The sequence below is a fragment of the Typopeltis vanoorti genome, chromosome 25, assembly GCF_054136105.1.
Source record: "Typopeltis vanoorti isolate ZY-2024b chromosome 25, IOZ_Tvanoo_1.0, whole genome shotgun sequence".
Taxonomy (NCBI): domain Eukaryota; kingdom Metazoa; phylum Arthropoda; class Arachnida; order Uropygi; family Thelyphonidae; genus Typopeltis; species Typopeltis vanoorti.
Window position 1 is genome coordinate 36,251,815 of NC_143573.1, and position 263,469 is coordinate 36,515,283.

The window sequence follows — 263,469 nt, forward strand, 5'->3', positions numbered from 1 at the left end:
CGAGTCTAGTAAGTTAGCATCATTCAGTTAACGGAGAGTCGTAGCAATTTGTTCCTTAAGTAAAGCTTGGTTGGCGTGGACCCCCCCCCCCCCCACAACAAGGATTACTCTAAATCCATCACCATACCCTATATCTGAGGCACCTCGGAAAAAATTACAAAAATCCTAAAAAACCATGACTTAACGTCTTGTTACAGATCATATAAAAAATTGGCATCCCTTATCCGTTCTACTAAAGACCAACCTCCCTCCCTAGACCTACCTGCGGTATACCAGGTCCCTTGGAGCTGTCCTCCTTTGGCCAAACATGCAGGATAGCTAATATCAGAATTTCAGAACACAAGGACTACATCCGGTTTCACCAATACAGCAACATTCTGGTCTTGCAGACAATGCGCTGGATACCCGCCATGATAATACACCGTGAATAGTAAATTCAAATACGAAAGGCTTTTCATGGAATCAGCCTCAGCCCTAAGAAACAATCCAAACCTCAACAAATTTGGTTGCATGAGACTGCCCTAAATTTGGGAAACCTACATCAGAAGACCTACAGCCCAATCGCCCAAGAATACCAACATTGCCTGCTAGGGGGCACCATCATGACTTTTAGGAGAAAGAATAGCTTCCTGCTTTGTCCTCATTTACTGTTTGTTTTGCTTGCGTGCAAGTGTCTTGTTTTTAAGTTCCTGTGAAAATGGCAATGTGACATTGCAGAAATATTGGAAGTGTATTAAAATTTATTTTAATGTATATCCTAGTATATGGTGTAATTTCCTTAAGCTATTTAGTAAAAAGACATCAAAAAAGTGATATACAGCAGATGCATGTCTTTCTTCTTTTCAATCTTTATATTTGTGACATTGGGAAGAAGTTGACAGGAGATATACAGCTATTTGCCGATGATGCAAAGATAGGTAGGGTAATCAAGAATATGACTGACATGTGCAACTTGCAAAATGATCTGAATGAGCTGGAACTGGGGGCATGAAAAAATGGCTGTCAGTTTAATGTTAGTAAATGTAAAGTTATGCACTTTGGTGTAATGAGATATCCAATGACATTTTGTATTGGCAGGATTATGCCACTGTCTAGGGAACACACTAGGGATCTTGGAGTTTTAGTAGACAGGAAATTGACGTTCAGGGGACATACAGTAAAGAATGCAAACTCAACTCAGAGAATAATTTGCAATGCCAAAATGAACATATAAGGAATTCATTTTGTCTCTTTACAAGGTTTTGATATGATCTCATCTGGACTACTGTGCCAGATCTGGTCTCCTTGTTACCAAATTAATGCAGATACAGTGTGGAGAATACAAAAGGAGAGAGTGTTAAAAATAATATAAGGACTGTGGAATTTAGATTATGAATTTGTGGACTGTAGATGGTAGAAAGAAAAGAAAAGGGGGCAATATGGTAGAGACATATACTTCAAAAAGGGTCATGCAGGATACAAGTAAATGAAATTTTTAATTTTATGAAGTGTGGGGAGAACACACAAGAGGGCATCTATGGAAGTTGAGAATGAATGCAGTCAAGAAAGGATGGGGGGGGGGGGGGAAGAGCTAGATTTTTCTCTTAATGGTGCATGACTGGAATTCAAGAGAAGGTATGACAGGTGGCATGAGTATTATGTGGCCTCCATCAATGAATTCCTAACTTCCTGGAGATTTGTAATAAAATAATAGGTAACAAAATGTCAGATTATTATTAAATGTTAGTTATGATTGTCAAGTCATAATTCTAATAGTGCTGTTGCTAATCCACAATTCTATCAACATGCTCACACTGTTCTTATTCAAGTATCCACTACCCATTTATCAAAACACTGTGACAAAGTAGTTATCCAAGCCAGGAACAAAAACCACAAAAGGAAGAAACAAATGTGATTTATTATAGTTAATTACAAATAGTTGTTAATGAAAGCTTCTATATATTATTACTAATCATTAAATTTTTCAAAATCAAAACAGGCCATTTGGGGGCCCCTGTTATAGTGATATATAGTGATACCAAGTCTAATAGGAAAAGGATACCTGCTTTCGAGATGCAGTTGTTAGATCTGAAACGGGCTACCTCACTCTAAATGAGGTTACCCTTCCAGAGTCTAACAGTAAACATAAATTAAATAAGCATACTTATCATTTAGCACAGTGTGACCATGTTTTTATAGGAAATAACATCTTGCAAATTAAATTTAGAACTGTTTAAAATGAAGTTAATGTATTTATATATCAAATGTAAATGTAAGTCAACAAAAAGGGGCAGTTATAAGAGAAATTTTCAGTAATATTCCACAAGTAAAAGAATGCCAATAATTCGGCAGGATGGGGCAAAGGTTGCCAAAATGCTACAAGAGCAGCGTAAGCACCCGTGGGTGTTACATCTGAGAAAATTTCATGATGCATACGTTCCTGGAATTAGAAAGCCCCGTATGAAGATCAGTGAGGTCACCCAGTCGGGGACCAATCGGCAGGACGATAGGAGAAATCAAACTCGGAAAGGTGGCGCTCTTGGGGAGCGAATAAAACCTGCAACACGGAGAGAGACCCCCCCCCGTTTTGTTTGTTCCTGTATTCTCACCGTGTGCTACAAGTGTTCATCGTGGTTCAGTTCTTAATTTTAAGAGCTGACCTTCGAGAAGTTCCAGCATGGCACCGCCACAGAGCACAGCAAGATCGAACGTAGGCCATCAATGAGAAGAAGCATTGACGTAAATCCATAGCAAAGAAACAGCGCCCGATTCAGGAAGAGCACGTGAATCCCTCATGGCAGTAGAATCAAGATAGCCAGAATCTTCACAAAGAAGGAAGGACGGAGAGAAACTGAAACAGTGTAGATAAGTACTTTCATATGTTCTAGCCCCTTTTAGAGAAACTGACTAACAGCACGGAAAAGAGTGTATTTCAAATATGTGATAAAAGGAAGTATGAAGAATTGAAATTTATGTGATTAACTCTATACTTTTGGACTGAATTTTAAGAACTATTAGTTTATTAGATATTTTGTCGTGATTCACTCCAGGGAAAAATATTAATGTGCTAAATGCTTAGCTGGCTTAATGAGTTGTAAACTAAAATGTCAAATAAGTTGAAAAAATTGAATTTGTAAAGATTTAGAAATCAATGTTTATTTTAAGAATGAGAGAGTAAGAGGAAAATAAGAGTTTAACTTAGTATTAATAATTGTTTTGTTCCTGTATTATATTAAATAATAAATTCATTAAAATTGTTTGATACCTTTCATGCCTGTATTTCTGACCATGCTGACTAACCCTTCATAAAATTCCAAACCTGTGATCATATATGTGCGCTGGGATATCCCAATTAAGAGTGAAAAGGAGCACGACTGCAAATAAACTAGAAAACCTAAGGCTTCTGAATTATAGTAAATGATATTAGTAGCACCTGATACCCTATAACTATCCTTAGGCTGAGTTTAACTCTACCCTTAACGCCCAGGCTGGCACAGTAAATAAATTTGCCTGAGTGAGTAAGGATAGCTTATAGTGATCAGGGAACAGGTAATTCTGGGGGCCCAAAATTTGAGAAATCTGAGATAAGCGATAAGATCACATATTCAAGTAAGATAGAAGACTTAGGGATACATGAAATTAAGGATAGTAGACAGAAGCCAAAGTATATATTAGAAAGTAAATCACGCAAAGAATAATATAAAGGGATAAAGATAAAAGAAATGTAACAATGGCGCAGACTCGACGACACACGATGAACACAAAATATAACACAGTGTTACAGAAGGCTATTGAGGATATCATATGCTGAAAGGCAGACAAATGGATGGATGCTAGAAAGGATCAGTAGAACTTTAAGGTTCCTTAAAGATATTGACAGAAGAAAGTTCAAATAATTTGGACACATTGAAAAGATGGAAAGTCTTTTCAGAGTAATAGAAGGTAAAGTTCCTGGAAAAAGAGAAAGGAGTAGACCGCCAATGAGATGGATAGATGGTGTGTCTGGAGTGACTGATCTTCAGAGAGTTAAAGCCTCTAGAAAAGCATACAACAGGACCACAAGGCAAGAACTTGTGTGGCACATCACTGAACATATGAGTGATGACCATATGGCATCTGTTTGATGCCAATGAACAGATGGACGGATAGTGGCAGAGCTCCTATATTAGACTCCATTGTGCTTTTTTCCATTATAAGTTTTAAAAATAGCTATCCCAGTGATATTATCTAAATTTAATTAATTTATTTATCAAATATATAGTAATTGTAGGACTAATCACAAAGCCTCTGTAGTTCAGTTTCAATGAAATACAGAAATGAGGTACAGAACCTCTGTGATCAGGCTGGAAAGATCTCAGATTTGAATCCATCTAAGATGTTAAGAACCTTTATCAGAGCTTTTCAACTGAAGATGAATTAGCCATTCTCATATAGAGGAGGAAGGGTTTTTCCTCCTGGAAACTCAAGTTTTAATCCCACAATGAATCCAAGATAGAGAACACACAATTTACACACAAGAATATATATATTTAAGCATAAGACTAACCACCTTATCCTAAAATTATGGTTTCAAAAACCAGTTAGGTCTTAAGTGCATGCAAGTATCATGGATTATTATTATTTAAGACTAATCAGCAGAATCTCAAATTGTGTTCTTGTTCTAATATGCTGCAAGCAGTGTATATTATTCACAAACTGGCTGCATAGACTATATGATGATTACAGTCTATTTTAGCTTCTATGAATAAAAAAGTAATATTATTGACTTTTTCTTTCTGATAAATTAATAAGAGTAACTAAATATTAATTGTTTTATTAGAAAATCTATTAAAATATACAATCCAGATTATGAAGCAGCTAAATAAACAGCACTAGATCTCCAGTAGTATGAAATACATTGGCTGTATTACTCATGCTATTATTATCATTCCCAATCTCTACGCAACACTATGCTACTCTATCCAGATTCAATTAATCTGCAATCATTAGCAGCAGTGCTCCATCACTTCTTATTCTGCATGTCTGAATTTAGTATCTTAATATTAATTACATATATAATTTCTGGAGACAACTGGAAAGAACAGCAGTCATTAACTGGCAACTGCTACTTCATTAACTAGTTAACATAATCTATTTGTAATTTCATGATGTTCTGCATATGAAAGATGTTTCTTTGAAAAAAAAAAAGTATATCACATGCATGTTTCTAATGAAAATATAAACATCGTTTATTCAGTTTTCAGGTTTTATACAAGTTGGAAAGGTTTATACAATGTGCATTAATACATTAAAAAGTTATTGCATATCTTTTTTCTTAAAACAGTAAACAGTACTTAGTATCTTAATAGCTCAAAAATAAGCCACTTAATATCTAAGTACACAACCTAAGTAAACTGTTTCACAAAAATTCCATAACTTTAAAATTGCTGCATAAATAAGACTAGAAAACTTTTGTCAGATATTTTCTTATATTTTGAGGTACTGTGTAGGAAAGGTCACTTCAACATGCATTATACTAATAACAAAAAAGAGGATAAATGGGGTCTGATAACAATTAGACAGACTTGTAAGTTTTCATGATTTAGCACCACTAGCAAAAGTATCAGTTATATTTCAAGCTTTATTATTAAGCAGATTCACAGCAAGACATTAAACAAAACATTTCATTAATATGACATACTGATCTGAATATATACAGATATATGATAATGCGATTTATACATAATAATCTGAAAATCAATCATTTATTGTTGAGAGAGAGAGAGAGAGAGGGAAAGGAAACATACAGAAGGCAATGATGTATTTTTCTTTCAATGTAAAATTATATTCTTATATTTTTTCCTAGGTAAAATTATTCTGGAACAAGTGTGCATTTGCAGTATTTTACAAATAACAAACTTTGACAGAGTGTATACTTAAAAAAAAAAATCTTATCCATGGAAGGCTGCAAATCCATTGGTAAACTAGTACTACAGGGATATATGGTAATCATTCATTATTTGCTTAAAATTGTTTGTCAGTCTGCATTTATAAGAATTTTTTTAATGTGAATTTCCCATATGAATGATTGTGAGCCTACAGTATATTAGTACTGTGGATGAGCCTAGGATTAAATACTCTTAGTTTCCCCTGCTCTACATATTAAATATAGCATACTTTTCAGGCTTCTCATATGCAGAGAGGTGGCTTACTTGAAAGCCAAAGCTTCAGAATCAAACATATTGTCTCATTCTCTCTTTCTCACGCTCTTCCAAATTTGACTGTTTAAACCAGGGCTCCCATTATGCAGAAGCCGTATTTGACAGAAAAAAATGTACTCACCAAGATTCCCATTTTTTAATGATCTGTCCTAATAAGTCAATAGGAGTCTCATAAGTGATTAGTGGTGGTAATCGGTATTTAGAGAACACTTCATTTGTGTGAGAACCATTCCAAGAAGGAGAAGTCAATAAATAATAAGAATAGGAAGAACAGTAAAAACAACATTGGATTTTTGGAAGATAATTTGTTACTTAATATCTGTTACTAGAATGGCCCTTTATATTATGCATAATCTTCTGTGTTCTAAAGTTAAAAAACAATATTTTGTTTAGAAAGATATTTTTTATTAAATAAAAAAATATCTTATTTTGTCCAGTCTACAAGAACTTATCAGCTGGGAAAATCTACTTGCCACAAGTGAGTGGATGAGCATATTTGTTGAGCCATGGTTTAACACTTTCATTGCCAAGCTGAAAATTTGAATTTCGTGTGGTGGCCAAATTTTTTATATTTTTTTTTATTTAGTTAGCGACGTCCACACGATAACGCGTGATCGGCCGTTTGGCGAGAACTCGCATCGCGTGATATTGTTCATTGCCAAGCTGAAAATTGGAATTTCGTGTGGTGGCCAAATTTTTTTTTATATTTTTTTATTTAGTTAGCGACATCCACGTGATAACGCGTGATCGGCCATTTGGTGAGATATCGCATGATTGGCAATGAACGTGTTAAATATACACACCAATATGTTGTATGAGTTTAAACAATGAATACTATCTAACTTTTTAAAGCTTGAAAATCTATATACTGTATTTATATACATATGTACATGGTATATAAGTAATATTTTGGCTTATCAATATCACATGCAAATAACAATTTCTGATTTATTCCTTGGGATATAAACTGCCTTCATTGTGTAGAAAACTTTGAACAAGTCTTTCCATATGTATACTACTTAATGTTATGCACCTAAGAGAAATAAAAGTTATATTACATTCAATATAACTGAAAGAGAAGTGCAACATATATTTTGATACACTATTCCTTATATGTAAAGTGGAACAAACCATTATACTTCCTTTTAAATTATTTTGACTCATCTTCAGGGATCAAACTGAAGTGAAGTGAAATGCAATTTCTTTTAGTCGTTTAGTATTATACGATATATATAATATACAAGATTATTATATATATCGTATATAATATTATATATATTATTATCGTATATTATTTAGCTGTATATTCTATAATATAGAAGATACAGCTAAAGTGTTAATTTTAGCTGTATCTTCTGTATCCTACAGAATGATTCATAACTGCACAGCATTCTGCATGCAGTATGTTAAAATATCTCTATAAAAAATCTATATTATATTCTTGGTTTAATCCTTTATCCAAGTGTAAGCAAACATAGTTTGTGGGTGAAGTATCTTCACGACTGGGCTACCCTTCCCACAATGCATAGCATTATACACATCCAAAAGGTATGCTTTGTATTATGAGGGACTAAAGCAACTGATGTGAAGTCATTAGCCTTTATGTACAAGTAGCCCAGTCATGAAGATACTTCACGTGCAAACTATGTTTGCCTTACACTTGAACAAAGGATTAAACCAATAATATAATTTCTTGGCATCTTTAATTTATAGTCTAACCAAGTAAAAAATCTTTCAATATCTCTTCAAATCTGTAAAATACTAATAGCAGTTGCCACAGCCTTCTGAACCTATGGAAGAAGGTGAGCACACTAGAACAAGTATGATGATTATCTATTGCTAATCATAGAAAATGACAGTTTGCTGCAAGCTATGTAAGGAGCTAGCTGCTATAAAGTACATAAACATTAATTATTATATCAACTATAATTTTTAGTGCATAGGTCTAAGTGATTCATTAAAAAAATATTGAAGGAGAAAAAGCAGAAATGGAAATGTAGCATATGTATATTTAGTGATCAACAAAGCATAACATAACATGCAAGCCTTTGTTTCACAACTATTGATATTCCTATGCTAACCATCATTCAGCCCTGATACTAATGCTACTCTCTAACACTAATGTAACTGGGATGATCATCGATTTAAAGAAAGAAGCAAGCAAACTAAAAAGTACTTCAGAATATCTTCTTCTTCTCTTTTATCCTCAAGACAGATTGAGTCCCTCATGGATATGAGCCTTTCACCATTCTCTGTCCAAAGTAAGTATATGCCAACAGCTTTGAAAGTATAATGCAATTCTAAGGGCTTTATGCCATATGAATCTTGGTCTTCTCCTGGGTCTTGTATACACCATAGCACCCTCAAATACCAAGTGAGGAAGTCTATCCAGTTCCATCCAACAATGTGACCAAAACAATGGAGTTATGCTTTTTAACTGCGTTAAGAATTTGAGTTAGGGATATTCAAATCTTGCAGCACTTGTGCTCTGTCCAATGAGTTTATTTATTTTCCATTAGCATTCTATTTCAATTTTCTTTGAAATGAAATTTTTAAATGAGCTCTGCTTCTTTTTTTAAGGTCCAAATTTCTGCCCCATAGAGAGCTGTTGGTAGTATTATACCTTCGTATAATTTTATTTTTAGAGATGTAGAAATTTACATCTCTAAAATAAAAATAAAATTATACGAAATGACATAGCAACAATAAAACACAGACTTTCCAAATTTTATTGTTTATTCATCATTGACCATGATATAGAGAGTCTTGTTTAATTGTTGCCATGTCATTTAAATTTGAAGTCAAGTTTGTTCCTAGGTAATTAAAACAATTAAGTTTCTATGATTTCCTGATTAAGTGTTATCTGTATATCTTCCAGGTGTCTTTCAATTTTCATTATCTTTCTTTTACTTGAATTTAGGACCAGTGGCAGGCCCTCCCCCCTAGTATATGTATGTGTGTGTGTGTGTGTGTGTGTATATATATATATATATATATATATATATATATATATATATACACACACACACACAAAGAAACAAGCTATAATTACAATCTACATGGTATGCTAAAGTCACAGTAATTTGGTCAACCATTAAAGCTACTGGCCTGACCTCCGGTGGAGGGGGGGGACCTTACTACATTAAAGCTAGAGTCCTGTTATTAGTATCTATTTGGTTACAAATCATTAAGAGATCAGAGAACAACACACTCACATAATTACTTACAAAAAATTAGAGCAAAACAGTATAGATGGTGGCCAATAAGAACTGAAATTATTGCTTAGAGTCCTAAAATAAGGATTTGCTGGAAAACTTGAACTTAAGTAGGCTGAATGTGTGCCATCCATATTCTTGGGATTTTTATGGCACCATTATTGTCAAGATTAGGATGGTTGATCAAAATTTCAAAGAAGCTTGTGAAATTTTGTGAAAATACCATGTAGATTGTAATGTAGCTTGTTTCTTTGTATACTCTAGATCAGAGGTCAGCAACCTTTTCAGACTCGCGGGCCACATTCAACTTTTATTTTTAATAATCGGGCTGCAAGCGTTTAATTAATAGAAAATAGGGGGTGAAAAAATACTTAAATTATCAAATTTTATTATATCAATCTTAAAACACATAGAAATATTTAAAGTACGAGATATGAAACAATGAAAATGAAACTCAAAGAAAAATTATTATCACGTAAAAACAAAATAATATAGTTTATGCATCATAACTTGTGTGTCTCTCTGCTTAATGTGACTTTTGTGACTGCTTTCTCTTAGTCGAATTATCTAGATCCACTTGATAACCTAAGCTGAAAATTCGAATCGAGGCATGCAAATGTTCAGTCAGTCAGTCGAGAAGAAATTTTGTTTTTTCTAAAACTCATGGCAGGAAATGCTTATATGTATATGTATGTGCTTCCAAATGCAACTATCATCTTCTTTGCGAAAATGATTAAACCTTCAAATTTGTTTGTAAGCATTGATAAAATTTTTGGATATTTTCTAAAGAAAATGCATTCTTTAATGTCTCATTGTGTTGTAATTCCAAAACCTTCATCTATAGTTGGTTTGGTATGTCATCAATGTCGACATTAAAAAGGTGCAAAAAGAATCACATTTCGATGCTATTTTTATGAAAATCCACAAATCTTATTGAAAATTCCATTAGTAAATCTTCAGTAATACCAACAAAAGTTTCCTTTTGTGTTTGCCATCCAACTGTAGATGCAGATTTGCAACATATATAATGATATAGATTTTTTTCATCATATATTTCTTCAACAGACATAGTTTGCCTTCAAAAGCTTTTATGTCAGAAAACAGTTCTGCTAGTAATTTACCTTGGCCCTGCAGGTTCAAATTAAGTTCATTATGGTAGTTGTAATGTCTACCATAAATGCAAGAGACATAATCCATTTTTTATCCGATAATTATAGGACAGTATTTTCATGTTCTGCCATGAAAATATACGTTTCTTCACGTAAATTAAAAAATCTTTTTAGCACAGCACCTATACTTAACCATCCAACAGTTGAGTAGTAGATAATGTCCTCTTGAATGTCCATAACGTCTTTTCTTGATGATAAAATTTTATGGGCCACATGCCATGTAAGTATGATCAATCTTTTATGGGTGGCCAAAAATGCACGTTTGGGCCACATGCGGCCCGCAGTTGCCGACCCCTGCTCTAGATGATGCCCTTGATATGAAGGTTGAAATGGCAAGTGATTATTCTGGTTTATATTAAACTGTAGTTTTACTATAATATGGTAGTTGTTTCCATAATTTTTAATAACGAATGCTGATCACCGTCTAACCATGAAGGAAAGTATTCTGATAGTAGTTTGAAAAAATCTTAGTGTTTCAAAGTCTATGTTGTTTTTGTTAATATTTTAATAGTTTTCCTCTAGTGATTCCTCTACTGACAGAATCAAATGTTTGTTCAAAATACACAAAACTTCAGAATAAAAAAAAAAAAGGAAAATTCCAATTTAAAGCTATGGTATTGACTTAAAACTCATTTATCAAATTGGTTATCTCAGATAACAGGCAATTAGCAGAAATTTGGAAATAGTGGATGCTCTTCAGGAGCCACATGAAACTGTGCTTAAAATTATTTGAATGATTTTTGCATAAAATTCACGTTGAATTTAATGATAAGGATACTGAAGTTTGTGTACCAACACCATTATCCATAAAATAACAAGACAAGCCAAAATATGAAATTTTTAAGTCAAAGGAAACAAGAGACGAATCGCCAGACAAATGGCATCAAATTGCAAAACAACAATAAAAACAGTTTCACAGTTTGCAAAAAATTAAAAATAGCTGACTTTGAAGCCCAAAAGTTATATGGTGTAACCAAATAAAAATTTGAATGTCTATGAGGGATATGCTTGCTAAGTAACTTATGAAGCAAAACTGGTCCCATTATGTTATTTTCATCCCTTGAGCATAGACAGTCTTTTGCAAACGAAGATAGCCAATTTATTTTATTTTATTTACCGTATATAAGACGACTCTCAAATACTACGGAAAACCCCTTGAAATCATGGGTCGTCTTATACGGTGAGTATAAAAAGGGAAGATTCATTTCTTGGATGAACATTTAGGTAGTTACAATACATCGTTATATAAGAAAATAGGCAATGTTTATAAACAAATCAGATTAATTTTTTGTTACATAAATTTATTTAAAATATTACAATAGATGCAAGTCTTAAAAACCAAATAATAATTATTAACCTCAATTTCCATGTTAATTTTCTTCATCATCTGTTGAAAATAGTTCTTCAGATTCATTGTTTAAATGATTTTCATATGGATCCCAGTTCGAATCCGGTGAATTGATTTCGTCTTCATCGTCATCAGTGTCCCACAACAAACCATCTTCCATACCATCCATAAGATTAGAGATACCACACTTTTTAAATGATTTTATTACAGTCTCTACTTTTACTTTATTCCATGCTTTGATCACAAAATTGCACAACACATCAAGTGATGCAGCACACATAGATCCACCATTTGTAAATGATTTTTCACCAGTCAACATCCAATTATTCAACTCTTCTCATATGTAATCTTTAACTGGTTTGTTCAAGTAGACGTCTAGTGGTTGCAATATAGAAGTTAAACCACCTGGTATAACAGAAATTTTTGTGTTATTTTTTTCTAGGACTTTTGGTATTCTCAGTTAAATGACTACGAAACATATCCCATACTACTAAACTGCGTTTCTTCATTATATTCATTATACCACCTGGTCGCATGTTCCACACATTATTTATCCATAATTTCACACCATTTTCGTCCACCATCCTTTTTTGTGAAAATGTACAAAAACACCTGAAGAAAATTTTATCTTAGGTTTAGTTTTACGTTTGAAGATGATCATTGGTTTCAACTTGGTTCCATCAGCCAAACATGACAACATAACTGTAAACCTTGTTTTTTCATGACCTGTACTTCGAACTAGCACACTCTTACTACCTTTAGACTCCACTGTTTTATTGCTTATCATATCAAAGCTCATACGAGTTTCATTCATATTTCCAATATTTGACAATAGAAATTTATGTTCTTGTCTCAACTGAATAATAAATTTATGAAAACTGGTAAGTTTGTGGTCAAGATCTGTTGGTAGTTTTTGAGCAATTTTCGTTTTTTGTTGTATTACCAGATTTTGTCTGTTCATAAAATGATTACACCATCCTGAAGTAGCTTGAAATTCTACACTTTCATCCAGATTCAATCTTGCCCATTTTAGTACATATGCTCTAATCATATTTCTTGTAACAAGATAACTATTCTGCCTTTGTTCGAATACCCATTCTACAATGTGATTTTCCAGTTGCGGCCATCAGGTGATCCCCATTCTCATCGCACATTTTTCCTTTGGCCATTTTTTTAAAATATCTTCTTTCTTCCTCCATTTCCTAACCATCTTCTCGGTTACGTCAAACTTTCTTGCAGCAGCACAGTTAGTTTGCATTGCCATTTCACAATTACCCTTATTTTAAATCGAGCTTCATACTTTCTTCGTTTTGTTGCTGTTTCCATGATTTTAAATGATAACAATTTTAATAATCCTAAAATGTAAAAAAAAAAAATGCAAAATTAATAATTAATTAAAATTGGGGCTAATCATTTTTAACTAGGGTAATTCGCATAAATACTAAATCTCTGCTATGCCAAAAAATAACGGATATGCATAGATATAAAAATAACAGCTTAAAACCTAAAAATAGCCTAAAATTTAGGCATCGTCTTATATGCCGATCGTCCTATACGCCGACATATACGGTATTTATTTATTTTTTTGTTGCAGCGTGCAATGCATTTAGTACATTCACTTGGACCTGATTTGCAAACCCTAACAATATGAAATGATTGCTAGGGTTTGAAAAGAATAGGTGCATGCATTTTGAAGTGCTTAAAAGATATTATTCTTTTTAAACAAATTTTACTTGGGTAATAAATATAACTGGTACTCGCCACTTAAATGTAATTTATTTTTCTAAAACATATGATCTTGTTATCAATTTTAATGGCAATTCTATAGCAAGTCAAATTGATGCTAAAGTGACTGCAAAAACAAGTTTGAATGCAAATAAGAAATTGAAAAATCATCACTTGTGAAGATACCTCACACAAATTATTTGCTCATGCTTGGGTAAAAGATTAAAACATGAATATAATTTCTTGCTAAGTTTAACATACACATAAGAACATTTATAAGATGTGCATGTCACTTATGCAGATGCCTATTATATTGGTCATTTTCTGGCTTCACATCAATTAAAAGGGCAGCTGAAATGTGATTAAACCTAAAATTTACTCTGTTGAGGGGGGCTCCTAAAAGTTATTGCTTAATCAGAGCAACCTTAACTCTAGCTATGCTGAAAGGTATCATTAAAGATACCAAGAAATTATGGCTACTTGTATATGGAAATATGACTTCTGCATTACTTCAACCTTGCTATCACGTCTGGGTCCCACTGATGAGCCCTCAATAAAGGTTGAAATCAGTCTGGGTAGTGACCCTTCCCATAATGCATAGCATTATACAAATCCATAAGGATATGTGCTTTGCATTATGAGATACTAAGGCAAGTGATGTGAAGTCATTAGCTTCTACAAGGGGTTGCTTGAAAAGTTTTGTAAATTTCTAATAGACGGCGAACAATTTGTTCATTCATACCAATGTCTACATGCATCATCTTTTTCATGACCCCTGCAAAATTTTAGCCATGTAAGATGGATAGTTCTTGTTTGGCAAACATTTAAAATGACCGTGTTCGCATTTTTCATAAAAATGGAGAAAAATGAGTTTCGTGCAGTGATAAAACACTTTTATTTGAAGAAGTAGATGGCTGTGCAGATCAGAAGACTAATTATTTTTGGATAAATGAATTTAAATGTGGTCATAAGTCCATTGATGATGAAGCTCGCTCTGGATGACTGATTGAGGTCACTACGAAGGAAATGATTGACAAAATCCATGATATCGTTATGGAAGGTTGCTGAGTGAAAGTGTGTGAGATTGCTGAGATTGTGGGCATCTCAACTGAATGAGTGTATAATATCCTGCACGAAAAAGCTGTGTGAACGATGGGTGCTGCGATTGTTGACTGTCGATCAAAAACAAATGCGAAAAGACATTTCGGTGCAGTGTTTGGCAATGTTTAATCGCAATTCGCAGGATTTTTTGCATCGATTCGTGACTGTAGATGAAACTCAGATCCACCACTACACACTTGAGTCTAAGCAGCAATCAAAACAGTGGATAATGCCTGGTGAAAGAGCACCAAAAAAAGCGAAGACCGTTTGTCAGCTAGGAAGGTGATGGCCACTGTTTTTTTGGGATTCCCAAGGAATTATCATGATAGACTATTTGGAAAAGGGTAAGACAATAACAGGAGTGTATTATGTGCCAGTCCATTATTGGACTGTTTAAAAGAAGAATTGAAGAAAAAAAATGACCAAGATTGGCACACAAAAAAGTGCTCTTTCTTCACAACAATGCATTGTCCAACATCGGCCATCGCAATGGCAAAATTACACGAATTCGGATTCAAATTGGTTCCACATCCACCGTATTCTTCAGACTTGGCCCTGTGTGACTTCTTGTTCCCAAACTTAAAAATTTGGCTCAGTGGGAAAAAATGTTCTTCAAATGAGGATGTCATCAAGGTCATCAAACTATTTTGTCCAATTTGGCAAATCCTACTTTTTAGATGGGATGAAAAAATTGGAAACTTGCTGGACCAAATGTGTAGACCTTGATGGAGACTATGTTGAGAAATAAAGGTGATTTTTTTCAAAAAAATATGTTTTAACTTATTTTTTTACCAAACATTTCAAACAACCTTCGTATATACGACTTGTCCAGTCCTGAAAATACTTCAGGTACAAACTTTGTTTGCTTACGCTTGGATAAAGGAATAAACCAAGAATATAATTTCTTGGTATATATAACCAAGTGAAAAAACTTCCAATAACAGTCCAACACAATATTTCATAGTATGCATAGGCTTAGGTTTATTTAGTTGTTCATCTTTAATTTTGTGGTTTCATTCACAAGAAAAAAAAGAAAACAAACAAGATATTTACAGGAATGTACATTAAAATTTATAATACTCTACAGAATGATCAGGAAATTACAGGATTAACTTCCATTGCTACACACTTCATTCTTTTTTATGGTGGAAACTTGCCCAGCATTTCCAATTGTATGCACTGAATGCACCTAACAGAATGGCTTGTGAAATCTTCCTGAAATTGTTTTCAGAAACCAACAAGCACTAAGCAAATTCCTTGCTCACCATCCCAATGTTTACCATAATTGTGAAAACAACATCCACCAGCTATATTTATTGTTTAACAAATATGGTTTTTGTTGGCATAGTTGCAGATTCTTATCCCCCCCCCCCAAATTTTAACACTTGATTCCACATCACAGCATTCTGATTCAAGTTATAGTATTGCATTATGTCTACCGAAGAATACATAATTATTTTTTACATAATACAATTAATTATTCACTTGATTTTATTTCAATTTTATTTACATGTGTATGTATACAAAGATTATATATATATATATATATTTTAATTAAAATCTCATTTATTATTTACTTGTTTTCCAGACACATTTCACCACTCAGAACTGGACTTCAAGAAACCATAATTAAGTCATTTGCAATAAAATTTTGAATATTTGTACCAATTGTGGTGGACTGACATTGTGAACCTGCCTTATGTTAGCTTACTTTTATATTTAATTTAATTACTATTACCAAAATAAACTATTAATTAGCAGAATAGATTAAAAATGGAAAAGCAGTATAATGCTGTTTCACATTAATAAGAAAAATTACTCTAATTAAACCTTTATTGTGCCCTTTCATCCTTTCCACTGAGGAATATGATGTACAATACAACGATTAAGGATTTACTTAGACATATTATATGCTCACTAATTTGATTCAATCTATACTTACATGTAAATTTAGTTTTGATACATTAAATTTCATATTCTTCCATAAAATGATATATAAGACATTGCTGAAATAAATTAATTCTGTGACATTCACAAGAATATATAAATATTGATATGGCTCAAATTATTTTATTAATTTTTCACATTACTGAATATCTTTTATATCTAGCTAGTTTTAGTTTCATATAAACATTAAACTTAGGTATGTACATATGCAAACACATACATATACAAAATAAATAAATAAATAAATAAAAATCAAGAAATAAAATTCTACTTTTTTCAATTTTTTGCCTTGATCTGAGATTTTAAGCTATAGAAATCGAGACTATGTTATTTGTGGAAATTCGCTTTAGCTCTTATCAAGACTAAAGTTTAAAATGTATTATTATTATTATTATAGGCAACTCCAAAGAGTCCTTAGATTCATCTAGGGAGGCCCTAAACATCATGTCAAGAACTATCCAACATTTGTACAGTATCTATCGTACTTTGCTCTGAACTCATTCACAGTCATGGCACCCACAACACACTCTGGCAACCTATTCCACTCATTCATTACTCTCCAAGCAAAAAAAACCTAGTTCTAACACCTTTGCTAACTACACTGTCACTCAGTTTCCATGGATAGCCCCTAGTTCTCCCATCGCCAGACCTGTTCTGAAAACTTTCCTCTAAATTAATCTTATAAAAACCCTTCAGTAATTTGAATGTCTCAATCATATTACCCCCTTTTCTGCCTATCAACTAGTTTCTATAACTCACAAATCTTCAACCTGTTCTTGTAAGGTAATTCCATAGTCCTGCGACCATCTTGGTCACTCACCTCTGGATACTCTCCACATCCTCCTCATCACCACCTAGAAACCCTGGTGTCCAGATCTGCACGCAGTAGTCAAGATGGGAGTCTTATCAAGGCTTGATAAAGAGGAACAATAACCTGTTTGTCTCTGCTCGTCATCTCTTCAGTAACCAAGTACAGTAGTCCCCTCCCTTATCGGCAGGGGATACATTCCAAGACATCCTGAGGATAGTACCAAACCCTATATATATATATATATGTGGCGATCAGCTTTTACTCGGTTATTATACATTTGAAAAAAATAGATTTAATGACTCCAAGACCGAGATAACATATAAAGATTTTAATGATAAATACTACTAGTTTCGGCATATAGCAGCCTTCTTCAGGTATTTATAAAGGAAAGGAATACTAATAAACATTGAATTATTTAAACAAACTGGAAATTACAGGTACAAATTGCTTCAAGAAGAAGGCTGCTATATGCCGAAACTAGTAGATTTATCATTAAAATCTTTATATGTTATCTCGGTCTTGGAGTCATTAAATCTATTTTTTTCAAATGTATAACAACCGAGTAAAAGCTGATCGCCACATCTATAGCCTAAATGACGAGGCGTCTCAAATAAAAATACAAAGGAATTTTAAAAGAACACTGAAGAAAATAGGATTGAAAATAAACAGGTTAGTTTTCCTCAAACGTTGTAAGTTCCATGCAGTTTTTCCCAATTTCATCTCTTTTAAAGAAAAGATAACAACGGAACGCGCTAAAAGAATCTATCGTAAAGCTAAGATGGATCTCCTCAGCGAAAGAATTACAGACACAAAACGTGGTTTAGCTTTTTTGTTCAGCACTAAAAGATCTTTAACTCAAAAACTTGAAGAAATTATGGATAATGTTAACTTACATGATTTTATCATTAACAGTGAAGCACAAGCCACACGAATACAAAACAAGAATAAATATACTCTTATCAAGAAATTTAATAATCTAATAAGGACACAAAACAGATCTGGTCATAGTGATGCCCGTATTAATCCTGAAAAGGTTGTAGTGAACAAATCTTCTCATATGTTAACGGATGCAGAAACGAATATTCTTAGCAAAGGTCTCAATTTTATTCCCTCACCAAAATTTATCCCTAAAGAATCTCTTCTTACAAAAATAGAAAAAGCAAGTTCACTCATTCCTAATCATTTGGCGAAACTTCTTCGTATTGAATCGATTTTTATTATAAATAATGCCAAACCTCCAACAGATAATATTTCAGTGGCTGAAAGAAAAGCCCTAAAAAATCTAAAACAGAACAGTAACATTATTATTTTACCTGCAGATAAAGGCAACTCTACGGTCATCCTCAACTCTGAAGATTACCACAACAAAATGCTTCAATTACTTGAAGATAGTTCAATATATTCAATTCTTCAGGAAGATCCTACAAGAGAATTACAAAACCGTACAAACAACTTGTTAAAGACTGCGAGTGAACTTTCTCATAATATTCGCCTCTCATTACGCTCTCTACATCCTCTTATCCCACGGATCTATGGAGTTCCAAAAATTCATAAAGAAAACATCCCTCTTCGCCCAATTGTGGAAGGAATTGATTCACCTACATAATAAACTTTCAAAATATTTAGCAAAGTACCTCAAGTGTTTCTCCAATAAATCTTCATCTTTCATCAAAAACACCACAGATTTTGTTTCTCATATTAAAGATATTCCCATCGATGATAATGATATTCTAGTTAGTTTTGACATTATATCTTTATTTACTAACGTTCCTACGGACGAGGTACTTACATTACTACAGGACAAATTATCCAAAAAAATGTTCACTTTATTAAAGCATTGCATTCATTCTGGTTACTTCAGATATAAGGACTCCATTTACCAACAAAACAAGGCCTGGCAATGGGCAACCCTTTGTCCCCAGTGCTAGCTAACATCTTCCTTGAAGACTTTGAAAAGAAAGCCATATCTTCCTTCTCATTTAAACCAAAAGTTTGGAAAAGATATGTTGATGATATATTCATTATTTGGAATCGCGGGCACACAGCTCTCACAGATTTTCTTCGTCATCTAAACATCCAACATCCTAATATAAAATTTACTGCTGATATAGAAAATAATAACTCTTTACCTTTTTTGGATGTTATGCTTACACGATGCTCTGAAAGATTAAAAATCTCTATGTACAGAAAACCTACGCATACCAATAGATATCTGCATAATCTTTCTCATCATTTTCCACCACAAAAACTTGGAATTATATCTACCTTAGGACACAGAGCACGTTCTCTCTTAAATGAACAAGATGAACTACAAAAAGAAATGAATCACCTCACTCTTATTTTTAAACAAAATGGATACTCTGAAAAAACAATTAAGAAATTTCTTCTGAAAACCCTCCTAAGCAGTGCACAACAGAGACTATTAATTTTAAAGGTAGCATCTCCATTCCATACATTAGCACAGTCTCTAAGAAAATAGCTAAAGTCCTTAAAAACTATAATATCAGGACCTTCTTCACCACACTTCCAAAAATCCGCTCTCTAATCAGCCATCCAAAACCTACTCATCACAACCTTAAGTACCCTGGAGTATATAAATTGTGGTGTGATTGCAATATCCCATACTTTGGTCAAACTAACAAATCTATTGAACAACGCATAGAAGAGCATAAGAGAGACATCTCATGCAACTGCGTTATCCAGTCATGTTCTTTTTTCAAATAATCCTAATGATGACCAACAAAGCCACTCTGTATGCTGGAATAGATCAGAAAATATTTTTCGCTGTGAAGATGAGTTTGAAAGGAAAATCGTAGAATCAAGGGAAATCCTACTGAACCCGGTCCACTTAAATAATAATTTAAGTTATAACATCCCAGATAGCCATGCTGCAGTTATTCAATATTGGCGTTCACGTGAACTTGCACGCACAATTGCAACAAACAATGGCACGCCAGTTGGAACAACTTGAAAAATACAACGTTTTTATGTATCGATTATGTGAGGCAATTTGTACCTGTAATTTCCAGTTTGTTTAAATAATTCAATGTTTATTAGTATTCCTTTCCTTTATAAATACCTGAAGAAGGCTGCTATATGCCGAAACTAGTAGTATTTATCATTAAAATCTTTATATGTTATCTCGGTCTTGGAGTCATTAAATCTATTTTTTTCAAATATATATATATATATATATATATATATATATACTATGTATTTTCCTATACCTATGATAAAATTTAATTTATAAATTAGATACAGTAAGAGATTAACAACAATAACTAATAATAAAATAGAATAATTATAACAACATAACGGTATCTTAGCAACCTCAGCACGTTTTAAGGCTTCTCCTTGGCATATCTGAATTGCTAGTATCACTACTCTTGCACTTTGGGGCTATTATTAAGTGAAATAAGGATTACCTGAACACAAGCACTGCAATAGAAGCCATACTGCTTCATTTTGGCAATGTAAAATTACATAGGCAAAGTGGATATTAGATGCAACATGATTTCAATGTTGGATCTGAATGTTTGTAGAAACTATGAAAAGTTTCATAAGTTGACCTGAGAGCTTACAAGAATACAATCCTCAGCATCCCTGAGTTGCCTTAGCTACTTAAGTAGTGCAAGCTAAGGCAACTTAGGGATGCTGAGGATTGTATTCTTGTAAGCTCTCAGGTCAACTTATGAAACTTTTGACAGTTTCTATAAACATTTGGCTTTGAAATAATGTTGGATCTAATATCCACTTTGCTGATGTAATTATAAATTGTTTATTTCTGGAATTTTCCATTTGATGTCTTTGGACCGGACCCATGGAGAAGGAGGACTACAGTAATCTGATGAGCTGCTTTAGCCACTTTTGCTATGTGCCCCCCCTAAACTTTAACTTCCTATTCACTTCAAAGTCTCTGGCTTTGTCAATTTCCTGGAGTACATTTCCACTGATGTGGTATACAGCTGGTAATCTTTTCACCCCAAAATGCACTTTGCCAAATTAAAATCATTCTGCAAAATTTTGCCATCATCTGTATTAACTACTGATCTATCCAACTTTGCATCATCAGCAAATAACTGAAAAGTTCCTCTCAGATCCTTTCCAATATCGTTAATGAACAAATTAAACAGTAACAGTCTAAGAACAGAACCCTGTGATATGGCACTAGTTACAATATACACTAGTCACTAGTAAACAATGATTAATGAGAGAAATATAGCTTTCACATTTTCTCTAGAGGAATTCTCTACAGAAATTGAACTAGAATGGTTAAACATCTGGCAGGTGGTATGGTATGGTACATAAACGACAGAAGGAAGAGTGATGAAAATTATTGGACAAAGATTAAGGATGGTTAGTTACGCTGTAAGGATGCAGAGAGGGAAAGTAAGAGATAATTATCATATTTGGAACTAATGATCTAGCAGGTGATAAGTGTGCTATGTGTGAAGGTATGAAAGACTTCTTGGTACAAGTAAATAAGAAGAGAGCAAAAGTAAAAACTATCAGTCTGTTGTCATGATATGATAGAGGCGAGCTGAGACAAAGAGATATGATTGCAAATGAGTCACTGCACAGGTTGCGCAGAAGGAACAGAATACAGTTTGTGAATATAAGGAGTGAGTCTGATGGATGGAAGGATTCACATAAAGTGGATAGCTTCCATTTGAATGGATTCAGAGTTAGGTGTCTTGAGAATGCATTGTTCAATGATGAGGGTTCAGAAGTGCAAAGTCAGGAAAACTAAAATGTTTAGGGAAGAAAAGGAATGTAGGTGAGTGTAAATCCAGGCAACCTAGATGAGTAAGAGAGAGACAGTGAGTACATGATGCTGAATGTAGCCCCAAGGTTCTTAATGTTAGTAAGATAATATAAGGTGTAAAGAAGGTTATGGATAAAGTGGAGCGCTGCAGTTTATATATACTAATGCCAGAAGTATTCGGAATAAAGATAAGGAGTTTTGGGTATTGGTTAGTTCAACCTGGTCAAAAGTTATAGGCATTAGGGAGACTTGATCAATGAAAGATGATATAGGTGTAGGGATAGAATGCAAAGGGTATAATATTTTCAGAAAGAATAGATGGAACAGAATGGGAGGAGAGGTTTTACTAATAAAATCAGAATAATTGAATTCAAAAAGAGAAGCAGTGCATCCAGAGAATGGGGATGGAAGGCAGTACATTTGAGGCTATCTAATGTGAAATGGAGGCTTATGGGATAAAATATATAATTGATTGCTGCTATAGGCTGGTTGGTAGATACAAAAAAGGATGTAACTGACATGCACTGGAAAATATGCACAATGAGTAACTGAGTAATTATTATGGGGGGACTTCAACTATGGAAATGCAGACTGGAAAGAAGAATGCTCACAAGGAAGGAAGTAAATGGAATTTATACAGTGCTAATAGGTAATTACCTGAGATAACATGTAACAGATTGGACACGTGGTCTGAGAGTGCTGGATCTGGCAGCAACATCAGCAGTAATCAATGTAGCCACACTGCCTCCCCCTGGGGAAAGTGATCATGTAGTCTTGACCTGGAAGATTGCCAGACATGCAGAATTTTCTGTTAAGAGGGGGTATATATGTGGCAATACAAAACAAGAGATTATGATACACTGAAGAGTCAGCTTAGAGAAATGCCAAGGCATAAGAATTTGGAAGGGGAGAGTCATTAACAGTGAATGGGAGTTGGTCAAGTGGTATTTGAAGAAAGCAGTACTAGATTATATACCTAGAGTCTAGGAGACTAAGTCAGGTAGGATGGATGTTGTTGTTAATTTTGCTGATTTCATTTTTCTTCTTGATAGTTTGTTTTATCAATCTTATTTTGGCACCAGAGTTGATATCCATTGCAGTGTATGGTTCTTATTTTTCAAAGTTAAAGTTGTTAGTTGTTCATGAATTTCCTGTGTGAGTTCTGTTTTTTTTTTCCCCATTTTTTAATGCCTCAAGTGCAGATTTTGAGAGATAGAATTTGAGAGCTGCTTGTATGGCTGTTAATTCACAAGTGAAGTTTGAAGCTATTTTGTCAGCTGTGGTTTTGATTTGCATTTCCTCACCTCCTAGAGTTAGAAACCCCCCCCCCCTGATCCTCCTTGGTTGAGTCCTTCATCAGATGATCCATCAGCATAGGCAATGACATGGTTTAGATTATTTAAGTGATGTATAGTGTCAAGTCCTTTTCTTTTGTTATCTTGCTGTGAATCCTTTTTAGAAAAAGGCTCTAGGAAATTTAAGTTTATCTTTGTGTTTTTTGGTAGAATAGTGGAAAAGAATGGCTTTTTGCTTATTTCAATGGACAGGTGCTCTAAGTCAATCTGTTTTCTAATTTCATGATCATATTGTAATATAGATGATCTCTTTAGTTGAGATTTTCTTGTCTAGGCATTAAAAGTCCTGAGTGAGATGTGATCCTGTGGTTGGCTCCTGATTCTGTTAGTGAATTTAACTGTGGAGATGTTTTCTTCTGTCCTCTAGTATGTGAAGCCCACACTCTTCTTCAGCTTTTAAATTATTTGTGGATGAGACTGCACCTATAATAATTTTTGCTGCTCTTGATTGTAATCTGTCAAGTTTTTCTTTTGAACTAGTAGAAGATGGAGCCCAGATTGATGAGGCATATTCAATAGTGGGTCGTATGAGTGCCGTATATATAGTTTTGAGTGTCTTCTGTTTTGCATCACACTTTATTCCACAAAACCTTTTGATGATATTAAGCTTTTTAAGAGCTTTATTAGATATATTTGTAATATGAGTTGTAAATCTAAGTTCGGTATCTAGGGTTAGGCCCAAGTATTTTGGAGACTGTTTTTTTCCAGTGCAGTGTACAGTTCTAGTTTTTCAATTTTGGTATTATATATTTGATTTGGGAATTTAATTGTGCCTATTTTTTCTATCAGTGGAGAAGATGCTCAGTTTTTTTTTGTTTTTTTGGGGGAGTTTATCTGTAATTTAAGTTCCTTTGTCAATCTTTCTAAGCCTTTTATTGAATTAGTGAGGACTTTTTCAGATTGTTGAATATTACTGCTTGTGTGCCAGATTGCTATATCATCTGCATAGCATGCTATTTTTGTGTCATTTATTATGTGAGGATGGATATTGTTCATATAGATGAGAAATAGGAGTGGGCTTAAAACAGAACCTTGTGGGACTCCAGTCCAAGTTTGATGCATGGAGTAAGATGGATGAATAGCATAATTAAGCAGGGGTTGCAGAAAAAGAAAATGTTGTTGAGGAAGTATAAAGAAAAAGGTGATCAGTAAGCCCATAAGCAGTAAAAGGCATGCACAAGTAGGTTGATCTGTATGGTAAGGAAGGCCAAAGCTGATTATGAGAGGAAGCTAGCCAATAAATCATAAGAAATCCCAAAGGGTTCTTTTGCTATGTGCCAAGTAAAAAAGAAGAATGACTTGAATAAGTTGAGTTACTGAGTGATTATTTTGCAGGTGTGTACCATCCAAGTTGAAGATATTTCAGTGCCAGATGTGACACTGACTGATGGAAGAAGAGATGTAGAAGAACTGGAAGTGCTTTCGATATTGCAGAACCTTAATGTGAACACAGCCATGGAATTAGCATATCAGCCTGAATTATTATGAAAATGTGTAAGGGAAATAGTATCTCCTCTAACCAAGCTATTTAATTTGAGCTTCAGTTCTGGGATGGTGCCAAGGGACTGGAAAGAGAGCAAAATAGTTACACTGCAGAAAGGAGGCGCTAAGACAGAAGTTGCAAAATTATAGGCTAACCAGTATCTAAAGAGTGGGGGTGGTGGTGGTTAAGGTATTGGAGAAGTTGGTAAATGACAGAATTCAGGACTGGATGGGCAGAAATATATTTTATAGGGGTAACATGGTTTTGTGAAAGATAGGTTTCCCCTTAGTAATTTGCTTACTTTTTTATAATAACGTGACAAATGAGTTGGATAAAGTGGTACCACTGGACTTTGTGAAGGCATTTGACAGGATTCAACATGGAACTCATCTTCTAGCTTTACAACTCTATGAGTTTTAGCTTGCAAAACAATTTTTAGCCATTCTTTCTTTTCTGTGCAATATTCTTCCAATTCTTAACTTTTGGGTTGTAAGATCTTTTTGTACATCATCAATCCATCTTTTTCTTGGTCTACCTTCCTTCCTTTGTCCTAATGGTTTCCATTAAATATATTTTTAACTCATCTATCTTTTTCCATTCTTTTTATATGCCACAATTTATGCAACTCTTACAGTTGCATAAATTGGAGCAAATGGGGATGGATATGAGTCTGGTAATTTGGATAAAAGGGTGGCTGATGGACAGATATCAATGAGTAGTGTATGAGGGAGCTGAGTCTGGAAGCGACTAGTAGCATGTTGCAGTGCTGTTAGTACTTGGTCCTCTGCTGTTTAATTCACAGATCAATATAAGAAATGATTTAAGGGAAAATATTCAGTTGTTTGCTCATGATGCAAAGCTAGGATGAGTGACAGTCGATGTAGATGATCCAGAGATCCTGCAAGATGACTAAAATACTGTATTTTAGTACTGTGGTGTCTCAAATCTAAGGAAGAACACCATTTCTGAAGATTATGCCAATTTAGATGAATCTGCTTGTGGCAATTTGTATAGCTGACAATTTCAAGTAGAAAGTGGGTACACATTCAAATTGTCAAACTACACAAAGGGGTCACATGGTAGCACCCAACAGGATAAAGGCAACAAGCAGAGCTAAGCAAATTGTGTTTGAAGGAAGCTCTTTTCATGAATAAAGTTGCAAGCTTGGGTGTCTTGCAATGTCCCATCATCTAGTTCTTCCCCACATGATTTCATGTGGGGAAGAATTATGGGAAAGCTTGAAGAAGGTTGCAGAATTACTGATATTGCCAAAGAGTTTGGTATCTCACATGGCATTGTACCCAATTTCTGGGCAGTGTTTCAAACTAATGGAATGTGTTACAGATGTTTGTTAAGCAGTCGCTCTCACTCTACATGGAGCATAGAGACAGATTTTTGGTTAAACAGCAAAACATAATCGATGCACCATGGCATGTCAACTTTCAAGTGCAGGTATGCAGTTATCTCCACAAACTGTGGTAAGATGTCTGTGACAAGTAGGCCTATATGCTCAAAAGCCTGTGGTCTGCATCACTTGATCCACAGCTCATCATAGAGCACGTTTTCAGTGGTGTTGTATCCATAAAAATTAGACAAGACACCAAGGCTAATGTACTCTTTACAGATGAGTCATTTTAGCCTTTCCTCCGATTCTAGATGACACGATCTGCCATGAAAGTAGTACTGGTAGTGGTACGGGAAAGTGGAAGGTAGGAATGAAAGTGGTACTGCTTGTCATTGCGAGAATGTTCTTGAAAAAGATAGATACAGCAGTGCTGGGATCATGGTGTGGGGAGGCATTATGCTTAATAGACACATCAAGCTACAAGTGCTGGAAAAAGGGCCTATGACTGGTGAACAATATTGCAACGAATTTCTAAACATCATGTTTGGTTGTTCCATGGTGCTGTAGGTGAAGAATTCATTTTTATCGATGACAATGCCACACCACATCATACACCAGCAGTGGAGATACTTCTGGAGACTGAGGATATTGAATGAATTAAGTGGCCAGCACACTCTCCAGATTTCAGCCAAAGTAAACACTTTAGGATGCAATAGGGATATGCACTGTGGCTTGAAATTCCCCTCCAGAAAACAAACATGTCCTTATTCTGTTCTGAAGGAGTAGTGGCCAGTTTACCTCAAGAGCTCTTGAATCACTTGGTGCTAAGCATGGTACGACATTGTGAGAGCTGCATCATAGTTCAGGGTGGACATATTCCATACTGAAATGTTTATCTGCATAGTTTTCTGTAAGCGCTTTACATTAATTCCTTAACTATGTCCTTAGGAAATTTGTAATTTTTGCCAAAAACATATTGCAATTTAATTTTTATGAAATTCATAATGCATTTTTTATATAGTATAATTTATTAGTATGCTGGCAATAATTATGTTCGCATTTGGCTGTAGTTATGAAAATTTTTTCATATACAGGTAAAAATGTAGTTCGTCCTTAGCTGTTGGACACCAGTGTATATATGATATGGGTAAAGGTAAATGGCTGCCAATTTAATGTGATCAAGTGTAATGTCATGCACTTTGAGATGAAGAGATAAGCTGAGTACTACACTAATGGAACTGAACTGCAGAAAGTTGATGAGGCCAGGGAGTTGAAGTTCAGAGAACATATTGCAAAAATAGCTAAAACAACGTATCAGATTATGTGACTATTGTAGAATACACTGACAAGCAGGGATAAAGAGGTTGTTATTCCACTTTATAAGATTGTAATAAGGCTACACCTGGACTAATGCATGCAGATCTGGTCCTACTGGATTCCATGGTGAAGATGCAGTGGAGAGGATCTAGAGGCAAGTGGATTGTGGTAGATCTATGGAATACTTCTTATGAGAACAGACTAAAGATCTGAGGGCTTCCTAAATGCATAAAAGTTATTAAAGGGGTTTTACAGGATTCACACTGAAGACTTTTCAGTACACGAGAAAGGAGGTGCTGGAAGAGAAACTACTACTGGTTGTATAAGAGTGTGGTTAGCAAGGGTGTTAGGATTATTTTTTGCTTGGCGAGTGGTGAACAAGTTGAAAAAGGTGGCTGTTGCTTCATCAGCGAATGAATTCAAGAAGTATGATAGGTACTTTATGAACACTAGTTAGAATGGATCTCTCTCATGATGAGCCTGACTCCATGGATATGACCAAAAAATCATAATAATAATAATAATAATAGAGAGTACACTTCATTATTTTTGCACAAGCAGTCGAAATATAGCAGAGTAATTCTTTGTTTATCTGGACACTAATCTAGTAAATCAATTAAACAGCTGATTTGCTGTGTTGACCAAATAATAATTCAGTTATGGCCCTTTGATGGACTGATATAGAGGTACACCAATAAAATACTTTTTTTTTTTTTTAACTAGCTTACCTGAAGGCCAGATAACAATGAGATTACTCTATTCACAATAGGACCATGACTATCATTTCTGATACTTATAAACATATAAATAATAGCTTTACTTAAATGTTTACATTTTTAACCAATTTTACATTAAAAAAATTGTTATACTATTGAAACATTTACCAGCCAGTAGATTCCACTGAAAATTATTATTACCATTATTTCAAAATTATATTCTTTCATGAATTATAAATTCATGAAACTGTTAATAATAGCTAATGACATCATCAAAATATAAGTGGAAGACAAAAAAAAACTGGCAGTTACTAAACCTGAATTAGCAAATATAATCATATCCAATACTCCACATGGATTTATCATGTGAAGAAGAATCCTTGTCTTTGCCTACATGAAGATGTAAGTAAAGAAAAATGTAAATAAATGTGCACACTTTACCAACAGAAGGAACATATTAAAATAATATTTTTCTCAAACAAATAACAATATGTGTTAATCTATGTAACTTTCATCTAATATTGTTCCCAGGCATCTAAATCCAATATGTTATTCATCACTAAATCATAACAGGCATTCCTGTGACATCTCACCTCAATATTCCTCATTATATCTTCCATGCTACTTTTTTGTAAGAAAGGCAGAACTTGAGCATTTGTCAGATCTGATATCCTATGCCAAAGTGTCACCACTGTTCTCCTAACTCTCATGACTTTACCAACCTATTGGACTATTTATCTCTGAAGGTCTATCACAGTCAATCAAACAATGAAAGTCTACCCTGTTAGCTGTTAATAACAGCTAATGACATCATCAAAATATAAGTGGAAGACAAAAAAGAACTGGCAGTTATTAAACCTGAATTAGCAAATATAATCATATCCAATACTCCACATGGATTTATCATGTGAAGAAGAATCCTTGTCTTTGCCTACACAAAGATGTAAGTAAAGAAAAATGTAAATAAATGTGCACCTTTTACCAACAGAAGGAATATATTAAAATAATATTTTTCTCAAACAAATAGCAATATGTGTTAATCTATGTAACTGTCATCTAATATTGTTCCCACAGGCTTTTATTAACACCTGAAAATCTAGTATCAAACTTTTAATGATTCAGCACCAAATAGCTTGATAAAGTATATTATATTTAACAGGTGCAAATGATTAAGTTTAAAAAACCTTACCTGTTGAATTTCTTGAATATTATAATGTCACACATGTCTTGAGCTTGTATCCTGTGCAATTTGCTGGTTAATAGCAAATATATATGACTATAGAAAACCAAGTTTTGTTTCTGTTATTCATTATAACAGAAACAAAGAATATTCTCAATTTTTTTTTTTTTTTACAAATAAATCTGAAAATTAAATAGCACTGAGTAATCAGTATTTAATTTAAAACAAGAGATTCTAAGTGTTAAGGAAAGTCATTTTTAAGAGCATATTTTCACCCCCCCCCCGCATTATCTCCTTTTATACTTGCTCTCATTCCCACTTAGAAGTGTCATAACAAATTTAAACTCTGAAAATATATATGGACAACACTTTATATTTGATCAATTACTATAACAGTATGTTTCGTGACTGAATAAGACACCTGAAATTTCTAGAAAAGGAAAAAGAAAAAGGAGCAATGGCATAAAAAAACAATTTTCAAAATTTTCAAAGGTATTTTCAATATTTTTAACAATATCATGCTTTCCTCTATAGAATATCTATCTTGGTGCTATTTACTCACCTCTCGATGCAATTCCTGGCCACACTTCCAATACCTTGATGACCATAACAGATATATTAATTGGTCTATAATTTGATGCATCCATTTTAGCACCACTCTTGTATAACATAATGGCCACATTTGCCAAGGCTCAATATAGAACACAATGAAATTGTAAATCCCACAACTACCAACATAGAAATCACGGGGATGGAGGTCCAAATCATAAATGTGGGTCCCCTGAAAATATACTCTATATATAACTCTCCAAACAAACAGTTACTGAAAGCAGATTTAACTGAAATTCTAGACACAAACCAAGTAGTGCTAATAGCAGGAGACCTGAATGCTAAGCACACAACTTGGAACAGGAGAACTACAAATTGAAATGATAGAACCCTAACAACTATGCTGTCACTCACCAGGAACACTGTGATTACACGAACTCCAGAACCCACATACTACAATATAGCAGGTGTTCCTGATGTCTTTGATATAGTGATACTACAAAACATTACACATCAATATCAAATAAGTGTGATGGATGACTTTAGTAGTGAATGCAAAGCAGGTTATTCCAACTGGACTCACAACATGAAAATATCCCAGATCGGCCCCGATCATCAACTGGACAAATTCTGCTCTACATGAATCTGTTCGTCAGTTCCAACCATTGACTCAAAGGAAAAAATCAATGGCTCAATTTTCATCTTGGAAAAGCAGATAGCAACTGCATTAACAGATGCCTCCTTGGATGTGCCATGTACAAACTCAGACTGACTTCTGAATGAGATGCCCTGTGAAAAAAACATAGCCAGGTGTCAATACCACATAATGCTGGCCCAAGAACAGCAACAAGTGCTCAACAGGGGGCTACAAATGAAGTTTGATATGTACTTAAAAACTATCGAAATCAGCAATGGAAGACAAAACTTCAGTCCTTAAGAACTGAGGATCACATGCTCTGAAAATGACCAAAGCTTTAAACCAGACCATAAACCCTTTCCACCAATCATGGTGAATGTGGTCTGGTTTAATGTGACAAAGTTTAGGCTTTTGACAAGAGTCTAGCTTAGCAGTATATTGTATACTGCTACTATAGGCAGCTGTAATCTACTAATGGATCTAGATTTTATCAGTAATTGTACGCTAAAATGCACAGAATGCATAAATTCTATCCAAATGACAACAGCTGCTGAGGTACATGAAATTAAACTTACACATTTGGGCACATTATAAGGTAAAATGCCCAGAACGCATAAATTCTATCCAAATAACAACCAGCTGCTCAGGTACATGAAATCATCACCAAACTTAAAAATAGGAAAGCACCATGCCCAGATGAGATTTCTAACAAAATCATCAAATGCTAACCCCATAAAGCTGCCATAATGCACATTGTCACTATTATTAATGCTATATTAAGATATCGCTATTTCCTAGCACAATGGAAAGTAGCCGTGTAATCTTAATCCCTACACAGATTTTTTCTTTTGTTTCTTTTTTTTTAAGTGAATCTCATTGCAACAAGTTGGAAAGTGTGCTTTTTTTAAAGAAATATTAAAAATGTACCAAATCAACGAAAAAACAAAAAAAAAAAAAAAATATATATATATATATATATATATATGTACACACACAAAATTCCAACAATTATATCAGAATTCCATGTAATAATAATAATAATAATAAAAATTCCAGATTGATTTTATCAATATCTGAGGTATCAATTCTAATATCAATGATGTGTACCACCACCTATAGACATCTAAACCCAATATGTTATTCATCACTAAATCATAACAGGCATCCCTATGACATCTCACCTCAATTTTCCTCATTATATCTTCCATGCTACCTTATTGTAAGAAAGGCAGAACTTGAGGATTTGTCAGATATGATATCCTATGCCAAAGTGCCACCACTGTTCTCCTAACTCTCATGACTTTACCAACCTATTGGACTATTTATCTCTGAAGGTCTATCACAGTCAATCACACAATGAAAGTCTATCCTAACTGAAATAATCTTTCTTGGTGATCTGAATATCCACAAATTGATATTTGTTTATCAATGGCGACTCGTTTCCCTTCTGCAACTCATAGACCAAGCTGGAAGAGAAGCTGAACTGTTTGCTATCTGTAATGATTTAACACAAACTCTTCACCAAAGAACCAGAATTCAATATAGATTTCTTCCAACACCCTGGATCTTTTCTTAAAAAACTCTTCCTTCAAATACACTGTTGATGTTAGCTTTCCTCTTCACAAATCTGATTATAGCTTTGTCTGTATTCCTTTTCTACAGATTGTCATTCTCAGCTTAGCATCCTGTGGCACTAAAATAGTGATGATTGGGATGACCTTTGGAAGCTCTGTCTAATTTCCATTGTCTGATCCTATCATCTACTCTAATCTAATAAGAAAAATTATTCTTGATGCGATGAGTGTTTTTATTCCCTGCTCTACTGAAAAACCTACACTATTATCTAAATTATAATGAGTTTGGATATATATACACACACGGACAAAGAAATTAGCGCACCAAGAAGGAAGCATAGGATTCAACTGAAATTTTATTGGTGTAATGATACAGGTGAGTGATGCACATGATGGCAAAAACAGAGCTAAAGGACAATTACAAAGGGATCTGTGATACGCAATCCGGTCATCATCAATAGCACGTTGCACCGCCTTGTGCAGCGTTACATGCTGCAACATGGTCCGGCATGGTGGTGAACAGACGCCTGATGTTGTCCTGCGGCAGACTGGCCCACACGTGTTGGACGCTGTGCTCCAAATCCCAGATACTGCGGAATGGTGGGAGCTGGCATTTCAGCTGCTCCCAAACATGCTCGATAGGGAACAAGTCCGGGGAGCTGGCAGGCCTAGGCAACCTTAGCCGTGTGCGGACTGGCATTATCCTGCTGGATAATGCCCATCTGTATAGTGCCCTTAGTATCCCAGCCAGGAATGGGAGAACGTGGCCCTTAAAATGTCATCCACATACCGCTGCCCCGTCAATGCGCCACGTACCACTATGAGGGGTGATCGGCTATCGTAGGCTATGGCTCCCCAGACCATAATGTCTGCAGTGCGGGAGGTGTGGTGCTCGATAGTGAGGTCAGGATTGTGTCCTTGATCAGGGGTCCTCCACACCCGGACACGATGATCATCTATCTCCAAGACGAAGCGACACTCATTGCTGAAGCCCATATGTCATCAGTCTGTGGCGTTCCACGTCGCTCTCGCCTGGCACCATTGCAAACAAAGTCAGCGATGTTGCGGTGTTAATGGGAGCACTCGTAAGGGGTGCTGGGATCATAGATTCACCTCCGCGAGGCTTCAGAAAATGATTTGTGGGCAAACAGGAGCCCCTACATCTGCCTGTATAGTGGACTGGGTCACCGTGGGATCCCTCCGTGCATGCCGCACGATCCGTCGATCCTCTCCAGCGTTGGTCCTCCTGATCCGACCGGTACTGAGTAGCAGTGTTGGAACGGTTCATGTGCACACCTATACGACGCGCCGACCACCATCTGGTTTTCAGGCCGATGATCATGCCTCTGTCAAAGTCCATATGTTGCTTAAATTGACATCTCTGGCATCTACCCAGCAATATTGCCACTCTGTACTCTGGCTTACGTTGGCCGGTGCTTTTAGATTTAATCTGCTATCGAGTACACGCCGGCTTTATAAGGTTGCCGGTTTGTGCCTGTAGCACCACTGCAGGATATGCGCAATCGCACCAAACTTGGATCATTTGTATACCATCCTGCACTCTAGCTATTTGCTTAGTTTCGCCGTTGTACCATGTTTTCTTCCAGGTGCACTAATTTCTTTGTCTATGGGTGTATGTGTTAAAAATTAAATTACTGGATACTGAGGGATAAAAGTAAAACATAGTTTATTAGCACAACTAGTTTCGTCTTTTAACAGACTTCTTCAGGTGCATAAAACAGAAAACCAAGCAAAAAACTTGAAGGAATAAAATCTAAACAAGCAAAGTGTTAGCATACACAGTTCAGTATTAGTGTTGGTGTTTGGATATTTAAAACTGTTCTCTGGATAACGTCATTGTTGGGCGTGCGCATGCATTCAGAATCGCATGAACGCCAAAGTTGGATGGCAGCACAATGACAGTCTGATAGGTTATAACTAAGGTTGTTATTAAGATGTTTTGGATTAAGGATGATTTCTTTAGATTCCATTATCCTTCGTTCTAGTTTGTCGTAGCAACGAAAGATATTATTTGATCTGTCCCATAAAACTGAATGGATTAGATTTTGTTCATTAGTGTTAGCAGAAAACAGAACGTGGTTTGACAGAGTATTAGTCCCCCATGTTCTGTCGTATGTAATGTCCCTCTTGTGTTAACTCAGTGGACTTCTCAGTCTGGCCAAAATATGGTTTTTCACAGTTACACCAGATGTGGTAGATGCCGGGATATTTAAGGTTGTCATGCCTTAGTTTGGGTTGGCTCAGTAAGGAAAGGAGTTTAGAAAGGGGAGCGAATAATGTCTTGATGTTGTATTTCTTAAGAACTTTGGCCAATTTTGGTGAAACAGCTGATATATAGTAGAGAAATATGATCTTTTATACTACTGGTGTCTTCACTATGGCATTGGAGAGGACTTAAAAGTAATTTATTAATTGTTTTCTTGGAATAACCATTCTGTTGGAAAATACGAACACTAATGAAGCAAACCTAATCCATTCAGTTCTATCGGACAGATCAAATAATATCTTTCGTTGCTTGCTATGATAAACTAGAAAGAAGGATAATGGAATTTAAAGAAATCATCCTTAATCCTATACATCTTAATAACAACCTTAGTTATAACCTATCAGACTGTCATTGTGCTGCTATCCAACTTTGCAGTTCATGAGATTCTGAATGCACATGCCCAACAATGAGGTTATCCAGAGAACAGTTTTAAATATCCAAACGGCAATGCTTTAATACTGAACTGTGTATGCTAAAGCTTTGTTTGTTTATATTTTATTCCTTTAAGTTTTTTGCTTGGTTTTCTGTTTTATGAACCTGAAGAAGTCTGTTAAAAGACGAAACTATTTGTGCTAATAAACTATATTTTGCTTTTATCCCTCGGTATCCAGTCATGCCACACACACACATGCACATATATGCCCATATATATGGGTACAACTGCACCCAAGCATTTCAAGATAAAAACTGACATATGTCCATTGCTTAAGTCAAAAACTCCAGCCTCTCAACTCAGCTTCCGCCACAGTCAATAACAACTGAAAAAAACACAAAAAAATTTGTAAGGGCCAAATATGCTACACTTATCTCAAGTTTAAACTTAAGTTCAGAACTCATGCCTATCTTGTATAATATCTTCAAGCTGTCATACTCATCCAGCATCTATTCAACACTACATAAAAACTGGATAAAAGCTTGGAACCAAACTTTTATCCAGCAATATTTTAGAGAATATAGGTAGTCCTCAACTTACGACGATTCGTACTTACAACGGCCAAAAATTATTATTAAAAATTCTCTAATTTAACTTTGCCGCCAGCATATCATATTGCTTTTGTATACGGCATCGCAGTATTTGACAATTTTAGGAAACAACAAGAAGATAAATACGGCGAGCATACATTTAACGCTAGTAAAAGTTGGTTTTATCGATTCAAAAGCTGATTTTATTTATGTAACATATAACATATGAATAATGGCAGAAGCAGATAGTTCCGAATTTGAAACTGCCGAAATTTTCAAGAAAAATCTGAAAAAGATGAAGACTATTTGCTAGAAAAAAAATTTAACGTAGATGAAACCGGACTGTTCTGGAAAAGAATGCCAGAAAGAACTTATATTCACAGAGAGGCTGCATCAGCGCCTGGTTTTAAGGCATTTAAAGATAGGGTTACGCTTCTTCTTGGAGGAAATGCTGCTGGTTTTAAATTAAAACCATTTCTTGTTTACCGTTCACAAAACCCCAGAGCGTTGAAAAACATTCACAAGAATAAATTGCCAGTTTACTACAGGAGTAATCCTAAGGCTTGGATGACAATTGTTTTATTCGAAGACTGGTTCTTAAATTGTTTTATTCCAGAAGTACGTGTCTACTGTCTTGAAAAAACATTCCTTTAAAAATTCTATTGCTGTTGACAATGCTCCAGGACATCCTCTTCACATCGGCGATTTGAATGAAAATATAAATGTGATGTATCTACCGCACAATACGACAGCTGTGATTCAACCTATGGATCAAGGTTCGATTGCTACATTCAAGACATATTATCTGAAAACTACATTTTCTCAAGCAATAACAGCAATGGACAACGATGCTACAACATTATGCGATTTATGGAAAAATTACAATATTAACCAATGTATCCAGAATACTGGAACTTCATGGAAGGAAGTAGCGGAACAATGTATGTGAGGAAGAGGAATTTGTAAGAAGTTACTACTGCAGGAGACACTCGAAGAGTACAATGAGCATAGTATGTTAGAACAAATTGGTGAAGAAATTGTTGAAATTGCAAGAAAACTGGATCTAGAAATCAATATTACCGATATAGAAGGTGAACTGACTGATCAAGACTTGATTTTCCGAAATGAAAGAGTTGTAGAAGAAGAAAGGAATAATGAGGAAGATGAAGAGAAATCGTTAAAAAATTTTACTGTAAAAGGATTAGCTGAAATATTTTCTAAACTAAATCAAGGACTTCAGCTACTCGAAAATATGGATCAAGACACTGATCGCTTCGCCAAAGTCTAAAAGCAAATTCGAGAAGCAGTCAGATATTATCGTGAAATACATGAAGAAGAAAAGGGAAAAAAAAACCCAACAGACAACATTAACCAATTTTCTGATTAAAAAAGCTACTCCCGATTGCGAGAAATAAACATATATCATCCAAATGAGTTACAGTAACTCACCTGTTTAATTGAAGACATCGTTAATAAGTTTTTTGTTTATGTTAACTAATGTTTAAAGGAATTTCAAAAATGCACAATTTTTGATATGTGTTTATGTATTCTTTTATTAAATTTTTCTTTCTTAATTTTGTATTTATTTATTTATATGCATACGTACTAATAAATAATTTATAAATGTTTATATAAGTTTATATATTTTTAACCATTTTAAGTTAAATAGAAATCTAATTTATGAAAATATAACCGAAATCAAAAAATCAAGAATTTAAAAAAAAGTTCTCGAGTTACGACAGAGACATTGGAACAGAACCCCGTCGTAAGTCGAGGACTACCTGTACCGAAGCCAGAGCAATAGGGTGTAACATCCTTCTTGTCTGATGGCTGACTTTTATCATTGTTTTTGATTTGAAGTTATTAGCCTTTATATACAAGAAACCCAGTCGTGCAATGACTTCACATGCAAATTTTGTTTACTTATACTTAGATAAAGAATGAAATCGAGAATATAATTTTTTGGTATCTTTAATTTATAATATAACTGAGTGAAAAAACTTTCAACATCTATCTCTAATCCAGAGTATTTTAAAAATAATGTGAAATAAGGACACATTTTTGCTACTTGTATAACTTGTATATGACTTCTGCATTACTTCAACCTTGGCATCACTTCAGGGTCTAGCTCCCACTCGTGCTTTTGTGCTGAAGTGGTTGCTTTCCCTGATATATGAGCAGCTCTGTTCAGTGGGATGAGCCTGCCAGTGGGCAGAGCCACTGGTGAGGGTTCTTCTCGGTGGTGGGGTGAACCTGTCGCTGAGTAGAACTACCACTTTTGGAGAGTATGAGGTATGTTTAAGTATCCCCATACTTAAACATACCTCAATAAATAGCCTCTTCAGCCCTCAGAAAGCTCCTCTCTCTCCTAACACTTTATAAAGCTCAAATATGCCTGACCTTAAAATACTGTTCCTGAATTTGGGGTAGGTGCACCTAGGATCTCTCTCTTGGAATGCTTAATTATATTCAAAAGACAGCCATTCTCTTAAGTGATTCCTCTCTGTCAGTGATTCTCCTCCAAATGCTGTCTCATAGATGCTCTATTGCTGAATTAGGTATTTTCTATAGATCTTTTTGGGGACTACTCCACTGAACTAGCCATTACCATTCCTCCAAATGTACAAACAGGAGCAGCTGCTGATTAACATCCATATACAGTTCAGAGCCAATAAATATAATGAATCAGCTTCAACTCCTACTTTATTTTTACACCTCTGCTCTTTGAAGCAGTTTTCCCCATACTGTTTTCCTGAATGATTATGACCCTCAGGTCTTCAAGATACACATCAACAAATTCTTTTCTTCCTAACCACTTTAACCACACACACACACACACACACACACACACACACACACACACACACACCACTCTTGTGTAATAGGTCTTGGGATCTCTTGTGTGTGTGGTGTGTGGATGGGGGGGGTTAATGAAAACAAAATAAATAAATAAAAAAGAAGCCTTGTATGTGGACAGGTTGGATAAGAGGTATATAATTCAGTAATGTTGCTCTTAATACCAAACATGGAACTTTTTTAAAGTCATTTCATAAAAGCATTCATTGCCTAAAAGACATTCACAATCATTCATTAGTACATTGAAATTTGGACCTGCAGCCTGTTGGTGAAGAGTAGAGATACTATCCATTTGGCCAACCAGATCAGATTGCATCTATTATTGAGAATAATGAAAATATATTTAAAAGCCAGGTGGCCCACTTATGTACATTGCCGGAAGTTTTTCCACTTGGCTATACTATATATTAAAGATACCAAAAAATTATATACTTGGTTTAATCCTTTATCCAAGTGTAAGCAAACAAGTTTGTGTATGAACTATTTTCAAGACTGGGGCAACTCATATAAAGAAGCTAATGACTTCACATTATTTGCCTTAGTATCCCATAATGCAAAGCACATCTCCTTGCAGATATGTATACTGCTATGCATTACGGGAAGGATCACCACCCAGACTGGTTTTGACCTCTACTGAGGTATAATCAGTGGGAGCCAGACCCCAGAGGTGATACTAAGGTTGAAGTAATGCAGAAGTCATATTTTCATATACAAGTAGCCAAAAGGTGTCACACCTTATTATTAAAATGCTCTGGATTAGCTTCTTTATATGAGTTGCCCCAGTCCTGAAAATAGTTCAGGTGCAAACTTGTCTGCTTACACTTGGATAAAGGAATTAACCAAGTATATAATTTCTTGGTATCTTTAATTTACAAGGGTGGTCTGAAAAGTTCTTGGCCTCGACTACAGATGGCAACACTATCAGCAAGATTTTTTTTTTCTAAGTTGGTACATCTGTCATAAGCATCCATGTGAAATTGCAAGTCATTCTATCAAGTAATTTGTTTTATACAGCTGTCTGAAGCAAAAGTGTTGTTTGTATCCATTGAAATGGATAAAATTGAGTATTGTGCAGTTATAAAATTCTTTGTAAAAGAAGGTTTAACTCCAAAAGAAATTCATTCGAAGTTCATAAACTTTTATGGGCACTCTTCTCTTTCATATTTGACAATAAAGAAATGGACTGCCAAGTTTAAACGTGCTGCTACCAGAAATGCTCCCTATGAGCAAGCATGGCACGATGGGTGCCGTGCTTGCTCATAGCAGATCAAAAATGCACTCACACGAAAATCTCTGAACAGTGCTTGGAGCATTTTAACAAGAATAAAACTGATTTTGTGCTCGATTTATTACTATGGATGAGACCAGAATCCAAACGGCAATCAAAAAAAAGTGGACAGAAGTCGGTTATTCAGCGCCAAAGAAGACAAAGTCGGTTCCATCAGCAGGAAAGGTCATTGCATCGGTGTTTTGGGATGCTGAAGGCATTTTTTATTAATTATCTTGAAAAGGGTAAAACAATAACCGAGGAATATTATTCCGATCTTCCGATGAAAGATGATTTTTTTCTTGCAGAAGAAAAAAATCATCTTTCATTAGGACAATGCACCTGCCCACAAAAGTGTTTTGGCAATGGGAAAATTAAGGGATCTGTACTATGAATTGCTGGAATGTCCACCCTATTCCAGAGATTTGGCTCCCTCTGACTTCTATCTCTTCCCAAAACTAAAACTCTTCCTTGCTGGTCAGTGTTTTTTCAAATCAAGAGGCAATTGGTAGAGGGGTATTTTGCAGATCTTACTGAGAACCACTACAGGGACAGTGCTGGAGCATCGCTGAAATAAATGTATTAGTCTTAAGGGAGATTACGTTGAAAAATAAAAATAATTTTTGAAATTATAAATTCGTTTTTTCATTGTTAGGCCAAGAACTTTTCAGACCACTCTTGTATAGTATAACCAAGTGGAAAAACTTCCAACAACTTTCTCTAATACAGAGTATTTTAATAATAAGATGTGACACCTTTTGGCTACTCGTATATGAAAATATGACTTCTGCATTAGTTCAACCTTCATATCACCTCTGGGTCTATCTCCCACTGATGAGACCTCAATAAAAGTAGAAATCACTCTGGGTAGTGACCCTTCGGTAATACATAGCATTATACATGTCCGTAAGGAGATGTGATTCGCACTACGGGATACTAAGGAAAGTAATGTGAAGTCATTAGCTCCTTTATATGAGATGTCCCAGTGCTGAAAATAGTTCAGGTGCAAACTTGTTTGCTAACACTTGGATAAAGGATTAAACCAAGTATATAATTTCTAGGTATCTTTAATTTACATTCCAGTACATCTCCACGTAACCTTCAGGTAATTCAATATCCCATTTAATCCAAAGTGAATTCCATCCTTTGACCTCCAATTTTCTGTGCATTTCAATTAATTTATTTCAAATTACATTAACTTTTAATCTGAATATAAAATGCATTCACATTAATGATTAATTCTGAATAATTCGTAGTTACAATATTGTACCTATTACGAAAAAATACTTTTCTTCTCTTGATTTATTTTCCTTTGTCTTCTGAACATTTTAGATTTTTCAAAGTTTGATTTCAAATGTATAAATTTTAACAGGTTATGAGAAACGGAGAGCTGTTAATGCCTAAGTGAATATATCATCACACCTCAGAGACAGAAGCAGCAGCAGTATATTCAATTTAATAAGTTCAAGCCAGACTATTTGAGCATCAGGTGTGAACAAGCTAGAGTATGTATCAAGTCTCTTCCATATGGGATAGGCACATTTAACTACATTGGTCAATATATATACAGTTACATCCCGAGTTATATAAGTAATGTATTCCATAAATCTTTATGTAACTCGAATTTTATGTAAGCCAAATTTGTAAATCACATACATACAAATAAAATGTTCAATGGCTACTCATACTGCTGTCTTACATTAATTTTTTTTGCCATTAATCAGATATTTTCCATTTTTAATATTTTTCATTTTTGGGGTGATGCGAACTTTATCCTTCACTATTTACTGTCAAAACAAGTCAATTTATTTCCAGAGCTATTGTTGATAGAATTTTCCCGCCTTCATACATATGAATTATTTTCAACTTTTCTTCTAATGTAATTGCAGACCTTTGTTTTTTAGATTTATTACCAGCACATTCGGTTTTGCGTTTGCATTCCATTTTAAGGGTAAAAAAAAACAACTAAACTAGTAGTGATAACAAGTGACTGAGCTAACCATTCAAGGTGTCTACTACTGTACTGTAATAAGGCTGTCAAAGACGCACCTGCACAAAGACGCAAACATGTTCATACGCACTAGTAGATTTATTACGTAACTGCTAATTTACATAACTTGGGGTGTAACTGTGTGTGTGTGTATCTATATATATATAAAATTTCTAGTCATTCAATTTTTTAAAATTGAATGACTAGAAACCGAGAAAAATGAAAACAAAGTTTATTAGTACAACTAGCTTCAGCTTGTATCAGCCTTCTTCAGGTGCACATTAAAAAAGGAAATAGCCAGTAAAACATAGAGGAAATAACTGTAAACATCACGGAAAGTTAGTGTATATATTTTCGCGCCGTTTGCGCATTCAAAATTGTTCTCTCGTTGGCTTCATTGTTGGAGGTATGCATGCATAGCATCTCGCGAATGCCAGTATTTGACCGTACCAATGACAGTCTGAAAGGTTGTAACTCAAGTTGTTGTTGAGATGAATCAAAAGAAATCATTCTCAACCCTAAAATCTCAATAATAACCAGAGTTACAACCTTTCAGACTGTCATTGTGCTACGATCAAATACTGACATTCGCGAGATGTATGCCCAACAATGAAGCCGAGAGAACAGTTTTGAATGTGCAAACTTCAACGTTTCAACATTGAAATATATACACTAACTTTCCATGATGTTTACAGTTATTTCCTCTATTTTTACCGGTTATTTCTTTTTTAATGTGCACCTGAAGAAGGCTGATACAAGCTAAAACAAAGTTGTGCTAATAAACTTTGTTTTCATTTTTCTCGGTTTCTAGTCATTCAATTTTTTAAAAAATGTATATCAACTGAGTAAATCAATCTTCCTACATATATATATATCCATTATAGTAAATCCATTATATCATATATATATATATATATATATATATATATATATATATATATATATATATATATATATATGACATAATGGATTTACTCCACTGAGAGACATATTTTTTAAAAAAAGATTAAATGACTGAAAGCCTTCCATCTATATATGTTTTAAAATCAGATCATTCTCAACTCAACCAACTATACCATCAGCAGAGAGAATCATCCTTACTTTCATTATACTGTATGTATGTATGCAAACTGAAAAGTAAGAGTGATCGTGCACAACCTTGTCTTACTTGTCTTGTTCTTTGTATATGAAGCTGCTCAATTTTCCTGAATACTCTATTTTCTGGTTGGAATGCAATTTCTTAATTATATTGCTACAGTCGATTGAAACATCATTCATTACTCAAAAAAAGCCTGTTTCATTGTTCATTATTATTAAGAGAGACTTCCAGGGAATCAGGGACTCATTGAGGAAACTACATACTAACACATCAGATATCATATTTATTCTTGAATTCATTCACACTACTTGCACTCACATCCAATGACAATCCATTCCAATCACGCACCACCCTATCAGAGAAAAATCTAGCCCTCATCCCCTTTTTAGCGGTGTTCATTCTCAGCTTCTAAGGATGCTCGTCCTTTCTCCACCCTCCATAAATGACAAAATTCCATCAACTGAAATCCTGTATGACCCTTTCAGAAGTTTGCAAGTCTCAATCATATCACCCCCCTCTTTCTCCTGTGTGCTAGTGTTTGCAGTCTACAAATTCTCAATCTGTCTTCATAATCAGTATTCCAGAAACCTGATATCATTTTTAACACTCTCCTTTGGGCTCTCTCCACTATATCAAAATCATAACAGAGACCAGACCTGCATACAATAGTCAAAGTGAGGTCTTATCAAGGCCATGTAAAGAGGCAAAATCCTTATCATCCTTATCTTTAAATGTGAATGTTTGTTTCAGCATTGCAATTATCTTTTGAATTGTATTTGAAATCTTTGCTACATGGCTGCTGAACTTCAACTTCCTATCTACTAACACTCCAAGATCCCTAGCCTCATCAGCTTCTTCTAGCATAATCCCACCAATATAATATAACATTGGATATCTAATCATGCTGAAGTGAATGACTTTACATTTACTGACATTGAAATGACATCCATTTTCTCATGCCCACAAGTCCAGCATATTCAAATCATTATGCAAGTACTACATATCAGCAGCATTCCTGATTACCTTACTTATCTGCATCATCAGACAATAGCTATATGTTGCCTCTCAAATCCTTCCTCAATATCATTAATGTACAAATTGAATAACTGCAGACCAAGGATATATACATTAATTAAAGTAATTAAATAGTCAAATTAACAGCACAGTTAATTTCACAGATGGTGGAATTCCATCTGGTCCCATTGCCTTATTGGCATTCAGCATGCTCAGTATTCGGAATACATCCTCTTTGTTCACTTCTAACACTTCACTACTCATTATCATTCTAGGAATAAAGCCTGTAGTATCAGGATAAAACACTCTAATAAATAAAGTGATCATTAAACAGCTCAACTATGTCATTTGCTTTGGTTACCAATTCTTATCTCCACCCAGCAAAATAATCTGTCCACTATCATTTTTCCTCCTAATCACTGCATAGCGAAAAAAAACTCCTTGGGATTCTCCTTGGCTTGCAATGCCAGTCTCCTCTCATATTCTAATTTTCTCTCCTTACAATAATAGTTACTTTCCTAGCCTGAGCCTTATATTCCTCATGCAACTGTTCTCCACCTCTCTCTTTATATGCCTTCCATAATCTCTTATAGTTCTGCAATTCCCTTTTATTCCTTTTGTAATCCATTTGACTCCAAATTATTTTCTTCTTCTTTATTCAAGATATACAATCTGTCATTGCTGTCAACAATTTTTTTTTAAGTATCGTCTATGCACTAACAGCCCCTCTTCCTTTAAATTCTTTCATCCATTGTACTGCTTGCTGCAAGCTGGTTTCTAAGCCTGTTAGTCACCTACCTTATAATTCCACATAACTTCCTTCTGTTTTGATACCTCCACATGCCTATTCATCCTCCAAGTCAGGACTACATGGTCACTCTCACCAACGGGGGGGGATGTCATCTGTCACTATCAGATCCTCTGATGCTATGATCAAATCAAGAACTTTCGTTCCTCATGTTCATTCACTCCAATCACATACTGCCTAAGACAGTTTTCCCTCAAGAAACCCAAAAATTCAGTTTCCTTATTACTGTATGCTGTCTTCTCCTCTGCCCAGTTTAAATCACTATAGTCGAAGTCCCCCATAATGATTGCTTTGCACTTGCCAGCTAATTTGCTTAAACTCATTCCCTTTATTCATAATTCTCCTACTTGTATACAGAAAAATCAGTGTATTGCCAGCATTCTTATAGCCATTATTACTCCGCTCATACTCCACCTGGCTCTATAATATAATGTACACTCCCTCATTTCTCAAGACAATATCCCCACATGAGGCCATCCCTGCAATATTCCACCTGTGCAATTCTAGTTTCCCTGTTCCAGACACAGTCATTTGCCCAGAAAACAACTCTCTCTAACTGCCTGTGCCTTTCTGCATTCAAATGCAATCCATCTCTTGCATACAGTTCCTGTCTATCCTCAAACATATTCCAGACCTCTCTTCCTACACATTCTCATTATCATCTGATTTATTATCACTGCTCTTCTCCTCCACTCCACATTATTATACCAGGGCGACATGCTCACTATGTTTCCTCGGACACATTTCTGATGTACTTTGTCTAACATCAACCTGAAATCTTGTGATACACAATTCACAGTACCTCTCAGGTCAATCATCCCAACCAGTACTATCATCTCTTCAACATTTTCACACCTCTTCACTGCCACACTCTCTATCGTTCCACTAAGCAAGCACTCCGTTGGCACTTTACTCTGCACATCCCAAATCATCAAATTTACATATGACACTCCAAATAGATTCATTCATATTTCTCTTACTGGCATCACTGACTCTTACGGCTTCCAATCTCTCTCTCTCTCTCTCTCTCTCCTACTCTCTCCTCCTCTCTATTCCTTGCTTCCACACTTTCTTCTTTCTGCAATTTCCTCTTTTCCACTGTCTCTTCCATTCTCGTTCCTTGGCTCTCTGATGCTGTTCTCTTACACCTACTCTCGTTCCTCTCAACACTAGTCAACTTCTCTATCCTCCAAGATATTCATTCACTCTTCCTCAACTAAGTCTTCATTCCTTCCATCTCCTTTTCAGCAGGTTCTATTTCTGTCTCTACACATTCTGTTTTCAGTTGCCATTCTCTCTCTCTCCACACACACACATGACCATCAGACAAACCATCTCCATCCATTAAACTACTCAAAGTTAAATCTATATGTAGGGCTTTAACATTCTCTCCATCCTCCAACACACTACTAGCATCCGTAAACTGAAATCACCCATTTTCGAAGCACTAAGTCAGCTGCTGCTAAATCCCAAGATTGAGACACTCATCTCCCAGCACTTCCCATGGACTGCATTTCATGCACACATGCACATTCTGGTCTTGAATCTGCCACATTCTTAAACAGTGGGTGCTACATAATTTTGCAGCTTTTGTGCACTTTTGTGACACATTGTGTTTGTTTGTTTGTGCTCTGAAGATGCTAGATATAATACCAGCGAAATATTAGCAAGTTAAATAATAATTATTTTCTTATATTCTGTGTTGCGAATTAACACTGTTAAATTAACTGTCATGTACTACCAACACATGAGCCTTTCTACTCATTTAGAGGGATGTAGCAGAGTAATGAAGCCAGGTGAATTAAACTGTCAGAAACCACTAATTAGAGGACTCAACCCTGTGATATGAGCACCATTCAGGGAAAAAGCAAAAAGAATTGGTTACGCATAAATATACCTCCACATGCTGTGGTCATAGCTGAGTGAACAGGAGAAAACACTATTAAAGTCCTAGGAAACCAGGCATAGTTGTGCAATTCAAAATTAATTAAAACACACACACACACACACACACACACATAACATATAACAAACAATTTATGGTAATTATTTCCCAAAACTCGGAGATAGGCATGCAAGCTACTTGGTTAAGGTGACGATGCAAGGTTTCACAGAATGGATCATCAAATTTAAATTTGTTTACTGCAGTGCAAAATCTTTGACTGATCCTAATGAACTTTATGTATAGTATCAATGGATGAAAAGCAAAACAAAACTCAAAAGTTTTCTACAATGAGCATGCACATAAAGAAACCATTCAGAAAATAATTGATAATCATCATCCTTCACAGCCAGACTGCAATGTACAATGTTAAGATGATTTCCGTACCCTACTTCTGAACAAACAGCAAGGATTCTCCACAAATACAATTTGTACACCATTTTCAAAACAACATAAAATTTATCATTATTCCTACCACCTACTAAGAATTAATTGTCTCTACTATCCTTACCTCAAGTAAGGATAGTGGAAGCAATTACCTTGTTCCTGTCGACTTAGCTATTTTAGGCAGAGTGGCTGTTCTGCTAAGGTCATAATTCAATGACATTAACATTATATAAGATTTCAAGATTCAGAGGATTCAGGCATTACTTCTTATGCCATTGACACTAGACAGAGTTCACTGGGATCATCTGATTTATAAATGGTGTTTGGTTTAGTTTAGATATTTGAGTATCATTTACAATACAATAGGGTGCAGATAGCATTGTTCACGGCAAGTGTTGGTTTTGGATACTTAAGATATTTTCTAGCAGTGGGAGAGTGTTTTATACAAAAAGTCTCGTGTACAAATCCTTTTAAGATTTGTACACGAGAGATGGATTGCACTTGAATGATCTTCATATCAGGCGCCTGGAAAAAATTACTATATGGGAAAAAAGAGTGAATGGGAATTATCAAACCACCCAGATATATCTGGGTTTGATGAAATCATGGATCTATGGATTAAATTAAGTGGTAGAAATTCAGAGTGTAATGACACTTAGAGAAAGCTTGATAGAAATGACCCTAAGAAATGCAGGACTAGTTATGTTAAGAAAGAACAGTATTAAATTAGTGAATATAAACAGAATTATATTAGTGAGCATGAAACAAAGTGGTTACTCAAATCTTTCAAGAACATGTATTTTTATTTTTAAACATTAAAATTCCTGAATGATCAATCAAAGTTGTCCATGACTGGTCACTTGGTTTTTTTCCTAGGAAACATTAGGTTAAAAGATCATTAACATAAAATATAAAAATAGTTAGCAATGACTTCAGTTTAGCAATAATTCTAAACACCAACAAAAAAAAATGTCTAATATAATATAATATTTCATTCCTCATTCAAAGTGTTTTAAACAAATATTACTTACTTGTAATACAGCTGATGAAAATGCATCACATAGGGTTGTCAAAGTTTCATGCAAAATGGACAAGACTATTTCATTTGTGTAATTTTCACTTGCACAAGTAGATGTTGTTGCTTCTGCTATATCCATAGAACTGGATGAGTGCATCCCAAAACAGCTATTTTTAATTTCTTTAGAAACATTATTCTTCTCTTTCAGTAGTTTTTTATTTACACATTCCAACATCTTTCTCAGACAGAGAAGGAAATGAGTATCTGTGAAATTATACAAATTTTACATGAGACTGGTAAAATGTTTAATTAAATATGAAATGCAATTTTTTTCAATTGTTGTTTACTGAAAAAATGAATTCACATTCATTTTTTCAGTAAACAACAATTTGTTTCAAGCACCTAATGCCCAACTTATTCAAGTTGAGATCATCCTATAAGTACAATTATAAAGGAAATTTATTGATGTAGCCTGTATAAATCTTTACATATTATTAGAATTTAAGAGCTATCATTTATTTCATTTAATATTATACAGTTAATTTTATTTATGGTACATGGATGAGTTTTTCTGTTAATACGATGTCACTATCAGTATTTGTACTTTCATCTATTTAACAGTGAAATTAAGCCAGTGTGCTGTGAAGAAATGCACATTCAGAACCTATAAAACGAGTTATTACCAACTATTTTGTTGGTAATAAATAACATTTGTTCCAACTATTTCTTTCATTCTACTCGTATAATGTACACTTCTGCCATGATTCAGATCAGGAGGTGAATTCAGGTAAGTTTGTTGTCTGTGGCCTGCAAGCCAGCAGATAACAAACATTCTCCAATCTGTGTCTGCAATCAACAAATCGAAGAATGGATCTGCAAAAGTAATGTGCATACAAAATTCCAAATTTGCACTGGCGTTCTAATTCAAAGCCCAATTATTACAATTAATGATGTTTTTGAAAAATCCATATTTATGTTACTGAATCACTAATTCAGTCTTTGGTAAATGATTTATTAATATTTTATTACAAAAACAATCAATTTGGTGTGGCACAAAAATGACTAAGGATTTTGTATTAGCTTTTAGTGCTATAACGAGATGAACTTAATAAAACTGAATTTCAATCATGAATGTTTGGCTTTTTGTTTACCTTTACTAATTTACATAAAATTTTTAATGAAGAAAGGTTGCAGATATGGTCTAACAGGCAGAAAGTGTTGCTAAATAATGGCAATGAACAAAAAAATCAGATACTTATATATCAACTAAAAAGTTCAGTCTACAAAAATGCATATATACTCACTTTTATCATTTGGCTCAAAACAGACATTTTTTGAATTGGATATTAGATTTGCCATCACAGAAGTGGCAGCAGCAACAGCTGACATTCTGTTCAGTGGTAGGATATCTTCAATATCTTGAAACTTCAATATATAATCACAAAAAATCTCACAGATATCACATGATATATCAGCTGAAATAAATTTTAAATAAATATGAATAACCAAATAATATTTAGCATTATAACAATAGGCACATGTACTTGTTTTTTCAATCATAGCATCTAAAAAATTACATGAAAAATAAAGTTGATACAGCCATCTTTATATTGTGTTAAAAGTGTGAAATTTTTAAAGAAAAGTAAATCACTCATCACACATAATACACACACAGCCTTGTATAAATGCAAAGAATTAGAACACCAAAAAAAAAAAAAAAAAAAAAAAAAAAAAAAAAAAAAAAAAAAAATTTGCCACTGAATCTCCAAAGTTTTTAAAACTTAGTTATTAAATTAAAAATCAGAGTTTCAAATCAAAAACTTTGGAGATTCATTGGCAAAATATGAAAAAAATAAATAAAATACTGATTCAATCAGATGGAGAGGTGAAATTATGGTGAAAACAATGAAAGGATAGAAAAAAAAAATCCAAATTTCATGGTGAACTTGAGAAATAACCGCTTATGCCTTTTGCATAGGAATCCTGGAAAATCAATCATTTTGAAAATTTCTGGAAAGTGAGCTATCTGAGCAAGTGCCCTGGGAGAGGGGTTAAGTTGTTTGGAATTATGGCCACAGCAACTAAGTTTATGTAGCTTGTGTATTATGTCTGTTTAAGTGCATATATTTCTGGATAGTTTAATTGTTTTGAGGGAAGAAAAACTTGAGTTTCAGGGAAGGAAGGAAAAATCCTACTACCTCTATATGTAGCCTCACTAACTCCCATTCAGATAAAAAAACCTTACAGCGCCGAAAGAACCCAGAGAAAAATGTAAGAAAGCTAAACTATGAGTAAAGGTAGCTAACCAAAAACCATGAGAAGACTTCAGTACAAATATTGGTGATACATATCATGAAAATGGCAAAACATTCTGAAGGATGTTAAAGCACAGAAATGGAAGAAAGAGAAACTGCAAAAGGAACCAGAGCGATAAATGCAAAATGATTCTGTATATTGGAGTAAGTACTATGAAAGATTATCAAATATGATAAGGAGTGAAATAACTGTGATAGAAAATGTTCAAGAGGAATGCAATCAAGAATACATATTACTATTATTACCAGAGAACTCCAGGGTGTCAGTACTCATGGAGGGAGGTCACATATCATCCACACCAGCTATCATACCTATTCTTGAATTCATTCACACTACTTACACTCACCACCTCTAAAGGTAAGCCATTTCAATTATGTACTGCTCTATAAGGGAAAAATCTAGTTCTCTCTCACTCTTTCTTGACTGCATTCATTCTCAACTCCCATGGATTCCTATTTTCCTCTCTCCACCATAAAATGAAAAACTCCATCTACTGATATCATGTATGAACCTTTCAGAAGTTCGTAGGTTTTGATGAACCGAAGAGTTGGATTAGAAATAAAACAGTTGTTAAAAGACTAAAGACACAGATATGAGAATTCTGAGAAAAATTAGGGGAGTGAACAGATGGTACTGATAGAAGAATCATTAAAAAAAACAAAAAAAAACAGATATTAGGAAAGAACACTGTTCAAGAATGTGTGAACAGTGCTAATCCAGAGGTAGATCGAGATCTAGATGGATTGATGCAGTCAGAAGCACCCTAGAAGACAGAAATATAAGATCTGGCACTTTCGGGGTCATGACAAATGGCACATTAATTTAGAAGAAAATTAATGATAGTAAGTTAATAATGATGTACACTTAATCATGTAGATCTATCATAGAACTCCATAAACCTCCCCTTGAGGATATGTATCAGGAATTAGTAACAAACAAAATACCCCTCCACTACCACCACTTCTCATACACTTTGACAATAGTCCATGAAACTGTTGAAAAAGTGGCTGTACAATCTTGCTGCTTTCTTTGTGTCTGTTTTTAAAATTAATTTACAACTCTTAGACTTCTCCGGAGTTGAACAAGTGCTCTGCAGTTGTAAACTTGCTGATTAGAGAGACTGGCAGGGCAAACATTAGGATTTCTAGATATACAACTGAATATGGTTCCAGTGCTATTGTTGCTCAAGTCTTGCTAACCATGTTGGGAAGATATCCATCACAGAGTTCACAGAAAATACGCTTATTACTTCTTTACCTACTACTGTTCTAACAGAGACTGTCAGGGAAGGTGGATCAAATATCTCCATTTCTTTCTATCTTCTCAAATTCTTCCTTCATAAATACTAATTCAGTTCAGGTTTCTTTTTTCTAGATACTTGTCTTGATCTCTTCCCCTCAAATTTCATATGATTTTCAAGAGCCTGTTAGCTCAGTAGAAGTGGCATTTGCACTCTACAGTGCTTGACCGCATGAAGAAAGATTTATAAGTTCGAGTCTAGTTGCCGAATGGAGGAACATTTTCTAAGCCTTTTTTTGACCAGTTCCTGAGTTAGTCAATCTCTGGCATGGGCAAGTGGATTTTTAGTCCCGTAAACTCAAGAAAATTTGCGGTCAAACCCACACTATTTTCAGACATTAAAAATATTGTATTAGGGTTAGGAACCATGAGATGATGGCACTTATTAGCTGTCTTCTTCACTGTGTAGTGACGTTCTATTTTCATGTTATGTTCTAAATCCGCCATCTTGGTTCAAGTCACTCTTATCAATATAACAACTAATTGCAAATTGATCACCGATTCAAAAGTAGGGAAATTTATAATTATACTGCGCCACCCTATTTTTAGATTAGTCTATATAAAATAGTAGGATCAATTCTTAATTAAGTTAGCAGTCTCCTCATTTATTTAGGTCGAATTATTTACTATTCCACTTGGGGTTCCTGCAAGATTTGAATGTTTATGAACGGTGCAATAAAAGGGAATTCAGGCAAACACAATATTTAGATTAACAAAATAAAACATTTAATATATGATATATATATAACAAATACAAGAATTCTGCTTTAAAATGAAACAATACAATCAACTTAATACATCTTGCTAAGTCACTCATGCCAATTCAATGTTCTAAACTTTCACATACAATTCACAGCTTCAAAATCACAAGCTTTCTTAACTCAAGTTAATAAAACGAAACTTCTTATTTAATCAGTCTCCACATATTCACAGGAAGCACTAATCAAGGTAGACAATATTCCAAGCAATCTTATTTCGGACTTTGAACTTCAAAGATATGTTCATGTTAGAATAAACAAACAAGTATGACTACTCTTACCAGATACAATCTTCAATACATCAATTAATTGTGAGCACACTTATGAATTAACTTATTTACGTTAGCGGAACACATTAATAAAAAGTCTCCAACGATTTAACTGAACTACTGTTAATTGCGCTTTACTACTCAAAAAAAAAAAAAAAAACACATCAACAAGGCACTGATATCTTTCCTTGTTTACTTTTCTCAAACTAGTTAATTTCAATATAATTCTTCTCAGGGCAACATAGAATTAAGACGTAATCCTAGATTAACTGGAACTAATCAGAATTTTCCATTGAATGTCCAGTTCTTTATCTATCCGGATACGGCATTAATTTTCCTTTACAACACAGCTGACTTCACTTGCAGCTAAGTATATGATTCACTATGTTTTGGCTCACTTCTAAACACTATTCTCATGAATTTCTGCCCTAGAGAACTTATATTTTTCTTCCACTTCCTTTGCTTGTATCCTACCTTCCTTCCCGCTCTGCAAAAACTTCCTCTCTTCTCTCTAATTAAAAATCTTATCTCTATATAATATCTTTCCTCTCCTTTCAGTCCGAAGGTCACGCTCTATTCGACTCGTGCTTGTTTATTTCATGCATCTCCATAACAAATAAACACAAACATTTCGCTAATGTAATACAATGCTCCACCACTACATGAGCGATTACATAACATTAAATTTTCACAAATAAGAATAAACAGAATATTTGAGCTACTTAATCAGCCCCTTCATCACGTATAGAATTAATTATAATAATACTTTTCGTTACATCATATATATATTTTAGTTATTATAAATTCTGCACATACTATTGCTTAACACAAATTAATAGTAGGTTAAGTTTAGAATAAATATTTAAATAGTAATCCCAAATTAAGGAACAATAAATAATTTTTATACAAATCATGATTAATACATAATAAGCAATGTTAAATGTGAATGAAAAAAAAATAAATTACACAACATAGTTTCATTCACAATTTAACAACTGCATGTGCTGATTAATTAGTGATAGCCTTGGGTAATGAAATTGCCCAAGGCTATCTCTGATTGGCAACCAGTGGAGATTGAACTGCCCACTCAGTCTCCAAAAGTTCGATAAGGCTTAAATGGCCTCGCCTACTCCCTATACGAGAACAAAAAAGGAGTTAGCTGATTTTTTTTTTTTTTTTTTACATTCTTCTTGTTCTAAATTCATTCTCATTATATTTACCCATTTTGACTTATGCAGCAGAGATGTGGAGACTAACAAAAAGAGACATAAGCAAAATACAAACCATGGAAATGAAAGTTTTAAGGAAATGTTGGCAAATACAAGTAAAGACAGAATACAAAATATGGACATTAGCAATAGTTTAGGACTAGAATCTCCTCTTTACTTCAAAGCAAATATAAATATGAAAGACTCTTTCTCAGGTCTGCTTTAAAATAATACTACCCTAACTCCAAACAATCTGTACATTCAAAACATAGGGACACTTGTCCTGAGACCTTTATTTCAATGCTAATGCTCCAAACTTCAAGCTACTATATGTAGCAACTTTTTTAAGGACTAGGCTTTTCCTCCTCACCTCTTGCTTCAGCAATACTTATTTAACATAATAACTGAATGTACTTATCTAGAAATGTCCATCATTCCCTGAAGATTGGAAAAATATAGGAAATATTTTAACCTTTCCTGAGATTTATGTCATCTATGCTGCTATCTACTTTCTACAGTACTAACAGGAGTGATGATCAATATGTATCATAGATAATAGACTTAACATTATTATCATAGATTTATTTGTTCCTATATATTTCATCCTTGTTACACAGACATTGTCAGAAAGAATAAGAAAGATTGATAAAATGGCACATGCAAATTGGCGTGTACCACATAGCATGTGCTTATTATTCAAGTCTCTCGGTCACAGTTAAGTGAACAGAAGATAACATTATTAGGGTACAAACAATAATTATGTTATTGAAATCCAATAGTTACACATCTAATAGTTATTCCCAAAAATGAACAGTTAATAATGATTATTTCCCAGAACTTTGAGATAGATATGCGATTTGAGCAGCTGAGATCCAAATGGGCTCAAACGATCTCACATGTTTCAAGGAATTGCAGAAGCTCACTCTGCAGCTAGTGTCAGTGGCATGGTAAGCAATCTTGGACTGATGAGATTCTCAGAATTTGATGTCTTGATGCTCTTAGATTCTAATTTAAGCAGAATGGCTCAGCTGTCCAAAATAACAAAGTTGACAGGAACAAACTACTAGATAAAAAACAGACAAATGTAAATGGGGTAACTTATCCTTTGTGGAAAGCAGAAAGGAAGACAGATTGTGAAACGATATAATGGGAGCATGTTGATTAAACTTGCAAAGAAACCAGATTGCCGGCCTAGTTGGCTGAGTGTTTAGCGTTATCCACTCTCCAACCAACAGGCTGCAGGTATGAATCCTGCCATGGGCATGGATGTTTGTGATTGTGTTTAGGTGGAAGATGAATGTCATTGCCTAATGTTAAACCATTGCCCCACTTATTGGAGGCCTGAAGTGGCTTGAAAAAGTTCTGTGTTTGGTCTCTAGAGCAGGGTTTCCAGACTATGTAAAAAAAAAATATATATATATATATATATATATATATGTTAAAGATACCAAGCAATTTTATAAACTTGCTTGGCATCTTTAACATATAGTATACTCAAGGTAAAAAAACTTTCTACATGTGTGTGTGTATGTATATATATATATATATATATATATGTATATACACACACACACACAGCAATCCCTCAATTAATGTGCCTAATGTGTTCTTTAAAACAGACGCATTAATCGAAAACACACTAATCAAATGTTGTTTATTATTTTAACGGCATAATAGAACACAGAAACTAAGTAAATAATTAATTTATTAACTTAATGCTGATATTTCGCTGGTGTTAAGCTACCCTCATCCGCTCACCCAAGGACAGCATTCCTCCTTTATCACATCCAGGAGTCTACCAAGTACCCTGCTCATGTAATCAAGCCTACTACAGTCAAACAGGAAGAACTGTGAACATCCGCATCACCGAACATAAAAGATACGTCCGGAATTATCATTATGGGAAGTCAGGCCTAGCAGACCATGCTCTGGATACCCCTGCACACAGGATCAACTGGAAAAACACAAACGTACTACACAGAAACTCGTATAAATCAGAGAGATTGTTCTTAGAGGCGACAGAAGCCCTAAAACACACTCCAAATCTCAACAAATATGGCTGTATTAACTTGCCAAAGATCTGGGAGACAGTCATATTAAGAAAAAACTAGCACTTTTCTAGGACTCTAGTAATATATGATAGCTTTTTTTTTTTTTTTTTTTCAGATAGAGGGTGCCAAAATCAGGACTCTAGTCTTTGTGTTGCTGCTACAATTTTGTTTAAGTACACCATGTTGTTATAGTCTCGCGTATTGTGACAAACAGTGTTTTTGTGCTCTGAAGATGCTGGTTATAACACCAGCGAAATATCAGCATTAAGTTAATAAATTAATTATTTACTTAGTTTCTGTGTTCTATTATACCGTTAAAATAATAAACAACATGTTCAACCAATACATAAGTCTGTCCACATGTTTACACTAATCAAATATAATAACCTATGGGAAAAAGTATAATTTGTTCCTCAAATTTATTTTTTGACACTAAATTTTTTTATAAACGAATTAGGGTATGTCTCAGGGCCTAGTTAAAGGAAAACCATGAAGCTGAAAGATAATAAAACATAATCAGAATATAAATTTATTATTCTGCTTCTTAACAAAAAATTCAGCTAATGTAGTTTGGCGGGCATTCTGTTTCTTTTTTTCATGCAACTGACGGTATGGCCCTATTGCTTCTTCTGCAAATTTTACTGCTTCTCTCTTTATCAAGGTCAGCCTCTAAGCATTGCCGATTAAGAACTTCGATTGCATGAAAAATATTTCAATTTGTTTCTGTGAAATCTCTTTGGGCTTTTCAGTGATTAAATTTTCTTCATATTCTTTGGGATCTTCCAGCAGTGCATCTAAATTTAGCAGGTCGGAATCTCTCAATTTCTCAGGATGAGATTTAATTGACTAGATTCATTTGAAAAGCCTCTAAAATCATTTGCACAATGTGGAAGAATATGCTTCCAAACGGCTCGCATATTGCTCGCAGTAAATTCATTCGACTTTGCGACTTTACAACCAGGCTGAGATTTCTCTGATTTGGCCAGAAAAGTCTTGGCAGGCGTTCACTTTCAAAAAGGCTGGTTTCATCGACATTAAATATTTATTGGTCAAAACAGTCCCCTTCATCCACAATTTTCTTCAAAATCTCTGGATAATTTGCACCCACTTCCTTATCTGCACATGCAGTTTTGCCCGTGATTAGAACACTATGTAGGCTATTTCTCTTTATGAAACGTTCAAACCATCCAGCACTAGTGTGGAATTCTTTTCCATCATTGATAGCCCTTTCTTTCAAGGATGCAAAGAGATCTAATGATTTATTAAGGTCAGGGGATCTGTTTTTGGTTACAATCTTTGATCCATGCAGAAAGATGTCTCTCTAAATCAATGATTATAATATTTTGATTTCGGGTGCATGCATGATGAACTTGAAGCAACCTTACCTTTCTCTATGTATTCAGCAGTTTTGCTTAAAATTGCTCTTATAATTGATTCAACCATTTTTGTGTTCTTGTCCTATCTTTGTTCTGGACTCGCCTTGTTCATTTTCTTTATTATTTCAAGTTTTTCTTCAAATGAGATTACTTTTCGAATCATTTTCACACTTCCATATTTTTGCTCACTAATTCTTTTATTCATGATGAAAGATTGGGAAAATACTTTAAAATAAAAAAAGTAAGGAAAACAATTGCAATGGAGGCATGAAGTATGATCATCAAAATGCTATGTAATTAGCAGATGACATTAATTAAGCGTTAAATTTGGAACATAGTGTAGATAATAATAATGTAGTATTCCATTAAAAAATAACTTTGTAAAATGTTTTAAATCGGTAGCTGAATTATTTCATCCTGGTGAGTGATTTTTTAAAATAGTTAGCCATAAAAAATGTATAGACAGAAAATTTTTTAAATAGGTAACATTTATTTTTAAAATGCGTATAGGTGTGCACTAATCGAATTTGGGTAGAAAAAAATTACACTAATCGAAAACGCACTAATCAGGAGCAAATTAATCGAGGGATTGCTATATATATATATATATATATATATATATAAAAACAGTATATATAAATTGAGAAAAATAGAAAAAAAAAATCCTTAGTCCACCCATGGTACAAAACGTACCATAGGTTTACAAAATAACCTTTTGTGGGGAAGCAACATAAAAAAAAAATGCTATCTGTTCTGAATGTTGAGTAGTGTTTGCAACACCAGTAAAATGATTTACTTATAAATGGCAAAATCCTTCAAATATTTACAATTGAGTGTTTTCTATCAGTATTTTGGTAAATGAAAAATATTGTAATGCATGTTGTAATAATTTTATTGTTGTCAAATCTTGTAAAATAAAGTTCCTTGTTTGAACAAACAGCTCAGATTTTAATTAGTCTCAGCAGCTGTGTGTAATAACTACATGTAATCATATAGTAGCAGTCAACACCCTGCATTATTATTTCAAATGTTTCATGATTAATTAAACTTTATAGTATTAGTAACTGGTAAAATTAAAGTATCAAATTTTCATGACAAGGTACTGTAGGTCACAGAGTGTTAATTTTGCCACTGTACATTAAAGACAAAATTATATTCCGCGATTCTGTGTTCTGATTGATCGCTGAGAGCAGCAGAGCATAGTGTTAGTTGTTTACCCTTTGTGTCAAATAATGAAAAGTCAAAAGTAGGAATTAAAATATTTCATGTAATATGATATTTGATAAAAGAAGGTATTATAAAAGGAATTTTTTTTTGTATCCATGGATAAAAATTCACCGTGGTATTATATTATACAAATAATAGTCAAATATTCACAGATTACCAACAAAAAAACTATGATATATTCCAAAAACAAGTAAACAAAGAATTCAATAACAAAACTTTTATTAATATTGGATTCCAAAACTCATTTGAATAGCCTACTGGCTTATACTGAAAAGTTTCTTGATGCTTAAAAACTGTCAAAGAGAGGCCTATAGATTTGAAATTGAACATCAATTTTACAAATAATACATTTGAATTGTTCTCTCATTCAATATTAGCACTGCAAACCAATTAAAAGTCACTGTAGATGTGATATTTCAAAAAATGTGAATTTGCATTATTGTTGATGTAACATTAAAATTTATGCTTCACAAACTAACCAATCAAAACTCATGTTTAAGCAATAGACTTTAAGTGCATTGCTTAAAATGAACATTCCTATATGCACTGATAGTCTGCATAAAGGAATGATGAAAATTACAAAACTTTTAATAAAACCAGCAATTTGCAATAAAGAGTCATGGAGTTAGCAAACATATCTATAATCAAAAAAGAAAGAGAAAATTCAATTACAATAACTGAAGTAGTTGGTGATTCCACATCTGGGGATGCTGCAATTGGAGATGCTTCGGTTCAATCAATGAAGAAAAAGTTCCAGCTAGTGATACAGAAAAAACTTGAGTAGCCTATGAAGCGCCAACTCAAAAGCAAAAAATGCTAGACTTAATAAAGTCATTAGAAAGGAAACGGTGTATTTTCAAGATTAAAAAATTAAGGGGGAAATGCTTAAAAATGGCTTTGGATTGCGTAACATGCACTCAACTAACAAGTATCAAATCTGAGAGAGAGAGAGTTTTTTTCACTGCTGGATGAATCTATATAAATATTAGGTCGCATTTAGAGATCATAGCCTCAACAAGTTGTTCTATGTGCTTATTTTAATAAAAATGACACTAAATAAATTAGTTTATGTTGAATTGGAGGTTTCTGTGGTTTAGAAGTTCACATGGCATATTCCGTTAATTGGACCACATTTTTTTTTAATAAGCTATATAAAACGCAATGAATTAATAAAAGACCTGACAAGTTTCATAAGTCGTTTGACTTACATCTTCAGGGGTAAAAAGTAACTTAAAGTTTAAAACACAAAGAAAAGAGAAATTATTAGTAATAGTTCATACTATACAGTTGTAGCCATCTGACTATTCATAAAATTAAAAATCAGAATGCAGATTCAAAGCAGTGCTGAGTTTAAAAAATAATAAAAAATATACCTCAATCAGACCTCGGACATTATGAACATGAACAACAGAACGTGGCATCATCCAGCATTGTTTAAACTCAGCACTGCCTTGAATGTGCATTCTGATTTTTAATTTTATGAATAGTCAGATGGCTACAACTGTATAGTATGAACTATTACTAATAATTTCTCTTTTCTTTGTGTTTTAAACTTTAAGTTACTTTTTACCCCTGAAGATGTAAGTCAAACGACTTATGAAACTTGTCAGGTCTTTTATTAATTCATTATCATCATATTCATCACATCTTGCTTGTAAAGAGGAAGGTACAGCAATGGGATCTCCTTTATCACCAAACCTAGCAAATTTGTTTCTAGAACACCTTGAGGAAAAAATATTCACTTTTGAACCCAAACCAAAAATTTGGCTAAGATACGTCGATGACGTATTTGCGGTATGGAATCATCCCAAACCTGAATTACAACTGTTTCTAGATAAAATTAACCTTCTTCATCATTGCATCAACTTTCCATTAGAAAAAGAATCTCCACAGGGTATCTCTTTTTTGGATTTACACATCAAAAGAAAAGAAGACGGTTCCATCGCCACTTCCGTCTTTCGCAAGCCTACATTCTCAGGTCGCTACATTCACAATTCTTCTGCTCATCATCCATCTCAGAAATCTGGCATTATTAAATCACTAGTTTCCAGAGCACACAAATTCTGCTCCTCTGAAGAATCTTTAAACCAGGAATTAGAAGTTATCAAAAATACAGCCATCGTAAATGGATATAATCCCAAAACAACTCAAAAAATCATCAGTCACTTCTGCATACATCAAACCAGACAGGAAGAAGTGCATAGGATTCCCATATCTTACGTTAAAGGCATCTCAGAACGTCTTTCTAAAATTATGAAGAAATACAATTTTGCCACTACTTACAAACCTATCAACCAAATTTACAACTTATTACCTTCTCCTAAGGACAAATTCTCACCCTTGATGTTACCTGGTGTTTATGAGATTCCATGCTCATGCAAATTATCTTACTTTGGACAGACAGGTAGGTCTGTTCAGAAACGCATCTCGGAACATCAAGACCACATTCGTCTTCTTAAACCGCAGAAATCTGACCTCTCTCAACACGGAATTGAAAATCCAAACCATAGGATCCATTGGGAAAAGGCTAAACTTTTACATAGATCTTAATTTAAACATGAACGTTTATACAAAGAAAGTTCTGAAGCCCTACTACACAGACCAAACCTAAACCACAACGACGTTCTTACTATTCCTAAAGTATGGGAAATTATCATACAAAACTGTGTTAAATAATTAACATTTTTTTTTGTACTACTTTAGCATGTTATGCACGTTTTCATGAGATTCTATTGTAATCATGCGCCCTAACTGTATGTTATTCCTAATTTTTGTTTAAATACTGTACTGATGATGTCCTAAGATACTTAGGATGAAATATTTACAATTAAATAATTTTCACTGTGGTTTATACGTGTGTTTCTTCTAATAATGAACGCACCACAGGTTTCGTTATTTTAAAAAAAAAAAAAAAAAAAAAAAAAAAAAACGAATAGTATTAATAGCCAGAATGTGTCGAAAGAGAGGCTTCAAATACATGGATGCTTGGAGAGCATTTGAGGACAGAAAGGAACTGTATGTGTGAGATGGCTTGCATTTGAATGAGGAAGGATGTAGGGATCTGGAGAGAGAGATTGCTGTTCTCTGAACAGGTCAGTGTCTCAGTGAGGGAAAACTTGAATTTTCAGGTTGGATAGTAACAGGGATGGGCCTCTTGTGGAAATAAGTGCTTGGGAGAAGGGGGAATAACATTGGGTAATGCTGAATCCAGTGGAATCTGGAAGGGATAATGATAGGTAAAGAAACAATAACAATGCCATGATTTTTTATACCAATGCCAGAAGTATCCAGAATACAGGAAATGAATTGGTGCTAATAGCATCAGCCTGTCTGAAGATTATTGGGATCTGTGAGAGATGCAGTTTTGAAAGCATCTCTCACGGATGCTTTCAAAGGGGGTGTTGCTACAAACCAGGGAGCACAGAGGATGAAGAGCAGTAGATGTTTAGTTAGTTGACCTTGGAAAATGCAAGAAAATGATTGTTATGGGAGATTTTAACTACAGCAGTATAAATTGGGAAGAGCAAATTGCATGTAGTAATAAGGGAATAGAATTTGTGGAATTCTTGAGGGACAGATGTCTTAGGCAACATGTAATAGAGGGAACAAAAGGTTCAAGAGTTTTGGATTTGGTCATAGCGTCAGAAGAATTGATTATAACTGAGATGGTATCTCTTCCCCTAGTTGGAGAGAGTGACCATGTGATTTTGACTTGGAAGAAGAATAGCCATGTAGTAGAAGTATCAAAGAGAAAGGAATGTATGTGGAATTATAAGGCAGGTGATGGATAGTCGACTTGGGGCAATTCCGAGGGAAGAATTTGGAAGGATGAAATATCATTAGTGCTTAGGAACTTGTGAAGGAATATTTATTAGCAGCAATAGCAAGCTGTATACCACAAGTGAAAAAGAGAACACTGTTTGGTGTAAAGTGGATGACAAACAATATCAAACAGGAACTGCAGGTGAAAAAGAGGTTATGGAAGAGATATGAGGAGAGGAGTGGAGAGCAGATGAATGAAGAATATAAGACTCAGGCCAGGAGAGTGACTAATATGGTAAGGAAGGCAAAACTTGCATATAAGAGGAGATTAGCCCTGAGATCACAAAGAAAATCTTCAGGAATTTTTCTGCTATGTAGGAGATAGAAATGATTATGGAAGAATGACAATGTTGGATAAAAATGGGAATAAAGTGACTGATGCAAATGACATAGTTGTTCAATGAACACTTTATTGGGATATTTCATCCTGGAGAAGTAAGTTTTAATACTAGAGGAATAGGGCAGGTTCGAGGTTTAGAAGTGCAAGAGGAGAGTGTTTCAAATACTGAGTACTCTGGGTATCAATAAAGCAGTGAGACTGGATGGAATTTTGCCATTGGTTTTCCAGCTTCCTTGACCTGGGTTTTCAATGAAAGTCTGGCCACTGAAAAAGTACCCAAGGAGTGCAAGGAGCAGGGCCATTGAATAAGGGTGGAAGCAGACTGAAAGTGTCAAACTATACAAGGGTGTGATGAAAAGTTATAATAATCACCATAAAGGAACTGAGATAGAACCATTATAACTTACACATTATTCTACAGGCTAGCAGTAAAATCTCATGAGAAGAATGAAACTGAATTTAGTGAGCTATTGCGAGACAACTTTCTCAAGCAGGGTATAACAGAAGGAACTCAACATTGAAGAATGTTAGATTTGATTCTACTGTAAGAGGGTGTTTCAGTTAAAGATGTAACTATTCCGTCAATGGCTGGTGAATACTGTGTGCATAAGAATGATTTCTTTTATGAAAATTACAAGCAGCAGGGTAGAATAGTCACAACTGTTGTACAGAAAGCTAAGTCTGACTATGAAAAGAAACTGGCTCTATAACTCTTCTGAATGCAGATGGTGTGAGGTTGACAAATGTATAAAAAAGCTTGTTCAACTAATGAGTGCCCATTTTGCTAAAAGCTATTAACCTGGTGTATGCAACATTGAGTTCACTGCTGTCTCTTCACTGAATGAAGAAACTCGGGTGTGTGTGAAGAGGAGGTATTAGAGCTGTTAGACAAATTGAATAAGAATTCAGCAATAGGGACTGATGGGATATCAGCACAGGTGCTAAAAGAGTGTTCAAATGAACTGGCTATTCCTTTGAAAGGAGAGGAAAAAATTTCCTTTGAAAGAAAAAAATAGTCTCATGGATATTTCTTTTTTTTTTTCCTGCTAATCTGACAGAGGATACATGTTTTGCTAATTTTTTTTTTCTCTTCCATTCTATTTAAATGACCATACCACCTGAGATGAGCTCTACTAACACTTTCCTGAATGCTAACAGTGGCAAGTTCCTTCCTAATATCCTATTTTTTAATGCCTAATTTTTAAAATTTATACTGTCATTGATACCATCTGTTGACACTGACTTATATACATCTAATTTAGTGTTTTGACTAATTTCTTTCTTATTCCATATAAATTTATTCAGCTGACTTCTATCATACCAGTTTGACTAATTCTGTTGTTTATTTCCATATTTAATCTAGTACTTCATTAAAAATTTTGCCTAAATAGCTGAAATGTTTTACTTATTCTACAGGTTCACCATTCAGGATGTAGTTGAGGTTTAATGTTTCTGCCTTTTTTTCACTGTCTTTGTCTTTTTATTGCTGGTTTTCATACCAAATTTATTACAATGATGTTATACTTTTGGATAAATTATTCAATTTATCCAGAAGTATAACATCATCTGCATAAAGTAAAGAGCTGAGATTAACAATCTTGACATGATTTAATACCATAAATTAAAGAAATCATATTCTTGGTTTCATCCTTTATCTAAGTGTAAGCTAAGTTTGTGCATGAAGTCACTTCACAACTGGGCCACGTGTATAAAAAGGCTGATGATTTCACATCAAATGCCATAGTATACCATAATACAATGTACATATCCTTACAGACATGTATAATGCTATACATTATGGGAAGGGCTGCTATCCAGACCGGTTTCGACCTTTACTGAGGTGAAAAGTAAATGGGTTCTCATCATAGGCCTAGAGTAGTTAGTATAAGGGTGCAAGACAGCCTGATAGTATTAAGCTCTGATAGACAGTATGAGAGATAGAAAAAAAGGCCTCAGCTCTTTTATATCATCATATAACCAAAGGCTATCAGTTTACCCTTTTCACCAATCTCATACAGATGAACAACCAAAAGACCAACTGAAACTAAAATGTAAAAATGACTGATACCCAAGTGGTTAGCTTTACCTGAGTTAACCACCTTGAGTTGGCCTTCTCTGCATGGGATTGTTCTTCGGTCATACCTGCAATTGACTATAAGACCACACTGAATTAAGAGGATGGGAACTATTTAAAAAACCTCTCTTGGTAAGAAATTACCAAATTTTATCTCCCCCTTGTGAATATTGCATAATGTGAGTGGTCTACACAATCTAGTCAAAAATTTGATATCTCCTAGAATGCTTCTTTGTAAATACAAAAATCATCTGACTGAACAATAAAATTTCCACAATACAATATTATAAAGCTGTTGAAAGTTTTTTTCACTTGGTTATACTATAAATTAAAGATACCAAGAAATGATATACTTGGTTTAATCCTTTATCCAAGGATTAAACCAAATATATCAAAATACTTCAGGTGTAAACAAATAAATTTTGCACCTGAAGTTTCAAAACTGGTGCAACTCGTGGTAAAGGTGGTATGACTTCACATCACTTGCTTTAGTATCCCATAATGCAAAGCACATCTCCTTGCAGATATGTATAATGCTATGCATTATGGGAAGGGTCACTACCCAGACCAGTTTTGACCTTTATTGAAGTCTCATCAGTGGGAGCCAGACCCAAAGGTGATACCAAGGTTGAAGTAATGCAGAAGTCCTTTACCACGAGTTGCCCCAGTCCTGAAAATACTTCAGACGCAAACTTTATTTGTTTACACTTGGATAAAGGATTAAACCAAGTATATAATTTCTTGGTATCTTTAATTTATAATATTATAAAGCATTCGGATGTCATATTGCTAGCTTTCAAATCCATGATTCTTTCTAACCGCCCATAAATGGTATTTTAATTCATTAATTATAAAAATCAAAACTTTCTTCCCATTACTGACAGGTGGTGGGTACTGCAAAAAAAAAACATGTTCTAAGTAATGGAAAGCCCAACACATTACATAATCTGTTCCAAATACGAAGAGCAAGAGGGCAGCTGTAGAATGCATATTCTACTACCGTGTTTCCCTGAAAATAAAACTTAATGGAAAATAAGCCCTAACATGATTTTTCAGGATGCCCTACTGCAAAAATAAGCCCCAGTTAAGATCGTCAGGCCAGACGGATGTATTTAGTATGTCCGTTGCAACACACGACGGACGTATTGAATTATAAAATAATAATATTCATATATAATTAATAAATAAACATATTATTGACATTAATACTTAAAATAAATGATAATATACATTATAATTAAGTATTTGTAAATACCCAAGCGGCACCTTTGGACGAGAGGTAAACGCCTATGTAAACAGATGAACTTGAGACATTGCTGAATGATCAATCGGAGTACAGACACAATGCACGAATAATGTGCATTGTTCGTGCGTTGATGATGACATGACTGTATTTGAATAAAGGTAGATTTTTGTACATGAATAAATGAATAAATGTAGATTGTTGTACATGAAAAAATAAAACATCCCCTGAAAATAAGCCCTAATGCGTGTTTTGGAGCAAAAATTAATATAAGACCCAGTCTTATATTAATTTTCGTTAACTGTTTGCCAGTTGTCTTTTTTAAAATATTTGTCTGTCCACAGATCTGTGTAGTAATTTAGAAATTCTTCTAATTTTAATTCAGTGTTTAATTTTATGTTTTCTTTGGTATCTGCATTTAGGTGTTTCAAAATCTTATATACATTGGGTCTTATTTTATATAAATCATGTTCTAAATTAGAAACAAATTTATTCCATGATTCTCTCTGTCTTTTTCTGACTTCTCTTTTAGTTATGGGCTCTTATTCTTTTATATTCTATTTCATCTTCTAATCTTTTACTGCTTAACCATTTGTGATAGGCTTCTTTTTTCTTTTTAATTATTTCTTTGATTGTATCATCCCAGATCTTCAGTTTTTTTCTTTTATTGAATTTTTTGGTGTTTCCTAAGCTTTCATTTGCTGCTGCATTTAGTATCGTTTTTATATTAAGCCATTCTATTTCTATTTCTTCATTTTGTTTTATTTTATCTAGATATTGGTTAATTCTTTGTTCATATAGCCATTGTACATTTGTGTCATTCAATAGTCTAGTTTTATAAACAAATGTTTCAATTTTTCTTTCTGTTCTTGTTACTTGTAGCCATTTAGGTGGTAATCTTAATTTTATTTTAACAAGGAAGTGGTCACTGCTTATTTCATATCCTCTGTGAACTCTAACATCTAGTGAAAATTTTGATGTCTTTTCATTTAATATGAAGTAATCTAATATTGATTTCCATCCTCTTGCTGCCCAAGTATATTTATGTATGTCTTTATGTTTATAGAAGGAATTCATTATTTTTAGGTTATTATAAACTATAAAGTCAATCAATTTTTTACCATTTCTGTTTAGAGTGTGTTCTCCATGTATTCCTATATTATTATTAATTTTCGTGTTTCCAATTCTTGCATTTAAGTCTCCTGCTAAAATTATGTAGTCATTTTTATTTATTTTATTATATATGTTTTGTAGCTGATTATAAAAATCAATATTATCCTGTTCTCTTCCTTCTTCTGGGGCATATAAACCAATTATTGTTAAATAGCCTCTATCTATTTTTATTCTAGCTTCTATTATTCTTTCATTCCATAATTTATAATGTTTTAACTGTTTTGAAAGGGAGTTATGTATCCAAATCATGACTCCTGCTTGTGCTCTTTGGTCTCTGTCGACTCCACTGTATATCACATTAAAATTTTCAGTTCTCATAGTTCCTTTTAATTTCTTTTTTGTTTCAGTGATTACTGCTATTTTAAGATTTCTTTCATTTAGTAACTGGTCTAATTCTATTTCTTTATATGCTATTCCTCTTACATTCCGGTTTGCTATGTGTATTATATTTTGTCGTTTCCATTTTCGTTTTCCCTTTTCCATTCCATTTATACCATATAACTGTAGTATTTTGATGATTTTTCCTCTTGGCACTTTGTTATATGCCTTTTCCAGATCAATAAAACTTAAATACAAATCCTTGTTATATTCCGAAGATTTCACAACTATTTGTCTTAAAGTGAAAACTAATATCCTGACAATCTTTATTTGGCCTGAATCCAGCTTGTTCTTCACCAAGCTTCTCTTCCACAATTTTCTTAGCCATTTCTCAAATATACTTGCATTCATCTTACCAGGAATACTCAGTAGGGAAATACCTCTGTAATTCTCGTATTCCATTTTATTTCCTTTCTTTTTTTTTTTTTTTTACAGATGGATACTATGAGAGCTCTGCTCCAATCATCCAGAATTCAATCCTTTGACCAGACCTTCTGAATTATGCAATGCAGCCACTGTAAAGCTTTTATACTTCCATATTTGAGCATTTCCAGTTGAATTTCATCTACTCCAGCTGCCTTTCCACATTTCAGGTTTTTGATTACTTTTTCTATCTACTTCAAATATGGATATGTATCCCTGCCTGCATTCCTGTTGGGAGTTTTCTATCACCATGCTGACACTCCTAGTTTCATTTAGAAGTCTTTCAAAGTATTACTCCAGATATCTAGATATCTTTATCTTCAGTTTTCATGTCACCTTTATCACATCTGATTTCTTTTACAGTACTTTTACTTCCATTTGTAAGCTTCTTCAATAGCCTCCAGAATATTTTGCCACCTTCATGATATTTATTTTCTATGTTCTCACCAAAGTCTTTCCATGACTTTTGATTAGCTGGTTTACACAGTGCTTTTACGTTTTTAGATTTTTCTCTGAATTCTCTACAAGCACAAGCTGACTTACTTGCCAGGAACTTTCCATATGGCTTCTTCTTTTCCTTGACTGCCTCTTTAACTTTCTGAGCCCATCACGGAATTCTGATTTTGCTATCCCTACAGATAACCATCCCACATGCCTTTCTGGCTGAATAAATCAATGTCTGGTTCTTGTTTTCAAACTCTTTCATTTTTTTCTTCAATGATGTTTGTGCATTTGAGTCTACAATTCACCTCTGATAGCTGCTCAAACTTTGATTCATTTTAAAATTTCTTACACTCTTCTTTTCAATATGAAATTCAATTATATCCTGTTCCAAACTAGATAGCGATTACTATCTATTTCAAATCCTCTGTATACTCGTGTCCTGAACCAGTGGGAAAACATCGCTATCAACTATAACATAGTCAATGAGACTTTTCTTATTTCTTGCATCCTTAAATCCTTAATCCAGAATTTAGTTTTAAACGAGGATATCACAGTGAGCTTTGATGTCACAAATATTCCCCTTTCCGACACTCTAAATTTATTGAAAAATACTTTTTAAATTTTAATTTAAGTTTGAAAATACTTATATGATCATAGATCATATAAGTATTTTCAATAACTGGGAAGAGATCCTTATAGCTTTTTAAAGAATGCAGAGAACTGACTGGAGCTTCAGACCTACTCCAATCCTCACTTTCTTGTGGTGCCGGCCTGGTTGGTCGAGTGGTTAGTGTATCTGCTTTCCAGCGAAAAGGCTGTGGGTTCAAATCCCGCCGTGGGCATGGATGTTTGTGATTGTCTATGAAAATACTAGTGGTGGTGGTGAGCGGTAGATGGCGTTAGTGTAGTTGCGGTTCATTGTAGTTGGTGGAGATAGAGAGCTGTGGAGTAGTTGCCCACCATCGGTGAGTCTTTGGACTCTCGGTGTCACGTAATAATAATAATAAACAGATAGAAGGTACTTTCATGACCCCCCCCCCCAGGGCTAATTAAAATGCAACACGGGTGTAAACCAGCACCTAAGCTTAAACACTCGTTTACTAATTGTGTTATACGTCTTGTGATCTTTTATATGTAAGGTCATTATAATAAAAAGTGTCTTTATTTATTTTCTATATCAATTCTATTCACAGCCTGCTTATATAAAGAAGGAAAAAATCTGTTGCTGTATTTTTTTTTAATCACTGATTTTGTAGTTCTTAGGAAAAATTGCATGAAAGACAACTATTCTAAATCACAGCAGCAAATAAGATGTTGGTTCAGTATGTTAGAAGGGGGGAAAGTGAACACAAGTTGACCAGCATAACAGGCTTAAGCAGATTAGCAACTAGTGTTTTAATAGGTACTGTTCCACTGAAAAGTGCTCATCATTACTCCAATGGTAGTAGCAGCTTGGGGCAAGTACCTATGAAAATGCCTATAGGATCAAAGATAAATAACTGGGAAGAGACCTCCTTGTAGCTTTTTAAAGAATGCAGAACTAACTGGAGCTTCAGACCTACTCCAATCCTCGCTTTCTTCTGGTGCACCCTGCTAGCAGATTTTTACTGGGATACTAAATGAATGAAGATGGGCTGGCAATTTTAGATTTAGCTGACTAAACTGTATTCTTATTGGCTCAAACTAAATTAAAGTGATGATGCAGCATGAAAGAATTTTATGCTGGATGGGGCATCCAGTTCAACAAGACTCCCTCCCCCCATCACTGTATTTGTCACGGAACCAGGGTGAACAATAACAAGTCAGTTACTGGAACAAACTCCAATTCAACATCAGTAGCATTCAAGACTGGCATCATCAACATTAAAATCATCAACAGAAAAGAAATGGAACTAGCAGAGCAATTGGATAAGCACCGGATTGATATAATACACCTTAATGAAACAAAGGGGAAATTTTTCTGAGCAACAAATATAAGATACTATATTCAGGCGATAACAGAAAAAAAGGAGTAGCTATAGTATCCAACACTAAATATGAGGATAATCTTCTTGAATAGTAGGTGATATAAGAATGGGGAATTGGACAATGAGACTTATTTGGCCTGTGGTCCCAGAGAAGGTTCTACTATGCAATTAGCGGAGAAATGTTTTGAGGCACTGAGAAAGGAAATGTCAGTTCTTGTTAGAGATCAAAACAGCAGAGTTGGAAGTTAAAAAGGAAATGCACATAAATAGAAATGTTTCACAAAAATTTGGAGAAAAAGAATAAAACTAAGAATAACAGTTAGTGGCTGCTAGATTTCTGTTTAGCACATGGACTAATGTGGAATATCTCAATGAAAAGTCAAATTATAAATCATAAATATATATTAAAAAACTTGAAACAGATTGATATAGCCAAACATGTTAATCCCCCCCCCCTGCCATTTATAGCAATGTAATGTAGTTTTCCTTTGAATGTTGTAGTCTCCAGTATAACCTGAACAGACTGGCTGTATTGACATGTGAATGGGGATATCAGTTCAATGCTGCAATGTGCCAAGGTTTTTGAAATTTGGGAGGCAAGGAATGGATACATACTGTGTATACAATTAGTGAGAATATAATGAAGGAAGTGAGAGAAATTAAGAGAACATGAGTGTTAGTAGATAAGAGCCTGAAATTGAAGGACAGCATTTTCTGAACATAGTGTTGAATGCTGGATGGTTTTTGTCTCCATGGGAAATACAAAATAGAGATTTATGGAGGAGAACCAGACAATCTTTCTTTCTTTTCTTTGTTGAAATATGCAGTATAATCATAAAAAGAACAATCTGTTAAAAACAATCAGTGTACTCCTTAAAGATGCACCTATTGCCTTTATTAGTCAGTATGCACAAACCAGTTAAACTACTAGACATATAATCATAACCATGAGTTAGGTGTCCAAGACTTGGGTGAAAAATTGAATCAGGGAAATAAATTTAAATTATACAAATATAAATGTAAACATTTTATTTACTGTGATATGATGGAGAGGATCTCCTAGTGAGTGGATACAGATAGTTAATTTTTGCTATGGTTTGAAGGAGGTTTATCTTCTTAAAAGATATAAAATACAGATCTCCTTCAAGCCATAGAAAAATTAGATCCTACTTATCTCCTCACCAAAAGATTATTTTCATCATCTAGCTCATCCTGGATTTACAGTATCCATTGCTCCTGCACACTAAAGTATGTTGGTGTAAGGAGATCCACCCCAGAATGTCTACACTACAGCCATTTTGGGGTAGCAGATCATGCCATGGATATAGATCACCAGCTCCAGTAGAAAAGGATCTCCTTTTTATACAAAAGCTTGCCCATGAAGATGCCATGTTGACCAAAGCAAAATATTGGCCTAATAATTTATTTAATGATTAAAATAAATTTAGTTAATTGATTATTATCACTAGATATGTATTTTCTCCCTACAAACATCAACATCTAAGCATCCATACCAGAATAGCTTGAAAATGGTAACATCATCTTGAAATATTATTATTATTATTATTATGGTGACACCTACAGGGAGCCCAAAGACTCATCGAGTGAGGGCACCTACTCTATAACTCTCTGTCTCCAACAGTCAATCCACCAACTACAATGAACTTCAACTACCATCATCAATGCTAGCACCATCTACTGCCCACCACTAGTATTTTCACAGATAATCACAAACATCCATGCCTATGGAGGGATATAATATTGGCCTAATAATTTATTTAATGATTAAGAGAAATTTAGGTAATTAATTATTATCACTAAATGTGTATTTTCTCCTCCAAACATCAACATCTAAGCATCCATACCAGAACAGCTTGAAAATGGCAAGATCATCTTGACTGTAACATCATCATATCAAGATGAACAATCCCATTCCTTGTCAAAATCTTTTTAATTACTGAAAATAGAAGCTCAGGAAAAAGAAAAGTGTTTCACTAGAAAATGCACACAAACTAGCCATACAGAATTAATCCATCTTTATATAAAGATGGATTAATAAATATTGAAGATATCTTTTGGGAAGAAATATTGCACATTATTACTTAGCCTTTCCTTTTATGAAATCATCTCTTTCAATAACACGTTGAATAGAATTCTTTTCAAAAAACCATTTGGAAATTTCTCTTAAAAATTACAAACCTAATAAAGCCTCAAAATTTTCACTTACTTTTCAATTTTCTTTAATCTCTTCTTTTGTTTTGCCACATTTTATCTTTAACACTTTTCTCTCATATGTTCCATTTATCTAAATAACTGTTTGCATCCAGTCATTACTTAATACAGGTATCCCTTGCTTAACACAGATTTGATTATCATGGCGAAATTAATTGCGGCAATCCCTTGATATACATGGCAAGTTTTGATTAACGCGTCTTTAAATTTACCACGCAAAATCATGCTCACGCCACGAGGCTGCAAGCCTCGTGGTCATCCAAATTCTCTTAATGATCTGTGTGAGAATGTGAAAGTTTTATTTTTCCTATCAAATACAACATCATTGCTACAACCCATGGACATGGGCATCATTGCAACTTTCAAAGCCTATTTTCTTAAAAAGACATTCTCAAATGCAGTAGAAACAAAAACGGGAGAAAATGCGATTACGCTCCACGAATTTTGAAAAAAATGTAACATTAAACACGCAATTGAGAACATTCGTGACTCATGGGAGCAAGGGTCTTCTAGTTTCATGAAAGCTGTTTGGAAAAAACTTCTGCCAGAATGCGCTAATGACTTAGGTTGTTTTCAAAATCCTGTGAACAACGTGGTCAAAGAAATCATTGCAATTGGTGAAGACCTCAGTTTTGATGGTGTTGATGCAGAAGATGTTCAAGAATTATTGGATTCAAATTCAGATTTCAGTGACAACGATCTTCTTGAAATTGAACAACGCACATATGAAATGTGAAGATGAGGTTCCAAAGGAAATAACAGTCAAAGAACTGGATGGAATATTTCGCAGTTTAGAATCACTTGAGCAAGAAGGAATGGATATGGATCCAGATGTTAATCGAAGAATGCTTGTTTGCCGAGGTCTGGAGAGTTGTTTTGCTTGTTGTCGTAGAATTTATGCCGATAAGAAAAAAACTAAAACTGTTCAAACAACTCTTTATAACTTCTTTTGATTAAAAAAAATTGCAGTAACTAATGTAGGTACAAGTATTTATTAAACATTTACTTTGCATTCAATGAGTCTTTGACTCCATGAGGTCTTGTTTAATAAAGTTTAATAATAATTTTTTATCTTTCCTAAAAGAGTACCATATAAAACAAACTATTAGTACAGTAATCGATCAGGGATGAATTGTACTTTTTACCATTGATTATTAGATTTGATTAATGTGATTTTCATATACGTGGTAACATCGAGGGATACCTGTATTTCACAACTGAATGATGTATCTTTAGGAAATATGTCAACCTTTGTGAAAGCAGCCTTCTGTCTAGCATAGCAAAGTAATGTGGGTGAAAATGAAAGTAAAATCACTGTATATCACAACGAAAAAACAGAGGTCTTCAATTAGGAAGCTGGTTTGGAATTTCAATATTATCCACTCTCTTATCAATCACACCTTTCCAGAGACAAAACGAAGGCAAGTCCTCTTTTTTTTTATTTTGCTTTCTTGACATCAATAAGTATCTAATAACCAAAATTTTATAGCTTATACATGAAGATTTCCATTCAGCTTATTTCGATGAGAATGTCAACAACTGATAAGTACCCTCAGGGATACAGAGAATGTTATAAATAGAACTACATGAAAAGCTTACATCAATTTTAACTTCCTATCAACATTTTTTTTGTATCAATTTTTTATCTATTATATCAATCCATTTAGATAGTGCACATCCTTTGGGTATTCTTCCTGCCATCCTAGCAAAAAGACATTTGGTTTGCTAACCTTTCCTCTCCTATTCTGTTAACAATGTCATGTTCTTACCTAATATCTTCATTTTTAAATTGATTCTGCCACTGAAGTCATCTGTTCACTCCCATAACCTTTCCTGTAATATCTGTCGTCTCTTAAGAAAGTGATTTATTTGTACTTGAGCTCTCAGACCAACTTAAAATTGTTTGAACACTGTCTTGTATATAGTTAGTGTTTTAGCTAATTTCTCTTTTACTTCATACAAATTTATTCAGTTGACTTCCTACAATATAAGCTTTGTTAATTATGTCATCTATTTCCATATTTAGTTCGCTATGGTCACTAAAACTCATGTTAGTATCTGGAACAAAAAAAACTACCATATTTTCTGGTGTATAAAATGCACTTTTTTACCTTAAAAATTCATCTTAAAAATGGGGTGCATCTTATATAACGAAGGTAAAGATTGTTTCCTCTTTTCAAAGTCATACGCACTCCCTTTTATGTTCCAAGATCTTTGTAGGTGGTTAATGGTGCAATCAAATTGATGTGTGACCTTCACGTGACTTCTAGCGCTCATTGGCTAAGAACGGGGAGTCCCTATTCAAGTTTCATAATATCTTATTCGAGTAATCAGTTATTGATGTTTATCAGTATTGAGTTGACGTGTTGAGATATTTTGTATTCAGTTTGATATTTCCCTGTAGATTTTAGTGATGGAAAAAAACAGGTGACATTCATATACTTCAAGTTACAAATTGCATGTTGTAAAATATGCGGAAGAACACGGGAATAGGGAAGCTGAAAGACATTTTGGACCTCCGCCTACAGAAAAAAATGATTAGAACTGGGCGTGATCAGAAGGAGATTTTGTACAATTTGCGTAATGAAAAGTGCGCGGAACGTGGAAAAATTGCAAAGTGGCCAGAACTAGAGACCGGGGTTTTGAAATGGGTGCAAGAAAATCGGCAAAATGGCATTGCCATTTCAACAAAAATGATTCGTACACATGCAGTCAAAGTAGCCTGTGAGCGTAACATTGAAGATTTTAAAGGTAGTGCGTCATGGTGTTACCGTTTCATGAAATGCAGTGGACTTTGTATGCATACAAAAACAAAAATCAGTCAAAAAATGCCAAAAGAATATGAAGACAAATTATTTCTTTTCATAAATATGTGATTCAACATCAAAAAAATTACAATTTTGAAATGGGACAGATAGCCAATATGGATGAAACGCCCCTAACCTTTGATGTTCCCTCAAATAGAACTGTAGCTGAGAAAGGTGAGAAAAACATTACAATCAAAACCAGTGGACATGAAAAAACACACTACACTGTAGTTCTTGCATGTTGTGCTGATGGTACGAAGCTGACGCCAATGATAATTTTTAAGCAGAAGACTCTGCCTACAGAAAAAATACCAACAGGACTGATTGTACATGTGCATGAAAAAGGTTGGATGGATGAAAGTGGCATGAAAGTGTGGATAGATAAAGTATGGAAAAGAAGGAATGGCGCACTACTAAAGAAGAAAGTTCTTCTTGTATTTGATCAGTTCTGGGCTCATCTGAAGGATTCAATCAAACAAAAATTAAAAGAGTGCAATACTGAATTGGCTGTCAAACCAGGAGGACTTACATCAAAACTGCAGCTACTTGATGTATCTTTAAACAAATCCTTTAAAGTCTTTATGAGGGAAGAGTGGAACAAGTGGATGATGAATGCCGGTGTACATCAGCTAACACCAAAGGGTGCCCTGAAACGGCCATCAATCTCTCAAGTGTGCGAGTGGGTTAAGACATCTTGGTCGAAAATGAATGAACAAACTATTGTTAAATCTTTCTTGAAATGTGGAATTAGCAATGCCCTTGATGGAAGTGAAGATCATTTCTTATATGAAGATGATGAAGAACAAGAGGAAGAAGAAAGAGAAGAAATTAATGATGATAGAGAAGAGTCAGATGACAGTGACATGGGTTTTGTAGGTTTCTGAAAGGTCAGTTTACTATTAAAAATTACCTATTATTTTATCCATTTTTTTTTAAATCATACTTTAAAGTTTAGGATTTTTCCAGAAAATTGTATTACATTTCTTGGGTGCGTCTTATACACCAGAAAATACGGTAATTAGAAACTGAAATGCAAATAACTTATTGACTGAAATTAATTGTTTATAAGCTAATGTTTCACTAGTTCAAGCTAGCATTATTAGAGACACTTTAATGATCTCAAGAATAAGGATAGTGATATGTGTGTGGAGGGTGATAGAGGCACTCTGTGTGGTAATTTCTGCTATTAATGATGAGTAGAGAGGGCAGTATGTCAAAATCTATGCAAAATCATACCATCAGTTCTGTTACAGTTATCCAGGTTCTGCAGAACTTGTGCCACTTCAAGGAAGTCTCTCTCTCTGATTTAAACAGGAATTTGCACATCAGCCTAGTTTTTTATATCTGATAAAACATAAAATGTGGAACAATCATATTTTATGTTCTATTTTTTTCTGACTATAATGTAGTTCGTCTTGTCTGTTCCACACTAGCAGGGGATGTGGGAGACACCTGGGAAGGGGAGAGGATCCTGATATCCTTGATTTCTCTCAGGAAGGCAGATACTTTGTTTAGAGGTTTGTATATTGTTACGATTATGTGTTGTTTCAGGAGGAAGTTCAGTTTATCTGTTATACCATTGATGTATGGTAAGGATATTGTGTATATAGTCTGGTTGGCTAGGGGAAGGGAGAGCTCTTCTTTTTAAGGAATTTAGTGAGGGTTTTTTTTTTTTTTTTTTTTTTTTTTTTGTATCCATTTTGTTAGAATGATGTAAGTAGAGCCTCTTGTTCCTAAGGACAAAATTGCACTGTCATGGCATGATGACGAAGTGACATGTAGGTATATGCCTGCCAGTGTGTGTGTGGGCTTACTGTAAACTTTCAGCATTAATAAACAGAAATTACCATTAAGAGTGTCATTGTCATCTTCCAATGATGTGACAAATTATCACCACTGTTGCTACCTGGAATATATACGAAGTGCCATTTTCTTGTAACTTGTCTTACTATGGACAAACAGGAAGATCTGTAAATAAATGCATCTCTGAACATCAAGACTACATCTGTTTCATCAAATCTCACAAATCTGGTCTCACACAACATGGAGTTGAAAATGCCAACCACAGTATCCAATGGCAACACACAAAGTGGCTACACCAATCCATATATAAACATGAGCATTTGTATAAAGAAAGTGCTGAAGCCTTATAGCACAGACCCAATCTTAACAGTAACAACTGTCTCTATCCCAAAAATTTGAGAAATTGTTATCCTCAACTGTATAAAAAATAAATTTATCAGTTTTAATTTAATTTAATTACAGCCCAATAGTATTTAGTCCTTAAACACAATACTGTATACATAGAGGGATTCCAATGTAAGCATGCACACTAATGTTTTTTTTTTTTTAATGTAATTCCTATTGTTGTTTATAACTGTACTGATGATGTCTTATGATATTTTAGAAGAAATATTTACATATTATTAAAAAGTTAATTACTGTGGCATACATGTGAATTTAGAGTAAAGATGTGACTGTCCTTGTTCCCATGGTAATTTTATTTCCTCTCTCAATTCACTGCATATTGTTCAAGTGCTTCTGATGATACATTAGCAAAATGCTAGCTTGTAAATAATTCACTTTAGTCAATAAATTATTTATTTACATTCTGCTTTCTACATACTTTTTTGTTCTAGAAACTTCAACATGAATCGCAGCGATCACAATGGAAATTTGAACATGGAAATGAAACTGCTTATATAGCTGGAATGTTTTACTTGCTCTTTATGTTCTCCATTCAGGATGCAATTGATGTTTTAATAGCCCTTGACATTTATTGCTGATTTTCATATCAAATTTATTACAGAAATAATTCAATTCAGTTAAGGGAATCCTGTAGACCTGAACCAGATTTATTTAGGAGTATAATATCAGTATAAAGTAAAGAGCTGAGATTAACATCTTCAGTTTTGATACAGGTTTAATGTCATTTTCCTTCATAATATGATCCATACACAGTGGGGATACTGTGCACCCTTACCTCACAACAAACATCTCTGCATTTTCTGCAAAGCAAAACCTCATCACAAAATGCTAAGATCTACAATCAGTTCTTAGATATGAAGTGCAAAATAATGTCCCATTTACCATATAATTGTAGCATTTTCAACAGCTTTTCTCTTTTGTTATAGTCTTTCCAGATCTTCAAAACCCAAATGCAGATTCTTGTTATATTCCAGTGATTTCTCGACTATTTGTCATCATCATCATCAAATTCCTGCCATGTACCCTCACTCAAGGGGTGTACAGGATATGATAGCACTACATGAAAAATTTACATCATTACTAACTTCCTATCTACAATTTTCCTCCAAATCAGTCTGTTATTGTCAAGACTCCAACATTATCAGATCTTATATTTCTATTGTCTAAGGCACTTTGTACCATATCAATCCACCTATATCTTGGTCTTACTCTTTGTCATTTTTCTGCTAACCTGGCAGAGAACACTTGTGTTGCTAATCTTTCTTTGCCCATTCTGTTTAAGATTAGCTCTGCTAATGCATTCCTGGATGCTGACAATATCAAGTCCTTTCCTAATATCCTCATTTTTAATACGATATTGCCAGTGATGCCATCTGTTCGTGCCTCTAATCTTTCCCAGGACTCTCATATCGGCGGTTGCTAGTCTTTCGTCAAGTGTTTTACTTCTGACCCAGTTCTCAGATCCATAAGTTAAACTTGGCTTGAATACTGTCTTGTATACGGCTAATTTCTCTCTTATTCTATATGAATTTATTCAATTGACTTCCTACCATACCAGCTTTGTTGATTCTGTCGTCTATTTCCATATTTAATTTACCATCTTCACTAAAAATCGTGCCTAAGTAGCTGAAATGTTTTACTTGTTCCACAGGTTCTCCATTCACAACGCAGTTGACATTTTCAACGATTCTGCCTATTTTCATTGTCTTTGTCTTTTTATTGCTGACCTTCACACCATATCTATTACAACAGTTATTCAATTTAGTCAAGGAATTTTGCAGACTTGAGGATTTATTTAGAAGTAGAACATCGTCTGCATAAAGCAAAGATCTGACATTAACATCTCCAATTCTGATATCATATTTAATACCACTTTCCTTCATAATGTGATCCATATAGATAATGAATAACAGAGGGGATAATGCACATCCTTGTCTCACTCCAGATTTAACAAAAAACTTCCTGTACTTCCTTCAATTCCAACTGCTGACTTGCAACTCAAATACAGAGACTAAGTATTGCTTGATATAATGCCCCATTCACACCATATAACTGTAGTGAATTGAACAGCTTCTCTCTTGGCACCTTGTCATATGCCTTTTACAGATCAACAAAACTTAACAGATCTTTGTTATATTCCCATGATTTCTCAACTATTTGTCGTAAAGCGAAGATCTGATCCTGACATCCTCTATTTGGAGTGAATCCAACTTGTTCTTCACCAAGCTTTTCTTCCACAATTCTTCTCAATCATTTCTCAAGTATACTTGCATAGATCTTGCCAGGAGCACTCAGTAGGGAAATACCTCTATAATTCTCACATTCAGTTTTATTTCCCTTTTTATATATGGGTACTATGAGAGAGGTGTACTCCAGTCATCGGGAATTCGTCCCTCTGTCCAGGATTTCTGAACTATGCAGTGCAGCCACTGTAAGACTTTTATACCACCATACTTCAGCATTTCTGGTCGAATATCATCTACTCCTGCTGCCTTTCCACATTTCAAGCCTTTGATGGCTTTTTCTACTTCAAGTATGGATATGTATTCCTGACTGTATGCCTGTTGAGTGTATTTTTTTTTATCACTGTGCTATCACTTCTTGTTTCATTTAGCAATTTTTCGAAGTAATTACTCCATACTTCAGGGATATCTTTTTCTCCCGTTTTCATGTCACCTTTATTATCTCTAACTCCTTTTACAGCACTCTTTCCTCCATTTCTAAGCTTGTTCAACAACCTCCAGAATATCTTGACACCTTCTTGATATTTATTTTCTATATTCTTGCTAAAGTCCTCCCATGACTTTTGTTTAGCAAGTTTTACATAGTGTTTTGCTTTCTTATTTTTTGTCTCTTATTCTCTAAGAGGAAAGGCTGACTTATTTGCCAGGAACTTTTGATATGCTTTCTTCTTTTCCTTCACAGTCTCTTTAACTTCCTGTGTCCACCATGGAGTTCTACTTTTTCTATCCTTGCAGACTACCTTACCACATGCTTCTCTGGCTGAATCAATCAGGGTTTTCTTCAAGGCTTGCCACTGAATATCCATGGTTTGGTTCCTGTTCTCAAACTCTTTCATTTTTTCTTCAATAATCTTTGTGTATTTTAGTCTACAGTTCACATTTGAGAGCTGCTCAACTTTTATTTGCTTTAAAACTTTCTTACATGTTATTCTTTTCGATATGAAATTCAATTTCATCCTGCTCAAGACTAAGTAGAGATCACTTCCAATTTCAAATCCTCTGTACACTCTGGTGTCCTGCGCCAGGGAGAAAACATCACTATCAATAATAACATGGTCAATGAGACTTTCTTAGTCCTTGCTTCTTCTCTCCATATGAATTTGTGCACATTTTTATGTTGGAACATGGTGTTAGTAATAACTAGTCCATGTTCTGAGCAGAAATCCAACAGGTATTTGCCATTATTATTATCTTTACTCTTTTCTCCAAATTTTCCCGAAATATTTTTGTATGTCAGACAATCATTTCCTACTCTGCTATTTAGTTCCCCAACAAAGACCAACTTTTCCTTTTTTATTGTGACAGTTGCTTTTTCTAAAGCATCAAAAAATTCCTCCACTTCTACCTAGAACATTCTGTGGGACCATAGGCACAAATAAGTCTCATTATCCAATTCCCCATTCTGATATTAGCACACATCACTCTACTTGAGACTGCCTGCCATTCAAGAAGATTAGCTTCATATTTTGTGTTGAATACTATGGCTACTCCTTCTTTTCCTTGATTGTGATTTCCTGAATATAACATTTTGTATTTATTGCTCAGAAAGATCTCACCAGTTTTTGTCTTTTTAGTTTCAGTCACCCCTATTATGTCGATCTGGTACTTATCTAATTCCTCAGCTAGCTCCATTTCTTTGCCATTCAAGCTTCTTATGTTGATAGTACCAATCTTTAACTCTGGTGATGTTGAGTTGGCGTGTGCTTTCAGATTTGTTCCAGTAGCTGACTTTTCGCTGTAAGCCCTGGTTCCATAGTGAATACAATGGGGGGCCCTTGTTTAACCAGGCAACGCCCCAGCCAGCATGAAATTTTGTCATGTTGTACCATCATTTTGTATATTGGTTTAAGCCAATAAGAATACAATTTGGTCGGCTAAATCCAAAATTGCCAGCCCATCCTCATTCGTTCAGTATCCAGGTATAATACCCAACACAGTGCACCACGAGAAGGTGAGGATTGTACAATAGGTATGAAGCCCTAGTCGGTTCTCCGCATTCATTTAAAGGCTATGTGAAGGCCTCTCAGTTATACACCTTTGACCCTTAAGCACCTGTGTCCACCATGGAGTTCTGATTTTTCTATCCTTGCAGACAACCTCACCACATGCCTCTCTGGCTGAATCAATCAGTGTTTTCTTTAGGGCTTGCTACTGAATCTCCAAGGTTTAGTGCCTATTCTCAAACACTTTCATTTTTTCTTCAATAATCTTTGTGTATTTTAGTCTACAGTTCACATCTGAGAGCTGCTCAACTTTTATTTGTTTTAAAACCTTCTTACATGTTCTTGTTTTCCGTATGAAATTCAATTTTATCCTGCTCAAGACTAAATGGTGATCACTTCCAATTTCAAATCCTCTGTACACTCTGGTGTCCTGCACCAGGGAGAAAACATCACTATCAACAATAATATAGTCAATGAGACTTTTGTTATTCCTTGCTTCTTCTCTCCATATGAATTTGTGCACATTTTTATGTGGGAAAATAGTGTTAGTAATAACAGTCCATGTCCTGAGCAGAAATCCAACAGGTATTTGCCATTATTATTAGCTTTGCTCTTTTCTCCAAATTTTCCCAAAATATTTTTGTATGTCTGACATTCATTTCTTACTCTGCTATTTAGATCCCCAACAAGGACCAACTTTTCCTTTTTCATTGTGTCAGTTGCTTTCTCTAAAGACTCAAAAAATTCCTCCACTTCTACCTTAGTAGACCCTTCTGTGGGACCATAGGCACAAATAAGTCTCATTGTCCAGTTCCCCATTCTGATATTTGCCCATATCATTCTACTTGAGACTGCCTGCCATTCAAGAAGATTAGCCTCTTGAATGGCAGTGTTGAATACTATGTCGAATATTTAGTGTTGAATACTATGGCTACTCCTTCTGTTCCTTGACTATCATTAGCTGAATATGACATTTTATATTTATTGCTCAAAAAGATTTCGCCAGGTTTTGTCTTTTCTGTTTTAGTCACCCCTATTATGTCGATCTGGTACTTATCTAATTCCTCAGCTAGCTCCATTTCTTTGCCATTCAGGCTTCTTATGTTGATAGTACCAATCTTTAACTTTGGTGATGTTGAGTTGATCAGATTATATCTGATCCTGACAATATCTGTTTGACCAGCTTGGTCTTCTCCAAGTTTCCCTTCTACAATTTTTTCTTAACCTAGAAATATCATATTTCCAATTTTAATCACAAGAGAACCAATTTGTTTCTCATTAGGTTTCAATATCTTAAATTTATTTTCTTAAACATACCAAACAATGTTTATCTTATTTAATTATTCAACTATAGAGCAGATAGCTCCTTACTATTCTTATGCAGAGAGAGAAATTCCATTAATAGTTTTTCATATTTTTGATATAAAAATATAAAAAACAGCAGATATTTTACAATCGAATAGAAATTTTCACAGAGAAATAAGCCTAATGCAAGAAGTGAACATGGATTCAGTTGTATATGTGGATTGAGAGATGAAGCATATCTTCATTGCTATGTTCTATCACTTCAATCATCCCCCCCCCCTTTGTCTTTTTCTTTTTTGACATCTATATTCACAAAACATTCAAAATCTACAGCACAGAAATACTGGGAGGGTTAATGAGGTAAGGTCTGGGAATCATGTAGGTATGAATGACAAATTAAATATGGAAATAGGTACAGATGGATCAAAAGTTCAACTGAGTGTGTGCGTGCGCACACACATACACACACCAAACTGCATAGTTTTCACATATTTTGAAGATCAATAACAATCAAACTGCCTTGTAAAAACAGTCAACTCTGAAATATCAATATACCAAAGAAACTACACTAATTCTTTTGCATTTATCTCTCTCTCTCTCTCCCAAATTTCTAATAACTAATGACTCAATATAGCTGGCTTTGGTCAGACAGATTCTACCATAATACAATTCTCAAGCAGTGAAACATTGGTGTATTATTTTTTTCCAATGCACTAAATATTTCTTATCAAAAATATTACAAGTCAGACCACTATACCCACTTTATGAAACTTCTGTATATACCACGATTTCAGAATAATAAACTTTCAGGTTAACAAATAAACATCCAGAAACCCTCAAATTCATTAGAATGAAAGTGACTATATTTACTAGAACTCTCCCATTCCTCAACCTCTCAAAAAGTTGTGCTGAGTGAAAACCTCTAGAAAATTAATTTAATACATTTAGTGTAAATCAAATTTAATTTAAGACAAATACTATTACAGCAGTATTTAACAGGCAAACACACAATACCTGAAGACTCCACTACAATTCTTTCAACTTGGAATAAACAATGTAAAACATGCCAGAGCTCATCCAATCCATCAAAAATTTCCAAAGAACTGAAAATAAAAAGTCACGCAATAAGTTCTTAACAATTCAAGAACAGATTGTATGGATTTGTATGTGAATGCAATGCTTAATTATTATTAATAATAATACTAGCTAACCTCCATGGAGCCAAAGCATTCATCATAGGAGGTCTATGCTCTCTCGCTCTCTCTTGCAAAAGAGATCAAACTGTCTTAAACCCATTCACAGTTTCTGCACTCACCACACTTTTAAGTAATGCATTCCACTCACCAATCAATCTGCATGCAAAGAACCTGCTTCTCACTCCCCTGCTCACATCCTCCTTATACAGCTTCCAAAGACATGGCATCTAGTTCTACCATTCCCTCACTCCTCTAAGAAAAATTTCCTCCAATTTAATCTGGTAACAATTCCTCACCAACTTATATGACTTAATCATATCCCCCTCTTCTTTTTCTTCTATTCACAAGGCTCAGTAAGTTACATTCCTTCAATCTCTTCAAGACATTTGACATTCCATAGACCAGACACTAACTTAATAAACTTTCTCAGGACCTTCTCCAATACATCCTCATCCCCATGAAAACCAGACAATCAAATCTGTGCACAGTAGTCCATATGTGGCCTAATCAAAGCCTTTTTACAAAGGAACCATAACTTTTTTACTTTTGCATGTCAATGTCCTCATCATTACTGCCATAATCTGTTGGGACATTCTTATAATTTTAGCAATGTGACTCAAACTTCAAGGCACTGCCCATCATTACTCCCAGATCTTTCACTTTCTTCAAAATTTCTCCATTAATTCTGAACTCCGCATCCTAACCATGTCTACCAAATTTCAAGACTTTGCACTTTGCAACATTAAACTGATAGCTCCATTTATTTTCCTACTCACACAGTCTATTCAGATCCTCCTGCAAGGCCAAAGCATAGGGGTCTACTTCTCATAGCTCTTCCCAACTTTGCATCATCTGCACATCTCCAGATAAGCCAGTAGAAATGTCATTAACATACAAGTTAAACAATAATGGTCCCAAAACAGATCCCCATGATACTCCACTAGTGATCATCCTCTTTTGGATACCACTCCTCCATGCACACAACCTGCTGATACCTGTCCACACTGTTGTATATGCATCTCCTTTATCAAGTGAATGTGTCACCTTGTTGTAACACATAAGCAGATTACTAAAAAAAAATTACCTCCCCTTAACAAAGTTACTATCATCAATCCACTTCTGAATCTTAGTCCTTACCACTGTCTCTAACACCTCAACAACAACAAACCCAAGCACATAGATTGGCCTATAATTTATAGCCTGTCTTATTCCCTCTCCCCTGTTGTAAAGTGGAACAATTTTTCCCACTCTCCATTCCTTTGGGATTTGCCCTGTTGCAAGATGCATGTTATAAACAGGTGTGCCAAAGGTACCATTAATTCCAATTCTAGTAGTAAGACTTATACGTTGGTTAGACATAACTGGTAATTAATTTACGGAATTAACAACGCATATAAAGTATATTAATTAAAGATAGCTTTAATGAATTAAAGCTATCTTCATTAAAGCTATCTTTAATTAATATACTTTATATGCGTTGTTAATTCCGTAAATTAATTACCAGTCATTAATTCCAAAGAGAATTCCCTCAAGACACGTGGCAATATAATGCTAGGTGCTATTACCTTATTAACATCAAGTTTACTTAATTCCTTATATACGTGGGTGGTCTGAAAAGTTCTCGGCCTAACAATGAAAAAACTAATTTATAATTTCAAAATTATTTTTTATTTTTCAACATAATCTCCCTTAAAACTAATACATTTATTCCAGCAATGCTCCAGTGCCATTATCCCTTCTCTGTAGTGGTTCTCAGTAAGATCTGCAAAATACCACTCTACAGCTGCAATCACCTCTTGATTCGAAGAAAAACGCTGACCAGTGAGGAAGATTTTTCGTTTTGGGAAGAGATAGAAGTCAGAGGTAGCCAAATCTGGGGAATAGGGTGGATGTTCCAACAATTCATAGTGCAGATCCCTTAATTTTCCCATTGTTAAAACACCTTTGTGGGCAGGAGTATTGTCCTGATGAAAGATGATTTATTTTTTCTGCAACCCGGGTCTTTTCTCACGAATTTTTTCGTCTAGTCTGGTTAAAAGATCGGAATAATATTCCCTGGTTATTGTTTTACCCTTTTCAAGATAATTAATAAACAAAATGCCTTGAGCATCCCAAAACACCGATGCCATGATCTCGTCTTCTTTGGCACTGAACAAAATGGCTTCTGTCCGCTGTTTTGACTGTTGTTTGGATTCTGATGTGTACTCATGAATTCAAGTCTCACCCATAGTAATAAATCAATGCACAAAATCATTTTATTTTTGTTAAAACTCCAAGCACTGTTCAGAGTGAATGTGTCACTCTGAACCGAGATTTTCATGCAAGTGCGTTTTTGATCTACATGACACCCATCTTGCGCAAAGCTTTTTCATTTGCAATTCTTCATGCAAAATGTATCCTACACGTTCTTTTGAAATGCCTATAGTTTCAGAAATTTCACGCACTTTGATTTGCCAGTCATCCAATACCATATTGTGCACTGATCAATGATTTCTGGTGTTGTTACACTTTTTGGACGTCCTTCACGTGGATAATTTTCAAGGCTGGTACGGCCATGTTTAAACTCGGCAGCGCATTTCTTAACTGTTGAAAACGAAGGAGAAGAGCGCCCATAACACCAAAAGAACTTCAAATGAATTTCTTTTGGTGTTAAACCTTCTTTTACAAAGAATTTTATAACTGCATGATAATCAATTTTATCCATTTCAAGGGATACAGACAACACTTTGGGTTATGACAGCTGTATATAAAAAATTATTTGATAGAATGACTTGCAATTTCACATGGATGCTTATGACAGATGTACCAACTTAGAAAAAAAAAATCTTGCCAATAGTGTTGCCATTTATGGTTGAGGCTGAGAACTTTTCAGACCACCAACGTACTTCTTGATCATTTCCCATCGGTCCCTCCTCCATCATACTCTCTACACTCCAATTTCTCCTGATGTTGCCTTCACAAGGATGAAATACATTGATAAATTGATCACTGAATACATCAACTATATCCACAGCATTGGTTACCAATCTGCCGATAGTCATTTTCCCTTCTACTTGCCACATATTGAAAGAACTCACTAGGATTTTTCTTAGCTTGATTAGCTAATTTCTTCTCATACTGCACTTTTGCTGTCTTTACCAACCAAGTCATCTTCCCAGCCTGCTCTTTATACTCTTCATGCAACTGATCATTACCAACATTCATCTTGTGTTATGTTATATCCACAGTGCCTTCCTCCTTCCAGATTTCACTCTTAATCTCTTCATGCATCCATTTTATTCCTACCTTGTTTAGCCTTTTCACATTTGGGATACATTGAGACAATGCTGCTTTAAATAGCTCTTGTTCAACCCATGCAGTGCCTGTCTGTCTCCTTTCCATGTTATAGGTCCAGCCTAAGCGTTCCATAATCACCAACCTTGTAGTTCCACATATCCCTTCTTCATAAGTTCTCATATGACTGCCCACAACCCAGCTAATCACTTCATGGTTACTCTCACAAATCAGGAAGAGGAAGATTAGACCCACTATTTGCAATCACATCCTCTGATGATATAACTAGATCTAAGACTCTTAACCCTCATAAGCCCTCTATTACATATTGCCTAAGACTATTGTCCCTTAAGAACTTGAGAAATCCATTCTCCTTATTCCCTGATGCTATTTCTTTATTGCAATCAATTTGCCATAATTAAAATCACCCATAATGATCAGCCTTTGCTTGCTCACTAAGGCAAGTTGCCTATACATTTCTTTGTCTCCACATTCCCTGACCTGCAGCAACACTACACCAAATATCTCATTCTGTCAACCTAACAGTTGACAGAATGAGATAAATCTTCACACTATACTGCTTCAAAGCCATTGCCACTTTTTCCCCTGGTATCTCAACACTGCATAGATATAATTCCTCTGCTACTATTAACAGCACTCTTGCCTTTCCTATCTCCTCGAAAAACATAATATTCCTTCATTTCTATTTCCATCAAGAAGTCATTCTTACCCAATCACTTATTCCAACTATTTTCAGGCACATAAACTCAATAGATGCAACAATTTCATCTCCCTTATTTCTAATACTCCTAATGATAAATAAATATAACAAATCTTTTTTTGGTCTATAACCAGTCCTACTTATGTGGCCCCATCTGTGACTTCTCTTCATCTGCTTCTGTCTGCTCACCTTCTGTCCCACTCCCTGAATTCCATCCCATTTATTTCAGGTCACTCCATTCCTATGCTGACCATCCACATACATGCATTCATTACTACTTTTAGAATCCAGTCTCCTTACACATGGACATTTCTGACCTCCCTGGCCCATCCTGTTTCCCTGCTTAACTTTCATTCCTGTTCTCACATTCTTCTCTCATTTACAAACACACTGGTCTCACCTGGTCAACTCTCCTGCACATTCACATCATCTCTGACTTCCACTGATATCTTGTTTGCCTCACTCATTACACTTCCAGCAGCAACCTTTCCACATGACTTACTCCAAAACCATTCAGATACAGTCCACTGCTCTTATGCAGTTCCACTCATCCTTCAAACTCATCCCAACACATTCATAAACTGCACTGCTTTCTCTTCACATATTTCCACTAACATTCATTCAAGATCTTTGCTCTCCCCCAGCAACTCATCATTGTCATACCTTGGCAACACACAAACTAACCTTCCTATCCTGTTTTCTTTAACTTTCCTCAATAATCTTTTGATATCTATTCTCACATTCTACCCTTGCCCCACCATTTGTTTATGTGTTTATTCGTTTATTAAATACGTTTATTTTCGTACATCTTTAGACAAAAAGTTTCAAATACAGTAATATATTAATACATTTTTTTCAATATTTACCCATAATGAAGAAATTTAATTATGAATTCTTATCATCGCCACCACCAAATTCCTGTTATACAAGGGTGGTCTGAAAAGTTCTCGGTCTAACAATGAAAAAACAAATTTATAATTTCAAAATTATTTTTATTTTTCAACATAATCTACCTTAAAACTACACATTTATTCCAGCGATGCTCCAACGCAATTATCCCATCCATGCAGTGGTTCTCGGTAAGTTCTGCAAAAAACCCCTCTAGAGCCTGCAATCAACCTCTTGATTCAAAGAAAAATACTGACCAGCAAGGAAGAGTTTTACTTTTGGGAAGAGAGAGAAGCCAGAGGAACCCAAATCTGGGGAATAGGGTGGATGTTCCAACAATTCATAGTGCAGATCCCTTGATTTTCCCATTGCCAAAACACCTTTGTGGGCAGGTGCACTGTAATGATGAGAGATGAGTTTTTTTGTTCTGCAAATCAGATCTTTTCTCATGAATATTTTCGTCTAGTCTTATTAAAAGATTGGAATAATATTCCCTGGTTATTGTTTTACCCTTTTCAAGATAATTAATACACAAAATGCCTTGAGCATCCCAAAACACCGATGCCATGACTTTTCCTACTGATGGAACCGACTTTGTCTTCTTTGGCACTGAACAACTGGCTTCTATCTACTGTTTTGATAGATATTGTTTGGATTCTGGTGTGTAATGGTGAATAAAAGTCTCATCCATAGTAATAAATTGATGTATAAAATCTGTTTAGTGCTTGTTAAAATGTTCCAAGCACTGTTAAGAGATTTTCATGCAAGTGCGTTTTTGATCTGCTGTGAGCAAGCGTGGCACCCATCTTGCACAAAGCTTTTTCATTTGCAATTCTTCATGCAAAATATATTCTACACATTCTTTTGAAATGCCTATAGTCTCAGCAATTTCAAGCATTTTGACTCGTTGGTCATCCAATACCATATTCTGATGCCAACAAAAACCAAATGCTTTAAGAAGGTCCTGTTTAATAACATTATGTAAATGATATCAATTTTGTGTGATAATAAAAAGATTTGCTTGTGAAAATTTTTTGTATGCACCATGCACATACTTGGTGCTTAAGGGTCAAAGCTGTATAACTGAGAGGATACTTCCACATAGGCTTTAGAGGAATCTGGAGAACCGACCAAGGCTTCTGACCTAATGTCCAATCCTCACCTTCTCGTGGTGTACCCTGTTGGGTATCTACCTGGATACTGAACAAATGAAGATGGGCTGGCAATTTGGGATTTAGTCAACCAAACTGTATTCTTATTGGCTTAAACCAATACAAAATGATGGTACATGACAAAATTAAATGCCGGCTGGGGCATCGCCCAGTTAAACAAGGCCCACCATTGTTTTCACTATGGAACCAAGGCTAACAGTGAAAAGTCAGCTACTGGAACAAATCTGAAAGCACACCCCAACTCAACATCACCAGAGTTAAAGATTGGTACTATCAATATAAGAAGCCTGAATGGCAAAGAAATGGAGCTAACTGAGGAATTAGATAAGTACCAGATCGACATAATAGGGGTGACTGAAACTAAAAAGACAAAAACTGGTGAGATCTTTCTGAGCAATAAATACAAAATGTTATATTCAGGAAATCACAATCAAGGAAAAGAAGGAGTAGCCATAGTATTCAACACAAAATACGAAGCTAATCTTTTGAATGGCAGGCAGTCTCAAGTAGAGTGATGTGGGCTAATATCAGAATGGGGAATTGGACAATAAGACTTATTTGTGCCTATGGTCCCACAGAAGGTTCTAGGTAGAAGTGGAGAAATTTTTTGATGCTCTAGAAAGAGCAACTGACACAATGAAAAAGGAAAAGTTGGTCCTTGTTGGGGATCTAAATAGCAGAGTAGGAAATGATTGTCAAACATACAAAAATATTTTGGGAAAATTTGGAGAAAGGAGTAAAGCTAATAATAATGGCAAATACCTGTTGGATTTCTGCTCAGAACATGGACTAGTTATTACTAACACCATGTTCCAACATAAAAATGTGCACAAATTCACATGGAGAGAAGAAGCAAGAAATAAGAAAAGTCTCAATGACTATGTTATTGTTGATAGTGATGTTTTCTCCTTGGTGCAGGACACCAGTGTGAACAGAGGATTTGAAATTGGAAGTGATAACTATTCAGTCTTGAGCAGGTTAAAATTGAATTTCATATTGAAAAGAATATGTAAGAAAGTTTTAAAGCAAATAAAAGTTGAGCAGCTCTCAGATGTGAATTGTAGACTAAAATACACATAGATTATTGAAGAAAAAATGAAAGAGCCTGAGAATAGGAATCAAATCTTGGAGATTAAGTGGCAAGCCTTGAAGAAAACCATGTTTGATTCAGCCAGAGAGGCATGTGGTGAGGTAGTCTGCAAGGAGAGAAAAATCAGAACTCCATGGTGGACACAGGAAGTTAAAGAGACAGTGAAGGAAATGAAGAAAACATATCAAAAGTTCCTGGTAAATAAGTCAGCTTTTGCTCTTAGAGAATACAGAGACAAATGTAAGAAAGTGAAACACTGTATAAAACTAGCTAAACAAAAGCCATGGGAGGGCTTCAGCAAGAACATAGAAAATAAATATCAAGAAGGTGGTAAGATATTCTGGAGGTTGTTGAAGAAGCTTAGAAATGGAGGAAAGAGTGCTGTAAAAGGAGTTAGAGATGATAAAGGTAACATGAAAACGGGAGAAAACGATACCCTTGAAGTATGGAGTAATTACTTTGAAAAATTGCTAAATGAAACAAGCAGTGATAGCAGTGGTAAAAAACACTCAACAGGCATACAGTCAGGAATACATATCCATACTTGAAGTAGAAAAGCCATCAAAGGCTTGAAATGTGGAAAGGCAGCAGGAGTAGATGATATTCGACCAGAAATGCTGAAGTATGGTGGTATAAAAGTCTTACAGTGGCTGCACTACATAGTTCAGAAATCCTGGACAGAGGGACGAATTCTCGATGATTAGAGTACAGCTCTCATAGTACCCATATATAAAAAGGGAAATAAAACTGAATGTGAGAATTACAGAGGTATTTCCCTACTGAGGTTCCTGGCAAGATCTATGCAAGTATACTTGAGAAACGATTGAGAAAAATTGTGGAAGAAAAGCTTGGTGAAGAATAAGCTGGATTCAGGCCAAATAGAGGCTGTCAGGATTAGATCTTCGCTTTACGACAAATAGTTGAAAAATCATGGGAATATAACAAAGATCTGTATTTAAGTTTTGTTGATCTATAAAAAATGACAAGGTGCCAAGAGAGAAGCTATTCAATTCGCTACAGTTATATGGTGTCAATGGGGCATTATATCAAGCAATACTTAGTCAGTATTTGAGTTGTAAGTCAGCAGTTAGAATTGAAGGAAGTACAGGAAGATGGTTTAATGTTAAATCTGATGTGAGACAAGGATATACATTATCCCCTCGGTTATTCATTATCTATATGGATGACATTATGAAGGAAAGTGGTATTAAACATGATATCAGAATTGGAGATGTTAATGTCAGATCTTTGCTTTATGCGGACGATGTTATACTTCTAAATAAATCTGCTATAAGTTTGCAAGATTCCCTGACTAAATTGAATAACTGTTGTAATAGATATGGTATGAAGGTCAGCATTAAAAAGACAAACACAATGAAAATAGGTAGAATTGTTGAAAATGTCAACTGTGTTGTGAATGGGGAACCTGTGGAACAAGTAAAACATTTCAACTACTTAGGCACGATTTTTAGTGAAGATGGTAAATTAAATATGGAAATAGACAAAAGAATCAATAAAGCTGGTATGGTAGGCATTTAATTGAATAAATTCATATGAAATAAGATTGAAATTAGTCAGAACACTAAATTAGCTGTATACAAGACAGTCTTCAAACCAGTTTTAACTTATGGATCTGAGAGCTGGGTCAGAAGTAAAACACTTGACTAAAGACTTGAGACCACAGATATGAGAGTCCCTGAGAAAGATTAGAGGCATGAACGGATGGCATCAATGGCAATATCATATTAAAAACAAGGATATTAGGAAAGACCTTGACATTGTCAGCATCCAGGAATGCGTTAGCAGAGCTAATCTCAGGTGGTATGGTCACTTAAACAGAATGGGCGAGGAAAGATTAGCAAAACAAGTGTTCTCTGCCAGGTTGGCAGGAAAATGACCCAGAGGAAGACCAAGATATAGGTGGATTGATAACGGGAGAAAACGATACCCTTGAAGTATGGAGTAATTACTTTGAAAAATTGCTAAATGAAACAAGCAGTGATAGCAGTGGTAAAAAACACTCAACAGGCATACAGTCAGGAATACATATCCATACTTGAAGTAGAAAAGCCATCAAAGGCTTGAAATGTGGAAAGGCAGCAGGAGTAGATGATATTCGACCAGAAATGCTGAAGTATGGTGGTATAAAAGTCTTACAGTGGCTGCACTACATAGTTCAGAAATCCTGGACAGAGGGACGAATTCTCGATGATTAGAGTACAGCTCTCATAGTACCTATATATAAAAAGGGAAATAAAACTGAATGTGAGAATTATAGAGGTATTTCCCTACTGAGGTTCCTGGCAAGATCTATGCAAGTATACTTGAGAAACGATTGAGAAAAATTGTGGAAGAAAAGCTTGGTGAAGAACAAGCTGGATTCAGGCCAAATAGAGGCTGTCAGGATCAGATCTTCGCTTTACGACAAATAGTTGAGAAATCATGGGAATATAACAAAGATCTGTATTTAAGTTTTGTTGATCTATAAAAAATGAAAAGGTGCCAAGAGAGAAACTATTCAATTCGCTACAGTTATATGTAGTGCCTTAGACGATAGAAATATAAGATCTGTTAATGTTGGAGTCTTGACAAGTAATAGACTGATTTGGAGGAAAATTGTAGATAAGAAGTTAGTAATGAGGTAAATTTTTCATGTAGTACTATCATATCCTGTACACCCCTTGATACATGTCAGGAATTTGATGATGACATCAAAGAATTAAGAGAATGTTCAAAAGTTAATGGTACCATCTTTGTCATTTTCCTACTTAATTACTTAAATAATAAAATTAATTTGGAAAGTATGATAGGTTTTTTTTTTATGTGAACCTACTAAAAGTAGGAAACCTACTGTACATTTTTAGTATATTTCTGGGAATTTAGACACTAAACTGTATTTCTTTTTCAAGCTACTTCTGGTCTCCAATAATTGGAGTTGTAGGTTTCATGCAGGACAATGAAAATCATCTTCAGCTAAAGATTTTCACAACATGGATGTTGCAATGGGATTCAAACCATAGCTTATTGATTACAGAATAGAGATTATATCTAATCAGCCAACCAGGCTAGCAATAGTGACATTACTGCAAAAAAGAAGATGTTGTGCAGTAGCCTACAATGTCTTCTGATGCTGAAGTAGTGGGCCTTATTGACAGAAAACAGTAGCACTATCAGATAACATACCATTTACAAAAAAAAAATGTGATTTTTTTCCCCCCAACCTTCTTGTAACACACCCACCCACCCACCTTGGGGCTCTCACTGGCTACAGGGCACATCCCCAGGTAGTGGATGGGGTGGTAACCCTGAGTACCATCTACTCTGGATATCAAGACATCTCTGAATATATGAATAAAGAGCCATGGACCCAGTGGTTTTGAGACTGAAGATGCCATGTGAAAATATTGCTGTTCACCAATCCACAGTAAGTGGGTGTGGTGAATTATGACCCAATCTTCCAAGATGAATCAAAAAGGAATAAAATGGCCCTCATTTCCCCAGAGGACAGATTGTTACTACCTATGGCAGCAGGCAGTTAAACATGAAGGCAGAGGGTGCTAAGAATCCCCAGGTAACCGGATCATGCTGCCACTGGAAACTAAACCTTGGAACTTTAAACTGTAGAACTCTAAACAGTGAAGCATGGCTTACTGAACTAACTGAAGAGCTAAAATGACTAAAATGGGACATTCTTGGAGACTGTGTGAAGCTAGACGTAATGGTGAAGAAATTCTTAATTAAAAAACGGAGACATACTGTATTATAGAGGCCAAGATAAAGAAAGAATCAGTGGAGTTGGATTCATGATTAACAAAAAATTGAAGAGCAACATAACAGAATTTGACAGATATATATATATATATATATATATATAGTTTTATGAAAAAATTGAATGACTAGAACCGAGATTTAATTAAAAAGGTTTTAATATAAACACACTACTAGTTTCGGCCTGTAACAGCCTTCTTCAGGTGACATTATAAAAGAAAAAAACACTAAACATTGAGGGTTAAAAGACTATGAACAACATAGACAGTCTTTATACATAATTAGCATGAAAACGTTGTAGTTGTATTTGAAGCTGTTCTTTCATTTGTTGCATTGTTGGGAGAGTGCGTGCTTGCTGCATCACGTGAACGCCAGTACATGATTACAGCTGAATGACTATCTGGGAGGTTGTAGCTTAAGTTGTTATTTAGATGAACAGGATTGAAGATGATTTCTCTCAATTCCACAATTTTTCTCTCTATTTCGTCACTGCAACAGAAGATGTTTGTAGATTTTTCCCAGCAGACTTTGTGACTTTGGTTATCATCATTAGGATTAGCCGAGAAAGCACGCACTCTCCCAACAATGCTACAAATGAAAGAACAGCTTCAAATACAACTACAACGTTTTCATGCTAATTATGTATAAAGACTGTCTATGTTGTTCATAGTCTTTTAACCCTCAATGTTTAGTGTTTTTTTCTTTTATAATGTCACCTGAAGAAGGCTGTTACAGGCCGAAACTAGTAGTGTGTTTATATTAAAACCTTTTTAATTAAATCTCGGTTCTAGTCATTCAATTTTTTCATAAAACTATGTATGTTAACCAAGTCAATGATCATTCTGTCATATATATATATATATATATATATATATATATCAGATATATATATATATATATATATCTGATCGAATAGCAAGTATTATTGTCCAAATCTCTAAAAGATAAACTCTCAAGATTATCCAAGTCTATGCACCAACAGCAAGTCATATTGATGAAGAAATTGAATCATGATGTATCCAACTTTACAATAAAGGAAAACATCATTTTAGAATTCTAATGGGAGACGAGACTTGAATGCCAGAATTGGTATACAACAATCAGATGAAAGCTCAGTGGGAAATTTTGGATATGGCATGAGAGATGGATAGAGGAGCAAGGCTAATAGAATTTGCAGAAAAAGAATACTGTATGTCATAAATTATTTTTTTCAAGGAAAAAAAAAAAAAAAAACAGGAAGGGAACATGGAAAAACTAGTGAAATTAACTTTATCCTCAGCAATAAGAAAAATGAAGAAAAATATCGTTCAGGAATGTTCTTTTATCAACTCCTTCAACATTCGAAGTGGCCATCATATGGTACACAGTAAGATTCAAATAAACTGCAAAAAAAAAAAAAAAAAAAATGTTTGAAGATAGCAAAACATAGATGTAAACAAACTCAACATTAAAAAAGATATATTCCAATATGAAAACAATAGATTTAAAAACTTATTATATATGACAATGCTGATAGATCAGAAAGTAATGATATTATTATCCAAAACATTTTACAATGCTCACTTGACCACAATGTATGGTCACAGAACAGAAACCAGACAAAATTTCTGAAGAAACAAAACAAAACTGCTTATGAAGAAATTAAGAAAAATGAAACAAGACAAAAAATGAAAGAAAACTGAATATACTGAATTGTGCAAAACAATCAGAAAACGTATAACAGAAAAAATAAGAAAATTCAATTCTAAATTCATAAAATAAACAATTGAAAACTGTAGTCTCAAAAAAAAAAAAAAAAAAAAAAAAAAACCAAATAATTGATGAACAATAATAAACAGATGGTTGCAGTCAAACAACAAGATGGAACTATAACCAGAGACAGATAGGCTATAGCAAAACTATTTGAAGAAATTTCCTCATTATTATATCAGGATGATGAGTTAAATGAAGAAGACACAACAAAATAACTGAAGTGCCACAGATTTTACCAGAGGAAGTTATATGGAGCATTCAAAGCTTGCAAAACGGAAGAGTTGCAGGTGAGATGGAGTTACGGCCTAACTTCTAAAAGCAGGAGGGGAAATGATCTACAAAATCTTGGCAAAACTATTTACCTTATGTCTAAAGAAAAATGATGTACCAAGGACATGGAAGACTACCCTAATTCTGATACATAAAAAAAAAGGTGAAGTAGAAGACTTGACAAACTTCTGGCCCAACAGCCTGCTTATCAGTGGTTTATAAAGTAGCTCATAGGCGTCATGCACTCTAGAACTAGCATAACCAAAAGAACAGACAGGCTTTCAAAGTGACTTTAGTACAACAGACTATATTCAAGTTGTATAATAGATTATCGAACAGCGTAAGGAATATGGGTTACCATTATGTCTTGGTTTTATTGATTATGAAAAAGCTTTGATTCAGTAAAAATTTGTGCAATATTTAAAGCATCACAAAACCGGCAAGTGGAGGAGCCATATGTCAGGACCATCAAATCAGCATACAACAATGCAACAGCAGCAATTCTTTTCGATGAAAACATCTCTACTGTGGAAATACAGAGAGATATAAGACAAGGTGACAATATCTCCAAAATTATTCATAGCATGCCAAAAAAAATATTCTAACTTCTTGATTGGGAAGAAAGAGGTCCGAAGATAAATGAAAGATATTTAAACCATTTACACTTTGCAGACCAATATCCATGAACTCCAAATTGCTAGAAAAAACAGCTGGCCTAAAGATAAACCTAAAGAAGACCCAAGTTATGCTCAATAGCTATGTCCAACCAGAAATAATAAAAATCAATAATGATAAAATTAATCAAGTAGATCATTACTTAACAACAGATATTAATGGAACATGTAATTTCATCCATGATATTTCATGGATGAAATTACAAGATGCATGATGCTTGGGTGAAAAGTGTTTGAAAATTACAGTCAATATTCAAAAGTCAAGTTTTTTACTGAAAATTTTTTAATCAAAGTATTCTTCTATATTGACATATGGCTGTGAAACATGGACACTAAATGCAAAGGAAATTCAAAAATTAAGCAGAACACAATTTAGTATGGGAAAAAGTATGCTTGGTATCAAGACTGGATCATGAAAGGAATATGTGTATAAGAAATCAAACCAAAGTCTCTGACATCATAGGATAGAGAGAAACATCCAAAGTGGCAATAGTCTGGGCATATTGCTCAGATCAACAATGGACAAAAGAAGTACTGGATTGGATTCCACAAGAGGAAAACTGACCACAACGCCTAATTAAATTACAGCGGACTGATGATATCATCAAATTTGTAGGAGTGACATTGGAAAGGAGGGCCATGGACAGACAGTTTTGGAGTAATCTTGGAAAGGCCTTCATCCAGCAGTGGACTGAAAACGGCTGAAGAAGATGATGACGATACATACATATTTTATTTATATATATATATATATATAACACTGACAAACATCACAACTTACTGAAGTTGTTTAGCACTTTGTACTAAAGCAGCTACAAAATTTTTGCTTGCCCAAATGTCACCAACCTCTTCATAGGTGTCTAAGATAAAATAAATCAATTTCAATGTTCCTTTCAAAAGATCACCTAAATGAAGAAAAAAAATTATAAAATTAAATATATATTTCAAGATGAAGTGTTGTAATAAAAAATAACAAGCACTATATTTTAAAATATTAAATAACAAAATGAATAAAGTGTGAAAACTAAGTAATTCTCTATCATTTTATACTAGGTGAAACAAAGTAGAGTTTAAAACAAATTTTATTCCTGTTTTCATCCATATCATACTTAAATGCATGCAAACAAACAAAAGTATACAAAGTATTATTTTCGATGGATAGCACATATTTGGATAGCTAAAGGGAGGTAATGTTTTAGTAATCGACTTCGATCTTGCAAAGGCTTTTGATATTGCTCACAGACAAGATTAAGGATAAAAGAAGTACTGGCTGGATTGGATTCCACAAGAGGAAAAACGACAACAATACCAACCTAAATCACAACGGACTGATGATATCTTTGGTTATATTATAAATTAAAGATGCCAAGAAATTATATTTTTAGTTATATCCTTTATCTAAGTGTAAGCAAACAAAGTTTGCTCATGAAGTAACTTCATGACATGGCAACTCATATATATATATATATATATATATATATATATATATTGTGTGTGTGTGTGTGTGTGTGTGTGTGTGTGTGTGTGTGTGTGTGTGTGTGTGTGTGTATTTATAAAATTAAAATTTAACTGACTAGAACTCGAGAAGGTATAACAAAAAACTTTAATAAATCACAATTAGTTTCATCAGTGTTCTGACTTCTTCAGGTGAGTAAGAAATAACATAAGACTTATAAAAATAACAAGGTAAAAAACATGGACTTTCCAGCTTAATAAAAAGAGGCAGAATAGTAACAGTCATATTTGAATAGGTGACCACGTGCTACTGTTGGCATGAGTTGAATGTGCATGACAGCTAATTTTAGAGCGTCAGTATTGGATTACTGTGCTATGGGAATCAGACAAATTGTAGCTTAGAATGTTGTTCAAGTGTGAAGGGTCCAGAACTATTTCTTTGGATTCTATAATTGATCTTTCAAATTCATCCTTGCATATATATAAATTGGTTGTGTGGTCCCAATCAACTTGGTGTGGCAGTTCTTTGAGGTTAGAGTTTGTGGAGAAGAGAACATGACTGGAAAGGGCTCTCGCTCGTGTTCTGCTGTAGGAGATGTCACATCTATGTTCCTCAAGACCAAGTGAAATAGATTTATCTGTCTGTCCAAAATAAGATCGACCACAGTCGCACATAACTTTATAAACACCACGAAAATGCAGTTGGTTGTGTTTTGGTTTTGGTCGACTCAGAAAAGAACGAAGTTTTGGCAGAATGGTATAGCCGGTCTTTATGTTGAATTTCTTCATAATCCTAGATAGTTTTGGGGTAAGAGAGCTGATAAATGGTAACTGTATATGAGTGTAGGGTTGGATTCATCTTCTTGTTGAGGTTGTTGGCGTGGTCTCAAACGTTTAGTGATGTTACGAGATGAATATCCATTATTTAAGAAGGTGTTTTGCAGGAAGTTAAGCTCTGTTTGAAGGTCTTCTTCTGTGGAAGTGAGACATCTTGCTTGATGGGCAAGGGTGGAGATGATGCCCAGTTTCTGAAGAGGGAAGTGATGAAAAGAGGCATGCAAATATCTATCAGTGTGGGTGGTTTTTCAAAAAATTGAAAATTTAAGACAGTCAGGTAATCTACTGATCTTTAGATCCAAGAAGGGGAGAACGCCGTTAATCTCTAGTTCTGATGTTGATTATTTAAATGGTTTAGGAAGTTTTGAAGTTCCTCTAAACCATGTTCCCAGATAAGGAACATGTCATCAATGTAGCGTAACCACAGTTTAGGTTTTAAAGTAGCTACAGAAATAGCTCTCTCTTCAAAATCTTCTAAAAAAATGTTAGCTAAGACTGGGGATAGAGGACTGCCCATAGCTAACCCACTTGTTTGTTTATACATTTTATCTTCATAGCAGAAATAGCCGGAATTGATGCAGTGAGTTAGAAGAGCAAATATTTTCTTAGAAACCTTGTCCTTAAGAAGAGTCAGAACTTCATCTGTAGGTACATTTATAAAGTTATGTACAACTGTGGTCGACCTTATTTTGGCAAGACAGATAAATCTATTTCACTTCGTCTTGAGGAACATAGATGTGACATCTTCTACAGTAGAACATGAGTGACGGCCTTTCCAGTCGTGTTCTCTTCTCTGCAAACTCTAACCTCGAAGAACGGCCACACCAAGTTGATTGGGACCGCAAAACCAATTTATATATCTGCAAGGATGAATTTGAAAGACGAATTATAGAATCCAAAGAAATAGTTCTGGACCCTTCACACTTGAACAACAATCTAAGCTACAATTTGTCTAATTCCCATAGCGCAGTAATCCAATACTGGCGCTCTAAAATTAGCTGTTACACACATTCAACTCATGCCAACAGTAGCACGTGGTCACCTATTCAAATATGACTGTTACTATTCTGCTTCTTTTTATTAAGCTGGAAAGTCCATGTTTTTTACCTTGTTATTTTTATAAGTTTTATGTTATTTCTTACTCACCTGAAGAAGTCGGAACACCGATGAAACTAGTCGTGATTTATTAAAGTTTTCTGTTATACTTTCTCGGATTCTAGTCAGTTAAATTTTAATTTTATAAATGTATACATCCCAAGTCAATCCTAATTACAACAATATATATATATATATATATATATATAAATAAATATAATGCATAGCATTATACATGTCTTTAAGGATATGTGCATTGTATTATGGGATACTAAGGCAATTGATGCAAAGTTATTAGCCTCTATATATGAGTTGTCCTGTCATGAAGTTACTTCAAGCACTAACTTTGTTTGCTTACACTTGGATAAAGGATGAAACTTGGCATCTTTAATTTATAAGGCTTTTGATAAATTACTCCTTAAGTTGATCATGAAACTAGAGCAGATGGGGTAGGATATCAGACCAGCGCATTCAATTGGAGATTGGTTATCTGGATATCTGCAAGCTGTGTATGGGGAGAGCAATATCCCAGAAGAGAGGAAAGTAACTAGTAGTGTGCCTCAGGTGTCTGTTTTAGGGCCACTGTTGTTTAACTTATATGTTAATGATATTGGGGATGAATGGTAATATTGACTTGTTTGCAAATGATGCAAAGTTGGGATGAACTATGAAGAGTAGAACAAGATGAGTAAGTAGGTATGGGAGTGGGGATGCAAGTTCAATGTTGCAAAATGTAAGGTTTTAACATTTTGGTAAACAAAGATGGGATGTAGAATTTACTCCTGGTGGGGATATATTGTTGAAAGTGGAGGAAATAAGAGACCTTGGAGTGATGGTGGATAAGGATCTAAAATTTAGAGAAGACATTGCCAAAAATGTCAGGACAACACAATGAATTCTGGCAATGATATGAAGGACACTGACTCGTAGAAGTACAGAGATACTGGTTCCATTGTATAAGGCCTTGATTAGGACACAGACTACTGTGCACAGATTGGGTCACCAGATTTTCAAAAGGACAAAGAGATGTTGGAAAGAGTCCAGAGGCCAAGAAATTATATTCTTGTTTTTTAATCCTTAACCCAAGTGTAAGCAATGTTTGTGTGTGAAATATCTTCACAACTGGGCTACTTGTATACAGAGGCTAATGACTTCACATTAATTGCTTTGGTATCCCATAATGCCAAGCACACACCCTTTCAGATGTATATAATGCTATGCATTATATCTTGGCATCATTAATTTATAGTATAATCAAGGGTGCCAAGAGAGAAGCTACTCAAGATGCTACAGTTATATGGTGTCAATGGGGCATTATATCAAGCAATACTTAGTCTTTATTTGAGTTGTAAATCAGCAGTTAGGATTGAAGGAAGTACAGGAAGATGGTTTAATGTCAAATCGGGTATGAGAGAAGAATGTACATTATCCCCTCTGTTATTCATTATCTATATGGATCATATTATGAAGTGGTATTAAACCTGATATCAAAATTGGAGATGTTAATGTCAGCTCTTTGCTTTATGCAGACGATGTTATACTTCTAAATAAATCAGCTACAAGTCTGCAAGATTCCCTGACTAAATTGAATAACTGTTGTAATAGATATGGTATGAAGGTCAGCAATAAGAAGACAAAGACAATGAAAATAGGCAGAATTGTTGAAAATGTCAACTGCGTTGTGAACGGAGAACCTGTGGAATAAGTAAAACATTTCAGCTACTTAGGCACGATTTTTACTGAAGATGGTAAATTAAATATATGGATTAAGAGAGAAATTAGTCAGAACACTAAATTAGCTGTATTCAAGACAGTGTTCAAACCAGTTTTAACTTATGGATGTGAGAGCTGGGTCAGAAGTAAAGCACTTAACTAAAGACTAGAGACTGTAGATATGAGAGTCCTGAGAAAGATTAGAGGCATGAATAGATGGCATCAATGGCAATATCATATTAAAAATGAGGATATTAGGAAAGAACTTGACATTGTCAGCATCCAGGAATGCATTAACAGAGCTAATCTCAGGTGGTATGGTCACTTAAACAGAATGGGCGAGGAAGGATTAGCAAAACAAGTATTCTCCGCCAGGTTGGCAGGAAAATGACCCAGAGGAAGACCAAGATATAGATGGGTTGATATGGTACAAAGTGCCTTAGATGATAGAAATATAAGATTTGATAATGTTGGAGTCTTGACAAGTAACAGACTGATTTGGAGGAAAATTGTAGATAGGAAGTTAGTAATCATGTATTTTTTTTCATGTAGTACTATCATATCCTGTACATCCTTTGAGGGTACATGGCAGGAAGTTGATGATGATAATCAAGTGAAAAAAATTTTTTAATATCTATCTCTAATCCTGAGTATTTTAATAAGTGATACCTTGGACTACTTGGATATGTGAAATATATGACTTGTGCATTACTTCAATCTTGGTATCTCTTCTGGGTGTGACTCCCACTGATGAGACCTTAATAAAGGTGGAACCTGGGCTGTAGTGGCCCTTTCCATAATGCATAACATTATACACATCTGAAAGGGTATGTGCTTTGCATTATGGGATACTAAGGCTATTGATGCGTCATTAGCCTCTCCATACAAGTAGCCCAGTTTTGAAGATACTTCACGAGCAAACATTGCTTGCTTACACATGGATAAAGGATTAAACCAAGAATATAATTTCTTGGCATCTTTAATTTATAGTATAACTAAATTAAAAAACTTTCAACATCTAGACCAGAGCTTAGACTTAAGTTAAACAGCCTAGTTAAGTTGATGCCAATTTCTTTGCCCATTCTTGTATTATGCAAGGTGATATCCCATCTAATCTCATAACATATGCATATTGAGATTCTGTAATATACTACATGCTCTTGTTTCGTTTTTTATTCCCACTCCAGTTCCTGTAATATCACCGCAATATCTTTATTTGGATGGCAGACCTCTGAAAGTAACTCAACTATTTTGTCTACTTCTGTCATCTCATTACTCTCAGCACTTATTAACATTATCCATTCTTCTTTTTTCTTGCTACATAGTGAAAGAAACATTTTTCAGATTTCCTTTAACCTGCTTGGCTAATTTCTTCTGATAAACTGATATTGTCTTTGTTACCATCTGGTCATTTCCTTGCTTGTGCTTTGTACTGCTCATGACCTTGCTATCACTTTTTTTTTCTTTATTATATACCTTTCACAACAACACACACACACATTTTTTTTTGCCCCAGCTTCTGCTTAATGATACTACTCATCCATCTGTGTAACTTCTACCTGATTAATCCTCTTGAACTTGGGCATACAGTCTTAATAATGCTTCCTTCAGATACCACTTGACCATCCCATGAACTGCTAACATTCTTTTCTTGCAGATTCCTATGTCCTATATAAAATTTTCTCTTATCACTCCTTCTCTCACTTTCTCATGAACTTCCATTTTATTACCACTGTTTTTTCTTTGTTTCTTTCTTTCTCAGCTTTATCACCTGCCTTACAATGCAAGAAAATAGTGTGGATGCTTATGCAGAGTTCAGCAAAGTGTACTGGAACAACTGCAGAAACACATACTTTCTTTCATGACTTCCTCTTCATTCTCCTGACATTCCATCAACAGTCTTGCAGGGACATTTTTCTCTTCTGTCAATATTCTTCACTCTGCAAGTGAATGTTACTCATCCCACACAACTGGCATTCACTCTCAAAATACTTCCTACATATTCATTCACTAATCTTGTTGTCATTCCACAAATCTTTCACCTTTCATGCATGCTACATCAAACAAAATTTCTCATAACTCTTCTAACAAAGATGTCTTGACCACCGCTGTTGTGAATGACTGTGATTCAGTGCATCATTGGGAGTTTAATATGAGATTTTGTTCAATGCAGTACATGCATGTGAGAAATATATTCGTTAAGAAAGTTGAAAGATATGTGTAATGACAGTGAGGTTGATGAACAAATATGTTCACCAGTCAGCCTGCTCTATTTTCCAATGCAATATCTGTGATGGAATGGGTGCCCACATAAGAATGGATATCATGGAAAACAATCACTTACATATAAGTTATCTATTTTCTACTTAAATGGTAAGTTAATAGTAGTGACTGTTCAGGCAGCATATGGAAAAAGGGGTTGCTTTCTATGTTTAAGAGGCTGTCAGTATGGGGGAATGGCAACTGCAACATAAAGTCATCAAATCAATCCTGGGATGTGTATCAGGTTGTAAGCAGATGCAGTAAGTGATAATATAAGGTCCTACTGAGGGGTCCTGACAATCGCCTCCATGTTAAGTGTTGGGAGGGACTTGCTGGAAGAGGTTATGGTTGTCTACAAGGATAGCAACTTTTTAGTGGATAGGTCCAACCCCTATACTGTCCATATTGATGATGGTCATTCTGTAATGTACGTCACAAGGATTCAAATACATCTCCTGTAGACTGGCTTATATCTGCAGGTGGGCCTCATGTTTTTGATGGAATTCATAGTAATTTGATTGCAGGAATGCTTTTTATTATTTAATTTTGTTGACTCCATTCAACTTCCAGTGTGGTGAGAGCTTGTTTTTATCAGCCTTGGATTTTTCCATTTTGGGGAATTGTGGGGAGCCAGTATTCATCTCTTCCCCCTTGGGAAAAAATATTCAAAATGTTGTGAAATTCAACTTCCATCTGGGAAACTAGGTATTTTTATACTTTTATTTTATTTAATATAAAACAAAAACAGCTAGAATGCTTTGGTCACAGAGACTGTATACATACAAAGACCATATAAACTATCACAATGCAGTCTTTAATCAGATGCCAGAGAGAGAGATACACACGAAAGGATCACAACCAAATGGAAGACCATTATTAACATGGTTACAGACATTAAAAACAAAAACAATCTTTGTAAGCCAAAAGAAGATGAGAGATCTTGCACAAGACAGACATAAATGTCAAATCCCTATCCATTAGAGGCTCAACCAGTAAAGATAAAAAGGGAATCTGGAAAAGGATTTAGGCTTATACGTTGGCTATTCATAACTGCATTTTTTTAAAGAAATTACAATGTAGACTAATATATTCACTAAAATAAATTTAATTAATACTTCCAATATTTCGGCAAAGCTAAACTGCATCATCAGAGAACAAAATATAATAAGATATGTGCAGATATTTAGAACTTTAGGCCTACATTAAGTAATGAAGATGAAGCATGTTAACTGAGAGTAGGCTTAAAGTCCTAAATAGTGTCCCCTAGTGGGCTAAATTGGGTGTCCTTGGCTGATGGCCTAAAACACAGAGGATGACAGCTTCCCAAATTTGGGGCAGTTTCTGCAACCAAATATGTATTTTAGCATATTTGGTTACATTCTATGCATAACAGTTTTAGGACTATACAATGTTAGTTATGAGGATCAGCTGAGGGAATGTGGACTGTAGAGTTTGGTGAATAGAAGGAGGAGAGGTGATACGATTGAGACTTTTAAACTGTTGAGAGGTGGTTACAGGGTTGAAACTGGGGAGTTCTTTTGCTTGGTTGAACAGCGGGAAGGAGTGATGACAAGGGGCCATCCCTGGAAGTTACGAAAGGAAACTGTGAGCAAGAGGGTGACGAGTGGTTTCTTTGCATGGAGGGTGGTTGAACCATGGAATGCATTGCCTGATAGAGTGGTGAGAGCGAGAACGGTCAATGAGTTTAAGGTATGATAGACTTTGTGTTTCCTAGAAGGGACCTCCCACGATGAGTCTTGATAGACTTTTGTTTCCTAGGAAGGACCTCCCACGATGAGTCTTGATAGACTTGTGTTTCCTAGGAAGGACCTCCTGCAATGAGTCTTTTGACTCCTTGAAGGCCTAAATAATAATAATAATAATAATAATAATAATAATATTTCTGATGGAATATGTATTTCTATGGGTACACATGACTAGTTAGACATCTTTATTTCCTTTTTTTTTTTTAAATATATACTGGAATAACCAGGATGTTTTTCCGGAAATCCAATCCTATTAAACAATTTGAGGGATCTTTCATTAAATTTTTCACTTGTTTTTTTTTTCCCTCTCATTGCAGTCTTTAATCAAAATCATTAAAAACATTCCATATCATCAATTGCAGAACTTCTATGTTTAATTATCACTTTTTTCATATAAGATGCTGTGGCTATTTCATGTTTTTTTATTTGATCTTCTTAATTAGCATCAGTACTGATAACCTATTCATAATATGAGAGTTATTCATAAAATATAAAAAAATTTTGTGATAACAACCTTGCTGCACACCAAAGCTGAAGTAATACTGAAGTGCATCAATACAGCTGTCACAGTAGTAGTTTGCAGACTCAGAATGTCAGTAATGCAGTACTGTACCATACTGCTGTTAATTTTTTTTTTTTTTTAAGTGTTAAAAATTATAAACTGTGATATAGCAAAGCCAGCACTATGCAAGGTATTGCTATAATATAAATTTCATGTATCTTTCAAGTAAATACGATACTATTTGAAAATAATATCTCTGTCAAAATGTCTCTCTCTCTCTCTCTCTCTATATATATATATATATATGAAAAACCTTTAATGACTAATACCGAGAGATAAAAAGATGACAAGATATATTTAAAAAGATACTACTAGTTTACTAGTTTCGTTGAATAGATCAACATCCTCAGGTATCACAATCAAATAAGTATATAAAAAATTACAGAGACTTAAAATTGCAATAACAGAACAAGTATAAAAAGACAGTAGCGTGTTTGAAAAACAAATGCGAGTATGAGTTCCAAACAAACGCATACTACGTGCTGTTGCGAGTGCGCCAGTACTGCACGTGTGCATCAGAGAGATTGTAACTCAGGCTGTTGTTGATATGAGAGGAATCTAGAGAAATTTCCCTGGATTCGACAATCTTTCTTTCGAGTTCATCGTAGCACACATGGATGTTAGAAGTTTGAGCTAACTCAGACGAAGGATTAGCTATGGGAAGCCCCCTCTCTCCTGTGTTAGCCAACATTTTTTTTGAGGACTTTGAACAAAAAGCAATCTCCTCTTTTACTTTAAAACCGAAAATTTGGCTTAGATATGTGGACGATATATTCCTCATATGGGAGCATGGTACTGAGAATCTTCACAAGTTTCTCGACCACTTAAACAACCACCATCAAGATATAAAATTGACTATGGAGATTGAAGAAAATAGTTCCATCTATTTCCTAGATGTTAAACTCACCAAGACGCCTGAATCAATTAAAGTCTCTATATTTAGAAAGCCAACTCATACAGATAGATATTTGCATGCGTCATCCCATCACCATCCAGCGCAAAAGTTGGGTATTATATCAACTCTAGCGAATCGTGCAAGATCTGTACTGTTAGATGAAGAAGAACTGAAAAAGGAACTACAACATCTTAAATGGACCTTTAAAAACAATGGCTACTCTCTAAAAAATATCAACAACCAATTATCCCACCGTCAACGTAGCAACGTAGAGACACAGGACGACTCCAAAGGTCATATCGTCTTGCCATATATCAGCACACTATCCAAAAAGCTGAGTAGAATTCTAAAGAAGTTTAACATAAAAACGTGCTTCTCGACTATGCCAAAAATAAGATCAAGCTTCAACAACTATAAACAACCTCACAACCTTCTACAATTCCCAGGTGTATACAAGGTCACTTGTGAATGCGTCAAGCCTTACTATGGGCAGACAGAGAAATCTATCTTACTACGTCTCGAAGAGCACCAGCGCGACATTGTTTATAAAAGAACCAGAGCATCTGCTCTGTCAAGCCATGTCCTGCTTTCAATAAACACGAACAACGAAAGCCACCAACACGAAATAAATTGGACATCAACTTCAAACCTACACATCTGCCATGATGAGGTAGAGTGCCACATTGTCGAGTCAAAGGAAATCACCTTGGACCCTTTTCATATAAATAACAATCTTAGCTATAATTTGCCTGACTCTTTCAACTCTACTATTAGATACTGGAGATCACGTGATTCCACACACGCACAGGTGTACAACAATAGAACTTTAACTCAGACTGTAGTTCAAGCTCATAATAACTGTCATTTATAGTCGAATATTATGACTTTATAATTGTATAGCTTTAGAGTGTGTTAATGTTAATTTCAGTGTCTTTTAATATCTTTCTATGTTCTTATCGCCTGATGAAGTCATTCTTGACGAAACATGTTGCGTTTTTTCAAATAAATGTCATTGTGTTATAATTCTCGGGGTTTTAAGTCAGTTAATTTAGAAAAATTAACATATCCCAACCCCGAGTTAATAGTACTAATCATATATATATATATATACATATGTCACATTCATTTAGTTACCCAGATGATATATATATATATATATATATATATATATATATATATACTTGAGCTGATGGATAAGGGCAACAAACAGCTGCTTAGATTATAAAAATTACATAGTATCTGAAGATTCACACTTACCATTAAGAGAATTTTCCAAAATAAACTGGATGCTTTGTATAAAATTATCATTTTCTTTCATCTTTTGTATCCAAAATGGTTCAGCAGTATCATTTACTATACAGGTATGTACTAATCTATCAAAGATTATACAAATGTCAGAAATAATTATGGATAAAAATTATTAAATGCTGTTTACTTTCTTACTCACAAATTTTGAAGTTTTTGTAATTTGATTTTTATTAAACACAATTAAAAATTGTATTTTTTATTTATTCAGTTACTCTTTGTATTCTGCTTAAAAATTAAAGTACAGCTATGGATTCTGAACTTTCTTTCCTTTCTAATTTATTTATGGAGATCTTCAAGACTAATTCTATCAACACTGCTCCCTATAGACCAACAATAGATAATGTGTTTTCCATTGGCTGCATGGTTCTGACACTGAATGCTTTTGTAATGTGCTAAAAAAAAACACCTAAACAGCCAACATCCTGGGATATACTTTACATTAGAAAAACAACAGTCTACCTTCCAAAATCACTTCTAGCCAGATAGATCATCCTTAGCTTTCACTGTCTTCAGAAAACTTAAGACACAGACAGGCACATTAATAGTCACAACATGGACTCTTCTCAACAGTATGACATTTTAAAAGCACTGGTGAATAGGATAAAAATCATCTACTCAATTGAATTACATATGCTACACTTTATTAGCCAATGGCTAACCTCCACTCTAAATTGATAAAAGAATAATAACACCTTTCCCTATCTTCTCCCAGATTCAGCCTAAAAGAATCCATAACTATTCCATATATCCGAGGAACTCAACTTCATACCAATTTTACTTATATTGATGGAGTTTTTTGAAAGAAGCCTTCCATATATATAAGAATGAAAGCATCCTTTTTCTCAGTCCATAAGGCAACGTCTGGAAAATACAAATGTAGATAACCTGCTCTTGCCTGTAACCTATTTTTCCGATCCTATTAGTCGGTTACATCTAGAATGTTTGTTGTCACAAATCAAAGGAAGACTGTGATGACTATCTCTAAATAAAAAAAAAGAACAGAAGTGGCACAATTCCTGAGATGAGTATATTCATAACCATAACAAAGTTTAATTCTTATATGTAATCCTTTTAAAATCTTTCAAAAGGATTAAATCTTGTTAAGAGCATACCACACAGAATTGCTACAGTCATTAACACTCATGATTACCAACTCTGATTCCGAATTTTTCTTATAATTGCTTTAGCTCTCAGTATTTTAACACATGTTGGAGGGTTACAGGCAAATTCATCGAAAAACAGTTAATCGAAAGACAATTCATCAAACAGCAATTCATCGAAAAAGCAATTCGCTGAATGACAATTTAACGAATGGCAATGTGTCGAAAAGGCAATTCATCGAACGACAATTTGTCGAAAATACAATTCATCGAAAAAACAATTCACCGAAAATTTTTCGATGAATTCTTTCACAATTCATCGAAAAGTCATTTTTCTTGCAAACTATTGTTTAGAAAATGCTCAGCAACAATGCGGAACGTTACTCATGATACAGATAACATATCGAAGGGGTCATTGAAACAAAACATAACAATTATTTTCTTGCATTTTAGCACATTTAATGTAAGTGTACATCCTCCTTCATTGTACAGTTAGCGATTTATCTGTAGGGAAGAGAGGAGTACCACATGCACTTATCTCCCAAATAACCTCGAAAACATGTAATTGCAGTTAATAAGGGGAGGAATAGGCTAAGAAATTTGTTCTACCAAATTTTGTCACAATGACTCTGGTCTGACTGAAATTAAAAATTTCATTAAATTTCATCCAGCCAGAGCGAAATTGCTAATATCATTTAGGAACTTCTTTATGGAAATGTTATGATAAAAGTGATCCATTTGGAACTAAAACTGAACTGTGCAGACAGTTTCTTGTACTGAAAACTTCTGCGAATTCTGCTAAGTCTGCGAGTTATTGTAATACATAATTTCAACACTTTTCTTTGTAGCCCCAAATAGAGCCGAACTAAAAACTGGAACGGTTCAACAATTTTTTGTAAAAGTTTCAAATACGGAATCCAAATAAAATTTTTTCATTAATAAATGTAATAAATAAATAAATTTACTGAACGTAAGTTAGTAGGCCTAATACCGAAATGACTAGGGCTTTTCCTCCTGGAAATGACAATAAGAATCCATACTGTTCTGTAATTATTCCTTAGTAAAGCAGCATTGATGAGGGGAAAATAGTATTGATCATTAATATTACTACTACTAATAATAATAAATTGATTCTTTGATGTAAATATTTTTCACAATAAATAATAAAATATATAGGAATTCAGAGTAAAAATATTGGAAAACTTGAAAAAAAAAATCCATTCCTGAAGATTTTTCAATCATGTTTCACTTATTTACTCCTGTTTCTGTTATTCCTCATCGAGAAGTGACGCATGCACTTATCTTCCGAATGACCTCGAAAGCAAGTAATTGCAGTTAATAAGGGAAGGAATAGGCTAAGAATACTAATGAATATATGTGTGGGTATCTTTCTGGGTTTTGAGGAGGTGATCGGTGCAGTTTGTTAAAAAAAAAAATAAATAAAAGGTTAAAATATTCTCTAGGAAAGGAAAATAATAAAATAAGGAATGATGAATAAAGAGTCTTAAAAAACAAACCTAAACCTTTTAGAAGCATACTCATCTGGTGTTATATTTAGATGAGCAGAGGTTGGAAGTCTTATTCGACTTTTGAAGGATGCCAGTGGTCGGCAGATCACAGTTAGAAAACACTGTGCTAAAGGAAATTGGAATTGGGTTGAGTTGTTTTGAATTAAGGAAGAAGCAACTAGCCTTAAATCACTGCATTTGTTTTCCTATTCGGTTTGCTTGTTTTTCGGCAAGAAAAAACCAAGTTTCAGAGAGGAAAAATCTTCCATCCTCAGATGAGACAGGTGAGTTAGCCTGTCTCATCTCATCTGAGGTTAAAAGCCCTGATAAAGGCGCTTGACATCCTTGATAAACGTAGGATGCTGCAGTCCTTTTCAGCAGTTTCATTAAATGAGCTGTAGAATTTTTCTCTTCTCTGAGGAAAGCGCTGATCTAAAGTACACCACATCTGTCACAAATAATCAAAACAACAGGTAATGGTCTTCCTAAAGGGCAAAGTTCTCGAGGTAGCCAGTCAGCTAAAATACCTAGAAGTAACAAGAGATGAGAAAACTTTCCTTCAATAATCACATCTCGTATGTTGCTGAAAAAAGTTTACAAATAGTAAACCTTCTAGCTAAGTCAGCAAGGATTGAGGGATTAGGCCGATGAGTGCTGAAAACAATATATACGTGAGCTATACTACCATTGATAATTGACGGTCAGCTTAACAGCACAATGCAACTTATATCTGAGACTTCTCAACAAAACCAACGGCCCCCAAGGGAGCCACGCCCACAGTTCGGGAAGCGCTGGACTAAAATACTCCACATCTGTCTCAAATAATCAAAACAACCCATAATGGTATTTCCAAAAGTCGAAGTTCTCGAGGTAGCCAGTCAGCTAAAATACCTAGGAGTAACAAGAGATGGAAAATTGAGATTGAGGGATTAGGCCGATGAGCACTGAAAATAATATATACAGGAGCTATACTACCATTGATAATTGACAATCAGCTTAATAGTTCCATGCGGCTTATATCTGGAACCATTAAAACAACTCCTATTTATTGGCTTACAATGCTAAGCAACATAATACCACCAAATCTAAGGAGTGATGCTCTGTCACGAGAATATGACAAAGTACTCAGAAATACTGAATTGCCTATACATAATGACATATCAGAACTATAGCTTAACAGATTGAAATCAAGAAAGCCCCCTCTTTGTGAAGATAAACATCTGAGAATGACTAATTAAAATACTAAAAATTAATGGAAACAAGTGTGGAGCATAAATACTAATGCCCAACTCAAAATTTAGTTTGATAGTTGCTGCCTCAACATCCTGGCAGGGGCGCACCAGTAGTGTCTGGCGCCTGTGTGCAAAACTTTAGTTGGCGTCCCTATCCTCCCCTCCAATAAAAAATCACTTTAAAAAAACTTTTTTTTTTGTAAAGTATTTACTCCTCTTTGGCACCTTTACTATCCTGGTGCTTGCGTGCATCGCATACATTGCACATATGGCCGGCGTGCCCCTGTATCCTGGGTGTGGAATTGGAAAGACATGGATAACACTGAACAGGATTCGTATGCCATAGAAGATGTGCAAGCTTTCTGTACAAGTGGAGGAAAATTCCCTCACTGGAGTGTGACTGTGGACACCCGAACCAATCAATCCATCATATTTGCATTGAGTGCAGTCTTTGCGCATATATGGGTCAAAGGAGCGACTTCCTAGAGGCGACACTGCCTTCTATAGACTGGATCAGAGAACATGATCTTAACTTATAAGTGCTTTGTCCGTCAAACGTGTAACTACCTGTTTTACTGTAATTATTTATCATTTACACTTTTTTTAATTTTACTTTTTACATATCTGTACCCATTTTTGTAAATGTACTTTTATAACTTTATGTAGATTGTCATACGATAAACAATAAATAACCTCCTGGTAGGGTAACTGTTGGGAAGAAAACGAAAACACCACACACACACACACTTAGTAATCTACAGTTTATTCGACATCTGAAACAACTATTGTTCAAAGATTTGAGCTGTAGGTCAGATGTCCACAGAAACTGCACTTTCTCGCGATAGTTTAGGGCTCCTGTGCAGTCAGTCGAAATTATCAATTTATTGTTTTTTTCCTTAACACTAAATATCACTCTTTCTAGAGATGTAGAATGATGCTAAGCTGCAAACTAACTTTAACTAGGCAAAAAAGCTGAAAATATCACGACATTTTCTGCAAAAATGGTATGGCGCCGTAAACGAATTCATTTTTTATATTTAGAAAGACATCCCAACTAATGTAATTCTGATTTATATAGGTGGTCTATTTGAGTTTACTTAGGTAGGGCGATATCGATGTTTATTCTTCTTTCCGTCAATTTACTATTTCATAGCGAACACTCTCTCTCGTTTCATTTTGGTTGCTTAAGAAATATCAATGTTTATTTTAATTTTCTAAATTTAGTAAAAAAACAAAGATTACAAGCATTTATACGTCCAGTCTATTTTTGACATTCGTGCATCATGGTACGTGAAGAAATTTCATAGTGAATGCTTTGCTTTCTCTATGTTAAAAATGTGGCTAATATTCCTTTCTTAATTAAGTTCATGTATTTCAGTAATGTAAACTTGCGTACAACAGAACTATATATATATATATATATATATATATATATATATATAACGTTTTTTAACTTGGGTATATTATGTATTCAAGATACCAAATAATTTTATATAAACTTGGTTTTAATCCTATTTCCCAAGTAAGCAAACGGACAAGAAAGTCAAGTTTGAGCCTGCAAGTAGTGCCGGTCGAGGCAACTCTTGGTAAAGGTGGATAAAGTTCTGATCACTTTTCTTAGTGTGTATAATACTAATATACTAATAACTAATATATAATATATATAACTATATATATATGTATAATATAATAATATATAACTAAATAATAACTAATAAAAAGTAATATACTAATAAAGTATACTAAGAAAAGTTATCAGAGCTTTTTCCACTTTTACCAAGAATTGCCTCGACTGGCACTACCAAGAGTTGCCTTGGACTTGCACTATTTACAGGCGCAAACTTGACTTTCTTGTCCGTTTGCTTACTTGGGAAATAGGATTAAAACCAAGTTAATATAAAATTACTTGGTATTTTGAATACATATTTTTCATATATATATCTTCTATCTTAGCATAAACTTTCATTTCCTGATAACATGATCAGGAAATGAAACTGTCTACAGGCAATTTATTCTTACAATTCATTTGTAAATATATAGGCTGTGTATTTTTTAATGCCTGGAAAAGAAACTTTTTTTTTTTTTTTTCCTGGAATCATTCATTCATTATTTGGTGCCACAAGTAAACATGTGGAGAGCAATTAACTTTTCTTAACAATTAACTAGAATCTACACAACTCTTAGTGACTGATCTTTAGGGCCGTTCCATGGGTTTGCAATTTTTGTGCCCCCGCCCCTTCCATTAAAAATTAAAAGATCCCAAAGTACAATAACACGTTATGAATCATTTTATTATACTGCACGTTAAGAGGAAATCTCTCTCTCTGTAAAAAATATAGTTTATGATCCTTTTTCATTAACGTATGAATTTTTAGTATCTAATGCTGCTATTTAGAATTTATGATCAGAGATGTTGAAGCCTAGATTAATATCATGGCTTTTAAGACGTCATTAAAAGAGTTTTTTTTAAGGGGAAGGGGTGGAAAAATATGCTTCTGCACGTGGCGACAAAATTTCTAGGGCTGGCGCTGGGGCCAGTCCTGGTGAATATGATGTTTGAGGTAGATATTGAAATCCCAAGTCGTATATTGTCTGTTGGATTTCATAAGCAAATTCCTTCAGCTGCTGTAACAGTTTCACCTTTCTTGAGGTAAGGTAAGGATTACACCATCCATATCCTAAAAGACAATGGCAAGAAGTTTCCCTGCTGACTGTTTGGTTCGAAACTTCTTTGGCCATGGAGAACCTTTGTGTCTCCACTCCTTTGACTGTTGTTTGTTCTCTGGGTCATAGTGACGAAGCCATGTTTCATCAACGGTTAGAATATGAGCTAAAAAATTTCACGAGGATGAAATCCCTTTATGAAATGTTCTTTTAACATCTCAACTATATCCGCCTCAGTGGATATCATTCACTGCAACCAGTATGTCCTGCCAAAAAATTGCTTTCCAAACGAAATAGGATAAATGGTAGTTATAAACAGTAGGATAAAAAGATATATACCTCTCAAAATAATCCAAAACAAACAAACAAAAAAAAAAAAAAATCGCACACACATCTTTGCCCCCACATGCCTTATAATTCATTTTTCGGTGAACGTTATTTTCGATCAATTGTGTTTCGATGAATTGTCTTTTCGATTAACTGCTCATCGGTGAATTGCTTTTTTCGGGGAATTGTCTTTCGATGAATTGCTTTTTCGATTAATTGTTGTTCGATAAACTGATTTTCGATGAATTGTTTATTCGGTGAATTGCTTTTTCGATGAATTGTCTTTCGGTAAACTGTTTTTTGATGATTCATGACTTCTTTTTCTGGTATTAACAACACCACAAACAAACACTTATATTTTGGTGATTTTCAACTCAGCATCATCAGAGCACAACACACTTGTAAACACGACAGTGAGCGAGTGAAACAATATAATTGCAAAAGACAAAAGATCTAAAGTCCTAAAAGCCATAGTAATAGTAGCGAAAGATACATTCGCTACTATTGCTATGGCAAGTCGGGACTGGCAGACCACGATTTGGACACTCCTTCACACAGGATTAGATGGAGGAAAACGAATGTGCTATTTAGGAGTCGTTATAGATCTGAAAGATTACTTTTTGAGTCAGCAATGGCTTTGAAGAATTCTCCTAACCTTAACAAATATGATTGCATTAATTTGCCAAAAATTTGGGAGACGGTTATCCTAAGAAAAACTCCTGGATAACTGCTGTTTTTTTTTTTTTTTTCTCGTTAGAGGGTGCCAAAAAAATAGGACTTTAGATCTTTTGTCTTTTGCAATTATACTGTTTCACTCATTCACTGTTGCGTTTACAAGTGTGCTGTGCTCTGATGATGCTGAGTTGAAAATCAGCAAAATATAAGCGTTAATAAAACATCTTTGTTGATAAAAGTGTTTGTGGTGTTGTTAATACCGTGAAAAATAAGTCATGAATAACCATCAACACCTAAGTTTATCTGTTAGATTGTTTTTCGATGAACTCTCCGGATACCATGTTGGAGGATAGCACGTGTTTGAAAAGAAGTGCATGCAAATATGTGTATTTACAATATGATTTTACATAATTATTATTATTATTATTACCCCAAGACCACATGGAGTCAAAGACTCATCCGAGAGGTAATTTTATTACACACACACAGCTCATTGCACCATGCCTTGAACACATTCAAACTCCTTGCGACATCACACTCTCAGGCAAGGCATTTCAATCATTTACAACTATGCACGAAAAAAACCTGCCTCTCACTCCCCTACTCACATCCTCTTTATACAGTTTCCAGGGATGAACGTCTGGTTCTCTCCCAATCTCCTACTATTTTCTGTAAAACTTCTCCAGCATTGATCCTATAACAACCCTTTACCAACTTGTAGGTATCTATCATACTCCCCCTCTTCCTCCTGTCCACCAGACTCTGCAAATTACATCTTCTAAATCTTTCCTCATACTCTACATTCCAGAGGTCAGAAACTACCTTAGTCAATCACCTTTGGACCCTTTCCAACATCTCTTCATCCTTCTGAAAACCAGGTGACCGAATCTGGGCACAATAGTCCATGTGTGGCCTAATCAAAGCCTTATACAATGGAACAAGAACTCCCCACTTCTACACGTCAGTGTCCTTCACATTATTCCCAGAAGCTGTTGTCATCACAATTTTGGCTATGTGTTCCCTAAATTTCAGATCCTTATCCACTATCACGCACAGATCTCTTATTTCTTCCACCTCCAACAATATGTCCTTACCAAGCATAAATTCTGCATCCCATCTTTGTTTACCAAATTTTAACACTTTACATTTTGCAACATTGACCTCACATTCCCATTTCTGTGCCCAATCACTCAATTTATTCAAGTCTTCTTGTAAGGCCACAACATCTTCACTACTCTTCATAGTTTTTCCCAACTTTGCATCATCTGCAAACAACTGAATATCTCCATCCAAATCTTCACCTATATCGTTAATATAGAAGTTAAATAGTAATGGCCCCAAAACAGACCCCTGAGGCACTCCACTAGTGACTTTCCTTTTCCTGGATATCGCTCCCCCATACACAACTTGTTGATACCTATCAGACAGCCAGTCTCCAATCCAATGCGCTAATCAAATATCCAACCCCATCAGCTCTATCAAAAGCCTTTGCGAAATCTAAGTCTATTACTGTGTATCCTCTCCTCTGTGCAAGGGAGCAGTCACTTTATTGTAATAAGTAAGTAGATTACTAAAACATGACCTCCCTTTAGCAAATCCATGCTGTCCATCAAAGATAATACCATTGTTGTCAGCCCAACTCTGGATCCTAGTTCTAACAAGCTTCTCCAACAACTTAACCACAACACCTGACACACAGATAGGACTATAATTTGATGCTTGAGTTCGATCACCTCCTTTATGAAGTGGCATAATCTTGCCATCCTTCCACTCCTTAGGGACTTGACCGAGTGCAAGACTCATATTAAAAAAATATGTCAAGACAGATGTCAACTCCCTGGCACATTTCTTCAGAATACGTGGTATATATTATTAAGTCCCATAGCCTTATGAACATCTAGTTTACTCAACTCCCCATACACCTCTTGCTCACTTACACTCAGTCTCTCCTCCCCATCATCTACTGCTCAAGATTGAAAGGCCTTTATGAATTGCTCATTAAGTGTCTCCACCACACATTCTGCAACAGCTGTCTTTATACCATTTTCTCCTATCATCCTTCCATAATCATTCTTTCTTTTGCTGCTACATATCGAAAGAACTCCTTAGGATTGTTTTTTGCTTCATTAGCTAACTGCTGTTCATACCTCTGTTTAGCTAACCCTCACCTGGTCTTTGTAGACCTCATGGAATTGGTTATTTCCACTTCTCTAATGCTGCCTCCACAATGCCTGCTTTCTCTGTATCGCAAGCTTAATCTCTTTATTCATTCATATCACACATTTTAACCTTCTCACCCTTGGAATACACTTAAAAATTGCATCTACTAGATAGTTTTTCAAAATCCCCCAAGCTGCATTGATCTCTTTTCCAGCTAACTCCTCATTCCATGCTACACCCGCAAGCTGTCTCCTGAGCTCTTCATAATCATCCCCCTTGTAGTTCCACATATACCCTTTTCTCACACAGGTCCTCACACTGCTGGCAACCACCCAGGTAATCACCTCATGGTCACTCTCACCAATTGGTGGATGATTTGACACCTCATTTATAATTACATCCTCTGATGAGATGACCCAATCAAAGACCCTCAATCCTCGCATGCTCTCTGTTACATGCTGTCTGAGGCAGTTATCCCTCAAAAACTCAAGAAAATCATTTTCTTTACTTCCAGTTGCTATCTCATCATTCCAAATCTATATTGCCATAATTAAAATCACCCATAATGATCACCCTTTTCTTATCTGCTTGACTAATTTGATTATACATTTCATTATCACCACCATCCACATTACCTGGTCTATAATAACATCTCACCGAGTATTTGATTCCATTCACCTCTATCTCACACCATAATGCCTCAAAACCACTAGCACTATTTCCCTCTTGCATCTCTACTTTGTATGGACATAACTCTTTCTCTATCATCAATAGCACCCCCCCTCCCTTTTTACTCCTTCTATCCTCAACGAAACACATCATACCCTTCTATCTCTATTCCTGTCAGGATGTCGTCCTCTTCCAACCATGTCTCACTTATTCTGACTTGCTGTTTGTCCTCTGTCAAATCATTCATGCCGATTAAAACCATCAACTCCTTTGCTCGCTCCCTCCTCATATCCAAAGCCTCAATCACTCTACTCATTTTACTGCCTGGAAAACATACCTTGTGCATCCTATCATCCAGCATACCTTTAATAATGGAGTCACCATATAAAGCAAATTCACTCATCTTTCGTGCCATCATGATTAGTTTTAATAGTTTTTACCCGAATTTTCTTAATTTCATTCCGCATCCATTTCATCTCTTTACTCATTCAATCCAATTCAACTTCCAAATCTTGTGTCACATTCTCTCTATCATTCAATCTTTCTAATTTTCTAACTCTCGACACTCTCTTCTCACGTTCACTCTCATTCATCCTTCTATTCTTCCGTACTTTCGGTCCAACATGCATCCAAATTTTGCTATCATTCATTCTTTCGATTTTTTCCACTTTCGATTCCTGCATCACTCCATTTCTAGTTTCATTCGTTCTCTCAATTTTGTTTCCTTTCACAACTCTCGCCTCACTTTCGTCCTTTTTAACATCCGTTACGGTTTTTAAATCCCTCGTTTTCTTTTTTACTGATTTTTTAACATTCTTTCGCCTCTCTTTCACATCATCCTTCTCTTTTGAATTCATTTTCCCCGTGACATTCTCGCTACTAACACGCTGTCATCAATTTCATATTTGCATTCATCAATTCCTCGTTCAGGTCACACTTTGCACACACCCTCCTTCCATCCGCCCAAAAATCCACAAATCATTTATGCAATCGAAAGAATACATATAACACACATCACACTTAACAAAACGACTGAAGTCTAAATTAAATTCATGGAATGACAAAGCCGCTGTTATGTTATTTATTCTCCTGGACAAGGTGCAAATTATGTTGGAGGTTTAATGGATTTTTTTACAACACTCAGAATGAATTAAATTAGAATTTAATACTCCTATATTTCGTCCTAGTCACTAGGACATCTACGGGGATTACAAAAACAATTAATGTAACATGTACACAAAAACTTACAATACTAAGCCCAACCACGTGGGTGACACTAAAGTCCTATCTAGGTGGAGCGCCCTCTAAGGGCGGTAGTAGGTGGCCTGGAATGTAAGGTGGGACCTCTGGTGATGAGTGTTTCCCAAATCTTCGGAAGCTTAATGCAACCGTATTTGTTAAGATTTGGTTGGTTTCTGAGAGACCAACTTCTAAGAAAAGTCTCTCTTCCTTGAATTTGCTGTGGTGGAGCATGGTGGTTTTCTTCCATGATACTCTGTGGGTGGTGTCCAAAGAGTATCATGGAAGAAAACCACCATGCTCCACCACAGCAAATTCAAGAAAGAGAGACTTTTCTTAGAAGCAGCAGCAGCTCTCAAAAACCAACCAAATCTTAACAAATACAGTTGCATTAAGCTTCCGAAGATTTGGGAAACACTCATCACCAGAGGTCCCACCTTACATTCCAGGCCACCTACTACCGCCCTTAGAGGGCGCTCCACCTAGATAGGACTTTAGTGTCACCCACGTGGTTGGGCTTAGTATTGTAAGTTTTTGTGTGCATGTTACATTAATTGTTTTTGTAATCCCCGTAGATGTCCTAGTGACTAGGACGAAATATAGGAGCATTAAATTCTAATTTAATTCATTCTGAGTGTTGTAAAAAATCCATTAAACCTCCAACATAATGTCCTCACAGCACTTAAGCCTCTACACAAGGTGCAAATTGTTTGTTAGAATGTATTCTCAAATCTTTGTTTATTTTGATAAAAACTTTCTATAATTAGATCATAGTTTATTTTTGTGGAGGGGGATTACATCCTTAATTTAAAAATTCTGTTGAAACCTGCATAAAACAGCAAATTACTACATTAAATGCTGAAAAATTAACAGAAAACTGCATGCATGTGTATGTATAATTTTGATACATCCTGATATTATCACCAGATCTCTATGGAGATAAAGGTTATCATGAGAAGTTTTCACTACAAATCAAACACAATGCTCATCATACCATGTCTTAAACTTGTTTGCTTGTTTCTGTTCACATTCTTCAGCAGTGCATTTCCACTTACCCACTACTCTTCAAGCAAAAAACCAGCTCTCACTCCTCTAATTACATCTTTGGTATATGTCTAATGGAATAATCTGTTATTCTACTCACCAGTCTATTTGCTGAAGAATTTCTACATTAATATGGTGCAAGCACTTCGGCTTGTCTAACACTCGTCTTCAAAGCACCTCTATAGCACATATCTGCAAGAATGACAAGAGGAACCTTTATAACACATTCTTGCTGGCCTAGTTGGCCAAGTGGTTGATGTACTCACTTGCTAACCAAAGCTGTGGGGGGGGGGTGGGGGGAATCCTGAAGTGGGAATGGATGTGTGTGTGATCGTCTTTAGGTGGCAGACAATTTCACTGCTGGTGTGAAACTACTGTTCCACTTAATGCCTAAGGTGGTTTGAAAAAAGTAAAAAAAGATCCTGATTCTAGGTTTCCAGAACATGGTTTTCAGACTATGTAAAAAATAAATGATTTCTCGATTAATAAATGAAAATTAAAAAAAATTATCCTTAGCCTGTCCATGGTACTAATATATTATAGGTTTACAACCTTTCATAGGTGGAAGACATATAAAGTATTTCTTCAATCTTAAGGAATGTTTACTTGCATCCAGAGATGAGTGATATTTATCAGAAGATTGCGATGGATATTGAATAGTGGAATCTATACTAGTGGTCAGTGATTAATTGTTGGGATTCCAGGTAGTGGAAGGACTATTGATGACTTCTCAATTATTTTAAAGAAGACTGACATGAGAACAATGGATCTGCAATTTGATGGCAGTCATTTATCTTCCCTTTTTTGGAATGAACAGAATACAGGTGTGCTTTTATGCTGCAAGTAGGATACCAATTGAATATAAAAGCACAAAAATGATACAAGATAGGTACGAGATGTGGAGCATAAGTTTTAAGAACTGAGAGGTATCATTAGGACTAGATGTTATTGAAGATCCTTCTGATGTCATTCTTATAAAAGACCACAGAAGGCATGCAGAGCAGTATTTCTAGTGTAGTATGGAGAGTTTTATCACTGGAAAATTTGGTTTAGGAGTGAGGAATGAAGAAGAATAAAGGATGTTGGAGTTTTGTGTTGAGAACAGCTGCTTTATTGCAAACACTTGCTTTCAACAACATAAAAGAAGATTGTACACATAGACTTCACCAAACAGAGAATATAAAAATCAGACAGATTATATTGTTGCCAGAAGAAGGTGGAGAAGTGCTATCCAATCAGTAAAAACACTACCTTCAAAACCTGAAGTCAGATCATGAATTGTTGATAGTTGAAGTTAAATCGAAATTAAGGGCTAAGAAGAAACAAAAGGATAGTATCCGATTTGATTTAAATCATATAAATGAAGCAATTAGGACTAGATGTTATTGAAGATCCTTCTGATGTCATTCTTATAAAAGACCACAGAAGGCATGCAGAGCAGTATTTCTAGTGTAGTATGGAGAGTTTTATCACTGGAAAATTTGGTTTAGGAGTGAGGAATGAAGAAGAATAAAGGATGTTGGAGTTTTGTGTTGAGAACAGCTGCTTTATTGCAAACACTTGCTTTCAACAACATAAAAGAAGATTGTACACATAGACTTCACCAAACAGAGAATATAAAAATCAGACAGATTATATTGTTGCCAGAAGAAGGTGGAGAAGTGCTATCCCATCAGTAAAAACACTACCTTCAAAACCTGAAGTCAGATCATGAATTGTTGATAGTTGAAGTTAAATCGAAATTAAGGGCTAAGAAGAAACAAAAGGATAGTATCCGATTTGATTTAAATCATATAAATGAAGCATTTAAAGTAGAAGTTGGAAAGAAATTAAAACGTCTGGAGAAGACAGGAAGAGATTTGTCAGAAGAATTGTGGGAAGTAACAAAATGTACATTCATAGAAGCAGCAAAAAAGACTAAGTAAAACAACAAGAAAGAAAGAAGGATTGTAAATGGTTGTCAGAAGAAACTATTCAAAAAGCAGAAGAAAGAAGAAAAATGAAACTTCAGAGAAACAAAGAAAGGGTTAGACAACTGAGTGCAAATTTCCAGAGATAGGCTAGGAAAGATAAGAAAAAACATCAAAATAAAAGGTGCAAGGAAACTAAAGAAAGCATTATGTATTATGGGCAGAGCAAGAGATCTGTTTAGAAAAATAAATGATGCTACAGGGAAGTTTATCCATAGATTAGCAGTTGTAAAAAGTAATTCTGGAAAATGTCTGATGGAAGAAGAAGCAGCAGTGAAAAAAAGATGGAAGGAGTATGTAGAAGATTTGTACAAGAAAGATAATAATATTGAAGGAGAATTTGAAAGGAGAGAATTTGTTGAGGAACTCATGATAATGAAAAGTGAAGTGGTATCAGGAATGGAACAACTGCCAAAAGAAAATGCTCCTAGAGTTGATGGAATGTCAGTGGAATTGTTGAGAGCAGCTGGGGATGAAGTAGTGAATATATTGACTGAAATTTGTCAACAGATTTGGAAAAAAATATACTGGACTAGAGATTGGAAAACATCAGTATTCATCCCAATTCCAAAAAAATCAAATACCAGAGACTGTGAGAATTACAGAACCACCGCTTTAATTTCCCATGCAATTAAATGCTTTCTTATAATCAATAAAACAGATGAATACTTCCTTCTGAAGTATTCTCTTGTTCTTTCCATAATCCTTCTCATGTTTGCTATTTGGTCTCTAGTTTCTCTACCTCTCCTAAAGCCTGCCTGTTCATGTAGCATTTCTCTATTCACATATGGCTCCAGCCTTTGTTGGATCACTTTTATCATAACTTTACTTGCACAGACTGTGGATTGTAATGAGATCAATGGAATACCTGAACATCTAATTCTCTTGATAAGAGAGCTGTATGACAACTAAGAGACTTCAGTAAAAACAGTCTTTGGAGAAACAGATAGTGTTCAAGTGGACTGTTGCCCTATCTTTTTAATATTTATACTGAATATATTATGAGAATGGCTAACTTAGACAAAGATCCAGCTGGAATTAAGATTAGTGGCAGAAAAATAAACAATTTAATGCAAATGATACAACCCTCATTGCAGAACTAAGGAAGATCTGGAGCAGTTGATTCTATTGGTTAAGAGGGAAAGTAACAAAGCCAGGCTTAATTTAAACATCAGCAAAACAAAAGTGATGGCTTCTGGCATTTAAATGAATTTATAATAGAGAGAGATAAAATAGAAATCGTTGAAAGTTATGATTTATTGGCATCCAGAATCAGAAATGATGGTAAATGTAAAGATGAAATTAAAAGGATAGTCATGAGGGGAAAAAAAAGCTATGTCAAACCTGACAAACATTATGAAAGATAGAGATGTGAGTAAGGCAACAAAAGTTAGAATTGTCAAAGCAATATTTCCAGTAGTGATGTATGGATGTGAAAGTTGGATTATTAAGAAGAAAGACAGAAAGCAAATTGATTCATTTGAATTATGGGTGTGGAGGAGACAAGAATTCCATGGACTACAAGAATGACCAATAAGATTTTAAAGAGTATAAAGACAGAATACTCCTTGGAGGCAATGATTGCTAAATAGAAGTACTTTGGACATATTATGTGAGCTGATGAATCATTGGAAAAGGCAGTTATGTTGGGGTAGATTGAGGGAATAAGAAGAGGAAGACCACAAAAGAGTTGGATGGACAATATAAAAGAACTTACCAACTTGAACTTACAACTGCTGAAAGAAAGTAGAAGAGGTTGAGTCGGATGGAGCCTATGTGCACAGCATCATCAAGAGTCAAAAACGACTGGATGGCACATAACATGGCTGGTTTGTGATTTTCTGGTGCAAAGACAGCAAAAGTTATACTGTGCTATTCAAAAAGTTACAGCAGTACACAAAGTAATTATATGCAAAAACAAATATATAAATTTAGTAAATAATGTTATGTATAAAACACAAATAAAAAAAAATAATTAAGCAATGCTGTATTTATACATAAATAGCATTTCTAATCAAACGTGTTTGCATAAATTAATTCTTTGTAAAAAGTTAAAAACCCAATGCAGTCTGTCCAAGTCAAACAAAATCAGCCTGAGTGTATGTGGCTCACCCAGATTAATAAAAATTTCACTTCTTTCATGACCACCAGAATATAGCAAATTTTAAGACAAGCATTGCATTGTTAACACTCAACAGGTAGGTCATTAGTCCTGTAAGATGACTGCCCTATATGGAACCTAGCAAGAACAACTTCCACTCTTCTGTTTCCACATTGGCTAGACTGTCAGTGCTTAATTTCATGCAATTTGTTTGTCAGTGATTCCTGGCATGACGACTACAACTGGGTTATTAGACTCCAGTGGCGGATTGTACATAAACTCCACGACATTGCAGCACTCCCAAGGAAAAAAAAATGAAAAAATTAAATTTTGTTTGTTGAAAGTTTATTTTTCACTTGGCTAGAGTATAATAAATTTAGTTTAATCCTTTATCCAAGTGTGAGCAAACAAAGTTTGCGTCTGAAAGTATCTTCAGGACTGGGGTAAGGTGGTACAACACCAGAAAACTCCTTGCAAAGGTGGAGCAAGCTACCAACACTCCTATCTCAGTATCTCCCATAATGCAAAACACATCTCCTTGTGGATATAATAATGTTATGCATTAAGGAAAGGGCCACAACCCAGACTAGTTTCGACCTTTATTGAGGTCTCTTCAGTGGGAGCTAGGCCCAAGTGGAGATGCCAGGCAGAAGCATTAGCAGGTCATCTGTACCTATAGGAGTTGACAAATGCTAATGCTTCTGCCTGGCATCTCCACTTGGGCCTGGCTCCCACTGAAGAGATCTCAATAAAGGTCGAAACTAGTCTGGGTTGTGGCCCTTCCCTTAATGCATAACATTAGACATATCCGCAAGGAGATGTGTTTTGCATCATGGGAGATACTGAGATAGGAGTGTTGGAAGCTTGCTCCACCTTTGCAAGGAGTACCCTGGTGTTGTACCACCTTACCCCAGTCCTGAAGATACTTCCAGGCGCAAACTTTGTTTGCTCACACTTGAATAAAGGATTAAACTAAATTTATTATACTCTAACCAAGTGAAAAATAAACTTTCAACATCTTTCTCTAAATCAAGAGTAATTTATTAAAAAAGAATGGCACACCATTTGTCAACTCCTATAGGTAGAGATGACCTGCTAATGCTTCTGTCTGGCATCTCCACTTGGGCCTGGCTCCCACTGAAGAGACCTCAATAAAGGTCGAAACTAGTCTGGGTTGTGGCCCTTCCCTTAATGCATAACATTAGACATATCCGCAAGGAGATGTGTTTTGCATTATGGGAGATACTGAGACAGGAGTGTTAGTATCTTGCTCCACCTTTGCAAGGAGTCGCCCTGGTGTTGTACCACCTTACCCCAGTCCTGAAGATACTTTCAGGCGCAAACTTTGTTTACTCACACTTGGATAAAGGATTAAACTAAATTTATTATAAATTTTGTTTGTGTTTATAAATAATAACAATGCTTAAAACATTATATAAATGCAATACAACATGTTACAGCTTATGTTTCGACATTGATTGAATAGTTAATAATTGGAATTGTTCAATTAACACTTTAGATTACAAAACAAATGCACTGCAATCTAATGCAGTGTCGGAATTATCACGTTCAGCCAGTTGCAGCTAAACTCCCCAATATTCATATATGCTTGTCATTGCATGTAACAAGTGAATCCGACACTGCTCGTTTGAGCAGTGTTGCTACAGATAAATTGTATGCTTGTGCACGTTATTTCCGTGAGATACGAAACTTTTATTATTGGTGTGTATTCGTGGTGAGGGTGAACTATTTTTTGTAAATCTTATTTTATTCTGTTAAAATAACATATAATTATTTATTTATTATAGATACAAGGCTGAATTATGATGAGTGTCACTGTTGAAAATATGAAAAGAATTATATATTTTCAATTATTGTTACACGAAACAAATGCACTGCGATCTAACACAGTGTCGGAATTATCATGTTCGGAAAATTGTAGCTAGACTCACCAATATTCGTTTGCACTTGTCATTGCACATAACAAGTGAATCCAACACTGCTCATTTGAGCAGTGTCACTACAGATAAATTGTATGCATGCACGTGTTATTTCTGTGAGATACGAAATTTTTATTATTGGTGTGTGTGTTCATGGTGAGCGTAAAATATTTTTAATAAAGCAATTTTTTAATATGTAAATTTATTTATTAATAAATTGGTTACTGATTAGGAAAAAAATAATTTTTTTATGTTTATTTTGTATATGCAGCACCCCCACTTAAAATTTTCAGCTGCCACTGTTAGACTCAATATTATAAACTGTCTGTACAGATAGTTTATAATATCGGGAGAGATGTCCTCATTTTACAACTGCTTCTCTTATATTCATTTCTACACAGACCAAATGGTCCAATGTCAAGTGGTATTTATGAAAGCAACAGCATGTGTGTGTTGGAGAGAAGATCATTGCTTTCTAAATGCCAGAGAAGTCTGGCATTACAATTTTCTCCAATATCTTACTAAGACAACCAGCTGTCTACTTGTCAGAGTGATAGGCCCAGAAACTCATTGATTGTACTGAATCTTTATCTGGTTTTGGGATGAGAAATTGATTTATGCCATAAATCCAGAAGCTCCTCCTCAGAAGAGAAAGAGATCCACTGAAGATAGTGGAAAATGTTTTTTATTATCTCATAATGCATGTCATCTAGTTCTATTGCACTGGCATAAGAGGAGTAAAGAGCTCTTTTTACTTCTAGGAAGCTGTTGGTAAGATTCCAGGAAAAATTACCCTTAAAGTGTCAACAATTGCTTCAGGTTCAGCAACCATGCATCCATCACATTCTAGGGTAGAATTGGCAGCACACACAACAGGATCCAAACATAAAAGAATGCGGCAAATGAACTGAAATGATCTGGGTAGATTACAATTTCTACTTCAGAGCTTTTAAAGAGTTGTCTGAAATGATGAAATATTCACTGTTGTGGATATTTCAACATTTCAGACACCTCTTAAATGAAAAACAAGGCATGATCTTACACCAAGTCTGGACTTCTCTCCTAAAACATCAGACGTATGCTCACAATAGTAGCGTGCATAACACCACTAACTATCAAGCTGCAACACCACACCAACATGCAATCTATTGTCAGTCTTTTTTAAATATTTAACATTATGATCATGATCTGCTTGACTCTGTTTTATTCACTATTATCTCCTCAAGAAATGAACCATAGTTGTTCACGAAACTAGCTGAGTGTTAAATAAATATATTTTTACTACCAAAATGTTTTATATGGTTTACATACTGGCATTATATTAGATCAGTCCTCCTAAAGGGACAGAAGTCTTCAAAATGAAATTCAATCTTATGTTAAGTGATGATTACTTCCTTTTTCAAATCCCACTCTGCTATCCTGAATGAAGATATCACTATTAATGATAACATAGTCAATAGAATTTTTCTTTTTCATGTGTCTTATCTCCATGTGAATCTGTGCATATCTTTTTTGTTGAAATATGGCATTAATAATGACTAGCCTTGTCCTGAACAGAAATTTAACAGGCACTTACTATTATTATCAGCATTGTCCTTTCCTTCAAATTTTTGCAAAACATTCTACATGCCTGGAATTCATATCATATGCTGCTGTTTAGAGTTCTAAAAAGGACCACCTTTTCCTTTATGCATGCTGCCCTCTCTCATGACTAAAAAAATTCCTTCACTTCTTCCTTACATAGAATTTGGGACTGTAGGCACAAATAAGTCTGACTGTCTAATTCTCCATTTTGATGACTGCCCATATCACTGACTGATATTGCCTGCCATTCAAGATTATCTTTGCCACTGAGTACTTCTTTCGCTGTTTGTCAAGGTTCTCTGATGAAAAATGTGGGTGCATGTTTAATCGGGTGACTCTCCAGCAGTGTGACATTTCATTGTGTTGTACCAGTCCATCCTAGTTCATTCAATATCCAGTGGATACCTACTAACAGCGTACACCATGCAAAGTTTAGGACTGGACATTAGGTCAGAAGCCCCAGTCAGTTTTATGCATTCCTTAAAGGCTATGTGGAGTTCTCCTGAGAGTTGAATCTAGCTTTGACCCAGCAACCTGCATTTGAAATTTCTGTGTAACATTAAAAAAACCTTTTCTTATAATAATATGGCATTTCATACAGGTTACTAAATTTACCATCATAAGATAAATACTGCGCCATTAAAAACTCAAAATTTCTTTTAAATAAATATTAAACATTTTTCAAGCTAACCTGATCACCTGAATTAAAATTGGAGCATCTGAAGAGCCAACAAGAGAAAGAAGATACTGCCTGCAAAAGTAACTATACTATAACTATCAATCAAGTTTTGTTTAAGATTTATGTGAAACAAAATCAAACTTCAGAACTCTTAGATGCTTTAATATTCTATAATTTTTCAGCATTTTTCCTATTGCATTTCTAAAATGTTGTACTAATGCATAGAAACTCAATATTATTAATGTGTATACAGGATACCTGACATATCTTTCAGAAATCACATAATTAATCTTCAGCATCAAAACTTTCATTTCAAATTAAATGAATTCATGAATTTCAAATGTTGAACTAATATCTTGATGCTAGAAGATAAACAATCAGTTATCCAACCATCTCTTCTTACTACAAACTCATAAGGATAGTTTTGTAGCAGACAGTTCTGCAGTGAACGTTTGTTTTTAGTACAACATTGTATCTATGTAGTAGCTTTAGTTGGGCCTTTTAAGTAATTTGTTATAGTGGGCAAGTCTGTTATAACAGTGTTTGTGAAAGGTTACTGTAACATGCAATATTACTATCTGCTTAAAATAAACATGATGAGTTAAGGGGGGAGGATGATACACATAACTTTTTCAGCTCACGGTACAGATCTTTGAGAGAACTTCATGTGGTGAAGGATACAACATATAATGGCTATAGATGGGTCACACAGGGGTCTAAATATTCTTTGATTTTTGTTTATAGGAAATAGTAAAAAAATAAAAATAACAAGACTAAAAAGTGTAAAGTGTTTATTTAAGACTGAAATTCTGGAATAAACAGAACATCTGAGAGTGACAAGAATGGATCTGTGAGAGTGTTCATCAAGTAATTAGATAGTCCTTTCTGGGCAACAAGCATTCTTAGGGAGGTTTTAGGTAAATCATACCTAATGTGTGGACAGTTTTCAAATGTTACATGGATTTGAGATTTATACAGTGCGAGTAGATGTACAACTGAGAAGCAGTATCTTCAATGAAATAGAATTTATACACCTACTAAGAGATAATTATTTAAGGCAGCATGTGATGGAGGGGACTAGGGGTGGGTGAGTATTGAACCTGGTCATAGGATCAGAAGAGCTATCCATAATCAAGGTAACCACACATTGCCTACAATTGGTAAAAGTGACCATGCGGTCTTGACTTGGGAGATTGTAAAACATGAGGAATATTCTACCAAAAAGGGGTGTTTGTAGAACTACAAAGCAGGATTATGACATGCTTAGGAAGAAGCTTAAATCTGTGCCATGGCATAAAACACTGCATGGTAAGGATGTTAGTAGTGTATGGGATATAGTTTAGCATCATCTAAAGGAAGCAATATTAAATTATATACCTATGTGAGGAGGGTTAATCAGGAGTTACATGGATGAGTAATATCATTAAGCATGAGCTGCGGAAGAAGAAAATGCTGTGGAGGGTATATAAAGAGAAAGGTACCAGCAAACTCATGAACAGTAGAAGGCTCAGGCAAGAAAGGTGACCAGCATGGCAAGGAAGGCAAAATCAGATTATGAGAAAGATCTAGCCAAGCACACCAAAGTTATGTGGCAAGTAAGAGGAAGAATGATTATGGTAGATTAACATTCATGAGTGATGATGGTCACGAGGAAACAGAAGCAGATAAAATAGTTGAGTTACTGCTTTAACATATGTGACAGACACTGATGTGGGAACAGAAGTGGATGAATTGGAGGTTCTTAGAATATTGCAGAATCTCAATGTAAATATAGCTAGATACAGATTAGATGGGATATCAGCTAAAGTTCTGTAAGAATGTGCAATGGAACTGGCAATGCCTCTGACTAGGCTCTTTAATTTAAGTCTCAGCTCTGGTATAGTTCCAAGGGAGTGGAAAGAGGGAAAAATAATTCCCTTGCATAAGGGAAGTTCTAAGACTGCAATAGCAAATTACAGACCAATCAGTATCTTAAGCATGGTGGTAAAAGTACTAGAAAAATTGGTCAAAAATAGAATTCAAGAATGGGTAGATAAAATGATATTGTATGAGGGGTCAACATGGCTTTGTGAAGGGTCAGTCATGCCTTAGTAATTTACTAACTTTTTATAATAGAGTAACACTGAGATGGATAAAGGAAATGGCTACATGATGATTCTGTTGGATTTTGCAAAGGCATTTGGCAAAATACCACATGGAACTCTGTTACGCAAATTAGAACAAATGGAATGTATATAACACTGGTTAAGTGGATAAGAGGATGGCTGCTGGACAGTGCAAGGTTCAATGCTGAGACCATTGCATTTTCATTTGTGCATAAATGATATAGGAAATAGTTAATCAAGGTGATGTGGAGAGCTTGCAGGTTTAAATAGGCTGTCAGATATGGTTAAAAGATAACAAGTGTCAGTTTAATGTGGAGAAATGTAAAGTTATGCATTTTGGGAAAATAAATTACAAGCCATGTATCACATTGATGGAACTGTACTCCAGGAAAAAGACGAAGCTAGAGATTTAGGGATGGGTAGACAGAGAGTTAAAGTTTAGAGGACATATTGCTAAGGTAGCTCATAAGATTACGTGAGTGTTGAAGAACACATTAACATGTAGAGATAGGGAAGTCGTTATTCCCCTTATAAGGCACTGATATGCCCATATCTGGATTACTGTGCTCGTCTCAAGTCTTGACATCCCCTGGTTTCTTGGGGATGAGGAAGCAGTGGAAAGGATTCAGAGACAAGTGACCAAGATAGTGATTGGCCTGTGGAATGTTCCCTATGAGAACAGATTGAAGGTGTGTAAATTGCAGAAGTTGGTTGATAGAAGAAAAAGAAGGGATATGATAGAAACATTTAAGTTTCTTAAATGGTTTTATAAGATAGATGCAGGGGAAATGTTTCAGCATTTGGTTAGAGGGAACAGAACAAGGGGTCATCCCTGGAAGTTGAATAAAGGTGTGGTTAGTAAGGGTGTGAGGACTTGATTTTTTTGCTAAGACAGTTATGAGTGGAATGGGTTGCCACAATCATTTGTGAGTGGTTTGTCTGTAAATGGGTTCAAGGAGAGATATGACAGATTGGGTCTCCTACAATGAGTCTTCATTGTCCATGGAGATGCCTATATAATAATAATAATCAATGTGTAACAAGCAAAATTTCTGAAATACTTTGATAACAGAACATAAATGTCACTTTCATCCTGTTATACAAAGTCTCACAATTTGGATATCCTCTTAAATCATCTCATTCATCGCTTAAAAAATAGGGGACAATGAAATCCACTTTGCATGCAGAATATGTTGTGTAGAATAAACAAGACAATCTGGAGAGAGAGAGAGAGAGAGAGAGATTTACATGTCAGAACGTATTAAATATTTCAAAAAGAAAACACATCCAGATTAGCCCACCAACATGGTCATCTTGCACCATAGTGGAAAACAGAAAGACTATAACATGAACCATAACTACTTTGTTAGAAAATTCAAAGAAGCTTGAAAATATGTTATACACTCAATGCAATAAAATCCAAGACATCAATCCTACTTCAAGTCTGGTCATTGTTCATCAAGAATCTTTCTCTCTCTCACTCACACACATACAAGGCCTTCGTTCACCATTCACACAATTTTGATGAATGGTGAATGCAGCCTTCATTTCTGTAAGAATTATTTGCTGTGATTTGGTCTGATCAAGTGTGATCAGGAGAACAGAAACAGTAACTTGACCACAGATGGAAGAAGTCAATGAGGTCATCCCATTTAACACCTTCATAATACCAATGGATATGAGATGGAGAATGGTTAGGAAAAGGGTGTTCTAAAGTAAAGCAAACTTGGTTATGGTCTGAATTATAATAAGGGAAGTTCTAAGACTGCAATAGCAATAATAAAGGAGATATAAATCTTTTGATGTTTAACTGCCAGTAAGCGAAACTCTAAGAACTCGGACTAAGATCTATGAGTTTCATACCGAAAAACTATCGGCAAATCCAAGTGTAAGTAACCCCTTGGTAGTGCAACACCAAGGCAACTCGAATCAAAGGTGGAGCAAGCTCCCTCACTATCCTTGATATTTTCTCATAATGTAAAAACACAGCCCCTAGGGGATGTAATACTGTAATTACATTATGAGAAGAGGTCACTACCCAGCCCGGTTTCAACCTTTTTTGAGGTCTCATCAGTAAGTAGGTAGACCTAGAAGATAACAAGGTTTAAGTGAAAAGAACTTACATACCTTCACTATACGAATGCCATAAAGGTGTTCTTGTATATTATAACATAGATTGACAGCCAACTGGCTATTTATCTGGCAACCTTAATAATAATGAAGGAGATATAAATCTTTTGATGTTTAACTGCCAGTAAGCAAAACTCTAATAACTCAGACTAAGATCTATGAGTTTCATACCGAAAAACTATCGGCAAATCCAAGTTTTATATCTCCTTCATTATTATTAAGGTTGCCAGAAAAATAGCCGGTTGGCTTTCAATCTATGTTATAATATACAAGCACACCTTTATGGCATTCGTATAGTGAAGGTATGCAAGTTCTTTTCACTTAAACCTTGTTATCTTCCAGGTCTACCTACTCACTGATGAGACCTCAAAAAAGGTTGAAACTGGTCTGGGTAGTGACCTCTCCTCATAATGTAATTACAGTATTACATCCCCTAGGAGCTGTGTTTTTACATTATGAGAAAATATCAAGGATAGTGAGGGAGCTTGCTCCACCTTTGATTCGAGTTGCCTTGGTGTTGCGCTACCAAGTGGTTACTTACACTTGGATTTGCCGATAGTTTTTCGATATGAAACTCATAGATCTTAGTCCGAGTTCTTAGAGTTTCGCTTACTGGCAATTAAACATCAAAAGATTTATATCTCCTTCATTATTATTAAGGTTGCCAGAAAAATAGCCGTTTGGCTTTCAATTTATGTTATAACTGCAATAGCAAATTATAGACGAATCAGTATCTCAGGCATGGTGGTAAAAGAGTTAGGAAAAGGGTGTTCTAAAGTAAAGCAAACTTGGTTATGGTTTGAATTACAAAGTAGAGAACTGACATCTATAGTGTTTATGGAAGGAGATAGTTAAGTAAAGGTTATCCATATAAGCAGTATAATGAGGATGAACTGGTATTCTTAATATGAAAATTAAAATTATGGAATGACAACTTATGTTGGAAAACTTATTCTGGTGGTGGGTATGTGGACTGTGAACTATCTGTTTCAGATCACTGGTAAGAGCAAATATCTTGGCATACCAACCATCTTGAGCGGAAATGCAGTAGGGAAGTCAGTATGACTAGTGAACAATGGAAACCTCAATGTTTGAGTATTACAGAAAATCAAGATTAAGAGATAATCAAATAAGCCAGTTCACAGGTAATCAAAAAGGTCAAGCTGGTTATATGAATTTGGAGAGTGACAAAGACAGCAAATGAATGTAAAGGAATTCAGAAATGTGAACAGATTCCTCCTTTCTTCTATTCCTCTTGCTCACACATGACACTAATGTACTATAGGTCTCGTGGCCAAGTAAAGAAATATTGCCCACATATCTACATATGGTGGATATGAAAATGTTTTTTATAAGAATTATGAATGTTTGAGGGGTTTTTTAGTTGGTTTTTTCCATTTTTGGTTGGATTTTTTATTTATTTATTATTATTATGTGACACCTCAAGAGAGGCCAAAGACTCATCATCATATTTGCTAGAAGATGTTTTGTAATCTGCAGCAAAACAGAATTGGAATGTGTCTTTCATTGTTAGTGTGCAAGAAGAGTTAAATAAGAAGGGTAGAGGTATAGTGTTGTGGGAGATAAAATACTCATGGACATACTGCTCACACCAAGGAAACTCAGTCTCCTCCTACCCACATGTGACTTGGGCAGCAGGGGAAAATGCTGGTCTTGAAATTCACGCTTGCTCTTGTTATCATTCAGGGAGTGAGAGGTGTGATTGAAGTCTGATTAGCGGAATAATGAATTACTGACAATTTAAAACTATATATTTAGAAATTTATGTACATTTAATCATACAAATTATTTTTTTAGAAATTTTTTACAATTTTTTTTACAATTTTTTACATTTATTTTACAAATGGTATTCTATCTTTTTCAATTTAACTACTTGAAATACAAATGCTGCCCTACGGTTCTTCTTTATGAACTGGTCAAAAAGTTGGTTGTAACTTAATTTTCCCAAGCAACATGCATACTTGTAAAGGCTGGCTGAAGCTCACTGGCTAGAGCTACACTGACTGCGCATGGCCTGTGTTTAAGCAACAGAGTGAGACGACATGAAATGGCTATGCGCACGCATGAAATCACAGTGTTGCTGCATGGACCAGGAAGCTCCTACAACTGAACAAGCCAGGGTAGCTTTGACTAGATGGGCATCGACCTTCGATACATAACGCAAAGCTCAATTATTGCCGCGTAAGAGTAATATGTCTTCTGTCTACAAAAATAAAAGCCTAAAATGCATGCATTTATTAACAAATAAATATTACTTCTTTCTCAATTAATGAGCTTGTGCAGCAAGCATAGCAAGAATGGAGAATTCGTCCCTGTTGGACAGTTCTGCCATACTACTATAATGATGGGATTACTTCCAGGCACGATGTGGCAACAGGATTATTCACTAGCTGGGGAAACCTCCAGATTTATTGCTATCAAGTTCAGTAACATGCACCATCCAATCTGTAGAATTATTTTACCTCTATTCTATACTTTTACTCTCACACAGAGGAGGATGAAGGTCTTTATTCCTACAATGTATTTAGCATGTCCTTTGAAGGATTTCACCAGTATGTGAAAGGAGACAGAAAATGGAACCTGTGCTCTGAATACCAAACATGGCAGTAACCACTTTAGGCCTCCAATAAGCCAGCTGTTGGTGTTTCTCCACAAAAAAAGTCATTTCCACTTATAAATGTCCAGTACATATTTCCTCCAATTCAAATTGCATCAACGTCTTTGATTACATTCAATTCACATGTGATAGTTTTACCATTGCTTCAGTGTCAATTTATAGTGTAGTATCATCTTCAATCTGTTTAGTAGTTTGTTTATTTTTAAGGGTAGTCTTGCAGGTGACAAAATCATAGATATGATTCGTGAAAGATGAACAACTGCTGTTGGTAGATGATATACCTTTAGCTACAGAGCATCATATGTATCAATGATGGAACTTGTCCACGTTTCTCCCATGCCATGAAAACACATTTGGATGTGTTTTCACTGCATTACTGTCATCTTAAAGAGGCAAGGCCAGAGAAAGAGGAAAATGTTGAATGTTTTCCTTTGTTCTGGCTGAACAGGATCTCTTGGATCATAGCCTGTTACTTACAGAACACTTGTTGGAAATGTTCAATCAAGTAACAAATCATTGTTTCCAAGGGAGAATTTCTGACATCAAAATGGCAGCGATATGCACTCTACATTAGAATAATCGAATGCTGATTTTCAAAAAAAAATTGCGCAATTTTGGTTCGTTGTTGGATTGTGAACTTTTCCAGGATTAATTTCCCAAATGTTCCTTAGCATACATGAAAAAAAAATAATAATAAATAAATGAAAAAATTAATAATCAAAAACGTTACTCATATTTTAAACCCCTTCATGACTTATGGACCACCCTATATATTCCCAACCTGGTCAGGAGTCCATACACAGTACTGAGGGGTATTATGGATTCCCTATGTTTTGTGAGTGGGATTCACATTAAAAATAGGATCTGAACACAGACCTAAAGAATGAAAGGCTGTTTACCAATTCCTATAGATTCCATTTATAGGAATCAGTACAAACAAAAATGAAAAGCTTTCGATACCTGTAGCTTATTCTTTTCTATAACGAATGGAGCAGTTGGTACATAGTGATTCAAAGGGCATCACAAGGTTAACAAGCTTATCATGGGCAGAGTTACCATAAAAAAAAAAATTTTTTTTTTTTAAATTTCAGTAACCAAAGCTGTTAATCCATAATCTCAAATACAGGTCTAACACTTGCTCCTCACCCCCTACCCTCCAAGGTGCTAATAATAATGTGATATAAGCTAAGCATTTCATGGGTAGAGTTAAAGAAACACTTATCTTCCCCTACCACCCTTGGAATTCATAAAAATGCCTCTACACACGGATTCTATCATTCATGGAGAAGATATAGCATGCAAATGCAGACAATACGGTAAGTCAAAACTACGACTATCTAGGCAACTAAATAGGCTGGCCTTTTTAAAAAGATGTCGGGATACAAGAGTGATACCCAACTGCGTTAAGCGAAAGATCAACTTTCATTCCAAAAAAGCCCTCCGCATATATAACCGTGCCAGCTTTGCACTACTGTGGGAACAAAAAGTCGCTACTCATGCCATCCTTTCCAAACGAACACCGGCATTGGCTCCTTACAATCAGAGCTCTCTCCGCTATACTTAACCCGGAACTTTGGTCTATTCTCTCTGGCATATCAGAAGCTTCCACACAGAAAGAATTTCAAAAATTAAAAAATAAACACATCAAGAAATATAACAACCTGTGTAAAGCCAAACCGCAACCACAAATTGAACCGCTCCAGACACTAGTTAACCTATCTTCCAAAAGGCTCAATGACGATGCCGTCAGTGCCCTAAGCCTCGGCCACAATTCTGTGGTCACTCCGAAAGAAGTGGTGGTACTTGATGTAATGTTTAACATCGAATGCGGGATCTATTGCTTAGTACTGGAGATAGCAAATAACATCAGACTTGACGTTGCCAACATCCTCGCCCAGTCTTCGCCTCCAAAAAGTAATTTATTGTCCACCCAACGCACCGCTCTCATGAAATTATGGAAAGAAAAAAATATCATCATCACCAGAGCGGATAAGTGTAATGCCACAGTCATTCTTAATGCCATGGAATACAATCGAAAAATGGAGATTATCCTCTGAGATCACTCTACCTACATCCCGCTAGAACATGACCCCACAAAAACACAAGTTAAAAAATTCAAAAACTTACTTAAAAAGGTATCTTCCTGACCCTTGGACATCATGAAAAAACTTAAACCTCTCTGTTCCCCCCCCCCCCCCCCGAATATACAGTTTACCAAAAATCCACCAACCCAATTCCCCACTAAGATCTATAGTAGATGCCACTAACACCTTGCTACAAACTGTCAAAACAGCTGGCCACCTCTCTGACCCCCCCCCCCCCACTGGGCTTTCCACATCCATTTTAAAACCCTCATAGAAAATTTAACCTTAAATAACACAGACATATTGGTAAGCTTTGACATCTCGCTGTTTATCAATATTCCCTTAATTGATACCTTAACACTCTTAGAAAATGTTTTTCCTTCTGACATCTTAGATCTCTTTTCCTTTGCCATTAATTCTGGTTATATTTCTTGGAAGAACAAAATCTACAAGTAGATAGAGGGAACAGCCATGGATCCCCCCCCCCCTGCCAATTTTTATATGGAAGATTTTGAAAAACGAGCCATAGACTCAGCCCCCTCTCAAACAACCTTCTATCTGGCTAAGATATGTAGATGATGTGTTCTCTATTTGGCCTCATGGCCCAGATACATTAGACTCCTTCTTCAGCCACCTCAACAGCCTACAATCCAAGAATCCAGTTTATGATGGAAAAGGAAAAGAACAATTGTTTACCCTTCCTAGACACCTTAGTTACACGCCTTCCTAATGGTATACTTTCCTTCACTGTATATAGAAAACCCACGCACACAGGCAGATACATTCACAAACTCTCCCGCCACCACCCTGCTCAACAATATGGCATTATTAACACGTTCGCTGCCAACTACGAGTATATTGGTAGTTGATAAACCAGCTACACAAGCCAGCTACGAGTATACACGTATGACGCTTACCGCCGGCAATGAGATCACTGTACTGACCTTGAAGAAGTGAAAATGCTTGGCTTGTGGAGCTAGCTTCAAAACTGTGTATTCTCATAGAGGGTATATGCTTTGCACAAGCCAACTACGAGTATACTCGTGTGACGCTTACCGCCGGCAACGAGGTTACCGTACTGACCTTGAAGAAGTAAAATTGCTCAGCGTAGGGGAACAGACTATGCCGAAGTGGCATGGCAGCGAACGTGTTAAAACTATAACCAAGAGAGCCCACAATCTTGGTTCCAGTGGAAATGCCCTTACAACTGAGCTTGACCACATACACAACACATTCCTCTCCAATGGCTACAGCGATCACAGTATTAAAAAAAAAAATCAGTTCCTCCCCCATTCCCAGATCTTCTCTTCAGAAAAAGTTTAGAAATGCCATCACCATGCCCTACATCCGTGGAACATGTAGCTGAAAAAATAGCCAAGATTTTATAAAAGTATAATCTACACACAGCATTTAAGCCTCACTGCAAACTTGCTACCCTTATCCGTTCTACAAAAGATCAGCTCCCTCCTCTCTCAGTGCCTGGAGTTTAGAAAGTACACTGTTCCTGTAAGCTGGCATACTTTGGACAGACAGGCAGATCAGACCATCCGCCTAGAGGAACATAAGTCTTACATCTGCAACCACGACTATGGTAGTCGGGCCTGGCTGACCATGTCTTGGATACAACCCACAGGATCTCATGGAAAAAACCACCATGGTCTACCACAGCAAATTCAAAAAAGAGAGACTATTTTTGGAATCAGCAGCAGCTCTCAGAAATCAACCAAATCTTAATAAATATGATTGCATTAAGCTTCCTAAGATTTGGGAAACACTTATCATCAGAGATCCCACCTTACATTCCAGGACACCTACAACCACCCTTAGAGGGCGCTCCATCTAGATAGGACTTTAGTGTCACCCACGTGGTTGGGCTTAGTATTGTGTGTTATTTGTGTGTATGTTACATTAGTTTTTTTGTAATCCCTGAAGATGTCTCAGTGACTGAGACAAAATATAGGAAAGTATTAAATTCTGTTTGAATCCTTTCTGAGTGATGTATACAATCCATTAAGCATCCAACATGATGTCCTCACAGCACTTAAGCCTCTACACATGGGTGCTAATACTAATGTGATATAAGCTAAGCATTTCATGGGTAGAGTTAAAGAAACACTTATCTTCCCCTACCACCCTTGGAATTCATTAAAAATCTTGGTTGCTAAGCCATAATCCAATATGGCCTGACTAGCGACTTCAATTAGAACTCCCCACTCCAAGTTTTTTTTTTTTTTTTAATTAAACCAGCAGTATTCGAATTTACCCAATCTTATCCAATAAAACAAACTTATCAGCATGATTCCTGAATACTCTTAAATAGTGTAAAAAAAAACTAAGTAAATTGAAATCATTAGAAAAATATTAAGTTAAAATTAGATTAAAGTTAATTTTAAAAATGTTAAAATTGCATTTAATTAAGAGTAAATTTCATATAGAAATGGGTTTTTCTAAAAACAAGCTTAATGGGCCAGAATAACATATGTAGTTAAAAGACATGATACACCAGCCTCATGCCCATAGCCTTAATTCAAACCAATCCAGTCCAATCTGTTTAAATGTTGCCAGCATCTTGACAATTTGTTAGAGACTCCTCCAGGAAATGAAGGACTCATCAAGGAAGGTCATACATCACCCATATGAACTGTCCTACCTTCATTCACGGTAGATGCACTCACTACTTCAATAGCCAAAGTGTTTCACTCACTACTCTGTGAGAAGAAAATCTAGCCCTAACCTCTTTCTTAATCACTAATCAACCTCCACAGATGCCCCCCCCCCCCCACAATCCTCTACCTACCTTCAATATAATGAAAAATTTTATCAACCAATATCCTATAATATCCTTTCAGAAGTTTACAGACCTCTATCATATCACCTCCTGTTTACCAGTGTTTGCACTTCAATCTGTCCTCATAATCTACATTGCATAATCCCAATATATCTTTGTAAACTCTTTTTTTTTACCACTTACAGATTTTTTTCAGAACCCAGCAGACCAAATCTGTGTAGAGTACTCCAAATGCAGTCATAGGCCCTGTAAAGAGGTAAAATGACTTCCTTATGCTTACATGTCAATGTCTGCTTTAGCATCAGAATTATCCTGAGTTGTATTTGCAGTTTTTGCTATGACTTTTGAACTTCAAACTCCTATCCACCATAACTAAAAGATCCCTAGTCTCATTAGTTTTTCCAAGCATAATCCCACCAATGTAATATGCCATCAGAAATCTCATCATGCCAAAGTGCATAACTTTACACTTTTTAACACTAAACGGACAGCCATTATCATTTGTCCACGGTATCAGCCTATTCAAATCATTCTGTAAGTGCTATATATCAGTAGCATGTTTGATTAAAAATGTTTTGCCAGTATTCTTCCACATGAAAGAAACAGATCAGACAGAATAATTTATTGATTATTCAACTAGCTTCTTGAAAATTCTTGTGTTTCACATCATCAGGAGGAATATGTGAATAAACTAAAAAACAGGTTATCACAGGTAATGTACGTAATGAAATATTTGAAAACAGAAATAACAATTTTTTTATTTATTTTTTATTTTTTTTTAAATAAGGAAATCTGTGGTGAGATCATAATTAAAAGAAACACACGTATTAACCACAGTGAAAATTATTTACTTGTAAATATATTTCATCCTAAGTATCTTAGGACATCATCAGTACAGTAGTTTAAACAATAATAGGAATAACATACAGTTAGGGTGCATGATTACAATAGAATCTCATTAAACATGCGTAACGAATGTTTAATGAGATTCTAGTGTAATCATGCACCCTAAATGTATGTTATTCTTATTATTGTTTATACTACTGTACTGATGATGTCCTAAGATACTTAGGATGAAATATTTACAAGTAAATAATTTTCACTGTGGTTAATATGTGTGTCTCTTTTAATTAGAAATAACAATGAAAAGCAAGAATTTTCTATGAAGTTGTTTGCTGGTTTATGATCTGCTGCAAACCACATGTAACCTCTATATCTCATCTTCTATAATTCAACATGATACGCATATGGTTACCAGTAGTTTGCAGCAGACCACAAACCAGCAAACAACTTCATAGCATACATGCTTTCCACTGTTATTCCTGTTTTCAAATATTTCATTATGTACATTATTATTATTATTATTATTATGGGCAACTCCAGGGAGTCCTTAGACTCATCGAGGGAGGCCCCAAATCATATTCATCACAACTATTCGACATTCATACAGTATCTATCATACTTCGCCTTAAACTCATTCACTGTCACAGCATCCACCACAGACTCTGGCAGCCCATTCCACTCATTCACCACTCTAAAAGTAAAGAACCCAGCTCTAACACCCTTACTAACCACACTTTTGCCCAGTTTCCATGGATGTCCCCTAGTCCTCCCACAACCAGCCCTGTTCTCAAAAATATCTTCTGAATTAATTTTATAGAAACCCTTCAGTAATTTGAATGTCTCAATCGTATTTCCCCTCCTCTGCCTATCAACCAATTTTTGCAACCCACAAATCCTCAACCTGTTCTCATAAGGTTCATTCCACAGACCTGCTATCATCTTGGTCACTCACCTCTGGATCCTCTCAACCTCCTCCCCATCAAGAAGAAACCTAGGTGACCAAATCCAGGTACAGTAGTCGAGATGGTATCTTATCAAGGCTCGATACAGAGGAACAATAACCTGCTTGTCTCTGTTGTCAACGTATTCTTCAGCAACCAAGTGATTTGATGAGCTGATTTGGCCACTTTTGCAATGTGCCCCCTAAACTTCAACTCCTTATCCACCAACACTCCTAAATCTCGTGCCTCATCAATTTCCTGGTGTACAGTTCCACCAATGTAATAAACTGCTGCTAATCTTTTCACCCCAAAATGTATAACCTTACATTTTGCAACATTAAATTGACATCCATTCTCCTTAGCCCAGACCTCCAATCTATCCAAATCATCTTGCAAAATTTTGACATCATCTGCATTCACTATTGAACTACCCAACTTTGCATCATCTGCAAACAAATGAACTGTTCCTCTCAAATCCTTTCCTATATCATTAATGAACAAATTAAACAGAAGGTCCAAGAACAGATCCTTGTGGCACACCACTAGTCACAGGCCGTCTTGTGGACTCTACTCCTGAATAAACCACTCTCTGATATCTCTCCGTCAACTACCCTCCTATCCATCTCACCAACCCTATATCCATCCCCATATGCTGCAATTTACTGATTAGAATTCCGTCACTGTGTTATAATACGTGAGCAAGTTACTGAGGCATGACCTACCCTTCACAAACCATGCTGTCCCCGATACAGTATCCCATTTTCATCTATCCAATCTTGTATTTTCCTCTTGACTATTTTCTCCAAGACCTTGATAATGATTCCTGTTATGCTGATTGGTTGGTAATTTTCAACAGCAGCCTTGGAACCACCTTTATGCAGCGGAACTATTTTCCCCTCTTTCCACCCCCTTGGGACTGAACCAGACGCGAGGCTCAAATTAAAAAAAATGGTCAAGCGCACTGACAATTCTTTAGCCGCTTCACGTACGACATGAGCTGGTATACCTTCCAATCCCACAGATGTATTGACATTGAGGTTCTGTAATAGACTAGTTACCTCTACTTCATTCATCACAATTCCAGTATAAGCTGTTGGTTCTTCCATTCCTGCAATGTCACCACCTGGATGATACACTCTTGCAAAGTGCTCGCTCAGTAATTCCACTATATCAACTGATTCGGTTACCTCCCTACACTCAGCATTTTTTAAAATCATTCTGCCATGAACATTTTTCCTTTTACTTGCAACATATTGAAAAAACTGTTTGGGATTCTCTTTAGCATGCATGGCCAATTGTCTTTCATAATCCGCTTTTGCTTTTCTTACCACCCTTGTTACCATCCTGGCCTGAGCTTTATACTGTTCCTGCACCTGCTGGTCACCTTTCTCCTTAAATTCACTCCACAATTGTTTCTTTTTTTGCAGCTCAAGCTTAATAGTGTTATTCATTCATTTAACCCCTACTTGATTTATTATTCGGACTCTTGGTATACAGTCAACCATTGCTTCCTGCAAACACTTCTTAACCACCTTCCATGCACTATCAACATCCAGCCCTTGCAGTTTTACATGCCATGGCATTGAGCCAAGCACACTCCTAAGCTTGTCATACTTACCAGCCCGGTAATTCCACATGTACCCTGTCTTAATTGTAAATTCCACTCCTTTAGCCACCTCCCAAGTCATGACCTTATGATCACTCTCACCAATTGGTGGCAACAAGGTCATGTTCATTACAGCCACATTCTCAGATGCAATTACTAGGTCAAGCACTCTCTGCCTCCTGGTATTTTCTACTACATACTGTCGCAGATAGTTGTCCTTTAATAACCACATAAAATCCAATTCCTTCCTCCCATGTGCCCTCTCCTCTTTCCAGTCAATGCTACCATAATTGAAACCACCCATAATAATTACCCTCCTTCCACTCATTTCTTCTATCTGCCTATGCATACCATCCCCACCATCTATTCCATCACCTGGTCTATAGCAGCACCCAGTTGTATATTTTGTTCTGCTAGAATCTATCTCACACCAAACAGCCTCTAATGTGCTCTTTTCTCTTTCCTGCAGTTCAACTTCTATACTTCTTGGCTGCAACTCATCAGCTATCATCAATAACACTCCTCTCCCCTTTTTATTCTCCCTGTCACTCCTGAATACGCTATACCCATCGCATTCAATCCCACTAGCTTTATCATCTTCTGTCAGCCATGTTTCACTAATACCAACAACCTGTGGCCTGGAAGTGCCAACCAAGGCCAAAACCTCTTCCTTCTTGTTCCTAATACTCCTGGCATTAGTGTACATGAATTGCAGAAGCCCATTAGTCCCATCCCTACTTTGATGCCTTATACTAACTATCCCATTCTGATTTGTTGTCCTTCGTACTCGCTCTGGCATATTATACTCATTCATACACTCAACTGCCTCCCTAAAGTCTGCATATCTACCCCCCCCCTTAATAAATCTAGTTTCCTTGAGTCTGTACATCCACTTCCACTTCATTCATCAACACTTTTTAAAGCCTCCATACACCAAATACATTCAAATGTAACCCATCCATCTTATATAAATCCTTTCGCCCATCGAACTCACTCCACACCACTCTCCATGCATAACCCACGCATAAAGTCATTGGCAATGATGGCCCTCCTTCTAAACTTCACTGTCATACCGCGGTAAAATACTCACCATCCTAATTCTCTCACTCTTCTCTTTTGCTACCTCAAGTAATTCCCTCACATCCTCAATCATTTCCATTTTGTCTTCTTTCAAATCATTTGTTCCTGCCACGATTATCATCTCTTTCACCCTCTGTTTTTGCATTCGAAGAGATTCGCTGCAGTCCTTTATGTTCACACGCAGCTGGTACGATTTCGTCAAACTCTCAACTAACATACCTCTTAATAGTGAATCTCCATACAGCACTTGCTCTTTCATTTTATTGACGTTTACGAACATTCTACTATTTACCGTAACAGACTTTCGCCATTTATTAGTAGGTACGTTCAGCACACATTTTTCCATATGCTCCAGTTGCGTTTTTGCTCTGTGTATCGCTCTGCTCAACCTTGCGATTTTGCTACTTGCAACTATCTCACCATTTTCATTATTAATTAAATCATCCATTCGTTCTGTATTTCTACCTTCATTTACACCTTCAACGATGCTCTCACACCTATCTGGTACTACCTTGCAATTCCTTATCACATCACTATTTTTAATATTCTGACTATCATTAATGATTTCACTCTCGCCACCCGAAACACACTTGAGATCCTCATTCTCCTTACACTTCCTGCACATATTAACTCCATCTAACCAGACTCCCATTGCTCTTCGCAAAGCATACATCTCACAGACAGCACATTGCATAAACTCTTTTAAATCAAAACTCTTAAACAAATGGCGACCTGGCCACCATTTTTTTTTTTTTTATCGGTGCCATATGTACGCTATCTTATCTTAAAAATAATAATTAAAATAACACAGAAAACACACAAAAATCGCACAGACACACCAAGAAACAAAAAGCAAACAATGCTACATAAAATTCTAGTAAAATTGCCAATGATAACATAAAATACTACTAATCTTTTCAGGAGCTCTGACAAGCCGATGATCATATCAGTGCAACACCTACCGATCTATGCCAATTATCTTTTGTAATCCGTTTTTTTTTTTTAAGTTTATTTACTTATTCCACCTGATGAAACACACATTTTCACTAAACTAGTTGAATGATCAAAAAATTATTCTATCCTATTTCTTTTGTGTGAAAGAATACTGGCAAAACATTTCTAAAATGTCCTTATGTCACAAAAGTCTATGCAACAAGCATCCTTGATTGTCCTGCCTGTCAGATGATGTAAATCATCTACAAACAACTAAACATCTCCTGTCAAGTCTTTCCCAATATCATTAATGTAGGATTGCATAACAATGTTCCAAGGACTGATTCCTGGAGTACACCACTGGTTACCTTAAATCTGGCAGATTCATTACTCCCCACACACAATTTTCTGATACTTATCCATCAGCAATCTCCTTATCTAAATCAATAGTTTATATTCCAATTCCATATTCTCCAGTTTATGAAACACTCCATGTAGTATCCTACCAAATGCCTTAGCAAAGTCCAAGTATCACAGTGTATCCATTCCTTTTATCCAACTCAGGCATAACATTGTTATAAAATATCAGCAAATTCCTAAAACAATGACCTACCTTTAGTAAATCCATGCTGTTCCTTGTAGAGTATAACTTGTCTATCTACCCATTTCTGTATCAAGTTCTTACCAACTTCTCTAACATCTTCAGCACCACCACACCCGAGATATGATAGGTCAGTAGTTACACACATCAGTTTTTGCACCATCCTTGTACAACAGAAATATCATACATTCCTTCCATTCCTGTGGTATTTTTCCTGTGCTGAAACTCAAGACACAAACATGCCAAAGGCCTAGCCAATTTGGCTGAACATGCCACAAGCATACATGATGATATTCCATCTGTCCCTACGACCAAATACTTATCCAGGTTATGCAACTGCTCTAGAACCTCCTCATGCATCGCTATCTCTTCATCTAGTGTAGTAATAGCACTGCACATCATGCTGCATACACCAGGTTAGCAGAGTGAACACTCATTATTCAAAAAATCTCATCTGCTCCTGATGGAAGGATACAGTCTGCATCCAGTAAAGTTATTCTTCTCCATTTATTTTTTCTTATATTTGCAGCATAACAATAAAATTCTTTTGGGTTGCCTTTAGCCTGCACAACCAATTTCTTTGCAATTTTTTTTTTTTTTTTTCACATTCTGATTTAGTTTTCCATACAATACATAACTTTTCTGGAATGAGCTTTATATAATTCATAACTTCTCTCACCCTTATTCTCATGATACTCTTCCATTTCATTCCATTTCACACTGAACTCTACGAACACATTCTGATATTGCATCATTTATGAATCCTTTGAAAATCCATGGTATCAATAAATAATACCCTGAGACTTAACATAACATTCTCCTGAGTTTGTAATATAAAGATTATTTTTAATAAATAAAATATACTATTCTTATTATTATATGTAATTGGTTTTTTAAAGCAAAAGATTGAAAGGTTTTATTTAAGTATCATAACATGCTATTCAATTAGAAGTGCAGAATAGAATACATTCAATATCTAGCATTTAAAATGGATTAAATGCAAATAATTAACACTTACATTTATGCTTTAGTTTTATTAAGTTTATTACTATCTTTTTTTAATTTCAAATAAAAGGACAACCTTTCACCAAAGCTAAAATTAGAAAATAATCATGCAAAAAGTGAAGCAACTACATGTCTTACTAGTCACAAACATGGAACAAAAGATCAGAAGCACAGAATAAAGCAGTCATGATCATTGTTTGGCAAACTAAGTATTACTGACAAAATTCTTAAGAGCATCCTGTCTTCCTTAAAACACTTAAGTAAAATATAACATGCAGTTTAAAAATTCAAAGTTATAAAATAATACTTACACTATTTCAGGCTTGGTTACGAGGTCATTACAGATGTCCTTAAAACAGACCATATTTCCAAGAATTCCCACCAGAATTTCCTAATGAACAAAATTAAATGTTTTAATATCAGTTTCCACATTATCAAATTCTATATAATTACACAAAATAAAATGATGCATGCTGAAGACAAGCTACTAACACTTGTTAGTAGTCCTAAAAAAGGGGAATTTCAGTTTTCAGCAAGTATTAAGCACTACTAATTCTGGGCAATAACCAAAGGAAGAGTTAAGAATATTTCTTTTAAAGTGTACTTTTGCTTTTTATTATTATCATCATTATAAAGAGTTAGAAAGTTGTCTCTTTCTCTACGCCATTTTATATACAATTTATCAAGCAGTTACTTAACATGAGAATAATTATAAAAAATTTGAGAATGAATCAGGAATTAGAAAACCTACAGAAATCTAAAAATTTCATCATTTTATTCATTCAACCTTCTCCTTTGGAAACTGTAACCATAAAAAGAAGTAATCTTTACATATGTATAAGCAAAAGAATTGATGTACTGATCTTAAAGCTTATGTGAAATAAGGCTTTGCCAACAGTTTTTTTTTTTTTTTTTTTTTTTTGCAAATTGTAGTGTTATAACAATGATGTGTCATGATGTGATTTCTGCAATTCCCCCACCGCCCCAAAGCGCCAGACAAACATGAATGAAATGATGTGAGTGATGCATGTCTGGTTAGCTGAGAATTTCAACTATCACAGGCAATGCTAACAGGTGTGCCAGAATATAAGCTTTGTCCTTAAATGAAAGGGTAGTAGTTTGATGAGCAATTCAGAAGTGGTGTGAAGGTTATAATGTATATAAGAAATAAATTTGCTATGATCATGTGTGGGAAAGGGGTTGAAATTTTATCTGTTTTATGGGGATTGTAAACACTGATTAAAAAAAGTATGACAGACAGAAATAAATTCAATGGAAATCTCTATACCATTGGTAAAAATAACCTTAGCCTTGTGTATTAATGTTTTAACACCTGCTACATTTTTGGGTTAGGTGATGGTAGTGTGATTGTTTATGTGAGTATTTATCACTGTGTATATGTGTTTTCTTAAACCAAAAATGGATAGTGAACCATTAGGAAGATAAGTAAATCACCAGCCTGGTTGGTCAAGTGGTCAACATATTCGTTCTCCAACCAACATGCTGCAGGTTCCTACCATTGGCATGAATATTTGTGATCGTCTTCAGGTGAGAAATGCCTGGTTTACTCATTGCCTGGTATGAGACCAGCATCCAGATTACTGAAGGCCATGGAACTTTTGAAGTGGATTGAAACTGTTCCATGTTTGATCTCTAGAGCAAGGTTTCTAAATTATGCAAATAAATAAATAAATATATATATATATATATATATATATATATTAATGTATATATATTTAATCAAATAGCTAGATTCAACTATTTGTCGTAAAGTGAAGATCTGATCCTGACAGCCTCTATTTGGCCTGAATCCAGTTTGTTCTTCACCAAGCTTTTCTTCCACAATTCTTCTCAACCGTTTCTCAAGTATACTAGGATAAATCTTGCCAGAAACACTCAGTAGGGAAATATAATTCTCACATTCAGTTTTATTTCCCTTTTTATATATGTGTACTATTAGAGCTCCACTCCAATCATCCGGAATTCGTCCCTCTGTCCATGCCTTCTGAACTATGCAGTGTAGCCACTGTAAGACTTTTATACCACCATACTTCAGCATTTCTGGTCGAATATCATCTACTCCTGTGGCTTTTCCACATTTCAAGCCTTTGATGGCTTTTCTACTTCAAGTATGGATATGTATTCCTGACTGCATGCCTGTTGAGTGTTTTTTACCACTGTGCTATCACTGCTTGTTTCATTTAGCAATTTTTTGAAGTAATTACTCCATACTTCAAGGATATCTTTTTCTCCTGTTTTCATGTCACCTTTATCATCACTAACTCCTTTTAAAGCATTCTTTCTTCCATTTCTAAGCTTCTTCAACAACCTCCAGAATATCTTACCACCCTTCTTGATATTTATTTTCTATGTTCTTGCCAAAGTCCTCCCATGACTTTTGTTTAGCTAGTTTTACACTGTGTATAGCTTTCTTACATTTGTCTCTGTATTCTCTAAGAGCACAAGCTGACTTATTTGCCAGAAACTTTTGTTATGCTTTCTTCTTTTCCTTCACTGCCTCTTTAACTTCCTGTGTCCACCATGGAGTTCTGATTTTTCTATACTTGCAGACAACCTCACCACATGCCTCTCTGGCTGAATCAATCAGGGTTTTCTTCAAGGCTTGCCACTGAATCTCCAAGGTTTGATTCCTGTTCTCACACTCTTTCATTTTTTTTTTTAATAATCTTTGTGTATTTTAGTCTACAGTTCACATCTGAGAGCTGCTCAACTTTTATTTGCTTTAAAACTTTCTTACATGTTATTCTTTTCAATATGAAATTCAATTTTATCCTGCTCAAGACTAAATAGTGATCAATAAATTATTAATATTTTAAATATTCTACATATAATATCATATCATAAATTATATTCTTATTTTAATCCTATACTCGTGCATAAAGAAAGTTTGCAATTGAAGTATCTTCACAGCTAGGCTACCTGTATATAGAGGCTGTTGACTTCACACTGACTGCCTTAGTATACCATAATGCAGAACAAACTTTCTAGATCTGTTTCAACTTTTACTGAGGTCTCCTCAGTGGGAGCTATAATCAGAAAGATATCGAAGTTTATTCAATGTTAAAAGTCATATTTTCTATATACAGAAGCAGTAAAATGGTGAATCACCGTATTTTTAAAATACTCTGGATCAGAGATAATTGAAGAAAGTTATTCTTATCAAGTAAATCATAATAGGCAAGAAAATAAATAACAAATAATTCAAGATCGTGAAGTATCTTCACTACCAGTCTGCTTATAAATATAGGCTGTTGATACTAATTGCTTTATTATCCCATAATACAAAGCACACAATTGACACATCAATTGCATAAGTATTTCATAATGAAAGCATACAAATTATGTGAATTCAACAGCCTCTATATGCAAGTAGCCTAGTTGTAAAGGCATGCACAAACTTTGCAATATGATTGGGTATAGGATTAAAACAAGAATATACAGTTCACCCTTGAACAACAAGGGGAAAGGTATGCACAAACTTTGCAATATGATTGGGTATAGGATTAAAACAAAAATATACAGTTTACTCTTGAACAACAAGGGGGTTGGGGGGGTGTCGACTTCCCACATTGTTCGAAAATCTGCTATAACTTTTGACTCCCCAAAAATTTAAACCAAAATTCTGTAAGGTATGTATATATACTATATTCTTACAATAAAGTAAGGTAGAGAAAAGAAAATGTTATTAAGAAAATCATAAGGAAGAGAAAATACATTTACAGTACTGTACTGTATTAATCGATACCATAAGTTTACATCGTCTGTTTACAAGATGAATTATGTCTGTTGGTACCTACATCAATATGATACAAAACACTATAGATGTTTTACATATTACTAACACAAGACATCAAAAATGAAAATATAATGCAAAAAAGAAATTATTCATATTTATTTACAGGTATAAAGATTCATGCAGCAATCTGATTGCTTTATGGTAGCCTAACTTATACACTAATGAATGAATCGTTTTTTTATGCTAATTAATTAATTTAACTAATTAATAATAAGCAAGAAAATAAATAATAAATAATTCAAGATCGTGAAGTATCTTCACTACCAGTCCGCTTATAAATATGGGCTGTTGACTTCATACCAATTGCTTTACTATCCCATAATACAAAGCATACAATTGACACATCAATTGTGTGCTTATTTTATGCAGTTATGGTACAGTTAATACTACATCCTTACATTTCTTTATATTTCTCTCAACTGCAAATGGCCGTGTACGGTCTGTAAGTGTTTGTTTGTGTAAGTTTTGATGAATTTTATTATTATTATTAAGAGAGACTTCCAGGGAGTCAGAGACTCATCGAGGGAGGCCACATACTACACACACCAGCTTTCATATTTATTCTTGAATTCATTCACACTGCTTGCACTCACAAAATCCAGTTGAAATCCATTCCAATCATGCACCACCCTATGAGAGAAAAATCTAGCCCTCACTCCCTTCTTATATCACTCCCTCTTTCTCCTGTTTGCTAGTGTCTGCAGTCTACAAATTCTCAAACTGTTTTTATAATCAGTATTCCACAATCCTGATATCATTTTTAACAGTCTCCTTTATACACTATCCAATATATCAGAATCACAACGGAAACCAGGAGACCAAGAACTGCGCACAATAGTCAAAGTGAGGTCTTATCAAGGCCATGTAAAGAGGCAAAATAACATCCTTATCTTTATATGTGAATATTTGTTTCAGCATTGCAATTATCTTTTGAGTTGCATTTGCAATCTTTGCCACATGGCTCCTGAACGTCAACTTCCTATCTACTAACACTCCAAGATCCCTAGCCTCATCAGTTTCTTCTAGCATAATCCCACCGATATAATACGATATTGGATATCTAATCATGCCGAAGTGAATGACTTTACATTTACTGACATTGAACTGACATCCATTTTCTCATGCCCAGTCCAGCCTATTCAAATCATTATGCAAGTACTGCATATCAGCAGCATTCCTGATTATCCTACCTATCTTTGCATCATCAGCAAACAGCAAATGGTTGATAGTTGGATACATCAGTCTTTGCACCACTCTTGTGCAATGGAATTACCATACATTCCTTCCATTCCTGTGGAATCATCCCTGTTCTGAGACTCATATTAAACAGCCTGGGTCAAATCAATAGCCAGTTCAGGTGAACACTCTTTTAGCACACGTGCTGATATCCCATCAGTCCCTATTGCTGAATTCTTATTCAGTTTGTGCAACAGCTCTTACCTCATCCTCGTACATCTGAGTTTCTTCATCCAGTGAAAAGGTAGCAGAGAGTTCAATGTTGCATACACCAGGTTGAGAGCTTTTAACAAAATGTGGCACTCATTAGTTGAACAACCTCTTCTGTGGCTGTAACCCTCATGCCACCATCCGCATTTAGAAGAGTTATTCTTTCATATTCATTCTTTCTTTTACTTGCAGCATATCAACAGAATTCTTGTGGGTTGGCTCTAGCATGCAGAGCCAGTTTCTTTTCATACTCAGACGTTGCTTTCCGTACAACAGTTGTGACTATTCTAACCTGCTACTTATAACTTTTATAACGGACATCATCCTTATGCACACAGTATTCTTTCCACTTATCCTTTTCTTACAAATCTCTTGCTTAATAAGATTACACATCCACTTGACTCCTACCCTATTTATTTTTCGAACTCTCGGGACACATTCTGATATCGCAACATTTAAGTATTGTTCAAATGCTTCCCATGCACTGTTGATATTCTTCTCATCCAGCAACCGATCCCATTCCACTGAACTCAGGATATTCCTCAGTTGGTCATAATTTCCTGCTTTGTAGTTCAGCATGTAACCTTTTCTGAATGGAGCATTCATAAACTTAGTTGCTTCCCAAGTGAGTTCTGCATGATCACTGTCACTAACTGGAGGCAGATAGTTACGTCTTTAACTGAAACGTCCTCTGACACTATAATCAAATCTAACACTCTTTGACCTCGCTTTTCTTCTGTCACATACTGCTTGAGAAAGTTGTCTCGCAAAAGTTCAATAAAGCATTTTCGTTCTTCTCATGAGATTCTACCGCTACCCAATCAATATTTGGATAATTGAAGTCTCCAATTATGATTGCTTTTCTATTTGGTGATGCATTTCTTCATCACTAGCAGCCGATCCACCAGGTCGGCTGGTAGTGAACACCCCACTATGTAATTCATCTTGTTAGATTCCACCTCACAATAGATAGCTTCAAAACTCACTGCCACATGAAAAATTGTTACTAGTATTGCAGTCATAGGTCTCAACTCTAACTGGATTCAAGACATTTGATATCATTAGCAGCACCCCCACTCCTCTCCTATCTATCCTTCCTAAAAATACTGTACCCTCGACACTCGACACCAGATAGTATGTCTGATTCTGTTAGCCAGGTCTCACTAATGCCTACAATCTGAGGTCCCAACATATTGACTAAGGCAACAAACTCTACCCCTTTGTTTCTGATACTCTTAGCATTCATTTAAGACAGAATAATCTATCTGCATGACACATTGGACAACTTGCAGATCTCTATTCTTCTGTAGTCCCTTATACATGTAAATATCTTTGCGCACGTTTGATGGGTCTGAACCCAACAAACTCTACCCCTTTGTTTCTGATATTCCTAGCATTCGTGTACAGACATAATAAACTATCTGCATGTTCTTGTATACTCATGTCTGCATGACAGTTGGACAACTTGCAGATCTCTATTCTTCTCTAGTGCCTTATACATGCAGACATCTTTGCACACATTTGATGGTCTGAACTGGACGAACACAAGTCGAAATCGTTCTCTCCTTGTCAACATTTTCATGACAAAGCCCATTCCCTTCAATAACACAGTTATATAACATTGTAACTCTTACTCATTCTCACCATTCCTCCCTTTATAATTTAGTCTCCCTGACTCTCTGTGTTAGGTCTCATACCAGTTATTAGTTTTTCTGGACTCCTGATACCAAACGCATTCAGGTGTCGGCTGTCCCTCTTATACAAATTCGGTCTTCTCTCAAATTCACTCCATATATCCAAAAACTCACGTCCATTCCTTCCACACAGCCTATGCATCAAATTGTTTGCTATCATAGATGCCCTTCTTAATATATTTTTATCATATCGAGGTAAAATACTGACGATTCTCACTCTTCATTCTCGCCTCTGCCAACAATCCTTTCATGTTCTCTCTCATATTGAACTTATTACCAGTTAAGTTGTTAGTAACTACTACAATTACAATTTCGTTTACTTTTCTTTCCTGTTTTTGAATTGCTTCCATTATATTCTTAATTTTCACATTTTAACTTTTTATAAATAGATTTGTGTACACCTTTATGATAGAAAATGATAAAATAGACTAGTATCTACATATATTTTATGCATTCATGACATACCTAACTTTTTCTTAATTTTTTTCAATATTTCTAAGCTATGCACAATTTTAGTTTTTTTAAATTGTTGCAAATCTCCAAAAAATTTTCCAATATTTTTATTCATAAAAAAACCACGTATAAGTGGATCCATGCAGTTTAACCCTGCATTCTTCAAGGGTCAACTGTAATTTCTTGTCTATTATGATTTACTTGATAACAAAAGCAAAACAACTTTCTATAACTATCTCTGATCCAGAGTATTTTAAAAATATTGTCATACACCATTTTACTACTTGTGTGTATAATTACTACATTCATTCAACCTTTTCTGAGTTTGCCTCCCATTGAGCAGACCTCAATAAAGATTGAAACTGGTCTAGATAGCAACCTTTCCCATAATGGATGGCAATATGGACATCCAAAAGAAAGTGTGCTTTGCATTATGGGATACTATGGTAATTATTGTGATGTCAAAAGTCTCTACACACCAGTAGCCTAGTCATGAAGATACTCCACACATGTACTTTGTTTGCTTATGCTCAGGTATAGGATTGAAACAATAACATAATTTCTTCGTAATTATTATTTACATGATAACCAAATAAAAAAAAAAATGCCCACACATATCATAAACTTACTACTAATCTTGGACATCTTGTCTTTTCCATTATCTCTAAAAATATTTCAATAGCTTTGAATTCATGAAGAAAATGTGCAACATCCTAAAAAAAGATGAAAAATTAATCGATGAAATATATTTTTTAAATATAGTTATTAAAATTTATACACTTATGTCTAACTATTGGTAGTGATAAAAATATGACCAAATTTTTCACTCAAAGTAATTTTTAACAGTACAAAACAGATTTTGGTTTTTTGGTTTTATGCACTTAGCATGATCAAATGCATGATTTCTAATGAGTGGAAGAACAAGATAATGTAAATATCTAAGGATAGACCTGGAACTCATGCAGCAAATTATAGACCAGTCAATATCTCTGGTGTGGTCATCAAGGTTTTGAAAAGGCTGATTAGGAATTGCATCCAGGTAGGTAGATAAGACATAACACTAGGATCCTCTATAGAGGAGCATTTAAAAATAGGTCTTGTTAATTTGTTCATATTCTATAACACAACTTTGTAACCAAGTGAAAAAACTTTCTACAACTATCTCTGATCAGAAGTATTTTAATAATAAAATATACACCTTTCAGCTAATTCTATATGGAAAATACACGATTTCTGCATTAATTCATCCTTGGTACTTTCTGGTTCTAGGTTCCACTGATGAATCTGGTCTGGGTAGTGATCATTCTCATAATTCATGGTAATATACACATCCAAAAGGAAGCACAATTTGCATTATGTGATACTAAGGCAATTGATGCGAAGAACCTTGGCAGTATCTGGTTCAGACTGCCTCAACAGGACGCTGCAAACAAAACCTCATCAAATGGGCTACCTCACTGGCCCAGACAATTGTGAGTGTGGGACAACCCAGTCCATGGAACACCTTCTTTCTTGCCCCTTTCTTCCATCACCTTGAGCAAAAGAGGACCTTATATCCTGCACAGAAAGAGGTTGATTGTGTAAGATACTGGAGGAACATCTGACCATATTTATTGTATATAAGTTATGTATACTTTCCTTTTTTTCATATTTAATTATTATTTCCCTGTATAATTCACCTACCAAATCTAAGCTGATCTCATTGTAATGTATCCTAATTTGTTGTAAATCATATTGTCCCACTTACTTACTACTGTACCACTTGTGTTTGGATACGAAATAAATAAAATAAATCACCACCTCTGGGTCTAGCTCCCACTGACGAGACCTCAATAAAGGTCGAAACCGGTCTGGGTAGTGACCCTTTCCATAATGCATAGCATTATACATACCTATAAGGATATGTGCTTTGCATTATGAGATACTAAGGCAAGTGATCAGAACTTATACCGCCTTTACCACGAGTTACCCCAGTCCTGAAAATACTTCAGGCGCAAACTTTGTTTGCTTTCACTTGGATAAAGGATTAAACCAAATATACAATAAAAAAGTAAGAGGTCAGTGGTGCATAAGAGAAAGAAAGTATGGTTCTAGGGGGGTACTCCAGCATTGAAAGAGAAATCTAATGAGAGGAAAATGTCCGCAACATGCAATAAGCAACCAAAGAGGAAGCTGGTAATCCAATCACAAAGGGCAGAAGGAAGACCATATAATGGAGCTTGGTAAGAGGGGTCTCAATGCCAGATTCGATCAAATACTTTGCAAGTTTCTCCAAACTTACTCATGGAATGAGAGCGGCAGAATCCGCACTAGTCTTCAGTACTTTTGAAAGTAATGGAGAAAGTCATTAATGGTAATTCTTCAATATCTGGCCACCCATCAATTAATTAGTGATTATTAATATGGATTCTACCAGTCTCATTCTGGTGAAATATTGTAGTACTCCCTCCATTTGTGCAGGATCAGGAGCAGGGGTCTTATTGATATCAAGATTATCTGAAGCCTTTTCTGTTGTCTCTTCTGATAAAAAATCTGAGGAGGCATGCTATGAGCAGTTCAAGGAGATTTGCCTTAGTTGTTCTATACAAGAGTTGAAGAAAAAACATTGATGCCAAGCGGTCTGTCTGCCTTATCATCAGTTGATGCTATCATGATACAATCAGAATGTGAGAAGAGTGGAAACACGGAAATAAAAAAAGAGCACCTAACCTTCTGATCTCTTAATAACAGATCAGAAGGTTAGACTTCCATTTAAGCAGGAGGCAATCTTTTTGCACTATATCCTTATGAAGTCTCTGTGGATTTTTAAAAATTTTTTTTTACAACTATTACAGTAAGTAGTAAAGGCTAAGTATGAAAATGAAGTTTATGACATGAGCCACCATATATATATATATATATATATATGTGCATGCTGAATTTTTTTGTTTTGGCATAATGAACTGTTTTGGCATAATTACTGAGAATTGGGGTTTGGTAGAGGTCAAGGGTTTTAGGAGAGTGAGGAATGTAGGCACTCATAGTCATATATTTTTTAAACTACAGTTAACACATATAAAAGAAATCTGAATTTAATATGAACTCCTATTATTTTGCCTATTGTAACATGAGCATCATTCAGGGAGTATGTATGAGACTGATTATAACATTCAAAATATGAAGTAAGAATGAATCATATAGCACAAATATACTTTTTGTAGCTGGGTCAAAAATGAGTGAAAAGGAGAAAGCACTATTAAAGTTTCAGGTAACCATGTATACAGGGTGTTCGGGATAAATTTGACATATTTATAATTAATTATATTTTTCCGTAAGTTACATGTATTAACACACACTTCTCTTCATTTAAAAGTTTGAACCCTTCTTCATTCATATACAAGATGTCAGAAAGGATGGATAGCTGGAACCCACCTGAATCATGGAAGAGAATAACTTGTATCATGATGATTCGTGCCCGCCATCAAAATAAGGATATTACGACTGCTGCCCAATGCTCCCTGAATACAGTAAAAACAATCAGGCATGAACTAGAGACTTGCAATGGTGACTACGAGGATGTAGCAAGAAGAAAGATCCCTAGCAGACGATCTGATTGCGTTCGTACAGCAGAATTCCTCGCAAATCTGCAGGAACAGGTGTTGAAGAACCCTGGCATTGGAATTCGGGCTTTGTTCGTGGAGTTGCTAACTGTAGTCAAGCCCTGGATAACAAGGGTAGCCAATGGTAGGCCGTATGTATGGCAGCAGGATTCGGCCCCTTGCCACACCTCTGGGAAAAGTCAAAAATGGTTGTCTGAAAATTTCTACGACTTCACCAGTCCAAATGTTTGGCCTCCAAACTCCCCAGACCTTAACCCCATGGATTATTTTGTATGGGGCGCAGTTGAAAAAGACACCAATCGCACTTCCAGTAATACAAAAGCCCAGTTAATGGATAAAATTAAAACAGTTTTTGCGGCCCTTCCCAGGGAGACTGTAGCATCAGCTTGTTCGAGGTTCCGAAGCAGAATTGAAGCTGTGATCGATGCTAATGGTGGTTATTTTGAGTAAATCTTGTTGATAGTATTGTAATTAACTCTGCCTGTAATGTTTTTTTGTCAATTCATTAAATTTAATAGATACAAAGAAGATTTTCTTTTTCCTTACGAAACTGTCAAATTTATCCCGAACACCCTGTATAGTTCTATAATTCAAGGTTAACTAAATAATAATTGAAAAACTATGAACAATTTGTGGTGATTACTTCCCAAAACTTTGAGATAGGCATGCAATCTGATCAGTTAAGATTAGGGCAATGATGCAGGGTTTTGCAAGTTTCAAGGAAGATAATCAAATTTAAATCTACTGTAGTGTAAAATCTTAGTCTGATTTCAATGAACTCTCTCTAGTGTCTATGGCATGAGAAGCATGGTCAGAACCCTCAGATTCTAAAAATCTCATACAATTTTGGTGTTCTGAGATTCTGATCTCAGCAGAATAGCTAATCTGTACAAACTAACAAAAGTTGGCAGAAACAGGTCCTTGATAAACACCAGGTATGAATCGGAGAGGCAATTTATCCTTGGTAGAAGGTAGAAAAGAAGATAACTTCCAAACTGGAAGACCAACTTTTCAACACCATTTTTCCTCAACTGTATCCGTCTTTGTTTCATTGATGATATCTTTGCAGTTTGATTCCATTCTAAAGTAAAATCACTCCAACTTCTGGAGAAAATAGATTCCTTATACCCCACATCAAGTTCACTATTGATCGTGAATCCAACAACAGTCTTCTTTTCTGGATACTTTAATAATCCATAATTCCACATGTAATATTGAATTTTCCATCTACAGGAAACTTTCCTCCACTGGCAGGTACATTCAACTGGCATTACATCATCATCCATCACAAGATACAGCTATTAACAAAAGTTTTGTTCACAGAGTTCATACAATTTTTTCTTTGGATTCCCTTCTATTAGAAGAATTAAATAAGAATCACTTGGGTGTTTAATGGATATAATGCAACCACCATTCAGAAAATAATAAGTATCATCCTACAGCCAGACTGTAATCTCATGTTAAAAGGATTTCAATACCCTACCTTAAAAAGAACTTGTGAACAAATATTATGGATATTTTGCAAATACAACCTAGTTTCAAATCAGTTCAAAAGTTATTTTCTTTCCTACTATGTGCCAAGGATGGAACAGCTAGTCTGTCCTGCTGACATCCGAATCTAAGAATACCAAGACTACATAAGATTTTTTAGAATCAAACGGTTCTGGCCTAGCTTTTCATGCCATAGACACTGGATATAGAATTCACTGGTATCAAACCAAGATACTACAGCAGATTTAAATTCGATCATCTATTCCTTGAACCTTGCAAAACCTTGTGTCATCCCCCTAATCTTAACCAATCAGATTGCATGCCTATCTCAAAGTTATGGGAAACAATCACCATAAACACACACACACACATAACCACAGTAATAAGATTTTTTAATAAGTAAATATTTCATCCTAAGTATCATAGGACATCTTCGGTACAATTAATTTAAACAATACTAGAATTACATACAGTTAGGGCACATGCTTACAATGGAATCCCTCTCTTCATGCAGTAACGTGTTATAGAAATAAATTAAAATATATCTGAATGAAAAAAAAAAAAAAAAAAAAAAATCAAGAAATGCATTTCTGAACATCAAGACCATATCCGTCTCATCGAACTGCATAAATCTGACCTCGCACAACACAGAATTGAAAACCCAAACCATAGGATCCACTGGAAAAAAAAACCAAACTTCTACATAGATCTTCATATAAACATGAACGTTTATATAGAAAAAGTGCTGAAGCCGTACGTCACAGACCTAATTTGAACCGTAATGACATTCTTACTATCCCAAAAGTGCGGGAAATTGCCATCCTAAATTGTGTAACATAATTTTATATGTTATCTCATTTTAATGTAATCTTTTTTTTTTCAGATATTTTAATTTATTTCTATAACATGCTACTACATGCAGAGAGGGATTCCATTGTAAGCATGTGCCCTAAATGTATGTAATTCCAGTATTGTTTGAATTAATTGTACTGAAGATGTCCTTTGATACTTAGGACGAAATATTTATTTATTAAAAAATCTTATTACTGTGGTTACATGTGTATGTTTAGTCATGAATGTTCCACAGGTTTCATTATACAGCAAAATCATCATAAACCGTTTACAGTTGTTTATTTATTTTTTATTAACAAATATTTAGCCTTGATTTAAAAAAACTTGGTTTTCTGGAACATTAACAGCACTTTCTCCTGTTCATTCAGCTATGACTCAGACACAAAGAGGTACACTCAAGCTATACAATTCATTCTTGTGTTTCATATTTTGAATGTTTTAACTATTCTAATACATTTTCCTTGAATGATGATCATGTAACAATAAGAATCTTGAGGCAGAGAAGATCATATAGAGTAGATTCAAGGTTTACTTCATCATCATCATCAAATTCCTGCCATGTACCCTCAAGGGGTGTACAGGATATGACAGTACTACATGAAAAAAATTACATCATTACTAACTTCATATCTACAATTTTCCTCCAAATCAGTCTGTTACTTGTCAAGACTATAACATTATCAGATCTTATATTTCTATTGTCTAAGGCACTTTGTACTGTATCAATCCACCTACAACTTGGTCTCCCTCTGGGTCAGTTTGCTGCCAACCTGGCAGAGAACACTTGTTTTGCTAATCTTTCTTCGCCCATTCTGTTTAAGTGACCACACCACCTGAGATTAGCTCTGCTAATGCATTCCTGGATGTTGACAATGTCAAGCTCTTTCCTAATATCCTCATTTTTAATATGATATTGCCATTGATGCTATCTGTTCACGCCTATAATCTTTTTCAGGACTCTCATATCTGCGGTCTCTAGTCTTTGGTCAAGTGTTTTACTTCTGACCCAGCTCTCAGATCCATAAGTTAAAATTGGTTTGAACACTGTCTTGTATACAGCTGATTTAGTGTTCCGACTAATTTCTCTCTTATTCCATATGAATTTATTCAATTGACTTCCTACCATACCAGCTTTGCTGATTCTGTTGTCTATTTCTATATTTAATTTACCATCTTCAGTAAAAATCGTGCCTAAGCAGCTGAAATCTTTTACTTGTTCCACAGGTTCTCCATTCACAACACAGTTGACATTTCAATGATTCTGCCTATTTTCATTATCTTTGTCTTTTTATTGCTGACCTTCATACCATATCTATTACAACAGCTATTCCATTTAGTTAGAGAATCTTGCCGACTTGTAGCGGATTTATTTAGAAGTATAACATCATCCGCATAAAGCAAAGAGCTGACATTAACATCTCCAATTCTGATATTATGTTTAATACCACTTTCCTTCATAATGTGATCCATATAGATAATGAATAACCGAGAGGATAATGTACATCCTTGTCTCACACCAGATTTAACATTAAACCATCTTCCTGTACTTCCTTCAATTCTAACTACTGACTTACAACTCAAATAAAGACTAAGTATTGCTTGATATAATGCCCCATTGACACCATATAACTGTAGCGAATTGAATAGCTTCTCTCTTGGCACCTTGTCATATGCCTTTTCCAGAACGACAAAACTTAAATACAGATCTTTGTTATATTCCCATGATTTCTCGACTATTTGTCGTAAAGTGAAGATCTGATCCTGACAGCCTCTATTTGGTCTGAATCCAGCTTGTTCTTCACCAAGCTTTTCTTCCACAATTCTTCTCAACCGTTTCTCAAGTATACTTGCATAGATCTTCCCAGGAATACTCAGTAGGGAAATACCTCTGTAATTCTCACATTCAGTTTAATTTCCCTTTTTATATATGGGTACTATGAGAGCTCTACTCCAATCATTGGGAATTCGTCCCTCTGTCCAGGATTTCTGAACTATGCAGTGCAGCCACTGTAAGATTTTTATACCACCATACTTCAGCATTTCTGGTCGAATATCATCTACTCCTGCTGCCTTTCCACATTTCAAGCCTTTGATGGCTTTTTCTACTTCAAGTATGGATATGTATTCCTAACTGCATGCCTGGTCAGTTTTTTTTTACCACTGTGCTGTCATCACTGCTTGTTTCATTTAGCAGTTTTTCGAAGTAATTACTTCATACTTCAAGGATATCTTTTTCTCCCATTTTCATGTCACCTTTATTATCTCTAACTCCTTTTACAGCACTCTTTCCTCCATTCCTAAGCTTCTTCAACAATCTCCAGAATATTTTGCCACCTTCTTGATATTTATTTTCTATATTCTTCCCAAAGTCCTCCCATGACTTTTGTTTAGCTAGTTTTACACAGTGTTTAGCATTCTTGCATTTGTCTCTGTATTCTCTAAGAGCACAAGCTGACTTATTTGACAGGTATGCTTTCTTCTTTTCCTTCACTGCCTCTTTAACCTCCTGTGTCCACCAGGGAGTTCTGATTTTTTTATCCTTACAAACAACCTCACCACATGCCTCTCTGGCAGAATCAATCAATGTTTTCTTCAGAGTTTGCCAATGAATCTCCAAGATTTGATTCCTGTTCTCAACTCTTTCATTTTTCCTTCAATAATCTTTGTGTATTTTAGTCTACAGCCCACATCTGAGAACTGCTCAACTTTTATTCGCTTTAAAACTTTCTTACATGTTATTCTTTTCAATATGAAATTCAATTTTATCCTGCTCAAGACTAAATAGTGATCACTTCCAATTTCAAATCCTCTGTACACTCTGGTGTCCTGCACCAGGGAGAAAACATCACTATCAACAATAACATAGTCAATGAGACTTTTCTTATTCCTAGCCTCTTCTCTCCATGTGAATTTGTGCACATTTTTATGTTGGAACATGGTGTTAGTAATAACCAGTCCATGTCCTGAGCAGAAATCCAACAGATATTTGCCATTATTATTAGCTTTGCTCTTTTCTCCAAATTTTCCTAAAATATTTTTGTATGTCTCACAATCATTTCCTACTCTGCTATTTAGATCCCCAACAAGGACCAACTTTTCCTTTTTCATTGTGTCAGTTGCTTTTTCTAAAGCCTCAAAAAATTCCTCCACTTCTACCTTAGTAGAACCTTCTGTGCGACCATAGGCACAAATAAGTCTCATTGACCAGTTCCCCATTCTCATATTTGCCCACATTACTCTACTTGAGACTGGCTGCCATTCAAGAAGATTAGCCTCGTATTTTGTGTTGAATACAATGGCTACTCCTTCTTTTCCTTGATTGTCATTGCCTGAATATAATATTTTGTATTTATTGCTGAGAAAGATCTCACCATTTTTTGTCTTTTTTGTTTCAGTCATCCCTATGATGTCGATCTGGTACTTATCTAATTCCTCAGCTAGCTCCATTTCTTTGCCATTCAGGCTTCTTATGTTGATAGTACCAATCTTTAACTCTGGTGATGTTGAGTTGGGGTTTGTTTTCAGATTTGTTTCAGTAGCTGACTTTTCGCTGTTCGCCCTGGTTCCCTGGCGAAAACAACGAGGGGCCTTGTTTAAACGGGCGACGCCCCAGCCAGCATGAAATTTTGTCATGTTGTACCATCGTTTTTGATTTTGGTTTTTTTAACCAATAAGAATACAATTTGGTCGGCTAAATCCCAAATTGCCAGCCCATCCTCGTTCGTTCAGTATCCAAATAGATACCCAACAGGGTGCACCACGAGAAGGTGAGGATTGGACATTAGGTCAGAAGCCCTGGTCGGTTCTCCGCATTCCTTTAAAGGCTATGTGGAGGTCTCCTCTCAGTTATACAGCTTTGACCCTTAAGCACCCCTCAAGGTTTACTTTTGACACAGAATGTCAGAACTCTCTCCATAAAAATACCTAGAGAAGAAACATAAGAGAGAATAAGAGTATCTTATTCTCTCTTATGAGAATAAGGAGTGAATAGGTGTGTAGAGAGAAGGAATAGCAAATATTATTGCCCTCTTTTAGATAGCAAAATAAATACTTATAGAAGAAATGAGATCAATTCACAGGGAAAAAAAAAAAAGAAAAAAAAACACGAATAAGGTTTATGTTAAGTGTTGCTAAGAGGAGAGTTAAAATCTAGTATTTAGAGGAAAGCTGGTAAAGAAAGGTTTTTGGAAGTTGGGAAAATGATGAGTATATCTAATAGCAAACAGTTCTGCTTCCCTTCCAACTCAACTGGTGAAGTTATGGGGGGATCAATGTGATTTTGAACATTAAAGTTCAAAGAACGACTATTTCACAGTTTGGGTAATTAATTACATAATCAAATAAATCAGTGCACAGCTGTCAGAATTAGGAGAGAAGTAAAGGCAGCATAAAGTGAGGTATGAAAACTTGAGCCGGAGAAGATCATATGGAGTAGATTCAAAGTTTAGTAACATCTGGCACAGAATGTCAGAAGAATATTGTCCGTGAAAATACTTATAAACAAGATGAAGACAGAAAGAGAAAATTTAAGCGGGAATGAATCTGGGTGGGTGGTGGGGGAGACTCTTCTAAAGTGCATCAAGCATTCTTATGAAAATTTTTGGTGCACCACCCAAAATATCTGAGCAGTATTTCAAAGATAGACAGATTTATGTACGGAATAATTATGAAAAAAATTGCACGATCATAAATTGAAAAATTATTATCTACCTCATCAACAGAGATGTCCCACAATGTACACACTTCTTCTTCTAACTTTAAATCTAATTCTAAAATTCCTAGACCAGAGGTCCCATTAGCTATTTGAACATTAGAATCCACTGAATCACCTTCATTCTCTACTACCTAAAAAGCAATAATAAAATACACTTTAATTAAGCTTTAAATTTTCAAAAAATTATTGGATTTATTATAATAATAAGCACAAACATATAAAAAATATAACCGATAAATTCTGAAGGAAGTTTTCGGTATTGAGACCACATTATGATGTAAATAAAATTTGGTGAATTGAATGCATGAGAACGTGCATTCCACAAATAGGTTAAGGCTATTTGGTTTCGTTATGTTGATATCTTTGCTGTTTGGCCTCATTCTGAAAATGAACTTACCACTTTCTTACAACAGATCAATAGCCTTCAACCACACATTCAATTCAATTCAGCATGGAAAAAGAAAAGATTGGCAGTTTACCATTCTTGGACATCCTTCTTATGCACATAGTAATTTATCAACCAGTGTTTATCGAAACCTTCCTTTACTGGCAGATAGATTCATCAAAAGTCTGCTCATCACACCTCTCAAAAAATTGGTGTTATCAAGTCTTTAATTAATAGAGCGCATAATGTGTGCTCCTCTCCCTCAAGCTTATAACAAGAACTTCTATCAAATCCAGCAGATAATTGACTCCTATGTTCCAACACCTCAGGATCTTCAACAGAACACAGGGTTCCAATTCCTTATATTTCTGGCATCTCTGAACTGATTGGTAGAATTTTGAAGTATCATCTCATTCCCACATATTTTCCTATCAACAAAATTTCTCATCTGTTGTCATCTACAAAAGACAAACTGTCACCTCTATCATTACATGGCATTTACCAGATACCATGTGAATGTAATCTAACATACTTTGGGCAGACAGGCCAATCTGTAGAAAAAAGAATTAACGAACATCAATATTATGTCGAATACATGAAACCTCAAAAGTCTGGCCTGCACAACATAGTATTGACACTAAACACATATCCACTGGGATGAAGCTCGTCTTCTCCATAGAAGCAGGTTTAAATATGATCACCTTTTCAAAGAAAGTTGCGAAGCCTTTTACATTGGCCAAATCTGAATCGGAATGATTGTCTCTCTCTCTCTCCCCCCCAAAAGTTTGGAAGATTCTTATATTAAGTAACCATCAAAAATAGTTTTCAATAGTAATTTTAATAATATTATTTATGAATATTAATTTCTAACATGCGGCAACAGTTTTTAATTGGTAAACCACCGATTGCTGTACGTACCTTGTATTCCCATTCCTTTGATTTGCTTGTTTCTACACACTGATAATGTACTGTTCTTTTCAGTAAGAAATATCTGTACTCTCATTTCATTAAAGTTAATTACTGTAGTTATCATGTAATTTACTGTTTAAAGTAAAGCAGATGTAGCTTTGCAAGAGGACTAAGTGTTGAAGAGAGAGCTGCATTTGTTGAGATCACTGTGAAAAGATAAGTTTAAAATTTGAAATTTTGTCTGGCATTAGCAATAGTTAGTTTTTTAGATATTGTTGAATGATAGTCGTGATCAGTAGGCAGTGTTTGATGTAGTTATAATTCTGTATTTAATACTATTATTATTAAGAGAGACCTCCAGGGAGTCAGACACTAACCAAGGGAGGTCATATACTACACACACCAGCTATCATACTTATTCTTGAATTCATTCAGGCTGCTTGCACTCATAACATCCTAAGACAATCCATTCCAATCATGCACCACCCTCTGAGAGAAAATTCTGTATGACTCTTTCAGAAGTTTGTAAGTCTCAATCATATCACCTGCAATCTACAAATTCTCAATCTGTTTTTATAATCAGTATTCCACAATCCTGATATCATTTTTAACAGTCTCCTTTGTACACTATCCGATATATCAGAATCAAAACAGAAACCAGGAGACCATAGCTGTGCACAATAGTCCAAGTGAGTTCTTATCAAGGCCATGCAAAGAGGCAAAATAACATCCTTATCTTTATATGTGAACATTTGTTTCAGCATTGCAATTATCTTTTGAGTTGAATTTGCAATCTTTGCCACATGGCTCCTGAACGTCAACTTCCTATCTACTAACACTCCAAGATCCCTAGCCTCATCAGTTTCTTCTAGACTAATCTCACCAATATAATACGACACTGGATATCTAATCATGCCGAAGTGAATGACATTACATTTACTGAGATTGAAATGACACCCATTTTCCCATGCCCATAATTCCAGCCTATTCAAATCATTCTGCAAAGACTGCATATTATCAGCATACGTGATTACCCTACCTACCTTTGCATCATCAATAGCTGTATGTCACTTGTCAAATCCTTCCCAATATCATTAATGTACAGATTGAATAACAGTGGACCAAGCACTGATCTTTGTGGTACACCACTTGCTATTTTTTTATTATTAATCTTTGTACTGGTTATGGCAGTACTATCCTTACATCACGTCCAAACTTCATATAGGCCTAAGCCTTTACGAGTGTTTTACCCTATGCCTGTTCTAGTTATCATTGTAGTCATTCTCTGGTGGTAATGCCATGCCACCAGTGTGCCCTGTAGGGCCCTCAAGGAAAGAACTTTTATATCCTTCTGCCTAAGCCCAAGCTATTTTAAGTCCTTATAACTATCTGCACTCTTAACTTAACATATGCCATGTTAAGAGATGGTGGCGCTGGTAAACCTCGGAGTTGCTCCATGTTCCTCCCTTATCTTACTAACTAGATATCTTTCAGCCAGCCATCCTGTTATCTCCATGCTAATATTGTATAACCCAAACCCATTTTCTCCAATTTATGCAACAGTCTACCATGCTATATTCTGTCAAAAGCCTTAGCAAAATCCAAAAGTATCATGGTATATTTTAAGTCCTTATAACTATCTGCACTCTTAACTTAACATATGCCATGTTAAGAGATGGTGGCGCTGGTAAACCTCGGAGTTGCTCCATGTTCCTCCCTTATCTTACTAACTAGATATCTTTCAGCCAGCCATCCTGTTATCTCCATGCTAATATTGTATAACCCAAACCCATTTTCTCCAATTTCTGCAACAGTCTACCATGCTATATTCTGTCAAAAGCCTTAGCAAAATCCAAAAGTATCATGGTATATTCATTCCCCTTGTCTAGTTCAATGATAACATTTGTTAGAGAATGTGAGCAAGTTGCTAAAACATGACCTTCCCTTAGTAAACCCATGTTGTTCATTGTAAAGTAGAGAGTCACTGTCAACCCATTTCTGAATGTGGGCCCTAACAATTTTACCAAAATCTTCACCACCACCACTCATGAGATACTAATTGGTCGATAGTTGGATACATCTGTCTTTGCACCACCCTTGTGCAATAGAATTACCATACATTCCTTCCATTCCTGTGGAATCTTCCCTATTCTGAGACTCATATTAAACATCCTGGTCAAAGGAATGGCCAGTTCAGGTGAACACTTTTTTAGCACACGTGCTGATATTCCATCGGTCCCTATTGCTGAATTCTTATTCAATTTGTGCAACAGCTCTAATACCTTGGCCTCACACACCTACATTTCTTCATCTAGTGAAGAGGTAACAGTGAGTTCAATGTTGTGTTCACCAGGTTGATAGCTTTTAACAAAATGGGCACTCATTAACTGAACCACCTCTTCTGCATCTGTAACCCTCATGCCATCTGGATTTAGAAGAGTTATTCTTTCATATTCATTCTATTTTTTACTTGCAAAATATTGAATAGAATTCTTGTGGGTTGTCTTTAGCATGCAGAGCCAGTTTCTTTTCATACTCAGACTTTGCTTTCTGTGCAACAGTTGTGAGATTATATTTTTTGTTTCTTATGTGTAGTTTGAGCATGACTGAAATGGCGGTGAAATGTAAGATTGTGCAAAAGAACAAATTCACGTGGCATGGATTTTTTGAAAATGGTGAGATGTCATGAATGCAGTATGTATGCTTGGGGTGAGACTGAAGATATTTATGTGGAGAGGAAAAATAAGAGATATGAGAGTTTTGGTGTGTAAGAAGTACAGCATACTTATGGACTATGAGATATCGTTGAATGCAAGCAGCAGCAAGCAAAAGATTGTGAATGTAGCTATGGGAGTAAGTAGAGTTGATGGTACAACCGAGTGCTTGAACGGTAACAGTATGACAGCAGCTGAAAGTGGCGATGATGAGTTAGCGATGTTTAGTGGTAAAACAGCATGCACAGATGACAGCAAGTTAGTGGTGGTAAGTGGTATGAGAGCCAGTGGCAAGTTAGCAGTGGTGAGCAATACGACAGCGGACATGCAGGGTAGTGAAAATGCAATTTGTATAAATAACACTGAAAAATTAATTCAAGATACGTAAGCAAAGTTGGCAAAGATGAGGCAAGAGATTAAACGTATGTGGAATGAACTGAGGAAATTATGGATTTGCATGGGAATGTGAGGAAGAATGGGATGAAAGATTTGAAAGAAATATCGATTGATTTGAGAGTGGCAGTATATGGAGATTCAATGATAAGAGGTGTGCTGATTAAAAAGGTGCACAAGGTCTGTTTTCTGGGAAGTAGAATGAGCAGGGTGGTAGAAGCATTGGATAAGAGGAGTATATGAGCAAAAGAGATCTTACACGAATGATCTGACTGGTAACAAGAAAAAGTAAGAAAGGATGTCATGAGGCTGTTAAGGAGAGTGACAAATAACAGTGTGGTAGGTAAGGTAGTCAGCATGTTGCTCAGGTGATAATGATGAGTTGAGAAGGTGAGCAAAGATTATTAATGGTATGCTAGCAGAGTTGTGTGAGAAGAAAGAAGTTCATTTTGTGAATGTGTGGGATGAGTTTGAGAGGTGGATAGAACTGTACATTTGAATGGATTTGTGTGAGTCAGTTGGAGAAACTGTTGCTGCAAGAGAGAGAATGACTGAAGTGATGAATATAAGACCTGAGGAAGCATGAGGTGTTGTAGAAGAGCAAGGGAGTAAGATAGGCAAAATTTGTGAACTGAGAGGAGAGTGGCATGAGCAGAGAGGAGGAACACAGAGCAGACAAGGAATTGGGGAGGTCAGGGTGGACAGGGGGACACTGCATGAAAAGTATAGATGATGGTTTCAGGAGCAGATGCATGAGTGTGCAAGAAAGGATTAAGACAGTCAAGGGTGTGGGAGCAACACTTAGATTTGGGGAGGGGTGTAATATGATGATAGAGAGGGGAGAGTGTAGAGGAGTCATGTCCGAAAAGTGGGGTTAGTGGGACTTATTATAGGAACAGAAATGAGCTAGTATATTTGTTTACAAATGCTAGATGTATTCGAAACAAAGGGGAATGAAATTGTAGCATTGATAGAGTTCATTAGCCCAAAAATTGTTGATAAAACGGGGCTGAACGAGGATGACATTCTGATATGAATAGAGATGGAGAGATATGCAGTCTTATGTGAAGACAAAGCAAAAAGGGAGGAGGAGCATTATTGATGATGGCAGAGAAGTTGTGGCTCATCTAGGGTAGAGATGCATGGAGCAAATACTGACAGTGGTTTTGAAGCAGTATGGTGTTTAGTTTAGTGAAGGTAGTAAGATGGAAATATTTAGACAAATTGGTCTAGCTAATAAGAAAAGGGTAATTTCGATTATGGTAATATAGACTGGAATGAAGAGATGGCATCAGGAAACAAAGAGAATACATTTCTTGAGTTTTTAAGGGATAGCTACCTTAAGCGGTATGTAAAAGAGGTCACATCTGGATCGAGGGTCTCAGATTTCATTATCTCGTCAGAAGATGTTGTAAATCAAGTGTCGCATCATCTTTTAGTTGGTGAAAGTGACCATGAAGTGATCACTTGGGTAGTGGGGTAGTGTCCAGCCATATCAGGATTTTTGTGAGAAAGAGTTATATGTGGAACTATAAGGCAGGTGATGATGGAAAACTCAGGAGGGAGCTTGCAGTGATTGCAAGGGGATAGTCAGTTGTTTGCAGATCATGGAATGATGAATTGCAGGGGAAGGAAATCAACTCGGGTGTCTACTCAGGAATTATCTGGCAGAGGCAATGACAGGGTGTATTCCAAAGGTTAGAAGATTAAATAAGGTATAGTAGCAAAGAAATTAATCTGAACACTCACATTTTAAAGAAAAATTTTAATTTCACAAAAAATAACTACAAAAATTAAACTCTTAACTTTATCTAATAATTTATACGTGCTCCTCTGTTCAGTTCATTAATTATAAGTTCATTAATTCACTTAGGCGTGGACAACAAATGTAGAACACATTTTTCTTATTTCTACATCTCGAAACCATACTTTTATAATGGATTGCATTAAGTTATCCTTTATATCACAATTTAATTTTCTAAGTCTCTTTTCACTATGACCCACAAATTTTATATTGGATTAATGTCAGGAGAGTTATCTGGCCACAGAAGCAATGGATGTTGTGATTTTTGAGGAACTCTTTCACTTTTTTTGAAGTGTGGCAGAGAGCAAGATCCTGTTGGAAAATGAGTTCACTGTCTTTCTGGATCTGTGAGACCATCCTTTTCTCCAATAGTTTTATGTATTGGTCACTTTTCATCATACCGTCAACAGGCACAAGTGATCCTGAATCATCATGTGTAAAACAACCACAGAACATCTTTTTACCTGGTTGTTTAGGAGCTTATTGAAGGTGGGAGGGAGAAGTCTTCTCAGCTGCTGATTTGCAAATGTAGGATACTAGCTCTCTTTGGATAAAGAAATGGCTCTTATCTAAGAATATGACCTTCTTCCACTGCTCAACAATCCAATCTTTGTACACATTTGCCCATTGGAGTCTCTTTTTTTTTGCATAGCCTTCATCAACAGTTGTTTCTTTTTTGGTCTGTGACCAGTCCTCCCTGCTTCCAGCATTTTTCGACAGACTGTCACATCAGAAACATTAATCCCACTAGCTGCCAAGTCTCTATTTAAGTCTACAGCATTGGCAATTTGTTTTTGAGTCATGGATGTGTGCTGAGAAAGAGTACATTTTTAAACACTTTCTTGGAGATGTATCCATTTTATAGCTACACAAAATGAATAAAACACCACAAATGTCAACTTGTTTACACTATTAAAAACACACAAAACTATTAATAAACATAACAGAAACAGTTAAAACATGCAGCACTGAACCAAAATAGTAAACTAAAACCAAAACCCGAAAATATTAAACCAAAACAAAAACTATTGTGAACTGAAACCAAAACCAAACCAAATCCAAAAACTTGATGTAAATATGGCTTGTTTGAATTAATTTGTTTGGTAATGTAGGTGTAAAATGGATGGCTAAAGAGGTTAAGCATGCAGTCTGGAAGAAAAAAACGTTCCAGGCTAGTCTGGAATGATACCATCCTCTTCTCCTCGTATATCTCCCTATAACACTGCAGGCAATCTATAACCTCTCGGAAAACCTTTGTGTACCTAGCAGTGTTGGGATCCTCAGCTTCAAACTTCGCCAGCCCATCCTCAATGAGGGCAAAACTTTCTGCCAAGCCCTTGGTGATGAATCTCCTGGATTCAGAGGTTGGAACGTTTCCTCCTCCTCAATCAGCTGCTTCTCTAACTGAATGAGGTCTTCTGTTGACAACTCCTCCGCATGAGATGCCAGAAGCTCTGTGACAGCCTCAACTGTCTCCTCATAGCCATGGAAATCATTCACAAACTGGGGACACAGTTTTTTCCACACACCATTCAAATTTGTCTGCTTCACTTCATCCCAAGCATGCTCAATGTTTAGTATGGCATTATAAATGCTATACGATTTCCAAAAGTCTTTGCGGGTTAAGTTCCTGTCTTTTTCAGTTGCCCTGAAAGCCATAGCAAATGTCCTGCGGTGGCAGTAGGCCTTAAGGGAAGCAATAACACCCTGGTCTATAGGCTGCAAAAGGGCTGTGGTGTTTGGTGGAAGGCAAACCACCTTAACATTACAGTGAAAGTCATCCAAGTGATCCAATGGCCTGGTGCTGCCTTCTCCTCGTTGGCGATATAGGTACAATTAGGCATACGTTTCCAAAATAGGCCTATCTCATCCACATTAAACACTTGTTGAGCACTGTAGCCCCCCCCCTTCCCTTATTATCTAAGCCAACCCATCAGGAAACTCACCAGCTGCTTTATCATCACCACTAGTAGCTTCACCTTGCACCTTAAGGTTATGTAAACTGCCTCGAGCCTTAAACCGCATAAACCAACCTTTACTAGCATTAAACTCTTCACCTGCACTCATTTCCCCCCTTTCACTTTTCAATGCCTCAAACAATCTTTTCACCTTTTCTTGAATTAACATGAGGCTAATTGGGATATGGCGTTGATGCTGGTCTTCCAGCCAAAGAACAAGAAGCCTTTCCATCTCAATCATGAGCCTACTACGTTTTTTCGTAATCACAGTCGATTTTATGGGTGCCAATCCTTTCATGTGTTCAAGGATGCGAACTTTATCCTTGATAATAGTCCCGACTGTGGTACGATTTAAGTTCAACGCACAGCCGATGTTCGTTGCCGTTTCTCCTTTTTTTTGCCCTTTTAATAATGTCTAATTTCACTTCAAATGTAATGGCTTTCCTTTTCTTCGACACACTGCCATCGGAAGAGTCTGCCTTATGTTTGGGAGCCATATTGAAGGGTAAAAAGTCACAAAAAAAACACAAACACAAAAGTGAGAGAGCAGATGTAAACAAAGTATGCAGTACCCAAAGAGTGTATGCTGGGATCCAAGCGACGCCACCTCTCCCAAACAAATGCCACGTAACGGCGTATTCTTCCACTGCACTCACAAATAAGTTTGCTCGCGACGTTTGAATTTTTACATCACACTGCTTCAAGTCGAAATTATTTATGGGATTACCGCTGTAAAGTCAAAACGACGCATGTCGAGGACCCCCTGTATCTATATTATCATGACCTATTAAACCTAGTGTTAGTTATCTTTTGTCATCTTTGTATTAAGATAATTTATTTTGGAAATGCATTAACAAATTTACCAATATAGCTTATGAAAAATATAAAGTCAACTTATGAACATTCAACTTACAAACACTTTTCTAAGAATGCATTATGTTTGTAAATTGCAGTTTGCCATACAACATGTTAAACGCTTTCAATTAGACTGTGCATTTTGTGCACTTCTTAATAAACACTTTTTTTTTATTCCTTAACTGTATCTACAGAAAGTCTCAATCCTAAAGTGACATTTCCCATAATATTGGATCATCTGTTATGTGCAACCACTTGTTTTTCTCTTAGTTAGCAAATCAATTGGTATCATATAAATCAGGGGTATCCAACCTTAGGTAATCTGAGGGCTGCATTAGAAAAAAAATTTTATCCAAGGTCAGCATCACAATGCATATCTAGTAATTTGGTGAGCAGCAGTGACATAACCTCAAAAGCTGAACAAACAACACTAATTGTGCACTTACGTTCCCCGTGAGTGCCCGGAACATGCACATTGGAATTAAATAGTGTAAGAACACTTCTTTGACACATCGAATATTTGAAAAACACATGGGTATATAGTGATTTAAAAACACCAAATAAAATTATCACCATCGAGATTATCGATTATTGATAGAATTAAAATATCTAATATGCATTAGATTAAAATTGTTATTTTATTTTTTTGCTCATGAAAATCAAAACCCACAGGCAGGCTGCACAAAAATCGCACCATGGGCTGCTTGCGGCCCACGGGCAGTGTTTTGGACAGCCCTGATATAAATTATGCAAGTCAAAAGTAGATGCTTCAATCTCATGCTTATCGATATCATTGTCAACACACGTTTGATGGGTAAGTAGTTCTTAACACCTGTCTACTTGAAAATACCATGAATTTTTCATATAATATCTCAACTATATTTTAAGTAGTTATCACTGTACCATTTTTATCAATCAACATCCTTCTATAATCATTCTGTCTTCAGCTGACCACACATCAAAAGAACTCCTTAGGATTTTTTTGGCCTCATTAAGTGACTGCCTCAGGCATGCAACTGATTGTTACCGCTCATATTGTGCTGCCTCCATAATGCCTTCTCTTTCTTCCAGATTATATGTCTAACCTTGTCATCATCCATTTCACATCCATCTTATTAATCTCCTGATCCTTGGAATACATTCAAATGTTACCTCTGCAGAGCATTCTTGGACCTAGACAGCACTAATCTCCTTTTCACTCAAATTCCTCATTTCATTTAAATTACTTAAATATAAAGAGCCAATAGGCTTCATTACGGCGATATAAACATTATTCAAATTAAGGGGATATTAAATCCCACATTGTTTTAAAACCGAATAAGAAACTCAAAGATTGGAATCAGAGTTTCATGCCAAATATAGTAAACTATAAAAGTATCGGCGGTTACTAGCGTGAGCTAATGCAAGTAGTCCTAGTACATACTACAATCTCAGGCAACTCGTTGCAAAGGTGGGGAAAGTTCTGATCGCTAATCTTTGTATTTTCATTAATGTAAAAACACATTTCCTAGGAAATGTATGCTGTTATTACATTATGGTAGGCGGTCACTACCCAGACTGGTTTCAGCCTTTTTCGAGGCTTCATCAGTGAGTAGCTAGACCAAATAGATCCAAAGAGTATAAGCGAAAAGAACTCTGCTATACGAGTTGTCAAACAGGTGCAACCATTAAGTTACTTAAATATAAAGAGCCAATAGGCTTCATTTCGGCGATATAAACATTATTCAAATTAAGGGGATATTAAATCCCACATTGTTTTAAAACCGAATAAGAAACTCAAAGATTGGAATCAGAGAGTTTCATCAGTAAGAAGCCTGAATGGCAAAGAAATGGAGCTAGCTGAGGAATTAGATAAGTACAAGATTGACATAATAGGGGTGTCTGAAACAAAAAAGACCAAAACTGGTGAGATCTTTCTGAGAAATAAGTACAAAATGTTATAATCAGGCAATGACTATCAAGGAAAAGAAGGAGTAGCCATAGTATTCAACACAAAATACGAGGCTAATCTTCTTGAATGGCAGTCAGTCTCAAGTAGAGTAATGTGGGCAAATATGAGAATGGGGAACCGGACAATGAGACTTATTTGTGCCTATAGTCCCACAGAAGGTTCTACTAAGGTAGAAGTGGAGGAATTTTTTGAGGCTTTAGAAAAAGCAACTGACACAATGAAAAATGAAAAGTTGGTCCTTGTTGGGGATCTAAATAGCAGAGTAGGAAATGATTGTGAGACGAAAATTTGGAGAAAAGAGCAAAGCTGATAATAATGGCAAATATCAGTTGGATTTTACTCAGGACATGGACTGGTTATTACTAACACCATGTTCCAACATACAAATGTGCACAAATTCACATGGAGAGAAGAGGCTAGGAATAAGAAAAGTCTCATTGACTATGTTATTGTTGATAGTGATGTTTTCTCCCTGGTGCAGGACACCAGAGTGTACAGAGGATTTGAAATTGGAAGTGATCACTATTTAGTCTTGAGCAGGATAAAATTGAATTTCATATTGAAAAGAATAACATGTAAGAAAGTTTTAAAGCGAATAAAAGTTGAGCAGCTCTCAGATGTGGGCTGTAGACTAAAATACACAAAGATTATTGAAGGAAAAATGAAAGAGTTGAGAACAGGAATCAAACCTTGGAGATTCATTGGCAAACTCTGAATAAAACATTGATTGATTCTGCCAGAGAGGCATGTGGTGAGGTTGTTTGTAAGGATAAAAAAATCAGAACTCCCTGGTGGACACAGGAGGTTAAAGAGGCAGTGAAGGAAAAGAAGAAATCATACCTGTCAAATAAGTAAGCTTGTGCTCTTAGAGAATATAGAGACAAATGCATGAATGCTAAACACTGTGTAAAACTAGCTAAACAAAAGTCATGGGAGGACTTTGGGAAGAATATAGAAAATAAATATCAAGAAGGTGGCAAAATATTCTGGAGATTGTTGAAGAAGCTTAGGAATGGAGGAAAGAGTGCTGTAAAAGGAGTTAGAGATAATAAAGGTGACATGAAAATGGGAGAAAAAGATATCCTTGAAGTATGAAGTAATTACTTCGAAAAACTGCTAAATGAAACAAGCAGTGATGACAGCACAGTGGTAAAAAAAAACTGACCAGGCATGCAGTTAGGAATACATATCCATACTTGAAGTAGAAAAAGCCATCAAAGGCTTGAAATGTGGAAAGGCAGTAGGAGTAGATGATATTCGACCAGAAATGCTGAAGTATGGGTATAAGAGTCTTACAGTGGCTGCACTGCATAGTTCAGAAAGCCTGGACAGAGGGACGAATTCCCAATGATTGGAGTAGAGCTCTCATAGTACCCATATATAAAAAGGGAAATAAAACTGAATGTGAGAATTACAGAGATATTTCCCTACTGAGTGTTCCTGGCAAGATCTATGCAAGTATACTTGAGAAACGGTTGAGAAGAATTGTGGAAGAAAAGCTTGGTGAAGAATAAGCTGGATTCAGGCCAAATAGAGGCTGTCAGGATCAGATCTTCACTTTACGACAAATAGTAGAGAAAGCATGGGAATATAACAAAGATCTGTATTTAAGTTTTGTTGATCTGGAAAAGGCATATGACAAGGTGCCAAGAGAGAAGCTATTCAATACACTGCAGTTATATGGTGTAAATGGGACATTATATCAAGCAATACTTAGTCTTTATTTGAGTAGTAAGTCAGCAGTTAGAATTGAAGGAAGTACAGGAAGATGGTTTACTGTTAAATCTGTTGTGAGACAAGGATGTACATTATCTCCTCTGTTATTCGTTATCTATATGGATCGCATTATGAAGGAAAGTGGTATTAAACATGATATCGAAATTGGAGATGTTAATGTCAGCTCTTTGCTTTATGTGGACGATGTTATACTTCTAAATAAATCCGCTACAAGTCTGCAACATTCTGTGACTAAATTGAATAGCTCTTGTAATAGATATGGTATGAAGGTCAGCAATAAAAAGACAAAGACAATGAAAATAGGCAGAATCATTGAGAATGTCAACAACTGTGTTGTGAATGGAGAATCTGTGGAACAAGTAAAACATTTCAGCTATTTAGGCACGATTTTTACTGAAGATGGTAAATTAAATATAGAAATAGACAACCGAATCAGCAAAGCTGGTATGGTGGGAAGTCAATTGAATAAATTCATATGGAATAAGAGAGAAATTAGTCACAACACTAAATTAGCTGTATACAAGACAGTGTTCAAACCAGCTTTAACTTATGGATCTGAGAGCTGAGTCAGAAGTAAAACACATGACCAAAGACTAGAGACTTCAGATATGAGAGTCCTGAGAAAGATTATAGACGTGAACAGATGGCATTAATGGCAGTATCATATTAAAAAAGAGGATATTAGGAAAGAACTTGACATTGTCAGCATCCAGGAATGCGTTAGCAGAGCTAATCTCAGGTGGTATGGTCACTTAAACAGAATGGGCAAGGAAAGATTAGCAAAACAAGTGTTCTCTGCCAGGTTGGCAGGAAAACGACTGAGAGGAAGACCAAGATATAGGTGGATTGATACGGTACAAAGTGCTTTAGACGATAGAAATATAAGAGCTGATAATATTGGAGTGTTGACAAGTAACAGACTGATTTGGAGTAAAATTGTAGATAGGAAATTAATAATGATGTAATTTTTTTCATCTAGTACTATCATATCCTGTACACCCCTTGAGGGTACATGGCAGGAATTTGATGATGATGATGATGAATATGAAGAGCCAATAGGCTTCATTTCGGCGATATAAACATTATTGAAATTAAGGGGATATTAAATCACACATTGTTTTAAAACCGAATAAGAAACTCAAAGATTGGAATCAGAGTGTCATGCCGAATATAGTAAACTATAAAAGTATGGGCAGTTACTAGCGTGAGATAATGCAAGTAGTCCTGGTACGTAGTATAATCTCAGGCAACTCGTTGCAAAGGTTTTGAGTTTCTTATTCGGTTTTAAAACAATGTGGGATTTAATATCCTCATTTCATAATATAGCTCTGAACTGTCTCTTGGGCTTTTCATAATCATCCAACTTACTTCAATATATATCCCTTTTACACTGTCTTCATACAGGTGACCACACCTCATCACAACCTGTGATGAGATGTATCAAATCCAAAACCACTGATCCTTGTGTGCCCTCTGCTCTGTACTGTCTAAGTTAGTTGTCTCTTAAAAACAAGAAATTTGTTCTCTCTGCTACCGCAGATACCATATTGTAATATTTGTGTGGTTATACGTTCAGTATTCTTGTCGGCTTTGCCCTTGTTGTACTACATACTTCCACTATCCAAATATGCCTTTGTATCTTCCTTTACTTAACTATTGTTAATGGTAAACAGCCTAAAGCTCTGAACTGCCATCATATATTTTCTGCCACCAGAAAACAGTGATATGCGAGGTATGAATAGTGATATTTGCGAGGTAGTACCAGATAGCTGTGAGAGTGGGACTGAAAATGAGAATGAAGGTAAACATACAGAACGAATGAATGAATTAACGGATAATAAAAATGATGAGACAGATGCAATGAGAGAGATCGCATGGTTACACAGAGCAATACACAGGGCAAATCGGCAGCTGGAGCGTTGGCAAAAATGTTTATCGAGCGTACCAACTAAAAAAACAGCAAAAGTATGATAAGAAAAATAAGAGTATCATAGTGAGTGTAAACAAAATGAAAGAGCGAGTGTTGTATGGAGATTTTTTAGTAAGAGGTGTGAAAGATGAGAGTTTAACAAAATCGTACCAACCTGGTGCGAACGTTACGGATGTAAGAGAGTAAATTAGAATGCAAAAGCTGAGGGTGAAAGAATTGATAGAAGTAGTAGGAACAAATGATTTGAAAGGAGACAAAATGGCTATGAGAGAGGATCTGAAGGAATTGATTGAGGTAGCAAAAGAGAAGAGTGAGAAAATTAGCATGGTGAGTCTGTTGCCGTGGCATGAGAGTGAAGAGTATAGAAGGAGGACCAAAATTGCTAATGACTTTATGCACGGATTATGCAGGAGGAGTGGTGTGGAATTTGTGGATATGTGGAGTGAGTCTGATGGGCAAAAGGATTTATATAAGATGGATGGTTTACATTTGAATGGATTTGGTGTATGGAGACTTGAAAAGGTGTTGTTGAATGAAGTGGAATTTGATGTGCAGAATCAGGGAAACTAGAGTTATAAAGATAAAAAAATCAGAACTCCCTGGTGGACACAGGAGGTTAAAGAGGCAGTGAAGGAAAAGAAGAAAGCATACCTGTCAAATAAGTCAGCTTGTGCTCTTAGAGAATACAGAGACAAATGCAAGAATGCTAAACACTGTGTAAAACTACTAAACAAAAGTCATGGGAGGACTTTGGCAAGAATATAGAAAATAAATAACAAGATGGTGGCAAAATATTCTGGAGGTTGTTGAAGAAGTTTAGGAATGGAGGAAAGAGTGCTGTAAAAGGAGTTAGAAATAATAAAGGTGACATGAAAACGGAAGAAAAAGATATCCTTGAAGTATGAAGTAATTACTTTGAAAAACTGCTAAATGAAACAAGCAGTGATGACAGCACAGTGGTAAAAAACACTGACCAGGCATGCAGTCAGAACTACATATCCATACTTGAAGTAGAAAACGCCATCAAAGGCTTGAAATGTGGAAAGGCAGCAGGAGTAGATGATATTCGACCAGAAATGCTGAAGTATGGTGGTATAAAAGTCTTACAGTGGCTGCACTGCATAGTTCAGAAATCCTGGACAGAGGGACGAATTCCCGATGACTGGAGTACAGCTCTCATAGTACCCACATATAAAAAGGGAAATAAAACTGAATGTGAGAATTACAGAGATATTTCCCTACTGAGTGTTCCTGGCAAGATCAATGCACATATACTTGAGAAATGGTTGAGAAGAATTGTGGAAGAAAAGCTTGGTGAGGAACAAGCTGGATTCAGGCTAAATAGAGGCTGTCAGGTTCAGATCTTCACTTTACGACAAAGTCGAGAAAGAATGGGAATATAACAGAGATCTGTATTTAAGTTTTGTCGATTTGGAAAAGGCATATGACAAGGTGCCAAGAGAGAAGCTATTCAATACGCTACAGTTATATGGTGTCAATGGGGCATTATATCAAGCAATACTTAGTCTTTATTTGAGTTGTAAGTCAGCAGTTAGAATTGAAGTAAGTACAGGAAGATGGTTTAATGTTAAATCTGGTGTGAGACAATGATGTACATTATCCCCTCTGTTATTCATTATCTATATGGATCACATTATGAAGGAAAGTGGTATTAAACATGATTTTGCTTTATGCAGATGATGTTATACTTCTAAATAAATCTGCTACAAGTCTACAAGATTCACCGATTAAATTGAATAGCTCTTGTAATAGATATGGTATGAAGGTCAGCAATAAAAAGACAAAGACAATGAAAATAGGCAGAATCATTGAAAATGTCAATTGTGTTGTAAATGGAGAACCTGTGGAACAAGTAAAACATTTCAGCTACTTAGGCACGATTTTTACTGAAGATGGTAAATTAAATATAGAAATAGACAACAGAATCAGCAAAGCTGGTATGGTGGGAAGTCAATTGAATAAATTCATATGGAATAAGAGAGAAATTAGTCACAACACTAAATTAGCTGTATACAAGACAGTGTTCAAACCAGCTTTAACTTATGGATCTGAGAGCTGAGTCAGAAGTAAAACACATGACCAAAGACTAGAGACCGCAGATATGAGAGTCCTGAGAAAGATTATAGGCGTGAACAGATGGCATCAATGGCAATATCATATAGCAATCGGTGAGAGTTATCATAGGGTCTGGACTTGGGAGGTGGCTAAAGGTGTGGAATTTACAATTAAGACAGGGTACATGTGGAATTATCGGGCTGGTAAGTATGACAAGCTTAGGAGTTTGACTGGTTCAGTGCCATGGCATGTAAAACTGCAAGGGCTGGATGTTGCTAGTGCATGGGAGGCAGTTAAGAAGTGTTTGCAGGAGGAAATGGCTGACTGAATACCTAGAGTCTGAATAATAAATCAAGGAGGGTTTAAATGGATGAATAACACCATGGATGAATAGCAGCTTGAGCTGCAAAAAAAGAAACAACTGTGGAGGGAATTTAAGGAGAAAGGTGACCGGCAGGCACATGAACGGTATAAAGCGCAGGCCAGAAGGGTAACGAGTGTGGTAAGAAAAGCAAAAGTGGATTATGAAAGAACATTAGCTACGCAGGCTAAAGAGAATTCCAAACAGTTTTTGCGATATGTTGCAAGTAAAAGGAAAAATGTATATGGCAGAATGATTTTAAAGAATGCCGATGGCAGGGAGGTTACTGAATCAGTTGATATAGTTGAATTTCTGAGGAGCACTTTGCAAGAGTATCATCCAGTATATCATCCAAGTGGTGACATTGCAGGATTGAATGAACCAATAGCTTATACGGGAATTGTGGTGAATGAAGTGGAGGTGAATAGTCTATTACAAAACCTCAATGTCAATATATCTGTGGGATTTGATGGTATACTACCTCGTGTCATAAGTGAAGCAGCTAAAGAATTGTCAGTGCCCTTGAACCATTTTGTTTAATTTGAGTCTTGGGTCTGGGTTAGTCCCAAGGGGGTGAAAAGAGAGGAAATTAGTTCCACTGCATAAAGAAGGTTCCAAGACTGCTGTTGTAAATTACCGACCAACCAGCATATCAAGAATCGTTGTCAAGGTCTTGGAGAAAATAGTCAAGAGAAAAATACAGGAATGGATAGATGAAAATGGAATACTGTATGGGGGCCAGCATGGTTTTGTGAAGGGTAGATCACGCCTCAGTAACTTGCTCACATTTTATAATACACTGATGGCTGAACTGGATAAGGATAATGGGTTTACAGTGATTCTACTGGACCTTGCTAAGGCCTTTGACAGGATACCACATGGAATTCTAATCAGTAAACTGCAGCATATGGGGATGGATATAGGGTTGGTGAGATATCAGAGAGTGGTTTATTCAGGAGTAGAGTCCAAAAGACGGCCTGTGACTAGTGATGTGCAGCAGGGTTCTGTTCTTGGACCACTACTTTTCAATTTGCTCATTAACGATATAGGAAAGGATCTGAGAGGAAGTGTTCATTTGTTTGCAGATGATGCAAAGTTGGGTAGAGCAATAGGGAGTGCACAGGATGTCAAAATTTTTCAAGATGATTTGCATAGTTTGAAGGACTGGGCTAAGGAGAATGGATGTCAATTTAATGTGGCAAAGTGTAAGGTTATGCATTTTAGAGTGAAAAGATTAGCAGCAGTACATCACATCAGTGGAACCATACTCCAGGAGATTGACGAGGCCAGGGATTTGGCAGTGTTGGTGGATAGGGAGTTGAAGTTTAGGGGGAACATCGCAAAATTGGCTAAATCATCATCATCATTAAATTCCTGCTATGTACCCTCAAGGGTTATACATAGTACTACATGAAAAATTTACATCATTACTAACTTCCTATCTACAATTTTCCTCCAAATCAGTCTGTTACTTGCCAAGACTCCAACATTATCAGATCTTATATTTCTATTGTCTAAGGCACTTTGTACCGTATCAATCCACCTATATTTTGGACTTCCTCTGGGTTGTTTCCTGCCAACCTTGCAGAGAACACTTGTTTTGCTAATCTTTCCTCGCCCATTCTGTTTAAGTGACCATACCACCTGAGATTAGCTCTGCTAACGCATTCCTGGATGCTGACAATGTCAAGTTCTTTCCTAATATCCTCTTTTTAAATATGATACTGCCATTAATGCCATCTGTTCACGTCTATAATCTTTCTCAGGACTCTCATATCTGAAGTCTCTAGTATTTGGTCATGTGTTTTACTTCTGACCCAGCTCTCAGATCCATAAGTTAAGACTGGTTTCAACTGTCTTGTATACAGCTAATTTAGTGTTCAAACTAATTTCTCTCTTATTCCATATGAATTTATTCAATTGACTTCATACCATACCAGCTTTGTTGATTCTGTTGTTTATTTCCATATTTAATTTACCATCTTCACTAAAAATCGTGCCTAAGTAGCTGAAATGTTTTACTTGTTCCACAGGTTCTCCGCTCAAAACGCAGGTTGACATTTTCAACGATTATGCCTATATTCATTGTTTTTGTCTTTTAATTGCTGAGCTTCATACCATATCTATTACAACGATGATTCAATTTAGTCAGGGAATCTTGCTGACTTGTAGTGGATTTATTTAGAAATATAACATCGTCCACATAAAGCAAAGAGCTGACATTAACATCTCCAATTTTGATAGGGGGTGCTTAAGGGTCAAAGCTGTATAACTGAGAGGAGACCTCCACATAGCCTTTAAAGGAATGCGGAGAACCGACCAGGGCTTCTGACCTAATGTCCAATCCTCACCTTCTCGTGGTGCACCCTGTTGGGTATCTACTTTGATACTGAACAAACGAGGATGGGCTGGCAATTTGGGATTTAGCCGACCAAATTGTATTCTTATTGGTTAAACCAAAATATAGAATGATGGTACAACATGACAAAATTTCATGCCGGCTGGGGCGTCGCCCGGTTAAACAAGGCCCCGTTGTTTTCGCCAGGGAACCAGGGCGAACAGCGAAAAGTCAGCTACTGGAACAAATTTGAAAACAAACCCCAACTCAACATCACCAGAGTTAAAGATCGGTACTATCAACGTAAGAAGCCTGAATGGCAAAGAAATGGAGCTAGCTGAGGAATTAGATAAGTACCAGATCGACATAATAGGGGTGACTGAAACAAAAAAGACCAAAACTGGTGAGATCTTTCTGAGCAATAAATACAAAATGTTATATTCAGGCAATAACGATCAAGGAAAAGAAGGAGTAGCCATAGTATTCAACACAAAATACGAGGCTAATCTTCTTGAATGGCAGTCAGTCTCAAGTAGAGTAATGTGGGCAAATATGAGAATGGGGAACTGGACAATGAGACTTATTTGTGCCTATGGTCCCACAGAAGGTTCTACTAAGGTAGAAGTGGAGGAATTTTTTGAGGCTTTAGAAAAAGCAACTGACACAATGAAAAAGGAAAAGTTGGTCCTTGTTGGGGATCTAAATAGCAGAGTAGGAAATGATTGTGAGACATACAAAAATATTTTGGGAAAATTTGGAGAAAAGAGCAAAGCTAATAATAATGGCAAATATCTGTTGGATTTCTGCTCAGGACATGGACTGGTTATTACTAACACCATGTTCCAACATAAAAATGTGCACAAATTCACATGGAGAGAAGAGGCTAGGAATAAGAAAAGTCTCATTGACTATGTTATTGTTGATAGTGATATTTTCTCCCTGGTGCAGGACACCAGAGTGTACAGAGGATTTGAAATTGGAAGTGATCACTATTTAGTCTTGAGCAGGATAAAATTGAATTTCATATTGAAAAGAATAACATGTAAGAAAGTTTTAAAGCGAATAAAAGTTGAGCAGCTCTCAGATGTAAACTGTAGACTAAAATACAGAAATATTATTGAAAAGAAAATGAAAGAGTTTGAGAACAGGAATCAAACCTTGGAGATTCAGTGGCAAACTCTGAAGGAAACATTGATTGATTCTGCCAGAGAGGCATGTGGTGAGGTAGTGTGCAAAGATAAAAAAATCAGAACTCCCTGGTGGACACAGGAAGTTAAAGAGGCAGTGAAGGAAAAGAAGAAAGCATATCAAAAGTTCCAGGCAAATAAGTCAGCTTTTACTCTTACAGAATACAGAGACAAATGTAAGAAAGCTAAACAGTGTGTAAAACTAGCTAAACAAAAGTCATGGGAGGACTTTGGCAAGAATATAGAAAATAAATATCAAGAAGGTGGCAAAATATTCTGGAGGTTGTTGAAGAAGCTTAGGAATGGAGGAAAGAGTGCTGTAAAAGGAATTAGAGATGATAAAGGTGAAATGAAAACAGGAGAAAAAGATATCCTTGAAGTATGGAGTAATTACTTTGAAAAACTGCTAAATGAAACAAGCAGTGATGACAGCACAGTGATAAAAAACACTGACCAGGCATGCAGTCAGGAATACATATCCATACTTGAAGTAGAAAAAGCCATCAAAGGCTTGAAATGTGGAAAGGCAGCAGGAGTAGATGATATTCGGCCAGAAATGCTGAAGTATGGTGGTATAAGAGTCTTACAGTGGCTGCACTGCATAGTTCAGAAAGCCTGGACAGAGGGACGAATTCCCGATGATTGGAGTAGAGCTCTCATAGTACCCATATATAAAAAGGGAAATAAAACTGAATGTGAGAATTACAGAGGTATTTCCCTACTGAGTGTTCCTGGCAAGATCTATGCAAGTATACTTGAGAAACGGTTGAGAAGAATTGTGGAAGAAAAGCTTGGTGAAGAACAAGCTGGATTCAGGCCAAATAGAGGCTGTCAGGATCAGATCTTCACTTTACGACAAATAGTCGAGAAAGCATGGGAATATAACAAAGATCTATATTTAAGTTTTGTCGATTTGGAAAAGGCATATGACAAGGTGCCAAGAGAGAAGCTATTCAATACGCTGCAGTTATATGGTGTCAATGGGGCATTATATCAAGCAATACTTAGTCTTTATTTGAGTTGTGAGTCAGCAGTTAGAATTGAAGGAAGTACAGGAAGATGGTTTAATGTTAAATCTGGTGTGAGACAAGGATGTACATTATCCCCTCTGTTATTCATTATCTATATGGATCACATTATGAAGGAATGTGGTATTAAACCTGATATCAAAATTGGAGATGTTAATGTCAGCTCTTTGCTTTATGCGGATGATGTTATACTTCTAAATAAATCCGCTACAAGTCTGCAAGATTCTCTGACTAAATTGAATAGCTGTTGTAATAGATATGGTATGAAGGTCAGCAATAAAAAGACAAAGACAATGAAAATAGGAAGAATCATTGAAAATGTCAACTGTGTTGTGAATGGAGAACCTGTGGAACAAGTAAAACATTTCAGCTACTTAGGCACAATTTTTACTGAAGATGGTAAACTAAATATAGAAATAGACAACAGAATCAGCAAAGCTGGTATCGTGGGAAGTCAATTGAATAAATTCATATGGAATAAGAAAGAAATTAGTCGGAACACTAAATTAGCTGTATACAAGACTGTGTTCAAACCAATTTTAACTTATGGATCTGAGAGCTGGGTCAGAAGTAAAACACTTGACCAAAGACTAGAAACCGCAGATATGAGAGTCCTGAGAAAGATTAGAGGCGTGAACAGATGGCATCAATGGCAATATCATATTAAAAATGAGGATATTAGGAAAGAACTTGACATTGTCAGCATCCAGGAATGCGTTAGCAGAACTAATCTCAGATGGTATGGTCACTTAAATAGAATGGGAGAGGAAAGATTAGCAAAACAAGTGTTCTCTGCCAGGTTGTCAGGAAAACGACCCAGAGGAAGATCAAGATATAGGTGGATTGATACGGTACAAAGTGCCTTAGACGATAGAAATATAAGATCTGATAATGTTGGAGTCTTGACAAGTAACAGACTGATTTGGAGGAAAATTGTAGATAGGAAATTAGTAATGATGTAATTTTTTCATGTAGTACTGTCATATCCTGTACACCCCTTGAGGGTACATGGCAGGAATTTGATGATGATGATGATGATGAATTTTGATATCATGTTTAATACCACTTTCCTTCAAAATGTGATCCATGTAGATAATGAATAACAGATGGGATGATGTACATCCTTGTCTCACACCAGATTTAACATTAAACCATCTTCCTGTACTTCCTTCAATAATAGTGGCTAAATGCTCATCAAATCACTTGGTTGCTGAAAAATACTTTAACAAGCAGAGACAAATAGGTTATTCTTCCTCTGTATCGAGCTTGATAAGACCCTGTCTAGACTACTGTGCCCAGATATGGGCGCCAGGGTTTCTTCTTGATTCAGAGGAGGTGGAGAGGATCCAGAGACGAGTGACCAAGATGATAGCAGGTCTACGGAATGAACCGTATGAGAACAGGTTGAAGATTTGTGGGTTGCAGAAATTCGTTCATAGGCAGAAAAGGGGTGATATGATTGAGACATTCAAATTACTGAAGGGTTTCTATAAGATTAATTCAGAAGATATTTTTGAGAATAGGACTGGTGTGGGAGGACTCGGGGCCATACATGGAAGCTGGGCAAGAGTGTGGTTAGCAAGGGTTAGAGCTGGGTTTTTTACTTGGAGAGTGGTGAATGAGTGGAATAAGCTGCCAGAGTCTGTTTTGGGTGCCATGACTGTGAATGAGTTCAAGGCGAAGTATGATAGATACTGTGTGAATGTCGAATAGTTGTTCTTGACATGATGTTAGGGCCTCCATCGATGAGTCTCGACTCCTTGGAGTTGCCCGTAATAATAATAATATTTCTCTTTTCTCTTGTACCCTATAGTCTAACAAATTATTTTTGTTTAATGATTGCACTAGTTAGACTATATTTTGAGTGCGAGAGTATAAGAGCTTAACCCAAAGACAAAGCTGATGTCAATTACTTTGCTCCCCACTTATATAATCCTTACTTTAACTTAGTCATTGGTTAAATAGTAAATCATATTAACTTTTATCTTATGCAAGTTCGAATATTTTGAGGATAGTGCATTGACAGAAATCAGTCCAGTATGTTGCTTACAAACCATTTAATTAAGACAAAGGGAGTTATTTACAGAGCGGCAGTGTATACACAAAGTCATTACAGTATTCTAGCTACTCTCAGTTCTATCTACTTTAAATTTAATTCTACACTAACTTACAATTCAGCATAACATTGCTTGAATATAGGACATACCTATGATAAGCCTAAATTACCTTTAACATACAATATTTCACAAACACAGACATATACTCTTATTCAATATTTCAAGTACTTACAATATTCGTTCAGCAGACAGTCTCTTACAAAAATTCCTTTTACACACATAAGTCTCCTCTTTGTCTTTCTTTCCATATACTGGCTCATTCGTCTTTCCAGCCAAATTTCTTCCTTGTTAGAGTAGTCGACTGTATCCATCCTCATTGTATCCTTAATATAGCAGCAATGTGTGGTTCCTTTTTTCCATGATGACCCAACACATTTCTCATGTGGCAGTGATCCAGGTAGATGACTAGGAGCTCACGATGCTTCTCTTTTACTTTTGACAGATCTTGGCATTACAGGGACTTAGGCAAGAAAAGGGATAAAAAAATCTTAAGACAAATTTCTTCTTGGATGAACTGCATATAGGCCTGAACCTCCATTGTGTGCAAGTACATGTCTCTCGAAACTGGTTACGTAGCATGCGCATGTCTCCTGAAGCTGGTCACATATACTTTCGGACCTGCTGACATCATTCTTTGCGTGTCTTCAAAATTCTTTGTCTACAGCACTATGGTCATGTATTGACCTCTCTGGACATGATGTCAATTTTCACAGGTCTCTGGAAATTTCCATTCATGGCAATTCTCAGAAGTTTCTCACTAATCTTAATATTATCTTACTGACTTAACATTATTTAGTGGCTTTACTTGATGATGTCATTCACCACATTAGTCAAAAAAGGCTCAATAATATTTCTTTAAATAAAAGAATGTTTAATAATTTTCTGATTACATTCTCCTATAAAAAAAGAAACATGTAGAACTGAATGTGATAAATTACAAAGTCACTTTATCATGAGAGATTTTACAATATCTTCATTTCGGTCTATATTACTATAATTGAAGTCACTCTTTTTTATTTGCTAGACTAATTTGCCTATATATTTCTCACTGCCCTCCTGATCTATATCAACATCCAACTAAATATTTCATCCTATCACCCTCTATCTCACACCATCAGTGTCTCAAAACCACTGCTACTATTTGCTCCTTGCATCTCCACTGTGGATGGCATAGTTCCTCTGTTATCAAAAACAGCACTCTTCTCATCCATCCATCCTCTTTCTATCTTCCTGAAAAAAAAATTATACCTTTCCATTTGTATTCCTGTCAGGATGTCATCCTCATTCAACCATATCTCACTCATTCCAACAGTTTTTGGGTGAAGGAATTCGATTCATGAAAACAATTGTTCCCCTTATTTTGGATACTTCTACATTTGTAAACAAACATAATAGCTAATTTCTCATTCCGTAACAAGTTCCACCAGCACCACTTCACAGATATGACTCCTCAATATCTCTCTCTAGCCATTCCTGTCTATAGTCTTCAATCCCACAACTCTCTCTAGATCCATAAACCATCCCCTATCCAAGGCAATTCCAATCCTTTGTCTGCACTTCTGCAACCAATAGCAACAATTCTCATGTAGTGTCTTCCTATCCACCCTAACTTCTCTCCTCTCTCCAAATTATTCATCTATTTTGTGTTTCTGCTCTCTCATTCTCTTCACTTGCACTACTTATCTCTCTCTCCATTCGCAAGCTTCCCTTCAATGCCGCTCTCATTCCCTACTTTCCTACTGTTTCACATCACTTCTTACTTCCTCAGAACTTCTGTTCACTACTGCCATCGCTCTCCCTTCCAGCAAATCTCTCAAGTTGATGTTTTTATGTTCTTCAAGGATGAGTGGTAATTATATTATTGATAATTATATTTGAATATAATTGAATTATATTTTGATAATTATAATCTCCATAAATATAATACATCAATGTCATAACAATAGTAATGGTAGATTAGTGTGTGCGTGTGTTATATACAATAATCTTCCATTTATTTAACCACACTGGGCTGAAGGGTAAGATAACTGAAGGGTCGTTTTGAAGGTCAGATAAATAGTAGTTTACTATACATGTCAAACATTATGATAAATATAATTTCCATAAATACAGTCTCCAGAAATTTAAATATAATATAAGCATAATGAAACAGTCTCCATGCCACTTTCAAGCCATACATCAAACCAGTAACCTTCACCCATTCCCCAAAGGATGAGCATCATCCACTTAACACTTCCTGGTGTATAGCTTCATGTGCCTACGTTGGCTGATTTTGGATAGACTGGTAGATCTGTTAACACTCGTCCTGAAGAATGTGAAAACTATATTTGCTGTTGTCAGCACAATAAGTTAAAAATGATAGCTCATGTTCTGTACACCCCATCAAGTAGTATTAAATGGAAAGACAACAGTGCTGCAAAGAAGTTGCTACAGGTCAGCCTTGATCCTTCTAAATTAATCTCTTTTTATCATGTCCCCACCTCCAGAGGGTGCCATGAGAAGACATCACACTAGTTCCTTTTTAGCTACAATCTGAACTGTTTCTGCAACTACTAATTTGGTGCTTGTGTTTTATAACAATTGCTTTTGTGATCTGAATAGTGAGTAGAAATTCAATGAAATTATTGTAAGCTTAATAAATTACTTTTTTTTTTCAGGGCTAAACTTCCTCTCCCAACTTATCTATAGCTGAAATCAAGGCCCTAAAATCTTTGAGACATAATAACCATCTCACAATAACAAAAGCAAACAAGGGTGAAGCTATAATGATTGTGAACACCACCAAGTACAACAAAAAAAATGTCCCATGTTGCAAAATCAGGCTGCTTACCAGGAGATTACCCAGAATCCTACCAACAGCCTAATCGGCAAACTTAATTCCTTATTCAACAAAGTGATCAGTTGGAAACACTAGCAAAGAATTGAAGACCCATCTTGGTAGAATCCCATGTTTTTATGGCCACCCAAAAATACATAAGGAAGGAGAACACTCAGATCCACAGTTCACTCCTATTGCTCATCCAAATTCATAGCTCATCCAATTCTGGCCACACCCAAGGCTCCGTGAAGAATATATACGAAGAATACTCTCGGAGGACAGTGTCATCAGAGGTACATTGGTAAATCAAAGGAGTTCCCTCCGGATCATAGTTGAACTGATCAACTTTGTCACGCACTTAGGCTATTTCATCTGCAGAAACCAATCATACAAACAGATTGACAGAACTGTCATGGGAAGTCCCTTGTCACCTGCGCTTGCCAATTTCTACTTAGAGTATCTTGAAGGATCCCTATTCTTTTCAATACAACCCCAACTTTCCTTTTTGGTTCGATGTATTGATGATGTGTTTGCCATCTGGCCACACTCAATCTCCACTTATGTTTTTAACCAAAATCAACAGCTTTCATCCATGCAACAACTTTATTATGGAAAAAGAAAAGAATGGAAAATTAGCCTTCTGGATGTCCTCCTTTCTTGTAATCTTTCTGGAACACTTGCTACTTCTGTTCACCATAAACCTATCCTTACATGCCACTACATACAATGAGCTTCAGCACATCATCCATTTCAAAAAATAGGCATCTTCAAATTTTTGCTCAACAGAGAGTACATGTTATCTGCTCCAATTTCCAAGCTCTCCAACAAGAATTAAACACCATTCAATACATCCTATTACAGAATGGCTTCATGCAATGCATTCTATTACAAAATGGCTTCAGTCAATACATCTTGTTGCAGAATGGCTTCAAAAGGAAGTTTAAATGCATCTTGGACTCTTGCAAGCCCATCCCCAAGAACCTGAACAGTGAGTCTCTATCCCATACATCTCTGAGACGATAGCTAAGATCCTGAAAAGATACAATTCAGTTTCTACATTTTTCCCTATCAGCAAAATCTCCACTTATTACCATCCACAAAAGATATACAGTCCCCTCCCTTCCTCCCTGGCATTTATTAGGTTCAGTGTGAATGCCTCCATTTCTATTTTGGACAAACAGTTGTTTGATGAAAAATGACTACCAGAGCACCAATCTTATATCAACAACAATAACCCTCCATCTTCAGCATGGAGTGGACACTGACCATGATAATATCCTATGATCCAATACTCGCTTTTTACATCAGCAGGTTTAGGTTTGAGCAGTTATTTTAAGTGCTGAGGCACTTCCACACTGCCCAAATTTAAATCTGAATGACTGCCTCTATTGTCTAGATTTGGGAGAGTCTCATCCTCATAAATAGCAAGCAATAGTGTGCCCCATCCTGTATTTAGATTAATTAAATTTTTTTAACATTTAATTTAATATAATGGTATGTCATTCATTTCATTATCTAAATTAAATTAAATTTTATTTCAAATCACGTAATTTTAAATTTAGGCCTTAATTGCAATCTTATTTTATTGTAAACCTCCCCCCCCAATTAGGTGACATTCCTGCATTTATCAATATATATATATATATATATATATATATATATAGAAACTAAAGTGCAAACATAAAAATCAACAATGAACTGTCAGCAACTTTCCAAATACAAAAAGGTGTTAGGCACAGATGTTTGCTTTCTTTTCTTCTTTTCAATCTCTACAGCCAAAAAAAAATTTTGAGAGTATGGAAGAACTGAAGGAAGTCAAAATAGGATGAAGACATAAAAAATCTTTGTTATGGAGATACTATATTGATTGTTGAGAAAGAGTAAGACTTGCAGAAATTAAAAGAGCAGATAAATACTCAGAGAAAAAATATGGCCTTACATTAAATTCCAAAAAAATAGTTATGACAGCAAGCAGAGAAAAATATATCTCAAAGTTAAAAATTAAAGTAGAAAACCAAATTATAAAACAAGTTAAATATTACACTTATTTAGGACATAATTAAAAAGGATGGAAAATGCAAAAGAGAAATTAGGAGAACAACATAAATTGCAAAATCAACCTTTAACAGAATAAAGAATATACTAACATAAAGAGAAACAAGCAAAAATAGCTTAAGAGTGATTCAATGCTTTAACTGGTCTACTTTTCTCTATGGAGCAGAAACATGAACAATAAACAAGGAAGACAGTAAAAGAATTGATGCTTTCAAGATGTGGGCATAAAGAAGATCACTGAAGATCTCATGAATTCAGAAGTCATATTGTGAGGCATGACAGTCTTCAAAAAAAATTTATTAGAGGGAAGAATTGAAGCCAAGCAAAAGAAAGGAAAACAGCATATGTTTCAAAAACATGGAGAGACTAGTGACAACCAGGATCCAAAACTGGATTGATAACAGCAGTATTATCTTTGATGGATAGCACAGAATTGCTAAAAAGGAGGTCATGTTTTAGTAATCTACTTACTGCAATAAGGTGACAGCTGAATTGGATGAGGGAGATGGGTACACAGTGGTATACTCAGAATTTGCAAAAGCTTTTGACAGATTACCACATAAGTTGACAGCTAAACTAGAACAGATGGGATTGGATATTAGACTTGTGTATTGCATTTGGGGTTTGGCTATCTGATAGGTATCAGCAAGTTGTGTATGGGGGAACAATATCCCAGAAGAGGAGGGTCACTAGTGGTTTACCTCAGGGGTCATTTTAAGGTCATTGCTGTTTAACCTGTATGTTAATGATATTGGAAAAGATTTGAACAAATGAAAGAAGGAGTACAAGAGCAGATGTTGTGGCCTTACAAGAAAACTTGAATAGGCATAGGAGTGGGAGATGATAGTTCAATGTTCTGAAATGTAAGGTTTTAAAATTTGGAAAACAAAGATGGAATGTAGAATGTACTCTTGGTGGAGATATATTGTTGGAGGTGGAGAAAATCAGGGATCTTGTGATGGTAGATAAGGATCTAAAATTTAGAGGACACATTACCAATACTGTGAGGACAGCACAGCAAATTCTGGCAATGATGCAGAAGACACTAACTTGTAGAAGTAAAGAGATTCTGGTTCCACTGTATAAGAGTCCATATGTGACCTTGATTACCGCATATGGACTCTTGTGCACAGATTTGGTCAACTGGTTTTTCAAAAGGATAAAGACATATTGGAGTCCAGAGGCAGTTGACTGTAGTAATTTTCGGTCTCAGGAATGTTGAGTATGAGGAAAAGTTGAGAAGGTGCAAATTGTACAGTCTAGTGGATAGGAGGAAGAAGGGTGATATGATAGAGATGTACAAGTTGGTAAGGGGTGGGTACAGGATTAATGTTGAGGAGGTTTTTCATAAAATGCTGAGAAATGGAGGAAGGGCAAGAGGTCATTCCTCGAAGCTGTATACAGAAGGTGTGAGAAGCAGGTGTTTTTGCATGGAGAGTTGTGAATGACTGGAATGCACTGACTGAGAGTGTGGTGTCTGCAGAGAATCTGAATGTATTTAAGGCACAGTATGATGAGCTGTGTGTGTGTGTGTGTGTGTGTGATAAAAGGACCTCCCAAAATTCCACAATGAGTCTAACTCCATTCGAATCTTGGGATAATAATAATAACACAAAGAAATGTCTGGGCCTGAACTATGCATGGAGCAACAGAACAGCCCCCAAGAGAGAAATAGATGGAGATCTATGACAGCCAACCTCCTGGACTGACAGGACTGTTGAATGTAATAAGCAATAAACAGTTCAGAGAAAATCATAAAATGCTTCATGTGAAAATAACGTGTTTATGATTTATCAAACTTTCTCCCTGCCAATCATCAGAAATGATTGGCAGGGAGAAAAAATAGGACTGTCATACCGTCTTTTGTTGGTTGTAAGAAAGCTATTACATAAAAAAATTATTTTCTACTAGTTTTTTTTTAAATGCAACAAACTGAAAGTGTTGATGATAATATTTTAATTTAACAATAATACAAAATAACACTCATTAATTACCTCAGTCTTGCTGATATCCTGCAGTACAAACATTACAGACCAAAAAATTGATTTTCAACTCAATCAAAAATGGTAATTACTAATACATTGGCACAAACAATGCAGTATTGTTTATATATCTGTGCTATTCATTTAGCTTATATTATATTTATTTATTTATGAAACTAAAATGATGAAAATATAACTTTTCATACTTAACTTTGAAAAAAAAAATTGCCTTTAATAACAAATACAAGTCGTTTAAAAAGCATGTGATTTTAATGAACTAAAAACAATAAGTCACCTTCAGTGTATTCATTAATATCTGAAACAGCCAATGTTTGCTATAAACAGTCTGTCCAATTCTATCAGGTACAAGATCCTCAGTGCTGGCAAGCAATTCAGGTGGGGGTGATGGATTACGATCTGTAAAAATAAAATGATACAACTATAAACTACACATTTTAGAAAAACTGAAAAAAAAATAAAGGAAATAAAATAAAATAAAAAATAGATAAGGTGGCTCTAAGATCATCATCATCAAATTCCTGCCATGTACCCTCAAGGGGTGTACAGGATATGACAGTACTACATGAAAAAAATTACATCATTACTAACTTCCTATCTACAATTTTCCTCCAAATCAGTCTGTTACGTGTCAAGACTCCAACATTATCAGATCTTATATTTCTATCGTCTAAGGCACTTTGTACCATATCAATCCACCTATATCTTGGTCTTCCTCTGGGTCGTTTTCCTGCCAACCTGGCAGAGAACACTTGTTGCAGCAAATTACAGACCAATTAGTATATTTGAAGTGGCAGTTAAAGTATTAGAAAAGTTGGTTAAAGGTAAAATTCAGTAATGGGCATAAAGGAATATGATACTCTATAGGGAGCAGGCATTAAAAGCTTGGTAAAATTACTCTGTATCATAGTAATTTATTCACATTTTATAATAAGGTAATAGTGGAATTGGATAAAGGAAATGGCTATACCATGATACTGCTGGACTTTGAAAAGGCATTCGACAAAATACCACATAAAAAAACTATTGCATAAGCTGGAGTAAATGGGAATGGATATGAAGGTAGTGGCTTGGATAGGAAGATGGCTGTCAGCCAGACATCAGACGGTGGTGTATGGTGAAGTGGAATCAAGTCAAATGAGAGTGCCCTATGGCTCTATACTAGGGCCACTACTTTTAATTTGTATATTAATGATATAATGGACGATGATGCAAAACTATAAAGGGCGATAGTTCATAAAGCTGATGTAAATATCCTAGGTTTTTTTTATTTTTTATATACTGATCCCATACACAAGAGGTCGAAGAACCTATAAGCACATCAGTGCTGTGCCTAGAGTGTAGGTGAAGATTCAGATAAAAGTTTACAGACATTTTTTTTTTGAAGAGATCCAGGTTGTAGTTATTTGAAAATAATTCTTGTGGTAGGTTGTTCTTGGGGGGCAGAGGTAGTTAGAATAAAAAAGAAAGAAAAAAGTATGTTTGGTATGTTTGCAGTTGCACGGTAAAGGAATACTGGGCAGCTGCTGGTATGGTATCAACAGATGCAACAGAAATTGGAGGAATGGTGGTTGCTAGTTTAGTGGAGCAATTAGGTGCACAACCCAAATGAAAGCAGTATTCTAAGAGAGGGCAGATTTGAGATTTGTATATTGTTAAGAGATGGTTGGGTATAAAATGGCATCTTGAATGAAAGAGAATGCATAGTGTTTTTGGATGCTGAAGAAGCTATAGATGTGATGTGTTTGTGCCAGGAGAGATTGGAAGTGGATGTTAGTCCAAGCAAAGAGAGATCTGATCATGTCTGGTGATTTGTAAGGGAATGTGAGCTGAGATTTCTTTTGCAAGAGAAGAGGTAATACTGTATTTGGTGGTATTAAATGTGACCTAATTGTCCTAGTCTAATTGAAGAATAGTATATCGATCAATGTTTAAGGCACTAATAGATGATCCTGATGCTTGGGATATCTGTACACTGCATGGTTACATTGTCAAAGGAGTAGATGATAAGACAGAACCCTGAAGAACCCCGATACTACTTCTGCATTGGTGGTAAACCTGTAAGAGAGGAAGCTATCAACCATAACATGCAGTGAGTGACAATAGAGGAAGTTGGCAATCCAATTACTGAGGGCAGCAGGTAGACCAAAGGATGGTGATTTGTTTATCAGGCCTCAAGGGCAATAGCGCAAGTTTCTTGGAAGCTTTTCATTGCACATGTCCAGTGGTGGATGATGTAAGCTAAGAGGTCAGCAGTGGATCTTGAATGAGGGAATTTGTACAGGTGCTTATGATTAATTGATAGGTCTCTAGATGGTGGAGAAGTTGGCTGATGATTTAAATTTAAAAAAAAAGATGACTGAAGGATGAAATAAAAAAGGTTGATTTAAATAAATTAGCAGTGTGGACAAAGGATAATAGTTGTCAATTTAATGTTGCCAAATGTAAAGTAATGCACTTCGGGATGAAAACATTACGTACTTTGTCTCATATTGATGGTACTAGATTACAGGAAATTGATGAGGCAAGGAATCTGGAGTAATCGTGGATAGAGATTTGAAGTTCAGAGGACATACTGCAAAAGTTGGCAAAATATCTTAAAGAATTACTAGGATGTTGAAAAACACAATGACAACTAAGATAGGGAGATTATTATTATTCCTCTTTATGAGATTATGTAAGACTAGATCTTTATAAGGCCACGTCTTGACTACTGTGAACAGTTTTGGTCACCTGGGTTTCTTGTGGATCAGAGACAAGTGACAAAACTGGTCACAAGTCTGTGGAATGTTCCCTATGAAAACAGATTGAAGATGTGTGGGTTGCAGCATTTAATTGAGAGGCAGACAAGAGGGTACATGATAGAAACTTATAAGTTACTAAAGGGATTTTATGATTGACACAAAAGAAACTTTTCAGTATATGAGGAGTAGGGAGAGAGAACAAGGGGTTCTCCCCCTCTAGTCCTGGAAGTTTATGTAAGAATATGATTAGTAGAGGTGTGCAGACTAGGTTCTTTGCTTGGAGAGAGAGTGATGAATAAGTGGAATGGATTGCCAGAGGTAGTTCTAAGTGTCCCAACGGTGAATAAGTTTAAGGAGAAGTATGATTGGTATTGCATGAAATACCGATCATACAACTATCAATTCTATTACTTACATGTTTACACTATGCATATGCAGAATAGATTAATATATTTTAAAGGTCATTTCTGTTAGGTTGCACAAGCAAATTAGACTTCAATATGTAATTAAATGCAAAGTAATGTAATAGTATAATTAGTGTGAGAAAATAGAAAAATAAAAATAATGTTTAATTTAAGATGTTCACCCATCCTTGTGAAATTATTGAGAGATGATCAGCAGTGGCTTCTTCCTTTTCATAAATCACTGGATAAAGTGTTGTATATTTCCCTTTGTGCTTTTAAGAGCTGGAAAGCATTAGGATTCATATTCTTTGTGATACAATTTCTTTGAATGCAATTGTTATATGTCTCATCATGTTTCAAGATGTTACCAGAATGTTGTTGCATTTATTATTGTTGACTTTAAAGAAGCAGTTTTGTTCACATGTTCCTTTATATGGGCAGGTCTTCACAACTGTATTCAATGTTGATGGTAATAGACTAAGATCATGTCCTATGGCTATTAATCTTTGTCCACATTCGTTTTGGTGTGCATTTACACATAGGTTCACTTTTTTCACTTTTGTTCCTTTTTTCAACCATGATTGTACCCGACTAAAGTGCATGAACACAAAAACACAGCATATCAGTGTTTTCGAGCTCAACAAAGTAAGACTGAAGAAAGTGCACACATGCAATGCATGAGCTGTTGGCTTGAAGAGGATCACTGTTAGGTGAACAGTTAAGTAAAATTTTTATAATTTGAAAATTTCTCCATAGATTTTTCACGATAACTGATGTAAGTTCAAATTTACATAATTTAAGGTCTGCCAGTGCTCTTTTGATTCTTGTTGTAAATAAATTAAAGATATCAAGAAATTATATTCTTGGTTTAATCCTTTATTCAAGTGTAAGCAGACAAAGTTTGCACCTGAAGTAATTTCAGGACTGGCCAACTCGTATATAGAGGCTAATGACTTCACATTACTTGCTAAAATGCAAAGCACATATCCTTATGGACATGTATAATGCTAGGCATTATGGGGAGGGTTACCACCCAGACTGGTTCAGACCTTTATTGAGGTCTCTTGTCAGTGGGAGCCAGACCCAGAACTGGTTCCCACTGATGATACTGTTAAATTTTTTATATTTATGTGATTTACACTTAATTATTTGTTGCTTGATTAAATCCTTTCTTATTCTCAACCTTTATTCACTTAAAATCCTACTGGCTGCTTTATTGTTATGTCATTGTTTCATCTATATTATATTTGATTCTATCTCTAAATAGCCTTCCTTCTAATCTACTGTCATGATCCTAAAATATTAATTCAGATTTATCTCCTCTTCGTATATTGGCAAAATTTATATTATGCTGCGCCAGCATAATATAAATATCAAGTGCTGCTATAGACCAGGTGATGGAATAGATGGTGGAGATAGTATGCATAAGCAAATAGAAGAAACGAGTGGAAGTAGGGCAAGTATTATGGGAGATTTCAACTATGGTAACTTTGATTGGAAGGAGGAGAGGACACATGGGAGGAAGGAATTGGATTTTATGCAGTTATGAAGGGATAACTATCTGCGACAGTATGTAATGGAAAATACTAAGGGTCAGAGAGTGCTTGACCTAGTAATTGCATCTGAGAATTTGGCTGTAACGAATATGACCACGTTGCCACCAACTGGTGAGAATGATCATAGGGTCTTGATTTGGGAGATGGCTAAAGGTGTGGAATTTACAATTAAGACAGCGTACATGTGGAATTATCGGGCTGGTAAGTATGACAAGCTTTAAAAGTTTGATTGGTTAGTGCCATAACATGTAAAACTGCAAGGCTGGATGTTGATAGTGCATGGGAGGCAGTTAAGAAGTGTTTGCAAGAGGCAATGGGTTGTGGATAACTTGTTTAAGTATTTTTTGGATTCTTTTGGGGGGATAGCCATTGGCTGAGAAAGTGTCATGGATGTGATTTAGTTCAGTGGTTAGGGCTTGATCATTTGAACAGATTATTTTTGCCCTGTTGAATAGTGTCTTAATAACTTAATAAGAAAGTATATATTAAAGTTTATTTAATTTATATTTCCAGTGTACGCTGTCAATTCCTTAATTATTAGTTAACAAAGGCTATCACAATTCCATATATTGGAAGTCTAGCAATTAAAACAGCATTTCTTTTCAAAGATCAACATCAGAGTAACTTTTAAACCAGTTCAAAACATTCCCAGCCTCCTGAGGTCTCCTTAAGATATAACACCTTTCAGAGATGATCAGCATCTCTGAAAGGTGTTATATCTTTTTTTTTTAGCGTATACAGAATTACAACAAATACAGTAGTATTTATTGTAATTCTGTATACGCTTGGATATTTCAACAAATACCCAGGAGTATACAGAATTACATGCTCATGTAGTTAAGCCTACACAAGAAAGACCAGCCATGGATTTGAGGTAAGAAAAAAACATGCTGCAGATGTTGGCCACAAAAGAAAAGACAGCTCTAGTTTGGTCAACTATACTTATAATACAAACCATGCAGTCTATTAGAGCTTTTCAACCATCCATATATAGAAAAGATTTTATTCCAGATTTGTGAGGTTTTTATTCAGTGAATAAAAACCGAGGACAGATATTAAGTAACATGAAAATGTTCTGATATGAGAGTTCTGAGAAAGATTAGTGAAGTGAACAGATGACATCAATGACAGTATCACATTAACAATGAGGATAATAGGCAAGAACTTGCCATTGTTAGCATTCAGGAATATGTTAGTAGAGCTAATCTCAGGTAATCAAGAGGAAAGATTAAAATGATAATTTGGAATCTCGATGATAACAAATTAATTTGGAGGAAAATTGTTGATCTGAAATTAGTAATGGTGTAATTTTTTCATGAAGTACTATCATAATTATCCTATACCCCTCCTGAGGATATATATCAAGAATTTGATGATGATGAAATTTCAAAATTGATCAAAACTTATGAGAATGCAACCTTTGACAACACAGTTGCCTTGGTACTGCATTACTTAAAAGTTACAAACTGTCCATTAGCCATATATTTGCCATTTATTAGTGCTTTTTGATTGTAAGGTTTTCAGATGATGACTCTCATCAGACACTAGGCAGAAACCTTCTAGGGACATACCCAATAGTATAGAATTTCCATGTAAAAAGTATCTCATAAGCTCTCCAGTCACTTGGAAACTTCAGTTTTAAAATATTTGGCTATAAAAGAACAATGTATTTTTAATAACCTTTTCATCAGCAGCTTTATAACATTAATTAGAAGGCTTCTAAGATTTTCTTTCAACAAAGTGTAAGGCTTTGGAATTTGGAAGATACTGTTGAGATGCATGTAACTGGTGTAGAAGATGAAATGAAAAGTGGGATGGGGGGGGGGGGAACAACAAGAGACATGGGAGTAATGGTGGACAATGACATGAAGTTTAAAGACCAGAGTGTCAGAACAGTGAGGATAACATAAGGATTCACCATAATATTAAGGAAGATGTAGAAACAAAAAAAGTTATAGTACCATTCTATATAAAGACTTTATCAGGCTTTATGCATATGAACTAGTGTATTTCCACTATATAATTTAAGGAAATTACAACGTACTAGGATATACATTAAAATAAATTTTAATATATTTCGATATTTCGGCAACGTCCCGTTGCCATTTTCAAGAACTTAAGAACAAGACATGTGCACGCAGGCACAACAAAACAGTAAATGAGGAAGAAGTCTGAAGCTATTATTTCTCCTAAAGTCCTGATGGTGCCCTCTAGCGGGCAATGTTGGTATTCTTGGGCGATTGGGCTGAAGATCTTCTGATGTAGGTTTCCCAAATTTGAGGAAGTCTCATGCAGCCAAATTTGTTGAGGTTTGGATCATTTCTTAGGGCTGAAGTTGACTCCATGAAAAGCCTTTCATATCTGTATTTGCTACGGTGTATTATCCTGGCTTTCTTCCACCGTATTCTATGGCAGGTATCCAGCGCATGGTCAGCAAGACCAAAGTGGCTGTATTGGTGAAACCGGATGTAGTCCTTGTGTTCTGAAATTCTGATATTTGCTGTCCTGCCTGTTTGGCCAAAGTAGAACAGCTTACAGCTGCAAGGGACCTGGTATACACCAGGTAGGTCTGGGGGGGGGGAGAGGTTGGTCTTTAGTAGAGCGGATCAGGGATGCCAATTTTTTTATATGGTTTGTAACAAGAAGTTAAGTTATGTTTTTTTAGGATTTTTCTGATTTTTTCCGAGGTGCCTCAGATATAGGATATGGTGATGGATTTAGAGTAATCCTTGTTGTAAGGGATGGGGGGTTGTGGCTTACTGGTTTCAATATTTTTTGAATTTTTTTTTTTGGGGGGGGGGGGTAGCCATTGGCTGAGAAAGTGTTGAAAATGTGGTTTAGTTCTGTGGTTAGGGCATTGTCATTCGAGCAGATAAGTTTAGCCCTGTTGTGTAGTGTCTTAATGACTCAATATTGTTGTGAGGGGGGGGGATTGTTGGTAAATGTATCTGCCTGTATGGGTGGGTTTTCTATATAGTGAGAAAACCAAGGTTCCATCAGGCTGGCAGGTGACTAGTGTGTCTAAGAAAGGAATGCAGTTGTTTTTTTCCTCTTCCAGGGCGAATTTGATTCTGGGGTGTTGGTTGTTTAAGTGTGTTAAGAAGGAGAGGAGCCATGTGGCCAAATAGCAAATACATCATCTACATAGCGAAGCCAAATGGTTGGTTTTTGTGGGGCAGAGTTTAAGGCTTTCTCTTCAAAAGTCTCCATATAAAAGTTGGCCAAGGGTGGGGAGAGTGGAGAACCCATGGCTATCCCCTCTATTTGTTTGTAGAATTTTCCCTGCTAAACAAAATAGCCTGAGTTCATTGTGAACTGAAATAGGGCTGTGATATCGGGAGGAAATTTAGCTTGGATTAGCTCTAAGGATTCTTTGAGTGGGACATTTGTGAATAAGGAGGAGACATCAAAACTGATCATTATGTCAGTGTGTTTGAGTGTAAGGTTTTCTATGCTGGATTTGAAGTGGGCTGAGTTTTTTTATGTATGAAGGTGTGTTGCCAGTATAGTCTGAGAGAGTTGTAATTTCCTTAAATTATATAGTGAAAATGCATAACCAACGTCTAAGCCTTTCCACGAGAACTAGTGTATTTGCACAGATCTGGTCATCTGCTTTTAGAAGAGATGAAGAGATTTTAAAAAGGATGCAGAGAAAGATAACTAAATGTAAAACATTTCTGAAATTTGGGTATGAGGTTGTTTGAGAGAATGCTGTAGGCAGAGCCTGGTGGATAAAAGGAGTGCTTGAGTGACACATATGTTGCTGAAGAGTTCATAGCAGGTTAATTCATAGGAGATTTTACATAGGTTGGAGGGAGACAAGGATAGGCCAAGAAATTATTCCTATAAGTGTATAAGGAGTGTGAGTAAGGGAGTGAGGATTTTAGCTTACAGTGTGGTGGGTAGCTGCAGAAACAGTAACTGAGTTTTAAGTGCTGTTTTATGAGAGCTGTATTTGGCAATGAGGACCTAATGTCTTTTAACACCATGGCGGCTGTTGATAATGATAATATATTATCATCATTATCATATTACATTATATTATTAACCAGACTTTTTTAAATTTTTAAAATTTTCATGAAAACTTTACCTGTTATAATGCTCATGGTGTTGCTGTGACTTCTTCACTGATAACCTGTAACAATAAAATCAAACTTAACCAAGCAATTATAAGGTATACCATTCATTTTTATCCAACTTTTGTCTTACACACCTCAAGTGCAATTAAAATCTCTTGATAAAAAAGATTAAAAATTTTTATATTAAATATGATATGCATGATATATTTTTACCAAATATGAAAAACATTTTTGGAACAGGATTTTATTATTATTATTAGCACCCGACCTCCATGGAGTCAAACATGGATTGTCGACTACTCAGCCTCATGCTTGCTTGGGAGGAGGGAAGACCACAAAATGTGTACTACAGTCCCCACATCAATCATACCTCAGGATTTGCTCTCTGAACATTGAAGGTTGCTCAAGATCCAAAGCCATGGATCACTGGAAAAATATCCCAGAATCAGAACATCGATGTCCTGTTACTTCAAGTGATCCATGTGCTTGACACTGCCCCAAATAGAACTCAAGATCCCTGGCCTCATCTTAGTGGCCCAGAGGCTCCATCCCAGTAATGGTTTGGCTACTTATGTGTGCCCAGGCCTGATAAACTCAACTTAGCCATTGCCTGACCTGGAACACACCAGTGGAATAAAGATGGACGATCTTAAAATCTATGTCTATACACCTCCATCTCAGCCATGGCCAAACCAGATGTTAAGCCCCCACCCCACACATCCAGTTATCTATGCAGGAGATTTCAACTCCCACGTGTGTAGGAATTGAAATCCCATGTGGAGCTACCAATCTGCTGACTTTAATGGAGAATGAGTGGAAAACTGGATGGAAATCCACAACCTTCATCACCTCATCTTCGACGCCAAACAATCGTTCACTCTGCTAGATGGGGAAAGACATATACTCCCCGACGTATGCATAATTTCTAGAGACAATGATAACCACCCCACCAATAAATAGATCTATCATTGGCAGCTTCCAACAACCCGTTCCTTTGAGAGATCAGTTTATCTATCCCACTTATTAAAATTGCTCCAATTCCTATAGGGAACCTTCAGAAAACAAATTGGAGGGAGTTTGATGAAAAAATTGATCAAAACCATCAATACCATCCTGCCTGTGCACAAAAACTACACTAGATTTGTCAAACTACAAACTACAAAAGCAGCTAAAGAACTAATAAGTTCCTGGATGACAACAAGAGAGAGAGAGAGAGAGAGAGAGAGAGAGATGGCTATCAGTCATGGAAGAACTCGACCTCTAAATCTAGTTGGAAAAGCTGGTGTAAGAAAACTTAGAGGAGCAGAACTTACAACCAAAAGTTCTAAAGAAATTAGGACAAAATATCCCTGTTTATAGAAGTGTCAAACAAAACAACCACCTCTCAATGCCATTCAATGAAAACAAAATGATTCAAGCATTTAAATCACTGAAAAATAACAAAGAAGCAGGCCTGGATGGTACATACCCCAAGTTCATTAAACATCTTGGAAGTAATGCTCGTAAGTGGCTTTTGCAGTTTTCTGAAAAATTCTAGATAATGGAAACATTCCAAAGGAATTCCTGAGGAGCAAAGTTAGCCAACCTAAAACCAGGAAAAGTGCCTACTGATGCAGCAAACCATTGACCAATATCTTTACTAAGTATTCCCTATAAACTTTTTGAATGATTACTCTATAATAAAATTTACCCATTGATTAACCACAGTACCAAATGAATAAGACAAATTCAAAGACTCTCGCAGCTGCTGCAACCAAGTACTTGCCCTTACTACACATATAGAAGCTGGTTTCCAAAAAGGCCTTAAAACTTCCGTATAATTTATAGATCTGTCCACTGCATATGACACAGTTTGGGTGAATGGACTCATACTGAAATTTGCAACTGTAATATAAGATCCAGAGATGATTAAGATTCTAAAGTGAATGCCATCAAAACACAATTACAACTAAATGGTAAAAATAGCCCTTTTAAAGTATTAAAAAATGGACTACCACAGGGTGCTGTGCTAGCTCCACTCCTCTTTAATTTATACATTAGTGACATGCCACAAACCTCCTCTTCAAAGTTTGCATAAGCAGATGATCTGGCGTTGGCAACTCAGACTAAACACCTGAAAGAGGCCAAGATTGTGCTCAGTTCTGACCTTAAAGTTCTGTACAACTATCACGCCAAATTGTGTCTTTGCCCAAATCCCTCTAAGAATGAAGTCTGCACATTTGGTGAGCATGGAGAGATCACATCGAGCGAGTGGTATCAGTGGAACTACCTGTAGATCCAGAAATGAGCTGTTGTGTTTGTATACAAATGCTAGAAGTATAAGAAACAAGGCAGATGAAATGGTTGCATTAATTGCGTCTGTTCACTCAAAGATTGTCGGAATAAGTAAGACATAGTTGGAAGAGGATGACATCCTGACAGGAATAGAGATGGAAGGGTATGATGTGTTTCGTGAGGATAGAAGGGGTAAAAAGTGAGGGAGGGAGTGCTAATGATGATAGAGAAAGAGTTATGTCCATACAAAGTAGAGATGCAAAAGGGAAATAGTGCCAGTGGTTTTGAGGCAGTATGGTGTGAGATAGAGGTGAATGGATTCAAATACTTGGTTGGATGTTGTTATAGACCAGGTAATGTGGATTGTGGTGATAATGAAATGACTAATCAAATTAGTCAAGCAAATAAGGGTAATCATTATGGGAGATTTTAATTATGGCAATATAGACTGGAATGATGAGATAGCAATTGGAAGTAAAGAAAATGAGTTTCTTGAGTTTTTGAGGGATAACTACCTCAGACAGTATGTAACAGAGGGCACGCAAGGATTGAGGGTCTTGGATTTGGTCATCTCATCAGAGGATGTAATTATAAATGAGGTGTCAAATCATCCACCAATTGGTGAGAGTGACCATGAAGTGATTACCTGGGTGGTTGCCAGCAGTGTGAGGACCTCTGTGAGAAAAGGGTATATGTGGAACTACAAGGGGGGGGGGGTGATTATGAAGAGCTCAGGAGATAGCTTGCAGGTGTAGCATGGAATGAGGAGTTAGCTGGAAAAGAGATCAATGCAGCTTGGGGGATTTTCAAAAACTATCTAGCAGATGCAATGCCTAAGTGTATTCCAAGGTTGAGAAGGTTAAATAAGGTAGGTGTGAGATGGATGAATAAAAAGATTAAGCATGTGTGATACAGAGAAAGAGGTCATTGTGGGGGCAGCATAAAAAAAGTGGAAATAATCAATTCCATGAGATCTACAAAGACCAAGCAAGGAGGGTGACTTGGTTAGTGAGGGTAGCTAAAGAGAGGTATGAACAGCAGTTGGCTAATGAAGCCAAAAAGAATCCTAAGGAGTTCTTTCGATATGTAGCCAGCAAAAGAAATAATGATTATGGAAGGATGACACTGATAGGAGAAAATAGCATAAAGACAGCTGTTGCAGAAACTTAATGAGCAATTCATAAAGGTCTTTCAATCTTGTGAATGTGACTTCATGGAGAGATTGAGAACAATAGATGATGGGAAGGAGAGACCGACTGTAAGTGAGCAAGAGGTGTATGGGGAGTTGAGTAAACTAGATGTTAATAAGGCTGTGGGACTTGATAATATATCGCCACGTATTCTGAAGGAATGTGCCAGGGAGTTCACACCTGTCTTGACATATTTTTTTAATATGAGTCTTGCACTCGGTCAAGTCCCTAAGGAGTGGAAGGAGGGCAAGATTGTGCCACTTCATAAAGGAGGTGATCGAACTCAAGCATCAAACTATAGGCCTATCTGTGTGTCAGGTGTTGTGGTTAAGTTGTTGGAGAAGCTTGTGAGAACTAGAATCCAGAGTTGGGTTGACAACAATGGTGTTATCTTTGATGGACAGCATGGATTTGCTAAAGGGAGGTCTTGTTTTAATAATCGACTTACTTATTACAATAAAGTGACCGCTTCCTTGGACAGAAGAGAAGGATATACAGTAGTATACTTAGATTTCTCAAAGGCTTTTGATAGAGTACCTCATGATAAACTGATAGTCAAACTAGAGCAGATGGGATTGGATAGTAGATTAGTGCATTGGATTGGAGACTGGCTGTCTGATAGGTATCAACAAGTTGTGTATGGGGAAGCGATATTCAGGAAAAGGAAAGTCACTAGTGGAGTGCCTCAGGGGTCTGTTTTGGGGCCATTACTATTTAACTTCTATATTAACGATATAGGTGAAGATTTGGATGGAGATATTCAGTTGTTTGCAGATGATGCAAAGTTGGGAAAAACTATGAAGAGTAGTGAAGATGTTGTGGCCTTACAAGAAGACTTGAATAAATTGAGTGATTGGGCACAGAAATGGAGACGTGAGTTCAATGTTGTAAAATGTAAGGTTGTAAAATTTGAAAATAAAGATGAGATGCAGAATTTATGCTTGGTGAGGATATATTATTGGAGGTGGAAGAAATAAGAGATCTGGGGGTGATAGTGGATAAGGATCTGAAATTTAGGGGACACATAGCCAAAATTGTGAAGACAACACAAAGGCTTCTGGGAATGATGCAGAGGACACTGACGTGTAGAAGTAGGGAGATTCATGTTCTGTTGTATAAGACTTTCATAAGGCCACACATGGACTATTGTACCCAGATTTGGGCACCTGGTTTTCAGAATGATGAAATGGTGAAGAGATGGTGGAAAGGATCCAAAGGCAATTGACTAAGGTAGTTTCTGACCTCTGGAATGTCAAGTATGAGGAAAGATTTAGAAGATGTAATTTGCAGAGTCTGGTGGACAGGAGGAAGAGGGGAGATATGATAGAGACCTACAAGTTGGTAATTATAGGATCAGTGCTGGAGAAGTTCTACGGAAAATAGTGGGCGATCGCAGGAGAACCAGAGGTCAGCCCTGGAAACTGTATAAAGAGGGTGTGAGTAGGGGAGTGAGGGAAGCAGGTTTTTTTCAGGCAGAGTTGTGAATGATTGGAATGCCTTGCCTGAGAGTGTGATGTCTGCAAGAAGTTTGAATGTGTTCAAGGCACAGTATGATGAGCTGTGTGTGTGATAAAAGGATCTCTCAGATGAGTCTTTGACTGCCTGGGGTCTTGGGGTGATAATAATAATAATTTCACTTGAACAATCATCAAGCTGATATATGGCTGAAGGTCTCATTCAGAGAGAAGACTGTGAAGCACAACCCCAACCAAAATATCTCAGAGTCACCTTATAACACTCTTTGACTTTCAAGAAAAACCTGGAAAATGTCTGCCAAAAGCAAAAAAGTAGAATAATATCATCAGGAAGCTTGTGTGTTCAGGATTGGGGGGGGGGGGGCGCGCAGGAGCCAACACTTTGAAAACTGCTGTCCATACCCTAGTGTACTCTTCTGAGGAATACTGTGCTCCCGTATGGTATTCGAGTCATCATATCAGTAAGATTGACATGCAACTTAACAATACCATGAGAATCACTGCAGGTTGCATAAAGTCTACACCTGTTGAGTGGCTACCAACACTCTCTAACATCATATCACCAGACATAAGGAGAAAGCTGCCGCTAACAGAGAGTGTATAAAACGTATGGGAAATAACAACTTACCCATCCATGAGGACCTCCAAAATCTACCACCTATTCGCTCAAAGTCCCATAACTTGATCTGGAAAAATCAGCAACCAGATGCATATTCTCCTGAAACTGAATGGAAGAATCACTGGCTTACTTCAACAATAAAAAATGTACACCTCATTACAGACCCCACAATAGAGGCCCCTGGCCTTCACCTACCCAGACAGCAATGATGCCCACTCTACTACATGAGGACAGGCCATGTCAGGTGTGTTACCATGATGTACAAGTGGAGCCTGTGTCAATCCCCCAACATGTGAATGTGGTGCTGATCAACAGACCATCAATCATATTATTTAGGACTGTCCACTGCGGAGTTTTCAGGGCACATTGATAGTCCTGTTCCAGGCTACCCCAGATGCAATCGAATGGATTAGAGACAATTTGAACTTAAATTTGTGATTTTTAGCATATAGTTTTAGTGTGTGTATATACACTTTTTCTATTTTTATTTTTCTATTTGCACAGACCCAACCATACAAAATGTATGTATCTAACAGAATTCCAAATAATCCTTATCATTCACCCAAGACTAAATCTTTTCTTATCAAACTCTTTCTCTAAATACACCATCAATATACCTTTATCCAAGGCTTGCTTTTCCAATAACTGCCAAAGCATTCAAAACTAAAAATGCAGAATACACTTGTGAAGAAGTCTGACGAGACAGTGAACTTTGAAGGTGACTTAGCATTATTTTTTTGTTGTCACTCATCGTTCAACAGTTGTAATCATCTAGTAGATCTTCACAAAAATATCATCCCAGACAATCAAATTATGCCAAAGGTAAAAATGCACCAAACCAAGTGCTCTGCAATTGTAAAGAAGTAAGCATTTGAAAGATGAGTGTGAAAAATGTTATAAAAATCAAATTTTATGGGAGATGTACAAAGATGAAAGAAATCTGTTGTATTTTTTATTGATGATGAGCACAATCTTAGAAACAGAGCAAGACAGTTTCTTCCAAGTGCAGATAGTGGAGATGGAAATTTCAGCTTGCTACAGATAAATCGAATGATATCAGTGAATAAGATTTTAGGAATTGCCATCATTTATTACAGCAAGAAATTCAGCAAAAATGATACATGCATTTCTGAGCATAGTGGTTCTAGAAAAGTGTGATGTTAGTGGTATCATGGCTGCACTGAAAAAAGAGCTCTTGACCAAGAAATTGGACAATAAAAATCTCATTGCAATTGGTACAGACAATGCCAGAGTTATGGTAGTGTCAATAATGGCATTTATGAACAACTGAAGGTATATATTCTCTCCTTAATTGCACATACATCTAATGGCAATACATCTTAATTAGATGTATATACCATTCATTGCAACTGGCAATGTCTCACACTTATGAAGAATCTCTCTCAAGAAAATTAGAATTTTTAGTTACCAAAACGTATAAGTGGTTTTCACATTTTTCAAGACAAGCAGCATACAAAGAGCTGTATCAAATTATTAACAAAAATGATGCTCCTCTGAAAATTGTAAGCAACTGTGCAATGAGGTAGCTCTCCACTGAACCTACAGTAAACAGAATTCACAGCCAGTGGTTGGATTTAAAACTCACTTTGAAGTCGTGAGTGTGATTGAGAAATGTTACAAAATATCAAATTTTATGGGAGATGTACAAAGATGAAAGAAATCTGTTGTACTTTTTATTGATGATCAGCACAATCTTAGAAATAGAGCAAGACAGTTTCTTCTTGGCTCTTCAAACAGCTTAAACAAAGGTTTCCTGAAAGCTTGAATACGTTAAGAACGATTGCTTCTTTTTCTGCCGACAACACCCTAAAATACATAAAAGAACCTGGTACTCCCATCTTAGAAATAATGCTGAAAACAGAAAAATATGTTGCTGCTGCTGAATAGCAGTACAATACTGTCCCCTTAAATAAATAGACAAACATAAAAAAGACTGAGCTATTCTGGCTGAAGCACACGAGAATACAAAGATGCATCTGGAATGAATTCATATAAAGAAATTGCTCAGTGTGCAATAAATTTATTAATACTGTCAAATTTGAATGCAGAAATTGAACGAATTTTTGGTTTCATGAATGTAGTTAAAACTAAATTAAAAATTAAGATGAAATTGCCAATGCTGACAGCTATTTTGTCAGTCAAGTATGGCCTCAGCTATAAGTGCTGTAAAGACTATCATTTACCAGCATCTACATTGAGTAATACTGGAACAATGGTCACATATAATAAGGCTGAAAATCTATATGAAAACACAGGTGAATTAAGTGCAGAAGATCACTTGGACAGAACCGGCGCATAGTATTTTTTTGTGTGTGCGATTAGTGTTCGGTGCCTTTCCAAAAAAAGTTTTTTTTGAATAAAGTGTGAATAAAACGAACAGGAAATGAAAAATAAATGAAAACCGTTTTACAGTATAATGTTACCTACGAATTAGTCCTGCTTATACAAATTTTTTCAAGTTATATAAATTTTCAAAATAATATAAAATAGTAATATAAAGTTAAGAGATTTATTCAAATATTCTTTACATTAATTTTGCTAAAAGGGACTCATCTGGCTTTCATTTTAGTGAAATCCTGTCGCAGTACATCAATGTTGATAGACTGAGATAAAAAGATAAAAATATTATTTTCTATTGAAATTAGTGCCAAACCATTTAGTTTTTCTTGACTCATGCTTGATCATAGGTAGTTCTTTATTAATTGTAATTTAGAAAATGTTCTCTCTCCCTTAGAAACTGAAATAGGCAAAGTCAATAGTATTCTCAATGTCTTTTATACTCTCTCTTATATATTCTCTTACGTCTTTTATACTCTCTCTTATATATTCTCTTACGTCTTTTATACAAAACAATATTTCTTTTATACCAACAAGTGTTCAATATAACTTGTTGGAAATGTTACAGAATACTAGCCTACTTGGTTCTCTCAGGAAAATTCAACGAAAATAGATAAGAGAATTTTACAAGAATGTTTTGCATTGGACGCGAGAGTTTGCCAATTATTTTGTGTTGCTGACGCTGCCCTAACAGCCCGCTAATATAACAGGCTCGAATGTCGAGAAGAATGAGTTATCAGTAGTAAGCCGACTTTTAGGGCCGGACCACATGCATCCAATCCGATTAAAGTTAGGATATGGCCCTTACACAGAACTCAACAATTAATCATAAGTTGATTTATGATACATCAAAAAATAAAGAACTATTTTAGATATATTTTCATAAATTTTAATCAAAAATTACAGTGATATAATCGGGTCCAGGATACAATTTCAGAATTTATTTGTTCGTTTCCAGGAAGATCTGAAGGGGCCCAAACGGAAGACGACGTACATTCATAATTATATGTACCATTCTGCACCATTCGTTGTTCGTTTAAACTCTTATCTCATATTTTTTGACATCTTTTAGGCGCCTTTTCTTCTGTGGCACCTGTGTATATTGCACATGCCACCAGCCTGGCCTGCACTTGGAAGATGTCTTTAGCCATTTAAATGCAAGTACCACTTTGCCTTGAGTAAAGTAAGTAACTGAAAAGTATATGCTACAACTTCTAAAATTTCAGCTTCAAATTTTTATTTTCAACTCTTTTTATCTTTTTAAGATCTAGCTGTTTTTAGTAATTTTCCTTTGGCAACAGCATGGAAGTAAGCTTTTATTCAGCCTGTTCATAAAAAGAGAGATAAAAGTCAGTCATTGAACTATAACCCAATATAGATTTTGCCATTCTTGTTCTAGTCCACATTTGGGTACAGTCTATGGAAAGATTTGGAGAATCTCTTGGTCACTCTTGATTTTCTCTCACTTTTCTCTCTGGTCAATCACTGCTTGTTATAGTGGATGGTTCCCTCTCATTTGATTTTTCATCAATATTGAAGTATCCCAAGGCTCATCTACAACAGCTTCACCATTCAGCAATCTAAGGTGATCAATTCTGAGAAGTCAATTACATGGTAATGAATGGCTTTTGTTTTTTAAATCAAAATTTGGTATAAAACAATGATCAATTTACACATTTTCAAAATTTCACCAATGGAAAGACATAGGCTGTGTACAGCACCCATCTCAAATGATCAATGATGGGCTGAATTAATCTGCCATGTTAAGAAATAATAGTATTAGACATTTCCGATTTTCTCAAATTGTGCAGTATATTTTTTTGTTAAAGAAAAAGATAATACTGCAGAATGCTCAAGTTAAGCGAATGTTCTCTCACATGAATAAACTGTAAATATAAAACATCCATCTGCAGTTCTGCTCCTTAAGGCTTGTTGTTAAGTCAATATTCTGTCATTTGATTAAAAAAAAAAAAAAAAAAACTAAGACTTAAAAAACATCGTGTCATCTGACTAATTCCAAGACTCTGCTGATAATTAGAAAGTTTAATGCAAATAATTTTCTTTGCATTAACATTATATTATTTTTAATTGTTATGTATAAATTGTATCTTTTAAAACTGTGAAAATTTTGCAATAAAGAATTATTATTTCATATTTTTCATAAAATAATATGATGGCATTTTTTTATTCTGCATATTACACCAATTATCGTTGGTGTAATATACAGAATACCATCCACCTCTTATTGAAGAAAAACAGTATAACAAACATCACCATTTAACTTTGCAAGCCTAGTTGGCTAAGTGGTTAACATATTAGATCTCCAACCAACAGGATTGAATCTCATCATGGTATGGATGTTTGGAATTTTCTTTAGGTGAAAGATGGATTTCATCACCTGGTGTGACACAGCGACTTCCTCACTTATCACAGACTGAAGTGGCTTGAAAAAGTTCCATGTTTAGTCTGAAGAGTAGCAAGATTACTAAATATATATATATAAAAATCCCAATCTGCACATAGTATTAATGTAGAAAGGGTTTACAACCTTTTGTGGATAGGTAAAAAAAAATCATAAATTTAATGATTTTTATGCTAAAGTAAGCAAAAATGAAAGCATATGTAGTAACTTCAGGTACTTTCTTTTTCTGAGTATGATAAGTTCATTATTATTATTATACGAGTATCTGCATAGAGTTAGAAGAATCATTTCCTTAGGACACCCACATTAACCATTATTCACACCTCTTCTTAAACTCATTCACTATCAGAGCACTCACAATAACTTCTGACAAACCATTCACCACTCTGCAAAAAAAAGAAAACCTAGTCCAGATACCCTTACAAAATTTTCATAGGCAATTCCTAGCTCTCTCTCTTCACCTCCTCACCATGTATTGAAAATTTTAATTTGTGTCAAGCTTACAGAATCCCTTTATTAACTTATAAGGTTCAATCATGTGCCCCTTTCTTCTGCCTATGAACTAAACTTTGCAACCCAGACATCTTCAGCCTTTCATTACAGGGAGCATTCCACATACTTCTCACCAGCTCATCTCTGGACCTCTCCACTACCTCCTGATTCCCAAGAAATCCAAATGACAAATCTGTGCACAACAGTCAAAATAGTCAAATCACAATGTTATAAAACTTACCCTACGTCATGTGTCAATGTGTTCTTCATCTAGGTAATCCTTTGAGCTATTTTGCCGACTTTTGCAATATGCTATCTGAACTTCATCTCTCTATCCATTATCACTTCCAGATCCTTAGTCTTCTTAATTTGCTACCCGTATCCATGTGTTGAAGCTTAAGTGCTGTGAGGAGATCATGTTGGAGGTTTAATGGAATATTTACAGCACTGGGAAAGGATTAAAACTAATTTTAATGCTTCCAATATTTTGTCTCAGTCAATGAGACAAAAAAGCTACAAACAGATAGAGGGAACTGCTATGGGTTTTCCCCCTCTCATCCCCTCTTGCCAATTTTTACATGAAAAATGAGCCAAAGACTCAGCCTCTCACAAACCTTCTATCTGTTCTCTATTTGGCCTCATGGCCCAGACACATTAGACTCCTTCCTCAGTCACCTCAATAGCCTACATTCAAAAATCCATTTTATGATAATATGATAACAATAGCTTACCCTTACTAGACACCTTAGTAACATGCCTTCCCAATGAAAACCTTTCCTTCTCTGTATATAGAAAACCTACTCGCACAGGCAGATACATTCGCAAACTCTTCCATCGCCACCCATATCAACAATATGGCATTATTAAAACTCTAACCAATAGAGCCCACAAGATTTATTCCAGTGGAACCTCCCTTTCACCTGAACTCAACCACATATACAGCACCTTCCTTTCCAATGGCTACAGTGATTACAGAATTAAAAAAATAATCAATTCCTCCCCCATTCCCTAGCCATCTCTTCAGAAGGACTTCAGAAATGCCATCACCATACCCTACATATGTGGCACATCAGAAAAAATAGTCATATCGTTAAAAAGGTACAACCTCCACACAGTGTTTAGGCCCCACTGTAAACTTACTACTCTTATCCGTTCCACCAAAGATCAGCTCTCTCCTCTTTCAGTTCCTGGAGTATATAGAGTACCCTGTGTCTGCAAGCTAGCTTACTTCAGACAGATAGACAGATCAGAAACCATCTGGACAGAAGAACACAAATCACACATCTGCAATCTGGCCTTGCAGACCATGTTTTGGATACAACTTACAGGATCTCCTGGAGAAAAACCACCATGCTCCACCATAGTAAATTAAAAAAAAAAAAAAGAAAAGAAAGACCGTTTTCTGAATCTGCAGCAGCACTCAGAAATCAACCAAATTTAAATAAATACGGTTGCATAAAACTTCCCAAAATTTGGGAAACATTAATTATCAGATATCCTACTTTACATCCTAGACCACCTACAAACACCCATAGAGGCACACCATCTAGATAGAACTTTAGAGTCACCCATGTGTTTCACTTAGTTTTGAATTGTATTTCAGTTTGTTGTTACAAAAGTTATTTGTAATCCCTGAAGATGTCTCAGTGACTGAGACAGAATATTGGAAGCATTAAAATTAGTTTTAATCCTTTCCCAGTATTGTAAATATTCCATTAAACCTCCAACATGACAGTCTGGTATCATCAACGTAATATAGCGTGTAATCTTTTCATCCAAATGTGCATAACCTTACATTTTGCAACATTAAGTTGACAACCATTATCTTTTGCCCACACTACCAATCTATTTAAATCATCATGCAGAACATCTACATTACCTTTAGCAACTATTACCTTCCCCAGATGTTTGAATCATCAGCATCTGAATATCCCTCCTCAAGTCATTCTCTATACCAGGGTTTCTCAAACTTTTTCTATGACGGAACACTTCACAAATCCTGAAATTTTCACAGAACACCTTGGTTATTTTGTAATGTATTAATTAATAATTAATTGGTAATTTAACTGATTTTTATTATTAATTAATAATTAATTAAACATCAATTAAGTCATCATTAAATTAATTTGTGCTGATTTTCATTGACATATCCTATTCTGATCACCAAAAATTTATATCATAAGTACTTACAAGTGAATGCAGACTTTTTCTCCTGTGTGCGTAGTTTTCCCCTCCTTTTGTACATCCCGGAGATCTTTGTAGGCTTGAGGTGGATGACTTACTATCTGTTCTGTGACAAACACCTTCAATAAGAAATTTCTTAATACCACAATTAAACAAAGTGTCTTGTCTCTTATTCATATTAGAATTTAAATCTGTATTCCTATTACTTTTAAAAAAATCACTGCACTCCGGTTTCAGAACAAGCACTTACACACTGCAATACGAACTTGTGAAGAAAGTATTCAGCATTAACAGATTTGAGAACCGGATACAGACTAACTTGATCTTCAATTTCAGTGGAAAAATTTTCTTTATACTTCCTTGCTGATTGGTCACTGACATTTGCAACACAGATGTTATTTCGGTCAGTTTTGAGAACACGCAGTTCATTGTTGTAATCGGCTTGCAGGCAATTTTTATGATCAGTCATAAACGGCGGTATTCTCTTTCCCCAATGTTGAAACATTTCGATGTGTAAAAATTAACGATAATTCATGAATATCATCATCAAATTCCTGCCAAGTACCCTCAAGGGGTGTACAGGTTATGATAGTACTACAAGAAAAATTTACATCATTACTAACTTCCTATCTACAATTTTCCTCCAAATCAGTCTGTTACTGGTCAAGACTCCAACATTATCAGATCTTATATTTCTATCATCTAAGGCACTTTGTACCATATCAATCCACCTATATCTTGGTCTTCCTCTGGGTCGTTTTCCTGCCAACCTGGCAGAGAACACTTGTTTTGCTAATCTTTCCTCACCCATTCTATTTAAGTGACCATACCACCTGAGATTAGCTCTGTTAACGCATTCCTGGATGTTGACAATGTCAAGTTCTTTCCAATATCATCGTTTTTAATATGATATTGTCATTGATGCCATGTGTTCACGCCGGTAATCTTTCTACAGGACTCTCATACCTGTGGTCTCTAGTCTTTGGTCAAGTGTTTTACTTCTGACCCTGCTCATAGATCCATAAGTTAAAACTGGTTTGAACACTGTCTTGTATACTAATTTAGTGTTCCAACTAATTTCTCTCTTATTCAATATGAATTTATTCAATTGACTTCAAACCATACCAGCTTTCCTGATTCTGCTGTCTATTTCTATATTTAATTTACCATCTTCAGTAAAAATCATGCCTAAGTAGCTGAAATGTTTTACTTGTTCCACAGGTTCTCCATTCACAACACAGTTGACATTTTCAATGATTCTGCCTATTTTCATTGTCTTTGTCTTTTTATTGCTGATCTTCATACCATATCTATTACAACAGTTATTCAATTTAGTCAAAGAATCTTGCAGACTTGTAGCGGATTTATTTAGAAGTATAACATCGTCCGTATAAAGCAAAGAGCTGATATTAACATCTCCAATTTTGATATGTTTAACACCACTTTGCTTCATAATGTGATCCATATAGATAATGAAAAACAGAGAGGATAATGTACATCCTTGTCTCACACTAGATTTAACATTCAACCATCTTCCTGTACTTCCTTCAATTCTAACTGCTGACTTACAACTCAAATAAAGAGTAAGTATTGCTTGATATTGCTTTCCTCCCATTGACACCATATAAATGTAGCAAATTGAATAGTTTCTCTCTTGGCACCTTGTCATATGCCTTTTCCAAATCGACAAAACTTAAATACAGATCTTTGTTATATTCCCATGCTTTCTCGACTATTTGTCGTAAAGTGAAGATCTGATCCTGACAGCCTCTATTTGGCCTGAATCCAGCTTGTTCTTCACCAAGCTTTTCTTCCACTTCCACAATTCTTCTCAACCGTTTCTCAAGTATACTTGCATAGATCTTCCCAGGAACATTCAGTAGGGAAATACCTCTGTAATTCTCACGTTCAATTTTATTTCCCTTTTTATATATGGGTACTATGAGAGCTCTATTCCAATCATCTGGAATTCGTCCGTCTGTCCAAGATTTCTGAACTATGCAGTGCAGCTACTGTAAGACTCTTATACCACCATACTTCAGCATTTCTGGTCGAATATCATCTACTCCTGCTGCCTTTCCACATTTCAAGCCTTTGAAGGCGTTTTCTACTTCAAGTATGGATATGTAGTCCTGATTGCATGCCTGGTCAGTGTTTTTTACCACTGTGCTGTCATCACTGCTTGTTTCATTTAGCAGTTTTTCAAAGTAATTACTTCATACTTCAAGAATATCTTTTTCTCCCGTTTTCATGTCACCTTTATCATATCTAACTCTTTTAACAGCACTCTTTCCTCCAGGCCTACGCTTCTTCAACAACCTCCAGAATATTTTGCCACCTTCTTCATATTTATTTTCTATATTCTTGCCAAAGTCCTCCCATGACTTTTATTTAGCTAGTTTTTACACAGTGTTTAGCATTCTTGCATTTGTCTCTATATTCTCTAAGAGCACAAGCTGACTTATTTGACAGGAACTTTTGATATGCTTTCTTCTTTTCCTTCACTGCCTCTTTAACTTCCTGTGTCCACCATGGAGTCCTGATTTTTCTATCTTTGCAGACAACCTCACCACATGCCTCTCTGGCAGGATCAATCAATCTTTTCTTCAGAGTTTGCCACTGAATCTCCAAGGTTTGTTTCCTGTTCTCAAACTCTTTCATTTTTTCTTCAATAATCTTTGTGTATTTTAGTCTACAATTCACATCTGAGAGCTGCTCAATTTTCATTCGCTTTAAAACTTTCTTATATGTTATTCTTTTCAATATGAAATTCAATTTTATCCTGCTCAAGACTAAATAGTGATCACTTCCAATTTCAAATCCTCTGTACACTCTGGTGTCCTGCACCATGGAGAAAACATCACTATCAACAATAACATAGTCAATAAGACTTTTCTTATTCCTTGCATCTTCTTTCCGTGTGAATTTGTGCCCATTTTTATGTTGGAACATGGTATTAGTAATAACCAGTCCATGTCCTGAGCAGAAATCCAACTGATATTTGCCATTATTATTAGCTTTGCTCTTTTCTCCAAATTTTCCCAAAATATTTTTGTATGTCTCACAATCATTTCCTACTCTGCTATTTAGATCCCCAACAAGGACCAACTTTTCCTTTTTCATTGTGTCAGTTGCTTTTTCTAAAGCCTCAAAAAATTCCTGCACTTCTACCTTAGTAGAACTTTCTGTAGGACCAAAGGCACAAATAAGTCTCATTGTCCAGTTCCCCATTCTCATATTTGCCTACATTTCTCTACTTGAGACTGCCTGCCATTCAAGAAGATTAGCCTCGTATTTTGTGTTGAATACTATGGCTACTCCTTCTTTTCCTTGATTGTCATTGCCTGAAAATAACATTTTGTATTTATTGCTCAGAAAGATCTCACCAGTTTTGGTCTTTTTTGTTTCAGTCACCCCTATTATGTCGATCTGGTACTTATCTAATTCCTCAGCTAGCTCCATTTCTTTGCCATTTAGGCTTCTTACGTTGATAGTACCAATCTTTAACTCTGGTGATGTTAAGTTGGGGTTTATTTTCAGATTTGTTCCAGTAGCTGACTTTTCGCTGTTCACCCTGCTTCCCTAGCGAAAACAATGGGGGCCTTGTTTAACTGGGCGACGCCCCAGCCGGCATGAAATTTTGCCATGTCGTACCATCATTTTTTATTTTGGTTTAACCAATAAGACTACAATTTGTTTGGCTAAATCCCAAATTGCCAGCCCATCCTCGTTCGTTCAGTATCCAAGTAGATACCCAACAGGGTGCACCACGAGAAGGAGAGGATTGGACATTAGGTCAGAAGCCCTGGTCGGTTCTCCGCATTCCTTTAAAGGCTATGTGGAGGTCTCCTCTCAGTTATACAACTTTGACCCTTAAGCACCCCCCCAATTCATGACTATTTAAATGTTTAAAAATATGCCAGAAAATTCACTGACATTTGCTACACAGATGTCATTTCCTTCAGTTTTGAGAACAGAGGATATAATTATAATCCGCTTGCAGGCAATTTTTTGACCCATCATAAACAGTGGTATTCCCTTTCCCAAATGTTGAAAGGTTTCGATGTGTGAAAATTAACGATACACAGATGTTATTAGGCGTTCTGGGTCTGAGCTTTTCGACATATTCACAAATATTGTTCTCCTCAGAATATTTCTACTATAAAATATTTATTCATGAAAAATGCTTACAAAACTAAAATGACAAATTCCTGAACTTCTTGCGGAACACCTATTCACCTTCCGTGGAACACAATTTAAGAAACCCTGCTCTATACCATTAAAATGCAAACACTGAACAGTAATGGCCATAGTACAGAACCTTGAGGCACTCCACTACTCCATTCTTCTAAACACTACTCTCAGATGTTTGTCAGTTGGCCTATATATCCATTCCCCATTTGCTCCAACTTATATAATAGTTTTCCCTGTGGTATTCCCTATAGATTAAGGATGTCAGTGCTATAAGGATGCAAAGAGTGAAGGTGAGAGTTGTTTATTTTGACTGGTACAAATGATTTAGCAGGTGACAAATATGGTATTCAAGAATACACAAAAGAGTTGATCATGCGTGCAAAAAAGAAGAGAGAAAGTAAAAGTTGTGAATCTGTTGCCACAGTATGATAGAGGTGAGGTGAGCTGAGACAGAGCACTATAATTGCAAATGAGTCAGTGCATAGATTGTGCAGCAGGAATGGTGTGGAGGTCATGGATGTGTAAATGATGGAAGGATTTATATAAGATGGATGGCTTGATCTGAATAGATTTGGTGTTAGTAGTAATGACAAAGTGTTGTTCAGTGAGAGTTCTAGTTTCCACAGAGTCAGGGAAACTAGAATATTTCCCTGAGATTAATTTGAGTGATCACATGATGCTAAATGTAGCACATTGAGTTTCTTAAACTTTTGTAGGCTAAGCAAAGTGTAAGAGAAGTTGTGGGATGAAAGGAGGTTTATAAATAGCTTATACTAATAAAGAAGTATCCAAAATAAGGATGAGGAGTTTTTGGTACTGGTTAGCTCAACTTGGTCAAAAGTTATAAGCATTAATGAGACTTGGTTAACCAAGAATGATATAAACATATTAACATGTTCACTGCCACGCTACTAAGGCATAGTCTGTTCCTGTACACCAAGCAATTTCAATTCTTCAAGGTCAGTACGGTAATCTCATTGCCGGCGGTAAACGTCATACGAGTATACTCGTAGCTGGCTTGTGTAGCTGGTTTACCAACAACGAGTATACTCGTAGCTGGCAGTGAACGTGTTAATAGAATGCAAGGATATGGTGTCTTCAGAGAGGATAGAAGGAACAGGATAGAAGAGGAAGATTTTCCTAATGATAGCAGAGGAATTAATGCCAAAAAGAGTAGCACATCGGGGTGGGGTAGGAATGGGGATCAGAAGGTAGTTCGTTTGAGGCTACCTGGTGTGAGATAGAGGCCAGCAGGACTTAATATGCAATGGGTTGCTGCTATAATTCAGGGGATATGAGAGAAAATTTAGATGACATTCACTCGCAATTGATGAGTACAGGGCGAGTAATTATTATGATGGATTTCAACTATGGGGACATAGATTGAGAGGAGAAATTGTCCCAAGCAGGGAAGGAAATAGAATGTATACAGATGCTGAAAGATAATTACCTGAGGCAACATGCAATGGAGGGAATGCAAGGTTTAACCACGTTGCTGTCAACAGAGATAAAATACATCACTCCTCTAACTTCATATCCATCATATATTTCAATGTATCATCAATGATATTACAATTTTAATATGCACTTCACATCCATGGTAACCTGGACGTATATACATGTCATGACCGATTGGGTTGTTAAGAGTTCTCAATCTGATCACTGCATCAGAGAACTTAACACTAACAAATCCAGCTATGCTGCCTCTACTTGGAGAAAGTGATCATTTAGCTTTACTTGGGAGATTGCAGACATGCAGAATTTTCTGTTAAGAAAATATGGAATTACAAAGCAAGTGATTATGACAAGCTGAGGAGTTAACTTTCAGCAGTGCATTGGCATAAGAATTTAGAGGGTGGGGGAGATGGTGCTGGGAAGTGGTCAAGGGGTGTTTTGAAAACAGCAGTATCAGAATGTATACATCAAGTCAGAAGGATAAATCTGGTAGGAGTTAGATGGATGAATCACAGAAAAGGTTGTGGAGGAATTATAAAGAAAAAGGTGATCAGCATACCCATGAGCAATATAAGATACAGGCGAGAAGGGTGACCTGTATGGTAAGGAAAGCAAAAGCTAATTATGACAGAAAGCTGGCCAAAAGAAATCCTAGAGTTTCTTTTGCTATGTTGCTAGTAAAAAGAGGATAGACTATGGAAAAATGACTTTAAAAAGTGTTGATAGTGAGGGTGAATTGCTGAATTTAGTAATTCAACAATCTAAATAGTTGAATTACTCAGTGAGCATTTTGTAGGGATGTACCATCTAGGTGGTAACATTGCAATGCCAGATGTGACACTGATTGATATAACAGAAGTATCGGTACTGAGAAGGTACCAATGGAGTGGAAGGAGGACAAAATAGTCCAACTGCACAAAGAAGGCTCCAAGACAGAAGTAATAAATTATAAGACATTCATTATATCAGGAGTAGTGTTTAAGGTATCAGAGAAATTTGCAAAAGACAGAATTCAGGACTGGGTATATAGGAATATGATGATTTATAAAGAGTAACATGGTTTTGTAAAGGACAGGTCTTGCCTCAGTAATTTGCTTACATTTTATAATAAAGTGACAATGAAGTTGGATAAGGGCCAGTGATATTGCTAGATCTTGCAAAAGCATTTGGCAAGATTCCACATTTTGCATAAAATGCAGCAAATAGCAGCATTCTGATTTGGATTAAAGATGGCTGATGGATATGAAAGAGTGGTTTATAAAGAAGTTGAGTCCAGGAGAAGGCAAGTGACCAGTAGTGTACCACTTGGTCTTTGTTTAAAAACTATTGTTTAATTTGTAAATCAGTGATGTAGGAAACGATCTGACAGGAAATACTGTTCGCTGATGATGTTAAATGAAAGTGATGCAGAGATCAGGAAGCCTTAAATAGACTAGCAGTGTGGGCAAGATAAATGACTGCCAGTTTAATGTGGCCAAATGTAAGGTGAGCACTTTGGGAAGTATCACAAACTGTGTACCATACTGATGAAACTCAACTGCAGGAAACAAATGATGCCAGGGACTTGGGAGGGTGTGGGGGGGGGGGGGGGGAAAGCAGTGAGAGAATTGAAGTTTAGAGGGCATATTGCGAGGGTGGCTAAAACAACAAATCAGATTATGTAGTTGCTGGAAAAACACTAAAAAGAAGGGATAGAGAAGTTACTTTCTTTATATAAGGCCACACTGAGTCTACTCTCTGCAGATCTGGAAGTCCTAATTCTGTGGGAATGAAGAATTGGTGGAGAGGATCTGGAGGCAAGCAACAAAGATTGCAGCAGGTCTATGGAATGCTCTCTATGAGAATAGACTGACAGTCGGTGGGCTTCGAAAACTAGCTTATAGGTTAAAAAGAGGAAATGTGACAGAAACATTTAAATTATTAAATGGGTTTTATAGGACTGACACTGAAGACTTTTTTTTTTTCGGTACATGGCAAGAATGGAGAAAATGTGGGGATTAGAAATAAAGTTTATGGAGGGGATGCGAGGGTGTTAGAACTAGAATTCTTGCTTGGAGAGTGGTGGATGGATGGCCAAAGATGGTTATGAGTGCTTCCTCAGAAAACAAATTTAAAGAGAGGTGTGAGAGGTATCGCATGAGTAATGGCTAGTGTGTAAATAATGGATCTCCTACAAGTTATTGGCCTTGTTGGCTGAGTGATTAGCATATCTGATCTCCAACCAAGAGGCTGTGGGTTCGAATCCTGCCAAGGGCATGGATGTTTATGATTGTCCTACTAACAATTTACCATATGTATTGCTGTGACCTGTATCCTGGTACAGTATGACCTTTGATGTCTTTGCACCACACACAAAAAAAAGTGTATGTGTGTGTATCCTATAAATCTTTTGACTTCATGGCACCAATATAATAATAATATTCTGTCAAATGCCTTTGCAAAATCCAGCAGTAACATGGTGTAGCCATTTCCTTTATCTATTTCTGCTATCACAACTACAAAATTACTAAGAAAGGAAGGACCTACTTTTACAAAGCTGTGCAGGCCAACACAGAATATGAATGATAAATGTACGTAAACACAAGAAAGATATTTAATTAATCAGATATTTCGGTCTGGAAATAGCAGACCATCCTCAGTGGTATTACAAGAACAGTTATAAAAAATACAAGCTATAATATTAACAATAGATTGTTTAAAATAGAACAAGCTGCATGATGTTATATCACTAAGTATGAAACGGAATATTTTGAAGTAGAAACATGATTTTTAAAAAAAAAATTAATAAATAAATAAAAATTAATGAGTAATCTTGATTAGACTTTCCCAGATTTTTGATATAGATATACAGTCATTACGATTCAGGTTGGGACGATGGAGCAAGGCCTCCACGCTTTCCTTGAACAAACGTTCAAACCTATAGCGGGATCTATGTAAGAGGCAAGTCCTGGACCAAAGGATGTTGTGGTCAGTTTTTCAATCCCGTGCTGAGCCAATCCAGACTTTTCAGGATTGGCTCAGCACGGATTGTTGTGAAGAATGGAGGATTGATGTTCTTGGATTCTTTTTTCAAGAGAACATCCAGTCTGTCCAAAATGGATAGATCACAGTTGCACAGAATTTCATAAACTCCAGGAAGAGATAAAGTTGAGCGTTTGTCTTTAGGAGAAGGAAAATGAGAAGACAATTTGTTAATAGGTGAATAAGTAGCTGATAAATCATATTTCTTTAAAATTTTTACGATAGGTTCTGAAATACCAGAGATATAAGGAATTGGCACTCGCCGTATTGAAACTTTGTTGTTTTGTGGAGGATTATAAGAATTGAGAAGATGTCGAGTACTTTTTTCAGAAAAGCCATTGAGTTTCATGTGTTGTTGGATAGTAAAAAGTTCTTTCTGTAGATAATCAAAGGTAGAACTATTAGTGTTTGCTCTTCTGATGAGGCATTTTATAATTCCTGTTTTTTGACATGGATGATGGGCTGATTCTTTAAGAATATAACGACCTGTGAACGTTGGTTTCCTGTATAGTGTAGATGTAAGAATATTTGAAGGTGACCAGATGAGGAGAACATCTAAAAAAGATAACTGGTTGTTTTCTTCTATTTCCATAGTAAACTTTATATGATGATGATGCAAGCAATTGATACTGTTTAAAAAAGAAGGTAAAGAGTTTTTGCTACGTGGCCAAATAGTAAAGCTGTCATTTATATATCTTACCCAAAAGGATGGTTGAGGAAAAATAGATGAGAAGAGAACTTTTTCTAAATGTTCTAAATAAATGTTGGCTAAAGCAGGAGAAAGAGGACTTCCCATGGCCTTTCCTTCTACTTGGCTGTAAAATTTATTTTGCATACGAAATATCCAGAATGTATTATGAAATCGAACAGTTTTATAATGTCTTCAGGAAAGATGTCAGCAAGTAATTTTAAAGTTTCCTTGAGAGGTACATTGGTATATAAAGATTCTATATCAAAGCTAACCATAAGATCTGTAGGTTGTAATAAGACATTTTTTAATTTTTCTAAGAAATGTAAAGAGTTCTTTAAAAAAAGAATTAGATTTGCCAATGTAAAATATCAAGCTAAATATTTGGATATAAGGTAAGTAGGAGAATCAATACAATCTACTATTGGACGGACAGGATAGTCAATCGTATGAATATTTGGAAGACCATAAAATCTAGGAGGTCTTGCAAAATGAGTTTTAAGTCTTTCAATTGTCTTTATCTAAACTGATGGCTTCAGCTAAGAGAGAATTTAATTTCTTTAGTTGTCTGTTTGTTGGATTATAATCAATTTCTTGATATGTGGAGCGATCGCGAAGCAAAAGAGAAAGTTTTCTTCTGTAATTTGCTGAGTCCATAACTACAGTTGCTTTTCCCTTGTCAGCTTTGGTGATAATGAGGTGATTATTTTTTCTCAAGGACTGTAAAGATTTCATTCCAGAAGGAGATATGTTGGAAGGAGGAAATTTGGCATTAAGTAGAGAAGAAGCGACTTCTAGGCGAAGAGCAATAGCTTTATCACTAGTTAGATGACTGAGATTTCGTTCAATGTTAACTAGGATATCTAAATATGGTATCTTATTAGGAACAATAGAAAAATCATGTCCTTTTGATAGGATGAGGGTTTCATTTCAGTTAAAGGACGTCCGGATATATTAACAATACAAATTTTTGGAGTTATGAAGGGCTTGGATTGTCTAGATGAAAGAGCTTCATATTTACGGTTTAGATGTTGACTCAGTTTATTATAAACACATTGAGTAGAATGTTTAGCCACATTTAGAACTATGTGAGAAAGATGTGGATCCAAATTTGTGGAAATATAGGTGCGAAGATCAGAAATAAGATGACTGTGAATAGCTAGGTCACATTTAGCAGCTTTAAGTTGGTTACGGATTAGAGATAAACTGGTGTTCCGGTAAATATTGAGCTCCAGGAGATTTTATTGTTTCTTTAATCTTAGCGAAATTGGGAATAATTTTGTTGTTGCGGCATTTTTTTAAGAAATTGATCTTTGGTCATAACCTACCTTGTATAACTGGAAGTTTTCCTAATTTACCGGTTATTTTGGTAGCATTTTCCTCGTGAAAGATAAGAATTTGCTGTTTTAAGGATACTTGTGACATAAGACTGAATGATAAATGCACGTAAACACAAGAAAGATATTTAATTAACCAGATATTTTCTGGTTAATTAAATATCTTTCGTGTTTACGTGCATTTATCATTCAGTCTTATGTCACAAGTATCCTTAAAACAACCAACACAGAATATATCATTCTAATCCACCCATTCCTGAATTCTACCTTTAACCAGCTTTTACAATATCGTAATCACCACTCTGAGATACCACCAGGTCTGTAATTTGCTACTTCTGTACTGAATCCATCTTTATGTAAGGGAACTATCCCCCCCAACCCCCCCCCCCTTTTTTTTCAGAAGATGTTCCTGGTATCGACGGGATGCAAACTTTTCTCAAGCGTTCCTGGAGTTGATTGGTATTTTATGATGAATATAAAGTAATATATAACATATAAAGACACACTTGGAAAGTGAATTATTATTATGTGACCTAAATGTGATAAGGAAGAATGGAATAGGAAATACTCGCCACAAAACTCAAACCTGGGAAAGGCAGTCTCGGTATTTTTAAAGTGTACATAACGCACATACAACTGCACGTACGTACGTATATGAGACACAGGCCAACTCAGCTGTTCAACTCATTCGTAATCGTTCGTGAGTGACTAGCAATGATATTTTGACATGCTATGTTGACAATTAACAGATCGGTAACACAGTTCGGCTTAAAGTAAAATATGAACACTTAAAGCAAAAAAACTCATTTATCAGAGTTAGTTTCTGTTGTTATCCAGAGTTATACAATTATGTAATAAAGTATAGCATGAAAAGTAAAGGAATGTAAACTTCTCTATTACTTACAACTCACACTACAGCACACACACGCAACTGCCATTTTTTTGGGGGTTTTACTCTCGTTTTCAGGGTATATTTCCATGTCCTTAAATATGTTCACTAAAAATGTGCAGAGTATTGTCATATTTCATTAATTTATATATAGTTCTAGATTCTGTATGATGGTAGGCACTGCTGTTTTGATAATGATCCTTATACTGCAATTAAAGTTGCTTAAATGAGGTTAGCCTAAGATTAGTTTTCAAGTATTCATTGAGTTACCTCAAGGTTGAATTAGGGATGGTTCATTCGTTGTCAGTAAAGGCGATCTGTGTGTGACATTATTATTATTATTATTGCACGGGCGCCTCCATGGTGAGAGACTCAAACTATCAACACAATATCTATCTTACCTTTCCTTGAAACTAGTAACAGACAAAGCACCCACAACTGCCTCAGGCAACTCATTCCATTCAGTCACCATTCACCAGCAAAAATATTCGGGCTCACGCCTTTGCTCACCACACTCTTGCCCAGCTTCCAAGTATAACCTCTGGTTCTGCTCCTTTTAGCCAATTTCTGAAATATTTCGTTTGTACTAATCCTATAACATCCTTTCAGAATCTTTAAAATTTCTATCATATCCCTTCAATTTTCGTCTATCAACCAACTCCCCAAACCATCCATCGTCATAGGGAGCATTCCACAGGCCAATATTGGTCACTCATCTCTTGATCGTCTCCATCACTTCCTCAACCCTAAGAAACTCAGGTGATAAGATCTGAGCACAAAAATCCAGATATAATTGTATCGAGGCTATATAAAGAGGAATGATAACTCCCTATTCGCTGCTTGTTAGTGTGTGTTATCAGTAACCAAATAATCTTGTGAACCAACACCTCTGCCTTAGCAATATACCTTCTAAAATTCAACTCACTGTCTTCTACTACTAGCCCCAAATCCCTGGCTTCATCAATTTAGTGGAGTATAGTTCACTCATTCTGGTACACCGCTTGTAATCTTATTTCTTGTAAATGCATAGCTATACTAGTTTCCACATAAAACTAACATTCGTTATGCTTTACCTAATGTCAAGCATATTTAAATCATCCTTCCAGCTCTCTACATCACCTTGTTAACTATCGCCTTTCCTACCTTTGCATAATCAGCAATCAACTGAATCCCTCTCTTCGAATTATTTCCTACATCATTTATGTGGAAAGGAAACATCAGTGGTACAACAACAGAGCCCTGTGACAAACCACTAGTAACTTGCCTTTTTTCTAGATTCTGCACCTCCATATACTATTTTTAAATCTTTTCATCATCCACACTTTTATCCATATCACCAGTTTCATATCCATATCCATCTCTTGCAGTTTACGTAACAGTTTCATGTGGTATCCTATCAAATGCCTTTGCAAAATCTATCACTATCATCGTGTAGCAATTGCTTTTATCCAACTCGGCTGTTACTTTATGATAAAAAGTTAATACATTCCTAATGCATGACCAGCCCTTCAAAAGATCATTCTAAACCTTATAGATTATCATATTCTTATCCACTGGTTCCTGAAATCTCTTTTTGACTAACGGTTCAAGTACTTTTTTGTACCACTCCTGAGATACCGATTGGTCTATAATTTTCTAGCACAGACAAGATCCTATTTCATGCAAACAAATTATTGTGCCCTCCTTTCATTCACTGGGACTTTAACCAGAACTGAGACTTAAATTAAACAGCCTAGACAAAAATATTCGCACTAGCACATTTTCATAAAACATAAGATATCCCATCCAATCCCACAACTGTATTTGCACTGAGAGTCTAAAATATCCTAAATGTCTCCAACTTGTCAATTTCTGTTCTACATCAGTCCAGTCAATGTACCCCTTGAATGTACCATTGCAAAGTAGTCACTCTATAGCTCAAAAATTCCTTTTACTTCTATCACAACTCTACTGCCAGCACTCATTAAAGTCTTCCTCTTCCTTCCGTAACGCTTTGGGATTTCCTTTGAATTGTTCAGCTAATTTCCTCTCTTAAACTGATTTCATCTTTATTACTATACTGCTCAACATCCTTTCCTTTCCTTATCCCTGTACTGTTAATGAGCTTATTGCTCACCTTCTCTTTGTACACGTTTCCAATATTTTTAGAGTATCATTCTTATTGATACTACTTATCTATCTAACTCTTATTTTAGTTCCTCTCCTGAATTTGAGAATACAGTATGATGCTGCTTCTTCCAGATATCCCTTGATTACAGGTGTAGCTTTTGTCGCCCTGGGCGGTCCCTAAATGTAGGGCCCATCTCAATTCACACCAAAAATACTACAAAAAGTCAAAACGGCATATAGGGAAATAAATTAAAACACTATGTTTATTTTTGAAGTAAAACTTTAATTTCAACATTCCAAAATGTTATTTTTCTGGCTTTTCTGTTAGCAAAATCGTCAATGACATTGGCAAAGTCTATTTTATAGTAATGTAGGTAATTCTTAATCAATTTTATTTAGAAAAACTCCTCTCACAACTAGCACCACTTACAGCAATTGTGAGGAAAATTCGCACTAGTATTACAATATTTGGAAATGAGTTCTCGAGACTGTATTTTAGAATTAACTGTAAAAGTTCAAAAAGGTTCAAAGTGCCACCCAGGGAGGACCGCTCCTCACTAACCACGTCTCTGCTTGATTACCCCTAAACACTCCGTACATTTTCCTCTTGAACATCTTTATGCCATGGGACCGCTTTTAGTCGCCTCCTAAATGTATCATAACCAGATGCCATATAGTTCCACATATCCACCTTATATCGAACATCCATTTCAAGATCACATGATTACTTTCTCCATTTAGAGGCAACTTAGCCACCTTAGTTGTAGAGAGGTCTTCTGATTGCATAACCAGATCAAACACTCTCGTGCTTCAGGGTTTCACTGTCACATTCTGCTTCAAATAATTATCTCTCAGTGTGTATATAGATTCCGTTTCCTTCCTGCCATGAGACCTTTCTTCTTTCCAGTCCGTCTCCGAGGTTAATGTTTCCTGTAATAATTACTCCACTTGCACCCATCGGACTAATCTACTCATGCACATCTTCCACATCATATCTGGCATACCATGGCCTATAACAGCAACGAATTATGTATTTTGCTCTATCGACTTCATTTACAAATCTGACTGACTCAAAAGAACTGCCATTTGCCTGAATGACTGTTACACTTGGCTGAAATTCATCTGCTATCATCAGCAGCAACCCATCTCTATCCTGTCTACTGTATCCTCCTGGATAAAAACGTACTCATGTAAGAATTAAACAGTGGGGGGTCCAATCAAAGAGATCCGAGGAACATCACTAGTCACAAGCCTTCTGCTGGCGTCTTCTCTTTCATATGCAAGTTTTTGTATTTCTCCATCAGTTATCCGATTTCTGGCACGGGAAAGCGGGTTTTTCTCCCGGAAACTCGGTTTTTTCGTCCCGTAAACTCAAGAAAATCGGCCGTAGAATCCACATTATTTCACACATTAAATTTATTGTGTTAGGGTTATAGACCATGAGATGGCGGCACATGTTGAGTCGTCTCTCTTCACTGTGTACCGCTTAATTAGCGATAGACTTGGCCCATCTATCTCTGATTGGGTACTAGTGGAGGTTGAACTGCCCATTCAGTCTCCAAAAGTTTGATAGGGCTAAATGGCCTCGCCTACTCCCTATACGGGAAAAAAAGGCGTTAGCTGATTTTTTTTAATCCTATTATCCATATCACCAGTTTCACATCCATTTTCAATGTGGCAATGTATGTGGTACCATAACGAAGTGTTTTATAATGCAGCGTCATGAAGTGAAACATTTGGACTTCACAAAAGCGTTTTATATATTGCCACATCATAAATTTGTGTGCAAGCTACTGATTATCAGAATAGATAATATATTGGATCGACGTATTGGTGATTTGCTCAATGAACGATACCGGCATGTTCTATATAAATGAAACTGGTTCTCATCATCATCATCATCATACGTATCAAAGATTTAGGCCTAGTATGGCCTGTTCCGGCCTTAGAAGTCATCGTTGAATCGTTTAAGAGGACGTCCTGGTTTTCTTTTTCCTAATGGCTTGTACTTTAAGGCTTGTTTTGGTAATCTTTCTGTTTTCATTCTTTGAACGTGTTCCATCCATCTATGTTTATATTTTTTAATTTTTTCAATTACTGGTTCTTGGTTTAATTCTTTCATAATATCTTCATTTCTTTTGTGATCAAATAGGGTATACTTTGCAGTTTTTCTCATAAATTTCATTTCTGCTGTTGTTAATCTTTTTTTGTCTTTTTGCTTTATTGTCCAGATTTCGCTTCCATACATTAAGACCGGTAGGGCTAATGTATTGTATACTTTTAGCCTGGTTTGTTTTTGAACTAGATTTGGTTTAAATATAGAGTTAATTACTCCTGTTATTTTTAAATATTTTGCAATTTTTATGTTTATATCTTTTTCATTTTCATAAGTGATCATATATCCTAGGTAGTTAAATGAATTCACCTGTTCTAAGATCTTGTTATCTAATACTATTTTAGTTCTTGCTGGATCTTGTCCTTTAAAGGCCATAGTTTTTGATTTTTCCGTTGATATTATCATATCATGGTTCTCCTTTCAAAAAAACTAGTGACGAGCCTGAGGATTCTGTGCTTGGGCTCATGCTGTTTAACCTGCTTGTAAAGTATATATTTTATGGAATAACTAGGAATCTTCAGCTGTTTGCTGATGATGGAAAGCTGGAAAGAATTATAAGCAGCATTGCTGAAGTTTCATTCCCTTCAGGAAGATTTGAATAGACTTTTGATTTGGACAGAGGAGTTAATAAGTGCAAAGTGTTGCATTTTTGGAGTGCAGAAATATAAGACTGTACTGTATTGATTGCTATGTAGCGAGTGTATGATATTCGAGATTAGAGAGTGATTGTTAACGACACACTAAAGTTTACATGCAGTATTATAATTGTTGTAAAGTCTGAAAATAATATTTTCGCTATAATAAACAGTAGAGCCTGTGTAGCTCAGTGGATGTGGCGTTTGCATACCACTGCGCTTGGCCGCACGAAGGAAGACTTGGTTTCGAGTCTAGTCGGCAACTAGAGGAAATTTTTCTAAGCCTTTTTTCGACCGGTTCCCGAGTTAGTCGATCTCTGGCACGGGCAAGCGGGTTTTCCTCCCGGAAACTCGGGTTTTTCGTCCTGTAAATTCAAGAAAATCGACCTTAGAACCCACATTATTTCAAACATTAAATATATTATGTTAGGGTTAGGGGCCATGAGATGGCGGCACATTTGACACGTCTCTCTTCACTGTGTACCTTAATTAGAGATAGCCTTGGGCCATCTATCTCTGATTGGTACCAGTGGAGATTGAACTGTCCACTCAGTCTCCAAAAGTTAGATAGGGCTAAATGGCCTCGCCTACTCCCCGTATACGGATATAAAAAAGGATTTTTTTTAATAAACAGTACACTATGTTAATATAATGATAAGGCAATTGTGGCACTGTATAATGCACTGTCAATCCACAAAAGATACCTTGAAACTTCTGCTGAGATTAGGATACCTTGCTTTCAACTTTGAAGTAGGGTCTACAGCCAAGTGACTAAGACATACCAGAATATAGAATATCCCCAATGGAGAGACGTTAAAGAAATATGGATTGTAGAATTTGGCTGATAAGAGAAAAATAGCTGAAATGAGATAGACCTGTAAGTTAATTAGGGGATTTTAAATTAATCCAAAGGGATTATAATAAGTGTAGAAGGGCAGAGGATAAAAAGCAGAAACCATCACTGGCAGTTATGGCCTCTGGGTTTTACCCTCTACCCTTCCACTGTTATTATTATAATGATTATTATAACCTCTAATCGTATATCGATATCATGGATACCAGTAATTTGTATAAACACGGAGTAGCATTCTTCGATACAAAATATCGATATCTGCAGTGATTTAATCAGAGAAAATGAAAAATATATGTTGACAACACTTGTCCATCTCAGACACGGCGTCTGTTCTGCAGAACGTTAGTTTTTGTTTTGCCTGTATGCTAACCAGTGGCTCTGTTATTCAATGCCGGTGGTTTAAGTTTCATATTTTTTAAAGCTTTAAGTCTATCCTTGCAATGTCAAAGGGGCGAAATTGCAGTTTGTATGACGATCTCCAGAAAGAATTCAAATTTATTAAACTTGACAAGCTGTGTAGTGATGGAATAAAAGTGGTAGGCCAACTTTGTAATGCCCAATTTTTCCTTTGCTCACGGAGGCAGAAGCGACATCAACCAACATCTACGTAGCTAGAAACAAGGATGCTGAAAAGACAATGGATTGAGTTAACAACATCAGCTCGCTTATGGTGAGACGTGGTGGTGACAGTAAAAGCGATAAAATTGAGGAAAGTGAAGCTCCTATTGCTTATCACACTGTACGTCACGGCCGAAGTTTTCACGCGCATGGCTGCTTGTCAACAAATAAATAAAATAAATAAATAAATTTTAGTTCCTAAATAAAATTTATCAACTAAAATGTTCTTCAGCACTTACCAAATCTAAAGCAATAATTACTAACATTTTATCACCATACATACATACATACATACATACTGGGCGAAGTAAAAGAGGATTTTAATAAAACGAAAAGCGTTACAGTCGGTTTAGATGCATCAAACAAAAACACATAAAACTCGTTTTGTGGTACTTTTTGCCAAATTGTGGTGTTCAAGACAAAATTATAGAATTTATTTCCCTACTTGGTGAAACATCTGACTAGAGTGTGCTATATTGAAAGAAGTAAGTGATAAATTTGCCTTACAAAACAGACTAGTTGCTTTGTGTGCAGATAACACAAACACCAATTTTGTTGGCTGCAAAAGACTTGGCAAAAACTTGAAACTGAACTGAAGAGGTAGATTATCGGTATTGGTTGTGGGACACATTATACACAATTGTCTTCAGTGTGCTGTCGACTGTTTACCAATCGATATTGAATGTTGTTGGAAGTTTTTTCACTTGGTTATGCTATAAATTAAATATACCAAAAAGTTATATATTGGTTTAATCCATTATCCAAGTGTAAGCAAAAAAGTTTGCGCCTGAAGTATTTTCAAGACTGGGGCAAATCGTGGTAAATGTGGTATGACTTCCCATCATAATGGATTAAACCAAGTATATAAATTCTTGGTATCTTTAATTTTACCGATATTGAATATTTTGCACTGAAAGTATACAAATATTTCATTATATACCGAGTCAGAGTTGAAGAGCTGAAAAACTGTTGTGGGAAACAATTAGAATAAATTGTTAGAGCATGGAAATAAAAGATTTTGATCCTTGTGTACAACAATTGACAGAATTGTAAGCATGTTTGATGGGACTCGTTCTTATTTTCTTTCCGAATAAAAATTCCCTGTTATGTTGTAAAAATTGTTTGAAGTTCCCTGTTTGAAATTGTGGTTGTCATTTGGAAGAGATGAAGTGTCCATATTCCAAATACATTAGCTTAATTGAAAAATATAATATTTCAGCGACAGAGGTAGCCATGAACATTGAGCGAAGTAATAGAGGATTTGAATAAAACAAATAGCGTTACAGTCGGTTTAGATGCATCAAACAAAAAGACATAAAACTTTTTCCACTCTTTTTGTGATACTTTTTCCAAATTGTGGTGTTCAAAAAAAAAATAATAGACTTTACTTCCTTATCTGGTGAAACATCTGACCTACAGTGTCCACATTGAAGGAAGTAATTTCTCCTGAATCTTCCTTAGTAGATTCAGAAGAAATTAATTCTTCCAAGAAGTACAGCACATGTTGAGAGAATATTTTCTACGATGAACAATATGTGATCAAAGGAGAAATCTAGATTACGTGTTGAGACGATGAGGGCTATGTTAGTGGTAAGACAAAATTGTGTCATGGAGTGTGAGAAGTTTTATGATAATGTGTTGAAAGAGCGAAATTTCTGCGTAAGATCACATCATCGGAGAAATTCACCATGATCGTACAATATTCATTGTACGATCACGGTGAAATACAGATTTCTCTACGTCTACCTAAATTTTATATGAGTTCTGTCACCGAAGATTAATGGTAAGTTCGATATGTTTATGTATTATAACTTTTTTATCGTTTTACTTTTTCATGAATACAGAATACGGTTTTTGTCTCACGGAAATGTGGTCAGCCTACCTAAGTATCATAACTGCCCTTTCTACTCAACTCCTCTTTCCAAGCTACAACTCTCAGTTGTCTTCTAAGTTTTCATAAATACTATTCTCGTTGTTCCACATATATCCTTTCTTCAGAGAATTTTTCATAAGGTTACACCCTAAGGTGATAACCTCAATAAGTGGAGGAAGTTCAGACATTCCATTCACAATTGCTTCTTATGATGATATAATCAGATCTACGTCTCTCAATCCTCGTATAACTTTCATTACATATTTCCTAAGATGGTGATTCCACAAGAACTCAAGAAACTCATTCCCCTTATTTCCTGATGATCTGTTCATTCTAATAATATTACCATATTGGAAATCCTCCAAAATGATCACCCTTCTCTTGCTTGCTAAGTAAATTTTCTTATGCATTGCTTTGTCCACACCCTCCACATTGTCTGGCCTACAATAATATCTAACTAACTAAATATCTCATCCTGTCCACCTCCACTTCACACCATGCTACCTCAAATCCACTCCCACTATTTACATGTTGTATTTCAACGTTGTACAATATCATTATTAACAGCACTTCCTTCTTCTTGTCCTTCCTATAGCTTCATGAAAAGCATCATACCCTTCCATTTCTATTCCTGTCAGGAATTCATTTCTATCCAACAATTTTTAACTTATTTCGACTATTTTATGGCAAATAAACTCAATCAATGTAACAATTTTATCTCCTTTAAATGCCATTCACACATAAACAAACTACACGCCTTTCTCCTCATGGTTTTGCTAGCATTAATATTATACCTGGGCACTGTTACTCTTCACTCTACTCAAAAATCTTGTGATATCCATTTTGACATTCTCCCTATACCCAACCAAATAATTTGTTTCAGTCACTATCACTACTAATTCCTTATACGTTTACTTCTCATATCCAAAACATTAATCATGTTGTATATCATCCCTTCTGGTAAACAGACCGTGTGTATCCTCTCTTCCACCACATTATAAATAATAATAATAATTATTATTATTATTATTACATGATACCTTCAGAGAGTCCAAAGACTCATCAAAGGAGGGCACCTACTCTACAACTCCCTGTCTCAACCAATCACTCCACCAACTATAATGAATTGTAACCACCATCATCTGCACGAACGCCGCCTATTGCCCACCACTACCACCACCTACTATTTTCACAGACAATCACAAACATCCATGTCCACAGTGGGATTCGAACTCGCAGCCATTTGTATGCAGAGTGAATACTCGGCTAACTAGAATTAAAATTCAAAATCTTTCTAGCTTTTTAAAATTTAAAAAGCTTTAATTTGTTTTAATACAGTGCCACTCTTGAATTATTTGCCTTTCTTTTTTTTTTTGTTCATTTTATTCTTCTGCATGCATTCACCAAACATCTAACCTCCTGCTGCATGTGCCTCATCTGATTTCTCCTCTTAATCATCCGATTGTTCAAATTTTTCAATCTGACAAAAGGGCTTGCTTTTTATCTGCATTCATGTCTACTTTCATTCCTGCAATCACTCTCTCTTTCTCCACACCATTCGTGCTCTCTTGTGTTTCTGCAATCACACTTGTTTTTCTTTTTAGTCCTGCTGTCTTCTGGTCCTGCAGTCCTGTTCACTTTTGTTCTTTCAGTCTCTTCCTTTCTGTCTTCTGCCTTGTGTCTAATATTCACATTTTGTTCTTGAATCTCATATAACATCTTACAGTCCATCAAATCATCCTTTCTGAAGATTTGTGCCATCTCTTTTCTCTTATTAACTTAGTAATCTCACAATAAACACATTCCGCACCCATACATACTATACATCCGACAATGAACCATCTTCGAAAAATTCACACTGACCATTATACTCAATTTTCAAGCAACCGATTTCATTTTTCTTGTTCCGCTTTTAAAAAGGTGAGAAAACAGAAACCGAGACTAAAAGTACCACACCTTATTCAACAAAATTAAGCAGCTAATATGGTCAAAGGAACATCATCATTGGACAGAAGACAAATGGAGAAACAATCACATGAAATGATGCATCTTGGTTCCCATTCTTCCAGGAAGACAAGACCAAAGATATTCCAAACAAAAACAATACAAAGCCATGGGTCCGTTGTGCTTGATCAAAACAATGAAATAGCTGTGATGTGATAGTGTAGGGCACATTTTCTTGACATTGAACCCACAGTTAATAGAATCCATACTTAATAGTAGAAGCATAACAGCCTGACTTAAGTATTATTGTTGACCACTTCCATCCATTCATGTTGATCATTTGCACTGCATATCCCCACTGCATGCTTAGATGAAGTGGCCAATACTGATTGGCCACTTCATCTAAGCCTTGTAGGGATAATTTCAAGGTTCAAAGTATCAATTGGGTATCACTAATGAAGTGGCCAATCAGTATATTTATTATATTGGTTTGTTGAGTATCATGAGGCATGTGGCAGGCCTATCTGTTCGGCAAAGTATTGAAAAATTGGGCTATTTCGGTTAACAATCAGAGATATCATACGACGGACGTGCAGGAAGCCAACTGCAAGTGCTAACCGCAGTGGATGACCCACCACACTCATTGAACATGACTGTACAATGCCACGAAGAATAACATGTAAACACCACTATTCGTTGGCCGACACGTTGAATGCATAGTTCTCGGCATCGACTGGAATACGAATCTGCAATTAAAAAAACATTCAGAAACGAGGCCCGCAACATGGGCTGCCATAGTATGATCACAATGTGCAAGCTTCCATTACCCGAACCAACATGTAGTGTCGTCTTCAGTGATGCAAACGGCATGTACAATGGGATGTGAAAGATTGGAAAAATGTGTTATAACGCAACAAATCATTCTACACCCACTACCGAGCAGATGGACAGGTGTGGGTGTGGTGGATGCCTGATGAGTGTCTATTACCCGAACTATGAAATTCAAAAGTGACTGGTCTGGTCCTATTTTTCCTGGTATAGCCTCAGCTCTGTTTGAGATGCCACAAATTTCTTTTTCCGACTTTTTGGCGTTTCTACAGGAACTGACCATTGCATTCTGCAATGTATTGTGCCTGGTTGACCAAGTGGTTAACGTATCCGCTCTCCAGACAAAAGGCTGCAGATTCGAATCCCGCCCGAAAATACTAATAGTGATGGTGGTGGTAGTGGACAGTAGATGGCGTTGGTGTAGACGATGACGTTCCCTTTACTTGGTGGATTGAGTAGTGGAGACGGAGAGTTGTAGAGCAACTCTCCATCGATAAGTCTTTGGACTCCCTGGAGGTGTCACATATAATAATATTAATAATGTGTAACTCAGTGGAAGAGCGGCTAGCATCCTCTGCGGTTGGTCGCTCGAAATATGACTAAAGGTTTCTAGTCGCCGGCTGGAGGAACTTTTTCTAAGTATTTCTTCGATCGATTCCCGAGTTAGTCAAACTCTGACACGGGCAAGCGGGTTTTGTTCCCTGAACTTGGGTTTTTTTATTCCGTAAACTCAAGAAAATCGACCGTAGTACCCAAATTATTTCAGATATTAACATATCTTGGGCAGCAAGAGGATGGAAATCAATATTAGATTACTTTATATTAAATGAAAAAACATCAAAATTTTCACTAGATGTTAGAGTTCAGAGAGGATATGAAATAAGCAGTGACCACTTCCTTGTTAAAATAAAATTAAGATTACCACATAAATGGCTACAAGTAATAAGAACAGAAAAAAAATTGAAACATTTGTTTATAAAACTAGACTATTGAATGACACAAATGTACAATGGCTATATGAACAAAGAATTAACCAATATCTAGATAAAATAAAACAAAATGAAGAAATAGAAATAGAATGGTTTAATATATAAACGATACTAAATGCAGCAACAAATGAAAGCTTAGGAAAGACCAAAATATTCACTAAAAGGAAAAAACTGAAGATCTGGGATGATAGAATCAAAGAGATAATCAAAATGAAAAAAGAAGCCTATCATAAATGGTTAAGCAGTAAAAGATTAGAAAATGAAATAGAATATAAAAGAATAAGAGCCATAGCTAAAAGAGAAGTCAGAAAAAGACACAGAGAATCATGGAACAAATTTGTTTCTAATCTAGACCATGATTTATATAAAATAAGACCCAATGTATATAAGATTTTGAAACGCTTAAATGCAGATACCAAAGAATACATAAAATTAAACACCGAATGAAATTAGAAGAATTTCTAAATTACTACACAGAATTGTGGACAGACAAATATTTTAAAAAAGACAACTGTCAAACAATTAACGAAAATGAAAAGGAAATAACTAAAGAAGAATTAGAAACCAGCCTGAAAGAAACAAGAAATGGAATATCGCCTGGAGAAGATAATCTAGGTTCAGAACTATATAAATATGCAGGAACAAGATTCAAAGAAAGACTCTTATTATTTTTAAATAAAATTGATTCAACTGGTATCTGCCAATAGAATGGAAAAAAGCAATTGTGATTCCTATCTTTAAGAAAGGTAAGAGAGATGACCCTAAAAACTATAGAGGTATCAGTATACTAAATTCCTGTTACAAAATATATAGCAGAATCTTAAATAGCAAACTAATGACATATTCCGAAAACTTTATTTTAGAAGTACAGAATGGATTTAGAAAAGGACGATCATGTATAGACCCAGCCTTTTGCCTAAAATTAATAATAGAGAAAAGAAGAGAATACAATTCAGAAACACATATTGGATTTATAGACTTTGAAAAAGCATTTGACAAAGTTAAAAGAAACATATTATTTAACATATTAAAAGAAACACAAATACCAAATAATATCCTAAAAGCTATCACAAATATATATGAAAATAATCAAATACAAATAAGATTAAATCACGAGCTATCATATACGAGAGAGAAAAACCAAGGGGTCTGACAGAGATGTCCCCTCTGAGCAACTCTTTTTAATATCTACTTAAATGAAATAATAATAAAATGGAATAAAAATTTACATCAAGGAAATTTACATCAAATTTACAATTAAACTTTCTCCTACAGTAAACTTTAACACTCTCCTCTTTGCCGACGACCAAATAATAATTACAAATTCTGAAGATCACTAAGCTATTTGAGATAAATGAGATATCCAAAGATTATGGTATGATAATATCAACAGAAAAATAAAAAACTATGGCCTTTAAAGGACAAGATCCAGCAAGAACTAAAATAGTAATAGATAACAAGATCTTAGAAGAGGTGAATTCATTTAACTACCTAGGATGTACGATCACATATGAAAATAAAAAAGATATAAAGGTAAAAATTGCAAAATATTTAAAAATAACAGGTGTAATTTACCTCTACCTAGTTCAAAAACAACCCAGATTAAAAGCGTACAATACATTAGACCTACCAGTCTTAATGTATGGAAGCGAAATCTGGACAATAAAACAAAAAGACAAACAAAGATTAACAACAGCAGAAATGAAGTTTATAAGAAAAACTGCAAAGTATACCCTATTTGACACAAAAGAAATGAAGAAATTATGAAAGTATTAAACCAAGAACCAGTAATAGAAAAAATTAAAAAATATAAACATAAATGGATGGAACACGTTCAAAGAATGAAAACAGAAAGATTACCAAAACAAGCCTTAAAGTACAAGCCATTAAGAAAAAGAAAACCAGGACGTCCTCTTAAATGATTCAACGATGACTTCTAAGGCCGGAACAGGCCATGCTAGGCCTAAATCCTTGATACACATGATGATGATGATGATGATGATTAACATACCTTGTTAGAGTTAGGTGGCAAGAGATGGTAGCACTTGTTTGCCTGCCTCTTCATCGGTGGCTGCTGTAATTAGTGATAGACATGGGTCAGCTATCTCTGATTGCCTATTGGTGGAGATTGCACTGCCCACTCAGGCTCCAAAATCTAGATAGGGTATAAAGGCCTAGCCTACTCCCTATAAGGGAATAAAAGGCGTTAGCTGATCCTTTTAATAATAAGGCTCCTGCTGTAGCTGCATGGTTTGTGGACATGAAGATCACCACACCTGACTGGCCTCCACAGAGCCTTCATCCCAATCCTATTGAACATCTGTGGGATGAATTTCAGCATCTGGTAAGGTCATGGGATGTCTTTCCCAGAATAGTCCAGGACTTCATTTCATGCTAACAGGAAGAATGGTCCAAAATTACAATTGGCTGCAGTATGCTTGGGAAAGCATGTCCCGTAAGGATTGCTGCAGTGCCGTCATTGCAGCAATTGTTAGTTGAGTAGGTTCATTGAATCGTTTGCCAGTTTCAACCAGAGCGTCTGGAAGTAAATCCATGATAGCAGACCTTAACTGGAAAAAATAGAAAACAAGATTCCAATCAGATTTTCCAATATATGGACAAATGTTAGGTAATACTGTGATTGTTTAATAGTATTTAGCCTTAGGGCTGTTTGAGGGGGGTATCTATATATATGCCACCATCTAGAGAAATGGTTATGAGCAAGGTGGTTTCCTGCTGTCTTTCTTGCCGTACTCTTTTTATGGCTGTATCCTGTGTGTTCAAGCAGCTGGTGTGCCTGCTTGAGGGATGAAAAATCCCAGATAATCTGGTGGAAAAATCGCTGCTGTCGACACCCAAGACCGTCTAGCTTGGCTATGGATGAGGAGGATCCTTAAGCTCCTCACGTCGACGACGAGAATCGAACCTAGGACACTTCTTCCTCAGGCATATGGTTGTGAAGAGCATAGCCACTAGGTTAACTGCACGGACATGTATTCAACAATATTATATGTTGAAACAAATTGTGTGTTGAATCCTAATTCTACATTTTTTAACATTCTTCTCAATTGGGCTGGTATATGTCCCACTGATTACTCATTATCCTCAAAGTAACATTCATTCTATAAATAACAAAATAACACACTAGTGCTATTAATTAATTTATAAAATTTTACGATTCGAAGGAAAAAAATTGGGGGAAAAGAAAATTCATGATAATATTTCTGAATTAAAATGCATCTAATAATATTATTATTATTCCTGACACCTCCAAGGAGTCCGAAGATCATCCCGAGGACACCTACAACTGTTCCAACTGATACAACTGTCTCAATCACTACACTGAACCTCTACTACAAATCATCTCCATCAACGCCATCTGCCGCCCACCTCCACCACCACCACCACAACTGGTATTCTATGTGTGTAAATTGCGTGTGTTCTGAAGGCCGATTTGTCTGTATGCGGGATGAAAAATCCGAGTTTCTGGGAGTAAAAACCTTGCTACCTCCGTATGAGATCGGCTAACTCACCTCCGATTGAAATCGTCCAGATAAAGATTCCTCCCGTCGCCACGGGAATCGAACTTAGGCCTATTCCAATCGAAGGGCGCAATATACCGTCGTTCTTCCAATTGCGCTACGGAGGCGCTTATATCTTTAACTAATGCTCTTCTGAAGTATCCTAACGCCTATTATTCCCTTATAAGGAGTAGGAGAGTGTTGTTTATCCCTATCCAACTTTTGGAGATGGAGGGGAAGGGAAAGAAAGTTCAATCTCCAATGATAGATAGCTAGTCAGAGATAGCTGTCACAAGACTATCACATAAACGGTATCTGATGAAGACAGGGAGCCAAGTGCCCCCATCTCGTAGTGCCTAACGGTAACATAGTATATTATATGTCTTTAACACGTTCATTGCCAATTACGCGATATCGCGCGATGCGAGTTCTCACCAAACGGCCGATCACGCGTTATCGCGTTGACGTCGCTAACTAAATAAAAAAATAAAGGCCACCACACGAAATTCCAATTTTCAGCTTGGCAATGAAAGTGTTAATAAGTGAGCATTCTACGTTCGATTTTCTTGCATTTACCTGACGAAAATCGCGAGTTTCTGGGAGAAAAAACGTCGCTTTCAAATGCCACAGTTCGACTAACTAGGAAATCAGTTGAAGATACAGGCTAAGGAAAAGTTCCTCAAGTCCGCAATTAGAACCAAATTCAAATCTTTATTCGGGAGGCCTATAGCTATGGAGTGCAAACGCCAACTCTGCTGAGCTAGATAGACTCTGTGAATTGCCAAAAGTTAATTATTAAGGGGAACAAATCTATATTAATGATCTCTTCAAAATATTATATATATACATTGATGTTGAATTATGGCTATCGCTACGATCGTATAGATTTTGCATTTTCCATACATTTGTCAACTTGGTAGCTATGGATGGTAGATGCAGTGTCTATGTCTTCCAGAACATCCCATAAGTACACAGCTGAATTGAAGTCCAGTGAAATCTCTCGCTATTTAAATGGCTTTTTATCAAACGAATTATTATTATTATTATTACGGGCAACTCCAGGGAGTCATTAGACTCATCGAGGGAGGCCCCAAATCATTTTCATCACAACTATTCGACATTCATACAGTATCTATCATACCTCGCCTTAAACTCATTCACTGTCACAGCATCCACCACAGACTCAGGGAGCGCATTCCACTCATTCACTACTCTAAAAGTAAAGAACCCAGCTCTAACACCTTTACTAACCACACTTTTGCCCAGTTTCCATGGATGACCCCTAGTCCTCCCACAACCAGCCCTGTTCTCAAAAATATCTTCTGAATTAATTTTATAGAAACCCTTCAGTAATTTGAATGTCTCAATCATATCTCCCCTCCTCCGCCTATCAACCAATTTTTGCAACCCACAAATCCTCAACCTGTTCTCATACGGTTCATTCCACAGACCTGCTATCATCTTGGTCACTCGCCTCTGGATCCTCTCCACCTCCTCCCTATCAAGAAGAAACCTAGGTGACCAAATCTGAGCACAGTAGTCGAGATGAGGTCTTATCAAGGCTCGATACAGAGGAACAATAACCTGCTTGTCTCTGCTTGTCAACGTATTCTTCAGCAACCAAGTGATTTGATGAGCTGATTTGGCCACTTTTGCAATGTGTCCCCTAAATTTCAATTCCTTATCCACCAACACTCCTAAATCTCGTGCCTCATCAAATTCCTTACATCATAGTTTCAGTGACATGGTGTTATTGTTTTAGATGATATCGTCTGGATGCGCTTGATCTGCTACTAGCTGTCAAGAAGACCCACCTACAATACGATGAAAAATAAGCAGTAATAATAATAATTCTGATCACTGAAACATGTCTAATACAGTGATATCAAACTGGACTACAGAAACTATATGCTGGAATCTATCAACTTCTGGTCACTGATTTATAATAATGATTTATGACTGTTTTGAGTGTAAGAAGGTAATTTCAGATCTAAATTAGTACTAAGCTAAGGATTGCAAATACTTATTCTTTACCCATTATTGTTTCAAATATAATGAAGATTCAATAAGTCTGGTACAGTAACGAGAATGCGGTTTTAAGTTTATTTTTATTTTTAAACGGATACGTGTCACTTAAATTTCATAATAAAATGGATATAATTTGGGCATTAGACTTTATTGGTATCCAAGATGCTATTTTCATGTGAGTAACGAAAAGAGATAAAAGATAGCAGCACTATTCTTCTACACTTTGTGTAAGAGTAATCATTGGAGCTGCGATGATCAGATATTCAATATTATTGGGTAAATAGAGTTCTGACATTAATTATGTAGCAATTTTTTTTGGGGGGGGGAGAGGTTAGACAGGGGTCAAAGATATATTATGTAACAAACTTGTGTTCCCTTACCCCCCCCTAACACACACACACACACACACACACACACACAATTTTTTCCCATATACATAACTCATCTGAATATATTGATTTGTCTAAAATTTTAAGATCCTAAAGTTCATTACTTTTTTCTCATCATCATCATCATCATCATCATCATTAAATTCCTGCGATGTACCCTCGAGAGGTGTACAGGATATGATAGTACAACATGAAAAAAAATTATTACATCAAATACCAACTTCCTATCTACAATTTTCCTCCAAATCAGTCTGTTACTTGACAAGACTCCAATATTATTAGATTTTATATTTCTATCGTCTAAGGCACTTTGTACCATATCAATACATCAATATCTTGGTCTTCCTCTGGGTCGTTTTGCTGCCAACCTGGCGGAGAGCACTTGTTTCGCTAATCTTTCTTCGCGCATTCTGTTTAAGTGACCATACCACCTGAGATTAGCTCTGCTAACGCATTCCTCAATGATGACAATATCAAGTTCATTCCAAATATCCTCGTTTTTAATATGATATTGCCATTGATGCCATCTGTTCACGCCTATAATCTTTCTCAACACTCTCATATCTGCGGTCTCTAGTCTTTGGTCAAGTGTTTTACTTCTGACCCAGCTCTCAGATCCATAACTTATATTTGGTTTGAACACCGTCTTGAATACAGCAAATTTAGTGTTCCGATTAATTTCACTCTTATTCCATATGAATTTATTCAACTGACTTCAAACCATACCATCTTTCCTGATTCTGTTGTATATTTCCATATTTAATTTACCATCTTCACTAAAAAACATACCTAAGTAGCTGAAATGATTTACTTAATCCACAGGTTCTCCATTCACAACACAGTTGACATTTTCAACGATTCTGCCTATTTTCATTGTCTTTGTCTTTTTATTGCTGACCTTTATACCATATCTACTACAACAGTTATTCAATTTAGTCAGGGAATATTGCAGACTTCTAGCGGATTTATTTAGAAGTGTATCATCGTCCGCATAAAGTAAAGAGCTGACATTAACATCTTCAATTTTGATGTCATGTTTAATACCACTTTCCATCATAATGCGATCCATATAGTTAATAAACAACAGAGGGGATAATGTACATCCTTGTCTCACACCAGATTTAACATTAAACCATCTTCCTGTACTTCCTGCAATTCTAACTACTAACTTACAACTCAAATAAAGACTACGTATTGCTTGATATAATGTCCCATTGACACTATATAAGTGTAGCTCATTAAAGAGCTTCTCTCTTGGCACCTTTTCCAAATCGACAAAACTTAAATATATCTTTCTTATATTCCCATGATTTTTCGACTATTTGTCGTAAAATGAAGATCTGATCCTCACAGCCTCTATTTGGCCTGAATCCAGCTTGTTCTTCACCTAGCTTTTCTTCCACACAATTCTTCTCAACAGTTTCTCAGGTATACTTGCATATATCTCACCAGGAACACTCAGTAGAGAAAGACCTCTGTAATTCTCACATTCAATTTTATTTACCTTTTTTTATATATGGGTACTATTAGAGCTCTACTCTAATCATTGGAAATTCGTCCCTCTGTCCAGGCTTTCTGAACTATGCAGTGCAGCCATTTTAAGACTTTTATACCGCCAAACTTCAGCATTTCTGGTCGAATATCATCTACTCCTGCTGCCTTTCCACATTTCAAGCCTTTGATGACTTTTTCTACTTCAAGTATGGATATGTATTCCTGACTGCATGCCTGTTGAGTGTTTTTTAATACTATGCTATCACTGCTTGTTTCATTTAACAATGTTTCAAAGTAATTACTCCATATTTCAAGGATATCTTTTTCTCCTGTTTTCATGTCACCTTTATCACTACTAACTCCTTTTACAGTGCTCTTTCCTCCATTCCTAAGCTTCTTCAACAATCTCCAGAATATTTTGCCACCTTCTTGATATTTATTTTCTATATTCTTGCCAAAGTCCTCCCATGACTTTTGTTTAGCTGGTTTTACACAGTATTTAGCTTTCTTACATTTGTCTCTGTATTCTCTAGGAGCACAAGCTGATTTATTTGCCAGGAACTTTTGATATGCTTTCTTCTTTACCTTCACTGCCTCTTTAACTTCCTGTGTCCACCATGGAGTTCTGATTCTTTTATCCTTGCAGACAACTTCACCACATGTCTCTCTGGCTGAATCAATCAGTGCTTTCTACAAAGCTTGCCACTCAATCTCCAAGGTTTGATTTCTGTTCTCAAAATCTTTAATTTTTTTCTTCAATAATCTTTGTGTATTTTAGTCTACAGTTCATATCTGAGAGCTGCTCAACTTTTATTCGCTTTACAACTTTCTTACATGTTATTCTTTTCAATATGAAATTCAATTTTATCCAGCTCAAGACTAAATAGTGATCACTTTACTTCTGCACACTCTGGTGTCCTGCACCACGGAGAACACATCACTATCAACAATAACATAGTCAATGTGACTCTTCTTATTCCTTGCCTCTTCTCTCCATATGATTTTGTGCACATTTTAATGTTGGAACATGGTGTTAGTAATACCCAGTTCATGTCCCGAGTATAAATCCAACAAATATTTGCCATTATTATTACCTTTGCTCTTTTCTCCAAATTTTCCCAAAATATTTTTGTATGTCTGACAATCAGTTCCTACTCTGCTATTTAGACCCCCAACAATGATCATCTTTTCCTTTTTCATTGTATCAGTTGCTTTTTCTAAAGCCTCAAAAAATTTATCCACTTCTCCTAGATCCTTCTGTGGGACCATAGGCACAAATAAGTCTCATTGTTCAATTCCCCATTCTCATATTTCCCCACATTATTCCACTTGAGACTGACTGCCATTCAAGTAGATTAGCCTCGTATTTTGTGTTGAATACTACGGCCACTCCTTCTTTTCCTTGATTGTCATTTCCTGAATATAACATTTTGTATTTATTGCTCAGAAAGATCTCACCAGTTTTTGTATTTTTGGTTTCATTCACCCCTATTATGTCGATCTGGTACTTATCTAATTCCTCAGCTAGCTCCATTTCTTTGCCATCACTATCAACAATAAACCATTCAGGCTTCTTATGATGATGATAGTACCGATCTTTAACTCTGGTGATGTTGAGTTGGGGTGTGTTTTCAAATTTGTTCCAGTAGCTGACTTTTCGCTGTTCGCCATGGTTCCATGGCGAAAACAACGGGGGTCTTGTTTAACCGAGCGACTCCCCAGCCCGCATGAAATTTTGTCATGTTGTACCACCATTTTGTATATTGGTTTAAGTCAATAAGAATACAATTTGTTCTGCTAAATCCGAAATTGCCAGCCTATCCTCGTTCGTTCAGTATCCAGGTAGATACCCAACAGGGTGCACCACGAGAAGGTGAGGATTGGTCATTAGGTCAGAAGCTCTGGTCGGTTCTCTACATTCCTTTAGAGGCTATGCGGAGGTCTCCTTTCAGTTATTAGGCTTATTACAAAATTTTTAACTATTCGAATTTTTAGTTTACAGTCAAGAGATGGCGTCAGCTTTTAGAGATAAAAATGAGTTCTTTTTTGAATGAAAAACCAAATGGCATATTTTAAAAAATAAACGGAGATAAAAATGGATTACAAGAACTTTTGTATGTAGACTAGAAAAAATTCCAATGATAATTTAGATTAACTTACTTTCTTTCGAGAATTGACCTTCTTGGAACTAATGAACTTCTGAATGCAAATAGGTATTCCAAAATAGTTGAATTGTAACCATATATTAATAGCACAAAACACACACAAGACGATTTTCGGGATGCAAGAACGAGTTGTTGCAAATAAACAGAAATGCAGTTGATTGTTGTTCCTTATAGGTTTCTGTCTGTTTCTTTAATATCAATCACACTGTGGTTCATGGCTATATTTTTATCCACGGTTCTGGAGGTTTTCTACATAATGTAATCATGGGAAGAAAAGTAAACTCACCGCTTGCCTATTCTGTTCATTTTCACAATGTAGTGCGATAGTTTGTACTAAGACTTGGTGTTTGCACACGTAATTTTTTTTTTCAATCTGATGGTTTGTATTTTCTCTATTTTACTTTACAAATTCAAAATCTTCTTTTCAAAACATGTTTAACTATGATTTTACTGGAGAGGCGACAGTTTACCATCAACTATGCGCAAATGAAATGTATGAAAGGTGTTAAATCCCGTGATTGACTCATTTCCATTTGACACAATTGACTGTTGTCCTCTCAGATAAGTATGGATGTATTTGTTTGGAACTTATACAGAGGAATTAGTATGAGAAGTATAGTATCAGATCTAATGTTCAGTTAAAATACCAAAATAACTTAGCATTATAAATTTCTTTATAATGAAGAGTCAACTTTATTTCCTAAAGAATTTTGTATTTCGGATAGAAGAATATTTCTCAAAATTTAGTTTACAACTCGAAATTCTCATCACCCGATGCGGCCTTTTGATATGTTTCTATATATATATATTTTCAATCTGATTGGTTGTTTTTCTCTATTTTACTTTAAATCTTGAGGTTTATTTTTCGTTCCCAGCATTCATTTTACAGTAGTGATATTTATATATATTTTAACTCATTTATTATATTAGGGATTTTTTCCAACACAAATAAATAATTATTTATTCTTATTTCAACTGAATATGTTATCTTTATTACAATTCTATACAACTTCCAAAGATTATACTTCAGAATCCCGTATTTTTCTTTTCCTACATTAAGTATTGAGTGAAAGGAAATGAGACAAATTAGGGTTGAAAGTAAAGACACCGCTGTCCTATTCTGTTACCTTTCAAAATGTGGCGTGACAATTGCTCTAAGACATGGTAATTTGCACTCGTAATTTTTTTTCGCATTCATAACTAAACAAAAATTAAGACATTAAACTTAACAAGTGTTACCATATTTCTTGAAAACAGCATGCAACATCAATGTCAACCATCAAAAAAAAAAGTAAAGAAAAATAAAACTTTTACCTTCAAATAAATATTTATGATCACGGCAAATAAGAAATTCATCAGCTTTTCAAAGTTTGGCATTCACACCTTATTGTTTCCAACATTTGGAATACTGCAACCCGAAAATTCGCATAATTCTATGTGGGCTTTTGATAGGTTTCTATATAATAATATTATTATTTTTTTAATCTGCTTGATTGTCTTTCTCTATTTTACTTTAAATCTTGCAGTAGTATTTTAATAATGGTAACTTCAGCAAAGAGATTGTGTATTTCGACAACTGATTTTTTGGAAGTCGAGATATGGAATTAAAAAATTTCTGAGGATGCATCACATCTGGCCATTAAACCTCAAAATCCTGACTTCCTTGTATTTATGAAAACTGCTCTGTAGCTTTGAGTATGCTTTCTCACATTTCTCAATAAGAGATACATTTCTCATAAAATTCAAATATGCTTTTCAAAATCTACTTTTTATGTATCCTTCGTTGACATACAGAAACTGCTTTTTGCACTCGTAATTTTTTTTTCACATTATAACTAAACAGAAATTAAGACATTAAACTTAACAAGTATCTGAAAGTAGAGTTAAAATATTTCTTGAAAATAATATGCGACATCAATATAACCATCAAAAATCATCAGCTTTTTAGAGTTTTGAAATTCATACCCATATTGTTTTCATCATTTGGTATCATTTAAATCAAGAACAGGTTTGCCTATTAAGTCGTTAATGTTTTTGATTTTTCTCTTCCTATGGCAGCAATATTTGATATTTGTATGTTGATTCACTTATTCAATTTCTTAGTTTGTCCAGAGAAAGAAAACCAATTTCTCAATTCAGTTGATGATTATTTTTAATTAATCAAGAATTCTGCTTTTTAACTTTTTCAGGTAATTCTTTCCAAATACATGATGTTGTTGTCAATGCATATCTTACAATAAATCCATCAGAAATACAAATTTCTTTAGGAAATAAACTTGGGCGTTCATCCAAAAGAAATTGAGTATCAATAACACCAGTGATATCTGAAACTTCGTATTTTCCCCCCACTTTAGATTTATCATTTTCTTTTTTCTTCATACTTCTTACATTACTTCTTTTGCCAACACAAATAAATAGTTATTTATTATTATCATTATTTCACTGAATATAAGCTGTGGTAGTATACTTTATGTTAACTCTCTGTTACAAAGTTCTAAACATTTAGAAATTTACACTATAGTGTTATCTTTAATCATGACTCATATCTGCTCTTTTGATCTCTATGTGGCGGCGTTTGTTGTGATAATGACAATTTTTTTCTTTCATGTTCACATTTTCTAAAATAATTAACTATTTCTTTTGGGTTTTTTCTATTCTAATCTGATGGACACATCTAATATAGTAACAAAATTGTCACCATTTAATCCATTTTGTACTTTATCCATTAAAAAGCCAACAATTTAACAACATTAAAAACTTTAGACTATAGTGATATGTTTAGGTGAGCATAAAACTCAACGTGTCTGATCATGACTCATATCCTCACTCATACCCGAACATTTTACATCTCTCGAGGCAGACTTTTTCTAAGGTTCTATATTTTTTTTCCAATCTGGTTGGTTGTTTTTTCTCTATTTTACTTTCAAAAATTCAAAATATGTTTTTCAAAATCTAGTTTTTATGTCTCCTTCATTGGCATACACAAACTGATTTTGCTTGCAAAACTGGGATGAATTGGTTGTCATTCTCTGGCTAATAATTTTACCTATGATTTCTTGTGCTTCAAACCTACTTCTGTAAATGACATTTTATTTTATTTTATTTTTTTCTTTCTTTAGCATTAATAAATTTAAGTAAAGGAAATGAGACAAACAAGGTTTTGGAACTCTCTGTTAGCGATTTATTATTACAAACTTCTTTTGCCACCAAAAATAAATAGTTATTTCTTATTATTTCAAATGAATATTAGCTCTGTAGTATACTTTGTTAATTTCTATGTTACAAAGTTACAAACATTTAAAACTTTAGACTATACTGATATGTTAAGGTGAGCGTAAAACTCAACATGTCTTATCATGACTCATACCATCCATTTTGATTTTTATGTGTGGTCCTTCTGTATTCTAATGACACCAACATTCTATTTGAGATTATCAGTTCGGGTTTTCGAGTATGTGAGCGAAATGTTTACAGATAACTCAAACAATGTCAATAGGTAGCATTAGACAATTTTCTAAAATAATTAATCACAGGATATCAGCTTTCCCAACTTTTTCCCCATTCCCGGCATTAATTTCACAGTAGTGATATTTTTCTACAATAATTAAACAGAATGCATTAAGGTATAAACTTATGGATTTATATATCAAATTCTAAACAGAATAAATAAGTAAAAATCTCACTGTGGAAAACACAACAACAACACACATCTTTGTTCATTTATGTTTACAAATGTATATTTTATTTTGCTGTCATATTAATTACAAGTGTATTCACAGAGAAAAATTTGAAACATGTATGTAGGCTATTCAATAAATAATAAGACTATATTTATACAGAAAACAGATTACCTTTAATCGTCATCATTTACATGGTCTTTTTCAAAGTAACTACTGTGAGACGTGATGCATTTGTCCCAACATGGCATCCACTTCTTAAACACATATGAAAGTCCGTTTTTTGAAAGTTCTTTCAAAACCGCCTCCACAGCTTTTACACATGCTTTGTTGCTTTTGAAATGGCAGCCTCTTAGTGGTTTCTTAAGCTGATGAAACAGCCTGAAATCGCACGGTGCGAGATCAGGACTGTATGGAGGGTGTGGTAGGATATCTGTGTTGTTCTTCTGCAAAACGTCCACTACACAACCAGCAATATGTGGCCTTGCATTATCATGGTGCAATAAGAAGCCATTCTTCAGCAATGGACGCTTTCTTTTGACGTGCTTGATGATAATCGCTGCTGTGTTGATTGTTGTCTCTGTGATGGATGTTGACGGTCTTCCCTCACGTTCAAGATCTTCCACATTTTGCCTTCCTTCCTTAAAAGTTTTATGCCAGCGAAAAACACTTGCCCCTCGACATTGCTTCATCATGGAAAGCTTCACGTATCACGTTAAAAGTGTCTGATGCCGATTTTTGCAAAGGCACACAAAATTTAATTGCATAACGCTGTTCCAAGGACGCTTCCATTTCGAAGACTGGTCGCACCTCGTAGGCACGCCGATGAGCACTTGCGTTTAGTCATGTGACACTCTGGCACATCAGCCCGTATATGCCATCTATCAACCTCTTTTGTTAATAAAAAGAGCAACATTTCGTTATTCCACAGAAGTTATTATTGTGATGAGTGGTTTTGCTACAATAAATTAGTCTTATTACTTATTGAACAACCCACGTAATTACCTAAAAATATTTCACAATATTTAATTTACTCTTAGCATTTTCCAAAGGGATCAAAAGAAAATGTTCATTACTCACTGTTTCTTGGTTGTATTACATCAAAATAGTTGGTCACGCAAAAGAGTCTTAAGAGCGGATGCCATAGGAATCACAGCTCCATACATTTGATACTGCATCAGTCTGGAAATGACACCATGCCTCCCGAAACTTTCCACGTATTCTTTTGTCACCAGATATACACAAGCGGTTTTTGTATAATGTTCATAAATGTCCCAAAATAAAGAATTTTTATTGAATTGAATAAAATCTTGAAAGTCTAATTTTACCATTGATGAATTAGATGGTTAGCAATAATCCTTCCCATGATATGAATAGCTGGTATTTCAGTTTCCAAAAATAGTAAATTATTATCAATATCATATATTTTTGGTGAAAATCTCTCAGCTTCTTCATAACTAATAGAGAAAACTTTACTTCCACCAGCTCCTGTATCATCGAGTATTAATTCCCCATCTTGGCATTTCAGAAATAACAGTCACCGATATTCAATTCGTAGTCAACTTTTCTTTGCAAGTAAGTGAGGATATCAGACCACTTCCTGCATAACTATTCCCAAGTGGTCCTGGATAACCACATTACAATGTACGTATCTTTTAAAATAATAACAGGTTTCCATCCTTTTAGAGCTGTGTGAAGAGTTATGTCTCATGCTATTTTCCTGAAGAAAGAAAATTTCAAAAACTTTTGTGACTCACCCATTATTTTACGTTACCAGACATAAAACACCACAAGACAAGATGATAGCTGCACTGGATGAACGAATTACACTTAACTCAATTGTTTTCCCTTTTGGTACTGTTTACTCTGACCGTTTCTTCAAAAATGTAACTTTCATGCAGATAACTCATGGACATGTTTTTGCATGGTGGTGTATATAATGTTCATGTGATTTTTATCTTACTTAGCGACATCGTGGGGCAAATCTTATCTCTGTGGCTCGAATGGTATTCTATATTAGTCATCGTTATTATGTTTAAGTATTTTTATTCTCAAACAGCGTTTTTGGTGTAACAGTATGTGACTAGTTCCGTCACTCATACGTCCGAAATTGTTGGGATGGAAAAAAAATATAGCATTAGGTGGAGGGTGAAAGGGTCGTCGAGAGGTTGACAGTGGTCTTCCCTACAATGCTCCCCTACCCCATCCCCCTCACACCCCTCTCCTCCAGATGTCTCAGCCAAAGGGGAGATGAGCAAGCTCACCATTTGCAGATATCTTTCAGTGATGTCATCTTAAACTGATAACCAGAGAGATGTCTGACCTCTCTTTTTGCAGATTTGCAGATTTCTATTAGTGATTTCACTTATCTCAATCTGATGCTGATAACTTAGAAGGCAAAAACAACCATGCTTTTTTTTACAGTATTTCCAATAATTATAGATGAACAGAGACTATGTAGCTCAGTGGAAATAGCACATGCATCCACTACTAGATCTGCTAAAGAAAGACCTCTGTTTCTTTCTAGTCGCCTATCAGAAACTTTTTTCTAACCCTTTCTACACCTGGTTCCAAAGATAGTCGATATCTTGCACGTAAATGTCGCATTTTATCCACGAAATTCGGGTTTTTCCTTCCATAAAGTCAGAAAATTAACCATAGAACCCACACTAGTTTCCTCAAAAATATACATTGTTAGAGTAAAAACCACGAAATGGTGGCATTTATTAGCCAGCCCTCTTCGCTTGATACCGTTTATAATTAGTCATAGTCCTGGGTCAGCTATCTCTGATTGGCTTTCAGAGGAGATTAAACTGCCAATTCAGTCTCCAAATATAATTCAGTCTCCTAATAAAAGAAAATATGCAGCATATAATCATATTATCTAAATCTTTAACTAAACCTTTTCTAATTGTGAACTGTATTAAGAAACGATCAATGTGATTGTTATTATTCTGTTATATGAATTCCACATTGTGGAATTCATATAACAGAATACATCAATAACATTCATATAACGGCGCTTAACCGCATGAAGGAAAAGTTGGTTTCAAATCTAATTATAAAGATATTAAGAGTGAAATATACTGTATAAGGGAAGAAATTATAGTATTGTTGCCTATATGTTATTAAATATATATGTCATTTCTCTGAGAAGTAATAAAAGTGAAAGTAAAGTGATATACAAAATTATTGTTCTGAATTGTACAGATTTACAAAGTTGTAAAATTTTAAAGTTATGCTGCTCATAATATTACAATGTAGATTTGTTTAACTAATGTGAAAGTACTTGTATGCTGATATGTACACATCTATATAATGCAAATGAGTGGGTATAAATAATAAATTAAAAAATTTTTTAAATAACTTTAAAATAAAAAGGGACCCTGTGAAGCTCATTTGGTGTGGTATTTGCACCATGGCGCTTAACCGCACTAATGGAAACTTGGTTTCAAATCTAGTCGGCGACTAGAGGAAATTTTTCTAAGTCGTTTTTCGACCAGTTCCCGAGTTAATCGTTCTCTGGCACGGGCAAGCATGTCGTAAACTCAAGAAAATTGACTGTAGAACCAACACTATTTCAGACATTAAATATATTGTGTTAGGGTTAGGGACCATGAGATGACGGCACTTGTTGAACTGTCTATTCACTGCGTGCCACTTAACTAGTGATAGCCTTGGACCAGCTATCTCTGATTGGGTACCAGTGGAGATTGAATTGCCCACTCAGTGTCCAAGAAAGTTATATAGGGCTGAAACTGCCTCGCCTACTCCTTATGCGGGAATAAAAGGTGTTACCTGATTTTTTTTTGAAATTTAAAAAAAATAATAAATTTAAATAAAAAAATTTAAAGGAATAATTTAAAAAAATAATTATTCTGTTAAACCCCATAATGTATTAGTTCTTAATTCTGTTGACTATGATGTTGAAGAATCCATCATTCCATAGCGATATGGGATAAATCTGGAAACATTTTTGGATGCTCCTATGGTGAGCGAATAAATCTCCATTCTTATTCATCATCCATAGGGAAAGTATTATGAAAGAATTTCTATTAAACCTGGATGTTACAATCGGAGACACAAAGTTAGTTCTTTTCTTTGTATAGATAAACTTGTACTCCTGCATACATCCAAGATTCAAATCTCCAGGATTCTTTAACTAAACTGTAAAACATCTGTAACAAATTTGGTGAAATCAACGACAAAAAGTCCTAAATTATGAAAATCGTTAGGAACAGAGAAAACCTCAACTGCAATCTGAATGGAGAACTTATAGAACAAATTAAAGATTTCAGTTATTTAGCACAGTCATTAGCAAAGATGGCAAATTATATTTGGAGAATAAACGAAGATCGTATGGTTGAGAGCCAACTGAATAAATTTATATGGAATAAGAAAGAAATTAACGAAAACACCAAATTAACAGTATGCATGAGAATGCTCAAACTAATTTTAATTTATAGATTTCAGAGTTGGGGTAGAAATAAATTAAAATTAAAAGACTATAAATCGAGATTTGGTAATTTTAGAAAAATCAGGAACCTGGACAAATGGCATCAATGAAAGAATTATGTTTAGAAAAGAAGATAATAAAAACTAACTTGACATTGTTAGCACTCAAGAATGTGTGAGCGGAACTAATATAGGGTGATATAGCACCTTAAACTGAATGGGAGAATAAAGGTTAGGAAAATACGTGTTTGATGCCATGATGGCACAAAAGACACCCAGAGGAAGACTAGACCTAGGTGGAAGACACAACAATAATATTAATCCATACTGCTATAACCACCGCAATAGGAAACATGCAATATTGCATCAGTCTGTTCATCAGGCAGCCCAACTTAAATTCCATTCACCTAATCTCTGACAATAAGAAATCTATGAATTTCAGAAATCTACTCATCCAACCAGTTGACAATAAGTACCTAACAGTCCATTATCCACTCTCCAACATTCAAGATAAATATATAAGAAAAAAACGACAACCATTACACTATTGAAAGAACGCGATTCCCTTTGAAACTTAACTTGATGCAGAGATGAACTCGAATAGCCACATAAAAAAGCTACAAAATAAACTCCGGATAATAGTAACCAAGCTATACAGGCTAAAGAATTTAGCTTCTGCATATGTATAAAGGCAGTTTTATACAAGGCATTATGTGAAAATGCATTACGATATGTTATTCGAAACCTCTGTGCTGTGTTATAACAATCTGTATATATTAATCTGTTCAGACCTGAAACAGATTAATATATCCGCAGTATAAAATCATTAAACTGATATTCTGGGAACAGAGAGTTAATGCAACATTATCTGTGCTGCAATAAAAGCATATAAAATATTAACAGCTGAATAGCTATCTCACTACGCAATAATGCTAATCCATTACTTTGATACTAAGTATAGAAGAACCACGTACTAGAACCAAGTCCTGTATGACAAGATGTCAGGTAACTAACTCCATTACATATTAGGACAACAGTCGTTATGGGAAAGGTACCAGGAATTTTTATATTCCAGATATGCTGAATAAACCGCCATTTGAAAACAGAGATCTTGAAGAATTACTGAACTCTAAAACGAGGCCAAGGGTTACACTATGAAAGAGAAATATGCACAATCTGCACATCTACAGACCCAATCAAAGAGCTCTACTAACTAGCTTCCATTTCAGTGATGCAAGATTAAATACGTATCATATGTGTGTGTGTGGGTGTAGATGCATGGGTGGATTCATATACCTTAGAGTAAGAAACCCTACATGCCCAAACCAGAGATTGACTATGGAGCAAGTTGAAAAAAGGTTTAGAAAATGTTCCCAATCAGAAAGTTGGCTCAATTTTATAATCGTCTTTCTTTGGGCAGCCTAGTAGTATAAATGGAAATGTATTTCGACAGGGCCACAGGCAATGAAATTATTGCAGGTCTAAACGTGTTAATGTTATATACAAATGAACAAGTGGCTGTGCAGCCCGCGAAAATGCCGTTTTCGTCCATAGCTAGGGTGTATAAGTAATTATAAATTAAATAAATCGAACTAATAATTATAGCCAAATTCTAATTACCAAGTGCAGGAAATTTTTCTAGCCCACCCCCGTTTTTTTTAAAACTAGTTTCCAAACGAGTCCATCTTTGCGAATGGCACATGGTTTTTTTTCCCTAAGAAACGGAGTTGATACGCAGCTATTCGAGAAAATCGACCGAAGAACTCTCAAACTTTTGGACAGTAATACATAGCGTTATGGAGTATGACAGAAACACACTCAGGATTTAATCTTGGGGTGGAGGGGGCCGAGTTTAGTAGACGATTTGAGAATACACACTACGCATCGCATACGACCTATGACTGAACATCTGCAATGAACTCTAATTCATAAGTAGTATAGAAGTAGAAGGCACGACACAACATAAATAAAAAAAATGAATTTTAATTAGAAAAAGATTTTTGGAAAATTTTGTAGTGTTTTTTCCCCTTTTTCTTTGGGGGTGACAGGTCCCCCAATCCCCTCTGGGTGAGCAACTGGAGTCATGTCATAGTCCATTATTCTCTCATTCTCGGATAATTATAGTAGCTATATCTTGAAAAAGGTCCTATAAGTGTGATCCAATTTTTGTTGAACCGGATCCTTTTGACAGCAAGTATCGCTTGTCAATAATGTTC

General features: G+C 35.6%; 1 protein-coding gene across 6 annotated transcripts; it reads right to left on the reverse strand.

Moving 5' to 3' along the window:
- Nucleotides 1-5,189: 5,189 nt before the first annotated feature.
- Nucleotides 5,190-231,635, reverse strand: LOC150092666 (protein saal1). Of its 6 annotated transcripts, none has more exons than XM_090414560.1 (14): nt 231,575-231,635; nt 206,973-207,017; nt 198,456-198,577; nt 167,559-167,693; nt 157,536-157,619; nt 149,808-149,887; nt 130,755-130,814; nt 109,800-109,915; nt 98,739-98,862; nt 84,168-84,256; nt 49,352-49,522; nt 48,061-48,311; nt 29,666-29,728; nt 5,190-7,212 (listed from the first exon to the last, which is right to left on the reverse strand). In XM_090414560.1, exons 2-13 carry the CDS (start codon nt 206,986-206,988, stop codon nt 29,693-29,695), a joined length of 1,284 nt encoding a protein of 427 aa, XP_090270686.1. In that variant the 5' UTR covers nt 206,989-207,017; nt 231,575-231,635; the 3' UTR covers nt 5,190-7,212; nt 29,666-29,692. The 6 variants fall into 6 exon arrangements, with proteins under 6 accessions (XP_090270686.1, XP_090270685.1, XP_090270682.1 ...); XM_090414559.1 differs by having other exon boundaries at nt 29,666-29,752; XM_090414556.1 differs by having other exon boundaries at nt 29,666-29,775.
- Nucleotides 231,636-263,469: the final 31,834 nt, after the last annotated feature.

Coding starts and splice junctions, on each gene's coding strand:
- LOC150092666 (XM_090414556.1), bottom strand. Junction 149,888..157,535: donor CAAGATGTCCAAGATTAGTA/GTAAGTTTATGA, acceptor TTTGTTCATTAG/GAAATTCTGGTGGGAATTCT. Junction 48,312..49,351: donor TTTTGAGCCAAATGATAAAA/GTGAGTATATAT, acceptor ATAATTTCACAG/ATACTCATTTCCTTCTCTGT.